At 43.3% G+C, this 288,358-nt stretch overlaps 3 protein-coding genes across 7 annotated transcripts; all 3 read left to right on the top strand.

Moving 5' to 3' along the window:
- Positions 1-50,650: 50,650 nt before the first annotated feature.
- angpt1 (angiopoietin 1) lies at positions 50,651-108,198 on the top strand. 2 transcript variants are annotated; one of them, XM_055876046.1, is made up of 9 exons: positions 50,651-51,636; positions 73,885-74,040; positions 75,245-75,366; positions 76,346-76,578; positions 81,101-81,225; positions 82,229-82,330; positions 84,620-84,786; positions 101,110-101,240; positions 106,506-108,198. In XM_055876046.1, exons 1-9 carry the CDS (start codon positions 51,217-51,219, stop codon positions 106,667-106,669), a joined length of 1,620 nt encoding a protein of 539 aa, XP_055732021.1. In that variant the 5' UTR covers positions 50,651-51,216; the 3' UTR covers positions 106,670-108,198. The 2 variants fall into 2 exon arrangements, with proteins under 2 accessions (XP_055732021.1, XP_055732020.1); XM_055876045.1 differs by having other exon boundaries at positions 81,098-81,225.
- Positions 108,199-142,347: 34,149 nt separating this feature from the next.
- On the top strand, positions 142,348-144,460 carry abrab (actin binding Rho activating protein b). Its single transcript, XM_055875772.1, is given in 4 exon segments — positions 142,348-142,671; positions 142,674-142,897; positions 142,899-143,330; positions 143,599-144,460. Coding segments are annotated over 4 exon segments (1,452 nt in total). The 3' UTR covers positions 144,071-144,460.
- A 1,816-nt stretch (positions 144,461-146,276) lies between these two features.
- On the top strand, positions 146,277-261,540 carry samd12 (sterile alpha motif domain containing 12). Of its 4 annotated transcripts, none has more exons than XM_055876044.1 (5): positions 146,277-146,411; positions 174,543-174,739; positions 182,317-182,446; positions 192,859-192,999; positions 222,762-223,841. In XM_055876044.1, the coding sequence occupies exons 2-5, from the start codon at positions 174,572-174,574 to the stop codon at positions 222,836-222,838; spliced, it is 516 nt and encodes a 171-aa protein (XP_055732019.1). In that variant the 5' UTR covers positions 146,277-146,411; positions 174,543-174,571; the 3' UTR covers positions 222,839-223,841. The 4 variants fall into 4 exon arrangements, with proteins under 4 accessions (XP_055732019.1, XP_055732016.1, XP_055732015.1 ...); XM_055876041.1 differs by lacking the exons at positions 146,277-146,411; positions 222,762-223,841 and adding exons at positions 150,471-151,262; positions 257,628-261,540; XM_055876040.1 differs by lacking the exon at positions 146,277-146,411 and adding an exon at positions 150,471-151,262.
- The last annotated feature ends 26,818 nt before the right edge of the window (positions 261,541-288,358 follow it).

Genomic DNA, 288,358 nt, shown 5'->3' with positions numbered 1-288,358 from the left:
CCAACTGCCTTCGCAAGGCAATGCTGCAAGGCAAACGCATTGTTTCCTTGGTAATGTATGTAATTCTGGTGTACCAAAATGCAATGATGCTATCGGTGTGATCAAAGCGTTAGTGAGTCTGCCAGATCAGACACAGTAGGGACGACCAGGGATGTTTTTATTGATAAGTGTGTGAATTGGACCATTTTCCTGTCATGCTAAGCATTCAGAATACAGTATAACGAGTACTTTTGGGTGTCAAGGAAAATGTATGGGGTAAAAAGTACATTATTTGCTTTAGGAATGTAGTGAAGTAAAAGTTGTCAAAAATATAAATAGAAAAGTAAAATACAGACACAGCAAAAAACGACTTAAGTAGGTACTTTAAAGTTGTTCTACTTAAGTACTTTACACCACTGGTTGGCTGAATGTTCCAGACAGGGTCCTGAACGTTCTTCAGCTGGTCTTGGCAGTTGATATGACAGAACTTCATGAGTTCCATGACCTTGGACAATACACTTTGGCTCTTGCCAGCCACGTGTAGTCTTTGGCTCTTCCGAGTCAGATGATGTTAAGCTTGTGCTTGTTCTCGGCCGAAAGCTTTCATCCAATAGGTCTACAGGATCTGTACTACTGAAGCTGGTGTCAAGGTCATCGGCAGCAGGACTAGTCTGTAGGACACACACTAATCAGTGATTAGACAACATTTTTACTACTTTGACAACTCAATACACGCTCAAACAAGGTACTACTGTATATCTACCCATAGCCCTCGTGTCAATAGATCATGCATACTAACCTTCACACACACAATACCCACCCCCAACAGACACCAGGTAGTCACCCCCACCATCCCCTCCTTACTAATAACTCTTCATTTCTCCAATTTAAACGTTAAGCTTCGCAATAACAATCAACTAAACCTCCATAATACGTATACGGCTACAGTAGTTGTACCCTACTTATAAACACAACAAATATGACACAAAGACACAGACCGTGTTTATGACTAGCTCCAGTATATTTATTTGTTCGTCATGGAAAGGTTTTGTGACTTACACTAGTTCCTGGTGGTAAGCTTGATGCCGCTACAGATGTTGATGGGATCGGACTCTGTAAACAGAACACATCACGTTAGGCCAGTCACGTTACCCTCTGCGGTATTTAGTTAGCTAGCTAACAGTTACATACAGTCCAGTAGGCTGTAGCTAACGTTACCTAACGTTAGCTAGCAAAGTTACAAATCACATTGCCAGATAGCTGCTGGCTAATTACATTGATTTGCTTTGTAATGGCTAACCTGCGTATTATGAATGCTAGCTAGATTTAGACTTAGATAAACACATGTAGTTTGTTAGCTAGCTACATTAATTACGTTACCTCAGCCCGAAAACAGCTCTGTCAGTTGCACCACACACTAAACATAAATGAATCACCCACAACACAAAATGGAAAACAGGATACCTAAATATGGCTCCCAATCAGAGACAACGATAGACAGCTGCCTCTGAATGTGAACCACACCAGGCCAAACACATAGAAAAACAATAACCTAGAAAAAATAACATAGACTGCCCACCCTAGTCACAACCTGGCCTAACCAAAAGAGAGAATAAAAACCCTCTCTATAGCCAGGGCGTGACAGTGCCTTTAAACAGCTTGGAAAATTCCAGAAAATGATGTCATGGCTTTTGAAGCTTCTGATAGGCTAATTGACATCATTTGAGTCAATTGGAGGTGTACCTGTTTATGTATTTCAAGGCATACCTTCAAACTCTGTGTCTCTTTGCTTGACATCATGGGAAAATCAAAAGCCAAGACCTCAGAAAATAAATTGTAGACCTCCACAAGTCTGGTTCATCCTTGGGAGCAATTTCCAAACGCCTGAAGGTACCACGTTCATCTTTACAAACAATAGTACGTAAGTATACACACCGTGGGACTACGCAGCCTTCATACCGCTCAGGAAGGAGACACGTTCTGTCTCCTAGAGATTAACGTACTTTGGTTCGAAAAGTGCAAATCAATCCCAGAACAACAGCAAAGGACCTTGTGAAGATGCTGGAGGAAACAGGTACTAAAGTATCTATATCCACATTAAAACGTTAATATCGACACAATCTGAAAGGCCACTCGGCAAGGAAGAAGCCACTGCTCCAAAACCGCCATAAAAAAAGCCAGACTACGGTTCGCAACTGCACAAGGGGACAAAGATCGTACTTTTTGGAGAAATGTTATGGCAAAATGGCTTAAGGACAACAAAGTCAACGTATTGGAGCGGCCATCACAAAGCCCTGACCTCAATCCCATAGAAAACTTGTGGGCAGAACTGAAAAAGCGTGTGCGACCAAGGAGGCCTACAAACCTGACTTAGTTACACCAGCTCTGTCAGGAGGAATGGGCCAAAATTCACCCAACTTATTGTGGGAAGCTTGTGGAAGGCTACCCAAAACGTTTGACCCAAGATAAACAATTTAAAGGCAATGCTACCAAATACTAATTGAGTGTATGTAAACTTCTGACCCACTGGGAATGTGATGAATTAAATAAAAGCTGAAATAAATCATTCTCTCTACTATTATTCTGACATTCCACATTCGTAAAATAAATTGGTGATCCTAATTGACCTAAGACAGGGACTATTTACTCTGATTAAATGTCAGTAATTGTGAAAAACTGAGTTTAAATGTATTTGGCTAAGGTGTATGTAAACTTCCAACCTGAACTGTATATATATGTACACTCCGGACATTGCTCATCCTAATATTTATATAATTCTTATTTCCATTCTTTTACTTTTAGATGTGTATGTATTGTTGTGAATTGTTAGATATTACTTCACTGTTGGAGCTACGAACATAAGCATTTTGCTACACCCGCAATTACATCTGGTGAATATGTTTATGTGACCAATAACATTTTATTTGATGTTGTGCTGCATGAGGCCACAAGTGGTGGTCACACCAGATAATGACTGGTTGTCTAATCGAGGTCCCTACCTTTTTTTTAGGTATCTGTGACCAACAAATGCATTTCTGTATTCCCAGTCATGTGAAATCCATAGATTAGGACCTAATTCATTTATTGCAATTGACAGATTTTCTTATGTGAACTGTAACACAGTAAAATCTTTGAAATTGTTACATGTTGCGTTTACATTTTTGTGCAGAATAGTATAGTGACTGTCTCATCAATCTCCACCTTTGGCGGGTAGTCTAAAATACAATGTACTTTGGGGCCATCTAGTGGTCAATATGAAAAAGGAATTTCCACAATGGGCTGACTGAAATGTTGAAACTGTTATAATTATGGATCAGAGTGTCAGAACAGATGGTATGCTGTGTAAATGGAGTGTACATGTATGATTATGACTGACTGTTTATGGATTGCAGTTAACAGCCAAACGACTGTAAAGCTGAATTATACTGTACATTATACTGGCATGTAGCCTATATGTAGCGTGTTTATCTGAGGATTCAGCCAAGGTCAGTTTTGAAGGTGGAATTAATTGAAGTGCAACATATCTTTCCATTGAGTTTTGACACACACACACACACACACACACACACACAAGCAAACAAACCTGTGCTCTGACGTGTGAGTAACTTGTGGAACAATGTTACTGTATCTGGCTTGTCTCCAGTTTTCTACTAGGGTAAAGAGCAGGGCCCTGTGGACCACTGGTACTCAGTTGACAGAAAATCCAAGGCACGCTCAGTGACAACCTTCCGCCTCCCCACTACCCTACAGGACAAGGACCAGGCAGACACAACCCATTCCTCTCTGCACTACCTCCGCCCCAGTGTACCCTCTATGTTCTGTCCTAAGACCATAAGCAGGAACACGGACAGCCCTTGCCTTCCCCTGCCCCAGAGGAAACTCTCTATCCAGTCTACAGAAGACCATAGGCAGGCAGAAAGAGCCTGTTCCCCTCCCTCCTAACACCAATGGACAGAACCTTCCTCTCCACCCCAAAGGACAGAATACCATAGGCAGACAGACTCAGGCCTCTACTCTCCCTACTACCCCAGATGACAGAAGACCATAAGCAGGCCAGGCAGACTCAGCCCTCTCCCCTCTCAACTCACCCCATGGACAGAGAACCATAGGGCAAATACACTATACACTGCGCTTTCCCCAACGAACACAGATCTCTCTCCTCCCCATTACTACCTCATAGGACCATGAGCAGACTGATATAGCCCTCTTCCCTCCCTACTACCCCAGAGGACCATAGCAGCATGAGACATCCCTGAGGCCTGTTCCCCCTCCCTCCCCTTTCAGAAAGACAGGGTGATGAGTGACGGGTCCTCCTCCAGACAGCATGTCTGGACCCACACTCCCTCAGCCATGTCACAGTTCTTAGGGGCCCGGTCCGCCATAAACACAGTTTCCCACACAAACACAGAGCCCAGTGACCATTTTACTGCTCTTAAACCGTTTTTGTAGTTTTGGCCCCTTTTAAAGAGACCAAGAGTTGACAAATGCATAAAGCATGGTGGGTTTTTAGGAACTAGGCCAACGTTTGTCTATGAGTATATGAACGTGACTGCATTGTTATAGCCAAGTGACATATGTTCAGTGAAAGAACCTAGTAAATTAAAGTAGAGTGGCCAATGTGAAGTTACCTTTGTTGGTGTTTTGGTTGAGGGTGTGGTTTCACTGTGCCTCCAACAGGTGGCAGTCATGTGCCAGGCAGTGTAACTATAGAGGCCCTCAGTGGCGAAATTAAAAAGGTTATAGTTTTTATTTTTCTCTGATTAACTTTCAATCAAAACTAGAACTAGGTTTTAACATTTAACATGTGGAATTAGCAATACAGATTTTCCTATCCCTCACGAATCAGTCTATTTACATGATGTTAACTTTTTTTGGATGCATCAAAAATCCAGTAATCTAACTCTTTGAGCGATTAGTGTTTTCTCACTTGCAAATTTCTCTGTAGTCTCTGCGCCTTCCTTCCACCACATACCTTCCCATGGTTTTTTGATGAATCATACACAAGTTATATGTTTGTTGCTGTATATCTTCAAACCCCATGTTAACCAGTAACATTGAGGTACATGTTTCTGTTCATCGCCATTAGGGTACTTTCTGTGTGGAGGTAAAATATCTCAAACAACTATCTGTTGGGTTGACTGATATTAATTCTTCCCTTGTGTCAGGCTCCCCGCCTGTTGGACTATATTTCACAGCTTCGATAAAACAATATATCAGAGCCTTGTCCTTGTCTCGGAATGTTGCATTTTTATCCCAGCTCTATTCCCAGCACAACAATCCATTGCACTCCAATCCCGGCCTTCCTACGGTTTCCCTGACATTACCAGAAAGACCATGGAGAGGAGAGAGCACATGGCATAAGGATGATTTATAGGAATTCAACTTTTACGGTTTCTTATTCTGTAGGTGGACCAGGTTGAGGAACAGGGGTTGAAACCAAAGTCCTGTAAAACACAATTGGAATCAACAGGTCTTTGTGAGATTGGAGAGAGTTGAGTTCTCTCCACTGACAGTATTGACTGAAGAAACTGTGACGTTTTTTGTGGCTTCTGCTTTAATCTGGATTAATCGTCAAATGTGGCTATTTATTCAGATGATTCAACAACATTGGTTTAACACTATCTATCCAGCATCCTTTTGCTGGGATCACTGCTGATTTTCAATAAGATACTGCAAGACATCATATAAAGACTTAAGAATGCAGAGTTAATTCGAGCAAACGATCCTCTATCAAGATTTGTACAACAGGTGGGTCTAATCCTGAATGCTGATTGGTTAAAACCGCATTCCAGCCAGTGTCTAATTCGACAAGTTGCCACTGGCTAAAACTATGACGTTAAAATGCCTATTTACTCTGTTCCATCTCTGACTGCGCAATCCATTGTCTCATCAGCCCAGCCAGGCAATTTATACTTGATCTCCAGAACAAAAAGCATCTAGACATGATCTCACATTTCTTTTAGATTAACATTTAGTTTTCAACAGCAGAGATTTCCAACATTGTTTCAATTTTCAAATTCATTCTCCTGCTGTCCCATAGTAAAGAACGTGTCGGGAGTCGGGACGAGACAGAATTGCAGGCAGCATTTTTCAGCCAGTAGAAATCAGGAATCAACTGGCATAATTTGTATGGATATAAACTCAGCAAAAAAAGACACATCCTCTCACTGTCAGCTGTATTTATTTTCAGCAAACTTAACATGTGTAAATATTTGTATGAACATAACAAGATTCATCAACTGAGACATAAACTGAACAAGTGCCACAGACATGTGACTAACAGAAATGGAATAATGTGTCTCTGAACAAAGGGGGGGGTCAAAATCAAAAGTAACAGTCAGTATCTGGTGTGGCCACCAGCTGCATTAAGTATTGCAGTGCATCTCCTCCTCATGGACTGCCCCAGCTTTGCCAGTTCTTGCTGTGAGATGTTACCCCACTCTTCCACCAAGGCACCTGCAAGTTCCCGACATTTCTGGGGGGAATGGCCCTAGCCCTCAACCTCCGATCCAACAGGTCCCAGACGTGCTCAATAGGATTGAGATCCGGGCTCTTCGCTGGTCATGGCAGAATACTGACAATCCTGTCCTGCAGGAAATCACGCACAGAACGAACAGTATGGCTGGTAGCATTGTCATGCTGGAGGGTCATGTCAGGATGAGCCTGCAGGAAGGGTACTACATGAGGGAGGAAGATGTCTTCCCTGGAACGCACAGCATTGCTGTGACACACCGCCCCAGACCATGACGTACCCTCCACCTCCAAATCAATCCTGCTCCAGAGTACAGGCCTCGTTATAACGCTCATTCCTTAGATGATAAACGCGAATCCGACCATCACCCCTGGTAAGACAAAACTGCGACTCGTCATTGAAGAGCACTTTTTGTCAGTCTTGTCTGGTCCAGCAACGATGGGTTTGTGCCTGTAAGCGGTGTTGTTGCCGGTGATGTCTGGTGAGGACCTGCCTTTACGACAGGCCTACAAGCCCTCAGTCCAGCCACTCTCAGCCTATTGCGGACAATCTGAGCACTGATGGAGGGATTGTGCGTTCCTGGTGTAACTCGGGCAGTTGTTGTTGTCATCCTGTACCTGTCCCGCAGGTGTGATGTTTGGATGTATGGACTCTGTGCAGATGTTGTTAAACGTGGTAGCCACTGCGAGGATGATCAACTGTCTGTCCAGTCTCCCTGTAGCGCTGTCTTAGGCGTCTGACAGTACAGATATTGCAATTTATTGCCCCGACCATATCTGCAGTCCTCTTGCCTCCTTGCTGCATGCCCAAGGTACGTTCACGCAGATGAGCAGGAACCCGGGGCATCTTTCTTTTGGTATTTTTCAGAGTCAGTAGAAAGGCCTCTTTAGTGTCCTAAGATTTCATTACTGTGACCTTAATTGCCTACCGTCTGTAGGCTGTTAGTGTCTTAACGACCGTTCCACAGGTGCATGTTCATTAATTGTTTATGGTTCATTGATCAAGCATGGGAAACAGTGTTTAAACCCTTTACAATGAAGATCTGTGAAGTTATTTGGATTTTTACAAATTATCTTTGAAAGACAGGGTCCTGAGTTTAAAAAAAATAAATGTTGAAAAATAAATCTTTCCAGCTTCAGTTTGAAGTGATTGTGTAACTGTAGCTGTGTTGTTGGCTAGCTCCTCTGAACAACAGTGTCCTGACGAGTGAGCACATTTTCTACGCCAGGCGAAATCGCACCTCATTAGCTTATTGTTATGGTTGTGTCCAAATAAATGTCACTAGAAAACAGCTTAAACAAATGCAAATGCAGCTACTTAGCTGTTTTTCTGGCGGCATTTTTTGACCTGACTGTAAGTTAGCCGTAGTTGGCTAGCTAGCAAGCAAGGGATAAGAACGTTGCCCTTCCAGTATGGCAATGTAACATTTAGAACGAACAACTGGGTCGCGTCCATAGATACAGAACAAAAAGACTGAACGACTGGGTCACGTTCATAGATACAGAACAAAAAGACTGAACGACTATAGCAACCCTAGATTCGTGTCAGGACTATATCTTGTGGAAGGATGAAACAGTTTGAATAAATTAATCAAAATTTTGTTTTTAATGAAAATATATCAATCATTATTTGAATATGTTGGTAACCCGTTGTATAAAGGTGATAATGCCCTCGAAGCCGGTGTTTGGCTTCTCGGGCATTATCACTTAATTATAACACAAATGACAAGACAAATGATTAGTCCTCACCTCATGAGAGTTCCGTCATCTTCTTGCTGATTTTTGACCATTGCTCTCTGCTAGCTTTGATCAACTTCACCAGCACCTCAGTGCACGTAACACACAGCCTTGATTGATAACCCCCTATCTCCGCCCTAAAGGGGCAGCAGCTATCAGCCCTCTTTAAGACCAATCTACCCCCTGGGATAGTGCACCATAGCTGGACTACACACGCTCCTTTGATCTGTCCCACAATGCACTCCAGCGTATTTAACTTTAGATTAGATACCCACCATTTACATAATGGCGTCCTGAGCTATTCTGTTTGCAGACTTAGTGCCTCAGACAAAGCGGGACATTAGTGAGTAGTAATCATGTTAACGCTGCTATCTGAGACCCAGCCAGGGGAGTCCAGGTGCTCTTGGGGTTAAGTATCTCTCAAGTCGACCATGATTCAAACTTAAAGGATTGTCTGTGTGCTCTGTGGGCCACTATCAGACCCCCCGCCCCTCGCCCACCTCTGACCCCCTTCCAGTCGCGTGCCTGTGCGCTGATGAATGAAGGGCCCTTAAAACGGCAGGTTTGAATTACCGGCCTGATGATGACTCCAGCAGTGTTGCGGTGCTTGTAACCATTTCTCAGTCCAGACACTGCAGCCGAGATAAAGAAAGGTCGTCTGGACCATTACATCAGGAGCTGAAATGGAACACACACACAGACACAGACACAGACACCCCCCCCCCCCCCCCTCTCCTGTCTAATCTGTAATCTCATGAGAAACCAGTGTTTAATCATAAACAGTCACAGTCAGTCCTCAGACGCGCCACATCAGGATTGGACCCAATTTGTACTGTTGAGGGACCGATGTCTCCAATTCCACAAGAAAGGTTTGCTGCAATCCGTTTCCTGCTGGTTATAAGATTGTTCTCTACGGGGAACATGAAGGTGCGAACAAATTGGGGCTACTAACCGTTGAGCGCATATAAATGCATTAAAGGGTTAAATGGCCTGTTGTGATTCCATTCAACTATGCATTGAGCTGGTGAATTATAAACGGTTGATATGAGTACCGTATTATATTTTTCTCTTTTTAAACAGAGTATTGGATTTATCATTGTTGTGTGTATGAGAAATACACACTGTATCTCCTGACCTTTATTTGGGCCAGTGTGGTTAAGATGAACTGGGAGGCCGTTTAATAGCTGCTGGGTTGCCATCGGTGATGGCAGACATGCATATCATGATATTATAAGATGGCGCTATAGAGGATAGCTGCCATCTTACGGGCTCCTCACGCTATTTTGTGTTTTTTTTAAGCACATTTTAAAAACTTTTTTTGTACATAATATTTCCGCCATAATTTCCTATGACCAAAAACAGATTCTGGACATAAATCAATCAAATTCAATCAAATGTATTTATAAACCCCTTTTTACATCGGCCGATGTCACAAAGTGCTATACAGAAATTCAGCCTAAAACCCCAAACAGCAAGCAATGCAGGTGTAGAAGCACGGTGGCTAGGAAAAACTCCCTAGAAAGGCAGGAGCCTAGGAAGAAACCTAGAGAGGAACCAGGCTCTGAGGGGTGGCCAGTCTTCTTCTGGCTGTGCCGGGTGGACATTATAACAGTACACGGCCAAGATGTTAAAACGTTTATATATGACCACCAGGGTCAAATAATAGTAATCACAGTGGTAGTAGAGGGTGCAACAGGTCAGCACCTCAGGAGTAAATGTCAGTTGGCTTTCCATAGCCAATCATTCAGAGTTAGAGACAGCAGGTGCGGTAGAGAACGGTAGAGAACAGTGATCAGAACAGTGGTCAATAACCTCGATTATGGATGGAGACTTCTACTTCAACGAGTAGGCAGCTATGGACGTACTGCTCATTCCGGACCAGGCCCTAATCCCCGGGACTCAAAAGAGAAAGAGACGGCGCAAGAGAGGAAAACGAGCGGGCTCCCTGACGAGACTACATCGGCGAGTAAATAAACCACCTCTACCCTCCATTCTATTGGCGAATGTACAATCACTAGAGAACAAACTGGACAAACTCTGTTCGAGACTCTCCTATCAACGGGACCTGAAGAACTGTAATGTCCTATGTTTCTCAGAGTCGTGGCTGAACAAGGACGTGGATAATATACATCCAGCTGTTTTTTCTATGTATCATCAAGACTGAACGGCAGCTTCGGGTAGGGTTAAGGGGAGGTGTGTGTCTCTTTGTTAACAACAGCTGGTGTGTGAGCTCTAATGTTAAGGAAGTCTCGAGGTTTTGCTCGCCTGAGGTAGAATATCTCATGATAAACTGCAAAACATACTATTTACAAACCGATGCTGGCATTAAGACTGCACTCAATGAGCTGTATAGGGCCATAAGCAAAGAAGAAAATGCACATCAGTCTGTCCTAATTTTTACCAGTATACCAGCGGCGCTCCTAGTGGACAGTGATTTTAATGCAGGGAAACTGAAATCTGTCTCACCTCATTTCTACCAGAATGTCACCTGTGCAACAAGAGCCGAAAAATCTCTAGATTACCTTTTCTCCACAAACAGAAACACAAAGCTCTCCCTCGCCCTCCATTTGGCAAATCTGATAACTCTATCCTACTGAGTCCTGCTAATACTTATAGCAAAAACTCAAACAGAAAGTACCAAAGACACACTCAATACGGAAGTGGTCCAATGAAGCTAAGGTGAGATGCTAAGCTACAGGATAAGATGCTAAGCTACAGGACTGTTTCGCTAGCACAGACTTGAAAATTTTCCGGGATTCATCTGATAACATTGAGGAGTTTACCACATCACCAGCTGTGAGCTGCCTGGTGACGCGAGCCTACCAGACTAGCTAAATGCCTTCTATGTTCTCTTCGAGGCAAACAACAACAAACCATGCAGGAGAACACCAGCTGTTCCGGACGACTGTAAGACCTTTAAACAGTTTAACATTCATAAGGCCGCAGGGCCAGATGGATTACCAGGACATGTACTCAGAACATGTGGTGATCAGGAGGGAAAGGGCAGTGTGGTGCAATAGAGATTCCATCATCTGTGGATCTGTTGGGGTTGTATGCAAATTGGAGTGGGTCTAGGGTTTCTGGGATAATGGTGTTGCTATGAGCCATGACCAGCCTTTCAAAGCACTTCATGGCTACAGATGTGAGTGCTATGGGTCGGTAGTCATTTAGGCAGGTTACCTTGCTGTTCTTGGGCACAGGGACTATGGTGGTCTGCTTGAAACATGTTGATATTACAGATTAATTTAGGGAGAGGTTGAAAATGTCAGTGAAGACACCTGCTAGTTGGTCAGCGCATGCTCGGAGTACACATCCTGGTAATCCTTTTTGTCCCTGCGACCTGTTTAAAGGCCCTGCGACCTGTTTAAAGATCACACAGTCATCCGGAATAGCTGATCCATTATCAGTCATTTATTATCTATCCTGTTGCCTAGTCACTTCCTTCCTACCTATATGTACATATCTATCTCAATTACCTCATACACCTGCACATCGACTCGTTACTTACCCCGTGTATATAGCCAAATTATTGTGTATTTATTCTTTGTGTTATAATTTTTCTATTTTTCTCTTTGCATTTTTGGGAATGGCTCGTAAGTAAACATTTCACTCTTAGTCTACACTAATGTTTACGAAGCATGTGACAAATGAGCATGAAGCCCAGAGATTCAATGTCCGGCCTATTCCACTTCCTCTCTGCGTCAACTGGCCATGAGGATGAATCATTAGAACACACACTCATGCACATGCACACACATTTTTATGTCCATACATTGCTCCATATATTTATATATTCTTAATTCCATTCCTTTACTTAGATTTGTGTGTATTGTGTGTATTGTTGTGAAATAGATAGATGTTACTTGTTAGATATTACTGCACTGTCGGAGCTAGGAACACAAGCATTTCGCTACACCCACAATAACATCTTCTAAACACGTGTATGGGACCAATAACATTTTATTTTATTTGACATGTACAGTACAAGTCAGAAGTTTGGGCACACCTACTCGTTCAAGGGTTTTTCTTTATTTTTACTATTTTCTACATTGTAGAATAATAGTGAAGACATCAAAACTATGAAATAACACATATGGAATCATGTAGTAACCAAAAAAGTGTTACGCAAATATATTTTAGATTTTAGATTCTTCAAAGTAGCCACCCTTTACCTTGATTCCAACATCTAGTGGAAAGCCTTCTCAGAAGAGTGGAGGCTGTTATAGCAGCAACGGGGGGACTAGTTCTATTTTAATGGCCATGATTTTGGAATGAGATGTTCGACAAGCATATGTCTACATACTTTTGGCCATATAGTGTATGTGTTTTTTTTTGGGTAATGGAATTTCAAGGCACAAGGCAATATTTCTTTCACTTACAGAAGGCAGAAACATTTTTCCAAAACTTAATAAGAGTTGATATTAGAAACTATATATTAGTGTTGATATTAGTTAGTAGGGGTCTTTACTTCAACATTATTGGGTTTTGATGCATTTTTAATTCCTTTCAAGACTTTTTCTGGTAGATGTTTTCTAAGACCCCTTTTCCAGCTGCCTGACCAGAAATCAAAGTCTTTGCTTATTCTTAATTTGTTTGGATGGAAAGTTGTTGGAAAATGTATATATGCCTTAATTTCAACAAAATATGTAGACTTATGTAGACATTTGACACCCAATTTGACATGCTCCTACTGTATGAACTTCACATGTTGGTGCTTATGGGTCCTTTTACATGGAAATTACCTGAAATTAAAATAGCTAACCGCAAAATGTGATTAATCAAAGTCCTCAGCCTTAAATCTGAATCTCCCGACGTAGATTGTAGAACTGCCCTCAAACCTAGTTTATTGTCAAGCTTGAGTATCAAGCTCTCTAACAACTCAAATATGATCATCCCACTTGTTGTTCTACAAATGAAATCCACAGCAATCATCCATTTTCGGGGATACACCTAACGTCACAACACAGAGAAATTGAATCAAGGAGGTGAAAAAAAAAAAATAATCACTCTTCACACATAGAGAGGAATGTATTCTGGGTGTATGTTGTCAGAGCAGACACCAGAGAGGCATTCCTTCACATAGGTTTTAACGACAAACCAAACAGAGAGTCTTCTACAGTCAGCCATCCTTTATCAGGCGCTCTCCGCGACATTCTTTACATGTGTTGCCGCATAAAGTGAACCCTACAGGTTTCAAGTGGTTGCCGAGCCCCTGCAAGATGACCTGGTGAACCCCTCTATCTGCCTGCACATTCCTTTCAATTGGCTGACTGGGAGCTAGGTCCTTATGGCCATAAAGGGCTGGTGTGGCTGATATAGGTCTCCCTTAACTAGCATGCCCTAGTGAAAGGCTTAATCAGAGAGGGTGGTGATAACGGCAGCTACGAGGCGATGGGAGAATGGGAGAAAGTCATGAAGCGGTACAGCTGAGCTAGTGGTGTTACTTTATGGATAAAGTGCTACTGATGGCTGTGTGTACATTCACACAAACAAACCTGCTTAGTTATATACACAAATACTAACTTGTACACATAAACACACATACAGCCAGTACATATTTCTGCCCTCAAGGCACATCTGTCCTCAGAGCATCTGCATATTGTACAAGTCCACTGGGTGAATCCACTTGCACATGCTTTTACACAAAACGACTGAAATTAGCTACTCTGCACACATACCAAACAAAGGAATACATTACCAAGGAGAAAATGGAACCTAATTTCTCTGAATAATTATGTCTGGATCTGAGCTCAAAGGGGGACCATCCATAACCCAAAGATTGTGTTTGGTAATACGTTCCAAGGCTCTTTCAATAGTGCTTGTGTGCTCACTGTTGAGAGGACCAAATGTGAGTACAGGGGTGAAAATGGATGAGATTGTTTCTGCCTCAGTTCAACTGCCAACGCTGAGAGAATGGTTACTGAAGTGAATTCCTCGCTGAAAGCTGATTTCAGAGTGTAAATGAAGACAATGATTGATTAGGCTTCATCCAGGCATGTTCGTTCACTCGCCGTAGACATGGGATCTCGAAGGCTGTTTATAAATCACTTAAAGGCAAAGGAAACCTTTAGTTTCCTCACCAAATTATCATCCATTTCCAAGTCTAACCAAAACACTGTGGTGTCATTTGGACCTCTTTTCAGCACTGGCAGGCTGACCTATTTTTCGAATTGATGTCCAAACATCCATAAAACATCCCCCCTTAAAATCACACATGTTCACAAATCACCTTGTGTTGGAATGGGGGGGGGGGGGGGGGGGGGGGGGGGGGTGCACCAGTCTGGAACCCATTTCTGCCAGTTTTCAGATAACAACATGAGTAGCACTTCGGTGACACTCCACAGATCACAGGTTAGCGGTGCGCACACAATGACTCCATTCATTAACCGGGCCTGAAATACCATTTCACAGCAGATGCCATCTTTCTACCCGCACGCTAGACATTGAGGAGAGACACGGCGATAATACGCTTGAAACACTTTTGGCAGCTTTCATCCATAAATGGCTCAGGTACGTGTGTTTAAGAGGGGACAAAAAAATACAATAGTGAAATGAAGCAGCAGTTGGTCTGGACTACGATATTGAGGTTGCACATATTAAGTCGCTCGAGGGACCTTGTGTCGGGTTCTCAGACCAATCGGGTTCTTCATACCTGATTACAGTATATACAAACACACTCCATCCTGGCAATGCTACGGCAAACCCATCGCAATTAGAAAGAAAACCTTTCGTAGAATTCCTTTTCATCGATCACGCCTAGTCAATAGCGCGAATGGCTAGTTTTCAGGACTTCTCATGTTAGAGACGTCAAAAAGACAGTTGTGTGCAGAGTGACGCCAACCCAAACACGCCATTACCCAGGTGGACCCATGGCAACGTCCGATGGCCTCGGCTCGGAGCGTATCCAACGAATCGACTATAATATACTGCAGCTGCGAAAGCGGTTGCATAATTACAGATAAATGAAGACATCAAACATCCTGGCTTTCCACAATGATACCCGAGGAAGAGGTCTGTTATCATAAAGTCCCAGATTAATTGGTATAAATTGGTCATTGGCTTTGTGGAGGACGCACGTCTTACTCAGTACAGTTACTCAGTACATTATCGGCTGTGAGTTCTGCAATAACCAATGAGCGAGGTGAACAATCCCATGGGTGTCATCCATATAAGGTATTAAAGCCAGACTCTATCGATATTTGAGAATAATTTCGCATGTGAGTCGGGGTTACATCGGATGGGCCTTCCATCCAACTTCCACCCTGTTTGGAAATGGTTCCACGTGCCGGTCTACTGCTATATGCAGCTGTCAAGGGGTTAAAAATAGAGGGTGTAAGAGAACGGGCCGGTGCCAAAATGAAAAAGGACCTAGCCCCAGGCCTCATGCAACACCTATACAGCAGATGTGCCACACTCACAATTAATCGAGCGGTTCGTCCACAAAGGAATTCACTTTTGAGATGCAAGGCGGTGTGTCTAATCACACCAGACCTCTGTGACACCGGGGGGACTTTTCAACAGTATGGGTGAACCATCTCTGGTCTGTCCCTTCTTCATTCGATTTCTCTTATCCAACACACACACACACTCGCACACAAACATCTAAACACACACTCTCACACACGTGCCTCGTGCACGAAGGCACACACACACATGCTCACACACACTTAGCCTATCTATAGTGAGGCATGTACACAGGCGCACACGCACACACAATCTAGTGGCTGCTGAATGAGCTATCGTTGAGCTTACACAGAACAGTACATTGCACTGCAGATACTGTACTTTGACATAAAAGATTTCTCTATAAACCTCACTTTGTGATAAAACTGTATGATACTGTAGCATAGCCACTGAAGTTGTATATACTTACTACACCAAAGATCGCCAAAGAGTCGTCTGGGGCATCGCTGGATCACGGTTCAGTGTTTCCAGGCAGAAGTTGGATTTCATTGGGGTGTTTATCTAGTTGTCGATGGTGACAGGAAATCGGTGGTGATATCGCAAGAGGGTGTTAGCCACAATGCTAATGCAGTCTTAGAAAGCCTTCCATGTGATCCTCTGGCAAAAACGTTGCCATCAACACCTCAACACAGATACAGTATGATCGGTACCTATAACAATACATCAATTATTACAGTATTTCAAAATGTAATTTAGGGTATATTAAATGTACAGGTAAGTGCCAAAATAAAGGAAACACCAACATAAAGTGTCTTAATAGGGCGTTGGGCACCACGGGCCGCCAGAACAGCTTCAATGTGCCACGGCATAGATTCTACATGTGTCTGGAACTCTAATGGAGGGATGAGACACCATTCTTCCATGAGAAATTGCATAATTTGGTGTTTGTTGATGGGGGTGGAAAATGCTGTCTCAGGTGCCGCTGCAGAATCTCCCATAAGTTTTGAATTTGGTTCAAGTCATGTGAGTGACACACACACACACCATTTAAACCCCCTATACCCCATTGACACCCCTCTTTAAAAGACGTTGAGATCTTCTTCTAGCCATGGTAGCAAAAATGATTGGCAACTAAACATTTTATACTTAACTCTGAGCATAGGATGTTTGAATGCATAATTAAACCAGGAACCACACCTGTGTGGAGCACCTGCTTTCAATAAATAGTGTTTCCTTTATTTTGGCAGTTACCTGTATGTCAACATAAATGGGTAATGTCTTCGGCGTCATCAATTCCTCTATTTAAAGAGTGAGTAGAGAGAGTTTGTGAAGTGGCATGTAGCTCGGGCTACAGTTCACATCCTGACGTCTTTGAATCACCAACTGCCATCTTCCAGCCCCGTTGACGATTAGGAGAAAGAGCAGAGTGGCCGAACAAACAGAAATAAGGCTTATTGAGGCTCATTTGGCCCCTCCTCAACATGTACACACACACATATACACGCACAAATACGGTGCACACACACACCCACACACCCAAGCTCTTCTACTGAGAATAAACTCCTGTGAGCTTAGTCTCTATGTTTCCTTAATTTGCTGGCGTTTACAGAAACGAACACACTACCGGTTTGTAGGAAAATCCTGTTTGCATTCTCTCAACCAGACACATAAACAGACACTATGACAAACTCCTGAGTAGCGATGCTGTTCGTTTGTTAGCGATGGGGGGGGTTGACGTCAGAAGAAAAGGACCCGCAGTACCCACAACCGTTTATAGTAGAGAAATTATCCATACAGTGGCAAGAAAAAGTATGTGAACCCCTTGGAATTACCTGGATTTCTGCATAAATTGGTCATCAAATTTGATCTGATCTTCATCTAAGTCCCAACAATAGACAAACATAGTGTGATTAAATTAATAACACAAACATTATTGTATTTTTCTTGTCTATATTGAATACATAATTTAAACATTCACAATGTAGGTTGGAAAAAGTATGTGAACCCCTAATGACTAATGACTTCTCCAAAAGCTCATTGGTATCAGGAGTTAGTTAACTTGGAGTCAAATCAATGAGACGAGATTGAAGATGTTGGTTAGAGCTGCCTTGCCTATAAAAAACACTCACAAAATTTGAGATTGCTATTCACAAGAAGCATTGCCTGATGTGAACCATGCCTCAAACGAAAGAGATGTCAGAAGACCTAAGATTAAGAATTGTTGACTTGCATAAAGCATGAAAGTGTTACAAAAGTATCTCTAAAAGCCTTGAAGTTCATCAGTCCATGGTAAGAAAAATTGTCTATAAATGGAGAAAGTTCAGCACTGTTGCTACTCTCCGTAGGAGTGGCCGTCCTGCAAAGATGACTGCAAGAGCACAGAGCAGAATACTCAATGAGGTTAAGAAGAATCCAAGAGTGTCAGCTAAAGACTTACAGAAATCTCTGGAACATGCTAACATCTCTGTTGATGAGTCTACGATACATAAAACACTAAAACAAGAATGGTGTTCATGGGAGGGCACCACGGAAGAAAACACTGCTATCCAAATAAAAACATCGCTGCACGTCTGAAGTTCACCAAAGAGCACCTGCATGTTCCACAGCGCTACTGGCAAAATATTCTGTGGACAGATGAAACTATATTTTAGTTGTTTGGAAGGAACACAGCACCATGTGTGGAGAAAAAAGGCACAGCACACCAACATCAAAACCTCATCCCAACTGTAAAGTATGGTGTAGGGAGTATCATGGTTTGGGGCTGCTTTGCTGCCTCGGGGACTGGACAGCTTGCTATTATCGACGGAAAAATGAATTCCCAAGTTTATCAAGACATTTTGCAGTAGAATGTATGGCTATCTGTACACCAATTGAAACTCAACAGAAGTTGGGTGATGCAACAGGACAACGACCCAAAATACAGAAGTAAATCGACAACAGAATGGCTTCAACAGAAGAAAATACGCCTTCTGGAGTGGCCCAGTCAGAGTACTGACCTCAACCCGATTGAGATGCTGTGGCATGACCTCAAGAGAGCCGTTCCCACCAGACATCCCAAGAATATTGATAAACTGAAACAGTTTTGTAAAGAGGAATGGTCCAAAATTCCTCCTGACTGTTGTGCAGGTCTGATCCACAACTACAGAAAACATTTGGTGGAGGTTATTGCTGCCGAAGGAGGGTCAACTAGTTATTAAATCCAAGGGTTCACATACTTCTTCCACCCTGCACTGTGAATGTTTACACAGTATTTTCAATAAAGAAAACGTATACTTGTTTGTGTGTTATTAGTTTAAGCAGACTTTGTTTGTCTATTGTTGTGACCTCGATGAAGATTAGGTCAAATTTTAAATCCAGGTATTTACATACTTTTTATTGCCACTGTATACAGGATTATTTTAGTAATGAACAATTGAACTTAATGAAATCAAAATGATGCATGGAATAATATTTTTTTTCATCTAATATTTTTTTTTCTTTTTTTCTTCTGATTACTGCTGTCCTTTTGTTTCTCTTTCTACTTCTTGGAGAACCACCTGGTGACCTTTCCCTTGCTTTCCATCTCAACACTGGACAGCATGATGGAGACCTCAAGGGCAGATTTACTGTCTTTACTGGTCTTCTTCTCTTTCTCCTGCACTCTATCACCACTGCCCACCTCTCCCCTCAGCCTCTTTTCCCCCATCTCTCCATTCCCCCTATTCTCCTCTCTCACTCTTTCCTCCATCTTCCCCTTCTCCATCCCTCTCCCTCTCCTCTGGCATGCTATTTCTTCATCCTCACTCCATTCCTGCCCTCCAGGTGAAAATAGGTCATGTCTGTCTCACTTGTGTCCAGGTTCATATCTCTTCTCAGTTCTGCCCTCACTCGGATCCCCCTCACTGTCTCCTTCCTCATCTCCTCCCTCTCTTTCCGTTCTCTCTCTCCATCGTCTTATCGAGGTTCTCCAGTTTTTTCCTCCTCTCTTCCTCAATGGATTTCTCTCCATCCTCCAAACACTTCCTGTGTGTGTCCAGCTATTTTACGAGTTCTGCCACCTCCCTCTTTTATGCTTCCAATTTTCCTTCTTTCTTGCTCACTTTGCTTTCTCTCTCCTCCATCCCTGTCTGAGTTCCTGCAGACTCCTTTCTCAACCCCTCTCTCATCTGTCGCTTCCACACCTCCTCCTCTCACATTCGCTCCGCTGCAGACAGCCGCATCTTCTCCTTGTCTTTCGTCTCACCTGTCCGTCCTCCCTGATCAGACCTACTCCTTCTCTTCTCCTGCTGTGTCCAATCCAGTTGGAAGTCGGATTTTGATCTCAATCTCTTTTCTGTTTGATTGAACCAGTTCCTCTCCTCCATCTGAAATATCCTCGTCCTTTCATCGGCCTACAGTGCATCCTCCACTCCTCCATCTTATCAAAATCCCACATCTCCACTCTTGGCTACAAGATCGAGAGACATCCTTTACCATAACAAATTATTATTATTACAGGATTAAATTATACATTATTACAGGATTAGAGACCTATAATTATTTGGTACTGTAATTGAGTAATTACAGTACCAAATACTTATAGGTCTCTAATCCTCTAATAATTGCCACTATACTTACTGTCAGTCACTCTTCTCTCCTTTGATGTGTTTGTGTCTGGGGAATCAGCCAAGTGTGGCAAGGAAAGGCATTCCAACTGTGAAATATATGAATGGATGTGAATCACAATCATAGAATTAGAATTCAGAATGAACTAGATCTAGCATTCTATTTCTATTATTATATAAATAGAGTCTCTCCATTGCTCAGCCTGACCTACTCTTGGCATACCTGTGGTTATATTTCACACTTGATTAAATTAGCACACAAACACACACCTGGCCCGGCTGTTCCCTTTCTCTCTCACACCCGCACAGCTGGTAATCTTGTTGTCAGGGTTATTATTAGGGCTGTGGCCCTTGGCTAGCCTTTTTATATATTGGTGCTGCTTTCGTCAGCCCCATCCTCCTTTTTGCTCTTTATCTGTTTGCCCTTAACCTTTTCTCCCATGGGTCCGTTGGCCAATTTTACACTACTGGAGTATAAATAAAGTGAATTAAAGCGTTCATCTCAGGTCTCATAGTGCCACGATTAGCACACTGGTGCCCTAGATCTATAACTGCTCTTTTACAGATCTATTAGATCTACCTTAGATCTATTAGATGCGCCTGTAGTCGATTGCCGCACCAATGTAGTAAAAAAAAAGAATAATAATTACCCCCGTCAAAATCCGTCAATTTATGCTAGAGATATCTGTTTTCCCACTGCATCTGCCGGTGTTGCGCTGCAGTGAAATCTGGCAGAGCTACAGCAGTATTGTAACGGCGGTCCTCCTCCTCTTCATCTTCGGAAGAGGAGGAGTATTGAGGGAACCAAGGCGCAGCGTAGTGAAATGACATTTTTATTAACGAAAAAACACGAACTTGAATAAACTAACAAAAATAACAAACGGTGTAGACAAACCTATACGACGAACTCACATAAAACAAGAAGAACGCAGGAATAGGACATTTAGACTACACAAACCGAACAAACCGTACACAGTCCCGTATGGTGCAAACAATTACACAGACACGGAAGACAATCACCCACAACGAACACTGTGACAACGCCTACCTAAATATGACTCTTAATTAGAGGAACGCCAAACACCTGCCTCTAATTAAGAGCCATACCAGGCAACCCAAAACCAACACAGAAACAGAAAACATAGAATGCCCACCCAACCTCACGTCCTGACCAACTAACACACATAACAAACTAACATAAATAGGTCAGGAACGTGACAGGTATTTGTCAGACCATGAGACATCCCGAAAATCAGTAATCTTACGAAAACGTCTGTAGCGTCCGAATGGTTTGACCGACTATTATGGCCCCTTTATGGAAAGGGGAGACAAGTGTCACGGGACTCATCTGCAGGTAACCTGCGCTGGTCTAAAAAAGTATTAAGGTAGTTGTGTGCTTACCCAAAAATAGGGGTTAAATATCTGTACAAATATATATATACAGTATATATTTCCTGAGCTTTCTTATATCTCCTAGATATAGGACAAACACTTCAAAACCTTATTTCTTATTATATATTATGTCTTTTTCGCCATTAACGAATGTGTTATTCAATATGTTTCTTGGGCTATAGTAGTAAAGGTCAAATTCTATATTTGATCATATAATTGTCGTTAATATTTTGATACCTAAAGGAGTCCTACAATTCTAAATCAAATAACCATAATATGACCATCTTAAAACAATTCCATAAGTCAACCTTGAACCCCCCGCCCCCGGCATAAACTTTCAAAAATGTACCTGAAAGGTTTATTTTAGCTCTTTAGATATTCATGTTTGAGTCCAGACATCAATGACTCAACATTGTTCTTCTGCATGAGGCAATCACTAGTTATGTGTGGCATGAAGAGTTATTCTCTATGAAGTCTCTAAGGAAATGCCAGTGAGCACAGCAAGGAAGACGTGATAACACATCCATAAGGTTAAACTGGGTTAATGGTTGGACCTGATGCTCAAACATAACCAACTGTCAGAAATCCAAATAACCACCGGAGAGAGTTTTAAATACTGTACACCTTCAATGAATGCTGAAAAATAACATGCAGATATGATTTAAAACAGTTTTGCACAATTCTTAGCTTTTCACCTCATTCTGTCAACAGTATGCTTAACCTTCCACTTGTATTCTTAAGTCATTTGTACAGATAGATGTTCAACTTGCACAATACTAACCAAGCATGCCAATTTCCCACTAATGAATGTGGATTCATAATGCAAGACCTGGAATCTGAGATGAGGAAGGCTTTCCTTTTTGTTTGCCACATATTTGAATTTTGCCGCTTTCCAATCCCCTATCATGACCATGTTCTCAATACAAAGGTCAAAGGTCGTTTTGGTGATCAGCCAACAAAGTAGAATCCAATGTATGTGTCCGAGCCGGTTCCCACCTGACCAACTGAGCTAATTGATCAGTTCAGTGATTGCCTAAATTCAACACACCTGGTATTCCAGGTCGGTTCAATCAAAAACATTAAGTGCCTGCGGTACTCCATGACCAGTGTTGCCTACCCCTGGCGTAGAGATTAAGTCGGCCATTAAGACCCTTTTAGACGCCGCTGACAGTTTGTTCTGACCTGGATTTATAGCTATTTAGTGTTGTAATCCCCTCGAGTACTTTATTACTGTAATCAAAAACATATCGCTTTGGCGGGAAGGACGGGGGTAAAAGGGCGACAAATTTATCATCTCCTGTGATGTCCCCTACGTTGCATTGCCAAGGAGAGGGTCAGCTTACTCTCTGAGTCTGTTGATCCACCTGCCCGTCTTGCCCGCCTGCTGAGCGCAGTACATGTCATACGGAGACCTCTATGGAGCCTCTCTGTCACACCCCCAGGTGTGGCTCTGTGCCTTCACCCATCGTCCTCTTCTTCAGTGCTAACGGGGGAAGGTGCGTCACCCGACAAAAGTGGCAGTGACAGACGAACCCGGAACCTGGTCCAGAGGAGCTCATCGCTCCAGGCTATTCTCCTTGTGTTGAGAGCTTTCTTGGCAACGGGCGCACAGCATATGAAGGTGCTTAGCACGAAACCTCTCCCACTCGCTCTCACAGTGGCAGGACAGGAAGAAAAAGTGAGCTAGCATGTTAAGAGCAGCAGGAGTTGGATGTAATGCTGAAAGGTTGGCGAGTGTCCAACAGAAGATGACATGCTCAATATGGTGTGGTGTGATAGACAAGCTATTGATGATATACAAGTTTTCATTTTGCGCACATCCGCTGTTCATTATCAGTTTGGAGGGTCCGGATGCATACATATTCAATTTGGGCAATAATATCTCTGGCACGAAATAATATCTCTGGCACAAAATAGTATCTCTGGAACCCATTGCATCATTAGAAAGAAGTATGATAAGTGACGCGTTGTGTGGTTGGAGAAATAATTATTTTAAGTAAGATATGGACCTTGATCAGTAAATCACACATTTCCTCAAATATCATCGTTTCAACAGCTTGTGATGGGTTCACAAAATAGTCTTGGTTCATATAGTTGGTAACTATGTGTGCAAGTATGTTATTTTAACAGACAAGACCAACGAACTTGGCACCGAGTGAGCTTCGACATTATCTTCAACCTTCTCAATACTGTCCCCTTGCTGCACGAACCATGGACATTCACTAGCATTTTCTACATTCCAGGAGAAGTGGAATGTAAATTCCACATCAAAGACAACTTTGTGGTTTTAAACCCAACTCAAGCTTGGAAGTGATACACAGACAAACTCAGTAGTGACGACCTTTCAACCCTTTGATGATCATTGTATATTGGGAGACATTACCTGTGGCCCGACAGGCTATAACTCAGTTTCAGCACAACAACTTCTCTTACTATTTCAAAACAAACCAGGAGAGCCTACCGAGTGGTGCAGCGGTCTAAGGCACTGCATCACAGTGCTAGAGGTGTTCGATCCCGGGCTGTATCACAACCAGCCGTGAACGGGAATCCCATAGAATGGAGCACAATTGGCCCAGCGTCGTCCGGGTTAGGGGGTGGTTTAGCCAGGGGGGATTTATTTGGCTCACCGCGCTCTAGCGACTCCTTGTGGCGGGCTGGACGCCTGCAGACTGACCTTGGTCGTCAGTTGAACGGTGTTTCCTATGACACATTGGTGCGACGGGTGAGTGTTAAGAAACATGGTTTTGGTGGGTCATGTTTCGGTGGATGTATGACTCGACCTGAGCCCGTTGGGGAGTTGCAGAAATGAGACAAGATCAAAATTGGGGAGAAAAAGGGGGTAAAACAAACAAAGGAAGTTGGAGGTTTGAGATGACCTCTTGTTGCAGTTAACGTATCAACTGTTCCTTTTTTTCATAACGTTGACATCCTTAGTACTCCATTTCAGCATCCACCTGATCTAACTATCTCTGACATGCCTCAATCCTCTTCCCCAAAGTATGACCCCAGTCTGTTGTTAGTGAAAACAAAATGGCTGCCATGTTCCATTATGGTGAGTCATATTCCATGACAACAATGTCTTCAAGAAGAAGTTGTTTCAGGTCACCATTTATATTTCCTTTAAGGGCACCACAACACTACCTTTACACATAGGAGAAGACTGTTTCCTACATGGAGACATGTGTTTGTAATGGTAACAGACACAGCCAAATTCTGTTTTTGGCCGACTTTATGAAATCCTCTATTAGTTTTTATTTATCATAATACTGCTAATGCTATATTTTTCTGCCTTCCCTCAACCTGAGGTTTGGCATGCCAAAGCCTTCAGCAGAAAAAAACAACAAAATATTGTCCACAAAACCACACTCAGTCTCTGGCTGCATTTCTAATACAGTATTTTCCTCTCAATCATCTTATTTCCCTCTGAAACCCGATTTACACGTTTTACATCAAGTTTTCTGGCTTCTAACCATATCCTTGAAAAGGAAGTCCAACAAAGTCAAGAGGAAGTATACGGTGAATGGAAAGGATCTGTTTGGAAATGTTTTAATAACTTATTGGAAATGTTTTAAAACTTATTAATACAACTCACCTGCATTTGCTTCTACTGCATCATCAATATTCACAAATCCACACAACCATATGTTGCCTACTGCTATATTACTTCAACTAAAAAGGATCTTGAAATTGACTTCACATGGGAATAGAATGGCAGTTGTAACGTGTCATCGAACATATTATTAACGGATGGCTGTCTTCATTTTCAACAAAGTAGAGATAAGATCATTATAACAGACATTACAATAACCCAGGGTGATTACTCCTAAAGAACATATTAGAGTTGGAATCCACATTTCAACCTTTTGTCAGCTATTTTCCTTGCTAACTACACATGGGCTTCACTCAGTACAGAGCGTCGGGTGGCTGTCACTGAGACACGGTTGAACAAGCAGAGAATGTGCGCTAGCCGTGCCCGCTGTCTGCCCATCTGTGAAAACGGGGAAACGACACTGCATAACCAGTCCCCGGTTCTGTAAACTGTTAGAAAATTAGGATCAACAAACAGAACCACCACAGTCGGCAAGCTGGCCAAACCCTGGGTCAGAAAGGTCGCACACCATGTGCTGGTGCTTTCGCTCCCCTTCATGGAAATGAGTTCTCATTTATTTGTACGAGCTAATAGGGACTTCAGTGCGTGACAAGTACATAGACATACACTCAAAGGACTGCTGAGGGCCTTTCTCGCCTATCCTGAGGCACAGAGAGAGAGGGAGCTCCATTGATTGTGTTTATTGTTGGCCTCCTGAGCCATACAACAAAGTGACGTGATGTAAACCGTTGGAGCACTTCTGGTTATATTTGATGTGACAGTCTCACGGTAAACATATACATAGCGTGACCAAGCTTATTCTTTTCCTTCACCTTCCACCCTAATGACTTGACATGAAATTGATTAGGGCAAATTAGCAGCCATGTAAACATAAATTACATAGATTAAAGGCAACCATAAACTGACTTTGATGGTGAAATTGGTGTATAAATCTTTAGTCGGTGTGTGAAGAATCTAACCCCCGCAAAATTTGCCTTTTTCCATTTACTACAGTTACTTCACATCGTAAAGGAACGCGTGGAGGAGTATAGCGAGGTCTGGTTTGTACCACTGTGAGTGTTCCTGAAAGGTGATGGCTGTTACTTATCCCTACAAATCACACAGAGAATAACTTGCTGTTGGCTGAAGACACGTCAAGCTGACTGTTTTATTATTTGCCTTTTTAATATGCAGCTAATGGCCCTACTTCTGCGAGGTGTTTAAGGTCCTCTTTAAACTCTGTCACTCACATCCCTTACCTCACTGTGTTGCAGATCAGTGATGCAAGTGCCGCCAACCATGACGCAATGAGCCTTTACAGACCCTTTCCATAGTCAGGGGAATAAGAGAAAGCAGCTCTGACTTCCCTATGTGGAAATACTGTACTTATGGTACACCTGGGCTCAATGTCCGCCATCTTGTTCTCATTATTTTAGTTTGGTTCCATAAACGCCTCCCATAATCAAAAGGTCTTGTCAACCTGCTGCTGTCGTCGGTGTGTTACAGTATTCATGTGTATCGCTTTGACATTACACACCACACACACACAATCTTAAAAGCAGCCTAAACGTATCCTCGCAACAGGAGACAAAAATAATTACTTTGGCTTCTTGTCAAAGAGCTTTACGAGTACACGTAGGGATGTGGTCATCCTGTATCTAGGCCTTTTTTCACGGAGGTCTCATCAGAAGAATAAGCTCATGCCGTAGTTCTCCTAAATTGATTTGAAAACCTTACAGTTTGGCATAGTCCCGGGCGCGGCAGAGTTTCTCATCAGTGTTGTACTATCAGAGCTTCAATGGGTGGTCACCACTTCACATGCGTACAAGAAGATCATTCGGTGCAAGAGAGCTTCATTTGGATTTTTCTGTATGCAACTTATCTGAGCAATTTAATATTCCTGTCTCGGGTTGCTTTTAGACGCTTTGTGTGTTTTTCTAAGAAGTACATGTCCTTTTTTGAGGCAGATCAGCTTTTGCCCGTACATATCCAGTTCAAGTGTGCTTCGAGCAGCTTGAGGGTCAGAGCGAGGGTTGTATCCACTGTTATACTGCAGCTTCAGATTTCAGAACAATCTTTCTGCAGTTCCTCTTCGATATGGCTGTGTTCTAGGTTCAGTAGAAAACCTGTGGCCCTCAAGACATTGTAGTTCGGAGCTATCACTTACCTACTCAACATGGTCAAAAGGTTAGGCATAGAAATGCATTGGCTGTACCTGAGCTTTCCAAACATCTATCCAAGGGCCCAACACAGAGAGAGACCAAAAAAATTGCTTATTTGGCAAAAACACGAGAGCTAAAATGATTTCCTTTCGCGAAACATAGGCAGGTCTGTTACAGAAAGGGTCATCGATCTGGTGAAGGGAGAGAGAAAACACAGGCAAAACAATTGAATCACTCCGAGTTACTGCAAGAATGCACAATAGCATTGAAGAGATGTGGAGGAGATGTCAAAACAGAGTGAGGGAGTGTCAATGATAGTTCACATTGACCGGTTCATGTTTGTCGGGTTACACTTGGAGATTGATTCAATGTTACATCGACCACAAACACAGCCAATGCAGATCAAAATTCTACACCCGTAAATAAAACCATTGTAATTCACTACCTGTAAGTGGTAAACTCAGCCAGGTCCTTAATGAACCTGGGATGATAACAGTAGTTCTTACACACACACACACACACACACACACACACACACACACACACACACACACACACACACACACACACACACACACACACACACACACACACACACACACACACACACACACACACACACACACACACACACACACACACACACACACACACACACACACACACACACACACACACAGGTGTAGGTTGAGTGTCCTGACATCCCAGTGTGACACTAATCATTGCCTGCTACAGGCACCAAGAAAGGCATGTCATTGAAACTATCTGACGTGTCAACCTTTTAGTGCCTACTCCACCTGTCCCCCTGTACATGGCTATCTAACTGGGTATTATTTTTATACCGGTAGCTATCTCTACTATCACACAGGAATTCACAGGTCTGGTGACAGTGAATGGTTAAGGTCAGGCCAGGGAGAACAGGAGAGTGCAGGGCCATAACATCTGCGTTTGCTTCTATGGCTTTACATCTAGATACGGGAAGAGAAACACCGACATAGACTATTGTGGTGATTACATCTTGGTCGTTACATGAACATGTTATGATATAATGTCTCGCACATGTTCCCAACTCATCCATTTTTCATGAAAACGTATGAATAAGTCATTTGCGCATCTCATAACCAAACGTATAGTAATCGAGCCAGGGGCTTCTTTATTGTGGCGGTGTGAGTGTGAGCGGATGTGAGCACAGGCCCAATATGTTTCCTCCCTTTAGTAAGGCCAATTTTAAAATCGCTATTGTGTAAGTTATGGCAACTACTTTTGATAGTATAACAATGGGTTCCACCTTAAAATATGTGCAGTGGTGGTAAAGGTAGCCAACTTGAGTAAAAGTATAAATACCTTAATAGAAAGTTACTCAAGTAAAAGTAAAAGTCACCCAGTAAAATACTACTTGAGTAAAAGTCTAAAAGTATTTGGTTCTAAATATACTTAAGTATCAAAAGTAAAAGTATGGATCATTTCAAATTCCTATTAAACAAAGCAGACTGCACCATTTTCTTGTTTTGAAAATGTACGGATAGCCAGGGGCACGCTCCAACACTCAGACATAATTTACAAAAGATGCATTTGTGTTAAGTGAGTCCGCTAGATGAGAGGCAGACGGGATTACCATGTGTTGTCTTGATAAGTGCGTGAATTGGACCATTTTGTCCTGCTAAGTATTAAAAATGTAACAAATACTTTTGTGTGTCAGGTAAAACGTATGGAGTAAAAATTTGATTATTTTCTTTCGGAATGTAGTGAAGTAAAAGTTGTCAAAAGTATAGATAGTAAAGTAGAATACAGATACCCAAAAAACGACTTAAGAAGTACTTTAAAGTATTTTTACTTATTAAGTACTTTACACCACTGAATAAGTGTTCCTAATACATATGTATTAAATTGCATGGTAATTACAGAGGCAGGTACAATGTAATTAGAGCCTAATTTCTCTTTTTACCTGATACCTGCATTATCTCTTTCAATCATGGCTAAGGGGAAGGTTCCCGTCTTTCCATGGATAAACCAACTAGGCTAGTAATTTGACAATTTTATTCATATTTATGGATGGAATACAAGTTTGTTACTAAGGCACATGAAAGTTCACATGTTCCAGAAGGCATTTCTGCCACAAAACGCATTTTGAGTAAAAAAATGTACGTTCAAATGGCCCTCCTGTGAAGTGGTAGCGTGCGACATACGCATCCTGAAACAAGTCACATATGTGACTTTATTTCCCTCTAATTTCCAACAAAAACATTAAACGACTACTTACATTTCCCTCAAAACCCTGAACAATGTATCCACTTTTTAAAATGTTCTACAGTGAGCCATTCTAATGCTGGTGGGGTGTCTCAATACTACTGAGGCCTTATGCAGTCCAGTAAGCCAACTGTAAATGGATACAGGATTCACAAATGTTTCATCATCCCACTGTTTGTGTCTGAAAACATGAAAGACAGGCTGGCTTGGTTGCCATACAGTGCATTCAGAAAGTATTCAGCCACCTTGACTTTTTTCATATTTTGTTACATTACAGCCTTATTCTAAAATGGATTCCACTGTGTTTTGTCAGAGCAAAAACCAAGCCATGAGGTCGAAGGAATTGTCTGTAGAGCTCCAAGACAGGATTGTGTCGAGGCACAGATCTGGGGAAGGGTACCAAAACATTTCTGCAGCATTTAAGGTCCCCAAGAACACAATGGCCTCCATCATTCTTAAATGGCCTCTACTTGTTACCCATCCCGGATCTGGGATAATTGTCATCAGCAACGCTGAATAGCATAGCGCCACAGTCAAATAATATTACTAAAAATATTTATAATCATGCAATCACAAGTGAAATATACCAAAACACAGCTTAGCTTGATGTTAATCCACCTATCGTGTCAGATTTTGAAAATATATTTTACAGCGAAAGAAATCCAAGCTTTTGTGAGTGTATCTTTCTATGCTACATTAGCTTAGCCTTATATTAGCTTGGTTAGCTTGGTCACGAAAGTAAGAAAATCAATCAAATTAATCGCTTACCTTTGATAATCTTCGGGTGGTTCCACTCACGAGACTCCCAGTTACACAACAAATGTTCTTTTTGTTCGATAAATATTACTTTTATATCCAAATACCTCCGTTCGTTTGGTGCGTTATGCTCCGAAATCCACCGGAAAGAGTGGTCACGAAAACGCATACGAAAATGCCAAATAATATCCATAATGTCCACAGAAACATGTCAAACGTTTTTATAATCAATCCTCTGGATGTTTTTCAAATATATATTCGATAATATTAGGACCGGGAGAAACAATGGCCGCCTTTCTCTGTTGCGCACAACTCACTCTGAGAGCCCCCACCTATCCACTTACGCAATGTTTTTTAGCCAAAAACGAAAATACTGCCCCCTAGCCTTATTAAATGGAAGTAGTTTGGAACCACAAAGACTCTTCCTAGAGCCTTCCTGCCCGGCCAAACAGAGCAATCGGGGGAGAAGGGCCTTGGTCAGGGAGGGGACCAAGAACCGGAAACCTGGCACCAAACCTACGGTGAAGCATAGCGGTGGCAGCATCATGCTGTGGGGATGTGTTTTCAGCGGCAGGGACTGGGAGACTAGTCAGGATCGAGGGAAAGATGAACTCCGCAAACTACAGAGAGATCCAGAGTGCTCAGGACCTCAGACTGGGGCAAAGGTTCACCTTCCAACAGACAACGACCCTAAGCACACAGCCAAGACAACGCAGGAGTGGCTTCAGGACAAGTCTCTGAATGTCCTTGAGCGGCCCAGCCAAAGTCCGGACTTGAACCAGATAAAACGTCTCTGGAGAGACCTGAAAATAGCTGTGCAACGACGCTCCCCATCCAACCTGACAGAGCTGAAGAGGATCTGCAGGGAAGAGTGGGAGAAACTCCTCAAATACAGTTGTGCCAAGCTTGTAACGTCATACCCAAGAAGACTCAAGGCTGTAATCGCTGACAAAGGTGCTTCAAGAAATTACTGTGTAAAGGGTCTGAATAATTATGTAAATGTGAAATTTCTGTTGTTAATATGTAATTAATTAGCAAAATAATCTAAAAAAGGTTTTTGCTTTGTCATTATGGGGTATTGTGTGTAGATTGATAAGTAAAAAAAACGTATAATACGTTTTAGAATAAGGCTGTAACATAACAAAATGTGGAAAAAGTCAAGGGGTCTGAATACTTTCCGAACGTACTGTACATGTGCGATTGCCATTTTTTCCAGAGAACAAATGTGTACATTTTCAGAACATAAAACATGACATAAAACTGCAGTTTGTGGTCAGCATTTTTTTTTATGTATTAAAAGTCCCTCCACAGGTGTTTGTTTTTTAAATGGCCTATCATAATGGATTTCTAGTTCATTAGTGAAAAGGGTTTGTGTAAAATTGTCCAAATGGCCCTTTTTTTAAATTTTATTTTTTACATGTGATTCAATACATGAGACACAGATGTGAATTTCTGCATAAATTGGTCATAAAATTCACAACAAGTCACAACAATAGACAAACACAGTCTGCTTAAAGAAATAGCACACAAATGTTTTTATTGTTCTTGTCTATATTGAATACATCATTAAAACATTCACAGTGTAGGTTGGAAAAAGTATGTGAACCCCTAGGCTAATGACTTCTCCAAAAGCACATTGGAGTCAGGAGTCAACTAACCTGGAGTCCAATCAATGAGACGAGATTGGAGATGTTGGTTAGAGCTGCCCTGCCCTATAAAAAACACTCACAAAATTTGAGATTGCTATTCACAAGAAGCATTGCCTGATGTAAATCATGCCTCGAACAAAAGAGATCGCAGAAGACCTAAGATTAAGAATTGTTGACTTGTATAAAGCTGGAAAGGGTTACAAAGGTATCTCTAAAAGCCTTGATGTTCATCAGTCCATGGTAAGACAAATTGTCTATACATGGAGAAAGTTCAGTACTGTTGCTACTCTCCGTAGGAGTGGCCATCCTGCAAAGATGACTGCAAGAGCACAACGCAGAATGCTCAATGAGGTTAAGAAGAATCCTAGAGTGTCAGCTAAAGACTTAAAAATATCTCTGGAACATGCCAACATCTCTGTTGATGGGAAGAAAACACTGCTATCCAAATAAAAACATCGCTGCACGTCTGAAGTTCACCAAAGAGCACCTGCATGTTCCACAGCGCTACTGGCAAAATATTCTGTGGACAGATTATACTAAAGTTGAGTTATTTGGAAGGAACACACAACACTTTGTGTGGAGAGAAAAAGGCACAGCACACCAACATCAAAACCTCATCCCAACTGTAAAGTATGGTGGAGGGAGTATCATGGTTTGGGGCTGCTTTGCTGCCTCGGGGACTGGACAGCTTGCTATCATCTACGGAAAAATGAATTCCCAAGTTTATCAAGACATTTTGCAGGAGAATGTTAGGCTATCTGTCCACCAATTGAAGCTCAACAGAAGTTGGGTGATGCAACAGGACAACGACCCAAAATACAGAAGTAAATCAACAACAGAATGGCTTCAACAGAAGAAAATACGCCTTCTGGAGTGGCCCAGTCAGAGTACTGACCTCAACCCGATTGAGATGCTGTGGCATGACCTCAAGAGAGCAGTTCACACCAGACATCCCAAGAATATTGATGAACTGAAACAGTTTTGTAAAGAGGAATGGTCCAAAATTCCTCCTGACCGCAACTACAGAAAACATTTAGTTGAGGGTATTGTTGCCAAAGGAGGGTCAACCAGTTATTAAATCCAAGGGCTCACATACTTTTCCCACCCTGCACTGTGAATGTTTACACGGTGTGTTCAACAAAGACATGAAAACGTATAGTTGTTTGTGTGTTATTAGATTAAGTAAATTATGTTTGTCTATTGTTGGGACTTAGATGAAGATCAGATTACATTTTATGACAAATTTATGCAGAAATGCAGGTAATTCCAAAAGGTTCACATGCTTTTTCTAGCCACTGTATGTTTTCATAAATGAGAGGCTTTGTCAATGAATGATGTTTTAGGAAGCCTTAACTCGCGGCTTTTCAAATAAACGTTTATTGATGAACAACATAACCCCAGAAGATGGATAGGATGGATATCATAGCTCTTTAGAAACATTTAATCACATGAGAAGAACAAGGCTGGAACATCTTGCATATTCACTTTAGAACTTTTGGCCTTTGCTACAAGAAGGACATTATCTAAGTAGCAGATCTGTTTTCATCAGATCCAAACAGATCTACAGCAACACAACCTGTATAGTTGTTACATCAACCACAGTAAGTAAGATGCGTCTGTTGTACACGAGTCCTCGTATTGTACGTTACCCGACAAGCTAATGACATTGTGAACATTTTTGGACTCCCATTCCCTCCATTAAAGGATTACCATGGTGACAGAATAAAGAAAAAAAAACATGCTCTGTCTGGTGTTGGCTGCATCATACCTCATGATATCTGCAAACAGCCCCTAATAGGTGATGGCTGGAGCAGACCGAGAAACAGACAGGCTCTTATCAGGCCTTATCAGATTTTCTACCGCCATCATTCATCTGTTGGAAGCCAGAGAAGGGGAGTGTACTGTAAGTAAACCTGAGATTTACCCATCCCTATTCCTATTCGTCTCAGGGGGTTGACAGACCACCGTGTATCATCCTGCTTCTCTGAGTGTGTTACGAAAACACAGGCATGCTCTGCCAAGAAAACCGAGGCTTGGGAGAACTGGAAGAGGATGAACACGCACATGAACTCTATCTGTGGCTAATTGTGTGTGACTTCCATGTTTCAGCACCACTTCAGTGCTTTTATATCCCAGTAAGTGAACCTGATAGGGAACTACATTTGAGTCAGGAACGGTTGGATACTGATTGAATAGACGAAAGGCAAGTGCTATAAGGTGGACACATTTATTGCTCTCGCGTCGGTGATCTCATCCACCCTCACACACACTCTTTGACTCGATATGTGTTGTTGTTGTTCCATAGGTAGTGTGAGTCCAGGAAATAACCATGTGACGATGTCATGCTCTTTTCCCATGTTAGAACGACCAGTCCCATTACCGCAGAAGAAAATACAACATGACAAATGGCAGCATGGTGGCTGCATTCAAAATGAAGAGTGCAAACACAGCTTGCCAATGGGGAAATTAGGAGAGTGAGTAGAAAGATACCTTGGCTTGTCACGTCCGTCTGATGAACACGTTGGCCAATGCATCAGAGGCTGACAATGACAAAAAGCTTCCCGACAGTGACTTTTGGGCACACACATCATGACTTGTGTCAAACAGTGGTCCAAGAAGCACAGCTAAACGAGTTGGGGCTAATTACGGCTGAATTGCTATCTATTCCCCATAGTGGATCAGGTTGCAGGGTTGATAATGTTGTGGAAGGCTGACAAACACTAGGGACAAAGAGTAGTAGGCTATATAGACAATCACACAGAATAATCTCGGTGTATTGATGAAGTGGATGAGGTATTTATTCAGAGAAAATCATTGATGTTGAAGGGGCACTGAATGAAATATTAAAATTAAGGGGCTACAATTAAGATTTCTTTGTTAGAATATTTTTTTTTTAATTAACAGGTAGAGGAAGTCTGATATCAACAGGTATCAGCTTTCAGCAGGTGCCAGTTGCACTTCGTGCATGCAGTCCATTGCTATAATCTTGGAGATGTCTTACCCAAAATGTCACTTAAATGTGACATTAACTCAATGCAGAGGTATGAGGTGGGGTCCTCTTGAAGCAGACCTAGACCTAATCTTTAGAGATCGTCTTTATGGCCGGTGTACGAGGTAGGTCGGCATTGGTTGATGCCCTGCCCACTGGGCACAGACATCAGTCCAACGTCTAGTTTTGGTTTACATTTGGTTGAGCTGTCAGTTAACATGAATTCAACACGAAATCCCACCAAAAAATCCCCCTGTCAAAAAAGTTGGGGGAAAAAAAGACGACATTCCCTTAAGTTGATGACTTTTTGCAAATCCAACCACTTTTCCACGTTGATTCAACGTCATCGCATAACATTTTGTTGTTAAAATGACGTGGAAACAACGTTGATTCAACCAGTTTTTGCCCAGTGGGTGGAACTGGAAGTAAAGTCTAGGGGGACATTAGTTGCCTTGTTAGGGAGAATGGAGGAGTATGATCTTCTGTAAACACTTCTGAAGGGTCCCTCTACCCTTTGCCGAGAGAACAGCATTGCAGCACCGTCCACTTGTTTAAATACAAGCCAGATCAAGCAGATTACAGAAGCTAACGGGCCTATGGGGGATCTAAAACAAGTTTGCACTGGAAACCGAATCACCCTGGAAATGCAGTGATTGTCCACACTTCAGTGAACCACCTGGAACCTTCTCCGGCCAGGCTAACCTGCAGACGGACATTGTTTAGTGTTGACTCTGCTTCTCAAGTTATGGAGGAAAGAGTAGCTGTATGACATGGCAGATATCTCTAAGTGGCGCCAAATTCCGCTTGCCTCGCAACAAGCAGCGCAGATCATATTCTTTGTTGACGAGTTTGTTTGCGCACGGGGTCAGTCAACCTGTTGATTGCAAATGAAAAGCCAGGCTCGTGATACATAATGTAAACTGCTATGTGACAATGCTGATCAAACGGATTTGTAAAGAGTCCTATGAATGCTGCAGGAGTCTAAGTGTTCAGAGATAGGCTTTAGTGCGCTACAGTATGTACCTGCTTTGTGTTGTGAGGCTACAGAGCACATGTTTGTGTTGTGTGTACAGGTGCTGTAACAAGGCATTTGCAGAATTATAGCCGAATTGACATGTTAGCATTGGCATGCAATATTCTGTAGACTTTTGTAACTTCTTAGTCCTGAAGATGAATGACTACTTGAACTTTCAGTTTGCTTTAGCTACAATGCTAAACTGGTGAGTTGTAGGGGAAAGTACTCATGAGGTTTAAACCACAAAAGCTTTTAGAGGCCGCACAATTATACACAGTACCAGTCAAAAGTTTGGACACACCTACTCATTCCATGTTTTTTCTTTATTTTTTACTATGTTCTACATTTTAGAATAATAGTGAAGACATCATAACCATTAAATAACACATATGGAATCATGTAGTAACCAAAAAAGGATGTATTTTATATTTCAGATTCCTCAAAGTACCTACCATTTGCCTTGATGACAGCTTTTTACACTCTTGGCATTCTCTAAACCAGCTTCATGAGGTAGTCACCTGGAATGCATTTCAATTAACAGGTGTGCCTTGTTAAAAGTTCATTTCTAATCAAAATCAAATCAAACTTTATTTGTCACATGCACCAAATACAACAGGTGTAGGTAGAGCTTACCATGAAATCCTTACTTCAAAGCCCGTGACCAACAACGCAGTTCAAGAAAGTGTTAAGAAAATATTTACAACAAATTTGTTAAAGCCAATCAGTTATGTTGTGACAAGGTAGGGGTGTTATACAGAAGATAGCCCTATTTGGTAAAAGACCAAATCCATATTATGGCAAGAACAGAACAAATAAGCAAAGAGAAACGACATGAAGGTCAGTGAATTCTAAAAATGTAAAAAAAAGAAAATAAAAAAAAAGGTTCTTCAAGTGCAGTCGCAAAAACCATCAAGCGCTATGATGAAACTGGTAACCAGAGTTACCACTGCTGCAGAGGGTAAGTTCATTGGAGTTAACTATAGCCCAAATTAATGCTTCACAGAGCTCAAGTAACAGACACATCTCAACATCAACTGTTCAGAGTGAATCAGGCCTTCATGGTCAAATTGCTGCAAAGAAACCACTACTAAAGGACACCAATAATAGGAAGAGACTTGCTTGGGCCAAGAAACACGAGTAATGGACATTAGACTGGTGGAAATCTGTTCTTTGAGTCCAAATTTTAGATTTTTGGTTCCAACTGCAGTGTCTATGTGAGATGCAGAGTAGGTGAACGGATGTGTAGTTCCCACCGTGAAGCATGGAGGAGGAGGTGTGATGGTGTGGGGGTGCTTTGCTGGTGACACTGTCAGTGATTTATATAGAATTCAAGGTACACTTAACCAGCATGGCTACCACAGCATTCTGCAGCGATACGCCATCCCATCTGGTTTGCACTTAGTGGGACTATCATTTGTTTTTCAACAGGACAGTGACACAACATACCTCCAGGCTGTGTAAGGGCTATTTGACCAAGGAGAGTGATGGAGTGCTGCATCAGATGACCTGGCCTCCACAATCACCAAAACTCAACCCAATTGAGATGGTTTGGGATGAGTTGGACCACAGAGTGAAGGAAAAGCAGCCAACAACCACTCAGCATATGTGGGAAATCCTTCAAGACTGTTGGAAACACATTCCAGGTGAAGCTGGTTGAGAGAATGCTAAGCGTGTGCAAAGCTGTCATCAAGGCAAAGGGTGGCTTCTTTGAAGAATCTAAAATATATTTTGATTTGTTTAACACTTTTTTGATTACTACATGATTCCATATGTGTAATTTCATGGTTTTGATGTCATTACTATTATTCTACAATGTAGAAAATAGTAAAAATAAACAAAAACCCTTGAATGAGTAGGTGTGTCTAAACTTTCGACTGGTACTGTATGTGTCAAACACATTTGTCATTGTTGCTGTATGATCACACTCTTGCTCTTTAATTTTTTAAGTTTCCTGGTTTATGAATGTTTTGTTTTCTATTTTGAAACGCTACCATGGCGCTAAGCCGCAGCTAATGGAGCTATGAGTGGGTTTCCCCGTTGACTGTTATTCTCTCATACCTTACATTCCTCATGTGACACTGCCACATCTGGGCACCACCAATGACAACGAGAGGAACTAAGGTCACAATCAAGAATTACAATAAAAGAGCGCTTCGTGAAAATTGACAGGCAGTGACTTTTTACCTTTCCGTAAACTTGACCTGAACTTTGCCATCCGAGGAGGATAGGGGAGATCCGGCTGCTTTGACAGGGGACAGAGCCCAGTGCCGGTGTTGAGTTCGGGCTCAAGAGTGGAGAGGATAACTAGGAATGGCAGCACGTTCGAGTTAATGGCTTGGGGGAGTCACTCGTCGGGTCGTCTCACCATGATGACATCATCCCTCCAGGCAAGTGCCACGTTGGGCTGTTTAAAGAATCAATCAAGTCATTAGTCCAAGGTGCTATGAGGCAGACTAAACATGTCTGTCTGTCTGTCTGTTTGTCACTCTCATCCGGGGACATGTTATCCATGGTGCAGGCCCAACCTGTGACAAGATGCCCGCTTTGTCTCTCGGCAGTTCTTTTCTTTCTCGTGTGTTGAGTAAATTACTTCTATCCTTAAGTCGTTTATATGCATTCCCTTGCAAGTGAATCCATGAGAGATTGAGTCGCTTCATTTGTTGCCTCGAGGATTTTGAGCTTACATTGTGAGCTCATTGTACTGTAGGCCTTGTTGAAGTACCCTTCTGGATTTAGTTGTAGTTGAACAGCTCTCTTCTCTCAGCATACCACCCTGCATACCACTGCTTGCTTGTCTCTAAAGCTAAGTAGGGTTGGTCCCTAAATGGGAGACCAGACGCTGCTGGAAGTGGCGTTGAAGGTCCTATATGGGTCACTCTTCCCTCTGGTCTTAAGATTGAATCCCAATGCCCCAGGGCAGTGAAGAGGAAATTGCCCTGCGCAGGGTGCCATCTTTAAGATGGGATGTTAAACGGGTTTCCTGACTCTCTGTCATTAAAAATCTCATGGCACTTATCGCAAGAGTATAGGGGTATTAACCCCATTGTCCTGGCTAAATTCTCAACCTGTACCTATTTCCGTCATGGACACCTAAATATTATTATTATTGTTATTATATACTCAAACACATAGATACTCACATTCACGCCAAGACAAACACACACACACACACATCTTCATTCCCTAATTCTCACCTCACAACCGTCAAGTGTGAAAAGTGAAGTCTGCACACTGAGTCCTGTTAACACAGCCAGCCATTGTGTGTATGCTTTACGGCCTCCTGAGACCACGGAGGGACTCGACTGTGGGTGTTTCAGTAGGAGAATATGTAGAGCTCACAGGTCTGCCCTGGACTCACAACTCCAAACAGGAGAATAATACACTGTTATGGCCCGCATTAGCACTTGCAATGAATGGTATGGTCGCTGGCGCAGGTTCAGCGTTGCCATGGCAAACCTGAGGATTAGGGGCTAAAGCCTCTTCTCTGTCCTCATAGTGTCAGCACCACAGTGGAACTCTGACTGGATTGCACAACTATGTAATGAATTCAAATATGCCTCGTTAAAGGAGCAGGTAAGTACGAAGGGTCTTAAGCTATTGAAGTGGGTACGAATGAGTTGCTAAAGTCTCTATTGGGAGATAACCCTGAGTTAAGTTCAACTCACTTTAACAGTTTTCTTTCTTCCATAATGTGAAAAGAAAACAATGTGCTATTCGTGTAGGAGGCGAATGTGAAGACAATGTAATACTTTTATGACAATTTAAACTTTTAATGAAATTTTTATATTTTTAAATCTTAATATTTATAAACAATTCAGTAGTCTCGGTTTGAATTGTGTTGCATTTACAGTTGAAGTCGGAAGTTTACATACACCTTAGCCAAATACATTTAAACTCAGTTTTTCACAAATCCTCACATTAAATCCAAGTAAAAATCCCCTGTTTTAGGTCAGTTAGGACCACCACTTAATTTTACGAATGTGAAATGTCAGAATAAGAGAGAGAATGATTTATTTCAGCTTTGATTTCTTTCATCACATTCCCAGTGGGTCAGAAGTTTACATACACTCAATTAGTATTTGGTAGCATTGCCTTTAAATTGTTGAACTTGGGTCAAACGTTTTGGGTAGCCTTCCACAAGCTTCCCACAACAAGTTGGGGGAATTTTGGCCCATTCCTCCTGACAGTGCTGGTGTAATTGAGTCAGGTTTGTAGGCATCCTTGATCGCACACGCTTTTTCAGTTCTGCCCACAAATTTTCTATAGGATTGAGGTCAGGGCTTTGTGATGGCCACTCCAATACCTTGACTTTGTTGTCCGTAAGCCATTTTGCCACAACTTTGTAAGTATGCTTGGGTCATTGTCCATTTAGAAGACCTATTTGCGACCAAGCTTTAACTTCCTGACTGATGTCTTGAGATGTCGCTTCAATATATCCACATAATTTCTGATCCTCATGATGCCATATATTTTGTGAAGTGCACCAGTCCCTCCTGCAGCAAAGCACCCCCACAACATGATGCTGCCACCCCTGTGCTTCACGGTTGGGATGGTGTTCTTCGGCTTGCAAGCCTCCCCCTTTTTCCTCCAAACATAACGATGGTCATTATGGCCAAACAGTTCTATTTTTGTTTCATCAGACCAGAAGACATTTCTCCAAAAAGTACAATCTTTGTTCCCACATGCAGTTGCAAACCGTAGTCTGGCTTTTTTCTGGCGGTTTTGGAGCAGTGGCTTCTTCCTTGCTGAGCGGCCTTTCAGGTAATGTCGATATAGGACTCGCTTTACTGTGGATATAGATACTTTTGTACCTGTTTCCTCCAGCATCTTCAGAAGGTCCTTTGCTGTTGTTCTGGGATTGATTTGCACTTTTCGCACCAAAATATATTCATCTCTAGGAGACAGAATGCATCTCCTTCCTGAGCGGTATGACAGCTGCGTGGTCCCATGGTGTTTATACTTGCGTACTATTGTTTGTACAGATGAACGTGGTACCTTCAGGCGTTTGGAAATTGCTCCCAAGGATGAACGAGACTTGTGGAGGTCTACAATTTTTTTTCTGAGGTCTTGGCTGATTTCTTTTGATTTTCCCATGATGTCAAGCAAAGAGGCACTGAGTTTGTAGGTAGGCCTTGAAATACATCCACAGGTACACCTCCAATTGACTCAAATGATGTCAATTAGCTAATCAGAAGCTTCTATAACCATGACATCTTTTTCTGGAATTTTCCAAGCTGTTTAAAGGCACAGCCAACTTAGTGTATGTAAACTTCTGACCCACTGGAATTGTGACCCACACTGAATTATAAGTGAAATAATCTGTCTGTAAACAATTGTTGGAAAAATTACTTGTGTCATTGTCACGTTCCTGACCTGTTTTCCTTTGTTTTGTATTCATTTTAGTTGGTCAGGGCGTGAGTTGGGTGGGTTTGTCTATGTTTTGTATTTCTATGTGGGGTTTTGTGTTCGGCCTGGTATGATTCTCAATTAGAGACAGGTGTGTATTGTTTGTCTCTAATTGAGAGTCATACAAAGGCAGCCAGGGTTTCACTGGTGTTTTGTGGGTGTTTGTTTCCTGTGCTAGTGTTTGGGCCACACAGGACTGTTTGAGGTTAGTCACGTTTGTTGTTTTGTATTTTGTAGTGTTTTCTTGTGTTTTACATTAAACATGTACAATTACCAATCCGCATCTTGGTCCGATCCATGCTCCTCCTCGTCTGAGGAGGAGAACGACATTGACTGCCTTTACAGAAACACCCACCACAACAGGACCAAGCGGATTGGAGCCGGAGGAAAGGAACTAAAGCAATGGAGAGAAGAGGAATGGAGTTGGGAACAAATATTCAATGGAGAAGGACCCTGGGCTAAGGTTGGTGTGAATCGCCGCTCTCGGGAGGAGAAGGAGGCAGCCACAGCCCAGGAGCGCTGGTATGAGGAGGCAGCACGTATGAGAGGCTGGAAGCCCGAGAGGCTCACCCAAAAATTTCTTGGGGGGGGGCTAAAGGGGAGTGTGGCGAAGCCAGGTAGGATACCTGAGCCAACTCCCCGGGCTTGCCGTGGAGTGAGAGGGCGTCGTACTGGTCAGACACCGTGTTATGCGGTAAAGCGCACGGTGTCCCCAGTACGCGTGCTTAGCCCAGTGCGGGCTATTCCACCTTGCCGCACTGGGAGGGCTAGGTTGGGCATCGAGCCGAGTGCCATGAAGCCGGCCCAACGTATCTGGTCTCCAGTACGTCTCCTCGGGCCGGTGTACATGGCACCAGCCTTACAGGTGGTGTCCCCGGTTCGCCTGCATAGCCCAGTGCGGGCTATTCCACCTCGCCGCACTGGCAGGGCTACGGGGTCCATTCAACCTGGTAAGGTTGGGGAGGCTCGGTGCTCAAGAGCACGTGTCCTCCTTCACGGTCCGGTATATCCGGCGCCACCTTCCCACCCCAGCTCAGTACCACCAGTGCCTACACCACGCACCAGGCTTCCAGTGCATCTCCAGAGCCCTGTTCCTCTTCCACGTACTCTCCCTATGGTGCGTGTCTCCAGCCCGGTGCCTCCAGTTCCGGCACCACGCACCAAGCCTCCTGTGCGTCTCCAGAGCCCTGGACGCACTGTTCCTTCTCCCCGCACTCGCCCTGAGGTGCGTGCCCTCAGCCCGGTACCTCCAGTTCCGGTACCACGCACCAGGCCTAGAGTGCGCCACGAGAGTCCAGTGTGCCCTGTTCCTGTTCCCCGCACTCGCCCTGAGGTGCGTGCCCTCAGCCCGGTACCTCCAGTTTCGGTACCACGCACCAGGCCTATAGTGCGTCTCAGCCGGCCAGAGTCTGCCGTCTGCCCAGCGGTGCCTGAACGGCCCGTCTGCCCAGCGCCGTCTGAGCCATCTGTCTGCCCAGCGCCGTCTGGGCCGTCTGTCTGCCCAGCGCCGTCTGAGCCATCTGTCTGCCCAGCGCCGTCTGAGCCATCTGTCTGCCCAGCGCCGTCTGAGCCATCTGTCTGCCCAGCGCCGTCTGAGCCATCTGTCTGCCCAGCGCCGTCTGAGCCATCTGTCTGCCCAGCGCCGTCTGAGCCATCTGTCTGCCCAGCGCCGTCTGAGCCATCTGTCTGCCCAGCGCCGTCTGAGCCATCTGTCTGCCCAGCGCCGTCTGAGCCATCTGTCTGCCCAGCGCCATCTGAGTCATCCGTCTGCCACGAGCCATTAGAGCCGCCCGTCTGTCCCGAGCCAGTAGAGCCGTCCGTCAGTCAGGAGCCGCTAGAGCCGTCCGTCAGTCAGGAGCCGCCAGAGACGCCCGCCAGTCAGGAGCCGCCAGAGACGCCCGCCAGTCAGGAGCCGCCAGAGACGCCCGCCAGTCAGGAGCTGCCAGAGACGCCCGCCAGTCAGGAGCTGCCAGAGACGCCCGCCAGTCAGGAGCTGCCAGAGACGTCCGACAGTCCGGAGCTGCCCTACAGTCCGGAGCTGCCCTACAGTCCGGAGCTGCCCTACAGTCCGGAGCTGCCCTACAGTCCGGAGCTGCCACTCAGCCCGGACCTGCCGGAGTCCTTCAGCCAGGACCTGCTGGAGTCCCTCAGCCAGGACCTGCTGCCCCTTATCCCGGTGTTGCCCCTTATCCCGGTGTTGCCCCTTATCCCGGTGTTGCCCCTTGTCCCGGTGCTGCCCCTTGTCCCGGTGCTGCCCCTTGTCCCGGTGCTGCCCCTTGTCCCGGTGCTGCCCCTTGTCCCGGTGCTGCCCCTTGTCCCGGTGCTGCCCCTTGTCCCGGTGCTGCCCCTTGTCCCGGTGCTGCCCCTTATCCCGGTGCTGCCCCTTATCCCGGTGCTGCCCCTTCATTTAGGTGGGGTTAGTGGGAGGGTGGTCATTGGGAGGGGGATAAAGAAGCGGGGATTGATTATGGTGGGGTGGGGACCTCGTCCACCGCCAGAGCCGCCACCGTGGACAGACGCCCACCCAGACCCTCCCCTAGACTTTGTGCTGGTGCGCCCGGAGTTCGCACCTTAAGGGGGGGGTTCTGTCACGTTCCTGACCTGTTTTCCTTTGTTTTGTATTCATTTTAGTTGGTCAGGGCGTGAGTTGGGTGGGTTTGTCTATGTTTTGTATTTCTATGTGGGGTTTTGTGTTCGGCCTGGTATGATTCTCAATTAGAGACAGGTGTGTATTGTTTGTCTCTAATTGAGAGTCATACAAAGGCAGCCAGGGTTTCACTGGTGTTTTGTGGGTGTTTGTTTCCTGTGCTAGTGTTTGGGCCACACAGGACTGTTTGAGGTTAGTCACGTTTGTTGTTTTGTATTTTGTAGTGTTTTCTTGTGTTTTACATTAAACATGTACAATTACCAATCCGCATCTTGGTCCGATCCATGCTCCTCCTCGTCTGAGGAGGAGAACGACATTGACTGCCTTTACAGTCATACACAAAGTAGATGTCCTAAACGACTTGCCAAAACTATAGTTTGTTAACAAGAAATGTGTGGAGTGGTTGAGAAACTAGTTTTAATGACTCCAACCTAAGTGTATGTAAACTTCCGACTTCAACTGTATATTTGTCTTGTATGTGTACACATACATTGACAAAATCAACTTACAACCAAATAAATGTTGCTCATTTCTTTTTCAAAAGCACAACATGAGCCAGAGACTGATTAGGAACAGCTGTGTTCGGCCTTGAAAAACTGACGCAATCCGTTCTGTGCTTCATTGCCGTAAGTTAGCCATTTTGTCAAAGAAAGTGTTATGGGCGAAAGACCAACTTGGGACCTCAACAGTTTAAAAAAAATGACGGTAGTAGCTTTGAAACCACGTTTGTTTTCTCAATAATGTTTAATGTTTACATTCCTATGAGAATTAAGATCTGAGATTACACAACTCAATTAAGATGAGGTAAATACGAACAGCTTGTGTGTTATGGAAAGGCAGACTATGCCAATACAAGCTGGAATAAAAGGAAGTTGTTTCTGATATGACCGTTTCTACATCGTAATTTTATAGAGTACACATGTATTGGCACGTAGGCCAATGACTGCATGGCCGCGCACGTCTCCAACACCATCATTAAAGTTGCTACACAGGATTTATTTATATTTTTGCGCATCGTAATTTCAGAAAATGTCTATAATATATCTGCTGTAATAGTGGAATGATATTGTTTCACAGTATTACAGTATTGCTACTTATTCACCGACTGATTTCTCCTGCCTGAGTGGCATCTGTTGTCAAAATGTGGCTGTGTTATCTAGTGGAAATTGCTGTGTAATTTCCTGGTTGCAAAAATTCAACGCGGTTTGCTCAATTTCAGTTTATGTGAGAAAAGAAGCATTGAATATTGTAGAGAATCATTGTACCATCTAAATCGTTGTAAATATATTTTCAATAACAAAACGTTTTATTTTTGAAGCTGCTGGACCAAAACCATTGTCTTAAGGTGGTGGACCAAAACAAAGTCAGAACAGCTTTCCCATTTTGACAACAGATGACTATCCGGTGGGAGAAACCATTAGGCGAATATCACAGCCAATCCCAACACTGGTGGGTAAGTAATACTATGAAACATTATCATTCCACTATTAGTGGCAGATATATTATGTACATTTTCTGACAATGCAAAATGTCCCAAAAATTCTACGTGTAGCACCTTCAAGTTTGCTGATGACACGACGGTGTTTGGCCAGATCACCAACGACGATGAGACAGCCTATAGGGAAGAGGTCAGTGACCTGGCAGTGTGGCACCAGGACAACAACCTCTTCCTCAATGTCAGGAAGACAAAGGAGCTGATCGTGGACTACAGGATACGGAGGGCTGAGCACGCCCCCATCCACATTGACAGGGCTGTAGTGGAGAGGGTTGAGATCTTCAAGATCCTCGGTGTCCACATCACTAAGGAATTATCATGGTCCCCACACACCATCACAGTGTCACGGTCGTCAAATGAAGTAGACCAAAGTGCAGCGTGGTGAGCGAACATATTCCTTTTATTTAGGATGACGCCGACAAAAACAATAAACAATACAAAATCACCGTGAAGCTTAAGGCTATAGTGCCACAAACAAAGACAACTTCCCACACTGAAAGGATGGTAAAGGGTTACCTAAGTATGGTTCCCAATCAGAGACAACGATAGACAGCTGTCCCTGATTGAGAACCATACCCGGCCAAAACATAGTAATACAAAATCATAGAAAACAAAAACATAGAATGCCCACCCCAAATCACACCCTGACCAAACCAAATAGAGACATTAAAAGGCTCTCTAAGGTCAGGGCGTGACAGTACCCCCCCAAAGGTGCGGACTCCGGCCGCAAAACCTGAACCTATAGGGGAAGGTCTGGGTGGGCATCTATCCGTGGTGGCGGCTCAGGTGTGCTCCACCACTGGCTCACCCCTCTTTGTTGGTACCTCTGGTGCGGGGACGCTCGTCGCCGACCCCGGACTGGGGACCCTCGTTACGTGCCCCGGACTGGGGACCCTCGCTGCGGGCCCCGAACTGAGCACTCTCGTTGCAGGCCCCGGACTGGGCACCCTCGTTGCGGGCCCCGGACTGGGGACCGTCCCCGGAGGCTCCGGACTGGAGACCGTCCCCGGAGGCTACGGACTGGAGAACGTCGCTGGAGGTTCCGGACTGGGGACCCTCGTTGCAGGCCCCGGACTGGGGACCGTCGCTGGAGGCTCCGGACTGGAGACCTTCGCTGGAGGCTCCGGACTGGAGAACGTCGCTGGAGGCTCCGGACTGGAGAATGCCGCTGGGGGCTCCGGACTGGAGACCGTCGCTGGAGGCTCCGGACTGGGGACCGTCGCTGGAGGCTCCGGACTGGAGGCCGTCGCTGGAGGCTCCGGACTGGAGACCGTCGTGGGAGGTTTCGTGCCATGACTCCTCACTGGAGGCTTCGTGTCATGGATCATCACTGGAGGCTTCTTGCCATGGATCATCACTGGAGGCTTCGTGCCATGGATCATCACTGGAGGCTTTGTGCCATGGATCACCACTGGAGGCTTAGTGCCATGGATCATCACTGGAGGCTTCGTGCCATGGATCCTCACTGGAGGCTTCTTGCCATGGATCATCACTGGAGGCTTCGTGCCATGGATCATCACTGGAGGCTTCTTGCCATGGATCATCACTGGAGGCTTCGTGCCATGGATCATCACTGGAGGCTTCGTGCCATGGATCATCACTGGAGGCTTCTTGCCATGGATCATCACTGGAGGCTTCTTGCCATGGATCATCACTGGAGGCTTCGTGCCATGGATCCTCACTGGAGGCTTCGTGCCATGGATCATCACTGGAGGCTTCTTGCCATGGATCATCACTGGAGGCTTCATGCCATGGATCATCACTGGAGGCTTTGTGCCATGTATCATCACTGGAGGCTTCTTGCCATGGATCATCACTGGAGGCTTTTTACCATGGATCATCACTGGAGGTTTCTTACCGTGGATCATCACTGGAGGCTTCGTGCCATGGATCATCACTGGAGGCTTCTTGCCATGGATCATCACTGGAGTGGAGAGACACACGGGAGGCCTGGCTCTGGGAGCAGGCACAGGACTCACCAGGCTGGGGAGACATACAGGAGGCTTAGTTCTGGGCGCAGGCACAGGACTCACCAGGCTGGAGAGACATACAGGAGGCTTTGTCCTTGGCAGAGGCACCGGATACACTGGGCCGTGGAGGCGCACTGGAGGACTCGAGCTTAGAGCCTGCACAACCCGTCCTGGCTGGGTGGTTATCTTCGCCCTGCAAATGCGGGGCGCTGACACAGTGCGCAGAGCCGGCGCAGGATATCCTGGGCCGAAGAGATGCACTGGAGACCAGGCGCGCTGAGCCGGCACCATCCTTCCTGGCTGGATGCTCACCCTAGCCCGGCAGATGCGCCGGGCTGTGAACGCGCACTGGAGGCACTGTGCGCTCCACCGCATAACACGGTGCCTGACCAGTACGATGCTCGCCCCGGTAAGTACGGGGAGTTGGCTCAGGTCTATAACCCGACTCTGCCAATCTCCCCGTGGGCCCCCCCAAAAATTATTGGGGCTGCCTCTCGGGCTTCCTTGCTAGCCGTGTTCCCTCGTAACGATGCCGTTCTGCCTTTGCTGCCTCCAGCTCCTCCTTGGGACGGCGATATTCCCCAGCCTGCCTCCAGGGTCCTTTACCGTCCAGGATTTCCTCCCAAGTCCATGAGTCCCCCTTACCACGCTGCTTGGTCCTTTTGGGGTGGGAAGTTCTGTCACGGCCGTCAAAGGAAGTAGACCAAAGCTCAGCATGGTGAGCGAACATATTCCTCTTATTTAGGATGACGCCGACAAAAACAATAAACAATACAAAACGACCGTGAAGCTTAAGGCTATAGTGCCACAAACAAAGACAACTTCCTACACTGAAAGGAGGGAAAAGGGCTACCTAAGTATGGTTCCCAATCAGAGACAACGATAGACAGCTGTCCCTGATTGAGAACCATACCCGGCCAAAACATAGAAATACAAAATCATAGAAAATAGAACATAGAATGCCCACCCCAAATCACACCCTGACCAAACCAAATAGAGACATAAAAAGGCTCTCTAAGGTCAGGGCGTGACACATAGTTGTGAAGAGGGCATGGCAATTCCTCTTCCTCCTCAGAAGGCTGAAAAGATTCAGCATGGGCCCTCAGATCCTCAAAAGGTTATACAGCTGCAACATTGAGAGTATCTTAGCTGGCTACATCACTGCTTGGCAATTGCATTGTATCTGACCCCAAGGCGCTACAGAGGGTATTGCTTACGGCCCAGTACATCACTGGGGCCGAGCTCCCTGCCATGCAGGACCTATATGACAGGCGGTGTCAGAGGAAGGCCCTAAAAATTGTTATCCAAGTCATAGACTGTTCTCTCTGCTACCGCATAGTGAGTGGTACTCATCCACGAAGTCTGTATCCAACAGGACCTTGGACAGTTTCTACTCCCAAGCCACAAGACTGCTAAATAGTTAGTTAAATAGTTATCCAAGTAGCTACCCGGACTATCTGCATTGACCCTTTTTGCACTGTCTTTTGAGTCATCACGTACGCTGCTATTACTGTTTATTATCTATCCTGTTGCCTAGTAACTTTATCCCTACCTATTGTATATGTACATATCTACCTCAATCACCTCGTACCCCTGCACATTGACTCGGTGCTGGTACCCTGTGTATATAGCCAAGTTATCGTTACTCATTGTGTATTTATAACTCATGTTATTATTTTTCCTTTCTGCATTGTTGGGAAGGGCCATTAAGTAAGCATTTCGCTGTTAGTCTACACCTGTTGTTTATTAAATGTGACAAATACATTTGATTTGAGAGTGAAAATTGTGAAAATTCCTACATTTTGTAACTTTTGAGATATATCGTTTCTCCTTTTCAGTTTATTGAGAAGTCATTGAAAATAGATGCCCTTTTTTCAATAATTGAATTGGAATTTCAGTTTACTTCCTGAATTGACTTCCTTCCATTCGAATTGAGCCCAACCCTGGGCTGTGGACTGTTTGATAGCATATCTTATTTGACAGCATGGCATTTAAGCTAATGTTTATGGCAGTGCTAGTAGTTTTGATTTAATGCGCTCAAGGACTCATTTGGACTTTGGACTTCGTAACAGGCACCCACGTTTTAGGACACCAGCGAAGTACATCAACTGTACCCAGTTTTCCCAGATATGTTTGCACATGCTTTGTGTCTTGGGTAGCCAGGGTTTGTTATCTTGGGTCTCCTCCATGCATTAACTCACACACCCCTCCTTCTCCCACACTGTGAGTCCAACATTAGGTTGTATCAGCTATCACAGAATACACACACTTTATCACACACACATCAGGGTGGTTTGGACCACAGTGAAGTGATGAGGGCCTGGTCATCTCCATCTGTTGATAGCCTTCCCTGAATCATGGGATGTCAGGACACTGGTCCATAATAGGGACTTGACCTTTGACCCTGGGCCTTTCACCACACTATTCCCTCGGCTTCCCTCGCTGGCTGCTGATGAAGACATTCCTCTGTCTACCCTTGGATTTCGGTTTTGTTTTCCTTAAAACACGGAGAGATCTCCTGGATTGGTATTTTGACAGCTTTCGCAGAGCTTCGCACCATGTTGTGGCTATTTTTGGTGAGAGGAGAAGAATTACATTAGATACGATATATCACTTCACTCAATATGAATATAAGTATGTAAACATTGAATTCTCTTACCACCTAAATGGGATAAAACTCGATTTACTTAAAACCACGGAAATACAACACAGCATTGTGAACCCCTGTGTTATATAGTTGAGTGGTGGACAGTGAGAATCCTGTGGCATCCCCTGTGTACTGTAGTGCAGGGGAGACGGGAACAGACTGAGTGTGTACAGGGGCAGGGCTACCACACAAGCCTCAGGTCAGAGAGCGTGTAAACCAAGCCTCGCAGTCTGAGCACATCCTCTGTGCTTGGGGTCCCTCTCTGCCTTACACACGCACCCACGCACGCACCCACGCACGCACGCACCCACGCACGCACCCACGCACGCACCCACGCACGCACGCAGGCACCCACACACACACACACACACACACACACACACACACACACACACACACACACACACACACACACACACACACACACACACACACACACACACACACACACACACACACACACACACACACACGAGAGAGAGACTCGTCCATAAACACACATTCCTCTGCAGTCTCTGTGAGGGGCAGGCTCAGAGTGTGCTGGAAGCCTGGGGCTGTTCTTTAGTGAGCCTCGCTCCAGTCGTTTAGTCACACAGGGAAACCAGAGCAGAGACGGAGGAGGAAGAGCAGAGCAGTCACACAAGAGGAGGTCTGACGACACTATCCGTATGCACCGACCCTTGTATTTAACACATGTAGACATACATGCACACGCGCATGCTACATTGATACAGTGTAAACAAGGACCATCTATATAAACACACTAGGTGTCACGGTGCAACACGTGTATGCGGCGAGCCCTGGACGACTGGACTTCTGGCTGACTTCTGACCCGGACACGTAGCGAGCGTGTGTTTAAGTGTGTGTGAGCACACCGGAGATGCCCTCCAGACCTTCTCACAGTAGGAGGTCCAGCACGGGGATGGATGACACATGTTCGACATCGACTGGGATCCTTACAGCATTCTGATCCACTAAAGGAAGTACTGGCCCAAGACTGACCGCTAAACAGAAGAAAAGTCATCCAGAAGCCAACGATAAAAGGACTTTACTTTTCAACCTTTCCATCCAGGCTGGAATGATGTTGTGGAAGAAGTTTGCCTACCACTTGCTTTCGTTGGCAGCCCTACTGGTGGCAGTGGGCTGCAGCGGGGGGGAGCATAGAAAAGGGACAGATGGCAGTGCCAGCAGCGCAGGACAGGGTAGCACAGGTGGCAGCACGAGTAGCAGCAGTAGTAGTAGTAGTAGTAGTGAAAGTAGTAGCAGCAGTAATCGGATGTACCACAGAGTCCAGCATGGACAGTGCACCTACACCTTTATCCTACCTGAGGGCGACGGCAGCGGAGGGAGTTCGTGCCAACAAGGGAAAGCCGCGACGCAGTTTAACAGCGCCAATGCGCTGCAGAGAGACGCTCCACCACTGGAAGAGGACTTCGCTTCCCAGAAGATCCAACACCTGGAGCACGTCATGGAGAACTACACTCAGTGGCTGCAGAAGGTAAGGGAGAAGTGGCCACACTGTCATAAGCAATGCAATGCGGTGACTGGAGTCATAGTTGGAAGCTTGTGCAGGTGTTCTTTTATGTTTACTTTCCGAGTATGCATTGAAGCGGTCTGTGTTTATGCAAGGGCTGCAAGGGCGAGTGTCTGGCTCTGATGTTTTTTTTTTGTGACCCCTTTAAATGTAAGTGTGTTTGAGAATGATGTTCTCTGGCTTTCAATTGGAGTTTCCTTGTGGTTGTCTTAATGAAAGTTCTTACAGTATTGTCAGGGATACATCTGTGCACTCCGTGGCTGGAGCTGTGTTCAACGACTCTGGTATTCATGGTTTAAGATCTTGGCGAGGATCTAGAATTGATGAATGATTATTATGACAAGTGTAAAACTGTGAACAAATCTCCCGAGGAATCAAGTTAAAAGCCTTTGTACGCCTGTCCCATAGCGACAAAATAACCGACATCCATAAACAATTTACATCCACAAAGCTGTTTCGTTACGCAACTGTATATATTAACCATTGATCTATTTGTGCAAGATCAGTATTTGGTGCTTCTCCGAAAAAACTCTGTGCTCCCTGAGCAAATTCCACAGATGTCAAGTTTCGTTCCGCGCTGCATCCGTCACAATGCGTGGTCGTAGTATGTCAGTCCTCCAGAGTTCTCCAGTGTGCTGTCTCTTTAATGACAGGAAGCCTACGAGGACCACTGCTAGAGTGCGACGGAAGAATGCTCCCTCTATGTACTGCTACCCAGGACTTACCGTTAGTCCACACTCTAGCTTTAGAATATAAAGAAAGCAAGTTAATGGAATCGTCAGATATTTTCTAAGCAAAGGATTTACTAACATGAAAGACATAAAAATTTAAAAAATTTAAAAAAGTGAAAACGTACTGATTATTGGGAATAGACTGGTTAAAGGTAATACATCTTCAATTTTCTGTTCTGTAATCTTTTGCCTTGCAAAATTTTGTATACATCTTTATTTCAAAGCTCTGTATATTTTCATGGGTAACCTTCAAATTGGATTTTCAACAGGCAAGGGCAGATCAAGTTTTAATACTTAATGTGACTTTACAATTGGGTAAGGTACAGTATTGCGGGGAACAGAAATAATGATTTTGCAATGCAGTGCTCATTGAATTCAACTGGGAATGCAATCAACCAACAAATATACTTGTCGATAGGCTTGCCAAGAATTGTAGGCGAGGGAACTAAGCGAATGCACTCTCTATCAGGGGTTTAAGAGACAGATGCCTGTGGTGCATATGACTCCGCCACATCCTTTCCCTCCAACTTGTAAAGCCAGTCAGGTGTTTAGGCCCAGGACTATGGTTTCGCTGTGACGTTAATGAATTGTGAAGTCATCACTGATACCACTTGGCAACAGAAAAGATAAACTATCTCTCTGAAATGAATACACGAGTCAAAGAAACAAACTCTACATTCGGGAAAAGCAGCCCTGCAGTACTTTTCACAATAATGTGACTTTACGAGGAGATTAGGAGGGCCAATCTATGATGAATTGCTTAAACACACAATCGTTTATTTTTGTCTGTAAAATGTTGGCACAAAGTGAACAAATAATTGCACGTAGTGCACAATAGATTTGATCGTTTTCTCTGGAATTGTGGGATTCATTTAACTGAACATCATTAATACCCGTTAGCATGCTGTGCTCTCTGCTCACTAGTAATTGTAGCACCATCTTTAAAGCTATTGGGGCTTTAAAGTTTCTCAACGGTATTACTGCTTTTCATCTACCTCCGAAATGTATTCTTACCACTCATCTGGTTGTGAGAAACGGTCGTTCATTATAAATGACCCAACATTTCATTCCAATGAACTGTTGATTGAGTTTGTAGTTAGGAAAGTAGTAGAGATGTTATTCCTTCTTACTGGATGTTGTATCTCACACTAGTAAAGCACACACATAGAGGTGTGTACATATCAATTCCCAAATAAATGGTTGGCTTTTGCTCAGAAACTCCACACGTCACTATGCATCACTCGGTTTATCTCGTATCTGGGAAGAGGAATTTCAGTACTAACAACGGCTCTAAACGTGAGATACGCTGTGGGCTGTAAATGGTTGTGGGAATAATGACCTCTATAAATTAAGAAAAACTATTGGCATGCAAAAGATTGTTCAGTGGAGAAAAATGACATCACATAATGAGGACCATGACTATACATTGTAAAAAAATATATATATTACGTTGATTCAATGTACAATTGTAACGCAAGCAGTTGCAATAGGATTGTGAGTTTGCTCAACAAAGTAACATTGAAGTTAATTCAATGTACACATTGTAAGTCAACCAGCTGCTTTAGGATTGTGAGTTTGCTCAATATTTGGGCACATTTGGCCTTATAGCTGAACCAACTTTGAGCAGAGTTTGAGTACATACAGTGGGGCAAAAAAGTATTTAGTCAGCCACCAATTGTGCAAGTTCTCTCACTTAAAAAGATGAGAGAGGCCTGTAATTTTCATCATAGGTACACTTCAACTATGACAGACAAAATGAGAAAAACAAATCCAGAAAATGACATTGTAGGGTTTTTAATGAATTTATTTGCAAATTATGGTGGAAAATAAGTATTTGGTCAGTAACAAAAGTTGATCTCAATACTTTGTTATATACCCTTTGTTGGCAATGACAGAGGTCAAATGTTTTCTGTAAGTCTTCACAAGGTTTTCACACACTGTTGCTGGTATTTTTTACCCATTCCTCCATGCAGATCTCCTCTAGAGCAGTGATGTTTTGGGGCTGTTGCTTGGCAACACGGACTTTCAACTCCCTCCAAAGATTTTCTATGGGGTTGAGATCTGGAGGCTGGCTAGGCCACTCCAGGACCTTGAAATGCTTCTTACGAAGCCACTCCTTCGTTGCCCGGGTGGTGTGTTTGGGATCATTGTCATGCTGAAAGACCCAGCCACGTTTCATCTTCAATGCCCTTGCTGATGGAATGAGGTTTTCACTCAAAATCTCACAATACATGGCCCCATTCATTCTTTCCTTTACACGGATCAGTTACACGGATCAACTTTAAGAGGAGCCTCTTAAAGGTTTTTTTTGCAGAAAAACAGCCCCAAAGCATGATGTTTCCACCCCCATGCTTCACAGTAGGTATGGTGTTCTTTGGATGCAACTCAGCATTCTTTGTCCTCCAAACACGACGAGTTGAGTTTTTACCAAAAAGTTATATTTTGGTTTCATCTGACCATATGACATTCTCCCAATCTTCTTCTGGATCATCCAAATGCTCTCTAGCAAACTTCAGACGGGCCTGGACATGTACTGGCTTAAGCAGAGGGACACGTCTGGCACTGCAGGATTTGAGTCCCTGGCGGCGTAGTGTGTTACTGATGGTAGGCTTTGGTACTTTGGTCTCAGCTCTCTGCAGGTCATTCACTAGGTCCCCCCGTGTGGTTCTGCGATTTTTGCTCACCGTTCTTGTGATCATTTTGACCCCACGGGGTGAGATCTTGCCTGGAGCCCCAGATCGAGGGAGATTATCAGTGGTCTTGTATGTCTTCCATTTCCTAATAATTGCTCCCACAGTTGATTTCTTTAAACCAAGCTGCTTACCTATTGCAGATTCAGTCTTCCCAGCCTGGTGCAGGTCTACAATTTTGTTTCTGGTGTCCTTTGACAGCTCTTTGGTCTTGGCCATAGTGGAGTTTGGAGTGTGACTGTTTGAGGTTGTGGACAGGTGTCTTTTATACTGATAACAAGTTCAAACAGGTGCCATTAATAAAGGTAACAAGTGGAGGACAGAGGAGCCTCTTAAACAAGAAGTTACAGGTCTGTGAGAGCCAGAAATCTTGCTTGTTTGTAGGTGACCAAGTACTTATTTTCCACCATAATTTGCAAATAAATGAATTAAAAATCCTACAATGTGATTTTCTGGATTTTTTCTTCTCATTTTGTCTGTCATAGTTGAAGTGTACCTATGATGAAAATTACAGGCCTCTCTCATCTTTTTAAGTGGGAGAACTTGCACAATTGGTGGCTGACTAAATACTTTTTTGCCCCACTGTAGCTCAAATTCTTGTCCTTTTGAAGTCCAATCAACTCGCGGAATAAGGCTGATTAAGCAAGTTTTTTTTACAGTGTAGGACTACTGTAAGGTCACCCTGAGTAAAAAGGAGTCAGATGAAATCACATGGACATTGAATCCTACTGGTTTTATCTTTGTTCAGTAGACTTCAACAGTCCGTGATGGTACTATATAAACAGTACGGCAGCAATTGTAGACTGAATTCTAGACTTAATGAGACCGCTGGAATAACTTTTCCTCAAACGTAAAAATGGTAGTGTGCGAAAGCATCTGCCATCACCACGAATACCGTCGCGTTTCTTCCCCGACACATTTGCGTTCTCTGCAGACCTCTGACATTTACTCATCTTAAGCGAGAAAGACAAGGGGGTAAAAACAAAGGGGGGAAAATCCTGCATCCAGCATGTCTTCAAAATTCTGAAAGAACAATATGCAATAATCTTGTCAACAGTAAAGTTGATTGATAATAGAAGTTACAGTAACCGGACGACACCAACATAATAAGAATTAGAGGGGACGTTTTAAGAGGCAGCACACAGTGATAATTCAGCCCAATTATGGAGGTGCGGGAACATCAGGATGCTATTAACATTTTTCATCCGACAGAAGATTAAGAGTCCCCCAGCCAGTCTATCTATCTTAATCACGTAAGCCTTGACTGCTTGTCAAGAGGAGAGTTGTCCCTAATGCTACTCCAGCCACCCCTGATGAAAGAATCCACAAAGGATACCACACACTCCTCAATGCATGCGAGCTTAACTGTTGGGGGGGTGGATGCAGCAAGCAGCTGTTCGGGAATTATTAGGCCGTCCCAATCATTCCCCTCCGTGGACGTCTGGTCGGCCCAGGGAAGAGCAGGCACTGATAGCATTCCTGCCCAGTCAAAGGTGGCTTCTGTTTGTCCAAGGATTACTTCCCCAGCAGGCCTGTAAAGAAGGGGGAATTGGACCAGATTGCCTGTGATCTTTGTGTATTTGTTGCTGGAAAGTAGCCATTTAATGCATCCCCGCTCCATTCCATCACTGCCTGGTTTGTGAACGTGTGCACGGTCAGTTGTAGAAGAGAGATCGTCGAGTTTCGCCTTTTGAAAAAAAAAAAAAACATGAAATCAAAGTGAAAATAACTTAGGGCGAGATGTTTCGTATCGCTCACCTGATCACTTCCAGATGCGGTCAACGTTTGAATGATATAAATCGGCTACAGGAGAGATACACTCAAGATCCTCTTTCCACTTCCTCAATATTTCAAGGACAACTCAAGTCATTGAAACTTGGACCAAGGTCCATTTCAAGGAGCCCCCCCCAAAACAATCCGGCTCCTCGGGAGTGAAAGTGATAGAACTTCACACGTTCACTTTAGTGCAGAGCGTAGAAAGGGTTTCAAACCAATGTTTCTTCAGAGGGAGGCATTGCCAGAATAAGCGGTTGAAGTTAAAAGAGGAGAGACAATATCAGTGTTCACAGTGCTATCCCTGTGAAATTCCCATTGCTCTGCCTTTAAACTGAACATGGTTAGTGTGATCAGGATGCACAACATGGGTAGTTCCTAGTTTCCCTTCACCTCTTGGGGTTAATACAGCCAAAGGGTGAATATTTCTTAATGCCATCAGAAGGCCACACCGCCTGCCTAAAGAGCCAAGGAAAGACTAAGCTATTTTAGGGGTGACTTCCTCTGTATCAAAGCTTCTTTTTGCAAATAATGCGGGCCAAAACTAACAAATCGGACGATGCAGCGAGCTAGTGGACGCACAACAGACTGAGAAGCGCTTCCTTCCTGTCCCTTGCGGAACTTGCAAGACCACGGAAATAGCAGAAGGGGCTGTTGTACTCTGCTACTGCTTCCATAAATTAATCTTTGCCTCACTTGCACTAGCAGAGAAGGTGAAAAGAGAACAGAGCTTCTTTACAGCATGTCAAGGGGATATATAAGGAAGTCCATTACGGCAATGTCACAGTATTCCCACATGGATGTGAACGTTGAGGCCGACATGGTTATTGTTCTTTTCAGGAAATGGGCATTTAGTATGTTTGTCACGGTCAATATGGCAGCTCACTTAGTTTCAAACTCTTTTTCCAGAAATCGTATTTCATTGTGGTCATTAGCTTCGAACCTGTTAGAACTTTTGATATTGGGCAGAAAAGTATTTTTAACTCTACGCCATGGTTAGGCAACCAAAATGAATCGGGGAGTTAATGAATGCCCACGGTCTTGAGAGTCTCTCCAGTGTCTCTTGAGTCTCTTGAGTCTCAGTGTCTCTTCCATCATTAATTTCAATGAATAACCCTCCAGTGGGCACTTTGCACAGGATTTATCGAGCTTTAATTGCAATACTATTTTTGTATTTGCTTAGGAGTGCCAGTCATTTGTCATACACCGCTCAAATACATTTTACTTACTGCCCTGCACTCACCAGCATATGTGTGAAATCAATTGAGAACGTCCTGTATTATGTTTGGGTTTCCTTGTGCCCCGAGTATATTCATTTCTTCAATGGAACACATTTTTCTTCCTGGGATTACCACAGGTATTATACATAAGAGTGAGTGTGCTGCAGCATGTCACTCAGGTGCTATAGATAGCTTTACCATAGGCCTATACTATACGTCAGGGGAACTGATATTTGGATACTTCCGTTCTCAATGACATTTGACCTTGTTTTGAATAATGGCTAAGTATGGTGTGCCTGTATAAGGAATTAACATACCTTGGGTGGCAGGTAGCCTTGCGGTTATGAGCGTAGGGCCAGTAATTGAAAGGCCGCTGGTTCAAATCCCTGAGCCGACTGGGTCAAACATTTGCCGATGTGCCCGTGAGCAAGGCAATTAGCCATCATGGCTCCTGTAAGTCCCTCTCGAAAAGAGTGTCTGCTAAAGTCTCAGTCGCTACGCTCGTCTTTAGAAGTTATAGCTCGCAAGCATCGCCAAACGTACAGCATACAGTGCGAAGCCTGTATGGGTGAGTGATTCTGACCCAAATATAAGATAGTAGCCATTGTGGAATATTATACAACACTATAAAAATGGATTGTTCAGTCAGTGGTCCAGTAAATGCTGCTATCTCAGTGTACTACAACATATCGTTGAAATCCAGCTGTGATTAGAAAGAACCCAGTGGTATATCACTGCTTTCTATTATTTATATAAGACATAGACTATAACTCATGTCATAATTTCTCTGGCTTGTTAAGTTTCTGTCATATTTCTCTGAACTGTCCATCGGGGAGCCCGTTCGGGTTCATTTCAGCCCTGTAAAATTCCACGAGGCCCTACAAGACTCTGCCTTTATATAAATGTGTACCTTCAAATTTAACAGCTGTGTTTTCTTCCAGGGACAGCGATCACAGGAAAGATATGTAGGCCTATGCTTTCTATTTCTGTTTACTGGCATGCGGCGGGAATAGAAGGAACGTACAGTAATGTTATGCCGTTATTTCTTCCTAACTTTTTTCGGGTCCAGACAGTCTTCCAGCTCACTGCAGCATTTATCCTCTACAAATTCCATTGGAATCCTGTTCCATCTGACAATTATTCATCTGAGAGATAAGACTGACCTGCGTGGAGTTCGGGGAAATTCCCGAAGCATCCCAAAACACTGCCATTGAGCCCTACTCCCCTTAGAGGTTGTGTCCTACAGATGTTGCATTGTGAGTGGTTGCTTTTGTCTGTCAGCACTGGGGCCACTTGCCAAAGTTCCTAAGGACACCATTTCACCTCATTTGAGAGTTCAGCTTCTTCAACTTTTCCATGATTACAAATCAAAACATCACAACTGGTGATGAAAAAAAGCAATGGAATAGTTTCTGTCAAATCGAGAGGCTTTGAATAAACAAACAGAAAAGCAGATAAATAACAAGTAATGAAAGCATCCGCCGTGTGGGGAAACAAATGAAGAGAAGCAAGTGAAGGTGGGGAGAGAGGGAAAGAGTGTGGGGGAAACAAATGAAGAGAAGCAAGTGAAGGTGGAGAGAGAGGGAAAGACTGTGGGGGAAACAAATGAAGAGAAGCACGTGAAGGTGGGGAGTGAGGGAAAGAGTGTGGGGGAAACAAATGAAGAGAAGCACGTGAAGGTGGGGAGAGAGGGAAAGAGTGTGGGAGATATTGGGTAACAAATAAGCAGTTTCACTCCCTCACAGCCGGAGTTGGATCAGTAGATGAAGAATAGATGAGTTTTCCTTCTCTTACTCTGTTCTTGTTGTGATCTGGGCCAATCGCACATCAGGATTCAATGTCACACTTTGCAATAACCTCAGTCATTTCTTTGTTCTGCCTTTGGTGTTGGTAAGGCTTAGGGAAAAGTTGCTCGATGAATAATTCTTTGTAGTCCATATCTCATGATATATTAACATACGGTCTGGAACTGCACAACACGGTCAGCCACTCACATCTCCTTCCAGAGCGGTGGGTGGATTTGTCTTGTGTGTGGGACGTGTTTGGGTCCCGGGTTAACGGTTTAGAGCTGTGATCGGCGTGGCACCTCATCCACACCCCTCACACACACACACACACACAGACACAACATAGGAACAGCTCTGGAGAATGTCTTAACCCTGTCCAGCACTGTGTTTGCCTTGTCTGGGACTCAAGCCAGGTTTCTCACATTCCACACAATACCAGGGCTGTGGCTGGCAGATCCAACTGGAGATGACTGGTGAGATGTCGATAGTGTGCTTGCCCCTCCCCCCATTCCCCCTTTTCTTCCCTGTCACATCATTTTCGAACTCTGCTTAAAATAGGAGTCAAAGGTCAATCCACCTTTACACCCTGACCTTTTAGAGAATAACTGTACTAAATGTAGTCTCAATTACCCTTATGATAGAGCCCTAGCAAGCTTTGTTGGGTCAGGATAAAACTGACCTCTTGTACTATGATACTGTAAGTGTTTCTAGTAAATTGCAGGGATAAAGAGATCGTTTCAACAAGAGGTGCAACTGTTGTCGAGGGTCGAAATTCAGTCACTACCAGACTGATGCAGACCACGACCAGAGAATCACCCAACAAGACAGCCCCAGAACACATGCCTGTAGCTGGAAAACGAATGGAGCTTGACGCCTGTTTACTCATAAATGGGTGCAGATGTTTGTTTGAGTGGACTTTGCTGCCAGTGGGAGCTGCAGGCTGGGTTTGCGTGGGTTAATCCTCAGCAGGTCTGGAGTGGTTGGGTTTGGATGGACTGGAGGAGCAGGAGCTGAGATTCAGTCTGACTAATGGTGGTCCATAGATGGTCAGGTGGGATCTGCCTCTGTCGGCCCCCAGAACTCATTCATTGAGCTTGAAACATTATGCATTAAGTTCTCAAACTTCTTCATGTATAGTATTGTATGTCATAGTGTCAATCTGCATACTAATATAGCGTTATAGCGTTTTTACCTATTCATGACATTTCAATAATGCTATATTGTAGGTGACTACTGGTAGTCACATTTTTCCAATGTAAGAGGAATCATTGCAAAAATTGGGCTCTCAAATATTACATAATGATTTTGGAGTATTGTATTCTATAGCATACTATAATATGGTAACGTTAGTCTAGCGGAAATGATCCCTGAGCATCCCTTATACTTCAGCTCAGCTGGGGGATGATGGTCCTATAGTACTTGTCTTTGGGGTGCGCTGGTTTCGATCATTTGCTTGTCACTGTGTGTATACACACTTCTTTTGCACTTCAGTCTGAGAAAGCAAAAATAAACAGAGGTCCAGCCAGATGAAAGCCTAGGGATAAGACTACATTGTGCTGCGTATGCTCTGGTCCTCTGCTGCTCCGCTCGGGGCCCTCTGAGGAGTCAGAGCTGTAAGTGACTGGAGAGGACCGCGCTGGGTTATGAGGATGTTACAGGGTTCAAACCGAGCTCTACTGTTCAGGTCTGGTCTGGTCTGCCTGGGGATATTCCATATGATATGACTATGAGCTTCCACAGCTCCAAGGGTTGGGTTTTGCTTGAAAGTAACTGCTTTCTCTCCATGTTGACATGTGGATTGCAGATTAGAAGAAAAAAAAACGTATTATTATTATTATTCATAGTTATTACTTTACACAACATGATCTCTGGGTTGTTGGTTAGGATTTGAAACGAGCTATACAATTGCAGGAACAATGGCATATCTTATGATTTGTGACTTTTTGGATTGTGTAAATACTGAACATTATAGACATTTCAACCTATGAAAAGAGACACACTGCCTCAGTGGCCGTTAGCATCCATTTTCCCTTCGTTACACTGGTATGACCTGAGGTCAGACCAAAGCAGTTCCATCTGGTGAGGGCTACTGTACCTCTTCCTGCTGCTTTGTTTTCATTACACTGTTGTTCAGTAGGCACCGCAACCGAGGGAAAAAGGCCTGTTTCCAGTGACCCCCCCCCCCGCTGCGCCCCTCCACCCCATACTGCCCCGGGGCACGATGACGACCGCTGTCAGCACAGACGCATGACATCAAAGCCCCCTGTCCAGAGTCCAGACTCACACAGCTGCAGATGATACATGGTCCAGTCTAGCTGTGAGATGGGGATGAGGAGGCAAAGAAGGAGTGTCTCATCATTTAGACCTGATGTAACAGTGTGGCTGTGTGATGTATCCATAGCAAAGGAGGGAAGGGGGGCCCCGGTTTTGACTTGGGAGTTTATATAGGAGGTTTTTCTGTTTGCGAGGGTAACCCTGGATGACTTGAGAGTCTCGAAATTATCGCCTCTTCACTTAGCGGGATGCTAGGGGGAAAGATAGACGTGGACATGACGCTGAATGTAACAAAACCTGGCATTAAATGGCAGTTACATTTGAATAGAAGAAGCATCAGCTCTGATAGATGTTTAGCTGACACTGGCAGGGAGGGAATATCGTGGTTATTATCATGTGATGAGAAAGGCCTACTATATTCACAAACTTTGAGAGTGCACACATACCAACTGTATTATGGCTTCCTTGAGGCAAACTAATTCCATCTATGTCTGAAATGTGCTGGCAGAGATAAAGATACCCCAAATGTTTGGATCTAATCACCCACGTCCCGTGGGTTGATATTCCTCTGTGTTCTACGGCAGATTGAAACGGCAGTGCCGGAGGGTTCACTCAGCCATAATCGGCCGCGTTCCTACTTGGAGGAAGCCCAGTGGAAACGTTCCCATGTTTGAGAGAATGACAAGCTCAATTCCTCTGAAAACTAGAGAACTAGGGGTCCAGTACCAGGGCAGTTGAATTTGTTTCGTTGTTTGGTTTTGTTTCTCCGTTCCCATGTCTTGGATGAATGCATATGTTTCCTCTCCCATACGTCCAGATACACATCATTAATTGGGGTCATTTGAGGGCCTGCTTTGACATAAGAGAGCTCCTTGAAACTCAAGGATCTGTGAAAATAGACATCCACACACAATCAAGGATGCAAAATATTTATTTTCTCTCTTGATGAATTCACATGAATGATGCTCAGTGACCTGAGCTCAACAGAAGGAAGGAAAACAGCAATATATGGTTATTACTATAATAGCCTATCATTCAATGATATTATGAGTTATTAATAGAATTTTACTGTTCTTGATCTAGTTTTTCGGACCGGGTGAAAATACAAATGTATTACTATACATGGGGCAAGTATAGAAAACTCAGTAGTAAAGGATTTTGGAGATTCATCAGTGTGTTGCTACTGGAATATGGTCATATAAGATAGCCAAATAATCCTTGTCTAGACCAACTCTAAAAAATCATTTGCAGAATCTTGATTGTAATAACAAGCAAGCCTTCCACATCACAGCACCCGAATCTGAAAGAGAAATGTAAACATTTCTGTTGGACGAGATCCCTGCGGCCGTTCAGAGAGGAGAGCTGAAATTCAAAGCAAACACTTTCTCCGTCCCTCTTGTCATATTTCGAGTAAGTTCATGTTTATAAGACAGGATATCAAAAATTAATTGCTTCTTGGTTATGTTAACTTATTTTGGGCTTTCTTGTGAAATTGGCTCCGAGCTTAAACGTTTTACCCGTCTGTACATTTTTAGTGGCGCGTTACCTTGGTTGCCGAGGATGTGTTTGGTTTAATACATGATACCAACTGTTGAAGACCTTGAACTGATGTGTGAGATCTCTCCGACATGGGTTAATAATACATGTCTAGTAGATGGATAGGCAAAGGACTCGAACCAGATAAATGATTCCAATCACAGAAGAATTAATGTATCTGATGGATGAAGTAAGATTCAATTTCCCATAAAGAACAGAAAACTGTTGGCAGTTATGTTCAGATTTAGTTTTACTTTTCTCAGGCTTTTTTTCCATTTATTAAACGTTTGACCTTTGTCTCTACAAACGTTTGAATCCAGTCATGCAAAATGTTCCTCTCCAAGGGAATGACCTATATTTTGCATTACTAAAACATACAAATATATTTTGTGCGACTCAAACATAAATACATACCTTTGACTTAATACTTTACATGTCCCACCAAGGAATATGCTAATTGTATCAAGTCTGGATTCAATTATTCAGTACAAAGATAAATAAAGTGTTGTATAATTGATATTTTGATCAAACGTGCTCTCTATACGTTTCTCGTGATCGTTTTGTGTACATAATTGTACTAATGGATTTTATGTAGGATACCTCCAGGTATTGAAACATGCACTGGCTGCTCTGTGCTTGCCCTTCACAGAAATGCACTGTAGTTTAAACACAATAATTCAGGTATGAGCTGTTACACAACAGTAATACATGCCAACCTACACGCTCACTTCGTTACACCCCAGTAGGCCACCTTGTCATCCACAGGTCCAAGCTCCAGAGCTTCAGTGATCGGCCCTTCTCCAGGGTTTCTTCTAGGCTCTGGAACTCCCTCCAGCAATCCATGACTCTGAGTCCATCACCATATTTCTGCCCCTCCTAAAACCCCACCTTTACGACATGGCCTACCCTTACCCCCCCCCCCCCTCCTGGTAAATGGGGAAGAGATTTATTGTCTTAAATCAAATTGATAAAATTCTGAATTTTCCACATTAGTTCCTGAAAATGACATTTGTTTTTGATCATTTCAAATATTTAACGCTTTCCTTACAAGGCTTCAGTGATGAGTCAAAGCACTGGACTTCTATTCCAGCTGACCAGGGGCCTATTGATCGATTCCCATTCTGTCACGTTAAGGCAGAGGACGTGAGAGAAAGAAAGAGAGAGAGAGATAGAGAGTGAGAGCGAGAGCGAGAGTGAGAGCGAGAGTGAGAGTGAGAGTGAGAGTGAGAGCGAGAGTGAGAGCGAGAGAAAGAGAGAGCGAGAGAGAGAGAAGTAGCGTCACTATTTGGTAAATGCCTGGTAGCTAGCTGTGAGGGTAAAGGATGTAGAGGAAGTTTGAATTCAGTCTGAGTCACTCTCCTAATTCATATCGTCTCATTTTGAATGGAAATAATCCTGTTAGATAAGTCAATTAAATTGGAAAATCTGCATTTGCCCAAAAGCATAAAAATAGGAGCCAATTGGAATTTGGAAGTCCTTATTTTCCTTACTGCACAATATTCTAAATCAGATAGATTTTAGGGAGTTTTGGAAACAAAAGAAAACGCCAAGTCTTTAGAGTTTTCACCAGTGGGCACACTTCTCACTTTTGTCAATTTGTTGAGCCTAGGAGCTTTTGATGGACAGAAAGTGATATATTGGCTCTACTTGACAAATGATTTTGGGCTCTGGTTGTATATACAATGATTTGGGTTGGAGATGGTTGGTTTGGTTTCAGGCTGTGTACACAAGACTAACTATGTCCTTGGAAAAGGATAACGAAATCAACACAACACAACAGCATCCCGACAGAAAGGGAGAGAAACAGAGAGGACAGCTTTGGGTCCTGGCAGTGGACTGGTTGGATAGAGTGCGACTCCCATTGGACTCTGGTCAAAAGTAGTGCACTACAGTATATAGGGAATAGGGTGCCATTTCGTTTTGGTACATGGCAGTCACACTCTGTCCATGAATGAGTTAAGCCCTGGAATCAGCACCCAGAGACAGAGACAGAGACAGAGACAGAGACAGAGACAGAGAGAGAGAGAGAGAGAGAGAGAGATATGCCTGGTATCTAGCTGTGAGGTAAAGGTTGTAGAAGTTAACTTTGATTTCAGCATGAGTTACTCTCCTAATTCGTATCCTCTCAGTATCTCACTCACTGTCTCAAAGTGACTTATCTACAAACAACCCACTACATTTTGGCTGAAGCTGGGGCAATGAGACAGAGTTATATTCCATATGTATGCTGTCTGTAAAGAATGATATGCAAGCTCAATTTAAGCAACTCATAAAAGTCCTGGGCATTGAGTTAATTTTAACCACAGGTTTCAGAGAGCGTATTAAATCACCCCTTCACTGTCCTTTGGCGATAAGAAGGCGTTAGCACATTTGCTGGCATCAGTCTCAAGGTGCCCTGTGCTGTAGAGTGAGGTGCTAATCGACAGTAATAGCTCCTTTACAATATCCACTTGAGGCTTCTCAGATGGTTGGGGCCCGTCAGTGGGAAATGTATCCCAGACACCCACAGAGCCAGAGATAAGCTAGGCTACAACAGAGCACATACGGTCTGTTATTATTATTATTTGACCATGCTGGTCATTTATGAACATTTGAACATCTTGGCCATGTTCTGTTATAATCTCCACCCGGCACAGCCAGAAGAGAACTGGCCACCCCTCATAGCCTGGTTCCTCTCTAGGTTTCTTCCTAGGTTTTGGCCTTTCTAGGGAGTTTTTCCTAGCCACCGTGCTTCTACACCTGCATTGCTTGCTGTTTTGGGGTTTTAGGCTGGGTTTCTGTACAGCACTTTGAGATGTCAGCTGATGTAAGAAGAGCTATATAAAGACATTTGATTTGATTTGATTACAAACTGGGGTGTTCGAGCCCTGAATGCTGATTGGCTGACAATTGTGTAACAGACCGTATACCACGGGTATGACAAAACATTTGTTTTTACTGCTCTAATTACGTTGGTAACCAGTTTATAGTCGCAATAAGGCACCTCAGGGGTTTGTGGTAAGGGTTGTATCCAGGCACTCCGCGTTGTGTCATGCTTAAGAACAGCACCCGTAGCCGTGGTTTATTGGTCTTATACCACAACCCTCGGACCTTATTGCTTAAATATACCACGGCTGTCAGCCAATCAGCATTCAGGGCTCGAGCCACCCAGTTTATAAAGGGCAATAATGCACTCTCTAGAATGCCCTTCAAGCCAATCAGAAAGGAGTATTCAACAATGCCATGGTATAAGTAAGCAACAAGCAATGTGTAAATCAATCACACAACCTTTACCACCTTTCTACTCATGGCTCTGATAATGATCCACAGTCCAGGTAAGAGGTTAAACCTGACACCACAGTTATGGCTAACCTTGACGGATTTGGAGTGACCCTCAGCCGATGGGCTGCGTGTGGAGTTTAACCAAGTCCTCCAGCTGCTGCTAAGCCAAGCTGAACTGGTCCCAAACATGGTTCCTCTGACTCAGATAATAGCCAAGATTCCTCTCTAACGAACGTGAATTTCGATAAAGAGTGATCCATTGGCCTACAGCTATTTGTATTTGTTTGCTGTATTTAGATGGAACATATATATATATATATATGTTTTTTGTAGTTTCCATTCAAATTACATTGCATTGCTTCAAATTGAATTTGAGTGCATTTTTTTGGATGACTTATGTTTTTTGTCTGGTCAGATGTCATGAAAATCAGACTTTGGCATTTAACCAATCCTCATGAGAGTGGAGCGCACCAGCACTGCATGCATATCATGCACTTTTATGTATTTCATCATCGCTTTCCCAATTCCCGACAAGGGTCTGCCTCTCTACTCACTTTCTACCACTGAAGGACACTATTTACTTTCTCCTGCTTTCTAATCCTCTGCTGTTCACTCTCTGGAAAAGCACAGCCAAATAACTTAATTAACACCCACATTGGGCTACTTTGCTTCTTCCCATGTTGTATTTTTACATGATGGGCCGTGTTTGTGTAATCTTGTTTCTCCTTGGTACTTTCCGTTTATGACCCTCGCCAGATTGAGTCCTGAGTCAGGCACATTCCCTGGGAGACTGGCCATATGTCGATGAGCGCTGAGCTTAAGTTTCTGGAGGGCCACCGGTGTCACTCCCACCGGGGTCTCTCAAGGTGACTTACGCGGGGTGCAAGCAAGGCATATCAGACATTTACACAGATTCGTTTTAACGGATTGGAAAACTGCTATAAAGAGTACAAGCTGCTCGTGAAGCATTGAAGAGTACTACAGTATATCACCATTAAAGGCACGGGTCTCCAAAGATAAATACTTGCCATCTAAGTCGTGCAATGAGCCTGAGGTTATCGATTCAGACTGTTTCAATACGTCATATTATCGGTGTTCCAGACCATGTAGGTTCCAGACTCTTCATGTTCTTTCCAAACTCCCGTACCCTAGTGTGACACTTAAATCAGTCTGTTGTACTTCACAGCCAAAGCAGCTCTATTGTATCTGAAAGTGGGCCTGAAACTATGCTACACTTAGCTTTTATATGAACACCAAGTCAGGGATATTGCACGGAAAGGCTATTTCCACATGGCAGACATTTTCTGATGGCTGATGGGTAGAAAGATGTCACAGTTTTAGGATTGATCTGTCTCTGCTCTGTCTGTGTTATTGTACTGTATGTTCACAAAACGTTGAAATCCATCCTTTATATAGGCAAGCAATATGACAGTTGAGTATTTCCCTATTTATAAGTGCCAATCTTTTGAATATGTTATACACATTTAAAGTGATTTCACTCTCGCAGCTTCAGCCCTTTAGACCCCAAGATAATTCTAGAACGCTGCGGTAGATTACTGGGAATTTTCAGAATAAAGTAAATTTTCTCACACATTTCAAACAAACAGACATACAGTAGCTCAAAAACAAAGTACAAATGACACTTACAAGTTAACTTAGTTTTAAAGAGCACAACCTCTTCTTTACTATGACACCACGTTCATGTCAATAGGAATAACACTCATTTTGTCTTCCATTGTGTAAAGACACTCACTATCAAAAAAGCAAATTACATTGCATTGCTTCAAATTGAATTTGAGTGCATTTTTTTGGATGACTTATGTTTTTTGTCTGGTCAGATGTCATGAAAATCAGACTTTGGCATTTAACCAAGGGTTAAAAAAGGGTTAACACTGAACACAACAACAAAAAGTATTTACAATTGTAGTAAATTTGACTAAATTACTCACTTAAAATGTACCAAGTATAATATATAATACTTATAAATACGACCAGAGGACAATATTCAGAGAGTATTTCAAAACCCACACAAAGTAGGCTAGTGGAATGACAACGTTTCTTACTTCTGCAACACTGTAAACATTCAAACAACTATTCAGAGACCATTTAAAAAAATATATGTAACCTCTCTCAATAAGATTTAGTACAGACCAAGCCTGACACAAAATGCAGAAATAGTAGCCTGCTTTGACAACAATAGTAGCCTGCTTTGACAACAAGATAGAGAAAGATCAAGAGAGACGCTACAAAACACAACAACTTGTTCCGAGATTTGTAGGACAAATTCACATTTCACACTGTCACTTTAGTGTTTTGCATTTAGCCTACAACATGTCATCGAACTTCTGGAAGTACGGCCCCATCCTGCAAAAGGGCACCGAACACGTAGAGCACCCAAAGGAGGTTTCTACACATCTCCCACTCTTTGCCCTGCGTCCACTCCGGATGCACCCCACACACCCCCTCATGCGCCCTTCAAACTTCACCTGCTTTCAAATGAGTTACAACTCAGTCCACGCGCCCTGGTGCCACAGTCTTGGCTCCCCTCTTCCTGCCACTGTAGCCATATCACAAAGTGACATTCCACTATTTTCTGCCTGTGCGTCCAACATTGTAATAGCTCCTCAGTTGGTCGACATGGTCAACCCCACCTATTTTCTTGTTGTACTCCATTACAAGCTCTGGAACAGATGTAAGTTCCTAGCACGTTTAAAAACAACTCCAAAACCCCTGCCACTTTCACTTTAGGCCCAGGCTGTGTGGTAATATGGTGAATGGTGGGACTTGGGACAGACACACGCCATGGAAGGCTTCCCTCTCGGATGAGCTCTCCCTCTTCCCCTCCCTCTTCTTCCTCCTCTCCCTCGGCTTTGTCCTCTCCCTCCTCTTTTTCCTCCTCCTCTCCCTCCCACTCCACTCGTTTCTCCCTCCTCTTCACCTATTCCACTCTCCCCTCCTTCACTCTCCCTTCCTCTCTCCCTCCTCTTGCTCTCTCTCCCTCCACTCTTCTCTCACTGCCCTTCTTGCTACACATCTCCATCCCTCCTATCATCTCTAACTCCTATTCGTCCCTGCCTTTTTCTCCTGAGCCCTGACTCTCCACATCACTTCCCTCGCTTTCACTGACCTTGAGGAACAGAGGAACAGAGGAACAGAGGAACAGAGGGAGAGGAGAGGAGCAACAAATAGGATACAATTGTGGTCAGGAACATAATCTCTCTCTCTCCCTCACACTGTCTCTCTCTTCCTCCCTCCCTCTCGTTCTTTTTCTCAACCATACACATACTCTCTTCCTAATAAGGGGTTTCCATAATAAATTGTCTGATACAGTTACAAGCCTCCCATTTCACACACACACACACACACACACACACACACACACACACACACACACACACACACACACACACACACACACACACACACACACACACACACACACACACACACACACACACACACACACACACACACACACTCTCTCTCTCTCTCTCTCTCTCTCTCTCCTCCAATCAACTCTTGCTTTCTTGCCTGACAGACTAACTACAGAGTTTGCCAATGTTAGCTGATTAGTTACGAAGCTGGGACAGTTTCCAAATGAATTGCATTGGTAGAAACAGGATAGAACAAGCAACTTGTTAGCTGGCTATGTAAACAATTATAAACTGGGTGGTTCGAGCCCTGAATGCTGATCGGCTGACAGCCGTGATATATCAGACCGTATACGGGTATGACAAAACATGTATTTTTACTGCTCTAATTATGTTGGTAACCAGTTTATAATAGCAATAAGGCACCTCAGGGGTTTGTGGCATATGGCCAATATACCATGACAAAGAGCTGTGTCCAGGCACTCCGCAATGCGTTGTGCCTAAGAACAGCCCTTAGCCGTCTTACATTGGCCATTTAACACCCCCCCCCCTAGTGCCTTATTGCTTAAACATCCAACTCATCATATGAGCTCCACTGCACAGGCATTTACTACCCTAACACGGCAGCTAAGCTGTCAAATAATAGGAAAACAAGGCAATGTATAGCCTATAAATATCTGCACCTAGGAAGCATGACAACCCTTGACAACCCATGTACTTGCTTACAACAGGTTGTTAGCAAGTACATCTTGCAATATTGACACAGATATTACTGTTAGAAAAACAAGGCCACTGGCGCCGCTATAGTAATTTAAAGAAAGGCCGTCGACGGCCGCTATGGTTTTCTCACTCTACTGACGCCGATTCAGCCAAATATACTTAAATATACTTATGTACTGTAGCTAAATACATATTTTCCATTTTGTCTATTTTGTATTGGGATTGGCTTTGCCAAGCGATTCATTCACTGTTTTGTTCCTCTGCAAACCATGTATTATTTACAACTGTGGGAATTCAAATATGTTAGTTTTGTGCACATTACAAACCGTAATTGAAGACACACATAATACTCTTTTAATACCTTACAGTCTTTAAGGTTGAAACTTCTACAGTTTTTTGCCCTTTACAAACATACTGTACCTGTATATGGGTTGCAAATGGCAGATGATAAGAGACTGCAGAGTAATACGCTATAAATGATGTCAGTGCTCAGGCTCTGAGCTTTACAGGGCTTTATGGTCCTTGACTGAAAGCCATTCTGAATTAGAGCACCGCATGAGACAAGAATTTGCCCCCATCCCTCCCTCTAATTGCACAACCTTTGCACGTGTTGTGTTGTCTCAGTGAGGGAAATGCTGAAAATTAAGAGAACTCGATGTGTTTTGAAAGATGAGACGTTGAGGATTAGAATAAATGCCACTTTGATGTCATACAATGAGTTCTTACATGAACTCAGACATGAGTTGTATGATATGGAAATTTGAAGTCCAAATGTGCACTTCACATTTCCATATGATAAAAGTCATGTCATATACAGCGTCCATGTTTATGATCACTATGTTCGATGTACAGTTACAACACGACATTGGTCAGGGTGTGAGTTGGGGTGGGCATTCTATGTTTTGTGTTTCTATGTTTAGGTCATTGGTATTAGCCTTATATGGTTCTCAATCAGAGACAGGTGTTTGACGTTTCCTCTGATTGGGAACCATATAAAGGTAGGCTGTTCACACTGTTTGTTTGTGGGTGGTTGTCTTCTGTGTCTGTATGTTCGTTCGTACCACACGGGACTGTAGCGTTTGTTCGGTCGTTTGTTATAGTCTGTAGCTGTTCCTGCGTTCTTCGTGTTATATGTAAGTTCTCATGTTTTAGGTCAGTCTACGTCCGTTTTGTTATTTTGTAGTCATTCCATGTGTTTGTTTTCGTGTTTGCTTTCGTCAGTTAACAAATTCAGTACGTTTTCAAAACCCGCTGCATTTTGGTCTGATCACTACTCCTCCTCTTCGGATGAAGAGGAGGAGGAAAACCGTTACACTCGTGTTGCACCTGCCTCACATGTTCCAGGAATATTCGCATCATGTTGCTGACTGTATCCAGCGTGTTTTCAGGTTTCGTTATCAACAAATGCAGCAAAACGTACAGTAAATGTAAAATGAACATAAAATCAACAGTGTAATGTTTGGATTCAGTCTGGTGCGAGGTGAACTGTTTCCACAATCTCCAAATGGTTCCCTTTCAATTGCTACCATGCGTGTACATATGCGTTTCATATTTCTTCTTCGTGAAACATTGAAATGTATCCCATAGATGTTCATTCCCACTTGTGTAAAGGGTTAATGATGAAACTTCTACGGTCTTCAAAGTTTAAACTATCACTCATGCACTAGCTATAATGGGCATGAAATCCAACATGAGGTCTGCGCATGAAAGTCTAGACTATCCCAGTGCCTGTGTTTTCTAGAACAGGACTAAGGACCTTTTAACGTGAGTCATTCAGGTCCCTGGAGGCCACACATTTACGGTTCCTTGAACCATGTCGTCATAGGGTATCATCGGACATCACGGCTAATGTGACAACAGAAACAACCTGTATTTTCCCAGGGATGGAAGAATGAAGTGAGAGACTTCGATGTCACAAATGCTTTCTTTAAGAGTCGCACGGCAACAACATAAATCCTTCACACTCGAGTGAGTAGTGGAGTTCGGGCTGGTGACGTCTCCATGTGTGCTGTTCTTTTCGTTCAACGACGTGTATGTGTGTACCAGGAACAGTTGCTGAGTAAGGGCATCAGCGCATGCAACACTGTAATGTTTGGAACTGGCTGGTGAGTTTCTGAAAATACCCTATTAGATAGTGAGCTCAGAAAGGCCACTGTCAGATTGACCAAATCAAACAGGCCGTCGAGATCATTCATGAATGTTTTCAAAGGTGCCAGTGCAGATGGTGAAACGTAACAGGCCGAACATCACCGCAGGTGCATGAACTGACGCTGATTTAACCCGTCCCGGCCTTGTCACTCGTTCACTTTTGGGGGATGAAAGAGTGCTCTCAAGATAAGCACCAGTGAGTATCTGTCCATCTCTGTCTCTTCCCTCCCTAGCTAATTACCTACATCTGGATCCACCGATATTCTGAAGCTCATTCTTCCCTTGGTGGTTCCCCAAAGAGGAGGTTTTGTGCTAGAATAATGTGGTGGAAAGACAGAATCCACTCAGTTGATCTATGACACAGAGACACTGATAAGAAGGCCTTGGAAATGTCCACGTGAGGGAATGTTACAATGGTTACCGAATGTGTGAGATGTGAATCTTGATCAGCGTGGATGGTAGCCATTTGTCACGGTTGTTGTTTCTTTCAACTGTAAAGTGATCGAACGCCGTCTCTCAGCTGTCACTGGTTTCAGACGTATCTCGATTTTGTTGTGCCTGCGTGATTTACAGCGTCTGTTTATCCTCTGCTACTTTCGTTTTTCAACATACCCCAGTTTTGTTGAGTCTGACTTAAGGGCCATCTGTTTTAGTCTGTTTCCGTTCTGTGTCTCATCCATCCTCTCATAATCTATCTTCAGATTGAAAACGACATAAAGGAGAGCATGAAGACAGAGATGGCCCAGCTGCAACAGAGTGCCGTTCACAACCACACGGCCGCCATGTTGGAGATGGGCACCAACCTCTTGTCCCAGACGGCCGAGCAGACCCGCAAGCTAACGGATGTAGAGACGCAGGTACTATATCCCCCTAAACTCCTCGCACTCCTGCCGGGAACAATCTCACGCACCATAGACTCAGCTATTCCACATTAAACCACCCCAAAAAGGCAAAAGGGGGAACTGGCCAAAGAAAATATGGATGACATGTAAATACCTACGCTCTCTTTATGTGATGTTCATATCAGTGGAGGCTATTCAGAGGAGGAAGGGGAGGACCAACCTCCTCAGTGAATTTCATAAAAATAAAAATGGTAAAAATTTAAAAAGTTATCAATTTTAGATAAAACTATACTAAATATAATCACGTCACCAAATAATTGATTAAAACACACTATTTTGCAGTAGCCTCAACAGCCCTTTGTAGGGTAGCACCATGGTGTACTGTAGCCGGAGGACAGCTAGCTTCTGTCCTCCTCTGGGTACATTGACTTCCACCCAATCAAAGTTATCAAATAATTATTATAGTATTGGAAGCATAAGCTACAGCTAGCTAGCACTGCAGTGCATAAAATGTTCTGAGTAGTTGACTCAAAGAGAGAGAAAGACAATAGTTGAACAGTTTTGAACAAATGTATTTCTTCCAAAATGAAGGAGAAGCAAGAGAGAAATACGACGTGGCTGTGTGTTTACGCGTGATCAGGGGTGTATGCATTCTGACGAGTCTGTTCAAAAATAGAATAGAAACTCTTGTTTGTGTCAGTGTCTGTCACCTCATTTGTCTCTCAACCTGTGTCTGTTGTAGCAACCTCATGATGGGTATAAGGAAAATGTGAGTATCATGTAGTAGCCTAAACCTGTCGCTGTTACATTGAACTGGGTGAATGGAATATGAATGACATTCATCCGACATGCTGTAATAGAAATAAGGCCGTGCTCATGAACAGAAAAGTGTCCTCCCTCATCTTAAACGGCCCTGACCGCCACTGGTGCATATGCATGTTAAGGTTTCAACTTCCCTTGATACTTCTGGAGCTTTAGAAGGAAGGGGACAAAAGTGATACTTGTGGGTTCGATTTTTGTTGACGTGCCAAAAAATAAAGGTTTGCTAAGCAAAATCACAGAGTATTACCATGTCAGAACAACCTCTCTTCATGCAACACCTATACTTTATTACCTCTTCCTAAAGAGGAGCTGATGATTTACATCTCACCTACATTTTGTTCTGCTGGAACACCTCTATAAGGCAGGATACCGCTAACCTATTTCTGTCTTGGGACAGGTTCTGAACCAAACCTCCAGACTAGAGATTCAGCTGCTCGAGAACTCCCTGTCCACCAACAAGCTGGAGAAGCAGCTCATGGTACAGACCAACGAGATCCGAAAGCTCCACGACAAGAACGGGTAAACTCACAGGCCCGCTAACACAATGCGAAACTTCATTTAAAGACATCATGCCTTTCATGACTCCAGACACAAACTCATGTATAGACAGATCAACTCAATGTGCAACGAGACACCCAATCCCGTGATGTATAACCGTATGAAGTTCATGAGGCCATATTTTCCTCGATGAGCTGGTCTTTGAAAGTTGCACTTTAATGATGTTGCAATGGGAGCAATCGAATGTGGCTTTTGGATGGCTTTCCAGAGTCCAGTTTGTTGATTGGTCCGGTGGGACTGTCTCTCACCGTCCGCTTAAAAGCTCCTTCACATCCCCAGTGCTTACTGTAAATACAGTAACACAGCTGTACTGAATTCTTCCATTCTGCGCTCAAGGTTTATAGACATGGGTTCCACATGAGGTTGGTGGCACCTTAATTGGGGAGGATGGGCTCGTGGTAATGGCTGGTAATTGCCTCCGTTCCCGCCATTATTATGAGCCGTCCTCTAAGAGCAGCCTCCACAGAGGATCCTTTACTGGGAGCAATTTCAAAAGATTGTGCAATTATGAAATCACCTCCCATTTAAACATTTGATTTTATTCACCAATTTAATGCAAGCGGAGTAGTTCTGAATTTGTTCATCAATACGACGTCAGCCTGTATCATCTTTCAGACTATACAGTTCACAACATTAGGGTCGGGAGAAGGGGATATGCCGGAAGCGGATTTGGAATGATAATTCACTTGCTTGATCTATCAAAAGAAGGCATGTAGAAAATAACTTAGAAAGTGATGGAATTCGACTGTTTTTGACAATCACAAAGAAACACCAGTAATTATTTGGTACCTATTATGCAACTACCATACAACTATGTAAGCACCGAATCGCGAATAGAGGACTAATCCGAAAGTTGGTTATAGCTTTAGTTTACAGTCATCTATATACTAAAGCTACAGGTCTAACAAACCTTCCTATGTCGGGTCTTCCGCCTCCCAAGGTTCATGGAGCAGAAGATGCAGGAGATGGAGTCTCGTCACCGGGAGGAGCTGGGGACGCTGCGGGAGGAGAAGGGAAGCCTGCAGGCTCTGGTGGGGAAACAGAGCGGGGTGATCCGTGAGCTGGAGACCCAGCTGACCAGGGCCACGGGCAACAGCACCGCCATGCAGAGGCAGCAGCAGGAAATGATGGACACTGTGCACAACCTCATCAGCCTCTGCAACAAGGACGGAGGTATAGTAGCTAAGGGTCTCGCGTTGACAGACTTCACACTGTATTGTCCTTCAAGAAGATGCCTAGTTGAGAGCTGCGCCCTGAAGAGAAAAGTCAAAACATGTGCATGTGTGTTATTACAGGTGCAAGATTTTTTTTTTTGAAATTGATGTTATTTAAAAGAAGGTGCTTGGAAATTGTTTGGGCTCCCAAAGATGAAAGAGAAGAAGAGGTGCCATGATGCCAATACGATAAACATGGTTCCATACCGAGAGGCACAGTGATGCCCTTAACCTCTGCTTGAGGGAGAAGCCAAAGTGGTCGTTCTTTTCCCAGAAGCACTCATCACTCTAGTTGCTCGGAGTGGTGCTCTCTTTACGGTAATGGCGTATCACGCTTCACCGTGACAGCCTAGGCTGTGGTTACCGCTTGAGTGAAATGCCAAACAGCCACCATTTTGAGCAATCCACTCTTTTTCTTCGTTCGTGTCTCCCCGTGGCGATAATAAGGGACCCGTCGGTCCACCTCTTGAACCTGACAGCAACATGAGCCTTATGTTAAGTCAATGCAGTGAACTCATTACACCGCCTCCATCTCAACACAACAGCACAATCCCAAACCCACTTGATCCCAAGCTTCCCTCGATCACATTCAGTCACAGGAGATTTCAAGTAAATGTGTGTGCTGGGATTGGTGGAGTGTCTAGCGAGAAACCTTGCACTCTGTTCATGTTCCCTACTTCCCGCTGTGACGGCCCAAGACCCCACACTGCTTCCTGTGGCTGTTCACCCGTATAACAGGAAATGAGCAGGCATGAATAGATATCTAAGACATGGAGAGTGGATTTGTGCATGACATGATTATCGCGCGCTACTTCATAGCTTTATTGTTCTATGCAAAAAGACTCCCTAGCGGCTTAATTTCATAGCTCTGACAGTAGGAACACTTTATGGCAGATGGTCCTTTGAGTGCCGTTAAAGCTGCCTAGTGATTGGGTCATATTAACTAATCCCTGTGTATTAACTAATCCCTGTGCCGTGCCATATTGTGACCCAAATATGTTATTAGGGTTTCTTAAGTCGCTAAAGCTGTTCGCCAAATGAAAAACAAGTCATTAACTAACCTGGAAAGACGTCCACGTCTGCCATGTTCCATTAGTTGCCAGCAATCCATTTAGTAAACACCTCTGCAACCTTGTCACCTAGTCAGTCATGTTATCTCCCTGTCAGCTCGGGGTGTTTCTTTGGGTCACTGGGGCATCCAGCCTCCCAACTTGATTGGTGGCTGCTTTAACAAGAGGAGAGTGAAGTTAAACAATGGACGCCCTGGCTCCGTGGTTGGTGCCATCCTCCTGCACGGTGGCAATGTGAGCTAGCCAGGCGCTGGGGTCACCTCTTCACCCCTGTCGAATAATTCAACCTCTAATGGCTCCTAGAGGAGGTTGCAACACTTCCGTTCCCCACGGTGTCTAAATCTAGATGTTATGACGCTCCGTTGCAGGGGAGGATTTTCGGGGGGAGGATTTGTTTGTTTACCAAACAGATTTGTGTTTTCGTTCGGGAAGGGTTAGCTTTTCGTGCCATTGGATGGCGTCTATTCGAGTTAGGCTCTGTTTTGAAAACTGACCCCTAGCATTTCCTTTAATGCTCAGATTCAAATCATCACTGACAGTTACTATGGGGAACATTTAAAAAAAGGAGGTTTAAATGCTAAAATGCCCATAAACATTGTTACTGAAGTTTGTCCAGAAACATACTTCTCAATATTTAGGCTTATTTATACTGAACAATAATATAAATGCAACATGTAACAATTTCAAAGATATGACTGAGTTGCAGTTCAGTCAATTGAAATAAATGAATTAGGCCCTAATCTATGGATTTCACATGACTGGGCAGGGATGCAGCCATGGGTGGGCCTGGAAGGCCATAGGCCCACCCACTTGGCAGCCAGGCCCACCCACTGGGGAGCCAGTCCCAGCCAATCAGAATGAGTTTTTCCCCACAAAAATGTTTTATTAGAGACAGAAATACTCTTCAATACCTTTTCCACTGTACTATGCTCTGAACTCTAATCCAACCATCTCTGATGCAGCCAGATGCCACTGAGCTCACGTTTGGGTCGTCATTATTACCGAAATCTTTCGAGAGAGCATTGAGCCAAATACCGTTAGTAGTGGTAATTGACCTCAGTGTTGGAACGCTCTTCAAAATCTCTGGCCGCTAAATACGATTTTCTTTCACACTATTCTATCATCCCACCTAATGAATGCCATCAATCATTTTTACAGCCGGGAAAGCCATGTCTGGAGGGAATATGATCTTATTTTAATTATCCGCATTTAGCTCAGAGTCCTATGAAATGCTTCAAAATGGCATTTACAGTGTTGATTGTACATAGTGTACAGTAAATCAGATGTTTTCTATTAAGGCCTTTTGTGATTGAACTATGCTCATGTTTAAGCATACTCATTTGTCTTGAAGTGACACCTGACGCTGCAAAGATACTCTGGAGCAAGTAGAGAGAATGTCCATGAGGTGTGTAATGGCACCATCTAGCATGGACTTATTCCAGACTTCTATTGACCCTATTTTGGTTTGCTTGTCTTTCCCTCGGATATTTGTTTGTGGCTTTGAGTCAATTTTATTTGGTTTTTAACATCCTTTCACATTTAATTGAGTCTGCTAGATCTGTCACAGTCCATTTTCGTCCACGTGTGGCCATTTGACTCCATGAGGTGCCTTCTGGGTCCACAGTGAGATGTATAAAGGGACCTCTTCAATCCCCAGGGGTCTTTGAGGGGCCTCTCGGGTCTGCTTGGGTCCATGTAGGTTCATGAGAGTCTTTTTAGATCTGCGTCACAGCCTCTCTGGGTCCATTTGGGCTCATTTTGGCAAGGGTACTGATTTATGCAAACACCCAGCCCTGCTGTCCTTTTCACATGAACCCCCTGCTGAATACAAGTCCCCACTGAACCACAAAAAATGTGTCAGTAAATAAATATTGGGAAATACCTCATATTTTCAGAGCCAGGCTGCAAGCTCTTCAAGGGTGCCTCTCCTATAGCAGGGAGTCACCAGTCTCTGGTGGATTTTGACTGCGCCGTTTATTGTGAAATTTGTCCTCACTGTGAGTCAGAAGGTTCCCCTTTGACACCGATCTCTCCCACCTCTAATGCGTCCTGCCATCTCCCCGTATGAGGTAAATTGCGTCACGACAGGGCCGGCCTTTAGTTGTGTTAGACTCCGCAGAGCAAGGTCCTACTCTGTCAACCTGTCACGGTGGGACATTCTTGTCGCTGACACTCAATACTTCATCAAAATGGCCAAAATAATATGCCTAACCTACAGCCTGTGTCTCCACTGACTGTTCAGCTGAGGAAGGGGGATCAAAGTGGAGTCTAAGGATCACTGACACGTTTCGCTTTCCAGTGACATCCCCTTTGTGTAAACAATCCCAATAGTAAAAACAATGGTGTGAAAACTGAGATGCGCCCCCTCGTTTTGGAATTGGAATTTCCATCGATATAACAAGGACTTGGAGGGTAAATATAAACCACTTGTTATAACAGGAACTTGAAATGTATAGCTTGTAGTATTTTGTCCTAGGCCCCTTGCTTGGTTTCAAAAATATTGCCGCCATAATTATATACAGATGGAAATAGACACAGCTGCCTCTTTGAACAGGCCTGTCAAAATCGGATGCCCTCTCTCTGGGCGGGAGATCATCCACTTGACAAACTGCTTTTGTCTTGCTAATAAGCCATCCAGTCACCTTCTGATTTTATCATGAGCTACATGGATATCCACACAGAGACCGTGTAGTTCGGCTTCTGTGTCACTTTACTTACATATTCATTTTCTGAAATGTAAAGATGGTAATCATGATAAATGGACACTGCCGGTTTTGATATTACAAAAACCCCACTGCTTGATGGCTCATATGTGACATGAAACTAAAGGTCGTCAATTATTTATTTAAATAGCGGGATCAAAAATGACATACTTGTATATACACTGAACGAAAAATATAAATGCAACATGCAAAGTGCTGTGCCATGTTTCATGAGCTGAAGTAAAAGACATCTGTCGTATTTTGTCGTGTGACAAACTGCACATTTTAGATAGGAAGCATAGGAGACAGAATGGGCCAGCCTCCCTGTGGAACGGTTTCGACATCTTGTAAACTCAATATTAGAAAGGTGTTCCTGAATGTTTGGAATAGTCAGTGTATTTTGGTAATGGATAGATAACAGTGACCAAGTGCTGAACACAATGCTTTTACTAACCTCATTGACACCTGTCAGTCAAATATATAATTTGAAAATAATGACATATGGAAGTTGCTTGTTGATACTTGTTGATAGATTGTTTGACAGTCTGAAGGTAATTTAACTGTGGCAGTTTAACATTCAAACATCACCTCTGAGCAACTGTTTTTTCTAGCTTAGAAGTACTATTTTCTGAAGTGTTTCCAGTGCCAGCCTGAATTTCCACAGCCTGAAGTTGTGATACCAAATATGTATCTCATGTTTCCTCAGTAGTCCCAAACAGCACGAAGCGGGTGGACGAAGAGAAGAAGTTTCGGGACTGTGCCGATCTGTACCAGGCTGGTTTCTACAAGAATGGGGTCTACACCATACATATTAATGCCCAGGAGACCAAAAAGGTAGGCAGCCAGACAGAACTTCATATAGAGACTGCCATGTGAAAATATCTACCATTTCATCTCTTTAGGCAGCTCTTTGGTGGGTGTTTAATGGAGTTTAGCGTGTTTTTGTTACTAGAGTGAGCTTCAACTCTGTCCAAGAAAGCCAAAGACATTGACCCACTTGAGAGCAGCAAGTGAAGTGGGGCTATGATAGTTATTGGCTGCTTCAGTGCTTCAGGAATAATCGAAGGCTCAAAATAAACACTTGGCAGCCTGATGAGTGCCAGGGTTTACAAGAGGGTGGCGGGGGAGGGGGTGAAACAGGTGTTCACCACCTACACAGGGTGCTGCCAGGCCTCAAACGGATGGCAGGGAGGTACGGGGGGGGGGGGGGGGGGGGGGGTTGGTGGAGGAGTGAGGGATGAGGGGGAGAGAAAGGAGAAAGGAGAAAGCCTCGTGTCTGGTTTCGGAGAATAATTCTGTCAGGGGGTATACCTACTTAATTATACCCAGACTGGGCACTGTGTGTTCAGCTGGGATCTTGTCCGAGGTGATAGACCTCCTCCAGACCTTCTCCACTACTCAAACAAATAGCACCACAGCAGATAGATACCCCTGTTATCAGCTTACACAGCGGCCAAGGGTTAAGGGTCATGTTCCATCCAGGTGTCCACTGGTATGTGTCCTGCTCCACTGGCCCCGTCCACTTGTATCTGCACTAGGCCTGGGATTGGGGTCACCTCCTGGGAGTTGTTGGAGGATCAGGACACATTGATTACATTTGAGGAGGACTCACAATAGTTCGCCCTGATGATACGTGAGAAGGACTGTGTCCTGGAACCGATGATTCATAGAAAGGAATCACTAGTTAGGCCAGCTGTATTTTAGAAGGATGGTTCACAACAGCGTATTTAACCAACCATGTCTATATTTGTGCTCTAAATTGTAAGATAAGAGCATGTAGATTGTGTTTGTAGGCAGCCTGAGAACTTAATGACCATCTGTGAATGTGTGTTTACAGGTACATTGTAACATGGAGACCGCTGGCGGCGGATGGACGATCATCCAGCGCAGAGAGGACGGCAGCGTGGACTTCCAGAAAACGTGGAAGGAGTACAAGACGGTAAGACGAGAAGAATAACAAAGAGCCCAACTCTAAAGCACCACGCGCACAAGATAAAGCCTGGCATGAATGAGGCGTTTGTTTCCAACACACATCCTCTGTCACAGTAAATCATAACAAATGGGTGTACTCTCGCCTCTCTCTCTCTCTTTGATTTAACATGTTGAAAAAGAGTGAGGCAGGATTCCCTTGTATTCTCAAGAGTGGCCAGGCCCATGTGGAACACTCCTACAAAATGTGTCCTACCCGGCATCACCAGCCGTATCTCTGGTACATCTGTACACGGGGAGGGATTCCTCAGCCCTCAGATTAGAGACTCCAGCTTGGGTGTCGGAGGCTGGCGCGGAATCCAACCCAACCCTGGGCCGTGACACACTGCTGTTCTTCATTTCAAACAGGACAGCAGCAGTCTGAAAACGATACATTCGTTTAGTCTTACGTCACAGTGCAAGGTGTTGTGATCACCATCGTCCGTTCGATACGGGAATAGATATCGACTGGTGTACTAAGAGGCTAAGCTCTGTTTTGCTTTTAGGAGCGATGAGCTACCCCCATTGCCATTCCAATTAGCTGTAGCGTATACTCACATAACGTAGGTATCACAGCAGCTGGAGACCAGATTAAACGTGGAGGGTGTTTTAATTACCAATCTGAGCACATGGTAGTAGATGATCTGCAGAGGGTAAATATAGATTTGACAAGGGTGAAAAGGGTTGGGCTCATTTGTAGGGTAAAGAGGTACGGACAGAAAGTCCAGCCGGTGAGGGAGCCATGGCACCCCTAGCCAAGCACGGAGAGCGTGGAATACAAGTGGCAATGGAATCATCACAGACCCTAGCACCGCCACCGAATACTGGCACACCATCGGTGTGGTCCTTTGCCTCCCTCAGAGACCCTTCCTTGAAGAGCCTGAAAGTGATTGATATTGTTTTATTGTGTGATTCAACTCACTGCTGTTGGTCTCTGTGGGCTTTTGCACGTAAATTCAAAACACTTGAAGGATTCATAAATCTTTTGGGCGAACTTCATTGGGCTATTCCTATTTTGTGGGAGGATGGAGAGCACTCTGGCAGTGACCCCTACTATTAGTCGTCAAGTATGTGATCTTATGACCGTAATGTTTATAATTACATTAGCAGTACTAGATAGAGTATATGTAGCAGGATAAGAAATGGTGCATGCGTTCTTTAACCGATATGAGACACAATTTGACAATTTGCAATACCTTATTAAGTAAGTATTTGTCTAAGTTAGTATTTGTCAGAATGTATGGCAAACTTTATGAAAGAGCACTTTCTATCAATCTTTATCGTTTTAAGAAAATGTGTACTTCTCTACCCAACAAGACTTCAAACCTCCTCTGAAATTCCTGGTAGATGCATTCAGCCAAGTTTGCATGTAAATGAACACTCTGGTGTGGAACAATAAGGGGGAACCACTACTGTTTGAGTCCAACCATCCCAACCACAAGCCAGGTTTCCAGAGGTGAAACGGAATCACAAGGGGAGGCCTTGGACAGCGCTAAAAGGCAGATCAATCGGAAGTCAGATTGAGTTAAGGACGTGGCCCAGCCACTTTCTCCTTCCACCCACACAGCAGGACATGTCTCAGGCTGGAGGAATGCCCCATGTTTACTTTCCTCCTTCCATTCTCCTAGTCATCACAGGCTCTCGGCACATCTCCCCCTTCAACCCACCCCCAACCCTTCCGCAAATCATTAATGGAACAGTCCAGAGCTCCAGACCAGTCTCTTTGAGCCATCATGTCATCCTAGTTTCTAATTCTCCCCGTTGCAAGTGTGTTACTACTGCTGCTGTCAAAAGCACTTTATCCACAATGGGAGACATTGTGATCATATCTAAACGGTGTAATTGTTGAGAAGGCATACGTGGCGTTGTGTGCATCTGTTGTCATTCTTATGGACTGTGTAATAAAGAGGGTTTATTACGCGTTTGGTTTGGGTGGGGAGAGGAAGGGTGGAAAAGGTGCTTTGTGTGCCTTTTTCAGCTGGTCCCAATTTACGCTCTCATAAACAGGGAGGGTTATTCATGTGCGGTTTCATGCATTGTGTTGCATTTGTTTAGGCGTCAACCCTGAAGCAGTCCTTGATGATGACATCACAAAAATGTTAGAAAAAAATTCCATGGTGGAGAGATTGCATCTTTTCCAGGAAGACCTTGGAAGGGATCGGGAATGACTTCTATCCTGTATCCCTGAATTTACAGTAAGATTCCCTATGGGCCTTAGTGATGACTCTGGCCTCCTCTTGCTCTTCTTCTTCTGTCGCAGGGCTTTGGGACGGTTTCTGCAGAGCACTGGCTGGGGAATGAGTTTGTATACCTGCTGACCAGCCAGAGGCAGTATGCCCTCCGTGTGGAGCTCACCGACTGGGACGGACACCAGGCCTTCTCCCTGTACGACCGTTTTCACATCGATAGTGAGAAACGCAACTACAGGTACTATTAAAGAGCTGTATCTGTGTATCTTGATAAGCCTTGAATTCATGTTGCCACTACTGCCTGATATCTAAAATGGAGACATTGCTGACATTATCCAGTACAAATTCCTTCTCATTTAATGGTATCAAGTCATAACACATATTTTACATACAGTAAAGTGTTCCCACAACTGATACTTGGTCCTTGAATAAGGGGTTAAACTTTTTGCTTCTTCCAGAGCCCTAAATATGCTTCAAACTGTGGCAGACGCTTGGATTCGTTAGATTTGGAAATTCATTCTCATTTAACGGTATCATGTCATAACAGATATTTACGTACAGTAAAGTGTTCCCGCAACTGATACTTGGTCCTTGAATAAGGAGTTAAACTTTTTGCTTCTTCAAGAGCGCTAAATATGCTTCAAACTGTGGCAGACGCTTGGATTCGTTAGATTTGGAAAACTACTGGAACATTCCAGAAAGTTCCCGAGCAATCAAAGGTCTCTGAGAGGAGATGGTCTGACAATTCCAATTGAGGTGATTCGTCAGATTTGTAGCCCCTTCTGATAAGAAGCTACTTCAGTTTCTAAATGTCCTTTTTTCAACTTCAGATTGATTTCTGTTTGTTTTCCGAAGGCGTTACAGCCATTTATGCTGCCGGGAAGGGTGTTTCACAGCGTTCAGATTTTTGGACAAAATGGTGTGGTCGGGTTGAGAGTGAGGCGATTGTCATATCTAATTTGTGGAAACGCCTTGGATTATGTGACGACAGGATTTACTTTAAGAAGTCTGCCTCTTAAAGTGTTAGGTGCACACTCTCTGTGGGCTACAGAAATGGATTTTACGGTACCGCTATAGGGAGAGGTCAACCGATTTCTTTTGTTATGCGCTGAGACTAAATTCGGGTTTATATGTCCGATTGTGAAGGTTGGATAACTCCATCCTTTTTTACCTCTCAGAGTTTAATACTGACCGCACAGGCACTGACTTCCTTCTCCCTATAGTCAGTATTTGACAAGGAAAGATTTGTTTAAGTGCAGAGAAGGACCATGTAGGATACGTTTCAAGGGGGGATAATGCAGGTATGTTTGTCGACCGTGTATGTAAAAGGACACTTGAACAGGGATAGTGATTTATTTGCACTCATAGTATTCTCCCTCCCTCTCTCTCTTTCACTGTTTCTCTCTCTTCCTCTCTCTCTCTCCCTCACGCACACATACTGTAACCTTTTGCTATTTCGATGGGTGAAACAGTGGTTGTTTATTTCTTCAGGGCCGGAAGAGGCGTCTTTGGGCCTACAGTGGGCTTTAGTTAAGGGAAGGAAGGCTCGGCGGCGCTCGGACTGCTAGATTTCTGAGTGGAGAAATCTAATCGGCCTGCTGTTCACTATAAATATATTTGTTCTCTCAAATAGTTGTGTGATTGCTTCTCAAGGACATTGGCCAAAACCAACCAGGCCACAAACAAAGCTGCTATCTATGTTCTGTTCTCCTCTGCTCTGGCACCTCCACTTCAGAATCCCAAACAATCTGCGACATGTTCTTCAATTTGTATTTATTGTACTGAGAAGCAACAGATTGTAGCAAAAGATAGCATGACATTTTGGTTTGGTTTTGGATTATTTTGGGCATCGGTGGTCGGGGCTTTACTGGAATAGTACAATCTCCACTGACGCAGACAGACGCGTTTGTTAAGACACGTAAACGAAAGTAGCACGGTCATGCACACACACACACACACACACACACACCCATTGGATACCGCAGATGTTAATTTAAAGCTGTAGTCCACCGATGCACAAGTGTGCCCATTGTTTATGATAAATGTCGAGCTTTGCTAGGTAATGTTTGCTTTACTGCCAGCTCCTTGGTTGCATCTAAATATAAAGCCAGACGGAAAGGACTTGGTTTGAAAGAAGTGCAATTATTGCCCAGAGAAATATAGGATTCTAATCCTTGATCTAAATCATATACAGCAAGGACTAATTGTCACATTTATTACTGTCCCCCCTATTTTAATGATTTCCAAAGCACAGAGGCTGAGTAATACTCACCAACACTATTTTATTTAGTATCCAGACAGCATAATAAATACAATATAATAAAGCTATTAAATCAATCCTTCGCAATGTAGATCTTGGTTATTCAAAACATATTTGTGAGTGAGTAGTTGGAGAAGAAGGGAAATTGGCCTGGTTCTCTTCTCATGGTGTGACTAATGACGCGTTCAAGTGCTAGTCAGAACTAGGAAACTCTGACATTTCCGACCTGCAAACTGGTTGTAGTTATACACGTGCGGCTTTCAACGAATCAGCAAGTCAGAAATTCAGAGTTTCCTAGTTCCGACTAGCATCTGAATGCGGCAATAGTCATTTCCAGATGACACAGTATTATGGGATTGACGCAGAAGTCTCGGAGAGTCTGTGCTACTCTTCCCTTTTCTTTTGTGTTGAAGCCGTGCTTAAGAATGTTTGTACTGGCAATAGCCTGCATCCATATAAACATGAAACAGCATCTTAGTATCAATTTTACAGCAAGGGAATACAGTGTTTGTGAAAATATTTTCACTTGTTCTGTCTTTTAAATATGAGTCAGTGTGTGCAGCTAACTTTCTTGTTCCCTAATGCTTTTCTCCCACGTATTTTCCCATTATGTAATGTCTTATTTTACCCCAAAAGGACAATGCCTACCATGCCCATATTACAATATACTTTAAACTGGCATCAACAATGCTGCTTAACTTATACTTTACAAATACCGTTGACATTGCTGAAAGAGTATTTACGGGCTGACCTTGTAACTCATAACTACACAGCTCCCACTGAACCATGCGTGAACAAGCTTGTAAAATTCGTTTTTTGGGGGGGTTTTCGCTCCATTGTGAATCACGTTTACGTAATTGCTATAACCTACGTCTCTCTGTAAACAATACAAAGGAACAGTCTATAAAATGGACTGAAATTGTTAGCTTGGTGAAATAGTGGATTGCAACTGAAATAGTGGGCTGTACAGTAATTTAGTCATGACCTGCAAATGGCATTGTAATGATCTCCGTCAACACGTTCGATTGATAACACTCATTTATCAACGTTTACAGTATGGGCCTCAAAATGAGGTCTTAGACCCTGTTAGGTGTCTTATTAGAGGAAGATGGAGGGAGGAAAGAGCAGGAAAGGAAATACAGACTGATAGAAAGAGCAAAGGAGGGAGAGTGATCAGAAAGATGGGAATAAATACATTTTTACTACAAAGGGGCAGGGAGGGGAATGGAACAACCATTTACACTGCCAATCTGTGGACAGATGTTATTCATAATAGATTTGTGTCTAATCTTATTTAATAAGATCATTTTGAAGGCTCGAAGAGGGCGAGTGTGTGTGTGTGTGTGTGTGTGTGTGTGCGCGGGGGCCTGGGTGGTCGGGGAGAGTGTTTGCGGGGGACGGCCAGGCATGAGATAGTGCCAGATACATGTTATTTCTCAGGGGTCAGAGCCATCAGTCAGGGGTCAGAGTTGATTACATGACACAGACTACAGAAGGGCTTTGACCAATGGCTTACATCCTTTTCAACATGGATCTGAGTGGTGGCCCTGTACCACAGTGGTCCAGGGGGAACATTTGACATATTAACAATGCATATTGAAGTATTGAATTATGTAACTGCTTAGTCTACTTGTTAATCCTTTATAAGCTATTTAGAGTTTCCTTAACTTTCAAATGCCCATAGGTGTACTAACTACAGTATAAATTACGATTATTTATTTTACTACATTATGAATAGAATCTTTGCAAGGATTCAAATTTCATGTTCGTTTCTGCTTGCATGCTGTATTTGGGTCAGTAAATGTGTGTCTGAGTATATTTCATTGCAGTTGTGCTTTAACGTTACATGTGAGGATTTAAGTATTGAATAAAACCATAATCTCCAGAACATTTTGAAATAGAACTATGTTAAAAAGCAGTGTGGGAGTTACTGAACATATGCACGGACACAAGTGAGGTTTACAGCTCAACGCTCTCCTTCTCCGTATGTATGCCGAAATCCTCTCCGTTGGAGAAAGGCCCTATTATGTTTACTCTTCAACTGACTGTTAAATCGTTATTAAATATCCTTCCTCTTCAACCAGCCAAGTTCCCTAAATCCTGGGATTTCTCCATATGGTAATGGGAAGATCCCTGGTGGAATCAGACAGTACACTCAGATGTATTTGACGTGGGGATTTGGAGGAGGACTTGGCAAAGGAGGGATTCTCTAGCTCGGCTGTGACCCCTCTGTCCCAGCCTCACACTGAGATGGGATCCCTGATACTCCTAACTCCTGAAGCTCAGTTTACTCATCCAACACTCATCCGCACTGCATTCTGACGGAGCGGAGGCAGGCAGAAAACTGTCTGTCTGTAAATCAAATGCTAAGGTGTTCAACGTTATGTTGTGAATCTAAAATCGAAAGATGATTTAGGTGAGAGGCGGTAGTATTATTCTGATATTTTATTAACCTTTTGTTGGGTTGCGGTTTAAGGTTTTAGTTTAGAGAAATGAACAGAGATGCATACAGTATGATCCACCTCCGCGATGATAATCATTGACAACTTGTAAAGTAAAAAATGGTGAGTGTGTGTGCACATACGTGTGTGTGTGTGTCCACATGTTCGTCTGTCTCCATGATGACACCCAGCGGCAGGCGAGCGAATGGGCTTCAGGCAGACACCTCTGGGTAGGACGTGGTCCATTGGGCATGGTGATTAACCTCTGCTATGAGCCAATCAGGCTGCAGTTCAGCAGGCTAATGACTGCCAGGTGTGCGACAGCATGCACTGCCTGGACCTCAGCAGGTTTGGTCGTCTCCAAACTCCTTCTCAGACTGGGATAAAAGGATTGAAGCCAGCATTCACTCCCAGAACTGTGTCAGTCAAGAGATGAAAGAAGTCCATTTGAAAGACTGCCACGATTATTTCTACGTCACACACATACAAAATAAACGTTCGTACAGGCAGACATACTGTATATAACAAAAGTACACCTGTAGGTTACATGTTACGATGTGCTTAAGACATCTCTGGGGGAATCCCTTCAGAATGTCAGTACATACAATAAAGTAAAATGGCAACATCCCCCATTTGGGATAACACGGGGCCTTTTGAAATGGGACATGGCGGGCAGATAATAGGCGGGCTGTGGAAGTGTCAGTGGGGGCCTTTCCACCGTGTGTTTAGCCACAGTCTGATACATCTCACTGGTGCGGAGGAGAAAGACATATTTATGATGTTCTTTATTTTGCAGTGTTTAGGGATGAATGCCACCTTCACTGAGAACCCCTGATGTATGGACCCCTATGGCACACATGACTTATAGTACGTTGGGGAGTGGAGGTCTCTGTTAACTTTAACTGTCGCTGGCTGAGCCTGGGTGGTTTGATACAGCCTTACAGATACAGGAACGCAATGACTACTGGCTTCATTGCAGGCAGAAGGCTGAATTCAATCCAAAACTGCACTGCAAAATAAACAGCAGTGTTCTTGTGTTGCGTACATGCAGGTTTTAGGTAGGCCTAACGCAAGTGGTTGACACAGAAGAGAAGTGGGATTGATCGCAACAATTCTATCTTGATGCATCATGATGTAATTCAGACAAGAATGAGCAAACTCTACATACTTTGTATGACCAATATAGCCTCGCAGCCGAGCAGTAAAGTGTTATTGACAGTGGAGGCTCCTCAGAGGAGGAAGGGGAGGACCATCCTACTCCATGAATTTGATTTTATATTTAAAAAAAGTTATCCTTTTTATATAAAACTATAGTAAATATATTCATGTCACCATAGAGCTGATTAAAACATACTGTTTTGCAATGAAGGTCTACATTTCCATCCTCCTCCGGGAACATTGACTTAACTACAAAAAGGCTCATGGTTCTCACCCCCTTCCATAGACATACACTGTAATTATTACGACTTCCGGAGGACGTCGTCCAACCTATCAGAGCTTTTGCAGGATGAACTGACATCTTGTCCACCCAATCAAAGGATCAGAGAATGAATCTAGTACTGAAAGCATAAGCTACAGATAGCTAGCACTGCAGTGCATAAAATGTGGTGAGTAGTTGACTCAAAGAGAGAGAAAGATGTTAGTTGAACAGTTTTGATCTTATTCATATATTCAAAAATTTAGGAGAAGTAGCAGAAAGAAAAAGAAGGAGCAAGCTAAATAAAAATAAAAATTAAATCACTTTTACTTTTATTTACTTAGCTAGCTAATGTAGCCTACTCAAACACCCGGCTCAAACAGAGGCTATCCAACACTGGAACTCTTCCAAGTCAAGGTAAGCTTTTGGTTTTATTAATTTATTGCCACCGGGGCCTGCCGGTGTAACTGCTAAATGACTTACTGTATACTGTACTACGTGATTGTAGCGGGTTTACTAATGCGTAACTTCTAATAGCTATGTTGACTATGACGGTAGCCAGTGGCGACCCGTCATTCAGGGCAAAAGGCTCATACTTTGAGCCAAAAATGTTTAGGGGCTTGCCTGTTTTGCATGTTATTTTGGCATTAATACGTGTCACATATCAGTTTTCAAACAATGTAAAAAAAAAAAGATATCATTGAGTTAATAAAGCCGCATACAAACATGGTCTCTTATTTGTTTCGTTGAGTAAGGCAGCTCTAAAATGCAGGTGTTTCAGCCTAGCTCAGTGCTTTCTGTGGTGGTGCGGCAAGCCAGAGGAAAATACAGAGTGTTGCGCCGTGACTGGCTCAGTGTTCTGTCACTCATGGGGACGCTACGTCACCGCCAAGTCTAAGGGTAGAGCTAGAAAATTCTAGCCCCTTGGGTGCTGCCATAGAGTTACATTAGAAGTGCCCGTCCAAGAAGGCTCAAGGTCATTGGCCACAGATAAAATGACGTCAAATCACGTTATATGTACAGTAGCTTTGATTGGACTGATTGTACTCATGTCAACATCATACTTTAAAAATCTTAGCTAGCAGTCATCATCGTGACATTTAATGGTTAAAGACCTGGAGAATAAACCCTCCTCCTCACAGCTGCTAATGTCCCTTAATGTTGATGATGTGGTTGTTACTGGCAAGAAGCACATGGCTGAGCTCTTTAAGTCAGGATTCCTACTTGACTCAGCCATGCCTCCTTGCCTGTCCAACATTTCCTCATCTCCCACCCCTTCTAATGCGACTATCCCCGATGCCTCTCCCTCTTTTTCCCCTGCCCCGCTGCAAAGTTTCTCCCTGCAGGCAGTCACTGAGTCCGAGGTGCTAAAGGAGCTCCTTAAACTTGACCCCAAAAAACCATCTCGGTCAGATGGTTTAGACCAGGGGTGTCAAACTCATTTCGCATCGTGGGCCACATACGGCCTAGGGAGATGTCAAGTGGGCCGGACCATTAAAATTATACCATACTCTGCTATAAATAACCAAAATATCATGTCTTTCCTTTGTTTTGGTGTAAAGAAGCACAAGAACATTAGGAAAATATTGAAATTTAATGAACTATCCTTTTACAAAACATTTCATGAAACACCTCATATTTCCTTAGACAAATGTGCAATTTACTTTTATCATTCACAAATATGCATTGCAACTGATCCCACTGATTGTACAAAGGCACAAAACTTTAATTGGTACTGAAAAATATAGTAATGCACTTTAAGATTAAATGAGACTTTTAAAGAAAGGAATTTTTAAACCACTTACACATACGCATATAAAATCTAAATGTAATCCCTGCGTACACCTTACAAACTAAGGAGAGTGATTTTAAATGTGTAATGAAGAAAGTGTTCGCCTGTCCTGTAAATCTGTAAACTTCATACATGAAACATACATACACATACAATACATACTGAAAATTTATGGAGTTGTATGAACAGTAGAATTCCATCACACAACTTTTGTTTTGAAGCTGCTGACTAACATTAAAGTGCACATTTTTTAAATCACCACAGTAAGGATTCATCTTCACAGAGCTGTATTCTTTCAATGCAAACAGTATCTAAGGCAGCATTTTAAAGGTGTTAGTCTAGTCTGGACTTGTATTTGTTCCTGAAACTTGGCATCTTTTGGCCTGTACAAGTGCATCAACACCAGGTGTCATGTCCTGACTAGCTGTCACTTTCAGAATGTCATTTAAGTGCTTGTTTGTGAGCCTTGAACGCATTTTTGTTTTATTGATATTCATCACTGAGAAAATCTCTTCTCAGTTGTCCTTGCAAGCCGTCATATTTTTCGCTGTGATGAGTCTCGTAGTGGCGTCGAATATTATATTCCTTCAATACCGAAACTTGTTGCAAACACACCAAGCACGAAGGTTTTCCGTGCATCTCTGTAAATAAATAGGACGTGGTCCATTTTTCTTTGAAAATTCTACACTCCTTATCTACTTTTCTCCGTTTGGATAACGACATTTTGGCTAATGAGGGTTTAGCGGAGAGGTAGAGACCAAGGTATTAACAACGTCGTAACAAGCAGCAGATGGCGCATTGATACCGTCTGCTGTTTTCAGTCTGTCTCAGTGATGCGGCTTGTCTTCTACTCTGATGGAAAGAGTGCGCCCCTTAGCGGATAATCCATGAATTGCAGCGAATTAAAAATATTAATTCCATGTCTTTTATGCATTTTTTCCACTTTCAAATTATCCTGCGGGCCTGATCGAACCTCCTTGGGGGCCGGTTCCGGCCCGCGGGCCGTATGTTTGACACCCCTGGTTTAGACCCTTTCTTCATTAAGGTTGCTGCCCCTATAATCGCCAAGCCTATATCCAACCTTTTTAACCTGTCTCTCCTTTATGGGGAGGTTCCCATTGCTTGGAAAGTAACCACGGTTCATCCCTTATTTATAGGAGGAGATCGAGCTGATCCTAACTGTTATAGGCCTATTTCTATTTTGCCCTGTTTATCAAAAGTGTTGGAGAAACTTGTCATTAATCAACTGACTGGCTTTCTTGATGTCTATAGTATTCTCTCGGGTATGCAATCTGGTTTCCGCTCAGGTTATGGATGTCACTGCAACCTTAAAGGTCCTCAATATGTCACCATTGCCCTTGATTCTAAGCAATATTGTGGTGCTATTTTTATTGACTTGGTCAAAGCTTTTGATACGGTAGACCATTCTTTCTTGTGGGCCGGCTAAGGAATGTTGGTGTCTCTAAGGGGTCTTTGGGCTTGTTTGCTAACTACCTCTCTCAAAGAGTGCAGTGCATAATGTCAGAAAACCTACTGTCTCCGCCACTGCCTGTCACCAAGGGAGTACTCCAAGGCTCGATCCTAGGCCCCACGCTCCTTTCAATTTACATCAATAACATAGCTCAGGCAGTAGGAAGCTCTCTTATCCATTTATATGCAGTTGATACAGTCTTATACTCAGCTGGTCCCTCCCCGGATTTTGTGTTAAATGCTCTACAACAAAGCGTTCTTAGTGTCCAACAAGCTTTCTCTACCCTTAACCTTGCTCTGAACACCTCCAAAACAAAGGTCATGTGGTTTGGTAAGAAGAATGCCCCTCTCCCCACAGGTGTAATTACTACCTCTGAGGGGTTAGACCTTGAGGTAGTCACCTCATACAAGTACTTAGGAGTATGGCTAGACGGTGCACTGTTCTTCTCTCAGCACATTTCAAAACTGCAGGCTAAAGTTAAATCTAGACTTGGTTTCTTCTATCGTAATCGTTCCTCTTTCACCCCAGCTGCCAAACTAACGCTGATTTAGATGACCATCCTGCCCATGCTAGATTATGGGTCGCTCCTCTTTTCAGTTCGCTGCAGCTAGCGATTGGAATGAGCTGCAACAAACACTCAAACTGGACAGTTTTATCTCAATCTCTTCATTCAAAGACTCAATCATGGACACTCTTGCTGACAGTTGTGGCTGCTTTGTGTGATGTATTGTTGTCTCTACCTACTTGCACCTTGCGCTGTTGTCTGTGCCCAATAATGTTTTTATCATGTTGTTTTCTGCTGCTACCATGTTGTGTTGCTACCATGAGGTTGTTACAGTGCCTTGCAAAGGTGTTCATCCCCCTTCGCATTTTTCCTTTTTTGTTGCATTACAACCTGTAATTTAAATGGATTTTTATTTGGATGTCATGTAATGGACATACACAAAATAGTCCAAATTGATGAAGTGAAAAAAATAACTTGTTTAAAAAATTAAAATAAATAAACGGAAGAGTGTTGCGTGCATATGTATTCACCCCCTTTGCAATGAAGCCCCTAAATAAGTCACATAATTAGTTAAATAAAGTCCACCTCTGTGCAATCTAAGTGTAACATGATCTCAGTATGTATATACCTGTTCTGAAAGGCCCCAAGAGTCTGCAACACCATTATGCAAGGGGCACCACCAAGCAAGTGGCACCATGAAGACCAAGGAGCTCTCCAAACAGGTCAGGGACAAAGTTGTGGAGAAGTACAGATCAGGGTTGGGTTATAAAAAACTATCAGAAACTTTGAACATCCCACAGAGCAGCATTAAATCCATTATTAAAAAATGGAAAGAATGTGGCACCACAACAAACCTGCCAAGAGAGGGCTGCCCACCAAAACTCCTGACCCAGGCAAGGAGGGCATTAGTCAGCGAGGCAACAAAGAGGCCAAAGATAACCCTGAAGGAGCTGCAAAGCTCCACAGCGGAGATTGGAATATCTGTCCATAGGACCACTTTAAGCCGTACACTCCACAGAGCTGGGCTTTACGGAAGAGTGGCCAGAAAAACAGGTTTGGTGTTTGCCAAAAGACATGTGGGAGACTCCCCAAACATATGGAAGAAGGTACTCTGGTCAGATGATACTAAAATTTAGCTTTTTGGCCATCAATGCCAACACCTCTCATCACCCCAAGAATACCATCCCCACAGTGAAGCATGGTGGTGGCAAAATGGTGGTTTAAGGGGAAACATTTAAATGTCTTGGAATGGCCTAGTCAACGCCCAGACCTCAATCCAATCCTCTTTTCTAAGTTTAAAATGATAAACATTCAACATTGGCCATGCTGTCAATGAATCATGATTTGTGCCGTGCTCAAAACAACTGTTAACTCAGAATTGCGAAAACTTGACTTCAGTGAGTTCAAGACAACTGGGAAGTTGGTAATAAACAAGCTCCGACTGGGAAAACACATTTTGAACCGTCATCCAACTCGGAATTGTAAATCCGGCCCCTTTCTAGAGCTACGACCTGAAGATCAATGACGTCATCGTGATCTTGATTTCAAAAATCATGATTTTTCCGGGTTCCCAGTTGTTTTGAAAGCACCATAAATCCAGAGAATGCTCGAATTTGATGACAAAATTTGCCCACGAAGAACCGCCGCGCCACCTTCCTGTTCAAGTGAGCACAGCACAACAAGGTGAGTCCAAAAATGTCTTGTATGCTGCTGCATAAATGATGTAATATGCCAGGGAGATATGTATACTGTAGCTAAGAAAGTAATACTAAGTGTGGGTTGTGTAATAAACCCATGTGCCTCACCCTAATAATTTGGTCTATTTTCCCCTCTTAATTTTGCCTACTGTTCCCAGTCCACCTACAGTTTCAATTGTACTGCCTGCGGCTATGTTCACTGGACGTGCTACCTTGTACCGTACCTGCTGTTTTCGACTCTCTCCACCCTACCCCACCCCACACACACACATCTGCTGTCTCGACCTCTGAATGCTTGGCTATGTAAAACCAACTGACATTTACTCCTGAGGTACTGACCTGTTGCACCCTCTACAACCACTGTGACCTTTATTTGACCCTGCTGATCCTCTATGAACGTTTGAACATCTTGAGGAACAATCTGACCTTAATGGCCATGTACCCATATAATCTCCTCCTGGCACAGCCAGAAGAGGACTGCCCACTCATCAGAGCCTGGTTCCTCTCTAGGTTTCTTCCTAGGTTCCTTTCTTTCTACAGAGTTTTCATAGCCTCTGTGCTTTTACATGTGCATTGTTTGCTGTTTGTTTTTTTTGGCTGGGTTTCTGAATAAGCACTTTGTGACATCGGCTGATGTAAAAAGGGCTTTATAAATACATTTGATTCATTCATATAAATATGGCCATGCGCCAAAAAAAAGAAGAATGTCTTCCCTAATCTTAAACAGCACCGGCCGCCACTGTGTCTCTCAACATTACATTTACATTTACATTTAGCAGACGCTCTTATCTAGAGCGACTTACAAGTACATACATTCATACTTTTTTTTTGTACTGGCCCCTCGTGGGAATCGAACCCACAACCCTGGCGTTGCAAGCACCGTGCTCTACCAACTGAGCCACACGGGGCCCAAACTTGCAACATGGTGTTGCAAGTTTGCAAACTTTGCGGTAATGTTAAGGATGCCCTCATGCATTCCCTCATGCATATTGGAGTGGGCTGTGAAAGACTGCAGTGGACTAGTCGATGCATACCGTGTAGTTTAGCACAATAGAATCCTCTATTTGAAAATAGATGTAATTGAATTAGTTTGCCATGGATATATTTTGGGAAAGCTTGATAATTGTTCAAGTTTCAAATGATCATGTATTATCATTAAACAATGATCCTCAACTGATCCCAATTTTGGTAATTTCCCACTTGTACTCTGCAATACTCCAGAGTCCTTTCCGTATTGCGATTGAAATCAAATCTGCAACAAAGCAGTAATAATGATGTGTAGTATTAATACTATTAGCATTTGTATAAATGTTTTATATATCCAACATCCAGCAAAGAAATAACACCAACAAACCAGCATCCCCTTTGGATATTAGCATCCCCTTTGGATATTAGCATCCCCTTTGGATATTAGCATCCCCTTTGGATATTAGCAGAATGACATGGCAGGACACCAACACTTCTTCCTTCAGGCTGTCATTGAGAAAGCTCAAAACAATCCCCCACCTACCAACATTGTGCTTATTAATGAGCCTTGGCCAATCTAATTTGCTCAAGTTATTCCAACAAGAGCCAATCAGATTGGCACAGTTGGCCTTCAAAGTCTGTAAGGGCCCGCAACGGTTGCGCAGATGTTTGACCCCGGAGCTGAAATACAGCCCGTTACATGACACGCTAATCGTTTCTGCCGAGAAACAGAGACAGCAGAACAACTGTACTCACGCAGGAAAACCCGTCTTTTCCTCTTGAAGACTGCTGCCTTGAATCACCCTACTTATCAGTTAAGCACATAATGGACTTGACATGACAGGATGCAGATGTCAATTGAGGTGGATTATCTGGTAAATACACAACACACCCAGTAAATACAGACAAAAACTATTTTAAGGTTCGGATGAGTGTCATGCGGAGAATCCCTCTTTATGACATGTCTTGGCGATGTTTCTGTGTGCGGTCGAAAGGCTGTGTAAATGTCTTCTAAATACACAGCTTGTGTCTGTTCTTTATCAGAGCAGTAGCAGGCTACATCCTGGATTGTGTGGGTCAGGAACAGAAGTTAAACTGCCAGGAACTCAAGCTGTGTTTTGTGATATGAGAGGTATAATAGAGTATCTGCAAGAACTTCTGTAGTCTTAAAGGGTCAGAGTCGTTCTGTGTCACAAATGAAGACTCACTACACCCACCCTTCCACTACCCACACACCCACCCACACACACACACAGCTGTGTTTTCGTGAAATTTCAGGACTTTTTGGAGTGTACCTTTTTTTTTTTTTCATATTTTCCCTAACCCCAAAAACCGTAAACCTAACCCTAAACCCTAAACCTTAACCCCAAAACCCTAACCCTTAAGCTTAAAATACATTTGAACAAATTCAGGACCTGGAAAATTAAAAAAAAAAAAAAAAAGTTAATGCTTTCCATCACTTTTCAGGACCCCCCCCCCCCCCCCCCCCACACACACACACACACAACTCCCTACACTATTTCATCACCCCACTACCATGTCTAATTTCAGCATGTTCATCCAACCCACCTTTGATTCAGATAAAACCATTGATTAGAGCTATGACTCTCCACTACATAATACAGTATTGGATTAGTGGCTTAGTTGAATTCCCAACAGTGATACAGTCACTTCTTTCCTCTTTCGCTCCGTACAAATCATCCATTTACACAGCTGTCTAAATACAGGAGTCATGTTCATGTTAAAAGACTTGCTCCAAGAATACACACCACTGACCAGTGTCTCTACTTCATGAATCTAACCTGAAACCACACAGCTACAAGCAGATGTGTCAGTCAATGACAGTTTGAGTGTCACGTCCTGACCATAGAGAGCATTTCTTTTCTATGGTAGAGTAGGTCAGGGCGTGACTAGGTGTTGTTCTAGTTTATATTTTCTATGTGGGGTTCTAGGTTTATTTTCTATGTTGGGGTTTTGGTATGATTCCCAATTAGAGGCAGCTGGCTATCGTTGTCTCTAATTGGGGATCATACTTAAGTAGCATTTTTTCCACCTTCCACCTTTTGGTTTTTCTAAGTTTCACTTTCTCTAATAAAATATGTGGAACTCTACGTGTATATATATCAAATATATTTTGATTTGTTTAACACTTTTTTGGTTACTACATGATTCCATATGTGTTATTTCATAGTTTTGATGTCTTCACTATGCTTCTACAATGTAGAAAATAGTACAAATAAAGAAAAACATTAAATGAGTAGGTGTGTCCAAACTTTTGACTGGTACTTTATACAGATATATATTTTTAAAAGCCTTTCCAACCGTTCTCATAGGAGAAAACAAAATTTGACGAAGACTTGTTACCCGCCTACTCCCCTGTCCATTCTGATTGACGGCAATGGGTCTCAGGAAATGATTTTGCTTAACAGAACATGTTTCAGAGCACAGAGCAGACACATTGGCATGGTCCTCTGACAGAGTTCCTTGGCTCTGCGAGTCCTTCTTTGGTGAGAGAAAACTCTTAGGCGTGTGATAATGTGGGTTAGAGAAAGGCAGGCCACAGAATGAGCTCCTAATGATGCAGGTCACAGCAGGAAAGAGAGGCTTGACACTACAGCATTTCTGCTCTCTTACCAAGAGTGATTTCACAATTCACAATGACACACCCTCAAGTGTGTTTAGGCACACCAACTCCTTTTTTTTAAACTATTTTCTACATTGTAGAATAATAGTGAAGACATCAAAACTATGACATAACACATACGGAATCATGTAGTAACCAAAAAAGTGTTAAACAAATCAAAATATATTTTATATTTGAGATTCTTCAAAGTAGCCACCCTTTGACTCTCTTAGACCCTATTCAATTCCCAATTGGGGAGAATTGTTAGGGGTTGAGTGGTGAGAAGGATGGTGGTGATTGGATCTGAGAAAGGTAGTCATGGAGTGGGTGGATCGATGAGGAAGACACCAAGGTGTATGGTTTGGAGTCATTGACTCTTTTTGATCATGGAATAAATATTCAACCAGCTTCCAACATTAGTTGATGTCAAGCATGCTAATGACATCATTGCACCAATCTGAACTTTGAGATGTAAGATTACGCCTGGCCAAATCACCTCGTCAATAGACAATGCCTTGTGGCCTTGCAATGCCAGTCACTCAACCTAAAAATAGAACTCCACAAAACACACTATTCTAGCGACACGGCACGAGAAAACAACATTATGTTACCCCTCCACCCAACCAACCTTCCAGAGACATCCATCTCAACCCACCCCAGCCACGGTGCCCCTAGACAGGGGTTCCATGATACTGGCCCACCCTGCCCTTCCTGTATGTGTCCGCTGGTTCACTATGTCTTTCACCAGTACAGCTGGGGCCTTGGTTGATTTACAGGTACCACATGTGTAGGTTAGACTGAGCAGCCCTGCAGGCAGCAGGCCTGCAATACTGTAACATACAACGTCTTTGGGTTAATATGCTCTCTCTCCACCAAAAGGCCTGCCATAGTAAGCGCAGCAGGCCTCTGATAATTCTGACAGAGAAGAATGTATCACACCGTACTGTATGAGCACAGGAGGGAAGACAGTGGGCATAGTGCATTGCATACACACAAGGAGGGACACTGTATCTGACATACAGTACAGGACTAGGACCAGTGGGATGGGAGTTATGTAGTCTACATGATGGTGCCTCATTGGGCTGTACCTGGGTCAGCCCTTAATGACCTGGTCGTTGGTCTCTCTGCTCCTGTTGTACTGTAAATAGCTGCTCTGAGGCTTGCAGGTGCTTCCCAGACAACTTTGTCTACAATTCTCTCTCTTTATTTCATTCATGTTGACCCAGGCGGAGAGACTGTTTGCAGAACAGATTTACACAGGCAATCACTGCTGAAAGTGTAACTTTCTCGGGAGGTCTCTTCCATTGTGTTATGTCTTCTTCTCTCCCTCTAATCTCCCTCTTCTATTTTGTCCCCTTTTTCTTGTCATCCTCTACCTCCTCCTCTCAGACTGTTCCTGAAGAGTCACAGTGGGACAGCGGGCAGGCAGAGCAGTCTGGTGATCCACGGGGCAGACTTCAGCACCAAAGACATGGACAACGACAACTGCATCTGCAAGTGTGCCCTCATGCTCACAGGGGGTAAGTACCAGGGTGTCCCCATAGTGCACCACACTGCATTGTTGAAAATATTGTTTACCAAGCTACCAATGACTTCACAATGGAAGAAGTTAAGCAAAAGTAAAGCTACCCTTAAAGTTACATTGAAAAAGTAACTACAAAATACTTAGTGATAAATTATCATATCTAAATTTGAATGTCAGACTACATATTGCAAGACCATATCACTCGGGGGTCAAATGTTAACAGAATGTGTAATTTAGCCTATTAAACACAAAAACTATGTTTGAAGTGAGAATTAGGCAGGTCTGATGCTGAAAAAACAAAAACATTCTTGCCTACTTTACCCATGTTTAATTGTATTTTTGGCAAAATAATAAGTGTGTATAGTTCCAGTAGTTAGCTACACTGCTACATGGCAAAAAAAATCTTAATGAACTACTGAAAACACTACCAAGATGTGAATTGAGTTCAACTACCACCAAGCTACTGCATGTAGTTAAATGTAGTTAAATTACTAGTTGAACTATACTGAACAAAGATCTAAACGCAACATGCAACAATTTTAAATATTTTACTGAAATAGAATTCATATAAGGAAATAAGTCAATTTAAATGTATTAATTAGGCCCTAATCTATGTATTTCACATGACAGGGCAGGGGCTCAGCCAGGGGTGGGCCTGGGAGGGCATAGGCCCATCTGCTTGGGAGCCAGGCCCACCCACTAGGGAGCCAGGCCCAGCCAATCAGAATTAGTTTTTCTCCACAAAAGGGCTTTGATACAGACAGAAATACTCCTCAGTTTCATCAGCTGTCCGGGTGGCTGGTCTCAGTTAATCCCACAGGTGAAAAAGCCAGATGTGGAGGTCTGGGCTGGCGTGGTTACACATGGTCTGCGGTTGTGAGGCCAGTTGGATGTACTGCCAAATTCTCTTAAACGATGTCGGAGGCAGCTTATGGTAGAGAAATTAACACTCTATTCTCTGGTAACAGCTCTGGTGGACATTCCTGCAGTCAGCATGCCAATTGCGCACTCCCTCAAAACTTGAGACATCTGTGGCATTGTGTCGTGTGACAAAACTGTACATTTTAAACTAGGGAGCCAGGCCCAGCACAAGGTACACCTGCATAATGATCATGCTGTTTAATCAACTTCTTGATATGCCACACCTGTCAGGTGTTTGGATTATCTTGGCCAAGGAGAATTGCTCACTAAAAAGGGAAGTAAACTAATTTGTGCACAACACTTGAGAGAAACAAGCTCTAGCATCTTTTATTTCAGCTCATGAAACATGGGACACTTTACATGTTGTGTTTGTATTATTGTTCAGTATACATAAAGTGCACTACTCCCCAACACTGCCACACTGTGACATGGTACAAAGAGAACCCAATAATGTACTATTTAGTGATGTGGTAGGGGAGACCCAATAATGCACCACACTGAGAGATGGCACAAGAAGAGTCCCCACAAACCACTACATCATGGCAGAAAGGAAGATTTATCTTTGTAATGCATCCTGGACAATTGTTGTAGAGAACTTGGTTCCACTACAAGACTAGCCTGACTCCTCCTAGCTCAAACCCTGAGACTGGGTTGTGTCATTTTAACACGGACCTGTGCAGGTGGCACTGTACCACAGTACAGCGTAATGAGGCGTGTGTGGAGCTTACTGCATCTCCTAACTTCTGCACTCCCACTACAACACATTTGGGGTTTCAGATTAGCACCATAAATGTCCACGGGCCGGGTACCAAGTGTCAGGGAGATTCAACATGACTCTAATTCTCTGGCTGTGTAAGTGGAGCAAGGTGACCCTACTCACTGTATGACAGTTCCCCAGTGGAGGACTGGGCTTGTAAACCGTTTATGGTCGGTGGCAAGAGAAGACAATATCGGGGATCGGGGAATTCTGTCCAACCCGATCTAAGGACTGCGTATTTCCCCTAATTCAACAAGCCAGTCTCACAATCCAGCAGTGTGTTTAGCAGAGCACTGACATACATTATTTTTACCATATTCACTGTAATAACATGTATATATTATCAGTGAAGTAGAAACAGCAAGAAAAACATTAGTAACCAAAGAGGAGAAAAACAAACAGTGCCTTCAGAAAGCATTCACACCCCCTGACTTTTTCTGCATTTTGTTGTTTTAAATTCATTTAAATGGATTACTTTTGGATTCAATTGAAATACCCCTTATGTCAAAATGGAATTATTTGCAAATTCATTAAAAAATCTGAGCTGAAATGTCTTGAGTCAATAACTATTCAACCCTTTTGTCAGGAGTAAAAATGTGCTTAACATGTCCCATAATAAGTGGCATGGACTAACTCTGTGTGCAATAATGGTGTTAAACGTGGTTTCTAAATGACTACCCCATCTCTGTACCCCACACACAATTATCTCTAGGGTCCCTCAGTCGAGCAGTGAATTTCAAGCACAGATTAAACCACAGACCAGGGAAGTTTTCCAATGGGTCGCAAAGGGAACCTATAATATATATATATATATATATATATATATATAAAAAATTAAGACATTAAATACATTAAATATCCCTTTGAGCATGGTGCACTTATTAATTACACTTTTGATGTTGTATCAATACACCAAGTCACTACTATGATACAGGCACCCTGCCTAACTCGGTTGCCGGAGAAGAAGGGAAGTGTCACTCCTGCTCTCCCTCTCTGTCGCTCGAGGGCGCCAGACTGCCCAGCACTACGCACTCCTGCCACCATCATTATGCACACCTGTTTCCCTCGTCACGTGCATCAGCGATTCATTGGACTCACCTGGAGTCAATCACCAGAGTTATTACCTCCCCTATATCTGTATGTTCCCCAGCTCTGTTCCCCGCTTCTGCATTAATTGTCGTATGTCGTGGTGTTACCCAGTTCTGATGCTGTTCCTGTCCTATGTCTGTGCAAAATTTAATCTCACTCTCCATACTTGCTTCTCATCTCCAGCGTTGGTTCTGACAGGAACCACTCAGGGATTTTACCATGAGGCCAATGGTGATTTTAAAACTGTAACAGAGTGTAATGGCTGTGATAGGAGATAACTGAGAATGGATCAACAACATTGTAGCCTTGTGGTTAGAGGGCGGCAGGTAGCCTAGTGGTTAAAGCTTTGGGCCAGTAACCGAAAGGTTTATTAGATCGAATCCCTGAGCTGACAAGGTAAAAACCTGTCGTTCTGCCCCTGAACAAGGCAGTTAACCCACTGTTCCCCGGTAGGCCGTCATTGAAAATAAGAGTTTGTTCTTAACTGACTTGCCTAGTTAAATAAAGGTTCAAATAAAAACAATTGTAGTTACTCCAAAACACTAACATAAATGACAGAGTGAAAAGAAAGAAGCCTGTACAGAATAAAAAAGGCATCCTGTTTGCAATAAGGCACTAAAGTAATACTGCAAAATATGTGGCAAAGACATTCACTTTTTCTCCTGAATACAAAGCGTAATGTTTGTGGTAAATCCAACACAACACATCACTGAGTACTACTCTTTATATTTTCAAGCATGTTGGTGGCTGCATCATGTAATGGGTATGCTTGTCAGTTTTCTTTTTGGATAAGAATTATTGAAATAGAGCTAAACACAGGCAAAATCCGAGAGGAAAACTTGGTTCAGTTTGCTTTCTAACAGACACTGGGAGACAAATTCCCCTTTAAGCAGGGCAATTACCTAAAACATACGGCCAAATATACACTGGAGTTGCTTAGTAAGGCAACATTGAATGTTCCCGAGTGGCCTAGTTACAGTTTTGACTTAAATCATGTTGAAAATCTATGGCAAGACTTAAATGGGCAAATATTGTACAATCCAGGTGTGCAAAGCTCTTGCAGACTTTCCCAGAAATATTCACAGCTGTAATCGCTGCCAAAGGTGATGCTAACATGTATTGACTCAGGGGGTTGAATACTTCTCTAAACAAGAGATAATAGTTTTTTTTTAATTACTGGAAAAGAAAACACTATGTTAGACTTGTTCTTCCTCTTTGACGTTAGAGTATTTTGTGTCGATCATTGACAAAAAAATAACAATTAAATCCATTTGAATCCCACTTTGTAACACAACAAAATGTGGAAAAAGTCAAGGGGTGTGAATACTTTCTGAAGGCGCTGTACACACAAGCTCAGTCATACTGAACAGACCTAACCCAGTCCTACTGTATGTTCACTAGTGTACTGAGGTGACAATGACAAAAGACTATCCGGTCTGGAAACAGATCACCAAGTGTTTCTAGCAGGGGCATCTGTTTTTACAAGAGAGTAAAAGCTCAGCACTGGAAACAGAGGATACTGATCAAATCGGAAATACATCCCCATGGGTTTAGTCACAAAGAACCAATGGGAAAACCTTTGCCACCCTGACCCCATGCAAAGACAAGAACAACAGTACGAACTGTGGGACCCAGTGTTAGGTCTTCTGTGAAATGTCACAGCTCACACTGGCACTGGTATTTAGACCTGAGGGGAAAGGCTGTGCCCCACCATATACCACCCATCGATTGACACATGCCACACGGTGCCAACCTGAAAATAAAATATTTGTCTTGCTTTTTTTCATGTGCTCTTTGGTGCTAGGGGTAAAGCAATACATTACCGTTGAGGGAGAAATTAGTAAGAGGATAAAAAAAGTACATACAAACAGCATTATATGCAGGGAATTTCAACTCTTCTGAATGCCAATCCCAACCGAGCTTATTTGAGCCTATGCACATCTACTCTTTCTCGAAATACCATTGAGAGTTAACAGGTCCTTAAAACTAACCTCTCAAAGCAATTCATGATGCCAGAAGTGAGTGCAACGGGGCGGTAGTCATTTAGTTCAGTTACCTTTCCTTTCTTGGGTACAGGAACAATGGTGGACATCTTGAAGCAAGTGGGGACAGCCGACTGGGATAGGGAGAGATTGAATATGTGTGTAAACACTCCAGCCAGCTGGTCTGCGCGTGCTCTGAGGCCGTCTGGGCCGGCAGCCTTGCGAGGGTTAACATGCTTACATACCTTTGCAATTATGTCTAAACAATTGCTCCATTGCTGCTGTTGGAGTTTACTGTGGCATTCTCTCAAGGTTCAACATTGCAGAACCAGAATAGAGAAACTCAAAGTTTACAGTCTAGGACCTTCTGGTGTAAAGTTTCTGCTTTCTTTTAGCTTTAAGCAACGGCGTTTCATACACACTAATGTCTGTCTTTGGTTGTTTTAAACTTTTTGTCATAGGGGCTTATAAAATGATCTAATTCCCTCCATCTGTTCTTTGCTCTGCCCAGGTTGGTGGTTCGATGCCTGCGGCCCGTCCAACCTCAACGGAATGTACTTCACCAAAGGGCAACACGTCGGGAAGCTAAATGGCATCAAGTGGCACTACTTTAAGGGTCCCAGCTACTCGCTACGAGCAACAACCATGATGATTCGTCCGCTGGACTTCTCCTAGACATCGAGTGCGTCCAGAATGGCACCCTATTCCCTAGATTGTGCAATACTTTTAAATGAGTGCACAGTATAGGGAATAGGATGCCATTTCAGGTGCAACGTTAGAGTTTCTCCCCACACTCTCTGTACGGCCAATGGGACAACTAGATTAGGAGGAACTCTTCCTGCTTTACCCTGTTACTATCGCCTCACCATAACGACTTTGGAGTTTGTCCGGAGGGGAACTCTACATCACCTGGCTGTTGCTTGGTAACGTTACTCCAGGTGTCAGCCTGGAAGTGTGGTTGGAGAGAAGAGGGCTTGTGGAATGAGAGAGGATCTCGTCTTATCGTAGAGCTAAACTGTGAGTGATGAACTCCTTGCGAAGTTGGAGGACAAACTGCTTCGCTCTTTTCTTATATTTGACGCATGGACTCAAGTAGAGTTCAGCTCTCACCCCAGGCCTGTGGACTATTGGGGTAGACTTCTCTCCTTTTTGGGAACTGACTGCAACATTGCAGCTTTGTCTGCATATGTAGACTGTATGACAGACCACGCAACTACCCATAGACTGCATGACAGACTGCATAGACGCCTTCAGACTACACGACTCCCTATGCGCATCTGGAATGTTCTCACAACCAAATGGGAGATATAGGCATTTTTATAGAGGTGTTGCACCAAGACATTGGGACATTGAACAATGTTTTGTATTTCATGCTTTTTATTCCTATATAGCCTAATACATTTGGAATGACATGATGTTTGTTTTTTTACATAAGTCACTCTGGATCGTTTCTGGAGAGGAAAAGTCACAAGGTCACAAGGTCACCGTCAGTATAAAATGTTGGTCTTATATGTACTGCGGACTCCAAAGTCAGTTCTGAGAACAAGCCTGGCTCAGTCAATGGTTTTGCTGCCACTTATATAGTTCTTGTCCTGCCAGAGTGCTCTGATTATTTTCAAAGTTCAAAATGCCACGTTATTATTGGATTTGGCAACTGACGGAGATTTATCTGCATTTGGTATTGGCTGACAAACTATGTCTGCCAAGGCAAAAAATGTGGTGATCTTCTTTCCTCATTTAAATATGAAAAATAATATACTGTAATGAATACAGATAAATAAATAAATAAATAAATAAATAAATAAATATATATATATATATATATATATACACACTGCTCAAAAAAATAAAGGGAACACTTAAACAACACAATGTAACTCCAAGTCAATCACACTTCTGTGAAATCAAACTGTCCACTTAGGAAGCAACACCGATTGACAATAAATTTCACATGCTGTTGTGCAAATGGAATAGACAAAAGGTGGAAATTATAGGCAATTAGCAAGACACCCCCCAAAACAGGAGTGATTCTGCAGGTGGTGACCACAGACCACTTCTCAGTTCCTATGCTTCCTGGCTGATGTTTTGGTCACTTTTGAATGCTGGTGGTGCTCTCACTCTAGTGGTAGCATGAGACGGAGTCTACAACCCACACAAGTGGCTCAGGTAGTGCAGTTCATCCAGGATGGCACATCAATGCGAGCTGTGGCAAAAAGGTTTGCTGTGTCTGTCAGCGTAGTGTCCAGAGCATGGAGGCGCTACCAGGAGACAGGCCAGTACATCAGGAGACGTGGAGGAGGCCGTAGGAGGGCAACAACCCAGCAGCAGGACCGCTACCTCCGCCTTTGTGCAAGGAGGTGCACTGCCAGCGCTCTGCAAAATGACCTCCAGCAGGCCACAAATGTGCATGTGTCTGCTCAAACAGTCAGAAACAGACTCCATGAGGGTGGTATGAGGGCCCGACGTCCACAGGTGGTGGTTGTGCTTACAGCCCAACACCGTGCAGGACGTTTAGCATTTGCCAGAGAAAACCAAGATCGGCAAATTCGCCACTGGCGCCCTGTGCTCTTCACAGATGAAAGCAGGTTCACACTGAGCACATGAGCACATGTGACAGACGTGACAGAGTCTGGAGACGCCGTGGAGAACGTTCTGCTGCCTGCAACATCCTCCAGCATGACCGGTTTGGCGATGGGTCAGTCATGGTGTGGGGTGGTATTTCTTTGTGGGACCGCACAGCCCTCCATGTGCTCGCCAGAGGTAGCCTGACTGCCATTAGGTACCGAGATGAGACCCCTTGTGAGACCATATGCTGACACATGCACATTTGTGGCCTGCTGGAGGTCATTTTGCAGGGCTCTGGCAGTGCACCTCCTTGCACTAAGGCGGAGGTAGCGGTCCTGCTGCTGGGTTGTTGCCCTCCTACGGCCTCCTCCACGTCTCCTGATGTACTGGCCTGTCTCCTGGTAGCGCTTGCATGCTCTGGACACTACGCTGACAGACACAGCAAACCTTTTTGCCACAGCTCGCATTGATGTGCCATCCTGGATGAACTGCACTACCTGAGCCACTTGTGTGGGTTGTAGACTCCGTCTCATGCTAACACTAGAGTGAGAGCACCGCCAGCATTCAAAAGTGACCAAAACATCAGCCAGGAAGCATAGGAACTGAGAAGTGGTCTGTGGTCACCACCTGCAGAATCACTCCTGTTTTGGGGGGTGTCTTGCTAATTGCCTATAATTTCCACCTTTTGTCTATTCCATTTGCACAACAGCATGTGAAATTTATTGTCAATCGGTGTTGCTTCCTAAGTGGACAGTTTGATTTCACAGAAGTGTGATTGACTTGGAGTTACATTGTGTTGTTTAAGTGTTCCCTTTATTTTTTTGAGCAGTGTATATAATATTAAAGCATTGCCATACCTTAACTAGTAAAACTGTGTATAAGAAGGACAACATTATGTATTACACCAAACCAATTGAAGGTAGTGCACATTATGCACTATTTATTTCTAGATGTTGTATGAATATGGTACGTTTTCCATCTCAAGTATTGCTGTCATCTACCCCCCTAAAGTGTAAAGAAATGGATGGTGTTATTATACCTTTTCTGAGCGTTTTGGAACCTTTTGAATATCAGATTGTGCTTTTTCATTTGAAAACACTGTACAGTATATAGTATTTGTGTACAGCAAAGTGTAGATGATTTGACCCATTCAGACCACATAAATAAAATAATAATACCTAGCCATTGTGTGCGCTTGGATCATAGCTTCATAAATGTTCCTTTCAAATGGTACTCCTCAGTTTGCTTTGCTTTCGCGATGGTTTTTTTTAAAAAAGGGGGAGAGGTTATGTTATGAATAATCCCCTTTTTATGACCGGAGGTGGCTACAGGGCCTTGACAGAAATGTGGTCTGTCCATATTTTGAAACTCTAACCACTGACCAAAAGATAAGTCCCATTTTATTGGAAACACCCCACAACGTCCTTCGAATGTGTCTTTGCTTAGACATACAACCGCACTGAACCCCAGATCCAGATAGGTTTTTCTCTCTCTCATCATTGCAGCTTAGAAACGGTTGTTTTAACAACGTTTGGCTGAGGCATAAAATGGAGGCTTCCTTTAAGTGTACTGTGTGTACTTGTATTGCATTACTACCAGCATGAAACAACAAGAAAGAATGCACGGTTTAATATGCAATGTTACTAAAGGTGGGTTACATGTTGAGGAAAGACACATGGAACTTGTAAAACTATGAATTGACATGTTTATTAACATACTAAAATTGTATAATTTAAGTGTATATGTAAAATAACTTTCCTGAGGAAAGCCACTCCATTTTGTTTTTATTCCTCCAGAACCACAGTGGTGTTTTGAAGTTGAGCATAAACCGTAGAAGTAATAATAATAAGAGTTGAGAAACGTGCCTTAAATGACTCTGCTTTTACCTCATTAAACCGTAGATTTGATATTTTAATTCAACTACATTTTTTTTGTAACAAGTGGTCGAAATGTCAAGTTGTTAAACTAAATAAAAAGCATGTGATGCACTAATGTTTTCAATCTGGGTATACATTGGTCGTTTTTTTTTAATGTACGATGTGCTGATTTCGAAACAGACCGCTTTTGGGGTCACATTACAATGTATTCATTCACAAGTCTCTCTCACCACAACATCCTTTGACACATACACACTCAGGTCCCAATGGTTGAATAAACGTTGTTTCAACATCATTTGTCAGCGTATTGTGACATGGAATTTTATCTCAACATACCTCTTTATTTAGGTCGATAGCATTAATGTTGAAACAATGACATTGGTTCAAATATTCCATTTTATAATCAACATTGAGAACATGGTCAAATAAAATATGTCTAATTAAACATGAAATTCAACACAAATTTAAACCACCTAATACATTGAACATAGCATTAAAACAAATATTGATGTTTTTTAGGTGGAATCTTCGACACAAATTCAATGTATACATAGTTCTTATGATTATGTGGAAATTAGATTGATGTAACAACCTGTTAGTCAAGTTAAGTCAATGTATTTAAATTGAAGTTTTGCCCTAATTTCAATGTTCAAGGAAAACAGTACTGGTTGACAACTTTTTTCTTTTTTAAATCCAATGTATTTTCCACACTGACAAATTACTTTGAAACAACGTTGATTCGACCAGTGTGTGCCCAGCGGGGTCCTACATTTCTACCAAACAGAGGCAATTCGCCACTCTCTCTTATGACAATACCTTGTCTTTCACACCAAGTCAAATAGAGGAGAAACACAGAGGAATGGCACACGAGTGAGTCCTTCTATTAGGCAAATGGTGCTGAGATTATGAGGACCCCTGTGCGCAAGGCAGCTGCCTTTGTCTCCCCCTCGACTCGGCCCCTTAATACACTGCAGCTCTCTGCCATGACAGATTGCAGAGGTGTCAAATGATGCTGCCGACACCGTTGGTGTCTCTTCATCGTTGACATTTCTGGGGCCTAATCAGAGGTTGAACAAATTACGTCTGCCTGCAAACAGCTGCTTATCCCTTAGCTCCTGGGCTGACCTGACACCCTTACTGGAATGTCCTCCATACAGGGGCTAGGTTGGGGGGGGGGGAAGTGTCCAGACACACAATGAACAGGAGCAATGAGGTCGGCTCCCCCCACTATAGAAGTGCAGGATACAGAATGGACGATGAAGGATGGGGAATCATTCCACTGTGCAGGAGGCATGGGTGTTTTCTTCAAAAAGAGGATTTTGATGTCTTCAGAAGTAGACAGAAGTAGAAAGAAGTCCAACTAGGGGCTCACATATTCAGGATGTTAGGTGAAGTGTAGTCTGACCCTAGCCCCCCCTCTTAACGCTCCCCGCCTCCTGCCTCCACAGCCTGTTAGCTGTGCTGAAGACGGATCATTTCCTGTTTTCTAAGGGCGGGCGAGGGGGAGGTTGCTGTGCCTGGGCTGTAGACAGTGCTTGGCCCAGACCAGATCAGATAAGAGGAAAGACAGTACCTGCAGTGTGAACACAGAGAGGCATCTCAACCCCCTGAGACCACCTACTCACATGAAGAATAAAGGGAAAACGGAAATTGAGACATCTGTATGAAAACCAGGGGTGAAAGTAAGACGGTCTGGTACGGCGTCCAGACAAAATAAATAGCGTGGGTATGAGCCTATCACAATAATTAAAACAAAATGTCAAGAAAACTGTAGGCTATTTCCGCATGTCAGACGAATGAAAAATTTGCAAATGGACTTGAAAACGGATTGTATAGCCTACGCTCCACAATGTGATGTGGTTAGATGAGAACACTGACATTTTGCCAAGGCAGAGATGAGTGGCCGACACCGAGACACGCGTGGACAGCAGGGGACGTATAAATTCTGGCCTAATGACGATCGCCAAATGTCATTACCCTTTTTGTGTAAAAAATGTCTCTTTCCATTCACCACTGTTTGGAGGCTGGAAATAATGTGCGAGTAGATGAACGTGTGTGGGTAGCCTGGAGAAGGAGCCCTTTGAAGTGATTGTTCTGACAATCAGATAAAAACATCATGACTGTTTGTGTTTATGCCACAAAAAGATAATACATTTTAAAAGTTAGATGACAAATCTTTAGGAGAACCCACAGAGATCCTATTGAATTAATAGGGGTTCTATATGGAATTCTATGATTAGGCCCATAAACAAATACAGGAGGTCCAATACCGGGAAGAAATTAAATCTACTGATGAAAACAAAATGTGTCTGTTGAACCCCTCATTAACTTTTTAGAAGTCAAAACTCCTGCTAACTTCCGACTTAGATTTCAAACATTATTAGAATGGATATGTCATTGAAGGAAAAAAACTGAAAAGTTATGATGTTCAGAATACTAAGAACCACTGGTATTAGAACTCAGAATGGAAAAAAAGTTTCATTTATTTTTTGATAGCTACAGAAGTTTAGAGGACTTTGCTGTCATAAGTGACAAAACAAATGGAGCCGCTTGCTGTTACATGCTTACGAATAGCCTATATGATGTGTTCGCCAGTTTCTTTATACGGTTTTACCTGGAGAAGAACCCATTTTGGTTCAAGGTAAAAAAACGTTTTGGTTTCAAGTACTTTAAGGGTTCCAAATAGGGTATAGCCAGTTGGATACAACAGTTGGGTGCCTTCATGTTTGAAGGGTGTGAATAAAAATTATGTATTTACTTTCTTGGGGGAAATCTATACTGAACAAAAATATAAACGCAACACTTAACAATTTCAAAAATGTTGCTGAGTTACAGTTCATATAAGGAAATCAGTCAATTGAAATAAATGTATTAGGTCCTAATCTATGGATTTCACATGACTTGGCCGGGGCTCAGTCATGGGCAGGCCTTGAAGGGCATAGGTCCACCTGCTGGGGAGCCATGCTCAGCCAATCAGAGTGAGCTTTTCCCCACAAAAGGGGGGGAAGAAGACGGATGTGGAGGTCCTGGGCTGGCATGGTTGTGTGGCCGGTTGGATGTACTGCCAAAAAAATTAAATGGCGTTGGAGGTGGCTTTTGGTAGAGAAATGAACATTGACTTCTCAAAGCCATCAAATCTTGAGACATCTGTGGCATTGTGTTGTGTGACAAAACTGCACATTTCAGAGGCCTTTTTTTGTCCCCAGTACAAGGTGCACCTGTGTAATGAAACGTCTATCAGGTAGATGTATAATCTTGACATAAAATGCTCACTAACAGGGATGTAAACAAATCTGTGCACCAGATTTGAGAGAAATAAGCCTTTTGTGCATATGGAACATTTCTGCAATCTTTTATTTCAGTTCATGAAACATGGAACCAACGTTTTGCATGTTACGTTTCTATTTTTGTTCAGTGTAATTTAGCTTTAAACAATGGAACGCGGGCCTCGTCTATCCATGCTCACGCGCAGAGGCAGTTGCATCACTGCAGTGTTATCTGATTTAGCGAAGGAGGCTAATTTAGTCACATCAATAGATTACATTTACTTAACCAATGGCAGCTGTTTACCACAGAGGGAAATGGCCATCTGTCAAATATTAGTCCACCTTATTTGTAGACAATGAAAAGCAGCTTGTTCAGCGCTGTGTGCGTCCAACGTCGGTCCAGAAATTCAGATTCAATAACAACTACTGCATAACAATGTCTCGGGTCCTCCCCCTGGGGTCCTTAAACAAGGGGAATTTTTAACAAATAGCATTACTAGATTTGTTTGAGATTGTGGCATCTGTCTGTAAGGCATTCCAATGCTTGGAGTCTGTGCAACAAGATGCACACAATGCTGATCCTACACTCTTAACTCCTAAACGACTGACTTGATGTCTGTAGCTGCGCTGAGGTACAGTAACATATTGCAATACAAGACCCAACAGAGTCAATGAAGAAGCTTCTGATCGTCCTCTAGCACAGATACAGTGTAAGACGGTTGGATGCAAACTATACAGCTGATACGGTTTAACCGACTATCAAACGTATTTAATCCTCCTCGTTCCTATGTGGGACACAAGGCTTACACAAGAGAGCCACTGCTTCCGATCTTCAGTCTTTTTGAGGGCAGTTTTCCATGACAAGCCACAGTCCTTCATCTCCTTCTCCAAGGTTCTTCGACGGGACTATCAAAACAGATATCCCAGAAGGAATCAGTTGCAGGTTTGACAAGGGTTAACCGAGCACTTGAAACAAAGTCAGCTCATAAAATTCATAACATGCAAGTCTACTGAAAACCGTTACATCAAGTATTGACATCAACACACACAGATTCCAAGTCATTCCCTTGTTCATTGCAGCAGACTCTGAAATCCAAAACCTTCTCAGTGGTCTCTGTAGAATTGTAAAGATTAGGTGTTAGGTCATGCATTTTTGGTTAATGGCTCTTAGAAAATGAAAGAATCATTGTTTTCCTCGAAATGTGCAAAGACATTTTTATTTTATCAGAGACACCAACCATATCAAGTTGATGTACTTCAGAGATGTGTTACACTTGTGCTGGACCTGTACCATGTGTAAAATAAATATGCACCTCTCATGAAATAAAGAATGATCTTTAAAAAAATCCAAGATCCTATTGCGACACCAATGTCTGCCTGTAAACTGCTCTGAAAACATCAAAAGGTCACCACCGATCCTCAATCTTACATTCTTGACTTTTGCTAATAAAGTGGTCGCTATTGGCACACCCTATTGGTTTTTAGAGTAATAGATATTCTTGTCTGGCTATGGGGAGAAAACCCACAAGAATGTTGTGCTAGAGCAACGTTGGGTTGCGTCGGCTTTGAGTAGAAACTCCTGTTTGGTTTAAGCAAAATAAATAGAAAGGAACAAGAGTATAAACACGAGGTGAGGTTACGGAACCCCCTCTCCGTCTTGAAGAACTCAATAGGTGTTCATCATGACGGATGGTTTGTGGTAGTGGAAACGACAGTTGGTTTAGAATGGCGCTTGAGCGAGGTGAGGCAAGGCGGTGGCTGCTCTTTCCAATGTTAGAGAAGGCTAAATCAGACCCTGGGTAGCCCCTCTATAATGACCCCGAGTCATGTTTTAGGGCTCCGCTGTGACACATTGCTGGGTTTTATTTGGGAATGGCCTTTCTTTATTTGTTAAATTACATGATGACATTTCTACCTTTTTTCAATGTCCAAGACATTCTTTACATTGCAAAGCATAAATGAACTGGTTTGAACCCTGGTTTAAAAAAAACAAGACAAAGCAACACCTCACAACGCCTCTCCCCTATTTGACCTCGGTAGTTTGTGTTTGTGTATTGATATGTAGGCTACGTGTGCCTTTAAAAAAATGTTGGGGTGTAGTTCTGTCCTTGAGCTGTTCTTGTCTATTAATGTTCTGTATTATGTCACGTTCCATGTTTTGTGTGGACGCCAGGAAGAGTAGCTGCTGCTTTTGCAACAGCTAATGGGGATCCTAATAAAATACCAAACACCAGACTGGTATGGGGGGGATGTTATGACTGTTTTGGGGGGTTTTCACTGAATGTGATGGATGAAACGGGAAACAATGAAAATGTCTGTGTTGCTAGGTGAAAACTTTCAAGTGACTCTGTACATTTCAAGATCTATTACACATCGATGTAGATATTAAACTATTGGGTTGTGTTTTGAATTATTTGGCTCTCTCCAACTCAATAAAAAATGATATATGTGCTGCACGTGTGGACATGAAGGATGAAAAGCATGCGGCTGATTATGAAATGCTCTGGACCTGACAGAGACCCTGGCGTGGCCGCAGATAACGAGGTGTGACGGTTGACAAAGAATCACATGCCCAGAGCAACACCTCTTTACAAGACCCCGTATTACAAAGGAGAAGCCCCTCATCCAAAGACAACCTCATGCCCCAATTAAAAACGGATTAGGCTGTCGAGCACAGAACACTACCACGGGAACACACTCACAGAGGACAACCAACAAGACCCGGGACTGACGCACTAAAGGAGCGAGGCTGCCAAAGCCTGACAACCACATTCAAACCATTCCTTTCTCTCCTCTGGACAAACAAATGACTGAAACAGAGCCTTTTTCAGTTGACCATTACTTTCCAATGATATCTATCCTTAGAACTTGGGGGACGACAACTGCTTGAGTGTAGCCGTAGTGATGAGAACCAGTACAGCAAGGCGTACTTACTTAATCTTCTTCGTACCTTGAGGCACATAAGGCTTAATAACGTAGCAGACAGGGGCCCAGGGCCCTTTATCAGGTGTCATACAGTACCCATACACCGGTGTGCCTGTGTGAATTTAAGCTCTCTCTCTCTAATTCTAACTGATCAGCTATGAAAAGCCAATTGACATTTAGTCCTGAGGTGCTGACCTGTTGCACCCTCTACGACCACTGTGATTATCATTATCTGACCCTGCTGGTCATCTATGAACGTTTGAATTTCTTGGCCATGTACTGTTACTTCTTGGCCATGTACTGTACTCACAGCCTGGTTCCTCTCTAGGTTTCTTCCTAGGTTCCTGCCTTTCTAGGGAGTTTTTCCTAGCCACCGTGCTTCTACGTCTGCATTGCTTGCTGTTTGGGGTTTTAGGCTGGGTTTCTGTACAGCACTTTGTGACATCGGCAGATGCAAAAAGGGCTTAATAAATACATTTATTGATTGATTGATTGATTGATTGATTGAAGTATTACATTGGAAAAGTTCAAGTTCACTTGACCAAATTGCTACCTTAGAAAAAAAAAAATCTGCATATAAATCAAACACAATGATTTCTGATTATATAGGCCATATTTTAAACAGTTATCTAGAGATTTGTAGTTTTCATAAAAGCCCAAATTTTCTCATAGATTTAAAAAAATGTTTATCTCAGATGTGACATTAGGATAGATCAAAAATAGCACAATTCACAATTCTCCCAGTAAATTACAGTCTACTGTGTACAGTAAAGAGGACAAAGACAATAGTCGCGTAGTAGGTGTAATTGAGTTGAGAAATTGAGAACAGACATCCCTGGTTTATTGTGAGTGTCACCAAAATTAAAGACACCATGTCCGAGACGGTATAGAAAGCTATAGAAAATGTTACGGTATAGAAAATTCCCCCATTATCTCTGCTCAGGCAGCGGCTCTGGCTGGTTGCTTTTGGCAGAGATGCAATGCTTTGCAAATGGTGGATTGCAAGTGCTCATGCTCGATTTATAATTGAGTTTTTAGAACGTGGAATAATATTAGTTTGAAAAGTATTTTGAGGTCAGAACCAATGCTGCTAGATCAAAACCAAGGCTTAAAGGGATAGTTCACCCAAATTACAAATTGACATATTGATGTTCTTACCCTGTAAGCAGTCTATGGAAAAGGGATGACAGCAATCCATGTTTTGGTTTTGTTTTCCCAGGCATTGTAGCATTTTTGGCACAAATCCCATTCAAGTCAGGGTACCTATATTAGCATTTTACGCGTATCATGTCCAAATCATCTGTGACTTTGTTGAGCTACACAATCAATTTTAGATACTTTAGGACAGGGTTTCCCAAACTTGGGATCACGAAACCACGTGGGGTTGCCTGATTTGAAAATGGGGTCACGAGAGATTGGTTCGTAGAACCAGGGTTCGGTCAGTAACATCCGGTAGCCACTAGTTTACAAACTGGTCGCTCTGGATGGAGTCTGTTCCATTCTTATTTTACCGCTTTGCTGCTGTGCCTTTTGGGAGCCAGATGACTGAATGTTTTGTCGAGGTTGAGCGGCTTCACTGTAAGTATGTTTTAATATTCAATAAAACATTTTTTTATTATTAATACATATCAAAAAGGGGGTTCTGTTTTCTTCATACAAATGTGGCTCTAACTTGTTTAAGCTACAAAATATCATGACCCCATCACTGAGTGATAAGACTCTTATGAATACATACGTTTCCCTCAGCAATCCATGCTTGCCTGCTTTAGGATGATTTGGACATGGAAACCAAAGCATGGATTGCTTTTATACCTTGCCCATGAACTGCTTATGTAGCACATGGAGATGTGTGAAACTTTCTCTTGAGCCTGAAGTGTCCCAAATTGGAAGGGCGGTCACATGTGCTAGCAAAGAGGAGGTCCTGGGTTTGAGCCTTGGTATAAGCCGAAGCGGGACACGCTAAGCAATCCGCTTGACGTCCTTTACAGATGGTGCCAGTGACTCGGATGTGCAGTTGTGCTCAGATTATTGCTGTGGAGTAAGTTTTGGAGGTGAATGTAGCACATGGAGTTGTGTAAAACCCTTGTCTATGCCCCGGGTGCTGCTGGAGAGACACGGCACTCCGTCAAAGCAACCTAACATAAATCACGTAGCGGCTACATTTGAGGATATCTGTGTGCCTTCGGAAAGTATTCTTTACCCCTTAACCTTTACTGCTCCAGCGTTCCGCCAGCGGAACTCCACCCACATTCCACTGAAAAGGCAGAGCGCGAAATTCAAAATATATTTTTTAGAAATATTTTACTTTCACACATTAACAAGTCCAATACAGCAAATGAAAGGTACACATCTTGTGAATCCAGCCAACATGTCCGATTTTGAAAATGTTTTACAGCGAAAACAGCACGTATATTTATGTTAGCTCACCACCAAATACAAAAAAGGACAGCATTTTTCACAGCACAGGTAGCATGCAGAAAGCCAACCAAACTAACCAAGAACCAACCAAACTAACCAAGAAACAACTTCATCAGGTGACAGTCTTATAACATGTTACACAGTAAATCTATGTTTTGTTCGAAAAATGTGCATATTTGAGGTATAAATCAGTTTTACATTGCAGCTACCGTCACAGCTACCGTCAAAAATAGCACAGAAGCAGCCAGAGTAATTATAGAGACCAACGTGGAATACCTAAATACTCATCATAAAACATTTTTGAAAAATGCATCGTGTACAGCAAATGAAAGACAAGCATCTTGTGAATCCAGCCAATATTTCAGATTTTTTAAGTGTTTTACAGCGAAAACACAATATAGCATTATATTAGCTTACTACAATAGCCTACCACACTACCGCATTCATTCATCAAGGCACGTTAGCGATAGCAATAGGCACGTTAGCGTTAGCGAATAAACCAGCAAAAGAATTTTCACTAACCTTCATAAACCTTCCTCAGATGACAGTCCTATAACATCAGGTTATACATACACTTATGTTTTGTTTGAAAATGTGCATATTTAGAGCTGAAATCAGTGGTTATCCATTATGCTAACGTAGCTTCTTTTTCCCAGAATGTGCGGATATTTCTATTAGACTCTCACCTATTCTGACCAAATAGCTATTCATAAACATTACAAAAAAATACATGTTGTATAGGAAATGATAGATACACTAGTTCTTAATGCAATCGCAATGTGTGAGAATTCTAAAAATATCTTCATTACGACATAAGGCTTATGTTATAGCGAGAGAGTGGCCAAAACCTGGGCGCAAAACTACTAGTACACAGTTCAACAGATATATGAAATAGCATCACAAAATGGGTCCTACTTTTGGTGATCTTCCATCAGAATGTTGGACAAGGGGTCCTTTGTCCAGAACAGTCGTTGTTTGGATTTAGAACATCGTTTTTCCCTCTTGAATTAGCAAGCACACTGGCCAAGTGGCGCGAAGCTCTCCTTTCTGAACAAAGGCACACAACGCAACACGCCTAACATCCCGAATAAATTTCAAAAATCTAATAAAACTATATTGAAAAAACATACTTTACGATGATATTGTCACATGTATCAAATAAAATCAAAGCCGGAGATAGTAGTCGCCTATAACGACAGCTATTCAGAAGGCAAATCCAGGTCCAACTTTGCGCCTTCCTGAAAACATGAAATGGGTGACACGTCATTCCAAGAGGACGTATTCCATCTCAGACCAAGATAAACACTCCATTTCTTCTCTCACTGCATCTTGACATTGGAACGTAAATCTTTGCCCCAGTCTAAGGTTGTTGGCACTTTGAATCAGGTTCTCATCAAGGATTTGCCTGTATTTGGCTCCATTCATTGTTCTCTCTATCCTTAACAGTCTCCCAGTCACGCTGAAAAGCATACCCATTGTGAGATGCTGCCACCACCACGCTTCACGGTAGAGATGGTGTTAAACGGGCGATGAGCTTTTCCTGGTTTTCTCCAGACGTAGTACTTTGCATTCAGGACACAATGTTCAGTTTTTGTCTCATCAGACAACAGAATCTTTTGCCTTATGATCTCAGAGTCTTTCCAGTGACTTTTTGCTAATTCCAGGCGTGCTTTCATCTGCCTTCTTTTCAGGAGTGGCTTCTGTCTAGCCACTCTCCCATAAAGCCCGGATTGGTGAAGTGCTGTGGAGACTGTTCTCCCATCTCAGCCAAGGAACAATGATTTGGCAAGGGTCCCCAGATCCTCAAAAAGTTCTACAGCTGCACCATCGAGAGCATCCTGACCCGTTGCATCACCGCCTGGTATGGCAACTGATTGGCATCTGACCATCTGACCGTAAGGCACTACAGAGAGTAGTGTGCATACTACAGAGTGTGTATGGCCCAGTAACTCACTGGGGCCAAGCTTCCTGCCATCCAGGACCGAAACTCAGCAAAAAAAGAAACAGCCCTTTTTCAGGACCCTGTCTTTCAAATATAATTCGTAAAAATCCAAATAACTTCACAGAACTTCATTGTAAAGGGTTTAAACACTGTTTCCCATGCTTGCTCAATGAACAATTAATGAACATGCACCTGTGGAACGGTTGTTAAGACACTAACAGCTTACAGACGATAGGCAAATAAGCTCACAGTTATGAAAACTTAGGACACTAAAAAGGCCTTTCTACTGACTCTGAAAAACACCAACGTGCCTTAGGCGTGCTGCAAGGAGGCACAAGGACTGCAGATGTGGCCAGGGCAATAAATTGCAATGTCCGTACTGTGAGACGCCTAAGACAGCTCTACAGGGAGACAGGACGGACAGCTGATCGTCCTCGCAGTGGCAGACCACGTGTAACAACACCTGCACAGGATCGGTACATCCAAACATCACACCTGCGGGACAGGTACAGGATGGCAACAACAACTGCCCAAGTTACACCAGGAACGCACAATCCCTCCATCAGTGCTCAGACTGTCCACAATAGGCTGAGAAAGGCTGGACTGAGGGCTTGCAGTCCTGTTGTAAGGCAGGTCCACACCAGACATCACAGGCAACAATGTCGAGTATGGGCACAAACCCACCGTCGCTGGACCAGACAGGACTGGTAAAAAGTGCTCTTCACTGACGAGTAGCAGTTTTGCCTCACCAAGGGTGATGGTCGGATTCGCGTTTATTGTCGAAGGAATGAGCGTTACACCGAGGCCTGTACTCTGGAGCGGGATCGATTTGGAGGTGGAGTGTCCGTCATGGTCTGGGGCGGTGTGTCACAGCATCATCGGACTGAGCTTCTTGTCTCAACGCTGATGCATTACAGAGATGACATCCTCCTCCCTCAAGTCGTACCCTTCCTGCAGGCTCATCCTGACATGACCCTCCAGCATGACAATGCCACCAGCCATACTGCTCGTTCTGTGCATGATTTCCTACAAGACAGGAATGTCAGTGTTCTGCCATGGCCAGCGAAGAGCCCGGATCTCAATCCCATTGAGCATGTCTGGGACCTGTTGGATCGGACGGTGAGGGCTAGGGCCATTCCCCCCAGAAATGGGAACTTGCAGGTGTCTTGGTGGAAGAGTGGGGTAACATCCCACAGCAAGAACTGGCAAATCTGGTGCAGTCCACGAGGAGGAGATGCACTGCAGTACTTAATGCAGCTGGTGGCCACACCAGATACTGACTGTTACTTTTGATTTTGACTCCCCCTTTGTTCAGGGACACATTATTCAATATATGTTAGTCACATGTCTGTGAAACTTGTTCAGTTTAAGTCTCAGTTGTTGAATCTTGTTATGTTCATACAAATATTTACACAGTTTCTTCAAGTGCAGTTGCAAAAACCATCAAGCACTATGATGAAACTGGCTCTCATGAGGACCACCACAGGAAAGGAAGACCCAGAGTTACCTCTGCTGCAGAGGATAAGCTCATTAGAGTTACCAGCCTCAGATTGCAGCGCAAATAAATGCTTCACAGAGTTCAAGTAACAGACATCTCAACATCAACTGTTCAGAGACTGAGTGAATCAGGACTTCATGGTCAAATTGCTGCAAAGAAACCACTACTAAAGGACACCAATAATAAGAAGAGACTTGCTTGGGCCAAGAAACACAAGCAATGGACATTGGACTGGTTTCAAATGTGTATTTTGGTCTGATGAGTGAAATTTGAGAATTTTGGTTCCAACCGCTGTGTCTTTGTGAGACGCCGAGAATGGGAACGGATGATCTCTGCATGTGTGGTTGCCACCGTGAGCATGAAGGAGGAGGTGTGATGGTGTGGGAGTGCTTTGCTGGTGACACTGTCAGTGATTTATTTAGAATTCAAAGCACACTTAACCAGGATAGCTACCACAGCATTCTGCAGCTATATGCCATCCCATTTGGTTTGCGCTTAGTGGGACTATCATTTGTTTTTCAACAGCACAATGACCCAACACACCTCCAGGCTGTGTAAGGGCTATTTGACCAAGAAGAAGAGTGATGGAGTGCTGCATCAGATGACGTGGCCCCCACAATCACCCAACCTCAACCCAAATGAGATGGTTTGGGATGAGTTGGACCGCAGAGTGAAGGAAAAGCAGCCAACAAATGCTCAGCATATGTGGGAACTCTTTCAAGACTTTTGGAAAAGCCTTCCAGGTAAAACTGGTTGAGAGAATGCCAGGAGTGTGCAAAGCTGTCAAGGCAAAAGGTGACTTCTTTGAAGAATCTCAACTATAAAATATATTTGTATTTTTTTAACACTTTTTTGGTTACTACATGCATCCATATGTGTTATTTAATAGTTTTGATGTCTTCACTATTATTCTAAAATGTATAAAATAGTAAATATAAAGGTAAATCCTTGAATGAGTAGGTGTGTCCAAACTTTGGACTGGTACTGTGTATATGGAAACTGTTTAGTGCAAATAATAAGGGGTTAAATACATGTAAAAAATATATATAATAAACCAATACTTCCTGATCTTTCTTATATACAAAAGTATATGGACACCCCTTCAAATTAGTGGAATTGGTTATTTCAGCCACACCCATTGCTGACAGGTGTATAAAATTGAGCTGACAGCCATACAATCTCCATGGGAAACATTGTCAGTAGAATGACCTTACTGAAGAGCTCAGTGACTTTCAACGTGGCACCGTCATAGGATGCCACCTTTCCAACAAGTCAGTTCGTCAAATGTATGCCCTGCTAGAGCTGCCCCGGTCAAACGTAAGTGCTGTTATTGTGAAGTAGAAACTTCCAGGAGCAACAACGGTTAGCCATGAAGTGGTAGACCACACAAGCTCACAGAACGGGACTGCCGAGAGCTGTAGCACATAGCGCGTAAAATCGTCTGTCCTCGGTTGCAGAACTCACTACCGAGTTCCAAACTGCCTTTGGAAGGAACATCAGCACAAGAACTGTTAGTCGGGAGCTGCATGAAATGGCCGAGCATCCTAAGATCACCATGCGCAATGCCAAGCATCGGCTGGAATGGTGTAGAGCTCTCTGCATTAATGAATCATGCTTCACCATCTGGCAGTCCAAAAGATGAATCTGGTTTTGGCGAATGCCAGAACTCTTCTTGCCCGAATACATAGTGCCAACTGTAACCTTTGGTGGAGGAGGAATAATTGTCTGGGACTGTTTTTCATGGTTCGGGTTAGGCCCCTTAGTTCCAATGAACGGGAATCTTAACGCTACAGCATACAATGACATTCTAGACGAGTCTGTGCTTCCAACTTTGGGACAACAGTTTGGGAAAGGCCCTTTCCTGTTTCAGCATGGTAATTCCCCCGTGCACAAAGCAAGGTCCATACAGAAATGGTTTGTCGAGATCGGTGTGGAAGAACTTGACTGGCCTGCACAGAGCCCTGACCTCAACCCCATCCAGCACCTTTGGGATGAATTGGAAAGCCGACTGCGAGTCAGGCCTAATTGCCCAACATCAGTGCCCGACCTCACTAACGCTCTTGTGGCTGAATGTCCCCGCAGCGATGTTCCAACATCTTGTGGAAAGCCTTCCCAGAGTAGTGGAGGCTGTTATAGCAGCAAAGGGGGGACCAACACCATATTAATGTACACATACTTTTGTTCATGTAGTGTATTATGAAGGCTACAACCTTCTCTATCTGAAAGTAACGAATATTGCAATTGCACAAGCCGGACACAGTACCTACACATTGCATTTGAGCAAAAACAATCCTAATTTTGTGTTATGATGTAGGCTAATCTTTGTAGTTTCTGTCATATCAAAGCCAGAGTTGCTGAAAAAGAACACTACTACTTTGACTGCCTGTCTGCCTCCTGCTATAGCCAACGTTAGCTGCATGTAACTCCCCACTTGAGTTTTGCATTGGAGGGGAAAAAACTATCTGCGTTTTAACCACACACAGGCCCTTTAAATGCAATTTGACCTCTCAGTTGTCATAATACCCATAAAACCTAGTGGTCAAACAGGGAAATGGTTCCAATCGTTTTTTCCACCCGAAAGTTTTCGAAATTTTTCTAAACACTTAAATAAGAGCTTAAGCGTCATTTTTTGCTTCTTTTACTTTTGGTTTTGTACACCATATTCAAACAGCTGAAAATACAATATTTGTGGTTATGGAAAAGATATTTCACAGCGGTTTAGATGGAACAATGACTTTCTTGCTTGCTTGTTTTGTCACATAAAATGAAAATTTTGCAACCAGGAAATTATGTGCATCTTTAACTTGTATTTGTTATTCAATGTGAATTGAACTACAAGTATTTTTTTTATGTGCACAGTCATTACGCAGTGACTTTTATCTTCAACAATATGGAAACAATATGGAAAATGCGCATATAGTTTTTATGCGGATTTTAGAATATTTAAATCTGTCATCCATTTGGTTGGAAATCAAGCTTTTGTCGACAAAACAAAATATGCTAGATAAGGTGGGATATTTTTTTTGCCTGTAAAATTGATTGTGACAATTGCAATAGACATGCTTTTATGCGCAAATATTCATAGAAAAACCATCATGTCGCAATAAACTTGGAGTCAGACAATAATGTTGTAGCCTAATACAACCAATACAACCACAACCACAATGAGTTAGGATGAACTTCACAACTTATTTTATGTGCACAGTGATGAGCTTCATGCAAATTTCAAATAAATATTGAGGGTGGGCTATCATTTGAATGATGCTGGTGACATGTTGCTTGGCTACCCACATTTCTTGCGCTGGCCAAACACTACGCCATGCCCATGGACCACGAATGTTAGTTTCTTCTCCGCAATGAGTCTAGATCTGAGTACCTCCCTAGCACAACGTTTCTAAACCTAGAGGCACAACATCGCAAGACTTCCGGGAACGCTTGCGAAACAGACCAAACAGATCAGGCCGAGGTTTAAGAAGTCAATGAGAGAAGTGAACAATTATTCCTTAGTTGTTCATTTTCTTGAAATCTAAAGGCATAACAACCTAACAAGAATTTGAGCCAATGTCTTAATAAGTAGTTGAGCATGTTGTTACTCCAACCTCGTGAAAGTGACAAACTGACACATTTTCATTTTTGTCAACAACATTTTTTTTATATCAAAAGGAGTGCCATTTATTTGACAGTCTGCACAGGCCTAGTTTGGCGCGAGATTGCTGTTAGAACCGATGACGTGTTTCTATTTTCAACTTAACTTCCGTTCCCATTCAAAAAACGGAAGTACGAACTCCGCTCGGACATCTTTATTTCTATGCCTGCCATGTTAGGTTATTAAAACAGGGAAAATATGCGACCTTTCTTTATGAAACACTATTTTCCCCCACAATGCTGAACGCTATACGTAGCATCTGGGATTAGCATTAGTCACTAGTGTGTGAGTAGTGCTGAGCGATTACAACTAATTGACCAACATTGGTTTCATTCTTTGTTTCTCTTTGTTTCACTTCTTTCTTTCTATTTAGTTAGATTTTTTTTACCTGTGAGCGAGAAATCAGATCAAGCCCGAACTGTGAGTAGGGAGTTATAGTTTCCAACAGGCCAATATTCTACATACTTTCATGCAGAAAACATGGTAAATAACTACACTGACCATAATCCATTGCACACCTACTTGTCTGGTGTGGGGCAGACAGGGAGAGGGAGAGAAGAGAGCAGGGATAGAGAGCAGTTACTTCGCGAGGTATCGTTACCAAAAATACATGGTCTAAGTGATTGACATTTGGTATTCAGCAGTCATAAAAGTAAGTCTTATTTATTTTGTAGAACTACTCAAGTTGTGATTTTGTCTGACAGCATAGGCAGCTGTCTAGATTAGATGATGACTTGGAATGAAATAACAAAGTCATCAAATAAAACAAATGTAATATACCTAGCAACTGAAATGTTTTATTAAAATAAAGTAATGTGAATAAGGGATGGTTAATAAGTGATTGTAACGGTGTTCCTCCTCCTCAACCGAAGAGGAGGAGTAGTGATTCGACCAAGGCGCAGCGGGTTGTGAATACATATTGATTTATTTACAAGACGAACTAAACACACGAAGAACACTTGATATATTACAAAACAACAAAACGATGTAGACAGACCTGGACGACGAACTTACATGGAACACGAAGAAATCACGAACAGGAAAATGACTACACAAAATGACGAACGCACGAAACAGTCCCGTATGGTGTGACATAGACACAGACACAGGAGACAACCACCCACAACAAACAGTGTAAAAACACCTACCTTAATATGACTCTCAATTAGAGGAAACGCCAAACACCTGCCTCTAATTGAGAGCCATACCAGGCAACCCTTAAACAAACATAGAAACAGAAAACATAGACTGCCCACCCAAACTCACGTCCTGACCAACTAACACATACAAAACTAACAGAAACAGGTCAGGAACGTGACAGTGATAAACAGTAATGGGCACTACCATCATGAGACCTCAAAAACTCTAATCGCTCAACACTATTAGCCACTGTAGCATTATGGTGAAAAATTGTGTTTCATAAAGAAAGTAAGCATATTTTCCCCATTTCTTTCCCACGTTCTCGAGAATGTTTTATGTATGAACCGTCCATGGAGGATACGTGTGTATAGTCTGCTGCATACATTCCCTTTGGATGGCAAGATTAAACGACTCAATATCACCATCTGCCGGGCCTTGGGTTACTTTGGGTGGTAGAATTTGCATATTTTTTCGATGCAGGATGAAAATCTGTTCCCAACTTCGTCGCTATATTTTGCGTTTTCAGACCCCTCCGACAAATGTTATTGGTAAAAGAGGCTAGAGACAAATTCATCTACTTTCAAGCTGCCTTTGGGGAGTTGAAATATTTTAGAAATTAAATAGAAATCAACATATCAGCCATGATCAAAATGACACTTTAGCACATCTGTGTTTGCACGCATCACCTGAATGTGTACAAGACAATGGGGCCATTGCTCAAGGAGAGAGAGACAGTCGGACATTGCTGCAGCAGGTAGCCCATAATATAAATCAAAACGTACAGCATTTGTCACATGCGCCCAATACAACTGGTGTAGACTTTACCGGGAAATGCTTGCTTACGAGCCCTTCCCAACAACGCAGTTTAAAAAATATAAATAAAATAGTAACACAAGGATTACAATAAAATACACAAGAATGGAGATCATGAGTGACCAAGATTTGCGTTTACTATGTTACGTTTAGTCTATGAGACCAGGCTGGCTAAATGACTCAAATGTACAAATGTTATTTTAGCAGGCTTATGGTTTGGGGTAGAAGCTTTTTCTGAGCCTGTTGGTCTGAGAACCGATGCTTTGTACCGTTTGCCGGACGGTAGCAGAATATTCGCATGAAAATCTGAAAATCTGTCTGCAATTAGATGGAAACCTAGCTACTGAAATTCTTTGAAAATTGCATTTTACCTCATTCCATTGTTTGTTTAGGTGACTCGCTCCAAATCCACACAATGCTTATGTGTCCCATCCCTGGTTTTTGAAGTATCCTCAGATCAGCACCAAGTGCACATCTTTAATCTAATTAGGCATCGCAAAGATTAACTGGTTAGTCCTTATTTACCTTAGTCTGGGACACCCTAGTCTAGAACTAATTAATCTGAAATTCAGCAACGTCTCAGAAAGCTATTGTTTTAAGCTGGATTAATTTAAGCAGAATTAGCCTAGTCCTGATTTAAATTAAACTCTGTCCTGGAAACAGCCCTGTGGTGTGAAGAAAAATGATTACAACATGTTATCTTGTTTTTATATCTACTCCTTACTGAGAAGGCCCTCCTAACATCTAACATCATTTTGCCTCTTAAAAACACTGAAGCCTCATGTTTCTTTAAACTCTATGTCTTTCTTCTTCCCCCTTTCTTTATTCACCCTCCCTAAAATAGGGAATCTATCACGGACATGTCCAATAAATTCAAATTAGGGAGCTTCAGCTCTGCTCCAGTCCCTTAATGCGATCTGGCTACACGAGCGCACTCATTCATCCTGTGAGTCTCCATACAGGGGACGATGTGATATCCTCCTCTTCCTGGACGGCCCACGCTGACCCCAGGCCTGTACTACAGCTAATTTAACGTCCTGTCTGTTTATTTATGAGGGCCGTTCGAGACGGCCAAACACAATGAATAATGCACTTCGCCTCTGTCTTTGGGAAGTATTAGTGGATTACAGAGGGTTTTTTTTCTCTTTCAAGCGACTTGCCGACAACGTTGACGTCCCTGGGCCAAGGCAGATTTGTGGAGCTGTCTGGCTCTGTCTTTGGGGTCACTGTTGAGATAGGAGAGGATGTTGTGTGGTTGTATCAACAAAAACACGAGGAGAAATGAATGCCAAGTTTACTTCTCAAGTTTACTTACAAAGACACTTTGTCAACAGAAAATGTTTGACTGCTGTTAGTGTTGCAGGCTGCATTGGAAATGACACCTCATTCATCAAATTCTGAGTAGAAAAAAAAATGTGCCATCCAAGAGAAGAAAGACTGGTAATATCCTCTGATTCTGGTTTAGGCAGATCCTGTATGCTCGTCTCGTTATACTGTATTCCCCAAAACAGCCCACCTCACTTTGATCAAATCTTAAGGACAGCACACAAGATTCCAAGGCAATCAAGAGAACATGGCTAAAAGCATCCATGTTTTATCCGTGCTCTGAGTTAACGGTCATGTTAATCAGAGGCAGATTAGAACAACAGAACATTGTATTATCCATACGCAGCCCACTAAAAGCACCCCCAAAAAATCTGCATCACCCACAGGGGTCACAGAGTGCCTGAGAGGTCGCTTCAGCACCAGCGTTGATCCTCATCCCGCACAATGAATCTCGGTGGCCAACCAAAACAACCCCGTCGAATAGCTGCCGACGCTAAGGAATAAAAGGCAAATAAGACAGAGGACTAACAGCTTTAGTTTTGATACGCACCGGGAAATGCAGGTGCACTCACTCTGTTCTGCCCCTTTCCGCTTTCCTGGATGCGGTGTCTGGACCACCAGGCCAGGTGGCCTAAAAGACCAGACAGGAATGGACTTTCAATAAGAAATGTATAGTATTTACACCTGGAACTCCAGTTTATGGAGTGAAGCCAGAATGAAAACCGTCTCATTTCCACTCTGGTTATGGGCTACCACACTCTGATGGATGGGAAGCTGGGGAACTAGTGTTGAGATGATATTTATTAGTCTGTGATAATGCAGCACAAGCAACATGATGGGTTGCGTCCGGTCTGAGTACATATATGGTAACCACTAACCGGATCCACCTTTCTGAAACAATGTAAGCTTGCGAGATGAAGATGGTGGATCGGGCTAGGTAACTACAGCTGTAGTTCAACATGCCTGTCTGTCTCTCTACCTCTTCAAAAACCATAGACCTCATTTGTCCATCTCTGACTCACTCACCCACTCATTCTCCTGTAGGCTATTTGACCACTAGAGACAGAACAAATGTTCTAGGATTTTTCTCTCGTGCTACAGAGCTGTATAGACTCAACACTGACCTTGTGGGGACCTCTGCTGGTGTTTTCCTGAACTTACAGCACTTAACAACTGCTGCTTGGTGTGATGAATATATACTGAACAGCAATATAAATACCTGTACTTCCTGTACTCCCTGACGAAGGCCATGCAGCCGAAACGCGTCGGTTTTTAACAACTTTGTTTCTATTGAACATGCCATACTAATAAAGGCATTTTAATTAATTATATGAAGAGTGCCTTGGTCCTCCTTTCTTTTTGATGACCTATTTACACCTTTTACCAAAGAGCACCCTCTATCTACCAAAATATACTATAGTGTACCTCAGTAGCGCTTCCCTTCCTCCTCTTTCTACAAATTGTAAAGGGTTGATCCCATGTTTCATGAGCTAAAATGAAATGAAAGATCCCAGAAATGTTCTGCAAGCACAAGAAGTGTATTTCTCTAAAGTGTTGGTACAAATTTGTTTACATCCCTGTTAGTGAGCATTTCCCCTTTGCCAAAATAATCCATACACTTGACAGGTGTGGCATATCAAGAACCTGATTAAACAGCATGATCATTACACAGGTGCACCTTGTGATGGGGACAACAAAATGGCACTAAAATGTGCAGTTTGTCACAGAACACAATGCCACAGAGCATGCAATTGGCAAGTTGACTGCAGGATTGTTGCCAGAGAATTTCTCTACCGTATGCCACCAACATTGTTTTAGAGAATTTGGCACTACGTCCAACCGGCCTCACAACAGCAGACCACGTGCAACCACGCCAGCCTAGGACCTCAACATCTGGCTTCTTCACCTGCGGGATTGTCTGAGACCAACTCCCCGGAGAGCTGACAAAACTGTGTTTGCACAACTGAAGAATTTCTGCACAAACTGTCAGAAACCGTCTAACGGAAGCTCATCTGCGTGCTGGTCGTCCTCACCAGGGTCTTGCTCTGACTGCAATTGTGGGTTGTACCCGACTTCAGTGGGCAAATGCTCACATTTGATGACCACTGGCATGCTGGAGAAGTGTGCTCTTCACAGATAAATCCCGGTTTCAGCTGTACCAGACAGATGGCAGACAGTGTGTATGGCGTAATATGGGCGGCCGGTTTGCTGATGTCACAGAGCGGAGCGGTGGGGTTATGGTATGGGCAGGCATACGGACAACAAATAAAATGGCATTTTATGGATGGCAATTTGAATGTACAGACATGTCGTGATGAGATCCTGATGCCCATTGTCGTGCCATTCATCCGCCGCCACCACCTCATGTTTCAGCATGATAAAGCACAGTCCCATGCCGCAAGGATCTGTAAACAATTCCTGGAAGCTGAAAATGTCCCAGTTCTTCCATGGCCTGCCTACTCACCAGACATGTCACCCATTGAGCATGTTTGGGATGCTCTGGATCAACATGTACAACAGCGTGCTAAATCGCGTTAGCTGCTAATGCTAGTTAGCTGTCCAGCTAGCTAATAAATGTAATGAGTCAGAACAAATGTAGCTAGCTTTACAGCCTGATACCAGTGATGGTGTAGGCCTAAATCAGCATGTTGTGTCTGCAACAGTAACTTCTAAACCAAAGCTTGAATATGTTACCTACATTAATGTAGCCGAAGATTATAGGGTTCCCTAGGAAACACACACCAACAATTTGGTTCCTACCCTGTCACAATAACTTCTCCCTGGCATTTTCATTCGTTGTCATGTCAAACAATACTCTAATCAAATTGCCCACTATTATATTCTAAATACAGAATTATAATAATCATTCTATTTTCATGATTCCAACAGTTCACCCAAGTGTTTTGATATAAAACGCAAGTCAAATCATAATTGCAACATTTGATTAACTTCTACTTGCACACAATCCCGGATCCGGGAGCACCCCATCAGTAAAAAAAGCTGACTAGCATAGCCTAGCATAGCCTCACAAGTAAATACTAGCATCTAAATATCATTAAATCACAAGTCCAAGACACCAGATGAAAGATACACATCTTGTGAATCCAGCCATCATTTCTGATTTTTAAAATGTTTTACAGGGAAGACACAATATGTATTTCTATTAGCTAACCACGATAGCAAAAGACACAACTTTTTTTTCCCACCATTTTTTTCCTGCATAGGTAGCTATCACAATTTCGACCAAATAAAGATATAAATAGTCACTAACCAAGAAACAACTTCATCAGATGACAGTCTGATAACATATTTATTGTATAGCATATGTTTTGTTAGAAAAATGTGCATATTTCAGGTATAAATCATAGTTTTACATTGCAGCCACCATCACAACTCTCACCAAAGCAACTAGAATAACTACAGAGACCAACGCGAATTACCTAAATACTCATCATAAAACATTTATGAAAAATACACAGCGTACAGCAAATGAAAGACAAACATCTTGTGAATCCAGCCAATATTTCAGATTTCTTACAGCGAAAACACAATATAGCACAATATTAGCTTACTACAATAGCCAACCACACAACAGCATTGATTCAAGCCAACAATAGCGATAACGAATAAACCAGCAAAATATATTAATTTTTTCACTAACCTTCTCAAACTTCTTCAGATGACAGTCCTATAACATCATATTACACAATACATATAGAGTTTGTTCGAAAATGTGCATATTTAGCGGCACAAATCGTGGTTATACAATGAGAATAGTAGCCAAGCTGCCAACAAAATGTCGTGAGAAATCTTTGGAGAGGCACCTAATCTAATCAATAACTAATCATAAACTTGACTAAAAAATACAGGTTGGACAGCAAATGAAAGATACATTAGTTCTTAATGTAACCGCTGTGTTAGATTTTAAAAATGAACGTCACTATGACATACAGCGTGCGTTAAAGCGAGACAGCACCGAAATTAATGGCGGAATAGTAGTTTGACATTTTTCAACAGAACAACGAATTAACATCATAAATACTTCTTACTTTTTGATGAGCTCCCATCAGAATCTTGGGCAAGTTGTCCTTTGTCCAGAGGAATCGTTGCTCGGTTGTAGATTGTCGCCTTCAACTTTGGAATTAGCAGTAAACATTAGCCATGTGGCGAAGACGTGCCCAACTCACTATAACGCAGCACAAAGAAATATCCGAAAATCGCAATATACTGATATAAACTGATATAACTCGGTTTAAAATAACACCATTATGATGTCTTTAACACCTATATCGAATAAAATCAGAGCCGGATATATCTAAGGCCTATAACGGGAGCTTTCCAGAACGCCATCCTGAGGTCTGTCTTGCGTCATGGCGATTGTTGAAAAGACTGCACCCCACGTTCCAAGACCCTTTATATGGCCTCAGATCTGCCTAGCAACTCCATTCCAATTCTCACTATTTGCTGACATCTAGGGGAAGGCGTATGCAGTGCATCTCGACCAATAGAAGACATGCAAATTAATAAACTGACCCCAGAACAGCCTGCCTGATTTCAGATTTCTCACTTCCTCACAGGAAGTTTGCTCCAACTTGAGTTCTGTTTTACTCACAGATATAATTCAAACGGTTTTAGAAACTAGAGAGTGTTCTCTATCCAATAGTAATAATAATATGCATATTGTACGAGCAAGAATAGAGTACGAGGCAGTTTAATTTGGGAACGAAATTTTTACAAAGTGAAAACAGCACCCCCTATTGAGAAAAGGTTGATTAAAAATAATTAGATTGATTTTTCGCAAATATCGTGCAGCTCTACGTGGCAGTGTGGAAATGATCTCAAATAAGTGCAAGAAATGCAGAAATGGATGAAAATGCAGTGAATTATTTTGAAGTTTAATTGAACAGAATAAACAATATGAATGGAGAAAGACCCATTGAAATCACTTGGAATGTATGTGTTGCCACCCTAGGGTCACGCACTACTCAAAGAAAATTTAGAATTTGTATAATTCCAAAATATAAAATATATTAAAATACTGTCATACTGTCAAAATTAGAAAAATATCTTGATATTATATGTTCGCCATATCGCCCAGCCCTAGTTCCAGCTAATATCTAGCAACTTCGCACAGCCATTGAAGAGGAGTGGAACAAGATTCCACAGTCAACAGCCTGATCAACTCTATGTGAAGGAGATGTGTCGAGCTACATGAGGCAAGTGGTGGTCACACCACGCTTCGAGGTATATACAGTGTCGCCGACGCCACCTCCGCTCCCATGGACTGTGAGCTCTCGCTCTCCTTGGCCGGCGTGAGCAAGACATTTAAGCGTGTTAACCCTCGCAAGGCTGCCAGCACAGATGGCATCCACATGCGCAGACCAGCTGGCTGGAGTGTTTACAGACATATTCAATCTCTCTCTATCCTAGTCAGTTGTACCCACTTGCTTTAAGATGTTCACGATTGTTCCTGTACCCAAGAAAGCGAAATTAACTTAAATAAATGACTATCGACCCGTAGCACTCACTTCTGTCATCACGAAGTGCTTTGAGAGGCTAGTTAAGGATCATATCACCTCCAACGCCCCAATAGATCCACAGATGACGAAATCGCCGTCGCACTCCACACTGCCCTATCCCCCGGACAAGACGAATACCTATTTAATAATGCTGTTCATTGACTACAGCTCAGCCTTCAACACCATAGTACCCTCCAAGCTCATCATTAAGCTTCGGGTCCTGGGTCTGAACCCCGCCCTGTGCAACTGGGTCCTGGACTTCCTGACGGGCCGCCCCCAGGTTCTGAAGGTACTGTAGGCAACAACACCTCCACTACGCTTATCCTCAACACAGGGGCCCCACAAGGGTGCATGCTCAGCCCCCTCCTGTACTCCCTGTTTACCCATGACTGTGTGGACGACGAGACAGACTACAGGGAGGATATGAGGGCCCTGGTGGAGTGGCGACAGGGAAACAACATCTCTCTCAACGTCAACAAAATAAAGGAGCATGCCCCCATCTTCAGGAGACAGCAGAGGGAGCATGCCCCTATCCACATCGACAGGCCGCATTGGAGAAGGTGAAAAGCTTCAAGTTCCTCAGCGTACACATCACTGACAATCTGAAATGGTCCAACCACAAAGACAGTGTGGTGAAAAGGGGGATAGTCAGTTGTACAACTGAATGCCTTCAACTGAAATGTGTCTTCCGCATTTAAGCCAACCCCTCTGAATCAGAGAGGTGCGGGGGGCTGCCATAATCGACATCCATGTCTTCAGCCTTGCTCAGGGGCAGAACGACAGATTTTTACCTTGTCAGCTCGGGGATTCTCCAGCAACCTTTCAGTTACTGGCCCAACACTCTAACCACTCAGCTACTTGCAGAAGGCTCCACCCTCACAAACCTTTACAGATGCACCTTCGACAGCATCCTGTCGGGCTGTCACCGCCTGGTATGGCAACAGTACCGTCCGCAACCGCAGGGCTCACCAGAGGGTGGTATTGTCTGCTCATCGCATCACCGGGGGCACACTGCCTGCCCTCCAGGACATCTACAGCACCCAGTGTCACAGGAAGGTCAAGAAGATCATCAAGGACCTCAGCCACCCAAGCCGAGTGACTTGTTCACCCCACTACCATCTAGAAGGTGAGGTCAGTACAGGTGCATCAAAGCTGGGACTGAGATACTGAAAAACAGCTTAAATCTCAAGTTCATTGTACTGTTAAATACTCACCACTAGCCGGGCCCCGCCCAGTACCATGCCCTGAACTTTAGTCATTGTCACTAGCCGGCTACCTCCCGGTTACTCTACCAAGCACCTTAGAGGCTGCTGCCCTATGTACATAGTCATGGAACACTGGTTACTTTAATAATGGAACACTGGTCACTTTAATAATGTTTACATACTATTTTACACACATCATATGTATTTACTGTATTCTAGTCAAAGCCTATCCTATTTAACTATTGCTGTACATATAATATTGTTCAGATATACTACATATTCTATCCATATAGTCTACACATCCCATCACATACATACATACATACATACATACATACACACACACACACACACACACACACACACACACACACACACACACACACACACACACACACACACACACACACACACACACACACACACACACACACACACACACACACACACACACACACACACATACATACATACATACATACATACATACATACATACATACATACATACATACATACATACATACATACATACATACATACATACATACAGTACCAGTCAAAAGTTTAGACACACCTACTCAATCAAGGGTTTTCCTTTATTTTTACTATTTTCTACATTGTATAATAATAGTGAAGACATCAAGACTATGAAATAACACATATGGAATCATGTAGTAACCAAAAAAGTGTTACATTTTTTTTTTTTATATATTTGAGATTCTTCAAAGTAGCCACCCTTAGCCTTGATGACATCTTTGCACACTCTTGGCATTCTCTCAACCAGCTTCATGATAGATAGATAGATAGATAGATAGATAGATAGATAGATAGATAGATAGATAGATAGATAGATAGATAGATAGATAGATAGATAGATAGATAGATAGATAGATAGATAGATAGATAGATAGATAGATAGATAGATAGATAGATAGATAGATTGATAGATAGATAGATAGATAGATAGATATACACTACCTTTCAAAAGTTTGAGGTCACTTAGAAATGGCCTTGTTTTTGAAAGAAAATCACTTTTTGTCCATTAAAATAACATCAAATTGATCAGAAATACAGTGTAGACATTGTTAATATTGTAAATGACTATTGTAACTGGAAACGGCAGATTTTTTATGGAATATCTACATAGGCGTACGGAGGCCCATTATCAGCAATCATCGCTCCTGTGTTCCAATGCCATGTTGTGTTAGCTAATCCAAGTTTATAATTTTAAAAGGCTAATTGATCGTTAGAAACCCCTTTTGCAATTATGTTAGCACAGCTGAAAACTGTTAAAATTAGCCTTCAGTTTCTTGGCAATTTCTCGCATGGAATAGTCTTCATTTCTCAGATCAAGAATAGACTGATGAGTTTCAGAAGAAAGTGCTTTGTTTCTGGCCATTTTGAGCCTGTAGTCGAACGCACAAATGCTGATGCTCCAGATACTCAACTAGCCTAAAGAAGGCCAGTTTTATTGCTTCTTTTGTCAGAACAACAGTTTTCAGCTGTGCTAACATAATTGCAAAAGGGGTTTCTAATGATCTGTTTTAAAATGATAAACTTGGATTAGCTAACATAACGTGCCATTGGAACTCAGAAGTGATGGCTGCTGATAATAGGCCTCCGTACGTCTATGTAGATATTCCAGCCGCTACAATAGTCATTTATAACATTAACAATGTCTACACTGATGAATTTGATGTTGTTTTTCTAGACAAAAAATTTAATTTGCTTTCAAAAACAAGGACATTTCTAAGTGACCCCAAACTTTTGAACGGTAGTGTATATATTTATACTCCGACATTGCTCATACTAATATTTCGATATTTCTTCATATATTTCTTATATATTCTTTTGCGTTTTAAATTTTGTGTTTATTGTTAGATATTACTGCACTGTTTGAGCTAGGACAACAAGCATTTTGCTACATCCTCAATATATCTGCTAAATATGTGTATGCGACCAATAACATTTTATTTGATATTATTTGAGATACTGACAGGTTTTCTGATTCTCACCCCTACCTTTTTAAAAAAAGATATCTATGACCAACAGATGCATATCTGTATTCCCATCATATGAAATCCATAGAGTATGGCCTAAAACATTTATTTAAATTGACTGATTTCCTTATATGAACTGTAACTCAGTAAAATCTTTGAAATTGTTGCATGTTGCGTTTTATATTTTTGTTCAGTGTAGTTGGTGAATTTGTCAAGTATTTGCAAAAAAACGTTCCTACTTTTGTCACTAGATGTCAGTAGTAATACTGTTGGATGATGTGTTCTCATTTATTGAAATGTATGTTTTTAGACAATACATTTTCACAAAAATGTAATTTAGTTAAAAACTCCAAACTGTCTTGATAAGGCTTCTTGAAGGTGTCAACTTTACATAGACATTTGTTAGATGTCTGCGGAAGTTCATCTACAACCTAATCTGACTACCAATATATATTTTCTATCTGAGTTTTCCCTAAAACAAGTCCCAGCCCTAAAGTGCCAAAAACCTCCCCAAAAAAGTGTAAAAACGTTCTAGCCAATTTAGCAGAATATTTTTTATTTTAAAAATAAAATGATATGATAAGGACTATTTTCCCCACATGTTATTGAAATATGACACCTATTTAGATGTCCAGAATAATAAAAAAATGAACTATGTCATTTATTTTAGGCCTGTCGTACCCATAAATCGATTATACCCCATAAATGTAATTCAGAGGTAATTAACATATTTGTCCATAAGGTAGAGCTCTAACCTGCCTATAAGGTTATCTGGTATCTGGAATGACCTGACAGTTATACAGGAGTCCTCTGTTCATGTTCACTGTCACACTTCCACACCGTGTGACTGACTGCCAACAGCTGTCTTTCACCAGTCTGCTGGCCTGTGTATGCTTGGGACAGATTCTATTAAAATATCACTCTCCTCTAATTGAACCCATGCAAACAACAAGACTAACACACACACACACACACACACACACACACACACAGAGAGAGAGAGAGATTCACATAAACATCCACACACACATACACTATCATATTAGGCTATGTCTAGAGAGCTGAACACATACACATGTATGCATCTAAAACTCATAAAAAGTATTGAAGCACTGGGTGCAATAAAAGAGCCAGTGCTTCCTGTTTGTAAACTTTGATCTCACTACCAGGTGCATTGCAAGACTAAACCCTACATGTGTAATCAGGATCTCCTTGTTTTCCCCAGGTATCACATTCTTTCCTGGTTAGAGTCCGTGTGCCTTCGGTCCCCGGATCAAATGTCTCTTTCTGTCTTTGACAACCACTCTGGTTCCTGCGAACCACAAAAAACTCCTGTGCAGCTGCAGCTGCTCCAACCGTCTTGCCTCAGCACACTCCATATAGTATATTTGCATGCACAGTGTGGATATCATGTATCTGTACAAGTGACAATGCAGTAAGTCTTTGTGTTTATGAAAATAGAACCTTGCAGCAAGCATGCAAGTTAGAGCCGAATTTGACATGTGCAGTAAGCTAATATTTTTCTTGTGTGTGTTTGTGCTAGGGGATCTCTTTAACAGATGCTGTTAAATCAAATTATGCCCTACTGTATTGCACCAACTCTCACTGTCTTTCTGTCTGTCACTGACCTCCTGTTTTGAGCCTGAGCTTGACGTGATTGATTGCCCACTGGGCACGACATAATTTCAACATCTCGTTTTGATTTACATTTGATTGAGTTGTCAAGTAACATGAATTCAAAGTGAAATCAACAAAAAAACGTCACAATGTCATTGAATTTAGCTTAAAAGTTAGGTGAAAAAATGACAAAATTTATTTACATTGGGGACTTTTTGTCAATCCAATCAGTTTCCCACATAAATTATTTTATGACGTGGAAACCACGTTAATTCAACAAGTTCTGAGAATGACACAAATATTAATTTTCACAAAGTCTGCTGCCTCAGTTTGTATGATAGCAATTTGAATATACTCCAGAATGTTATGAAGAGTGATCAGATGAATTGTAATTAATTGCAAAAGTCCCCCTTTGCCATGCAAATGAACTGAATCCCAAAAAAGCATTTCCACTGCATTTCAGCCCTGCCACAAAAGGACCAGCTGACATCATGTCAGTGATTCTCTCGTTAACACAGGTGTGAGTGTTGATGAGGACAAGGCTGGAGATCACTCTGTCATGCTGTTCAAATAGCAGACTGGAAGCTTCAAAAGGAGGGTGTTGCTTGGAATCATTGTTCTTCCTCTGTCAATCATGGTTACCTGCAAGGAAACACGTGCCGCCATCATTGCTTTGCACAAGGCAAGGAAATTTCTGCCAGTAAGATTGCACCTAAATCAACCATTTATCGGATCATCAAGAACTTCAAGGAGAGCGATTCAATTGTTGTGAAGAACGCTTCAGGGCGCCCAAGAAAGTCCAGCAAGCGCCAGGACCGTCTCCTAAAGTTGATTCAGCTGCGGGATCGGGGTACCACCAGCACAGAGCTTGCTCAGGAATGGCAGCCGGCAGGTGTGAGTGCATCTGCACGCACAGTGAGGCAAAGACTTTTGGAGGATGGCCTGGTGTCAAGAAGGGCAGCAAAGAAGCCACATCTCTCCAGGAAAAACATCAGGGACAGACTGATATTATGCAAAAGGTGCAGGGATTGGACTGCTGAGGACTGGGGTAAAGTCATTTTCTCTGATGAATCCCCTTTGCGATTGTTTGGGGCATCCAGAAAAAAGCTTGTCCGGAGAAGACAAGGTGAACGCTGCCATCAGTCCTGTGTCATGCCAACAGTAAAGCATCCTGAGTGTCCCGGCCGTCTGAAGAAGAAGGTGACCAAAGCGCAGCGTAGTAAGTGGTCATCATTTTTAAAATAAAAACTGATCACTGAAATACAAAAAAACAACGAGAACGACCGAAACAGTTCTGTCTGGTGCAGACACAAAAAACAGAAAACTACCCACAACACACAGGTGGGAAAAGGCTGCCTAAGTATGGTTCTCAATCAGAGACAACGATAGACAGCTGTCTCTGATTGAGAGCCACACACGGCCAAACACAAAGAAATAGAAAACATAGAAAAATTAACATAGAATGCCCATCCCAACTCACGCCCTGACCAAACCAAATTAGAGACATAAAAAGGATCTCTAAGGTCAGGGTGTGACACTGAGACCATTTATGTGTGGGGTTTCTTCTCAGCCAAGGGAGTGGGCTCACTCACAATTTTGCCTAAGAACACAGCCATGATTAAAAAATAGTACCAACACATCCTCCGAGAGCAACTTCTCCCAACCATCCAGGAACAGTTTGGTGACGAACAATGCCTTTTCCAGCATGATGGAGCACCTTTCCATAAGGAAAAAGTGATAACTAAGTGGCTCGGGGAACAAAACATTGATATTTTGGGTCCATGGCCAGGAAACTCCCCAGACCTTAATACCATTGAGAACTTGTGGTGAATCCTCAAGAGACAGGTGGACAAACTGTAACGGCAGCCTTCCTCCTCTTCGTCTGAAGAGGAGGTGTAGCAGGGATCGGACCAAGATGCAGCGTATTTGGGGCTCAACATATTTAATAAAGATAAACAGTGAACACTTAACAATAACAAAATAACAAAATGTGGCAAACCGATACAGTCCTAGCTGGTGCAGAGAAAACACAGAGACAGGAAACAACCACCCACAAATCCCCAACACAAAACAAGCCACCTATACATGATTCCCAATCAGGGACAACGATTGACAGCTGCCTCTGATTGAGAACCATATTAGGCCGAACACAGAAACAGACAAACTAGACACACAACATAGAATGCCCACCCAGCTCACGTCCTGACCAACACTAAAACAAGCAAAACACATAAGAACTATGGTCAGGACGTGACACAAACAAAACCCCTCAAATTCTGACAAACTCCAAGCATTGATTATGCAAGAATGGGCTGCCATCAGTCAGGATGTGGCCCAGAAGTTAATTGACAGCATGTCAAGGCGGTTTGCAGAGGTCTTGAAAAAGAAGGGTCAACACTGCAAATATTGACTCTTTGCATCAACTTCATGTAATTGTCAATAAAAGCCTTTGACACTTATGAAATGCTTGTAATTATTATTCAGTATTCCATAGTAACATCTGACAAAAATATCTAAAGACACTGAAGCCGCAAACTTTGTGAAAATGTATATTCGTGTCATTCTCAAAACTTTTGGCCACGACTGTACTGTATATGGAGGCCCATCTGTATGGTGTCCAACCTTACAGATGGGACATAAAAAGGCAGAAGTGGGTGTCCGAGATCAAAGACAAGCTGGCCAAGGAGCCTATCAGCTGGGCTCCTGACCCCCTAAGAGAGCTTTGGGACGAACCACCAAAGACACCAAGCACCACTAAATTAGGAACCTGGCAGAAGAAGGTTTGTCCCTGTCAGGATCCCACTGCTGGCCACATCATACCTGCTGCTCAGAACAACACTTCAGCTACCAAGCAGGAGTCTCAAGGCAATTCTCCTCCTTCCCAATCGGAGGGCAAAATAAAGACCCCTCTAGTGCCTCTACACGGGAGTCCCGGATCAAGACCAAGCAGGTGGTGAAGACTGTGACCAGCGGCGTTCAGGAGAGGAGTGTGGGAACTACATTTCTGACAGAGCTAATTTGTATGGTGGCTCCACCGCCAGGGGAGGAGATAGACAGGACACTGAGCAAGAGGGTGTCGCTCGCACTCCACAGAAAGTGCTCCAAAGTGTCGAAACTGACCCTCAGCTGGAAGCAGGAGAAGGAGAAGGAGCGGAATGTAACGACAATTTGGAGATGGGCACACCTGTAGCGTGGACACAGAGGAAAGTGGGTACTCTGAGGCGGAGAAAAGGACCCTTGAGGCGGAGGGCGGCCAAGCTAAACCTGGACAGACAGACAACTCTAAACCTGGACAGATGGACAGCACTGAACCTGGGCAGACAGAGAGCAATGAACCTCCTGGACAGACAGATAGTTCTAAACCTGGACAGATAGACATCACTAAACCAGGATAGACAGACAGCACTGAAGCTGGACAGACAGACAGCTCTAAACCTGGACAGACAGACATCTCTAAACCTGGACAGACAGACAGCACTGGGTCATCCGGGGAGGCCATGCAGAGGGATAGTGACGGCATCTCACCTAAAGGGAAAGTTGAGTCATGGGTGAGGGTCAAAAGACCCTCCAGCTCAGTGTGAGTTCAATGTTCTTTGCAACAGTGTGTTGACTGTATTAACATTCGTGTACAAGCGATGGTGCATGACGGTCCCTCATTAAACGTTCCCCTAAGTATGTAAGGGATACTGTAAATACACCTAAATAACTTGATATAGCACATTTGTTGCTCAAATAAAACAGTTTAATGCAAAACTTGTTCAGAGCTTTACAATGGAAATGAACGTTGCCATGATTGATGATTGTTTCATTTTTTTGTTAAATATTTGGGTGATTGTTCTTCGCAGGAGCAAAAAGGAGTTGGATGACGCCAACAAGATCAACGCTCTCTCAAGGAAGTACAGTGCCGTGGGCAATCTGAACAGCCGCTGGCAGAACTGGTCCTCGACGAACACAGTCAACCAGAAGCTCAACCCCTCCAGTGAGGACTTTGACTGTGAATACTCCATGTCCCTACGCCTCCACCAAGGCGAGGATGGTTACGGACGCCCCAAGGAGGACACCAAAACAGCCGAACGTGCCAGGCGAGCCGAGCAACACATCCACGGTGAGATAGCCGACATGTGCTATGTGATCAGGACTATGAACGACCCAGATCTGGACGGGAAGACCCGCGTCACTTTCAGAGAACTGTTTAATAGATACGTACGCGTCTCTGACAAGGACGTGTGGATTCTTCTGAGAGCCAAGAGGCATGGGAAGGTGGCATTCGACGGGGAGATGCTGTGGCAAGGGCAGGATGATGGTGTTATCATGTGACCTCCTCTCTTGTGGAACCAAGTGTATTCGGAAAAGTATTCAGATCCCTTCCCTTTTTCCACATTTTGTTACATTATAGCCTTATTCTAAAATTGATTAAATATTTTTTTCCTCATCAATCTACACACAATATCCCATAATCCCAAAGTGAAAAAAGGTTTTTAGACATTTTTGCAAATGTATTACAAATAAAAAACAGATACCTTATGTACATAAGTATTCAGGCACTTTGCTATGAGTCTCGAAATTGAGCTTCGGTGCATCCTGTATACATTGATCATCCTCGTTTCTACAACTTGATTAGAGTCCACCTGTGGTCAATTGAATCGATTGGACATCATTTGAAAAGGCACACACCTGTCTTTATAAAGTTCCACAGTTGACAGTGCATGTCAGACCAAAAACCAAGCCTTGAGGTCGAAGGAATTGACCATAGAGCTCCCAGACAGAATTGTGTCAAGGCACATCGGAGCATTTTCAGGAATATCTGTATCAACTGGAAATCTGTCCATTAAGCTTGAATTGGGGACATGAACCTGACTGAACTCAGATGTGGGCACATTGGCAGCGTTTAGACAGGCAGCCCAAATCGGATATTCTTTTACGTCTAATCAGATCTGAATAAGATCTGATGTGAAAAGATCTGATGTGATTGGTCAAAAGACCACTTAGTGGAAAAAATATCCTAATTTGGATGCCTGTGTGAACGCAGCCCTTGTGACCATGTTTGACATCCTAAATGTAAAATACGCTTGATATTGTATTAATCAACAAAAAAATTATCGGCTAAACTTGGTGTCAGTTTAGTCTCTGATACGTATTGTCTACTTTTTTTGAATGACCATACTTTCTATTTGTCAATCTACTCATTTGAATGTCATTGTTATGGAGTTAAATCCTGGGACTTTGTTGATTAGTGAACTCTTAATAACCATAGCCCAAACTTATCAACTGTGTTAGACAAGTAAAGTTCACCTAACATTGCATGATTTCCTCTCAAATGATACAGGACATAATCTATGTGAGCTGGTCGTATTGTGTTGGACAACATACTGTACCTAATCGAGACATCAAGCAATTTTCTAAACTTTTGGCGTTCTTGGGAGAAAGAACAATTAATTAAATGATCTAATATCCATTGAGTTGATAAGGAATCATGATCATGTCTTTAACAGGAAATACCTGTAACTACCTGTAACATTAGTTACACTATGTCCTGATCATGTACTGTATGTTTCTCCCTTTCGGTGACATTTATTTGACCGTTTACCTTTATTTAACTAGGCAAGTCAGTTAAGAATAAATTCTTATTTACAATGACAGGATTTCAATGGGACTCCCAATCACAGCCAGATGTGATACAGCTTGGATTTGAACCAGGGACTGTAGTGATGCCCCTTACACTGAGATGCAGTGGCTTAGACCGCTGCGCCACTCGGGAGCCCGAGTGTGTACATTTGTGTACATCATATATTCTCAAGAGGACCACAATGGAAATATTTGTAACTTTTTGATGTCATCCTTCATGATTTGAATTGCATTTACACTGTATCCTCGTGTGGTTGTATTGTGTTTAAAAATGTATATTTAATTAAGGAATACAAAATATTGATTTGCCCTTTATGAATGCGGAATACACCTGACTTTGCTCATTCGTAAAAGAGGAACAGAATTGTTCTCAGGGTTCCTTGTTCCAGTGTATTCAGTACATGATGTATACTGTGGCAAACAATTCATTCTCTTTTTTTCCTGGCAGTCTGATGCCATCCACAGTCTTTGGTTGACTTGTCTTTGTTGATCTTCCTTCTTTTTTTTCGCTCTGAAGTTTTAAAGTTGAAATGTGATAGACACAGCTTGCACACACACACACGCCCACACAAACAAATGTCCTTTGTACTCTGAGGTATGTTCTGATGATTAAGCCCATCTATGAGGAACTGATTTTTCCTACCTCACCATGCCAGACTGGTAATACCACTAAATGTATGTCACCCAGTTAAATATAAACGTCAGTGATAAGGAGCATAACACCTCCCACAGCTACAGTGGCCTATGGCTTGCTTGTTCCTCAGGCACATATCTAACTGGAAGCCAAAGCTGATGCTGGTAGGAATAGACATTAAAAGATGTTCTGGAATACACTCACTGGAAATGTATTGGAATGTCAGCGGGTGTAATTATAGGAGCACCTTGGCTTTGACTACAGCATTGTGAGAGACTCCAGAACAGAGCAGTGCTTCTCACATCAGACACTGATGCACAGACAGCCTTCTTTAACACCTGCTGCTGGCTCCTTCACTGACTTCTACCTCTAAAGAGGTTTTATATGCACACTTTATCTGTGAGTATAGAATTGTTTTTATTATTTGAATATTGCTCTTATCATTTTAAGTGGTTATAGTATTTATTAATATTTTATTTTTTATTGGCCCATCCACTACCGCCCCTCTTCGGAGGACAAAAATAACTGTTTTTACAGCTTTTTCTTTTTGGTTAACATGTAAATTCTACAAACATTTTAAATACATGGCACTTCATTTTTTTTACACGGTAGTTACAAAGCAAGAATATAGTTAATAATAGTAATTCATAACGGGAATAGTAGTAAATAATGTTTTGTACTGTAAGAACAATGTAAGAATGCATTGGTTATAGTTGGAATCCACAGCGGTGAAACTGAATCTGAGACCGTTGTATAGCATCTGACTGTTTTGAATTGAAAATCTGTGTTGAAAACCAATAGCATTAACTTTCAATCAGATAGCAGACCGATTGGATGTAAAGAGAACAGCACCACTTGCTTCACAGAGATGTGATAAGAGAGGGCTGGGAAGATAATCCAATGAATAGGAGTAGTACTCTGAGGGACAAAATAGTCAGTCCCCATTAAAACGTATTAGTATTGCAGTGTTGGACAAATAACAATTGAATACATTTTACAGTAAGGCTGTAATGTCACAAAATGTGGAAAAAGTCAAGGGGTCCGAATACTTTCCGAAGACACTCTATCTATAATCGCTAACAAAGGACAGACGCGGAAACACAACAATAATGCTTCCTTTCCAACAACTCCTGAAGTCTTTACCCTTTAGTAATGGAAAAATGGTTGCAAAATTTAGGTCACTTTTTCCTGTAACTTTCCCAAAGTTTTCTAGAAATCCTGGTTGGAAGATAATCAAAATCAAGGGGGAATAAGCAGGAAATCCAGAATCCTCCAACTAGAATTGTATTATTATTATTTAACTAGGCAAGGTCAGTTAAGAACAAATTCCTATTTACAATGACGGCCTACACCGGCCAAACTCAGACGACGCTGGGCCAATTGTGCACCGCTCTATGGGACTCCCAATCACAGCCGGTTGTGATACAGTGTCACAACTTCCGCCGAAGTCGGTCCCTCTCCTTGTTCGGGCGGCGTTCGGCGGTCGACGTCATCAACCTTCTAGCCATCGCTGATCCTCTTTTCATTTTCCATTGGTTTTGTCTTGTCTACCATCACACCTGGTTCCAATCCCATCAATTACATGTTGTGTATTTAACCCTCTGTTCCCCCTCATTGTCCTTGTTGGTAAATGTTTGTTTGTAAGCTATGTGCAAGATATGTTCTGGTGTGCGACGGGTTTTGTACCCACGTGTATTATTTTGTATATTTTGGTTTTCTGAGTTTTTGAGCACTTATTAAATTGCTCCGTTTTATACCAAGTTCGATCTCCTGCCCCTGACTTCCCTGCCACCAGCACGCACCCTTACAGAATCACCGACCAGGACAATGAGGGGGAACAGAGGGTTAAATACACATGTAATGAATGGGATTGGAACCAGGTGTGATACAAGACAAAACCAAAGGAAAATGAAAAGAGGATCAGCGATGGCTAGAAGGTCGGCGACTTCAACCGAACAAGGAGAGGGACCAACTTCGGTGGAAGTCGTGACATACAGTCTGGATTCGAACCAGGTTGTCTGTAGTGACGCCTATAGCACAGAGATGTAGAGTCTTACACCACTGCGCCACACCTGTAGGTACAGGGATTAGGAGAAAGTGACTGGTAGCAGGATTAATAATGATAATAATAGTAAACAGTATGGCAGCAGCATGTAAACAGAAGTAATAGTGACCAGTAGCAGGATTAATAATAATAATAATAGTACACAGTATGGCAGCAGCATGTAAACAGAAGTAATAGTGACCAGTAGCAGGATAAATTATAATAATAATAATAGTAAACAGTATGGCAGCAGCATGTAAACAGAAGTAATAGTGACCAGTAGCAGGATAAAGTATAATAATAATAGTAAACAGTATGGCAGCAGCATGTAAACAGAGGTAAAAGTGACCAGTAGCAGGATAAATAATAATAATAATAATAATAGTAAACAGTGTGGCAGCAGCATGTAAACAGGAGTAATAGTGACCAGTAGCAGGATAAATAGATAGATACTAAATGGTATTGGCAATCAATAATCAATGAATCAGCAGCGTAGTGGTCGTAAAACATTTCAGCAATAATACTTTTATTAGAAGCTGTTTAGAAGTCTGTTGGTCCTAGCCTTGATGCACCAGTACCACCTGCCAGAGAGGATCATGGGGAAAAGTCTGTGTCTTGGGTGACTGGAGCCTTTGGCAATTTTTCAGGCCTTTCTCTGACACCGCCTGACATGACGTCCTGGGTGGCTGGTAGCTCACCCCCAGTGATGCTCTGGGCTGTCAGCACCACCATCTGTAGGGCCATCCGGTCGAGGTCGGTGCAGTTGCCATACTTAGTAATGTGGATACCGAGGAACTTGAAGCTCTTGACTCCTCTCGACTGTAAAAAACAAAAAAACAATAACGAAGCTATTCACTGAGTATACTAAACATTATTAACACCTGCTCTTTCCATGACATAGACTGACCAGGTGAACGCTATGGTCCCTTTTTGATGTCACTTAAATACACTTCAATCAGTGTAGATGAAGGGGAGGAGACAGGTTGAAGAAGGATTTTTAAGGCTTGAGACAATTGAGACATGGATTATGTATGTGTGCCATTCAGAGGGTGAATGACAAGACAAAATATTTAGGTGCCTTTGAACGGGGTATGGTAGTAGGTGCCAGGCGCACTGATTTGCGTCAAGAACTGCAACGCTGCTGGGTTTTTCACGCTCAACAATTTCCCGCGTGTATCAAGAATGGTCCACCGACCAAAGGACATCTTCCCAACGGTGGGAAGTATTGCAGTCAACATGGGCCATCATCCCTTAGGAACGCTTTCGACACCTTGTAGAGTCCATTCCCCGATGAATTGAGGCTGTTCTGAGGGCAAAAGGGAGGCATGCAACTCAATATTAGGAAGGTGCTCCAGTACGAGTCAATGTGCAGGGGTACGAGGTAGTTGAGGTAATTGAGGTAATATAGTATGTACATGTGGGTAGGGGTAAAAGTGACTAAGCAATCAGGATATACAGTATAATAAACAGAGTAGCAGCAGCGCCAGGTGCCCCATTCAAAGCCAAGGCGAAGTCAGCTCAAAACAAACGTGAATTATGCTAGGCTAAGTAGGATTCTGTGTTTACTTTTCACATGCAAAAATGATTGCTTTTTGATAAAAATGTTTTATATGCCTTCAAAACAGAGATTTGATGGAAAAGAGATATCTGTTTCTGGACGATGCACCATGCTGCCTTGTTGACAACATGACCGAGCCACAGATTACGGTTTCATTTGAGAAGGGCACTCCTCCCTCACCGCGTTCATGTCACGGGCCATTGACCGGTGCACCATGGCTAAGGTTAATAGAACTCCCTCGGTGATGGGTTTCTGGCACATTTGTTTCTTGAACGGTAGGCTTAATGGAGTTGCCATCAACCAGATGCATCCGGTTTTAAGGGATACAGCTAATTCAACCTAGCTTCCTTTTTTTTGCTGATAACCGGAAAAGTTTTACTCTGCCCAATATCTGTCCACAAAAATAAGCCCATGAAGTGAGTAATTTTTGTATGGAGGTCAATGAGTGTCGAATTTGGTCAACAAAAAGTGTAGTTACTAATTTTCTACATGAGGTATATTTGATTCAATATCAGTAATGGTTAGGTTGTTACAAATGCACTGATATAAGTGGACACACATTTCGTCAATTTACCCCGACTTTATATTGGAGTTGTTCCTGTGGTCAGAGCTAGATAGAGGACTCATCACCATTTTAAAGTAGTCAACTGGGTGGGGATTCCTATGAGTTGGGAGTAATCAGCCAATGAAGAAGAAAATGTACTTCTTTAAAATGGAGATGGGCAGCGCTGGAGATCAGTAGCGCTGCCCATGCAGTCACAGACTTTATAATAGCGCTGATACAAAGATTAGTCCTCTATCTATCTCTATGGCATGTTGTTCACATCCCTTTCATTAGCTAAATGGTCCACCCCTCCTGCCTTCCATCTTTGAGGACATGTATTTCCATTGTTAGAGCGGTCACTCGAATATCTTGTCAATATAATAGACAATCCTTGGTTACCTGCGCTCAAATGTGAAAGCCTGTGATTGGACGATGTTGCAGTTGCCGCGCTCTATATAATTTTTGGCCTGGTCATCCGCCATCTATTCTTACAGTGCAATTGCTATGGATACCACAATGGTGTTTGCAAAGAGGGAAAGGAGTCCATTCACATGATATACCGATCAGTATTAACACGCAGGCGTCAGTCGGTATTTGAAACCCTGTGTAGCGTTGCTTCGAAAGCGCTGTGATGAAAATACTAGAGAATAGATCTTTCTCTTCAATAATGATTTACATTCTATGCCGGTGTGGGTAAATGTAGAGCAACCGTTTGCATAATTAGTCTACATTTGTGACGCGCGCTGTTACCGTGCGGTGCTTGCGGTCTGCACCTGTTCACTAACATGCCCGTGGTGAGTGCTCCATCTGCGTAGGAAACATCACTTTTTGACATTTGAAAGCCTTTTATTTGCATTAAATAGATAGCGCGTTATTTCTGCCGAGTATCTACAGTAAGGTCTGGTTTAGGAATTATGCCATGTAGACAAGCGAACGGCTTTGCTCAGACCAGTGATAATAGCCTTTAGTTTCGTAAGGCGACGTTGTGGACATTCTGTGAAGAAGGCAAGACGCTATAGATCGCCATAGTGTGCAGTTCCGCGATGCTCGGCCAGTCACCTCACCTTATTGGAGGCATCTTGTGGATCCAGAATCCAATGAGAGGTATGTTTGGTGGGTTTATAACCTATGGGAGTATACTTATAATGAAACCCTCCTCTGTGTCAGGTGTGACGAGAATTATTGTGGACAGGTGGACAGGTTGCCAGGTTGCCTATCTCATGATCTTTAAGTGTTGCCATGCACTGATCCTATCACTTTCAAACCCGAAACGGTCTCTCTGGTTTCACTTCTCCAGTAAAAATGTAACGTGTTTTGGTGTAATCAACACCTACCATCACTAATTTGAAATGCAACATTTGTTCAAACTGAACCGTGTGATCATCATGTGTAATGTTAAGTGTGTATCATTCATGTGTTGTCCTGGGTCACCCCTGCATCTCCTGGGATTGTGTTATTATTATGTAGGACTGGTGAGGAAAAGTCTAACCTCCTATTTAGCCCATATGACCAGACTGCAGACTCAGGTCTATTCAACATGTCCTTGCTCTAAATATTGTTATACCATTTAACAATTTTCTCAACGACCAACTTCACTGTGGTGACACTTAGCTATATTTGCAGATAAGGTATGCCTTTATCTGCAGAAATGATTCTGACGCTGCAATATTCTCTTGCTTTGCAGAGATTGTGTGTAGATATGTGAGCTGCAAGTCAGAGAGACAAAATGTACCTTGGTCCTACTCTCTAGCCTGCAAAAATGTCCTGTAACGAATATAAGTGCGTGTAGGCTGTTCTGTGATTGAGTCCTTTCTATGCTGAGTTTAAACAACCTGGATTCAGGGGTAGACAACATAGTAAACATAAATCCGGGACACTCCATTTAGTATGATATGGTATGTATTCATTTGTTTATGTCCATTATGGTTGGGCGGTATCATGATTTTCATACCGTCGCGCCGTCCTAGTCTTATATCGGAATATGAGGCGACATATTGACAGGTTGTGTTTTATATTAAAAGTCAAGTGATTTTTGTTTTGTTACTTCAATAGAGTGATCGGGGACGTGCATCTATAGTTTTCCTTCACAGAAAATGTACTGAACAAAAATACGAACGCAACATGTAAAGTGTTGGTTTCATGAGCTGAAATTTGCATACGCACAAAAAGCTTATTTCTCTAAAATGTTGTGCACAGATTTGTTTACAACCCTGTTATTATTTCCCCTTTGCCGAGATTATCCATCCACCTGACAGGTGTGTCATATTAAGCAGCATGGTCATTACGCAGGTGTACCTTGTGCTGGGGACAATAAAAGGCCACTTTAAAATGTGCAGTTTTGTCACACGACACAACGCCACAGTTGTCTCAAGTTTTGCGGGAGCCTGCAGTTGACATGCTGACTACAGGAATCTTTACTAGAGCTGTTGCCAGAGAATTGAATGTTAATTTCTCTACCATAAGCTGCCTCCAAAGTTGTTTTAGAGAATTTGGCAGTGTATTTCTGTCTGTAATAAAGCCCTTTGTGGGGGAAAAACTCATTCTGATTGGCTGGGCCTGGCTCCCCAGTGGGTGGGACTAACCCACGGCTGCCCCCCTGCCCAGTCCTGTGAAATACATAGGTTATTGCCTAATCATTTTATTTTTAATTGACTGATTTCCTTATGAACTGTCACTGAGTAAAACCTTAGAAATTGTTGCGTGTTGCGATTTTTTAAATATTTTTTCATTATGTCAAAATCGTGAGACAGCCTATGGGCAGACACCGTGCCTCCCTCAATCTTCACACACACACACTCTTGATTAAAGACCAGTGCTGTTACAAATGTGCTGTTCTACTTGATGGTGCCTCTATGTGATGAAGCCTAACTTAATACTGCCGTGAAAACATGTAGAGGACATAGTTCTCATAAAGTTGTCTGTCACAACTGGTGTCGCTTCATGACAAGTGATACGAACAGTCATGACAATGTCCCGCTGCATGATCTGCTGTATGACAGTGAAAGCTTATCTTGCACATACTGACATAAGTTGTTATGACTGCTTATGTCATCTGTTGCATAATACTTGGGACACTGTAAGCGGCTTTGTGGCTGAGGGTTCCAGTGAACTGTTACAGAACATTGCTTAACACCATGCCCAAACCGGACGTCCGCCACCGTGCGCAAATTGATTTCGTCCCCCCACACCAAACGCGATCACGACACGCATGTTGAAATATCAAAACAAACTCCAATTCTATTAATTTGAGGACAGGTCGAAAAGCGTTAAACATTTATGGCTTTTTAGCTAGCTAGCTTGCCGTTGCTTAACCCTTGATTTAAAAACAGTGTTTACCCCTTTGGCCGAGTCTGTCCATTCCCTTCAGTCTGGCCTCTCTCTGCTTAGCCGCTCTAATGCATTCTACCCCGACCCTCCTCACGGTGCGTCCATTCAGAAGCCTAAATCGAATCCCTCAGTTCCGCCGGCCCAGAGCCCTGGCGTCAGCGAGGCCTCTCAGCCCAGGGGAAGATGCTGGCTACACTTCCCGAGGAACCTGACAGGCTCTTTGTTGAACCTCAGCACTAGCCTCTTTCACTTTGTTTACTCAGGGCTTTGTGGAAGCACCCACAGTATAGGGAGAAAACACGTTTAACAGCACCTACGTGGTATCAGACTTAACCTCAAAGCTGTGGTTGTCAGTGATACACACAAATATGAATGTCTTCTAGCTGTTTCTTCTGTGCTCTAGTCATTCAGTAGCCTACAACCTCAGTAGTATCTTTGGCCATATTCTAGTCAATAAAAGCGGTTAGGATGGAAAATATATTGTGCCAGATACATTATGGTTTCAAAATACCCACAAATTGTCTTCATATTCACAGAGAAGCCTGTATTTTGTCAGTCACTGATTAGAGAACCTCCTATTCCTCCCACTGAGTTTGTGTAACTGCCAATTTCCTGAAGTGGATTAGATGTAAATTGGAAGGCGTCCTTTTTTTTTTTTTTTACACAGACACACTCAATTTATATACTGAGCCAGAGTCACACACAGAGATACAGGGAAGAGGTAACGCAGTCTAATTTTAGACCTGATGAATATGCAATTGACGCAAGGCACTGAGAGCACGTACCTGCTGATGTCTCCCATGTGTACTGTAACATCAGGTCCTGTAGTTTTACTGTCTGTCGAAAGAATCAATTCACTCAGTCAACGGCATGAATTACCTTTTTTAAACGGGCTTTCACACCAAATTGGTTTGGTGCAGTTTTTCCGAACTCTGCATTTTAACCCCTTTGTTTGGTTTGTTTGCACTCGGGAGCGCTGTAAAAGGGTGGTCTCGGTCCGGTTCATTTCGTATCGTGGTGCGGGTTGCTGCCGGTGAAAAATGCAGTCCGGACCAAACACAGGAAAAGAAACAGAGTTGCGCAATATTATTGGTTGTTTGACTGCGAGCATTTGATGGAACAAACGCAGTATCATATCTTGATACGGCTGAAACATTGTGAATAGCAGCGCATCCGATGCAGATTAGGGGAGACGGGGGCCTATACTGGGATATAGACTACCGAATATGGCCTATTCACACAGCAGTTAGAGCAGCTATTGTGCTGTTTCCTCATGCATGTTGTTGAAAGGTAATATGAAGATTGGGACAAAAGTGATGCGTCATGATAATCATAAATGGATTCGCATGGACACATGGTTTTGTTCAGGAGTGTTTGTATGTTTGACATTTTGGCAATGTGAAACCACCCGGACCAAATGAAAGAAAATGAATAAATACAATGTAACAAATAGTCTAACTCTGATTCGAACTAGAGCTCAAACGTGTGTGAAAACGCCCTAAGAAAGTACTAGGGAGAGAAACAACTTAAAGTAGGACTGTCTTGCTCATGCCAATTACCTTTTTAGAAACTCCTCTCTTAGTTATAAATACGATTCCCGTCTCCTTTTGAATAGCGGTTGCGTCCATAATGGCACCCTATTCCCTTTACAGTGCACTAGTTTCGATCTGCGCCCTGGTCAAAGGTAGTACACTATAATGGGAACATGGTGCCATTGGGACGCATCCCTGCTGTGTACTCTGCTCGACAACTAATGTGATTATTATTATTTGACCATGCTGGTCATTTATGAACATTTGAACATCTTGGGCATGTTCTGTTATCTCCACCCGGCATAGCCAGAAGAGGACTGGCCACCCCTCACAGCCTTGTTCCTCTCTAGGTTTCTTCCTAGATTTTGGCCTTTCTAGGGAGTTTTTCCTAGCCACCGTGCTTCTACACCTGCATTGCTAGCTGTTTGGGGTTTTAGGCTGGGTTTCTGTACAGCACTTTGAGATATCAGCTGATGTAAGAAGAGCTTTATAAATACATTTAATTTCATTTGACTTTGTAACAGCTCTGGACAACCATGAAGTCTGCCGAGTCCCATTCTGCTGCGTGGTTTGAAGTGGCTGAAGTGAGACCATTTCAGAGTCCTTGATATAAATGTGGGCACAGATGAGGGACTCGATGCCAGAGGAAGTCCGTAGAGGCTTATTTACTGAATTTTTACGTAGATATATTTTTGGGTGTGCCATGACATCTTTCGCACGAGGTGAGCGAGATCTTGAGGTTCTTGAGGTACTGTAAGAGAGATGTCTTGGTAAGGAATGACATTCTATGCATGACGGAACGCCTGAGTTAGAATACACTCTGCTTACTGGGTTAAGGAGATAGATAGATATCTACATCCCATTGGGGTTGTTCAGACGTCACAATCCTATTACAACCAGGTAAAGATGTTCTCTTTGAAGACGTCAGGGAAGATACCAACCATACTCTGGTTGGTATCTGGGCACATAACCAGCAGTCTTTGTACGTCTTTTTAGCGACCAGATAATCTGACCACGAAGTCCGACGTCATAAGGATACCGTTGTAACCCGTTTTGGTTTCTGGGAAATGTGGCTTCTTGAGATTCACCTAACACAGTCATTCAGGAGGGTACTTGCCTTGCCTACTGCACTCAACATATAGAAGGACGATCGTTTTAGGGGGTTGTAGAAAAGACCCGTGAGGCTCCTCATACATATGGGTTGGACCAAGCTTTAAAATCTGCGGCCTCTGAAGTCGAAAAAGTACAGAAACCCCTAAAGCTTATTTTTCAGTCATGATTATTCCATGCACTTTGTTTTTTTTTTGTTCTCTGCCGTTGCTAAATTGGGAGTGTTGTGCCTTCTGCTGAAATATTAAACACTGTCCTTATGCTCCAAATCGAGCATATAGTCTATTTTTGTATTTGACTCTGTTTGATGCCCAGCGCAAATACTGTAGCTTACTGCCTCAGCTACACACTCAACGGTGTGAGTTAAATTGTGCACGTTTTGTATTCAGAGAATGCGTCCGTTTCTGGTTCACATCGGACAGCCTATCAGAGGCTAGCCTGGGGGGCCATGGTGGAGCCGGGCAAAGTTTGAACACTTAACTTTTGATAGGATGTCAGGGTGAATTGGGAGGTAGAATTGTGATATGTCGCAAACGTCAGTCAGTCCGAAATTTCTCAGCTGTGCATGGGAACTTAACTCATCAAGCCCCGCCATGCCCAAACACTTCCTGTAGGCCTAGATCAAGTCCTCGGCGGTACTCTCAGGCGCATGGTTAGTGGCGTCAAAGGTTGTTTGTGCGTACTCTAATACTGTACATTCTAATGTTGGAGCCGACTCGTGCATCCCGAGGTTGTAGATGACCCATGTAGACAGAGTTGACCTGTGAATCTTAAATGTGCTAATAACCCATGCAGCAACAGTACTGACTCATACCGGAACTCTGCAGAAACTGAATTGACCTGTCAATCCTGTAGTGACAAAGCTGACTCGTGCATGCCAAGGCCCTGTTAGCTGCGATGGCTAAATGCATCTCAATTCAAGTAACACAGTTGACCTATACATTTTGAGGCCCTATACAAACAGCCTATGGCAAAGAACTTTGCCAGAGCATCCTGGGGTGACCAAAGTAGAGTAGCTGGTGAGGGTAAATATGAGGGTAAATCCATTTGAATTCAATCACATTTTGACAGCAGCCCTTGTGATTTGAACGGAACCTTCCATCTATTTTTGCCCGTTGTAGAATTGCTCAGAAAGTACCTTTAAAAAAATATATATATCTTTTTTTGGGGGACCTGAATGCCAAAATCAAGGTGCTCAAATTTGACCTATTTTGCAGACTCCACCATCTGTGTCTTCATCACTGGAAAAGATGAACAATTGAGATCGATATCATTTAAAAGCTTACAAACTGGTTTGTCAAACTATTTGATACATTTTTTTTTAGCATTATTTTACCTTAAACGTCCATTACCTAAAAATGCGTAAACTCTTGTTTTTTTTGTTCTTCCTACATATTCGCATATGGTGTAGTTTAGCTCCTATTTTACATCATCTGAGGTTTTGTGTTGTGCCTGCCATCGTTTGAGACACAACATGCTCTTGAATACAGGGTCGGTGTCATGTTTTGGCTTATGAATGTACTAAATCAAAACTTTCAAATGGTACCACAAAGATGGTTGGAGGTCCACACATCAGAGAATGTTGACTTGAATGGGAATATGTTTTAAATTATACTGGCAATATTCCATAGGAAATCTATTGCCATCATAGAAATATAGATAATAGAGCATTTTAAGTTCGAAGGTGGGCGGACAGGCGGCCATCTTTGTGGTAGTAAGTAGAAGTTCAAATGTCAATGCTGTAACCGCTAAATTGCAGTGGTCAGAAGGGATGGGTCCGTTCTATGATTGAAATGACACCCACAAATTGTCAAACCGTTTGAAACCCCTGTTTGTAAGATTTTAAATGATATCGAACTCAACTGTTTATCTTTTGCAGTGATGAAGACCTGGATATCATGGTATGGTGGGGTGTGGGAAATTTGAGCTCCTTTTTATATCCCGAATGTTTTGGCTTTCATGTCCAAGAGGTCACTTTCTGTCAAATTTTTCAATTCATGCAACGTTTTGTGTAAATCAAAAGGGATGCTGTCAGAAAGTGATTGAATTCAAATGGATTTAACCATGCATAGTTGTGTATAGCAGTATCTACTTTTTGCCACAGGCTTTGTGTACGGGCCCTTTATGTGTTAGGAATATATGTGACCCATGTAGTAACAATATTGACTCATCTGTTTAGTGGGGTTATGTTTTTCGTAACTCCGATCAACGGAGATCCCCCACTCATCTCAATGCTCCTGTGACTAAGTTGACCCATGCATGTCAATGCCCCATTGGCTGAGATGACCTATGCATCTCAAAGCTGAGCCAGCCATGACATTATAGATAGATGACAAAGTTCCTCTCAACCCCCCCCCCCCCCCCCCATCCACTCCTTGGCTTAGTAAGAGGCACCCGAGGTGAAGATCCCCATATGGGACAATGAGCTCCTCTTTCCCTCTTCAAAGAAGTTCCAATTAGTACTTTAAGCAAGCGTGTAACAAGGATCTGACTGTGCCGTCCCCCTGCTGATAGAAAATGTGCTCTTGGAAGTCCTTAGGGTAGTCGGTTGGAGACACACACTTACCCTTTTGGAGAGATTTAGCAGGCTTCTCTGACTGTGCTTGCAGAGACTTTTGCTTACATTAGAAAGGGAGAATCAGTGTTGCCCATTGTCATTTTTGCGGATCAAATTTATTAGTATTTGGATGGGCTATGAAGAGAGATGACCGAGTGAACCGCAGATGGAAGAAGTTAGACTGCATGGAAGAGTTTAAAAAATAAAAAAAATAAAAAAACGTTATTCAGACTTCCTCAGTCCTTAAATCACAAAAGTTGTTTGCGTTCAGAGAAGTAAACATGATTTTTCTGCAGCTTCTGAAAAGGCTTATTTGTAGTTCGTGCTCGACGCTACTGTTAGTATTTAAAAGAGAGCCTATGAATTGTCATTTTACTGGAGGCCAGTCAATCCCTGACTCCTCTTCAAGCCCCCCCTCAGGGTCTCCCCTGGTACGAATAGGGAGAGAGAGAGCGCTCACCCACGTTTCCCCTGTACGCCCTCTAGCGGATCACTAATTAGCTTCACCTTTGGAAAATGTTCCGGGGAGTTGGCTGCTGAGGCCCCATCTGTGCTGTACAGGGCTACAGTCAGTTGGCCTCTTTCTCCAGGCCTGGTTTCTGGGCCATGCAGTGTGTGCACAAACAATTCACTCTGCTCTACTTTGACAGCGAAGCCAGAGAGCGCCCCGGGGACCAGCTCACACCGAGCAAACTTCACTTCTGATTATACTTCTGGCTTCTCTTTAGATCTGTGGGTTCAAATATGACTCTGGATAGCTGCAGGGAACATCAAATCTGTATTTATAGTACGGATTGACTTTAAATAGCCTACTTGTGTTTCCACAACCTTAACCACCTTGTTTCACCCTTCTATATTGCTGTCTTCAATCCAAACGTTGATGTTGTTGATGCTGATATGGGGGGCTTTATGCAGCCTGCGGGAAAGTCTGTGATGCTCGTCATTGTATAGCTTTAAGTACAATTTGAGATCGAAGTTGTATATGACTTAAAATCAGGGTCTATGCTCATCTCATACTTATCCTTAGCTCGCTTCTAGTACTATACACGATTCAATCACATCTGCCACGCTGATCCTCAACACCAGGGCCCCTCAGGGGTACGTGCTCAGTCCCCTCCTTTACTCCCTGTTCACCCATGACTGCATGGCCAAGCACGACTCAACACCACCATTAAGTTTGCTGACGACGCAACAGTGGTAGGCATGATCACCGACAACGATGAGACAGCCTATGGGGAGGTCAGAGACCTGGCCGTGTGGTGCCATGATAACAACCTCTCCCTCAACGTGAGCAAGACAAAGGAGATGATCGTGGACTACAGGAAAAGGAGGGCCGTGCACGCCCCCATTCTCATTGATGGGGCTGTAGTGGAGCAGGTTGAGAGCTTCAAGTCACTTGGTGTCCACATCACCAACAAACTGACAAGATCCAAACACAGCAAGACAGTCGTGAAGAGGGCACGACAATGCCTATTCCCCCTCAGGAGACTGAAAAGATTTGGCATGGGTCATCAGATCCTCAAAGTTCTACAGCTGCACCATCGAGAGCAACCGCCTGGTATGGCAACTGCTCAGCCTCCAACCGCAAGGCACTACAGAGGGTAGTGTGTACGGCGGAGTACATGACTGGGGCCAAGCTTCCTACCATACAGGACCTCTGTACCAGGCGGTGTCAGAGGAAGGCCCAAAAATGATGACTCCAGCCACCCTGGACTCCCCGCACATTGACTCTGTACCAGTACCCCTTGTATATAGCCTCTGTTAGGTTCTAAATATCAGAGTAAGAACTCGACGGACACGATGATAGCTTAAACCAAGTTTATTCATCCCAAAGGATCGAACAGCTGAACAGACGATGTAATGGTTCTACCAGTGGTGGTGTGTGTGTGTATATATATATATATACCCCAATTTGGGGTGGAGTCTCTTCCTTCTTGCCAAACATTGCATCTTTATTGCTAGGCAGGAAGTTAAGTTATACAGTTAATAAACTGTTCCTTCTCCCTTAATGTGACCTGACCTCGACCCCCTTCATCACTAATCCACAGCTCTCTGCCCTTATCAGTGCTGCCACGTGATCATCTTGCCTACACTTAGCACATTCCAAGCTTAATTGCACTGATCATATACATTCCTCCTACAGATAACCCTTTACTGCTGGTGTAGACCCTAGACTATGGCACCCCTCATCTCTCTAGCATAACTACTGATTAATAATATTCAAAGTTTAGAAATCTGAACTCACCTCGTTACTGTTATTTATTGTCGCTCTTTAATTATTTGTTTAAAAAAATTCATTTGTATTTTTTTGTTCAACTGCATTGTTGGTTAAGGGTTTGTAAGTAAGCATTTCACTAAGGTCTATACTTGTTGTATTCGGCGCATGTGACAAAAAAAAATTGATTTGACAAGATTATTGTTGTCTGAAACTATACCATTACGATAGCGTGATATGAGTTCATTTATACAGGTGACCAAACACAAGGACATTGGGATGAGCTATTCCAGGGCTGGTATGTTGAAACGCTCGTACGACCTTTGGATTCATGACCAACCCAAGTCCTTCCAAAGACCATTGATACAGTAATGCCAACTGCCAAGATGGTGGTTCTATGTAATTCCATTCAGCTCTTTCTGTCTCTTTCCCCCTCGTTGACTCTGCCTCACTGACTCTGCCTCACGATGTACGCACAGCACATGTCAGAGAGGAGGGGGGAGGGGGGGGGGGTGAATGTTCTGGGCTATATATAGTAACTGTTGCAGGAAAAAAAGCATCCTTTTTCCTCAACCCCCACCTACCCCACAAAGCCCCCCTCCAACAGGACACAGACCAGGCAACTCTCCCTCCATCCTTTCTTCACATCTCCGTCCCTCACCTCTCCTTCCATCCCTCGCCCTCTATCCCCTTTGAATCTCTCTCTTTCTATCGCAGTATTGCTGTAATTGTACAGACACGCTTAACAGAGAATGCATAATGAATTGCTGCTCCAGAATGGTTGAACACCAGTCATGCAATGAGTAACGATATAGAGAGGGGGAAAGAGGGAGAGAGCAGGAGGATAGCTCCGTGCCCTGCATCCTAAGTTGCTTTTGTTTAAAACATGGCCCTCTCATGTATATTGCCCTTTCTATTTGAAGGAGACTGCATCATGGTTTCTGCCTAGTTGCTCTCAATCTTGGAAGTCCCAGAGCTAGGGTGAGTACCGGAATATTGTTTTAACATTGTGGGATGCAACTCGTCTGCCTAGGGGGACTACTCAGAGCGTGAAACTGAAACGACACCAGATGTATCTGGTAATCACCTAGCCTTCTTAACAAGTCAGTATGCTGATTTAAAAATGGTGATAATGAGGTGGCATTGTAAGGGTTCAGTGGAGTTCATGTTTTGCTGCCATTGCGTGTTTACAATTGCTTGGATTTGAAACTCTCAGGGGTTTTTGTCTAGTTGTCTAATTTACATTTTGTTTCAATCAGCTCAGATTTGAAACACTTCTCTCACATTTTAATTATTTATTTGTTGATAATACACTAAACAACAACATAAACGCAACATGTTAAGAGTTGGTTTCATGAGCTGAAATAAAAGACCAATGAAATTTTCCATACACCCAAAAAGCTTATTTAGCTTATTTAGCTTATTTACGTCCCTGTTGATGAGCATTTCTCCTTTGCCAAGATAATAAATCAAGCTGACAGGTGTGGCATATCAAGAAGCTGATTAAACAACATGATCATTACACAGGTGCACCTTGTGCTGGGGACAATAAAAGGCCACTCTAAAATGCCACAGATGTTTGGAGGGAGCATGCAATTGGCATGCTGACTGTAAGAATATCCACCAGAGCTGTTGCTAGATAATTGAATGTTAATTTCTCTACCATAAGCCGCCTCCAACTTCTTTTTAGAGAATTTGGCAGTACGTTCAACTGGCCGCAATGGAATGCTCTAGATCGACTTGTACGATAGGGTGCTCCAGTTCCCGCCAATATCCAGCAACTTCACACAGCCATTGAGGACAATGTGAAGGAGATGTGTCCAGCTGCATGAGGCAAATGGTCACACCAGATACTGACTGGTTTTCTGATCCACTTCCCTACTTTATTATTATTATTATTTTGTATCTGTGACAAACCTATGCATATCTGTATTCCCAGTCATGTGAAAACCATAGATAATGGCCTACAGAATGTATTTTAAATTGACAGATTTCCTTATGAACTGTAACTCAGTAAACTCTTTCATCGTTGTATGTTGCGTTGTTATATTTTTGTTCAGTATTGTCTTGTAGCCTATAATTGTCACAATCAAATCCGGCAGGACTTTGTCCAGTAACCCTTTGCGGTATCCTCTGCTTTACATTGTCGTGGACTGAAGTGGAAGTAGAGCTACTGCATCAGGTCCAAACGAGCGTCTTGCCTCCTTACTCTATAAGGAAAAACACTTATTTCTTAAATGTGTTTTCCTTGTTGGGTTTCCTGTAATCTCTCGGTGACAGTGGCCCAGAACAGGCTTTGGCAGCTCTCCCCCACCTGGCATCGCTCCAACATGACTTACATCAGATTTATGGACGTGTCATATAGAAAAATATATATATCTCCCCACGACACATTTGCCTGTCGTGGAAATGTATGAAAATAATCAAATTATTATGCGGCTCGTGTAGTTTGTGTAACCTCCAAAAATAGTGTGGGGTTAGATTGGATTAGAGTGAATGTGTTTTTAGAGGTTACAGTCAAGGAAACGGTTTTAATCTTTGACCTCGAGCATGAGAGTGCGTGCATTTTGTTTATGTTTCATAATTTATTTTGGATCATTTTTCGAGCCTTTTGAGGTGATGTAAGGTTTGGATTTTCAAAACTATTCCATGGTAAGGCCTGACGGTACTCTTTCTGTCTGTTTTCTGATTAGACTTCAAATAGTGCCCGCAATCTACATTTTATCAATATGTGTGATTTATGTAATGAATGTCAGTGTTTATAAAAAGCTTTGGACCTAAATGTTGAATGTAAGATAATGTCGGCCAATCTACCAAAGGATGTTATATGCTGCCCTCTAGTGATATTCTAATAGAACAACATGCACCAAGAACTCACATGTGGTACAGGTTCAGTTAGTAAAATGTGGCGTGGCATTTTCATTTACTGGACATTTTGAGAAATTTACCGGACCCATATGCATCGGGTGCTTAACCCGATTAGGGCGTCCACCCACGGTGCTCAGAATGACAAATTATGGTAATTCATATGAACAGACCACGCAAGTCGAGGGTGCAACGATCTACTGTCCTTACCGAATTCTGATGCGCACTTTGAAGGTGTTAGAATAACTGTACACGTTTACTTTTCCTCAGCCAACAGGATGAGCAAAGAATAGCAGAATCACTGACCCATGTCAATCTACTATCCTCATAGTGGAAAAGTTTGCATATTCTATACGTCAGCCTGTCGAGAAAGAAATGGCCTTTCCCAAACAAACTCTGGGACGATAGATCCCAAATTCATACAGCCAGTAGGCCTAGGCTAAAAAAAAACACATTAAAAAGCAATGAGTCTGATGCAGCTGATCAGATCATTTAGCTTAAAAATGTTAATTTAATATTTCATCACATAAGTGCAGCAATGTACACAAGGCACTAGGCAAGTTAAGTAATAAGTTGCATGGACTACGCTAAGTGTTTAGCATGATTTTTGAATGACAACTGTACCTCATCTCTTTACCCCACACACACACACACACACACACAATTATCTTTAAGTCCCTCAGTCGAGCAGTGAATTTCAAACACAGATTCAACCACAAAGACCAGGGAGGTTGACATTGACTATCTGAAGTTATTAATAACAATTTGGATGGTGTATCAATACACACAGTCACTACAAAGATACAGGTGTCCTTCCTAACTCAGTTGCCGGAGGGGAAGAAAACCGCTCAGGGATTTCACCATGAGGCCAATGGTGACTTTAAAACAGTTTTCTCCCCATTTTAAACTCTGAGGCTGACTCAACAACATTGTAGTTACTCCACAATACTAATCTAAATGACAGAGTGAGAAGAAGGAAGCCTGTACAGAATAAAAATATTCCAAAACATGCATCCTGTTTGCAGTAAGGCACTAAAGTAAAATTGCAAAAAATATGGTAAAGAAATTAACTTTGTCCTTAATACAAAACGCTATGTTTGGGGTAAATCCAACACATCACTGAGTACCACTCTTCATATTTTCAAGTATGGTTATGCTTGAAAATTGGCAAGGACTAGAGTTTTATTTTTGGGGGAGGATAAAAATAAACTGAATAGATCTAAGCACAGGCAAAACCTGGTTGTCTGCTTTCCAAAAGCTGAAGAACATGTGCACATCCAGGTACCTTGTTGCAGGTGCTGGAGTTGAAGGAGGAAAAAGCTGCACACTACTGCTCATGCTCCTAGGTCTTCATCAGGCATCCATATCCCAGGTGGGGGTGGAAGGTCGTATGCATGTATGGGCAGTACTCAGTTAAATCACTTCCTGAAACAGGAGGTAAAAATGTATAACAGGTTCACAGTATAAAAGTATATGACCATACACAAGGAATGTGATCAATATTTACAGTTTATAGTTTATATATATATATATATATATAGCACACAAAAGTAGGTGGATTTGGCTATTTCAGCCACACCCATTGCTGACCAGTAAATTTGGGCACAATCCCTTAGACAAACATTGGCAGTAGAAGGGCCTTACTGAAGAGCCTGGTGACATTCAATGTGGCACCGTCATTTTAATTTTAATTTCACCTTTATTTAACCAGGTAGGCTAGTTGAGAACAAGTTCTCATTTACAACTGCGACCTGGCCAAGATATAAAGCAAAGCAGTTCGACGCATACAACAACACAGAGTTACACCTGGAATAAACAAACATAGTCAATAATACAGTAGGGGAAAAAGTGTGTATATATACAGTGTGTGCAAATGAGGTAAGATAAGGGAGGTAAGGCAATAAATAAATAGGCCAAAGTGGCAAGGTAATTACGATATAGCAATTAAACACTAGAGTGATAGATGTGCAAGTAAAGATACTGGGGTGCAAAGGAGCTAAATAAATAAATACAGTATGGGGATGAGGTAGTTAGATGTGCAATGATCTGTGAGCTGCTCTGACAGCTGGTGCTTGAAGTTAGTGTGGGAGTCTCCAGCATTAGCGATTTTTGCAGTTCGTTCCAGTCATTGGCAGCAGAGAACTGGAAGGAAAGGCAGCCAAAGGAGGAATTGGCTTTGGGGGTCACCAGTGAAATATACCTGCTGGCGCGCGTGCTGCGGGTGGGTGCTACTGTAGTGACCAGTGAACTGAGATAAGGCAGGGCTTTACCTTGCGAAGACTTGTAGACCTGGAGCCAGTGGGTTTGGCGACGAGTATGAAGCGAGGGCCAGCCAACGAGAGCGTACAGGTCGCAGTGGTGGGTAGTATATGGGGCTTTGGTGACAAAACGGATGGCACTGTGATAGACTGCATCCAATTTGAGTAGGGTGTTGGAGGCTATTTTGTAAATGACATCGTCAAGGATCGGTAGGATAGTCAGTTTTACGAGGTGAAACAGTTTTACGAGTGAAGGATGCTTCATTTGTGAAGGATGCTTTGAAATAGGAAGCCGATTCTAGATTTAATTTTGAATTGGAGATGATTAATGTGGGTCTGGAAGGAGAGTTTACAGTCTAACTATAATACACCTAGGTATTTTTAGTTGTCCACATATTATAGGTCCGAACCGTCCAGAGTAGTGATGCTGGGCGGGCAGGTGCAGGGCGATGACCATGCATTTAGTTTTACTTGCATTTAAGAGCAGTTGGAGGCCACGGAAGGAGAGTTGTATGGCATTGAAGCTCGTCTGGAGGTTAGTTAACAGTGTCTACAGAATGGTGTCATCTGTGTAGAGGTGGATCAGAGAATCACCAGCAGCAGGAGCAACATGATTGATATATACAGAGAAGAGAGTCGGCCCGAGAATTGAACCCTGAGGCACCCCCATAGAGACTGCCAGAGGTCCGGAACAACAGGCCCTCCGATTTGACACACTGAACTCTATCAGAGAAGTAGTTGGTGAACCAGGCGAGGCAGTCATTTGAGAAACCAAGGCTGTTGATAAGAATGTGGGGATTTGTGTATATTGGTTCCTAACTTCCCTGAAAAGTTGCATATCATGGGGGCTATTTGATGCTAATGCAGTACGCCACAGGATGTTTTTGTGCTGGTCAAGGGCAGTCAGGTCTGGAGTGAACCAAGGGCTATATCTGTTCCTGGTTCTAGATTTTTTTGAATCGGCATGCTTATTTAAGATGGTGAGGAATGCCCTTTTAAAGAATAACCAGGCATCCTCTACTGACGGGATGAGGTCAATATCCTTCCAGGATACCCGGGCCAGGTCGATTAGAAAGGCCTGCTCGCTGAAGTGTTTTAGGGAGCGTTTGACAGTGATGAGGGGTGGTCGTTTAACCGCAGTCCCATTACAGACACAGGCAATGAGGCAGTGATCGCTGAGATCTTGGTTGAAGACAGCAGAGGTGTATTTGGAGGGCAAGTTGGTTAGGATGATATCTATGAGGGTGCCCGTGTTTATGGATTTGGGGCTGTACCTGGTAGGTTCATTTGATAATTTGTGTGAGATTGAGGGAATAAAGCTTAGATTGTAGGATGGCCGGGGTGTTAAGTATGTCCCAGTTTAGGTCACCTAGCAGCACAAGGTCTGAAGATGGGGGGCAATCAATTCACATATGGTGTCCAGGGCACAGCTGGGGGCAGAAGGTGGTCTATATCAAGCGGCAACGGTGAGAGACTTGTTTCTGGAAAGGTGGATTTTTAAAAGTAGAAGCTCGAATAGTTTGGGCACAGACCTGGATAGTATGACAGAACTGGCAGTTCTATCTTGTCGTAAAATGTTATAGTTAGGGATGGAAATTTCATGGGTTTTGGTGGTCTTCCTAAGCCAGGATTCAGACACGGCTAGGACATCCGGGTTGGCAGAGTGTGCTAAGGCAGTGAATAAAACAAACTTGGGGAGGAGGCTTCTAATGTTAACATGCATGAAACCAAGGCTTTTATGGTTACAGAAGTCAACAAATGAGAGCGCCTGGGGAATGGGAGTGGAGCTAGGCACTGCTGGGCCTGGATTAACCTCTACGTCAACAGAGGAACAGAGAAGGAGTATGATAAGGGTACAGCTAAAGGCTATAAGAACTGGTCGTCTAGTGCGTTCGGAAAAGAGGATAAAAGGAGCAGGTTTCTGGGCGCGATAGAATAGATTCAAGGCATAATGTACAGACAAAGGTATAGTAGGACGTGAATACAGTGGAGGCACCTAGGCATGGAGTGACGATGAGAGAGATATTGTCTCTAGAAACATAATTTTAACCAGGTGATGTCACCGCATTTGTGGGAGGTGGAACTGAAGGGTTAGCTAAGGAATATTGAGCAAGGCTAGAGGCTCTACAGTGAAATAAGACAATCACTAACCAGAACAGCAATGGACAAGGCATATTGACATTAGGGAGAGGCATGCGTAGCCGGGTGATCATAGGGGTCCAGTGAGTAGTTAAGCTGGCTGGAGACACGGCGATTCAGACAGCTAGCGGGCCGGGGATAGCAAGCTAGCAGAAGGGCCTTAGACTTCTTCCGTTGCGACGGACCTATGTTGTAGCCTCCTCGTACGGTTCCGTCGGTAGACCAGCCGTGATGGATTTGTAGGGTTCCGTGTGGTAAAGGTGCCCAGTCCAATTGGCAAAATAGGTATTGTGGCCCAAGAAATTTGCCGATGGACCTATTCAGCTAACAGTCCGATATGCTCTAGACAGCTAGCGGGCCGCGGCTAGCAGATGGGCATTCAGGGGACGTCGCGATGGAGGGGCCTGTTTCAAAAAGAACCCTCGGGCAGATTACATCGGTAGTCCAGTCGTGACAGATTAGCAGGGCTTCTTGTAGTAAAAGGGGTCCAGGCTAATTGGCAAAATAGGTATTGTAGCCCAAGGAGTGGCTGATGGACCTCTTCAGCTAGCCGAGAGATGGGCCTAGCATGGGCTAGCTCCAGGCTAATTGGTGCTTGCTTCGGGACAGAGACGTTAGCCAGGAGTAGCAACTCGGATTGCAGCTAGCTAGCTGCGATGATCCAGGTGAGAAGGTTCAGAGCTTGCGGTAGGAATCCGGGGATATTGAGAGAAAATAAGTCCGGTATGCTCTGGTTTGAATCGCGTTGTGCAAACTGGCGAGGGATTTCCGAGCTAGAGGTTAGCTGATGACCACTACCAGTGATTAGCTGACTACTATCAAGGAGCTAGTTAGCTGGCTAGCTTCTGTTGGGGGATTCTGGTTCAAAAGTAAAGAAAAATTCTTTAAAAAATTGCAGATCCATACCACATTGATTGAGGCGAGTTGCAGGAGAGTATATTAAAGTTGAGGTTTAGGAAAAATATTAAAAGATTTGCGAAGAAAAAATATCTAAAAGATATATACACGGGACAAGACGAGGAAAAAGAAGTCTGACTCCTACGCCATCTTGGAACAAAACTGCAGTCTGGACCCCAGTTCTAGGAGATGGTCATGGTCACGTAACGTGGTCATGGAAAACTCCTGGCCATAGACATGACCTAATGTAATCTATCAAAAATATACATAAGGAATATAAGGCTGATTTTAGTCAGGTGCCCAGTGATCCAGTAGAGTCCTGTTACTTACACAAACACTGAGGGGGAGCAGAAGGGTGTGAACTCATTGACATCCAAAACGTTGATCGTGTGACACTGGCGGTAGTGGAGCGTTCCACTGCCACGCTGTAGGCTCTGACCAATAGAACACCCTGTGGACCAGGGCCGTAGGATGCCACCTTTCCAACAAGTCAGTTCGGCAACTTTCTGACCAGCTAGAGCTGCCCCGGTGAACTGTAAGTACTGTTTTTGTAAAGTGGAAGTGTTTAGGAGCAACAATGGCTCATCCGCAAAGTGGTAGGCCACACTAGCTCACAGAATGGGACCAATGAGGGCTGTAGCGTGTAAAAATAATTTATCCTCAGTTGCAACAATCACTACCGAGTTCCAGACTGCCTCTGGAAGCAACTTAAGATCTGCTCTTTTAGTCTGCAAACGGTGTCAGTGGAGGAGGTGTTAAGCCTATTGAAGTCATTACCTGATGGTAAATCTACAGGTTATGGTCTTATGGACTATTTTTTGCTTTGCTGTGCTGCTCCCCAGATTGCAGTTCCACTGAGATACATATTTAATTGGTCACTGGAAAAGGGGATGTTTGCAAAGGATGCGAAACTGTGTCCTATTTCGAAAGACTGCAAAGAACCCATTACTCCTGCCAATAGTCGGCCAATTAGTCTACTCCCTACACTCAGTAAGATATTGGAGGGTATTGTGAGTAGACAAATGTGGGAGTACATGGAAGAATGATCTGATTACAGCCAATCAGCATGCTTATCGCAAAAAACATTCCACTACCACTGCATTGGTTGACATGACTGACCAGTGGCTCAATGCTATGGATAATGGCAAGTTTGTGGGTGTACTATTTTTAGATTTCAGTGCAGCATTTGATTTAGTGGATCATGAAATAATTTAGACAAAATTAATGCATTATGGTTTTAAGGAGGTAGCATTGAATTGGGTACAGTCATATCTAACTGATAGGAAACAGTCCAACTATATCAATGGTTCATTTTCTTCCCCTCGTGTTAAACTGTGGAATACCGCAGGGCAGCTGCCTTGGGCCACTTCTTTATTTAATATATACCAACGACCTTCCCTATGCCTTAGTTGAACCTCAAGCTACTATATTTGCAAATGATACTACAATTTATGCAGCAAGACAATCGGTTCAACAGGTACAGCAAGATTTACAAGGAGATTTGGAGAATATCAGGGAGTGGGTTTGCCAAAACAAAACTTGTTTTAAACACCAAGAAAACCAGAGTTATGTTGGTCTGTTCAACTAGGAAAAGGCCAAAACAGCATGGGATACAATTAAGTATGGGAGGAGTACAAATTGAAGAAGTGGCAGAAACCAAACTATTGGGAGTGCAGCTAGACAACTGCTTATCATGGTCGTCTCAAATAACTCATCTATGTAAAAAAAAAAAATATATATATATATATATATATATATTAAAACAGCATGCATAATCAGAAGGATAGCTAAATATTTACCAGGAAAAATTATTCAGCAAATAACACAAGCATTAATTGAGAGTCAGGTGAACTACTGTTCTGTGGTCTGGGGAAATGCATCATCAAGGAGTGTTTTAAGGTGGAGATATGGTTCTTCTGTTGCAGTCATGCGCAGTGTTCTTGGTTGGTCATCAATCGACAAGATAATTGAAAAAAACATGCTTATTTTATTTCATAATATACATCATTTAAAACGGCCAAGTTCTATTCACAACGGTATTCAGTTGGTAAGAGACAGACATTCCGTAAATACTAGGAATAGATTGTCCACCATCTATGCGTTACCCAGACAGAAAAGAGAAATAGGCAAAAGAACATTTCGATTTAGAGCAATAAAGAAATGGAATAAATTAACTGAGCAAATTAGAAACCTTTCCATATATAAATTTAAACGTTATTTTAAAACGATTTACATATAATACACTGCTCAAAAAAATAAAGGGAACACTTAAACAACACAATGTAACTCCGTGGAGAACGTTCTGCTGCCTGCAACATCCTCCAGCATGACCGGTTTGGCGGTGGGTCAGTCATGGTGTGGGGTGGCATTTCTTTGGGGGGCCGCACAGCCCTAAAGGTGCTCGCCAGAGGTAGCCTGACTGCCATTAGGTACCGAGATGGGATCCTCAGACCCCTTGTGAGACCATATGCTGGTGTGGTTGGCCCTGGGTTCCTCCTAATGCAAGACAATGCTAGACCTCATGTGGCTGGAGTGTGTCAGCAGTTCCTGCAAGAGGAAAGCATTGGTGCTATGGACTGGCCCGCCCGTTCCCCAGACCTGAATCCAATTGAGCACATCTGGGACATCATGTCTCGCTCCATCCACCAACGCCACGTTGCACCACAGACTGTCCAGGAGTTGGCGGATGCTTTAGTCCAGGTCTGGGAGGAGATCCCTCAGGAGACCATCCGCCACCTCATCAGGAGCATGCCCAGGCGTTGTAGGGAGGTCATACAGGCACGTGGAGGCCACACACACTACCGAGCCTCATTTTGACTTGTTTTAAGGACATTAAATCAAAGTTGGATCAGCCTGTAGTGTGGTTTTCCACTTTAATTTTGAGTGTGACTCCCAAATCCAGACCTCCATGGGTTGATAAATTTGATTTCCATTGATAATTTTTGTGTGATTTTGTTGTCAGCACATTCAACTATGTAAAGAAAAAGGTATTTAATAAGAATATTTCATTCATTCAGATCGAGGATGTGTTATTTTAGTGTTCCCTTTATTTTTTTGAGCAGTGTATATAGAAATGTTGTGGGACTATAGTAGATGAAGAATCAATATATTTTAGACTGAGTATTTATTGGGTCATTATGTTAGTATATTAAGTATGTTTGTAATAGTGGGTTATATGTGAAAATGTGTTTGTATTATAAATTGTATTTGAATGTTTAAGGACTCTTGGAAGATTAGTCCAAATGGGGACTAAAAGAGATCCAAATCAAATCAAGCACAGGAACTGTTTGTTGGGATCTTCATGAAATTGGTTTCCATGGGGGAGCAGCCGCACAAAAGCCTAAGCTCACCATGCACAATGCCAAGCATTGGCTTGAGTGGTGTAAAAGCTGGAAACGCGTCCTCTAGAGTGATGAATCACGCTTCGCCATCTGGCAGTCCGACGGATGAATCTGGGTTTGGCGGATGCCAGGAGAACGCTACCTGCCCCAATGCTAGTGCCAACTGTAAAGTTTGGTGGAGGAGGAATAATAGTCTGGAGCTGTTTTTTCATGGTTCGGGCTAGGTCCCTTAGTTCCAGTGAAGGGATATCAAGGCTACAGCATACAATGACATTCTAGACAATTCTGTGCTTCAAACTTTGGAGAAGACCCTTTCCTGTTTCAGCATGACAATGCCCCCGTGCACAAAGCGAGGTCCATACAGAAATTGTTTGTCGATCAGTGTGGAAGAACTTCGACTGGCCTGCACCGAGCCCTGATCTAAACTTGGAACGCCGACTGCGAGCCTGGCCTAATCACCCAACATCAGTGCCCGACCTCACTAATGCTCTTGTGGCTGAATGGAAGCAAGTCCCTGTAGCAATGTTCCAACATCTAGCCTTCCCAGAAGAGTAGAGGCTGTTATAGCAGCAAATGGGAGACTAACTCCATAATAATGCTCATGATTCTGGAATGAGATGTTCGACGAGCAGGTGTCCACATACTTTTGGTTGTGTGTGAGTGTGCGTGTGTGATCTCTCACACTATTCAATTAGTGCAAGAAAAGCATTTGGACATTTTGGAACTATAAAAACGGTTTTAAGTTAAGGCCAAAGGAGACCGTGTGGATCCAGAAAGATTCCCTTTTGAAGATGGGTTTCAGCTGTGGGTCAGTATCAATAATGTCCCAGTGCTGCCTGATAATGTCCCAGTGCTGCCTGATAATGTCCTTTTTTTAAATGCCTTTCCCGATGGTGAGTATTCTGCTTTTTCTTTTACTTTTGGTTGAAGGCTTTCCAAGTGTGTTAGCCCTTCAAAACAATCATTTGCATGTTTTATCCAATTTGTGGTTTGTAGCCCTCTTTCTTTTGTGAGGTCCGTGGTCGGTTTCTGGTAAGAAACATCAGAGCTGCGTATTCTTCTGATGCGGCTGAATCGACTAACAGTGAGACTTTTTCAATAAGTGGGACGTGGCTGGAAGCTGTCACCTCTTGAGGGTGGTTTCCTGTAGAGGGGGGGTTTTGTCCTATATAAAAGTGCTTTTGTGATAGGGCGTAGTTAATGGTGAAACGAAGGTGCTCATTCATAGTTTAGATAGGCATGGAATTCCAATAGTTCTTCTTGGGTCCCTGTATAGATCTGGGAAAATATCTCTGAATTAGGAGAATATTGGGGATAAAAGGATTAAGGTCTGGATTCCGTACCATCTTCTTTTCCAAACATTGGTTAGAATATTTAGGCGCCATTGTGCTCCCCGTCGCTGTCCCTTTGGTCTGGAAGAAAAAGTCAGTTCCACCAAGTCCACAATACAATTGGCACGTTCATTGAGGAAGAACCTGAGGGCCTCTACGGCCACCCTGGTGGGGGATGTTTAGTATACAGACTGGTAACATCAAAAGTACACAGAATAGAATGTTCTGGTATATGGCCCACATATTTCAGGCGATGAATCAAATCAATAGTCTCTGGTATACGTGGGGAGAGCGACCTTAATAGAGTGACCTTAATACCATTGAGTACTTGTGGTCAATCCTCAAGAGGCGGGTGGACAAACAAAAACCCGCAAATTCTGACAAACTCCAAGCATTGATTATGCAAGAATGGGCTGTCATCAGTCAGGATGTGGCCCAGAAGTTAATTGACAGCATGTCAGGGCGGATTGCAGAGGTCTTGAAAAAGAAGGGTCAACACTGCAAATATTGACTCTTTACATCAACTTCATGTAATTGTCAATAAAAGCCTTTGACATTTATGAAATGCTTGTAATTATTATTCAGTATTCCATAGTAACATCTGACAAACATATCTAAAGACACTGAAGCAGCAAACTTTGTGTAAATTAATATTTGTGTCATTCTCAAAACTTTTGGCCACGACTGTACACTTACCAAGTAGCAAGATGATGGTTGGTTCACAGACACACATCTATACTGTACACATTGGTGTCCTATAGTTTATTTAACCTTGTGTTCGTCCCCTCCCTCCCTCTTATCTCTCCCTGCAGCTGTCCACTGCAACCTGAGCCAGAATGGGATGGACCACCAGATGTGCCCGGACGATGTGACCTCTCACCTGGAGGAGGAGCCTCTGGACCAGGGCGCCATGCTGGACGACGACAGCCCCACCTATCAGGACGTGAGCCCCGGGTACCAGCGCCACTCACCGCCCCAGCGCTCCGTCTCCGAGTCAGAACTCTCACGTGTAAGAACGGGGACTTCAATGCCGTCTTCATCAACCCAGTCCTCGGGACCCACTAGCCGTTACATATATTTAACGTGTCCTAAATCCAGCACACCTGGTTCAAATAAAAAAACGCTTGCTGATTAGTTGACTAGTTTTCAGGTATGCATGGTGTTGGAGCACATTAAATGTATTTTACGGCTGGTGTGACCCGAGGACTGGGTTGAGAAAGGCTGCTCTAACAAATGTCAGGATGAGTACCAGGCTGGGGTGACCACTCACCATAATCATTGGTCTGTAACAGATTTGTAGGTGCATGTTGGGATATTAGTAACGCGTCCCATCTTTCGCTGTACCTTGCTAATTTTCAAGGAATTTCAGATCTGTAATTCAAACAGACAATCTTGAATTCAGTAATTACTTACTTACTACACTTTCTGGCACCTAACCATTGCTTGATCCATTAAGTAAATACACAACTTTTCAAATGAACTCCCTTGACAGCCCTTATTCAATGTTTCCTGAGAATGACTTGTTTAGATTAAAGGTTGTCGTCAGTGGAGAATTTATTTTATTTCCTCTCTAAAAATGGCATCCTGTCGAGACAACGGATCTGACATGTCCTCCTTTTTCTGCCTCTTGTCTCTGAAGGGAGATGAGAAAGAAAATGACAGAGATAATTATCTGTCAATCTGGCTGCCTGGAACTGCTTTCACCCAGACAATATGTCCTCTAAGAAGCCCTACGTAGCTACGCTTTTGAAATGTAGAGGAACAACTAGGCTTGGGCAGATTTTAATATTGTCATTCCATCCTTCTCTTATCCCGGGATTTAGTGACAACGAACATGAACTTAAATTGCGAAGACAGGCAAATCCAGCTCATAAAGTTATACAAGCATAGCTAGTAGCTACCGAATGTCATTTCTGATGAGTGTGGACATTTACAAGCAAAAGTGAAGGAGAGAAATTGTGCAACTGAACAAAGTTGTGATGCATGTTTTTCTGATGGAAGAGTAGCATGAGAACTCGAGTAGGAAGCACGGGGAGAAAATGGCAGCTGTGCAGAACTCATCCAGAGCTCTCTGACGTCTGGCAGAAAGCCATTCTAAGATATCTGATGGCAAACAGTGTAGTAGTGAATTGCATACACGTGTAACTTCATCACCACATGTGCGCCGCACAACAGAGACTCACTATAGATATAGAAATCTATACACTCCCGTTGTGCGATTTACTGACAAACGTGTGACCGGCTCAACTGTTCTGGGGGAACTACGGTAAGCTTCATAATGTGACGGGTGACATGAAGAACGCACTCTGCTTTATCTCCTAACGTATTGCACAAGTTGACTGCAGGTATTAACTTAAAGTAGCTACAAATATTCACATTTTATTGAAAAATGTCAAATATTGAAAAACCGTCCGGTGGCTTTTTCCAAATACCCTGGTAAACGGTATAACGCATAAGCCTACGAACAACTAGGCTGTTTTTTTATGGTCTCACTGCGTGGTACAGGCCTATGTTCCTACAGTATAAGAGTGTGATAAACCACCATGTAGGTTCATTTCAAAAAGAATGTAATAACGGCATGGAATCCTATTCAGAAATCTGTGGATGGGGGGCCTCCCGAGTGGCGCAGCGGTCTAAGGTACTGCTTCACAGTGCTAGAGACGTCACTACAGACCTGGGTTCAATCACAACTGGCCGTGATCAGGAGTCCCATAGGGCGGCGCACAATTGGCCCAGCATCGTCCGGGTTAGGGGGGAAGCTTTACGTGGCTCATCACTCTCTAGCAACTCCTAGTGGCGGGCCGTGCGTCTGCAGGCTGACGTCAGTCGTCACATGAACGGTGTTTCCTCCGACACATGCGGCTGGCTTCCGGGATAAGCATGACTCTACCTTCATCTCCTGAGCCAGCTGGGGAGTTGCAGCAATGAGACAAGATCGAAATTGTGGCGAAATACCAAAAAAAATGTAAAAAGACATACAAAATCTGTGGACGTTATGTTACCTTACTTCGTAGGGAATCAGTCAACTCTTCACATGTAGCATAAAGTACAACATGTCTTAATCACGAACTGTATTTTCAACCATGCGCATTGTACAGTATCTGCCATTTTGAGTTCATGACTTTGATACCCTTTTAACACTACTGAGCCAAACCAACTCGAGCCAAGCTGTACTGTTCTGGCCAGGCTACACATTCCCCTAGTTGCTGGAACATGTTTGAAAGGACAATAAGAAAAGAAAACGTCGAAGCCATCACAGTACGGTGCAGTTCTGCCTATAGAGGAACTCTGTGGCTAAGCAACGGCATCAGCTGAAAGCATGACCTGGTGGAGCATGGTGCCTTCAACGCCAGGATAATGGGTTCGATGCCTGGGACCACCCACCCATAAAACATATTCAAGCATGACTAAGTCACTTTGGATAACAGCATTTTCTAAACGCCATATATTATTATGGAAAATCAAGAAACCCTACAGATAATATCATGCCCAAAGCAATATCTTACTTTGTCTACACACACTAGCTCCTATTGCCCTGCTGTGTAATGGACCCATATTGACTTCCCGAGGTCAGGGAATTAAAAGCCAGCGTTGTGTATGCACGTTCTTTTGATGTGGCCCAATGAAGTCGGTCTTCACACTGCTTGTAAATCCAATTTCTCAACCTGGAGGCGTCTATTTAAAGAAAGCGGTTATTAATTTACTCAGAATAGCGTGTTATTTCTCCCTCCCAGCCCGGCCTGCCGTCCACATAGAGACAGCCTAACCTGCCTTATCCCCGCAACGTAATGGAATAATTAGCTAATTTTCTTTTCCTTTGAGCTTTGGGAGAGAGCGAAATAATAAATGGAGAGAAACAGCGGGCCCAGGCAACGCTGGACTAGTTAATTAAGTGAGCTACGAAGGAGATGGGGCGAGAACAACACTGGAGCTCGATGTCTCAAATAACCACTCAGTCAGTGTGACGCTAATGGCTATTCCCTCTCAACAGTGAGGAAATGTATTGGAATGATGGAATGATGCAGTGTGGCCATTTATTCGCTAGATGGCGCTGTATGTTTGTGAATGCCAGAGCTGTATATTGTACTAACTAGGCTACACAGTGGTGGAGGAGCTCCTTGAATGCCTTTACATTCGTGTAATAATGGTGTTACTTTAAATGAATGTAAGTAATTAATGAACTATCGGTAAGGCTTTTAGTATCAATATTAAGTATCCAATGAATTACACCTGGTAGTAGTCTGTGTTGCTGTAGGTTTCATTTTGTTTCGTTTTCATGGCTTTGGGGACTGACATCCTTAAAGTGTTTGTGTTTCGAAGTTGTCCTTGCTCTGTTGCTAAGGTAACATGTGAAATACATGAACTGCGTAGTGCGTTAAATTATGCCAAGGACAGATTGACTGGGTTTTTTTGTGTGTGTTTACGAGCTTGTGCACGCAGACATATTCTCAATTTCTCACTTAGAAATATAGCTGGCTTTTTCTCGCTCTGCACACTGGCGCTTGTCACTCAAATCTCTAATTGGCCCAGAGTCTCATGAAGTTCTGTGGATGATTTCCCTTTGTTTCTCCGTCTCTCTCTCTCTCTCTCTCTCTCTCTCTCTCTCTCTCTCTCTCTCTCTCTCTCTCTCTCTCACTCACTCACTCACTCACTCACTCACTCACTCACTCACTCACTCACTCACTCACTCACTCACTCACTCACTCACTCACTCACTCAGCCTCACCCAATGTTAAAGTCCCAGAAACACTGCTCTGTGTTACAATTACAGTACTATGAAATACGTGGATGGCTATTGATTCAGGAACTGTTGCAGCTCCCCCTCCAACCCCAGCGAGCTCACCCTGTGCGGTGAACATTATACACACTCACTGCTGAGCAGTAGAGTGAGCAAAGCCAAGCCCTCTCTCTTGGATGACATACAGTACCAGTCTAAAGTTTGGACACACCTACTCATTCAAGGGTTTTTCTTTATTTTACTACATTGTAGAATAAAAGTGAAGACATCAGAACTATGAAATAACACATGGAATCATGTAGTAACCAAACAAGTTTTAAATCAAAATGTGTTTTAGATTCTTCAAAGTAGCCACCCTTTGCCTTGATGACAGCTTTGCACACTCTTGGCATTCTCTCAACCATCTTCACCTGGAATGCTTTTCCAACAGTCTTGAAGGAGTTCCCACATATGCTGAGCACTTGGTATATGCTGTTTCCATTCAGTCTGCAGTCCAACTCATCCCAAACCATCTCAATTGGGTTGAGGTTGAGTGATTGTGGAGGAGAGGTCATTTGATGCAGCGCTCCATCACTCTCCTTGGACAAATAGCCCTTACACTGCCTGGATGTGTATTTTGGGTCATTGTTGAAAAACAAAAGCTAGTCCCACTAAGCGCAAACCAGATGGGACGGCGTATCGTTGCAGAATGCTGTGGTCACCTACTCTGTCTCACAAAGGCACGGCGGTTGGAACTAGAAATCTCAAATTTGGACATATTTCCACCGGTCTAATGTCCATTGCTCGTGTTTCTTGGCCCAAGCAAGTCTCTTCTTCTTGTTGGTGTCCTTTTTAGTAGGGGTTTCTTTGCAGCAATTCAACCATGGAGGCCTGATTCACGCAGTCTCCTTTGAACAGTTGATGTTGAGATGTGTCTGTTACTTGAACTCTGTGAAGCATTTATTTAAACTGCAATTTCTGAGGCTGGTAACTCTAATGAACTTATCCTCTGCAGCAGAGGTAACTCTGGGTCTTCCTTTCCTGTGGTGGTCCTCATGAGAGCCAGTTTCATCATAGCGCTTGATGGTTTTTGCGACTGCACTTGAAGAAACTTTGGAAGTTCTTGAAATGTTACTTATTGAATGACCTTTATGTCTTAAAGTAATGTCGGACTTTTTACTTATTACTCTTTACTTATTTGAGCTGTTCTTGCCCTAATATTGACTTGGTCTTTTACCAAATAGGGCTATTGTCTGTATACCACCTCTACCTTGTCACAACACAACTGATTGGCTCAAACGCATTAAGAAGGAAAGAAATTCCACAAAGTAACTTTTAACAAGGCAGACCTGTTAATTTAAATGCATTCCAGAGGACTACCTCATGAAGCTGGTTGAGAGAATGCCAAGAGTGTGCTAAACTGTCATTTAAAAAAATAATGTTTTGGTTAATACATGATTCCATATGTGTAATTTCATAGTTTTGATGTCTTCACTATTATTCTACAATGTAGAAAATAGTCCAAATTAAAGAAAAACCCTTGAATGAGTAGGTGTCCAATGTTTTGACTGGTACTGTAGGTCCCATTTATGCTTTGCGAAAACCAAACACTGCATTCCACAGTAAGAACCTTATACCAACGGTCAAGCATGGTGTGGGAGTGTGATGGTTTGGTGGATGCTTTGCTGCCCCTGGACCTGGATGACTTGCCTTAGAGATTACTTCCTTCTATTATCTGAGAATTCTACAGGAGAGTGTCAGGCCAGTCGTCTGTGAGCTGAAGCTGAAGCGCAGCTGGCGTCATGCAGCAAGACAATGATCCAAAACAGACAATCAAGTCTACATTTTGAAGTTATGGAATGGCCTAGTCAAAGTCCAGACCGAATCCCAATTGAGATGTTGTGGCAGGACATGAGACGAGCAGTTCATGCCTGATAAAACCCACAAATGTCGCTGCGTTTAAAAGCAGTTCTGCACGGAAGCAGTTCTAAACAAAAGTTATGCAACACCAACAGTAATGCCCCCGTGTGAAAGTAATTTCCACCTTACACTCTAAGAGTCTAACTGGTTGTGCCACCTTTAGTTGCAATGACTCCAACCAAATGCTTCCTGAAGGTGGCACAACCAGTTATTGAGTTTAAAGTGGAAATTACTTTTTCAACAGGGGCGTGCGTTACTGTTGGTGTTGCATAACTTTTGTTTATGAAATAAATGAAATTAAATCAGCATGTGATATTTGTTCACTCCGGTTCCCTTCTGTCTAATTTTAGGTTTGCGTTGAAGATCTGACATTCAGTATAAAAAAAGATATATATATGCGAAAGTCGAGAATTTAGAATGAGGGCAAATACTTTTTCACAGCACTGACTCCCAACCAAATGCTTCCTGTGGTTGTTGATCGGCCGCACACAAACACACACGCCTTCTTTCTTTCTCTCCTCTTGCCTCCCTACTTTCCTCCCTCCCTCCCCTTTCCTCCCTACTGGCTCATCGTAGTGTTTCTGACTAAGCCATCCAGAACTACACTAGCTCATTCGCCGTACTGTACTGTACCATGCGCCCCAGGCTGCTAGTCAGGGTTAATTGGTGTCGAGCTGAGCTGTATTTAATGGTTAACGTGGGTTGTTGTTGCAACGCCATCTTCCCCTCAGCGGAGGTCTCTTGTCTCTTCCGTCTCTGCAGATTTGGTGTCTCTGTGGCCTGCCAAAGCAGTCACGTCGGTCGTCTGTACTCGTCGTCTGTAACTATGCTTGGCACTGGGAGAAGGACAGTCTCTCTGTATCTCTCTCTCTCTCTCTCTGTCTCGTCAGTCAGGTAGAGATAGAGACACAAAGGGGAATGCGGTGGGTACTGTTATGCTGGCCTAGCCGAGGTGGAGGCATGTTCTATTGCTATGCTGCACCACACAGCGAGCCACTGCTGACTGGAGTGGGAGGGAAATGGGAGGAAGGGGGTGGATGTGAAATTTTAACCACCTCTCTCGGTGGGTAATTTGAGTCGCCCCTCAATCAAAAGGAAGGGACGCCAGCACTTTCGCTACAGTGGCGGCTTGTTCAGCGGGACGCACACTGAATGCCTGAGGGATTAGGCAACATATGAACTACCAACCTGGCTGCATGTTGTTGTCTGTCAAAGGATTTATAGTGTGTCCCATTTGGTCTGATGAATAGTGCTGTACAATGATTCCATTAGTGCTTCTTGTGTAACATGCATATCCGCGTATTACCATATCTGTAGACATTGCTTTATCATTGGTAAGGGAAAGGGGGATACCTAGTCAGTTGTACAACTGAATGCATTCAACTGAAATGTGTCCTCCGCATTTAACACAACCCCTCCGAATACTGGCATGTACTGTGTGATTTCTAACCCTCTGAAGACTGGCATGTACTGTGTGATTTCTAACCCTCTGAAGACTGGCATGTACTGTGTAATTTCTAACCCTCTGAAGACTGGCATGTACTGTGTGATTTCTAACCCTCTGAAGACTGGCATGTACTGTGTAATTTCTAACCCTCTGAAGACTGGCATGTACTGTGTGATTTCTAACCCTCTGAAGACTGGCATGTACTGTGTAATTTCTAACCCTCTGAAGACTGGCATGTACTGTGTGATTTATAACCCTCTGAAGACTGGCATGTACTGTGTAATTTCTAACCCTAAGGCCTGCATGGTGTATATGCTAGCTTTTCTTGTGTATTGCTGTCGATTCTACTGACCTGTGCCATCCGGATTATACAGATGGCCATGTTATCTGCATTGGTTGATATTGTTTGTGTGTGCACTGTATATGTACAGTCTGTGTTAGTACTGTATGTGCCGTCTATTTTGCACCTACAAGTCATCTGTTGTCTTTCCCCTCCATGCAGTCGGGGAACGTAAAGCTGTCCAAGCCGGTGGCCCTGTGGACCCAGCAGGACGTGTGCAAGTGGCTAAAGAAGCACTGCCCCAAGCAGCATCAGATCTACAGCGACTCCTTCAAGCAGCATGACATCACAGGTGCGCCCGCCACAGCCTGAGTCTGTCTGTCTCGTCGCGTTTACTGTTGCCACCGTCGCCGTGTCAATCATCCTCCTAACGAGCCCCTCCAAGGTCACACCCGCCCACCCGCCAACGACCCGCCTGCCGCATAGCGACGAAGGCTAATTGCCACGCACTCAACCTCTCGGAGCACGACTGATTACATTAGAATGTTTATTTGCAGCTCGCCGTGACTGGCGAAATTGAGCACTTCACCCATAATGCACTTAGGCCGTGAGGAAACCGAGGTCGCTGGGGTTAAGGGCTCAACCGGAGCACACGGCAGCGGCGTTCCGTTAAGGGGTAGAAAATGCTAGCTGAAAAATGCTACTCTCCATTAAGATTAGTAGGAGCTGGCTACATACAGTAAGAATCCCACTTATCCCATGTCAGGAACGTGTACATAAACAAATGAAATAGCAAATGATGCACTATGTAATGAATAAAGAAAAGGGCCCATTTCATCCATCTCATTTTGCTCATGAGAACCATCACCACGAGTTTGGCTAAATTCAAACTTCCTTGGCGATAAACTTAGATTTTTAAATATTAGATCATCTTAGCACGTTGTCTCCAAATATGCATTTCCTCATTTAGCCCGCCGATAATGAAACAAGCACATGACCTAAGATGATGTCTCACAATTAGTGTAATGACCTGCAGTTGTGGGATGTTTTTGTCTCAGGATCAGAGGAGTGGATAAGGGGTTAACCACCGGCCCAATTAGCGATAACGATATGCACAAAACACGCTAGTAATTCCCCTCGTCATCCCGACCAGCATGAATTAACAGACTGCAATTAAAACAGGCCAGGCCATACCAATCGGGCTCGCAATGCAATTTGCATCCCAATCATGCAGAAATATCGTGCATAATTTTTTCACTAGATTAGATTTAACTAGAGCAAGCAAATCATGAGGAATGTAGTATTGTGCTTGAGAACCACACTGTGTAAACAAACTAGTCGAATAGGAATAAGTACTGTGTACACAAAACACAACTAGAAAGATCTATTGAGTCCCACTGGCCAGGGAAATTGAGTTGGAAATGCTGTGTGTGTGGTTCGTTTCTGATCTGATTAGGAGAAGGCCCTTTGTTTGATAGGACTCACTTTTGCCATGGTATCTATGGTAACAGAGTAGTAAGATAATATTTCAACAGTCAGAGAGAACCCAACGCTCTTGTAGGAAGTCAATACTACCAATTTCATTGGTCTTGGCCCACTGGTCATCCTTTCAGAAGTAGCAAATCAATACAGGGCACCGTATCCAAATCATAACTCTTACACGTCCCTTGTTTATGTCCTAGCTCTGACAGTGCAAGATATTTTACATCTCCGGGCTTTGCAGCAGCACAGCGTTTTCACTTCTTTGAACGACTTCAATATGCAGCCGTCGGTTGCCATCCCCTGCCAGCAACGTCGAGCGGCAGCCAAAGTCAAAATCAATGTTTCCCATCCGAGCGCCTCGATTGCCAAGATCCCCCCCCCCCCCCCCCCCCCCCTCTCTCGACGCTCCCGAAAGACCGCCTCCGAGTTTGACATTAACACCGATCTGTCATTTTTAAAATGCATTAAAGCATATTAAGGTGTAATTAGATATTAGTCCCCTAATCTTGTGCAATTACAAAGACTGAGTCGTTGGCAGCGAGCAAACAGCGTAGTGTGGTAAATGAGTTTAGTACACATTTACTGATAGCGTAAGTGTAATTAGCGGAGAGGTGCACAAACATATGTAATCAGAAGAGGGAAGTGAAGGGGTTGCCGTCGATTGAATCGCACTCCCCTGTCATGGAGCGGTGCATTGAATGAATTAGAACGTGGTAATCCAATGGCCGCCCACTCCAGACAGATAAAGAAAGGAATTGGATTAGATATGAGACAGTTGGGCTGTGTATCCCCAAATGGCACCCTATTCCATATGTAGTGCACTACTTTTGACCTATAGGGGCCCATATGTGTCACGTTCCTGACCTGTTTTCTGTTGTTTTGTATGTGTTTAGTTGGTCAGGACGTGAGCTGGGTGGGAATTCTATGTTGTGTGTCTAGTTTGTCTGTTTCTATGTCAGCCTAGTGTGGGTTCTCAATCAGAGACAGATGGTAGTCGTTGTCTCTGATTGAGACTCATATATAGGAGGCTTGTTTTGTGTTGGGATTTTGTGGGTGTTTGTTACCTGTCTCTGTGTTTGTGTTCTGCACCAGATAGGTCTGTATCGGTTTTGCACATTTGTTATTTTGTATGTTGTTTGTAGTGTTTCACTTGTTCTTGTATTAAACATGTTGAACACTAGCCGCGCTGCACTTTGGTCCTCTCCTTCACCTATGGAAGAAAGCCGTTACAATATGGCTCTGGACAGAAGAGGTACACTATGTGGCAGGTAGCCTAGTGGTTAGTGCGTTGGGCCAGTAACCGAAAGGTTGCGAGATCGAATCCCCGAGCTGACAAGGTAAAAATCTGTCGTTCTGCCCCTGAACAAGGCAGTTTAACCCACTGTTCCTAGGCCGTCATTGTAAGTAAGAATTTGTTCTTAATGTTCTTAACTGACTTGCCTAGTTAAATAAAGGTTAAAACAAATTGTAGGGAATAGAGTGCCATTTGCGACACACACTTGCAGTCAAAAATGTAAGAATCAAACAATCTAAAGTGACTGTAGGGAAATGGTGGCGTTTTTAATAGCGTTGGTTCTATTCCGTGGTTCACCTCCGTAAGAGCATACTGTAAGAAGGAGTCTTTTATTGTAATATCGAGTGTGTTGATGTGTCACCATGTGCTACTTGGAAAAACCCTGACTGCTGCTTAACCCAGTTGAACACGTTGCCCACCGCTTATAAATGTTGTAAAACTTAAAAGTTATACTACTCCCTCGGTCCGTCTCTCCCTTTATAAAATCACAGTGGCACATATTACACAGTGGCAACCTGTGAGACACCCATCCAGGCATGTTCAAATCACAGTCGGTGTAGGTTATGATGGGCTAGTGTTCATTCCTCAAGTGCTGTTTAGGACCCCAATCAATGCAATGCAAATGGTCCGGGTGGCCATTTTGACTAATTGTTCAGCAGTCTTATGGCTTGGGGGTAGAAGCTGTTAAGGAGCCTTTTGGACCTAGACTTGGCGCTCCGGTACCGCTTGCCGTGTGTTAGCAGAGAGCACAGTCTATGACTTTGGTGACTGGAGTCTTTGACAATTACCCAGTGGAAGGGTCATTTAAATGGTGTTTTTCACCTTTCTCACAGCTCATCAAATATACATTTGCTACCCTGTGCGACACCTACCCAAGCACGTTCAAATCAGAATCTACACAGACTGATTTGAACGTGCCTGGGTAGGTGTCGCACAGGGTAGCAAATATATACCCGTCTACTGGGCCATAGGCCTGAACAGCACTTGAGGAATGAGCACTAGCCCATCATAAACTACACCAATGTCTCTCCGAGGACTAGGCATTCAGGCTAAAGGCTACATGCTTATTATTGACGCTCAGCCTGCAAGCGGATCCACTGTTGACCATTTTAGTGAGTTAATTGATAAACATGACACTACCTGAATATTCTCCTTAGAGGTCTTCACAGGTGCAAAAACGTTCACCCGTTCTCACCCGGAACCGATATGCATCAATAAAAATGAATATAGAGGCCCGTTTCAAATGGACCAAAGGACAACTAGATCCCTTCCGTATAGACCTGGTCGAATCCAGACCCGGTACGATCCGAGTGAGGAAAACAGCAGAAAATGTTTTTTTATTTTTTTTTATTTAAAGCTACTTTATTAACCGGAGCTAGGGGGAGAGGGGGGCCACTCTAGCAGGTGCCGGAGGGGCCGTACTGTGAGCGAGTGACATGGGGAGCAGGGAGGATGGGAGGGGAGACAGAAACCAACCAACCAAGCCATCTCGCACTATAGCTGCCATAGCTAGGTTATTTATCATCAAATGTGATTACGTAGAACCGGTGTTGGATTGCATCAAACCGGGAGACGCTAATTAAGCTAGGCTAACTGAGGCCGCAGTGCATGCGCTTTCTCATCCTACAACTCCATTCAGAATATTAAGTAGCATCCTGACTGTAGTGAAGGGCTTACATGTGTTACATATATATACTGTATGTTACAGGAGAAGGTCAATTTGGGAAATATATACGTTCCACGTAACAAATTTGAAACAGGAAAGGAGCCAGCATGTTGGCTGTTGGTCGTTGTAGGCAATCAATTCCGTCATTTTAATTCCATTTTCCATTGATTACATCTCCTAACTTTTGCCTCACGGTGCGAGGCTCTCTGACTGTAGCCTATTGCTGCTTTGAGGACTTATGATTGGCCAACCGCAAGCTACACACGCCACGTTCCACTCTCATGAAAAGCAAGAGCCGCATTATTAATGATACAATTTCTCCTTCGGATCTGTATGCCAGTTAAAATTACACATACCCAAATACCTGTGACTATTAAATGAGATCTGACCCAAAGCTGTGACATTATTTTGAATTCTGGATCTGCTCGGGTCCTGGATCGGGTCTCTGGTATTTGGGTAGACGTGGATCCGTGAAAACCTCTAAATCTCCTAGCAAATTGTAACGACTCCCACCGAAGATGGCTCCCCTTCCTGTTCGGGTGGCGCTCGGCTGTCGTCGTCACCGGCCTACTAGCTGCTACTGGCTTTTCCTCCCCCTCCCTTTTTTTGTTGATTATTGACCCCTGTTTGTGGTTAGGGTGATTTGTGGGGCTTTATTACCCAGCAGCCCGGCCTGCTGGGTGTGCGGGATTGTTGTGTGTACAGTCTGTACATTCTTGTGTGTCAGGGTACGTGTTCGTTGGTTTGTGTTTATTCGTGTTTCTCACTTTGTTTGTGGTGAAGCATTTGTTTTAGAGTAGCGTCGTTGTTTTCACCCGTGTGGGGAATTAAATTTGGAACGCTACTCTGAACTCTCTGTCTCCTGCGTTTGACTCCTTTCATCCACGACACCCCGGGCATTACACAAATGACCCATCTGGACAGCAGTCGGGTAAGAGAGACGGAGGCAATTGTCAGTTAGTCATCCCACTGATGAGGTGATTTTTCTTTTAAGTGGGCCTTGATTATGTCTTGACGATGTCTGGATCTAAGCGGGTAGACTGCTTGATTTATGAGGTTAGATTAATCCCAAGTGATCTTAAATGTAGAATTCTGAAGGATGCAATTGATCCTCGGTGATTGTGAGAAAAACATTGTGAGTGATACTCCGACACAGTGGAACGAACGTATAGTAAGTGATCCAATTGGATCTGAGTGATCTGGAGAGCCACGATTTTGATCCTCTCACAAATCAAATACAACGTATTATATTGTTCCTCTGTGCTAGTTAATAAACAACGATTAGTGACCAGATACTGTAGCTGGGCAGTGACTCTGCATTAGCATCCTGCTGAGGTTGCAGTCTGTGCATCTGATTATCCCTCTGCTGCTGTGCTTGGCTTCATTCAGGAAGAGGGCTGCAGCCCATTGAGAATGATGCCCCTCTTTTCTCCAGTCAGAAATAACATTAGCATCTCATTTGGAAATGATCTCAGAGCATAGTCCATCTCATGGACATTTGGGAGCAGAGTTTTATTTAGAATATCGTGCCTAGGTTACTAAGAGTCACATCATGGTCACCATGTATTTGTAATGTGTGCCAGTAAGCCAAGTACTAGTAAAGGATGGTATACACAGCGTGTTGGGAATGTTAACTCTCATATTTACTTAGACAACAGCGGGCCACATTAAATCGGCTCGTGGGCCGGATCTGGCTCACAGACCACCAGTTTTAGACCATTATAGAATATTACGTTGATAAGGATGTATTGCTCATTGCATGAAAGGAATTATTGCATATGTGGAAGGTAACCAGAGACTCCTGAGACATTCAGTAGTCTATACCCACTTACACAGAAGACCCACACATGCAGCTGTGTCTGAAGGTTTTATCTAGGAGATCTACATTCTCCCCCTATATCTCCAGCTCCAGCCAGCCCAGCTCGTACTGTCAAACACATGTATGTTTGCTGACTGGAGGCATTTGGAGAGAGTTGGGAAAGTGAGGTTAATTTGCTGCTTTTGTGCCCCTGTCCTCACCCTCTGCTGCTCCACAGAGCAGTAATTAGCATGGCTTTTGGTTCAAACGCAAAAAGGGACAGATCCCGCAGGGGTGTGTGTGTGTGTGTGTGTGTGTGTGTGTGTTTGTGTGTGTGTGTGTACTCTAAGCCCCATTCATCAAACGCGGTGGTTGACTGTGCCAGGCCATAGATTAATCTGCCAGCAGCCCCACACTGAGGGAGGTCTGCACTCCCCCTGCCCATTAATCTAACTCCTGGTCCGTGGGCTCTCTGTGTGTGTGTGTGTGCACTGCTGTAGGTTTGTATATGTAGATTTATGAATATGCTGACTTGAATAATGTATATTACAGTGTCTGTACCTTTTTATAGGTGGTTGTAGTCATTTTCAATAGTAACTCATATTTGGATGAGGAGGAGGCAGTGCCTCATTCCCAGGCAGGTTTGGGGTAATGATATAGAGGGGCGGACAGTGAGAGAGGGCAGAGCTAACACCGCCAGCCAACAGGCTACAGGGGTAATGATATAAAAGGGCGGACAGGCTACTGAAGAGTGGGAGTGAAATTTAAATCCAATCAATATTGTGCAACTGAAGAGGCAGAAGTGGCTTAAATCATTTTCTCTGTCAATTGGCCAAAGATAAGTGGATACAGGAGATGAAGTAAAAAGGGAGCTTTGTTGTCTGGCAATGTTCCCATCAGACAGGTCTAGAGGAGAGGAAAGTATTACACTTATTCAGATAGAAACCCTCTCTCAGTCAACCACCGTGTTTGAGAGAGAGAGAGAGAGAGAGAGAGAGAGAGAGAGAGAGAGAGAGAGAGAGAGAGAGAGGAGAGAGAGAGAGAGAGAGAGAGAGAGAGAGAGAGAGAGAGAGAGAGAGAGAGAGAGAGAGAGAGAAGAGAGAGAGAGAGAGAGAGAGAGAGAGAGAGAAGAGAGAGAGAGAGAGAGAGAGAGAGAGAGAGAGAGAGAGAGAGAGAGAGGAGGAGGAGAGAGAGAGAGAGAGAGAGAGAGAGAGAGCGAGGAGAGAGAGAAGGAGAGAGGGAGAGAGGAGAGGAGAGAGAGAGAGAGGAGAGAGTGAGAGAGAGAGAGAGAGAGAGGAGAGGAGAGAGAGGAGGGCAGAGAGGGTGAGAGAGAGAGAGGAGGAGGAGCGAGAGAGAGAGAGAGAAGAGAGAGGAAGTGAGAGGAGACGGAGAGAGAGAGAGAGAGAGAGAGAATTATTGGAGTAGGCCTATTTTAACAATGAAAAAGATTTGTCGAAATGAAATAATCCTTGCAACGTTTTTATAAAACGGTGCGTTGAGATACTGCTGAGCATTTCGCCATCCAGGCTGCCCTGACACCGGTATACTGTTTCCCCCTTCAAATAGCAATTCTTCTGTCATGGCAAAAATCTCTGTCGGTCGAGCAATTACTTACTTTAAGAATTTTGACTATCCAAAAAACTGACATAATATTATTCGAATAGTAACATAACCACTCTCTAAATAAAACAATGTTACCTGCCATGATGTGACCCATTTAGGAAAGAGCTACTCTAACTCCACCACTGTCCCAATGGTCCCGCATTTTGGAGACACTGTGCTTTTGTCTTAGCATTCCACTCAACCCAAAGTTGTCTAGTCAGTCCTGTACAAGTCTCCTCTTCCTCTGCACTCTTCCTCTTTTCTTACTTTTTATGTTCTCTTTTTTTTTTCAAATCCACACTCAGTCCCTCTCAACCTAATCTCTCTCCAGCTCTCCTCTTCTCTCTCTTCAGGCGTTCTCCACCTCATTCTCTACTCCTCTCTTCTTTCTTCGCCCGGACATGCTACGCTGCTCTGTGTATTAATTGTGGTTTGATAAATTCCCTGTTGTAGCTTCGTGGGATTGTTGAGTCAATGACTCAGAACCGCAGTGGAGAGAGAGAGAGAAGTCTGGACCTCCACAGAGGCGTTTTGCCCGGCTGCTACTGGAAAGAGAGGAGAGGCGCCATGTTGGCACCGCCGCCAAAAAACTGTCCGCTTGGCTCCGAATTGCTCTTATCTCGACGCATCTTAAGCTGTCCACAATCGTTGCAGTTCTATCTCCTTTCAACTCTGAGCTGTTGATGACTAAAGATGTGTTATTATAGCAGTTGTTTAGTCATTGATCTGAAAGCGTTATCTCTCATACGTCCTGTATGGCTGTTTGTTTGTAGAACAGATAGCCATGAGGTAAAGCTAAAGAGGTGTCTCTGTTGAAAGGCAGATTTGTGTCGGATTTCGGATGAGGTGCCAAGTGACGGTTGGTCGTTATTTATAGACTCCTCAAGTGATCCGTTAACATTCATATTGTAGTTCTCACTCACATCCCATTTTACTGGCCCTCGTAGACCAGTAAAATGTCTATAGTTAGCGACTTTGTATTTGTGTAGTAGTCATCATTAAACCATACAGGAGCTGGCATTACAATTGTATTTTATTTTTTGGGCACATTTAGCGTTTTTTGCCGCACTTGCCATAGTCATCTGCAAATAAAGTGTTTTGGCAGAGTAGATTTTCCGATGCTGTAGAGCTGGGCGATATAGGCAAAAACCAATATCGTGATACATTTCTTGAACTGATGCGATAACGATATGTTTATAACCTTAATCTGCTGGGTTTATATTTTTAAACTACAACTACTAGTAGTTTGATGGTTGTAGCCATCAATTGTCGCATTTAACGAATACCCATATTAGCAAAGTTATTCATTTCAAACTTCACATTTCTCTAGTATAGGCTACTTATTGTAATGAGCAATATCAGCAAAAGGCCTGCGATAAGTGATCGGTATGGTGTTGATAATTTTCGGTTTATTGTCCCAGCTCTACAATGCTGTCAGCTTTATACCACCAACACACAGCCTACTGTAGCTTGTCTAAGGGATCTCTTTGTGTGGTAATTCATGGTTGCATAAAACTGTAATAAATCACCAAAAGTGACTTTCAGAAGACGACCTAGCCTACAATGCTTTCACAAAACACCCATTTTTGTTATTTTTGTTATCTCAAATAATGAGCCGTGTCAAAGAAAGTAAATATACACAAAGTCGTTAAGTAACAAATCGTTATGAAAATCTACAGTGCGTAAAGAGTCAGGAAGTACAGTGCTGTTGGAGGAGTGGATGGGAGGAAGGAGCTCGGGGATGAAAAAGAGAGCATGTGATGGTCACACCACCGTAGACCCGCTGTGAGACCGTAAACCAGGGAAAGTTAACGGCTGCTAGCCAATCAGGAGGAGCGATCCGGAGCCCAGAGTCATTAGGATAAACGAGCGATGGGCTCTACAGGGGTCGGATTTATGCATAGTAATCACCGGGAATTATCTACGATCTAGCTCCCCAATCCCGCACACTGCCACAAAGGCCTTCCATAACGAGCGTAATTAATTAGACTACTTTCTCCACTGCGTTTTTATTACCGGACGAAATCCGCCACTTTTTTAAAACAAATTATATTAAATTAGGGATAATAAAATCAAGAGCTCCCAGAAGGAGGTGCCTATGGGTGAAAGAAGATGAATAATTATGTTAAGTATGTTATGTCGCGAGATGAAGATATTTCTTCAGTGGGTCATCGTTGGCTGCTCGACGCTACCTGCTAGCATACCCGCGCAGAAATGTAATACCATGTATTGAATGGATAGACTAGAGCAGAGATCATCAACTAGATGCATTTTTTTTTCTTGAGCAGATGGTCGGGGGGCCGGAACGTAATTACAAATCATTTGTAGACTGCAGATTGACCGCAAGAAGCCCAAACTGATATATTTGACTAAAACACAATAATTTCAAACCTTGCTTTCATTTGTATATGATCACGTCTCTCTATTTTGATTGGAAATTTAAATTACTTGGAGCTGATTTCCTGGTGTTTTTACATGTCAAGCACTGAACATAAAAAAAAAATATATGCTTTTTTTTTTTGCTCAGAAAACTAATTTGGCCCACTGGCTGCCAGTTGGGGAACCCTGAACTAGAGAATCATGGTTTGAGAATAGTCCCCTTGATGAGATCTACACATAATGTAAATGTGATATTTCATGGATGTATATATTGTGCAGCTTATTGTATGTAGCAAAGTTGAATGCAGTTGAAGGCAGCATTCAGAGAGACAGTCCTTTTCGGTCAGTTATGCTTTAGTTCACCTTGAGGTGCTTCAGAGATCTGAAGTGTGATCCAAATCCAAACATTTGATCAATGTCATTAAATATACATTGTTACTTATGGTATTTATTTTGGGTGGGAGAGACGCATCAGTCTTATCTCGTGAGGGGTTGGTTTTAACCTTTCTTTCGCTCTCTCTCTCTCTCCCTCTTTCCATCCAGGACGGGCTCTGATGAGATTGACGGACAGGAAGCTGGAGCGAATGGGCATCATGCAGGAGGGCCAACGGCAGTACATCCTCCAGCAGGTCCTGCAGCTCCGTGTCAGAGAGGAAGTCCGAACCCTGCAACTACTCACGCAAGGTATACAGCGTATTCGGGAAAGTATTCAGACCCGTAGATTTTTTCCCACATTTTGTTACGTTACAGCCTTTATTCTAAAAATGGATAAAAAAAATTAAAAATCCTCATCAATCTACACACAATACCCCATAATGACAAAGCAAAAACAGTTATTTTTTTTCATTTTGCAAAGTTGTAAAAAAAATGTTTTTTATCACATTAACATAAGTATTCAGACCCATTACTCAGTACTTTGTTGAAGCACCTTTTTGCAGCCATTACAGCATCGAGTCTTCTTGGGTATGACGCTACAAGCTTGGCACACCTGTATTTGGGGAGTTTATCCCATTCCTCTCTGCAGATCCTCTCAAGCTCTGTCAGGTTGGATGGGGAGCATTGCTGTACAGCTATTTTCAGGTATCTCCAGAGATGTTCGATCGGGTTCAAGTCCGGGCTCTGGCTGGGACACTCAAGGACATTCAGAGACTGCTTAGGGTTGTTGTCCTGCTGGAAGATTAACCTTTGCCCCAGTCTGAGGTCCTGAGCGCTCTGGAGCAGGTTTTCATCAAAGATATCTCTGTACTTTGATCCTGACTAGTCTCCCAGTCCATGCCGCTGAAAAACATCCCCACAGCGTGATGCTGCCACCACCATGCTTCACCGTAGAGATGGTTCCAGGTTTCCTCCAGACGGGACGCTTGGCATTGTCTATAGAATTCAATCTTGGTTTCTCATGGTCTGAGAGTCTTTAGGTTCCTTTTGTCAAACTCCAAGTAGGCTGTCATGTGCCTTTTACTGAGGAGTGCCTTCCGTCTAGCCACTCTACCAAAAGGCCTGATTGGTAGAGTCCTGCAGATGGTTGTCCGTCTGGAAGGTTCTCCGATCTCCACAGAGGAGCTCGGGTCAGAGTGACCATCGGGTTCTTGGTCACCTCCTTGACCAAGGCCCTTCTCCCCCGATTGCTCAGTTTGGCTGGGCGGGCAGCTCTAGGAAGGGACTCGGTGGTTCCAAACTTCTTTAATTTAAGAATGATGGAGGCCACTGTGTTCTTGGGGACCTTCAATGCTGCAGACATTTTTTGGTACCCTTCCCCAGATCTGTGCCTCGACACAATCCTGGCTTGGAGCTCTATGGACAATTCCTTCGACTTCATGGCTTGGTGTTTACTCTGGCATGCACTGTCAACTGTATGACCTTATATAGACAGGTGTATGCCTTTACAAATCATGTCCAATCAATTGAATTTACCACAGGTGGGCTCCAAGTTTCAGAAACATCTCAAGGTTGATCAATGGAAACAGGATGCATTTGAGCTCAATTTCAAGTCTCATAGCAAAGGGCCTGAATATTTATGTAAATAAGGTATTCCTGTTTTCACTTTGTCATTTTGGGGTAGTTGTGTGTGTGTGTGTGTGTGTGTGTGTGTGTGTGTAGATTGCTGAGGATATATTAAAAAAAAATTAAAAGATATCCATTCTGTGTGGTAGTGTCTATTCCCTATATAGTGCACTACTGTTGACCAACAGTAGGAATATAATGAATAGCGTGCCATTTGGGATGCACATCATAAAACCCCTGTCATTGGTCATGATAATTCCTGTTTGACCAGTGACCAGCTTTAAAAATGATAGCCTGTGAAATGATAGGTCATTTCACTCACCTGATTTCATGGTCGTGTGTCTTTACATTCAATCAGTTTAAATTGTTCTCTAGGCAGACAGCCACCTGCCCCAATCAGCACTACAGTCAATTTAAGTGTGTGTTTCTGGGACCTACTCTCTACAGTCTGTCTCCCCATATCAGATCATCATCCAAGCCCAACACTGAGTAACTGACCCCCTCACATCCAGTCATTCTTAGCGATTCGTCTCTCCTCAGAATCACTCGCACTGACACGCCCACATCACCACTGGCAACTGGAATCAGCCTCATCCCCATCAACTTGTCTCTTGCTGTCAACGCAGACCGCTTTTGCCTCGGGGGCGAAACCCAAATACTGGGAAACTGTTCTCATCATGAATTCCAGGAAAACAGTTGGAGTTGTGTTTTCGCTTTTGATGCCCCTTTCTTATTGCCATTCTTCTCTCTCTTGCCACTTGTTTTGGCCTTGCAGTGCTGACGAGCAGAGAGCGGGAGGGGAGAGAGAAAGACCAGTGGATAGGCTGGAACAGACTAGGGCCCCCGGGCAAGTCCACTGTAGGTGCTACTGCTGGGAAAGAGTTGAAAGAAGGGAGAACAAAAGGGGTAGAGAGGGTCCGCTTTGTCCCTAGAACGCCGAAGCTTGTGCTACTAGAAATACTGCTGTGAGAGGAGTAGTGAGAATTAGAACAGTGAGGTGAGAGAAGGAGAGAGAAATGGTGATTGGTGTGAAGAAAGGAGAAAGTGCGAAAAGGAAGAGATTGAGGGAAGGAGATGGACAGAGGAGAACTAGTTTTAGTGCATATACTGCGGGAAGTGCTCGGTGGGTCATTTGTGGGGGAAGCAAACACTGAAGGAGGATGACAAGATGATAGAGGGAGAGAGCCTGAAACAGAGGAGAGGTAGTGTACTTCAGACACCTTTGGAAGAAATGTGTGGGAAGGCTAACAGCTGGAAAGCACCTAATGGTGAGGGAAGTTGAGAAAAGTGACATATTTTTTTTTTTTTGTGAGAAAAGTAGAGACTGAAGGAGAGATGAGGAGAGGAGATCGCTGGTGTAGTGATTAACCTTTAAGGCACAGTGGGCCATGGGAGGAAAATGGATTCCCATCTCTCACTCCCCTCATCGTTTCCACACCAGAGGGATAATTCTGAAGGATTCTCTACTTTTTATCAACAAAAAGGGATAGTTGTCCTTTCGCTAAACAATAGTAGTCAAGTTAGGGAAAGAAGGTTTTTAAACTGCGGAGCACATTAGTAAAGCGTGATAGTGTCATTGTTTGCCTAAACGGGCAGTTCCATTTTCATAACTTTGTAGCAATGGTTGTAGTAACGGTTGTAGCAACCCACCTTCCTCTTACAGTACAGTATCACTAATATGATTTGGCATTAACTGATGTAGTTGGAATTTGTGCACAACTTCTTTCATGAGATTGAGAGTAAAGAGTTCAGGCTTGGATCCATTTTGAACATCCATGTACCTGAAAGTATACTTTCATAACATAGTTTGTTCACCTTCAGGTACATGGATGTTCAAAATGGATCCAAGCCTGAACTCTGAACTTAACAATGCATTCCAGGTGACTATATCATGAAGCTGGTTGGGAGAATGAAAAGCTGTCATCAAGGCAAAGGGTGGCTTCTTTGAAGAATTTCAAATATAAAATATATTTTGATTTGTTTAACACTTTTTTTGTTGTTGTTGGTTACTACATGTGTTATTTCATAGTTTTGATTTCTTCACTATTATTCTGCAATGTAGAAAATGGTAAAAAAAAAAAAGGAAAAACCCCTGAGTGAGTAGGTCTGTCCAAACGTTTGACTTGTACTGAATATTTTTTTTGTGGGTAGGTTACATTAGGCTGTATTGGATCTCTGCGCTCCATAGACTGGAACGTTAGCGGTTAGTTGTTCAAAAATATTGTCCCCTCTGTATTGAATTTCATGGCCATAAACGATGCATAACTCCGATAGTAACTCTTTATCAGAGTTACCCCCGGGCAAGTCCACTGTAGGTGCTACTGCTGGGAAAGAGTTGAAAGAAGGGAGAACAAAAGGGGTAGAGAGGGTCCGCTTTGTCCCTAGAACGCCGAAGCTTGTGCTACTAGAAATACTGCTGTGAGAGGAGTAGTGAGAATTAGAACAGTGAGGTGAGAGAAGGAGAGAGAAATGGTGATTGGTGTGAAGAAAGGAGAAAGTGCGAAAAGGAAGAGATTGAGGGAAGGAGATGGACAGAGGAGAACTAGTTTTAGTGCATATACTGCGGGAAGTGCTCGGTGGGTCATTTGTGGGGGAAGCAAACACTGAAGGAGGATGACAAGATGATAGAGGGAGAGAGCCTGAAACAGAGGAGAGGTAGTGTACTTCAGACACCTTTGGAAGAAATGTGTGGGAAGGCTAACAGCTGGAAAGCACCTAATGGTGAGGGAAGTTGAGAAAAGTGACATATTTTTTTTTTTTTGTGAGAAAAGTAGAGACTGAAGGAGAGATGAGGAGAGGAGATCGCTGGTGTAGTGATTAACCTTTAAGGCACAGTGGGCCATGGGAGGAAAATGGATTCCCATCTCTCACTCCCCTCATCGTTTCCACACCAGAGGGATAATTCTGAAGGATTCTCTACTTTTTATCAACAAAAAGGGATAGTTGTCCTTTCGCTAAACAATAGTAGTCAAGTTAGGGAAAGAAGGTTTTTAAACTGCGGAGCACATTAGTAAAGCGTGATAGTGTCATTGTTTGCCTAAACGGGCAGTTCCATTTTCATAACTTTGTAGCAATGGTTGTAGTAACGGTTGTAGCAACCCACCTTCCTCTTACAGTACAGTATCACTAATATGATTTGGCATTAACTGATGTAGTTGGAATTTGTGCACAACTTCTTTCATGAGATTGAGAGTAAAGAGTTCAGGCTTGGATCCATTTTGAACATCCATGTACCTGAAAGTATACTTTCATAACATAGTTTGTTCACCTTCAGGTACATGGATGTTCAAAATGGATCCAAGCCTGAACTCTGAACTTAACAATGCATTCCAGGTGACTATATCATGAAGCTGGTTGGGAGAATGAAAAGCTGTCATCAAGGCAAAGGGTGGCTTCTTTGAAGAATTTCAAATATAAAATATATTTTGATTTGTTTAACACTTTTTTTGTTGTTGTTGGTTACTACATGTGTTATTTCATAGTTTTGATTTCTTCACTATTATTCTGCAATGTAGAAAATGGTAAAAAAAAAAAAGGAAAAACCCCTGAGTGAGTAGGTCTGTCCAAACGTTTGACTTGTACTGAATATTTTTTTTGTGGGTAGGTTACATTAGGCTGTATTGGATCTCTGCGCTCCATAGACTGGAACGTTAGCGGTTAGTTGTTCAAAAATATTGTCCCCTCTGTATTGAATTTCATGGCCATAAACGATGCATAACTCCGATAGTAACTCTTTATCAGAGGCAAACCTCATTAACATGCCATTGGATGCAAGTGACTGCATTACTCTTAGGAACTTGAATGACACAGCCCAAAGAGTTTGATACCAAGTTACCCGGCAAGTGTATTGGACTAATCGGTGGAGATGGATATAGCAGGAAACACTTTGGTTACTATGTTAGAAGAACGATAACTTTAGTAGCAACAATAACTCAATTCTGCAGTCCACATCACCTATTGTCTTTGCTGTAGGTCACTGGTTAAAACGGTCTCTGATCTCACTGTATTCTTATTAAGCAAGAGTGTTTTCTTTCATGAAGAGTCTTTGCACCGTAGTCTAAAGTGCAGAGTTGTCTTGCTCCAGGCTCCTTAATGAATTACCTCTCCCTGCTCTATGGCCTCATAGGAATGTCTTCACTTGGTGTTAGCCCATGTTGCCATAGATGCATATGGATGGTCGTAAAAAGGAGGAAGACGGCGCCAGAGAGCAAGGGCATTTTGAGGGAAATTATGTGTATCAAGGGGGTACATAGTTTACTTTTATGTCTATAATGCAAGTCCTGGATCATCATTTGTGTGTTCAGGATTTATGATACCGCACTTAGCGATAGCCGCAGCGCTACACCTGATAATCTTTCACGTCGAGGGCAAATATGATTGTTGTCAGTAATTCATGATTTTAGTTTGAAATGGTAATTACCAGAGTAATTACCAGAGAAACACAGCATTTAAAGTGGTGGTCATATAATTACCTCCATTGTTCTAAAACAAAGTAGCAAACAATGTCATTTCATCTCATGGTGGCCATTTTTGTTTGCAGTCCACGTCACCTATTGTCTTTGCTGTAGGTCACTGGTTAAAACGGTCTCTGATCTCACTGTATTCTTATTAAGCAAGAGTGTTTTCTTTCATGAAGAGTCTTTGCACCGTAGTCTAAAGTGCAGAGTTGTCTTGCTCCAGGCTCCTTAATGAATTACCTCTCCCTGCTCTATGGCCTCATAGGAATGTCTTCACTTGGTGATATTTACTGATAAATAAAATATAGATATTACTCAAACCACCTTCCAGGCCGGATTGAATGGGTATGTATGTTTGACACAGAATTAGAAATTAAAACACTAATAATAGTAATTTAATAGGATCTCTAAGGTTTGGCACCTCTGATTTAGAGTCTTGACTCTGGAGTCTTTAGCGAAATATACAGTTGTCTTTACTCCAAAGGAGTCTCCGGGGGGTAGTGTCTTTCCTTGGAGTCTTTAGTGAATAGAATGCATTTACTCTGGAGTAAGAGGCTGAACTGAGAGGCCTCATTATCTGAGCTCTCTGCTTGGCAGGCTGCTGTCTTCTGTGGAGTCACTAGCCTTAAACTCCTCAGTCTCCCCCTTCTCTCCCCCTCTTTTACTCTCTCTCTCTCCCTGGATGGTGTTCTTTTTTTTATTTCCTGTCAGCGAGATCCCCCCCCCAAAGAGACCCTATCTGCACCGGAACGTCGGCAAGATATGATTAACGTGAAGAAAAAGGGAAATGCCTTTAGATGTAATTCTTACCTATAAGACAGAAGCTGAGTGGCATAATATCACTATTTTAATGAAGTCCTCAGTTTGGTTACTCCCTATTTTAAACTTGAAACACACGTTTGCGTTAGGTGGCACTACATATTAGGTACCAATCGTGGCTCATATTTGAAAGGTTAGGTGTCATTATGTAGCAAAGTAACGTGGCCGCATTGTTCGTGAAATTGCCTCGGAGCCCTCGCTCATTAGCCGCTAATGTCTGAAAGCTCGGCTACCCACGGTGAGAGACAATGTAGCTACACAGCCCACATGCTAATAAATGTTATGAAATACAGGAAATAATTATTTTTCTCTTTTTTAAAGGCCCAGACTCCATTTACTCCATTTATTTGCACCGTGTTGAGAGGGGCCTCGGCAATGAAGGTATATCAGCCTCCCCACAGTTGGTAATGAATGGGAAATGTACCCCAGGTGCTTTGAAACGAGCCTGGAACAAAACACGGTGGCATTTGAAAAGAATAGTTCTACCTTTTGATAACCTCCGGCAACAATTCCCCTCAATATGGAGTAAAGGCTCCCTGCTTAGGTTACCAATTAGAGCCACTGTGCTCCCTCACAAATGCCTCAGACCGGACTGCGAGTGTGCAGCGGACATTTTCTTTCTCCTTTGGTCTCCCTGCCTACTCACATAGAGGGAGTTGAAGAACGTCAAGGTTAGCTGCCAAAGCACATTTCATTTGGTTTTATCCCGGGAGAAGCAGGGAATACAAGAATACAACAAAACCCTCTAACCTGCGCTCTCTCAAGGATGTCAGAGCAGTAGGGCAGTGAAGCATGAACAACACGTGCAGATCTGTTAATGAAGCTGAAGGAGAGAGGGCACCGCTATGGAATACCCAGGGCAGCGAGAGCGCATGCAGGTAGAATAGCCAGAGGCACTGATGGTACTGTAGTCATACGTGAGTCTCTCTGCAGCATCACCTTCGACCTTTGAACTTGGTAGAAGCACAGAGATATTTCAAACAGACTCCCTGTCAAGGCAGTGCTATGGTTCTGATCTGTTAGCTGATGCTATAGACTCTAGAGGCAAAGGCTTTATTAGTTTCATGTCCTACAATGGACCTTTTCTAGAGAGCATGGACATTGACATTATACGAAAATGAGTTTATCAGAAATGGAAACTGTTGTGAACACAGTAGACTATTATTACAGATTAACTTTTCAAACTGTTACTCTGCAAATCCATGCACTGAACTTTGCAACAATAATGACCCGGAAGGTCGATTTTAAAGCCCCCAAAAATCTTGATTGTTTTTTTTATCATCTGGTCATGGCGGTTTTAAGTTTCACCCCGTTGAGCCACATTCATCAGTTTACGGCGAAACAAAGAGCGTTAAAAAGGCATCGCCCTGCCGTAGCTGCTTCCACTCAGTCTGTAGACAGCCGTCCCGACCACCACCGGCCACTCAGGAGTCAAGACGCCTGCCCGCCCAGGCAGTCAGGCACATGAAGTCAGCTTCCCAGCATTCACTCATGATCTAGCCAACCTGGGTCAATACCTAAGAGGGACGACTTACTGTTGCACCACCAGCCCGAGGACAGCCATTATATATCCCTGGGCCTTGGCTGCTGGCTCCAACCCTATATGGAGGTTTGCTATAGGACCTTGTTGAGGAAGAGTTGGAGCTCCACGGACCCATCGTGTCCGGAAGTCATTTAGCCATTCATTGTAGTCATTGCGATCTGTAGAGTTTTCTTGTGTCAGTTACTTTGTGACATTCCTGGATTACTCATTATATTAATCAAGTCAGATTTGAAACAACATATGATCGTCAGTTGAAAAAAAAGGTTAAGGGTACAAGACTGTCTACATACAGTATCTGGCTGTGTTGGCAAAATCACAACATATCCCAATGAGCCAAGCGGGGAGAGGCTGCCCGTTGTCACAGTTCCAAGACCATTCAGAATCGTCCATCTTAACCCGACACCAATTACACCGGTGGATCTCAAAACTGAACTTGGATCCGCGTTAAGTAGAAATGATATCCTTCGCCGCTGTCACCGTCATCTCGAACCGGTGACTATTCAAGTTAATTTCCGGCAAATGTCTTAGTTACGTGATTATATAACTAGCAAAGGAGTTTTGAAGTTGAGGGTGCAGTATTTGAGGGTTTGGCAATGAGGATGAAAACTAGCATAGTTCCGCTAGTTTAGCTGGGGAAAACTAGCATAGTTCCGCTAGTTTAGCTGGGGAAAACTAGCATAGTTCCGCTAGTTTAGCTGGGGAAAACTAGCATAGTTCCGCTAGTTTAGCTGGGGAAAACTAGCATAGTTCCGCTAGTTTAGCTGGGGAAAACTAGCATAGTTCCGCTAGTTTAGCTGGGGAAAACTAGCATAGTTCCGCTAGTTTAGCTGGGGAAAACTAGCATAGTTCCGCTAGTTTAGCTGGGGAAAACTAGCATAGTTCCGCTAGTTTAGCTGGGGAAAACTAGCATAGTTCCGCTAGTTTAGCTGGGGGAAACTAGCTCAGGCCTAGTGCACATGTGCCAGCTGGGCGCTCATGCGTAGAAGGCTAATTCAGGAGACCGATTTGTAGAATTTATCCTCTATCAGGAGCAGAGTGTGACAAGTTTGATTGAACACCTCAGACTGAAACTAATAAATCAGATGACTTATATTTAAGGAAAGCAAATCGATATACAATCCCAAAATCAGCTGTAACTGTCAATAGTAAAACAAACCTTTAAAACAATGTTTGAGTGAAGCCTGAATACAGAAAATGAAAGGTGAATTAGCTTCTGGACGCAGTACACTCCTCCTCACAACTATACATTTTATAGGTTTTGGTGGGTTTATGTGTTGCCATGATGACCTTAATGTAGTAGATTGTGTGTCATGGATCATTTAATGTAGTTTGGAGCATAGCCTGTTTTTCTTGTACTGGTCTTGCTTATTTTGTTTTTGTGTCTCCGTGTCTAGTTCTCTCGCTAGAGTGAGTGGCTCTCTCTTTTTTATCTTAGTACATTTTTAGTAGCTGGTCAATCTTAATCTCAAGGAGTTTGTCTGTATTTGGTCTTTCAGTTAAGATCGATAGAGGTTAAGTTATAGGCGTGGAAGAGATGGGACGTGTTAGCCCATGTTGCCATAGATGCATATGGATGGTCGTAAAAAGGAGGAAGACGGCGCCAGAGAGCAAGGGCATTTTGAGGGAAATTATGTGTATCAAGGGGGTACATAGTTTACTTTTATGTCTATAATGCAAGTCCTGGATCATCATTTGTGTGTTCAGGATTTATGATACCTCACTTAGCGATAGCCGCAGCGCTACACCTGATAATCTTTCACGTCGAGGGCAAATATGATTGTTGTCAGTAATTCATGATTTTAGTTTGAAATGGTAATTACCAGAGTAATTACCAGAGAAACACAGCATTTAAAGTGGTGGTCATATAATTACCTCCATTGTTCTAAAACAAAGTAGCAAACAATGTCATTTCATCTCATGGTGGCCATTTTTGTTTACAACCACAAAAATTAAAAGTGCATGTAATTGTTTTTGGATGTTTTTCTCATATTTTAATTACAGAACATTAAAAATATCTGTTTTCACATATGATGGGTGAACACGTATGGGGATGGGAAAAAAGGAATATGAGTTTAAAGACACTTTGAGGAAGATTTGCATACTTTTTAGCCAGTAGTTCTGAAAGTAGCCTCTAGCCAAAACGGGTCCCCGAAAAGTGCGTACTACGTCATGTATGTATGTGCAGTACAACGTTGTTCGCTCTCGTGCTCTCTCTCTCTCTCTCTGTTGTGTTACTGAGCTGTTGGGCAAGCCCTGCAACCTCATTGGATAACGTTGGGCAGGCCTGGACCAGGCTTCTTTCACTGTGCAACTCTCTTCAATGTGCATCTTGCTAGCTGTTCCTCAAATAGCAGGGGCTTAAGCTCATTGTCTAGAACTCTAATTGCTAAGGGTCTGGCACACGTGGCCAAGCTTGCAGTACTCAATGACGCCACACAGCCTACAGAAAAGTTGCTTTCAAACTAGGGATTTCGTGGCTAATTGAGGTAAGACAGTAATTCTGATTAAAGATTATGCATGTATGAACTATACATCTAGCCCAAAGCGTGAAGTTTAAAAAAAATACTTACTGAATTTTTACTGAAAACATGACATAATGTGTTACCAGTGTATATATACAGCAGACCACTTGTACTCAGCGATGTTGAATCTGTATAATGTCAAAACACTTTAGCGTCAACCTTTGTCGAGTAGTTTGCTATAGCTTGCTGTACTATTTAAATCTCTTGTGGTTTTCCTCTGTGAAGTCACACTGAGCTCCAACAAACAGTGCTAATGCCTGTCCCGGCACCGTCTGTAACCTGAGTTCTCTGTATTTGTGTGTGTGTGTGGCCCTTATCTGGGCTTTTGTCCAGTCCTCCCTGCTGTTCAAGCATGCACTCAGTCAGTATCATGGGGAGAAATGGTGAAACACAGTCCTGCATGAGGTACACTGATCAACATCATCAAATATAATTGGTGCCATTACACCTTATCTCTTTTTATATATTTTTTTTATTGCTTACAAAAATGTCAGGCTCTTTTTCTTTTTTTTAAGATTAAAAGTGATTGTTTGCTTGTCCGTTTAGGACGGAGAGGCTTGAACATGCAAGCTGGAGGATAACAAAAGTAAATGTGTTTCTCTGCTTAGTAATGCCAGTGTCGTGACTTCACTTTCATTAATCTGATGGCTATTTATTTAATCCACTAACTATGTTTAATTGTTACCTGATTAATCATGTAACAACTAATTAGGAATTTGGGCCACCACGGAAGAGGTCGTTTAAAGAGTTAGCATCTCCCAAATTACAAGGTCTTTACCTACAACATCCATAAAACAGTCAACATATTAATTATTACCTTTTATCATGTCATCATTCTGAACAGTCGTAACCTCATGCATCTGCAAAAAAAAACAGCCTTGCTGATAATTCAGTACTACACATTGGTTTAATTATTTATTTACTAGCTAACTAATAACACAGAATACACACACACACACACTTACTAAACTCAGCAAAAAAAAAGAAACGTCCCTTTTTCAGGACCCTGTCTTTCGAATATAATTAGTAAAAATCCACAGATTCGCAGTGGCAGACCACCTGTAACAACACCTGCACAGGATCGGTACATCCAAACATCACACCTGCGGGACAGGTACAGGATGGCAACAACAACTGCCCGAGTTACACCAGGAATGCACAATCCCTCCATTAGTGCTCAGACTGTCCGCAATAGGCTGAGAGAGGCTGGACTGAGGGCTTGCAGGCCTGTTGTAAGGCAGGTCCTCACCAGACATCACCGGCAACAACCCACCGTCGCTGGACCAGACTGGACTGGCAAAAAGTGCTCTTCACTGGCGAGTCGCGGTTTTGTCTCACCAGGGTGACGGTCGGATTTGCGTTTATCGTCAAAGAAATGAGCGTTACACCGAGGCCTGTACTCTGGAGCGGGATTGAGGTGTAGGGTCCGTCATAGTCTGGGGCGGTGTGTCACAGCATCATCGGACTGAGCTTGTTGTCATTGCAGGCAATCTCAACGCTGTGCGTTACAGGGAAGACATCCTCCCTCATGTGTTCTATCATGGCCAGCGATTAGCCCGGATCTCAATCCTATTGAGCGGCGGCAGGGTAGCCTAGAGGTTATGGACTAGTAACCGAAAGGTTGCAAGTTCAAATCCCCAAGCTGACATGGTATAAATCTGTCGTTCTGCCCCTGAACAGGCAGTTAACCCACTGTGTCTAGGCTGTCATTGAAAATAAGAATTTGTTCTTAACTGACTTGCCTAGTTAAATAAAGGTCAAATAAAAAGGATTGAGCATGTCTGGGACCTGTTGGATCGGAGGGTGAGGGCTTGGGCCATTCCCCTCAGAAATGTCTGAAAACTTGCAGGTGCCTTGGTGGAAGAGTGGGGTTACATCTCACGGCAAATCTGGTGCAGTCCACGAGGAGGATATGCACTGCAGTACTTAATGCAGCTGGTGGCCACACCAGATACTGACATACTTTTGATTTTGACCCCCCCCCCCCCTTTTTCAGGGTCACATTATTACATTTCTGTTAGTCACGTCTGTGGAACTTGTTCCGTTTATGTCTCAGTTGTTGAATCTTGTTATGTTCATGCAAATTTTTACACATGTTAAGTTTGCTGAAAATAAACTCAGTTGACAGTTAGAGGACCTTTTTCCCCCCTGAGTTTACATGAGACCAAGTTCCCTAGCGGGCTGAGACAATATGGCATTTTACCCAACGACATAGAGAGCAAAAAATACACTTATCGTTGATACATTCTATAACTATTCTCCCATTTAATCATATACTTTGCACACAAACCACTGCAAGTTCCGAATAAGAAATCATGAATGTATTTACGTATGATTGTCTTTATCCATTGTGTAATCCTGAACGGAACTTCAGAGTTCACGCTTCCATTAGCTCCTGAATCTGCTTATTTGAAGATAAGCCAGCCGTGCCGATGGTTCCAATGGGGTGACGAGAGTAGCGTACGGTGATTTGATATCATAGTAAGATGGGATGGTTTGAGATATTTGACTCAGGACAACTAATCAGCTGTATCAGTGATCGTCTGAGAGGGGAGTTTGCCGCCTCTTCCTCCTCGTGTTGATTATTTAAGGATTCAGGATTCAGACCACTATGGGCATGAACTGCAGCTCTTTGTCTCTCTGGTCTAAAGGAATGTCGTTTTTTTCTTCACCTCGTGTTGAGGTTCAAAGTTTAAACCATTTCAAACATGTAGCTAACGCCTCATGTGTCCTGTTCTAATGTTAATTTCGTTACCAAGGCTTTTTATGCGTTCTTGGTCAAAAGGGGCGTTCCGTCATGCTGACAAGCTCCCTGACCTCACCCGGGGAGTGACTACTTACTTGTACAAAGTATTATCAAAAACATTTATCTTATTAGAGAACTAAAATCCATCACATTCATATCTTAACAAAATAACTTTCAGGATGTTTCATATATGTACAACATATTGGATGAAAACTTGACGGATGAAGGGGATATACTTTTCAAGTTAACAGTATTTCTGTTAGACCATTTTTGTACAATTATTATTCCATTATTCACGTTTGATCATGTTAGAGTTTCGACAGGAACACTGTCTGTGAAACTAAGACATTCCTTTGGTTTATACTAAAGGGGGAGAAAGCCTCCTACTTAAATTTACGACTGGATGTGTTTGTGTCAAAACCCCCACACCAGTACCCTCCTCCCCTCTGCGGGTGAGAGAAGGTCTGGTTATTGTCAGCCATTGCCAAACTGATCTGACCCATTGTGGTCCTCACAGGCAGTCATGGCACCAGTCTGAGTACAGTACATACAGTATAGGTAACCTATTCACCACTAGGAATAATGTCACTGAGTTAGTCATGATGACTTGGACAATTCAAATTACACTTGTAATAAGCATTTACACTACCGGTCAAACATTTTAGAACAAATACTCATTCAAGGGTTTTCATTTTTACTATTTTCTACATTGTAGAATAATAGTGAAGACATCAAGTATGAAATAACACTTATGGAATCATGTAGTAACCAAAAAAGGGTTAAACAAATCAAAATGTATTGGATATTCTTCAAATAGCCACCCTTTGCCTTGATGACAGCTTTGAGCACTCTTGGCATTTTCTCAACCAGCTTGACATGGAATGCTTTTCCAACAGTCTTGAAGGAGTTCCCATATATGCTGAGCACTTGTTGGCTGCTTTTCTGTCACTCTGCGGTCCGAATAATTTTCTACATTTCCACAATGTAGAAAATAGTAAAAATAAAGAAACATTGAATGACTAGGTATTCTAAAACTTTTGGTGTACATACTTTGTAGTGTACATACTTGAAGTTGTTAGACATAAACACCTTTAATGTATATACCGAATCTGGAATCTTAATGTAATTGTCATGTATCCCTGTGGGATCGTCTGAGACCAGCCATCCGGACAGCTGATGAAACTGTGGATTTATACAACCAAATAATTTCTGCAAGAACTGTCGGAAACAGTCTCTCCGACGCTCGTCTGCGTGCTCATCATCCTCACCAGGGTTTTGACCTGACTGCAGTTCGGCGTCGTAACTGACTTCAGTGAGCAAATTCTCACTTTCGATGGCCATTGCCATGCTGGAGAAGTATGCTCTTCACGGATGAATCCCGGTTTCAACTGGCAGATGGGAGAAAGCGTGTATAGTGTTGTATGTGCGAGAGGTATGCCACGTTGTGAACAGAGTTCCCCATGGTGGCGGTGGCGTTATGATATGGGCAGGCATAAGCTATGGACAACAAACACAATTAGCATTTTATTGATGGCAATTTGAATATACCGTGATGAGATCCTGAGGCCCATTGTCGTGCTATTAATTCGCCGCCAGCACTTCATGTTTCAGCATGATAATGCGCGGCCCCATGTCGCGAAGTCGGAAGTTTACATACACTTAGGTTGGAGTCATTAGAACTTGTTTTTCAACCACTCCACAAATTTCTTGTTAACAAACTATAGTTTTGGCAAGTCGGTTAGGACATCTACTTTGTGCATGACGCAAGTCATTTTTCCAATAATTGTTTACAGACAAATTATTTCACTGTATCACAATTCCAGTGGGTCAGAAGTCTAAATACACTAAGTTGACTGTGCCTTTAAACAGCTTGGAAACTTCCAGAAAATGATGTCATGGCTTTAGAAGCTTCTGATAATCTAATTGACATAATTTGAGTCAATTGGAGGTGTACCTGTGGATGTTTTCAAGGCCTACCATCAAACTCAGTGACTCTTTCCTTGACATCATTGGAAAATCAAAAGAAATCAGCCAAGACTGATTTTTGTAAACCTCCACAAGTCTGGTTCATCCTTGGGAGCAATTTCCAAACGCCTGAAGGTACCAAATTCATCTGTACAAACAATAGTACGCAAGTATGTACACCATGGGACCGTGCAGCCATCATACTGCTGAGGAAGGAGGCACACTCTGTCTCCTAGAGATGAACGTACTTTGGTGTGAAAAGTGCAAATCAATCCCAGAACAACAGCAAAGGACCATGTAAAGATGCTGGAGGAAACAGGTACCAAAGTATCTATATTCACAGTAAAACGAGTCCTATATCGACATAACCTGAAAGGCCGCTCAGCAAGGAAGAAGCTACTGCTCCAAAACCGCCATAAAAAAGCCAGACTACAGTTTGCAACTGCACATGGGGACAAAGATCGTACTTTTTGGAGAAATGTCCTCTCGTCTGATGAAACAAAAATAGAGCTGTTTGGCCATAATTACCATCGTTATGTTTGGAGGAAAAGGGGGAGGCTTGCAAGCCCGTGAATCACGGGGGTGGCAGCATCATGTTGTGGGGGTGCTATGCTGCAGGAGGGACTGGTGCACTTCACAAAATAGATGGCATCATGAAGTAAAATTATGTGGATATATTGAAGCAACATCTCATCTCAAGTTAAAGCTTGGTCGCAAATGGGTCTTCCAAATGGACATTGACTCCAAGCATACTTCCAAAGTTGTGGCAAAATGGCTTAAGGACAACAAAGTCAAGGTATTGGAGTGGCCATCGCAAAGCCCTGACCTCAATCCTATAGAAAATTTGTGGGCAGAACTGAAAGCATGTGCGAGCAAGGAGGCCTACAAACCTGACTGAATTACACCAGCACTGTCTCGAGGAATGGGCCAAAATTCCCCCAACTTATTGTGGGAAGCTTGTGGAAGGCTACCTGCAACGTTTGACCCAAGTTTAACAATTTAAAGGAAATGCTACCAAATACTAATTGAGTGTATGTACTCTTCTGACCTTCTGAGAATGTGATGAAAGAAATCAAAGCTTAAATAAATCACTCACTCTACTATTATTCTGACATTTAACATTCTTTAAATAAAGTGGTGATCCTAACTGACCTAAGACAGGGACTTTTTACTAGGATTAAATGTCAGGAATTGTGACAAATTGAGTTTAAATGTATTTGGTTTGAGGTGTATGTAAACTTCCGACTTCAACTGTATGTCCCAGTTCTTCCACGGCCTGCATACACACCAGACATGTCACCCATTGAGCAGTTTGGGTGCTCTGGATCAACGTGTACGGCAGCGTGGTCCAGTTCCTACCAATATCCAGCAACTTCGCACAGCCATTGAGGAGGAGTGGGACAACATTCCACAGGCCACAATCAACAGCCTGATCAACGCTATGTGAAGGAGATGTGTCGCACTGCATGAGGCAAATGATGGTCACACCAGATACTGACTGGCTGTCTGGTCCACACCCCTACCTTTTTTTAGGTATCAGTGACCTTTAGGTATCAGTGACTAACCGATGCATATCTGTATTCCCAGTCATATGAAATCCATAGATTAGAGCCTAATGAATTGATTTCAATTGACTGATTTCCTTATGAACTGTAAAATCTTTGAAATTGTTGCATGTTGCGTATTGAAACCCTGGATTACTGATGCTACAGTATGTAATTTCCAATAAGAAGGCTTTGAAGCCACTGGTCGGCCATATTGGCACTCCCCAGAAGAAGCAGTCCTACCATAGGAATGAAGGGTATTCTGCAGTATTTTTATTAAATGTTGAGGACAGAATTACATGTATTTTCTTGTTGTTGTAGTAGGGACAGTAACGTTAGAACCTTAAAGTATAATTTTTTTTAAATGTTTAGCTCACATACTATAATTTAGAAATATGAATTAGGGTGTCTGTAATAGAATAAACATGGCAACAACAAATGTAGACATTAATAAATGCATTTCTATAGCTTCCAAAATATATTTTACAATGGTGGTGGAGAGCCAAGATGGAGGCACGGTGGCATCAAAAACAGCGCCCGTAGTCATCTAGTGTGTGTGTGTGTATAAATATAAATCATTGGAGGGATGCAATACCATTCTTCCACAATAAATAACATTTTGGTGTTTTGTTGATGGTGGTGGTGGTGGACACCGCTGTCACAGAATTTCCTCATCTGGTGACCGAGATGGCATATAGTTTATATCGTTTTCAGGCTCATCAAACCATAACGTAACCTGTGGATGGGGGCATTGTCATCCTATGGGGGCATAGCCGTTGTAGCCAAAATAATGTCCAGCCCAGCATTTGTATACATGACCCTATGTATGATGGGATGTTAATTGTTTAATTAACGCAGGAACCAACCCTGTGTGGAAGCACCTGCTTTCAATATACTTTTCTATTCCTCATTTACTCAAGTGTTTCATTTAATTTGGAAGATACTTGTATCTTGTGATGGACAAAGCTCTTTTAGTTTTACAGCTACCTCAGAGAGATATCCAGGTACTGGGTATCAGTCAGAAATGTGTTGATCCCAACTTAGTTTCAACAGCCTACCAACATACCAGCCTACTGTGGTTCTCAACTGGTTTTGCCTCTGGACCCAGATTGGACCAGGTTGTCTCCGTCGCAACCCAATATTCGCATTGCAAACAAGTATCGCCAAAGTACAATATGGAAAACTATATTTAAAAATGTGGGTTGAGACCCACCAGTTGAGAATGGCTGCCCTAACATGTATTGCCGTTTGATAAGATTTGGCCTGATGGTTTACTGAATGAAAAGTGCAGAGAAGGGCCTTTTATCTTTATAACTGAGACTAAATGAATTCACAAGGCTTGGAGCTTCAGAGAGCTTCTAACTTTCATTTTAATGACTTTATAAATATATACAGGCAAGGTTTGCCAGGAGGGTGAAATATAAATGAGGCTTTTATTTGTAAGTTCTTCATCCATTTTTCCTCTCTGCGTCTATCTTGTTTGTTTGTGTGTGTGTGTGTGTGTGTGTGTGTGTGTGTGTGTGTGTACCCCTGTAATGCTACTTCGTATTTCAGTTTGTGTGTGTCAGGTGTCGTCGTCGTCTGTGCATCATCGAGCATCCAGATCAGCACAAGCGCACCACCGTGCACATTGTTGGCGCCACCGCAGGCTTAACTTGCCCTCTATTAAAGATGTACGGTCTTCAAAGAGGGAGTTATTAAACCCCAGGGCCCCACTTTGTGACGCTCTGTTTGTAGCATTGTACTGAGTTTAAAGGAGGTTCATTGAAAGGTCTTTTAGCCATTCCGGTTGATTGATCTCACTCTGGCCCCTTTGATATGCGAGCTAAGAATGCCAGTCTGCGCTCTCTCTCTCTCTCTCTCTCTCTCTCTCTCTCTCTCTCTCTCTCTCTCTCTCTCTCTCTCTCTCTCTCTCTCTCTCTCTCTCTCTCTCTCTCTCTCTCTCTCTCTCTCTCTCTCTCTCTCTCTCTCTCTCTCTCTCTCTCTCTCTCGCTCTCTCTCTCTCTCGCTCTGTCGGCCTTCTTTCTGTCGGCCCTCTTTCTCTCGGCCCTTTGGCCCTGCTCGTGCCAGGCGCCATGTTTGAGGGACACTCCTGATTTTAATTACACCCTTTGATTATCTTCCAAACTGAACTCCTCATCTTGGGAGAGAGAGAGAGAGAGAGATTGCTGATGATACAGACCTGGGCTGCCTCAGTGTGCCTCTGCCAAGCAGCGCCGCCGTAAAGAAGAGATGTGTCCCCACTGAGATATTCTCTCAATACGCAAGGGAATTTACTAGAAGAAATGTTTGTCTTCGAGTGTCTTATTGGGGGGATGGTTGAAGATGGGCTGCAGAGTTAGATGAGAGGGGTTAGCCTAGCCTAAGCTAGCACCTGGCTGTAGTGGTACCAGTATACAGATGTTAACATGCTGTAGATTTATAGTTTTGACATTACATTTACATTTAAGTCATTTAGCAGACGCTCTTATCCAGAGCGACTTACAAATTGGTGCATTCACCTTATGACATCCAGTGGAACAGCCACTTTACAATAGTGCATCTAAATCTTTTAAGGGGGGGGGGGGGCAGAAGGATTGCTTTATCCTATCCTAGGTATTCCTTGAAGAGGTGGGGTTTCAGGTGTCTCCGGAAGGTGGTGATTGACTCCGCTGTCCTGGCGTCGTGAGGGAGTTTGTTCCACCATTGGGGTGCCAGAGCAGCGAACAGTTTTGACTGGGCTGAGCGGGAACTGTACTTCCTCAGTGGTAGGGAGGCGAGCAGGCCAGAGGTGGATGAACGCAGTGCCCTTGTTTGGGTGTAGGGCCTGATCAGAGCCTGAAGGTACTGAGGTGCCGTTCCCCTCACAGCTCCGTAGGCAAGCACCATGGTCTTGTAGCGGATGCGAGCTTCAACTGGAAGCCAGTGGAGAGAGCGGAGGAGCGGGGTGACGTGAGAGAACTTGGGAAGGTTGAACACCAGACGGGCTGCGGCGTTCTGGATGAGTTGTAGGGGTTTAATGGCACAGGCAGGGAGCCCAGCCAACAGCGAGTTGCAGTAATCCAGACGGGAGATGACAAGTGCCTGGATTAGGACCTGCGCCGCTTCCTGTGTGAGGCAGGGTCGTACTCTGCGGATGTTGTAGAGCATGAACCTACAGGAACGGGCCAACGCCGTGATGTTAGTTGAGAACGGGGGGGTGTTGTCCAGGATCACGCCAAGGTTCTTAGCGCTCTGGGAGGAGGACACAATGGAGTTGTCAACCGTGATGGCGAGATCATGGAACGGGCAGTCCTTCCCCGGGAGGAAGAGCAGCTCCGTCTTGCCGAGGTTCAGCTTGAGGTGGTGATCCGTCATCCACACTGATATGTCTGCCAGACATGCAGAGATGCGATTCGCCACCTGGTCATCAGAAGGGGGAAAGGAGAAGATTAATTGTGTGTCATCTGCATAGCAATGATAGGAGAGACCATGTGAGGTTATGACAGAGCCAAGTGACTTGGTGTATAGCGAGAATAGGAGAGGGCCTAGAACAGAGCCCTGGGGGACACCAGTGGTGAGAGCGCGTGGTGAGGAGACAGATTCTCGCCACGCCACCTGGTAGGAGCGACCTGTCAGGTAGGACGCAATCCAAGCGTGGGCCGCGCCGGAGATGCCCAACTCGGAGAGGGTGGAGAGGAGGATCTGATGGTTCACAGTATCGAAGGCAGCCGATAGGTCTAGAAGGATGAGAGCAGAGGAGAGAGAGTTAGCTTTAGCAGTGCGGAGCGCCTCCGTGATACAGAGAAGAGCAGTCTCAGTTGAGTGACTAGTCTTGAAACCTGACTGATTTGGATCAAGAAGGTCATTCTGAGAGAGATAGCAGGAGAGCTGGCCAAGGACGGCACGTTCAAGAGTTTTGGAGAGAAAAGAAAGAAGGGATACTGGTCTGTAGTTGTTGACATCGGAGGGATCGAGTGTAGGTTTTTTCAGAAGGGGTGCAACTCTCGCTCTCTTGAAGACGGAAGGGACGTAGCCAGCGGTCAAGGATGAGTTGATGAGCGAGGTGAGGTAAGGGAGAAGGTCTCCGGAAATGGTCTGGAGAAGAGAGGAGGGGATAGGGTCAAGCGGGCAGGTTGTTGGGCGGCCGGCCGTCACAAGACGCGAGATTTCATCTGGAGAGAGAGGGGAGAAAGAGGTCAGAGCACAGGGTAGGGCAGTGTGAGCAGAACCAGCGGTGTCGTTTGACTTAGCAAACGAGGATCGGATGTCGTCGACCTTCTTTTCGAAATGGTTGACGAAGTCGTCTGCAGAGAGGGAGGAGGGGGGGGGGGGGGGGGAGGAGGATTCAGGAGGGAGGAGAAGGTGGCAAAGAGCTTCCTAGGGTTAGAGGCAGATGCTTGGAATTTAGAGTGGTAGAAAGTGGCTTTAGCAGCAGAGACAGAAGAGGAAAATGTAGAGAGGAGGGAGTGAAAGGATGCCAGGTCCGCAGGGAGGCGAGTTTTCCTCCATTTCCGCTCGGCTGCCCGGAGCCCGGAGCCCTGTTCTGATGGGTTGGACATTTCCAGTCATATAATCTAGCTGTAAGCATGTTCAACAATTTCTTCTGTTTTATGACCTGCAGGGCCTGTCATGGTGGATGTGATTTGTTGCCATGGGAGGGCAGCCATTTTGAAATCCACGTTGTCCGATGAATGAGCAGTATTCCTCTCTCTTAATCACATTTAATGGGGTCACTCTTAAAGCCCGCACAGACTGTATGATTTTAACTGTTTTATGCCCCGATTTTGCCGATCCCAGACAACATGTTAACATCGTGGGCATATTCTTAGGCCGTAAACATCTTGGCTTGTTCAGTGTGACAGGTTCTAGATCCGATTTTTAAGCACCACTACATGCCGTGTCCAAAATGTTTTGACCAATAGGAACACGATTATTGCTTTGCAAGAAGAACAATTTACCTAATCTGGTTTAGCCTACATTACACATCTAAAATCAGGCTACCTGATAGGATTTTTGATAAATGCACAGAATTGCCAATCAAAATAAACGTTCTAACACAGCGACCATGTCAATTTTGGGAAGCCTATTTGATTCAGAGTTCGGGCATATACAGATAGTTTTTACATACAAAAAGATTCATACGTTCAGTTTTTTTTCCCGAACTGCATAAGCATTAGAGAGAGGAATGCTCTACTGGTGCTGGAACATGTGCAGATCAAATACAAACTTGGAGTCACCCGATTTATATGGTGTGTGTGGTCCTCCCGCTACGACTCGGGAAACCATTCGGTTTATTAGGCTACAGATGATGAACTTCACAGGGTGTTGAAAGTGCATGTTATGAGCATGATTCTCCTTTCCAATAAATATTGAGGGTCTTATTCCGGTGACATGATGCTTGACTGCTGTTTGACAAATACTAATATTCTCGCTCTTACCCATAATAATCTCAGGTAGACTCGGTCCCGTGTGGCTCAGTTGGTAGAGCATGAGGCTTGCAACGCCAGGGTTGTGGGTTCAATTCCCACGGGGGGCTGGTATGAAAATGTATGCACTCACTACTTACTGTAAGTCACTCTGAATAAGAGCATCTGCTAAATGACTCAAATGTAAAGTGTAGTCTGCCCATAAAGCCTTCCCGCACTGTATCTGCGAGTTGTTGGCTAGAGTGCAGATGCCAAGACCAGAGTATGGACATTTGCTATTTAAAACGACTGTTTTTGTGACAAAACTATCTGTAGAATTGAAAAATGCGATGGGAACACATTGAACTTTAGATTTTTATTCAGTACATGAACACTAAAGCAAAAACGTTGCATTTTGTGTGCACTAAAATCATCACGCACTGATTTTACTCCACAAGTCCATTTGGTGGAAACACACCACTGGAAGGAAAATCTGTATTTTCTTTATGCAGATTTGGGAATATTCACATGATAATCTGTCGCCAATGGGATGGGAACCTAGTTACTGAAATTCACTGTCGGGGCCCAAGTCCCTCTTTTTAATGTGTCTCCATCTAAATCATACATAATCAATTAAAGCGCAATTGCAGAAAGGCAGAGCAGAAGTGGAGAAAGTCAAAGTTGCAGGTCCATTATGATATTCTGAGAGCAACTTGTCACAAGGCAATTAGAAATGCCAGATGGGCCCATTTTTCTAACTTGATCACTATTAATCAGAATAATTTGAGAGCGCTCTTCTCGGCCTGATAAATCCTACCCCCGCAAACATATGTGAACTTCCACAAAAAATAACCAACAATAGGCTGGGTGTCAGTCAAGACCTGATGAGACGTTTGATTTGTAACCCAGCCTACCACGCAAAGGCCCTATGGATTTATTTTCCCTGGTTGACACAGACATGCTCAGGAAAGTGATATCACAACTTAAGCCTTCAACAGGCCTTCTCGATCCTATCCCCACCACCTTCAAAACAGTTTTTTTAATTACATATCTGACGAAGTGCAAGCTACTGTTAATCACTCCCTGCTTACAGGCATTTTCCCCACTGCACTGAAAACTACTATGGTGAAACCCTTTCTGAACAAAGTAATCTAGTTTTTTGTCCTTGAAATCTTGGATTTAAGTGCTGTATTTGGTTTAGGACCTATTTAACCGGTCGAAAGTTTGTCACCCTTGGTGAACATAATGCAGAGACAATACATGCCACGTGGCGTTCCACAAGGTTCAATTTTGGGTCCTGTGCTTTTCAGTTTATACAGGGCATTCGGAAAGTATTCTGTAGTGATGCCTCAAGCACTGAGATGCAGTGCCTTAGACCGCTGCGCCACACGGGAGCCCTATGCAGAGAGGGGGGGGGGAAACTACAGTATGTTGCTACACTTTAATTAGAATTCCTCTTTAGCCCTCTGTTCTTTATAATAGTTCAATTTATTGTCATTTGTTCCGCTCCTGGCAATGAGCCCTTCTTCATCTCTCTTTCCCTATTCCTCCCTTCTCGTCCTCTACCCCAATCCATCCATCCTATTGGCTCCGTAGCGTTTGGCTCGTAGAAAATGAGGAATGATTACATGACACACTTTTTAGTGTCCCTACTATAAAACTGGCGCGGAGAAACCCATAATGGGGTGGAATGAGTCAGGTTGGCCATCGTGCCAGCTGTTTTCTTTGGCACGCCCGCCGGTTACAGCGCACACTCGGGGCCTATATGACACAAACTTACCCACTGATATTTATGGGGGAGATATTATTTCTCATTGCGCACATATTAAATCTTAATCGGGGAAATGTAAGGAGGGCTCATGTTTCTCATCGGTGCGCTTCAGTCCTGGGCCTTATTATTTGCCATTAGGTAGCCATTAGTCAACTGTAACTATTCTCAGAAACCTGCGGTTTCTTTTCCCAAGTCATGTTTGTCTGTTAACAAGTTGTACCCCGTTCAGTTTTCCTCCACCATTCTTATATCGCCCTACTCTGTCAATCTGTTTATAAGGTCGGTAATAGTGCCAGGCCAGTCTGTCCCATTTTATATGGACATCGCACCGTTCCTCTAGATCTCACTTCTGTGTTGAGGCCCACAGATAGCGCTGAGGTTAGCTAACTAGACTGTTACCAAGCTCAGAGAGCCAACTTCAGTCACGGCTACTATAGCTAGATTCGTATCAAAGGTATCTAACTCCTAGGTGTGAGTCTTGCCACTGTTCTGCTCAGATCAGAGAGTTGGTCTTCTTTGTTATGTACTGTACTGGCTCTCGCAAAGGGACTATGTCCTAGGGGATTATGTTTCCCTGTTGCAATAGATCTATGTTTCTGTAGTTAATGAATGCGAGTCAGGGAGAAGGTAGGGGACTAAGTTATTTGATCATTAAAAGGTTATTTTAAGGTACCAGGTACAGTCAGTGTATTGTAATTCAAACTTTATAAATCGGTGTCATTAAGCACCAAACGGACTGAAACAGTTAGGGACTACCTGAACTTGTCCAATAGGAAATGCTAGCTTTCCGTTGCAAAACGTTTTGCTACGGTATGCCCTAATAATGAATAGAACCCTGATCTAAGACCTGCAGTAGAGAGAGTAAATTGGCCTCTTTCACAATCACAACGGTGTTAATAGACTATCATGGAAACGTCAGATATTTACTTCTAAGTTCATTATGAACTGTTTTATTAGAGAACACATTCTTTAACTGTCTCCATTAGAGACAGCAAGTCTATACTGAGTAGCTTATCTCTCTGAGCACACAGTGGTAGTAGCCAGCTCCATATGTTATCTATGTAATAGACTACATTTTATGTCTGATTTAAGCTGCATTACGTTCTGGCCTCGACAGAGATGTATTAACTTGCAGGTCGGCAAATGACCTTTTTGAAATGTTCTGGATCTGAAGAGAAGGGGGATTCCTTCAGCTCCTCCACACCAGCTGCATACTTTTACTGGGAGTAGCAGTGGACGTATGCACCCTCACTTATTCATCACCTCCAGATTTGCAGCGGAGCCATGAAAGAAAGTACTTCAACTCCCTCCTCATCTCCCAAGAACATTTTTCATCTTCTTGAAAAGAACATGAGATGTCCGTTTTTTTTCTTCTTCTCCTGCTTCCGCATTCCACAGCGAGTTTTTTTCCCCCCTCCCTCCATCTCTCTCTCTGTCTCTCTCTCTCTCTCGGCTACTCCTGTACTTTTGAACTTTTTTTTACTCGTAATCCCATTGCCTAAAATATGCCTGCGCCTTCTGAAGCCCAGTCGGTCCAAGAGAAACTCTGGTGTCTGCAGAAGAGGGAATTAGAGTACTGCTGTTCGCCCTCTCTCTCTCTCTCTCTCTCTCCAGCCAAGTGTAAATTAACAGAGCGAGAGGAAGAGGAATGGAGAGAGTGAGGAGGAAAATATTTACGGCTGTAACAGTACCAGCACTCTCTCCAACCTCTCTCTGGGCATGCTTAGTGCCGTTTTATAGTTGTGTATCCATTTTGTCTGATGTGTACGTGCACCACATTTTTGCTATCCCAGAATTGCAGAGATTCACCTTTATATGTTGTGCTATTCTAGATCATATGTTGAGCTTAATGCACAGACATTGAGAGTGAAATGCATGACTATTGTTTTCCTGGTGGCGGGCAGATAGACGAGGGGGAGCAGTGGAGGAGAAAGGAGGGGGGGCGGTAAAGATGGAGAAATAGACACAGAGGTGGAGAGGGAGACAAAGAGAGGAGGCAGAGAACGAGAGAAGAGGATGAGGGCGGGAGACGGACTGCTTAAGCGGCAGAGACTCGGGGGAAATACCCGAGCAATATCCCAACCAACCAGCCTCTGCCACCCTGCCCCACACAATTACAATATATCTGACAGAGATATTGAGCGCGGATCCCTTGCCATTTCTGTTGATGCACCGGCCGTCAAGAGGCAAGGGTTTTATATAAAATTACAAAAAAAATGGAATTAATACGGTCTTATTGAAAAGAGGAGGCCCGGCCAGCCGGGGAAAATAACAATGGGAGTTTCTTTCTCCAGAGTCCTCTCTTCCTCAGATAGCAGGGGGAGGTTTGGCCGGACCATGTTGTTCAGTTAGGCTCATTACTTATTGTGCGAGAATAGAAATGGAGATTGCTTGGGGGCTGCTACCTTGATATTAGGTAGAATAGAATAAATAGAAAATACATCTGTGGATACTGCAAGAAAAGCAAGGGGTTGACTGAAGCACTAGTCACTTCTTATCCTTTCAGGCTGTGCTGTTTGGAAGACCATTTCCCCCATCACGGCACCTTAAGACGAGCACTTCGGTGAACTTCGAGACCTAACGTAGAGCTGTCCATATTAGAAGAGACACGCTTAGAGCAGGAGACAAGGCAACCTGTCTGTCAGCCCGACTCTGTGCTCAGCCACTACCCTACCAAGGCACAGTCAGGAGACTATGGCCAGGCAGTCAACTACTGTACAGCTCTGTCTGAGGGACAGCATCTTCCCCTTTGTTTTTTTACTGAAGACAGTGAAATTCTGTCTGTCAGAATGTGGGAGGTGCAGGGGGACTGGTCAAGGGATGTATCAATTTGAGAGGTTTCTGCACTAGCTTTTTTTGAAAGGTCTATTTTTTTTTAAATTGTACGATTGTTTAAAAAAATATATATATATATGTACAATAGACCTAGACAAAAGACAATAAACAACTTAACATTTCAGACATGGATCCACTAAACTAGACATGACGTTGGCTGGGACTTGATGCCCAACCTTTAACATAAAGAAAAAAGACAAAGATAAACACTAGCTCAGACATTCATACATTTCAACAAACATTAATGACATCAAACTTTCTCAAACCTACATGTTCCCGACAATATCGATACCCATCTTGTTTGTTCTCATAAGATTTTTAGTAAAAAAATGTCATCCTATGGATATTTCAAGGGTTTGTCATACTTTATGCCATTATGGCTTCAAATTGTGCTATTTATATCTGTAGCCCATGTTTTTTTTTCAATATTTTCAATAATAATTAATTTGATTAATCCACTTAACGATGGAGGATCATATGATTTCCAGTTTAAGTAAACATTTTCAAAATGATTGAGAAAATAATGTTCCAACCCATTGGGTATCTCATTGCACCCTCATGGCATGTCTTGACAAATGCAGATAGACGGATTAAAAGTAAACTTACATTACAAAACTTCCGACAGCCAACTTTCTAACTCTAACATTTTTGACATTATAGAATAGGTCTTGGTCCCAAAAAAGGTATATTTTGTGATGTTATACCTTTTGCAAAGGGTATTGCGGCAAGGTGTGCGTCGGCTTATCCATATAGCCCTACATGGAATCAGTGAATGCAGGATTGTACCAAACCTGTTTAATTATGTATGTTGTATTTACCCATTTTCAAAGAATTTGTCTGTCCATTCTCACCTTCACCCCGTTTCATGAGCCCTTTTAAACGTGTAAAAAAAAAAAAAATACTGTTGCATTTGAAGTCAACCCAACGCTTTGAAAACAAATCTTACTCTGAACCATAAATGACCTTGATCTCGTGACATTGCTCTGGATTTAACAAATTTACCATGGGCTACTGTCATTTTCTGTCAAATTGCAGATTGGTCTTTTAGGTTCGGTTGTACACTACTGCTAGATACTGTACTGTATATGTAGAATACTGCTATGGTATACTACTACTACTACAATTGGTGACCCCAGGGGGGTGGATATCCACGTCTAAATCTTATTTGTGCTTATTGGGGTTAAGGGGATCACCAAGTCCAGGGGAGAGATCAATCTCTCACACACACACACACACACACACACACACACACACACACACACACACACACACACACACACACACACACACACACACACAGCTCTCAACCTTCTCAGATCTCCCTTCCCGCGCCTGACAAAACCTGTCATAACAATGAAAAAATGCAGTATGTCCGACTATTTTATGAAGTCTGGAAACGAAAATGAAATGGGTCCATAAATCACATGGAATCTTTAAGTGTTTCCCATGTTTAATTTAGGAACGAGAAAGCGAGACTAAAGCGCTGACTCCACTGCCACCAGTGCGGATGACTACATAGACCTAGATTTTAGAAACTAGTATGTAGCCTCCTTGTATAACGAGCCTTATAACGCTATATGCACAGTGACCACCTTCGAGAACTCAAACTAATGCTTGATACAGATGTAGGATCTTAATTTGACCAGTTTCCCACAGCAGGAAAATAATCATGCAGCAACAGGAAATGGGAATTATTGGATTATAATTGACATTTTTGTAGGGATTGATACATTTTTAGTTAGGGCAAATCAAGTCTGCAATTTTAAAGTGGAAATTACAAACTTTAGAAGCCTTTTTAAACCTTGAATATACTAGAAGTTAGCATTTCCTGCTATGCAGGAAAATTCCTACAACAACATGGTGATCAAATAAGATCCTACATCTGTAAATGCTTTAGCACACTACGCAAAACTAATATACGATCTAGGTACAGACATATTATACAGGCAGAATGAATTATAGATGGGTGTAGACATAGTATTTATTCACAATGTTTAAGAGAGCGATATATTTACACTGTTCAAAATGATTGGTTTAAGTACAATTAGGTTAAATGGAATCGATGCGAGAGAGACAAACAGAGTACATATTTAATCGGAGTAGATCCAGTGTACGCACTTATTTTAGATTATGCGTATAGTAACAGTATACTGAATTAATTGATAGGTCCTTCCTTCTCTCTCTCACACACACACACACACACACACACACACACACACACACAGAGAGCAGCTGGATACGGAGGGGAATTATCATGGGACGTGGTGTGAGGGTGTTACTGATTTTGTATAAGGCCTACATTAGGGAGCCCTTTGATCCACAGTGCTCCCTTTGCCCTACAAAAACGCAATTAAAATTGTGTGTGTGAAGGAACATCACGTTATTAACACCATTCTGACATGGCTTAAATTATGAATATGTTTTGCTCTGAGGGGGTAGATGGGGACGTACCCCCTGCGCCCCCTACCTCAGATGTGTGTGTGCGTGTGCATTAGGGATACACAATTCATCTAATTCGCATAGAAATCGCAATAGTGATGTGCAATATCCACATCGCACGAGATATGCCTATTGCTATATTTTAAAACGCCACTCAGCCGCGCGTAACATCCGTTTTTATAGTTTACTCTATTTTGTCGTCTCTCCCGCTCTCCTCTTAAGGCTTTCTCACGCACACAAAGCCTCGCTCCGTCACTCAAGCAGCGCAGTTCCTCCTCCCCGCTGTTAGCTTTATTTTACGTTTGCATGCTGTTCTGTTAGGTCGTGCAGTGAACACATTGTTCCAAACAAGAACGATGCGGCTTTCCATTTTGCTTCCTAGTGCCTTCAGCAAGTATTCACACCCCTTGACTTTTTCCTCGTTTTGTTGTGTTACAGCCTGGGAGAGCGAGAAAGAGGGGGAGATGGAGGAGTTTTCGGGGCTAGTGACTCCACAGAGGACAGGAGCCTGCTGAGCAGAGAGCTCAGATAATGAGGCCTCTCAGTTCAGCCTCTTACTCCAGAGTAAATGCATTCTATTCACTAAAGACTCCAAGGAAAGACACTACCCCCCGGAGACTCCTTTTGCAGTGCCTTCAGAAAGTATTCACACCCCTTGACTTTTTCCAAATCTTGTTGTGTTAGACTGAATTTTAAATAGTTTAAATTGAGGTATTTTGTCACTGGCCTACACACAACACCCCATTATGTCAAAGTGGAATTATCTATTTCGAAATTTTTACAAAATAAAAAATGTAAAGCTGAAATGTCTTCAGTCCGTAAGTATTCAACCCCTTTGTTGTGGCAAGCCTAAATAAGTGCTTAAGTTGCATGGACTTTCTCTGACCGATGACATACAGCCCTCTGTGTGCAATAAAAATGTTTAACATTATTTTTGAGTGACTACCTCATCTCTGTACCCCACACATAGTGGATTTTCAGTGAATTTCAAGATTCAACCACAAAAACCAGGGAGGTTTTCCAATTCCTCGCAAAGGGCACCTATTGGTAGAAGGGAAAAAAGCAGTCATTGAATATCCTTTTGGCATGGTGAAGTTATTAATTACACTTTGGATGGGGTATCACCCAGTCACTACAAAGATACAGGCGTCCTTCCTAACTTAGTTGACGGAGAGGAAGGAAACCGCTCAGGGATTTCACCGTGAGGCCAATGGTGACTTTAAAATATAATTTACTGGCTGTGATGGGAGAAAACAACTGAGGATGGATCAACAACATTGTAGTTCCTCCACAATACTAACCTAAATGACAGAGTGAGAAGGAAGCCTGTACAAAATAAAAAATATTGCAAAGCATGCATCCTGTTTGCAATAAGAATAATGTGCAAAGCTCTTAGACTTACCCACAAAGACTCACAGCTGTAATCGCTGCCAAGAGATTCTGACATGTGGTGAGAATGCTTATGCAAATGGTATATTTCTGTATTTTATTTTCAATAAATGTGCAAAAATGTCTAAACATGTTTTCATCTTTGTCATTATGGAGTATTGTGTGTAGATGGGTGAGAAAAATATCTATTTTAATCCATTTTAAATTCAGGCTGGAACAGCAAAATGTGGAATAAATCAAGAGATATGAAGGCACTGTATATCATTCTATTTCTAAAATTCCAACACTTCACCCAAGTGTTTTGATCTATATCGCAAGTCAAAATCGCAATCACAATATTTAGTTAAATAAAAGAAGAAAAAAAAGAAATTCTCCCCCTGTCGTGCAGTGTGCGTGCATACGTTTATGCATGCGTGTGTAAGGGGGTGTGGGCTGGGCCTCAGAGAGAGAAACTCTGCAGAAGGAGTGTGGAGCTGCCGCCCAGCACAGTGTGTGTAGAAGTCCTGTTAACCTTCATTAGCCTCCTCCAGTAGAGAGAGATTAGCAGAATACAAATGCCATTTTCTCAGGTCTCCATTGAATAGCCTTCTCTCCACAGAACTGCTGACGAAGGACCTGCAGAGAAATATGATTTGGGGGGGGAGCAGGTGTTTACAGAATGCTAAGCACCTCTGCTTTAATATATTATATGCAAACTATTAATGATAGGAATACATGAAAGGTATTTGGCAGGTTTAATTGACAGCATTTTTGTGGTGTATGGTGGCTGATAGAGAGGTGGCTGTTGGGAGTGTTTGACCTTGAAGAAATAAGGTCTTGGACTCTTACATATTTGATCTGTTTGACGTGCCATGCCATGTATTTATAATGGAACATGACTTATATCAATGGTCAAGCATGGCGACATGTACTTCAATGCATTATAGATGGGCAAGTTCTAGTTCAAGTACCACCAATTCTACACTGTCATTAACGTGTGAAAACAGTACTGGTGGTTGGTATTGTGAGTCAGAAAGCCTCGGTCTTCATTTCTATAGAAGAGCCACAGGCAGGGAGTGAGAGTTGCTGTTGCTAGGTTGTGGTAGGCCAGAGAGGGAGGTAACACCGAGGACACAGACTTGTCTCCATCTTCTAGCACCTCTCCTCCAGTCTCGTTAGCTCTGTTCCCTTTCTCCTCTTCTCCACCAGTCTCTCTCCTGCCGTCGTCTCTGCTCTCCTCTTTTCTTCTCAATCACTCGCTCTCTCCTCCCGTCGTCTCTCTCCTCTCTCTGTGTCTCTCTCCTACACAGCAACAGTGTCTGACCGGCTGATAGCACCTCCCTGGGCTGGTGGAGGAACACACCCACTCTGTCTGGGCTCTGCTCTGCAGTACTGCCAGCGAGATGTCAGCAGGATTATATTTCAGACAGAGAGATGTCCCAGGGAGGCCGGACTTGTTTCTATCTGTGGAACTGCAATGAAAGTGAACAGAGTCGTACAAGAAACCAGTAGCCTACCATCATCTGATATGATGCTATAGCACAGAGCTGATGTAGTTATTGGCAAAGAAACACATGTGCGCACACACACACACACACACAGACTTCTCTGGATCCAGAGTGACTGCAGTTAACTAGTTTGTATGTTAGAAAATGGCTTTATGATTCCCAGGGGCCTCGTTGAATAATCTATAGGGATTACGGTATACCCTGTTCAAATAGATAGTTATTTAAGCTCGCTAGCCCACGTTACGCCTGACTGCATATCACTGGCAGCATAAATTGCAAAACTTTACTTGACGTTTGCTCTTCATCGCCCCTATTGTTGGCAACTTCCCAATGTATGCTTGTAGGTGTGCAGGACTGTGTACGTTTGCAGTCATTCTAATCACTCTGGTACCTTGGCCATTTTTACTGACTTATTCCACATACTATGTCATGGGTCTGGAGGGAGAGGCTTGTCACTGGAGAAATTAATGCACTTTACCCTGAGAGCCCAATGACTCATATGTGGCAACCCTACACACACACACACACACACACACACACACACACACACACACACACACACACACACACACACACACACACACACACACACACACACACACACACAGCACCATGTATCGCTCTCCAGAGGGGAACCATAATCTAAATCTGTTGACAGCGAAACAAGGAGAAAAACCACAGACTGGAATCAAGTCAGTCTCAGGGGTTTGAATGTTGAACGGGTTAGGATCTGTGTACAGGGAAAGTAACAGCCAATCTGTGCTGGAACTCTTAGAACTACGACCCACATCCTGGCATCTGTGGCCTGGAACATAATTTAGTGTGAGTGTGGGTGTATGCTCTGTAATGGCTTACAGGTGATGTACAGTAAACTAGAGTTGTTCTGTTGTTTCCAAAGCATAGGCATAACGTAGGAAGATCATAGTTTGTGCTTTTCTGCATCCGACGACTGCTGACGTGCCATGTAAACCCAAACCCACAGTTATCCCCGGGTTCGGTTTAATTTAGCGACACCCTGTCTCTATTCTTTTCATTGTTTACACACAACGTAACTGTAAACAAGAGTTCGGCGTCATCAAAAGGCCGAACCGGTCATATAAAAACCTCCGTTTACCCTGTCTGCATTTCTCTGACTGACATGATATATACAGCCCTAATTTTCGCCCACTCGCTCTCTCCCCATCTCTCTCTCACGCTCCCTCTCTCTCTCTATCCCTCTCTGTCTCTCTCTCTCTCTCTTCCTCGGAGCAGTGTGTGTGGTGGCGTTACGATGATGATGTAAACTGCTCCGTTTTAACATGGCAGCTCCCAAATTGCCCTGAAGTGGCTCGTTGTGTAATTGCAGGTTGGGGCGGAAAAGGGAAGGAGTCGTATGGAGTCAAGTCGCTCCTCCTCGGGCGGCCAAAAAAGACTCTCCTGTCTTAAACTCTCCTTAAGTGACTTGTCTAGGCCGACGCCTCCATCACACCCACACCTCGAGTAAGATCTCCAGGAGCCAGGCAGCAATTACCCATCAGCCAGGTTGGTGTGTGTCTTGCAGGGGAGGGAGCGTGAGGGGGTGGAGAGAGGGGAGAGATGGAAAGCGGGAGAGCGAAACAAAGCAAGACAAGGAGATGGAGAGAGAAAGAAAACGGGGGGGGGGGGGGGAGTATCTGTCAGAACCAGGAATTGTGCCGCCGTCACATTGCCGTCAACCGGCAGCCATCGCTGATAAAGACAACCCAGACAAAGGATCTTCATGTGTATCCTCTCTTCCTCTCTTGTCTCTCCTTTCTACCCTCCTCTTGCTTTGTTGCCATTGTCACCCGCCCTACCTCCCCCACTTCCTACAAATTAGCGCCTGCATTTACCCATCAATCAGTAGACTGAAGGCTGGAGTTAGGAATCAGATAGAGGGAGAGAGAGAGCGGTATACACCGTCATTCTCATTAGGGTTCCGTCCTACTCTCAAACACACACACACACCTCACTGACTGACTGAGTCTGATGTGTTATTTTGGGTGATTTCCGGAACCAGTTGGTGCACTACCCGCCTGCTCTCCACTGATCCATGACGGCAAATGTATTCTCTCCTTCAAGTCTTAATGAAGAGTGAAATCCTGTTGTTTTACGCTGGCGGGGTTTATCCTCGTTTTTCGTCCAGTCTATCTTCGTTTCCCTTGCGATCAGGGTAGACGGAGTACATTTTAATAATGCAATGCATTTGCAGAGCGCTTTTCATTTACAGATGTTAATCACAAAGCTCTTTACAATGAGAGCAACCATTTAAAAGAAAAGCTTTAATAAAAGAGCTATTAAAAAAAAACATTCGGCGAGAAATGAAAAGTACTAAACAGAATACACAAAATAATAGCGGCGACAAGGACAAAACAATAGAACTTGAATGTAAGGTATTTAGAGTGCCTTTTTTCCAAATGAGTGATGATTCATTGAAAGATGTAGTGAAACAAATAATGTTAGTTAGTGTGCTTGGTTTGACATACTCATGCTCTTGTGAGGACACATACCTGGATGCACTTGGCCAGATACAGTTGAAGTCAGAAGTTTACATGCACCTTAGCCAAATACATTTAAACTCAGTTTTTCACAATTCCTGACATTTAATCCTAGTCAACATTCCCTGTCTTAGGTCAGTTAGAATCTCCACTTTATTTTACGAATGTGAAATGTCCGAATAATAGTAGAGAGAATCTTTTATTTCAGCTTTTATTTCTTTCATCACATTCCCAGTGGGTCAGAAGTTTACATACACTCAATTAGTATTTGGTAGCATTGCCTTTAAATTGTTGAACTTTGGGTCAAATGTTTCGGGTAGTCTTCCACAAGCTTCCCGCAATAAGTTGGGTGAATTTTGGCACATTCCACCTGACAAAGCTGGTGTAACTGAGTCAGGTTTGTAGGCCTCCTGGCTCGCACACGCTTTTTCAGTTCTGCCCACAACTTTTCTATGGGATTGATGTCAGGGCTTTGTGATGGCCACTCCAATACCTTGACTTTGTTGTCCTTAAGCCATTTTGACACAACTTTGGAAGTATGCTTGGGGTCATTGTCCATTTGGAAAACCCATTTGCGACCAAGCTTTAACTTCCTGACTGATGTCTTGAGATGTTGCTTCAATATATCCACATAATTTTCCTCCGTCATGATGCCATATATTTTGAAGTGCACCAGTCCCTCCTGCAGCAAAGCACCCCCACAACATGATGCTGCCACTCCCGTGCTTCACGGTTGGGATGGTATTCTTGCAAGCCTCCTCCTTTTTCCTACAAACAAAACGATGGTTATTATGGCCATACAGTTCTATTTTTGTTTCATCAGACCAGAGGACATTTCTCCAAAAAGTACGTCCCCATGTGCAGTTGCAAACTGTAGTCTGGCTTTTTTTATGGCGGTTTTGGAGCAGTGGCTTCTTCCTTGCTGAGCGGCCTTTCAGGTTATGTCGATATAGGACTCGTTTTACTGTGGATATAGATACTTTTGTACCTGTTTCCTCCAGCATCTTTACATGGTCCTTTGCTGTTGTTCTGGGATTGATTTGCACTTTTCTCACCAAAATACATTAATCTCTAGGAGACAGAACGCGTCTCCTTCCTGAGCGGTATGACGGCTGCGTGGTCCATGGTGTTTATACTTGCGTACTATTGTTTGTACAGATGAACGTGGTACCTTCAGGCATTTGGAAATTGCTCCCAAGGATGAACCAGACTTGTGGGGGTCTACAATTTTTTTCTGAGATCTTGGCTGATTTCTTTTGATTTTCCAATGATGTCAAGCAAAGAGGTACTGAGTTTGAAGGTAGGCCTTGAAATACATTCACAGGTACACCTCCAATTAACTCATATATATGTTGAAGCGCCTGAGTATAGACACTATTACCAAGCCATATTCTCCCGCATAGGTTTTAGGTGTCAGTGACATTAGCTCACGGCTGAATGTTAAACATGGACTTGCTAATTGGTCATGAAGGGTGATAATGAGCCAATGTGAGATGGGCATGGCTTTAGTCTTCCAGTCCTAGTTGGTTTCCTGTACAGTCAGTTCCACCCAGGAGCTTTAAAATCTGATTAATATTGAGTTAATGACTAATTGTTGTTCCTGAGAAATCTAGGTGCATTTTCAAATTAGCACCAAGGCACTCTTGTGGAAAAATACATAGTGATTAACACTTAAATAAATAATGAACACTTTTGTATTTTTCACTAAATGCCAGATTTAAGGACTCGACTGAAGGTACTGTCAAGAAAGTGCTGTTGTACTTCAAGCATTTCTCTATTTCTCTCTCAATTAACCATTTTAACATATTTCTTATATATATTTTTTAAACCTCAACTCCAACATACTCTCCTGCAACCCGCCTCACCCAATGTGGTATGGATCTGCTATTTTCTTTACTTTAGAACCGGAACCCCCAACAGAAGCTAGCCAGCTAACTAGCTAGTAGTCAGCTAGCGGTCATCAGCTAACCTTTAGCCCGGACGACTCATGCCAGTCTGCAGAGCGCGATTCAACCCAGTCCACATCTCCGGATTCCTACCACAAGCTCTGAACCTTTTCACCTGGATCATTGCAGCTAGCTAGCTGCTATCCGTGTGGCTGCTCCTGACTAACGTCTCTGTCCCGAAGCAAGCACCAATTAGTCTGGAGCTAGCCTATGCTAGGCCCATCTCCCGGCTAGCCGAAGAGGTCCATCAGCCACTCCTTGGCTACAATACCTATTTTGCCAATTGACCTGGACCCCTTTTACTGCCGATACAGAGCCTCGCCGATCCTTCACGACTGGTCTACCGACGTAATACGCCCGAGGGGGTTTTCAACAGGCTCCTCCGTCGCGATGTCCCCTGAATGCCCATCTGCAAGCCGTGGCCCGCTAGCTGTCTAGAGCATATCGGACTGTTAGCTGAAGAGGCCCAAAAGCCCATTTTCTTGGGCTACAATACCTATTTTGCCAATTGGCCTGGACCCTTTTACTACACGGAGCCCTGCCGATCCATCACAACTGGTCTGCCGACGTAACCGCCCAAGGGGGCAACAACTGACTCTTTCGTCGCGACGTCCCCCTAAGGCCCTTCTGCTATCCCCGGCCCGCTAGCTGTCTGAATCGCCGTGTCTCCAGCCTGCCTAGCTACCCACTAGACCCCATGATCACTCGGTTACGCATGCCTCTCCCTAATGTCAATATGCCTTGTTTCAATTGCTGTTTTGGTTAGTGATTATTGTCTTATTTCACTGTAGAGCCTCTAGCCCTGCTCAATATGGCTTAGCTAACTAACCCTTTTGTTCCACCTCCCACACATTCGGTGACATCACCTGGTTTCAATGGTGTCTCTCATCGTCACTCAATGCCAAGGTTTACCTCCACTGTATTCACATCCTATCATACTCTTGTCTGTACATTATGCCTTGAATCTATTCTTCCGTGCCCAGAAACCTGCTCCTTTTACTCTCTTTTCCGAATGCACTAGACGACCAGTTCTTATAGCCTTTAGCCGTATCCTCTGGTGATGTAGAGGTTAATCCATGCCCTGCAGTGCCTAGCTCTACTCCCATTCCCCAGGCGCTCTCATTTGTTGACTTCTGTAACCGTAAAACACTTGGTTTCATGCATCTTAACATTAGAAGCCTCCTCCCTAAGTTTGTTTTATTCACTGCTTTAGCACCCTCTGCCAACCCGGATAGCCTAGCCGTGTCTGAAACCTGGCTTAGGAAGGCCACCAAACCCCTGAAATTTCCATCACTAACTATAACATTTTCCGACAAGATAGAACTGTCAAAGGGGGCGGAGTTGCAATCTACTGCAGCGATAGCCTGCAGAGTTCTGTCATACTATCCAGGTCTATGCCCAAACAATTTGAGCTTCTACTTTTAAAAATGTTTCTTTCCAGAAACAAGTCTCTCACCGTTGCCGCTTGCTATAGACCACCTTCTGCCCCCAGCTGTGCCTTGGACACCATACGTGAATTGATTGCCCCCCATCTATCGTCAGAGCTCGTACTGTTAGGTGACCTGAACTGGGACATGCTTAACACCCCGGCCGTCCTACAATCTAAGCTAGATGCCCTCAATCACAAATTATCAATGAACCTACCAGGTACAACCCCAAATCCGTAAACACGGGCACCCTCATAGATATCATCCTAACCAACCTCCCCTCCAAATACACCTCTGCTGTCTTCAACCAGGATCTCAGCGATCACTGCCTCATTGCCTGTGTCCGTAATGGGTCTGCGGTCAAACGACCACCCCTCATCACTGTCAAACGCTCCCTAAAACACTTCAGCGAGCAGGCCTTTCTAATCGACCTGGCCCGGGTATCGTGGAAGGATATTGACCTCATTCCATCAGTAGAGGATGCCTGGTTATTCTTTAAAAGTGCTTTCCTCACCATCTTAAATAAGTATGCCCATTCAATAAATAAAGAAACGGGAACAGATATAGCCCTTGGTTCACTCCAGACCTGACTGCCCTTGACCAGCACAAAACACATCCTGTGGCGTACTGCATTAGCATCGAATAGCCCCCACGATATGCAACTTTTCAGGGAAGTTAGGAACCAATATACACAGGCAGTTAGGAAAGCAAAGGCTAGTTTTTTCAAACAGAAATTTGCATCCTGTAGCACAAACTCCAAAAAGTTCTGGGACACTGTAAAGTCCATGGAGAATAAGAGCACCTCCTCCCAGCTGCCCACTGCACTGAGGCTAGGAAGCACTGTCACCACCGATAAATCCATGATAATTGAGAATTTCAATAAGCATTTTTCTACGGCTGGCCATACTTTCCACCTGGCTACCCCTACCCCGGTCAACAGCCCTGCACCCCCCTCAGCAACTTGCCCAAGCCTCCCCATTTCTCCTTCACCCAAATCCAGATAGCCAATGTTCTGAAAGAGCTGCAAAATCTGGACCCCTACAAATCAGCCGGGCTAGACAATCTGGACCCTCTCTTTCTAAAATTATCCGCCGCAATTGTTGCTACCCCTATTATTAGCCTGTTCAACCTCTCTTTCGTATAGTCTGAGATCCCCAAAGATTGTAACGCTGCCGCGGTCATCCCCCTCTTCAAAGGGGGGGACACTCTAGACCCAAACTGTTACTGACCTATTTCTATCCTACCCTGCCTTTCTAAGGTCTTCGAAAGCCAAGTTAACAAACAGATCACCGACCATTTCGAATCACCATCGTACCTTCTCCGTTATGCAATCTGGTTTTCGAGCTGGTCATGGGTGCACCTCAGCCACGCTCAAGGTCCTAAACGATATCATAACTGCCATTGATTAGAGACAATACTGTGCAGCTGTATTCATCGACCTGGCCAAGGCTTTCGACTCTGTCAATCACCACATTCTTATTGGCATACTCAACAGCCTTGGTTTCTCAAATGACTGCCTCGCCTGGTTCACCAACTACTTCTCAGACAGAGTTCAGTGTGTCAAATCGAAGGGCCTGTTGTCTGGACCTCTGGCAGTCTCTATGGGGGTGCCACAGGGTTCAATTCTCGGGCCGACTCTTTTCTCTGTATACATCAATGATGTCGCTCTTGTTGCTGGTGATTCTCTGATCCACCTCTACGTGGACGACACCATTCTGTGTACTTCTGGCCCTTCTTTGGACACTGTTAACTAACCTCCAGATGAGCTTCAATGCCATACAACTCTCCTTCCGTGGCCTCCAACTGCTATTAATTGCAAGTAAAACTAAATGCATATTCATCACTGCCCGCATCTGCCCGCCTGTCCAGCATCACTACCTTGGACAGTTCTGACATAGAATATGTGAACAACTACAAATACCTAGGTGTCTGATTAGACTGTAAACTCTCCTTCCAGACTCACATTAAGCATCTCCAATCCAAAATTAAATCTAGAATCGGCTTCCTATTTCGCAACAAAGCATCCTTCACTCATGCTGCCAAACATACCCTTGTAAAACGAACTATCCTACCGATCCTTCACTTCAGAGATGTCATTTACAAAATAGCCTCCAACACTCTACTCAGCAAATTGGATGCAGTCTATCACAGTGCCATCCGTTTTGTCACCAAAGCCCCATATACTACCCACCACTGCGACCTGTATGCTCTGGTTGGCTGGCCCTCGCTTCATATTCGTCGCCAAACCCACTGGCTCCAGGTCATCCAATTCTTTGCTAGGTAAAGCCCCACCTTATCTCAGCTCACTGGTCACCATAGCAGCACCCACCCGTAGCACGCGCTCCAGCAAGTATATTTCACTGATCACCTCCAAAGCCAACTCCTACTTTGGCCTCCTTTCCTTCCAGTTCTCTGCTGCCAATGACTGGGACGAATTGCAAAAATCACTGAAGCTGGAGAATCATATCTCCCTCACTAACTTTAAGCACCAGCTGTCAGTGCAGCTCCCAGATCTCTGCACCTGTACATAGCCCATCTGTAAACAGCCCATCCAACTACCTCATCCCCATACTGTTATTTTTTTTTTTCTCCTTTGCACCCCAGTATCTCTACTTCCACATTCATCTTCTGCACATCTATCACTCCAGTGTTTAATTGCTAAATTGTAATAATTTCGCCACTATGGCCTATTTATTGCCTTTTTATATTGTGTTATTGACTGTATGTTTGTTCATTCCATGTGTAACTCTGTGTTGTTGCTTGTGTCGCACTGCTTTGCTTTATCTTGGCCAGGTCGCAGTTGTAAACGAGAACTTGTTCTCAACTGGTGGAAATAAAAAAGAAAAAAATGTACATTAGTAATTTAGCAGACACTTTTATCCAGAGCGACTTAAAGTAAGTGCACAATCTTAAGGCAGCTAGGTGAGACAACCACACATACCAGTCAAAGTAAGCAAAAATATCCTAAATAAAGCAGCTACCAGAAAAGTCAGCGCTAGTAACAAGAGACAAGTGCAAGTGTTCATGCAAGAAAGGCAAGGGTGTTTTTGTTTTTCGGTGGAATTCCTTAAAATGTCTACAAAGCCTACGGTTCTATGCATTCCCCTAATATATGGGTACATGAAGTAAGCATAGGCTTAAGGATCATATTTGCAGCTATAAATGCATAATCATTAGATACACACTAATTGTCAACCCATTGTACAATGCTCTGTATTTACATAGAGGCTAGATGCTAGGTACAGCATCTTTATTCTGCACTAGTAGGTAAACCTCTGTTTCATCGGGGGTACTCTCCAAAATACAGAGTCGGTTTGTTTATTTCTTTGTTTTGGAGTTTTGAATTAGATTAAACATTTTGTGCACAATAAAAATTCAGCGACTTACAGTAATTCTCTCTTGTTTTCTGCCCCTAATAGAATTGTGTGGGAAGCAATTTCCTGTAGAAGGAGTGATTATCATAGGTGCTTAGGTAGAAAATTGATTTACAATTGTCTCCCTGCTACGCTGCCTTCATTCAAGGCTCTCAACATACAGTCAGAGGGGCGGGTGAGGGTAAAAGAAGGCGATATAAAGAGAAAGATGAGTAATTGCAGATCACAAGGATCACAGATCACGCTTGTGTCCTCTGTTCTCATACCCTCTTCCCTCACTCTAGTTTTTTAATCTCTTGCTCACTTTTGCTCCCTCTCTCCTGCGGCCTTCTCTCTCTCCCGCTCTTTCACCCACCTCTGTTTGTTCCCCTCCCTCATTTTTACTTTCTTGCTGTAATCCATCTATCTTCTCTCTCTCTCTCTCCCCCCACACACACTTACCAGTCCACACACTCTTACCAGTCCTTTATTTATACCCATATCTCATGCTCTCATCCATAGCTGATGCGGCCTAATTTTGACATTTCAACATCACCTGGCAGGAGGAGCAAAGGTGTGTGTGTGCGTGTGCGCATGCATGCTGCTCGGGTGGTTAGATGGGTGCGGCCTATCCTCTCCCTCCTTAGTCAAACAAAGGCTTTGCTCATTCATACTGGGCTCTGATTGGCCGGGGAGGTGTAGGGGGAGGAGCAGGGCAGATGTCTCAGGCTGTGATTAGTCAGTGGCGTGTGGGCGGTGAGAACAGGTGACACATTGGACTGGAACGCGTGAGAACGAACAGCACCACGCCGATTAGTCATCATTTGAGCACAAACTGTTCCCTTTTTCTCTTTCACTTCTCCATCAGACCTGATTCCACCGCTGAGGCTTATACAGTTGAAGTACTCAACCCTATTTTACTCACTAATATGATGTTCGATCAACAACCGATATGATTGTTGATATTTGACGAGTGATTCCCTGTCATATCCAATAGACCAACAGTGGATGAGATGAGTTCCACCCCGTACTGTCCACAGGTATTTGTGTAGTTGGAGTGCTACTGTATATAAATCCCAGTCCCTTAGTACTTATAGCAGTATATTTTAGGAGTACTGTAGTAGTATCAATCAACATGTTCCATTTGCCCCTCCAGTAGTCTCATTTACCAGCTGTGCGTGTTATATGACTGTCTATACCACTTGCTTGCAGATACCATACTGACATCAGCCTCCCTCTGTGTCCTTAGTGTCGCTTGGCTTGACACAACAACATTATGTACCCACCAACATTATGTACCCACAGGTATATCATATTTTATATTTTACCCGAGCTACTTTCCTGTAACAGTGTAGCACCACACGTCACTGAACCATCACTGTAGAGTTTACAGGAGAGAGAACATTGTACTTGAGAGCACGCTGGGACATGCTGCAGTGGTGGATGGCCAATGACGGCCTTGATAGGTGACACTTACTCCCCCGGGGTCTTTCCCCTCCCCGCCACATATGAATATTTATCCCACGTTAGCCGACAGATGCCCCCGCCGATATCCACCGGGACCTACACATAGCTGACACTTACATAATATCCCATTTTACCACAGGTCGATATACATTGTGGCCAGTTTATTAGGTACACCCATCTAGTACCAGAACGGCCTAAATTCTTCAGGTATGGAAACGTTGCTCGGTTGGTATCAAGGGACCTAACGTGTGCCAGGAAAACATTCCCCACACCACTGCCAACATCCTGTACTGTTGACACCAGACAGGATGGGGCCATGGACTCATGCTGCTTAGGCCAAATCCTGACTCTGTCATCATCATGACGCAACAGGAACCGGGAGGCGGTTCTGGGCACCACTGTTGTACTGTTCTGTTATTTGCCAGTTTATGGCCCGCCTGTTAGCTTACACGATTCTTGCCATTCTCCAACTTCTCATCAATGAGCTGTTTTTGCCCACAGGGCTGACCGCTGACTGGATGTTTTTTGTTTGCGTGAAAAGCCATCATACTCACTAGGGCCAGGAGTTACTCCAGACCATGTGACCTGACCAGGAAAAAGTCTTGGCCCTAATAAACAACCAGATGCCAGTTTATGATGAGTGACTTGACACAGTGAACACACCACACTCTTGGTTAGCAATGTTGCAAACCTGGCTTTTTGGGAGAGTCGCTTAGGTCACTTGTTTTTCCAATTCTAACATTCAACAGTAACTGAATGTCTCGATGCCTGTCTGCCGGCTGTATATAGCAAGCCACGGCCACGTGACTCACTGTCTGTAGGAGCGAACCATTTTCGTGAACAGGGTAGTGTACATCAAACTGGACACGGTTTTAAGGCAGTTAAGGTGAGGTGCCATCTCGCTCAAGGGTACAGAGAGAGCAGTGGTAACGTTGCCCCCCCCCCCCCCCCCCCCCCCCACACACTGTGAATCGAACTTGCATAAGTTTTCGGCGGTCACGCGTTTGCCTCCCACAGCTGCTTCAATATTTCACCTGTGTGTTGTGACAGAGCTGCGCAGCCCCGTAATGTTGCCTTTTAACCTTCCATCATTGGGGCCTGTCTTTAACACTGTAATTAGCATGTCATAGACAACCGTAATAGCTTACTACATCTATGTGCCAAATGATATACCACCGATGTGATTGCAGCAGTTTGTAAGCTAATCATTAGCTATGTTGCTAACCAACATTGCTAACCAAGAGTGTGGTGTGTTCACTGTGTCAAGTCACTCATCATAAACTGGCATCTGGTTGTTTATTAGGGCCAAGACTTTTTCCTGGTCAGGTCACATGGTCTGGAGTAACTCCTGGCCCTAGTGAGTATGATGTCCTACCACACATGTTACGCTTTGCTACATCTAAAACCATTTTCATGCAATGTTCAGCTTTATGGTTTGCCGCACTATGTCTCTACTTTCAGTAAGGAAATTAGAGATTGGTCAGTCTGCAGTCCGTGCATTGTTTTCATTTAGGGAACGTTAGAGACAAAATGTTGCCCAATAATCTGGTAATGAAGTCCAGGCTTGCCCACTTCTCCCTTTTGTCTTCTGTCTTCCCGTATCTCTAACACAAGCAAGAAAAAATAACTATAAGTAATCAACCTGAAATGAGTCAATCCAACTCACACACACACACACACACATGCACACCGGCAGAACTAATTGTTTGAAGTGATTTCTTATTTATTTACGAGACAGCAGAATTAGTTTACACGTGAAATGCTGCTCCACTCATGCGAATTAAAAGCGCTTCAGAAAGTTTTTCAGGACTGAAAGCCTCCAAATGAGTTTTTTGGTTGATTGGTGATATGATTGCGTGGGAGGACTGGCTGTTCTTCCCTGACCACTCTAATTACCGCCCAGACTCGGGAGGGTTATAAGTCTCTTGTTTAGCTCACTTGTTTCACATAGAGTAAATGTATAGAAAATTCTAGATTTGGGGGATTTGCCTGGCGGGGCAAACATTCCACTGGATTTTGCCACTTCTACTGATATGCAATTTAAAGAAAGTAGTTGATGATATTATAAATGATAGTGAAATCATGGTGGATAATGAATGCATTATCCTGGTTAGATTTAAAGTAAGTAAACTACTGCTGTCGCTAAGCGATATGGCTGTATATATATTTTTTTATTTTTTTTATTTTTTATTCTAGCTAACTATATAAACAAAGGTTATAACCTGTGTTAAGAGAAAATAACATTCCACAATACCTCACACAACCCATGAGCCAACACTGCCGCCTTGTCTTGCACAGCTGCCTTCCTCACTCTCGCTCTCTCCCGCGACATTTGACCTTGTTGAAACCAATTTTGCACTCGAGTGAGAGACAACATTGAGTACATTCTGCCATTGAGTTGGCAGAATAGGAGAGAAATAAGGTCCCGTTACCACAGTAACACGCGGATATGAGGAGTTTTCAACCCCGCAGTGTGTGAGGTCATCATTATTCACACAAACACCTCGCAGCTCAAGGTTGTGTTGGAGATACATTGTGATTCCTTCCTGGACTCACTTCCTTGTCTTTCTCAATGATCTCCATCACTTCTGTCCATTCTGTCGAGTCATCATATTTCTATAGAAAATGAAATTCGCTTCAGCTGTGAAAGACTGACTGACTGATGATCCCCTTAACCTTAACTATTGATACACTTCCCCCTTTCTAAAATTGGACGATATAAGATCATGCCTTATACTGTAGAGTTTTGAAGGACTCTCATATCATATTGACTTTGAATTGAATTGCCAATGACTTCTGTGTTGACATTGAAGAGCCCTTGTTTGGGGAGGAAGCTAAAGGATTCAAGGGGTCTTTTCAAGACTATGCTCCAAGAATACAGTGGCGGTCTGGTGGACATTTCCCAAGGACAGTGAATGGAAAGAAAGCACTGGTTTTTCATGTGAAAGCTATATCCTGGATTTAGAAGACAATGAATGTAGCATTTGAAGCTAAAGTGCATGGTAAACCTAATTGATGTAGCACAAGACGCCATGATTGATTTCACCACGTTGCATTGTTCTGTCATTCCTTGGATCTAACTAAATTTCTGCATAAATTGGTCATAAAATTAGATCTGATCTTGATCTAAATCACAATAACAGACAAACACAGTCTGCTTAAAAAACTCTTAAGGATCCACCCTTTTTTTCAATTATTGCCTAAAATGACATACCCAAATCTAACTGCCTGTAACTCAGGACCTGAAGCAAGGATATGCATATTCTTGGTACCATTTGAAAGGAAACACTTTGACGTTTGTGTAAATGTGAAATGTAGATGAATATAACACAATAGATCGGGTAAAAGACAATACAATGGAAAAATCAACCGTTTGTCACGCCCTGACCTTAGAGATCCTTTTTATGTCTCTATTTTGGTTGAGTGAGTTGGGGTGGGTATTCTATGTTCTATGTTTTCTACTTCTTTGTGTTTGGCCGGGTGTGGTTCTCAATCAGAGGCAGCTGTCTATCTATTGTCTCTGATTGAGAACCATACATAGGTATCCCTTTTTTCCACCTGTCTTTGTGGGAAGTTGACTTTTGTTTAGGGCACATAACCTTTAGCTTCACGGTTTGTTTTTGTAGTATTTGTTGTTTTGTTCGGCGTCTTTTTCCAAATAAAGAAAATGCACCTTGGTGCTCTTCTTTCAACAGCCGTGACACCGTTTTTTTGTATTTTTTTATGTACCATCATCTTTGAAATGCAAGAGAAAGGCCATAATGTGTTATTCCAGCCTAGCTGCAATTTAGGTTTTGGCCACCAGATGGTAGCAGTGCGTGTGCAAAGTTTTAGACTGATCAAATGAACCATTGTATTTCTGTTCAAAATTATGTATCAAGACTGCCCAAATATGCCTAATTTGTTTATGAATAACTTTTCATGTTCAAAACTGTGCACTGTCCTTAAACAATAGCATGGCATTCTTTCACTGTAATATCTACTGTAAATTGGACAGTGCAGTTAGATTAACAAGAATTTAAGCTTTCTGCCAATATCAGATATGTCTATGTCCTGTTCTTGTTACTTACAACCTCATGCTAATTGCATTAGCCTACGTTAGCTCAACCGTCCCGTGGAAGGGACTGTAACGGTAGTCCTCCTCTTCTTCAACCGAAAAAGAGGAGTAGTGATGGAACCAAGGCGCAGCGGGTTGTGAACACATAATTTATTTAAAGACAAGACGAAAAAACACGAACTTCACTATAACTAACAAAACAACAAACGGAGTAGACAGACCTGGACGACGAACTTACATTAAACACGAAGAACGCACGAACAGGGAAAATAGACTACACAAAATGACGATGTACAAAAACAAACCGAACAGTCCCGTATGGTGCGACAAACACTGACACAGGAGACAACCACCCACAACGAACACTGTGAAACAACCTACCTAAATATGACTCTCAATTAGAGGAACGCCAAACACCTGCCTCTAATTAAGAGCCATACCAGGCAACCCTAAACCAACATAGAAACAGAAAACATAGAATGCCCACCCAAACTCACGTCCTGACCAACTAACACATACAACAAACTAACAGAAATAGGTCAGGAACGTGACATAACCCCCCCCATAAGGTGCGAACTCCGGGCGCACCAGCACAAATTCTAGGGGAGGGTCTGGGTGGGCATCTGACCACGTCTCCTTGCTGCCTCCTCATATCTCCGCCTCTCTGCCTTCGCTGCCTCCAGCTCAGCTTTGGGGCGGTTATATTCTCCTGGTATTTCTCGGTCCAGAATTTCCTCCCAATTCCAATAGTCCAGTGTAGGTGGGTCCTGTTGTTGTTGCACACGCACCAGGCCTACAGTGCGTCTCAGCCGGCCAGAGTCTGCCGTCTGCCCAACGGCGCCTGAACTGTCCGTCTGCCAAGCGCCGCATGAACTGCCCGTCTGCCATGAGCCTACAGAGCCTTCCGCCAGACAGGAGCAGCCAAAGCCTTCCGCCAGACAGGATCAGTCTGAGCCATCCGTCTCCGCAGCGCCATCTGAGCCATCCGTCTCCGCAGCGCCATCTGAGCCATCCGTCTCCCCAGCGCCATCTGAGCCATCCGTCTCCCCAGCGCCATCTGAGCCATCCGTCTCCCCAGCGCCGTCTGAGCCATCCGTCTGTCCCGAGCCATTAGAGCCGCCCGTCTGTCCCGAGCCGTCAGAGCCGTTAGTCAGTCAGGAGCCGCTAGAGCCATTCGTCAGTCAGGATCTGCCAGAGCTGCCAACCAGACAGGATCTGCCAGAGCCGCCAACCAGACAGGATCTGCCAGGGCCGCCAACCAGACAGGATCTGCCAGAGCCGCCAACCAGACAGGATCTGCCAGAGCCGCCAACCAGACAGGATCTACCAGAGCCGCCAGTGAGCCATGAGCATCCAGAGCCGTCAGCCAGCCATGAGCGTCCAGAGCCGTCAGCCAGCCATGAGCGTCCAGAGCCGTCAGCCAGCCATGAGCGTCCAGAGCCGTCAGCCAGCCATGAGCGTCCAGAGCCGTCAGCCAGTCATGAGCTGTCCCTCAGCCCAGAGCGGCTATTTATCCAGAACTGCCCCTCAGTCCAGAGCTGTCTCTCTGTCCGGAGCTGCGTACTGCGCCCGGCCCGCCACAGGAGTCGCTGGTGCGCGATGAGACAAGGATATCCCTACCGGCCAAACCCTCCCTAACCCGGACAACGCAAGGCCAATTGTGCGTCGCCCCACAGACCTCCCGGCCGGCTGCGACAGAGCCTGGGCGCGAACCCAGAGTCTCTGGTGGCACAGCTATCGCAGCGATGCAGTGCCCAAGACCACTGCGTCACCCGGGAGGCCCTCCCGAATAGGTTTTTTAACTAAAAACACACAAATTATTGTATTTTTCTTGCCTACATTGAATACATAATTTAAACATTCACAGTGTAGCTTGGGAAAGTATGTGAACCCCTAGGCTAATGACTTCTCCAAAAGCTAATTGGAGTCAGGAATCAGCAAACCTGGAGTACAATCATTGAGATGAGATTGGAGATGTTGGTTAGAGCTGCCCTGCCGTATAAAAAAACACTCACAAAATTTGAGTTTGCTATTCACAAGAAGCATTGATGTGAACCATGCCTCGAACAAAAGAGATCTCAGAAGACCTAAGATTAAGAATTGTTGACTTGAATTTAGCTGGAAAGGGTTACAAAAGTATGTCTTAAAGCCTTGATGTTCATCAGCCTGGTAAGACAAAAAAAACATTGCTGCACATCTGAAGTTCGCAAAATAGCATCTGGATGTTCCAAAATATTCTGTGGACAGATTAAACTAAGTTGAGTTGTTTAGCAGGAAGGGACACGCAACACTATGTGTGGAGAAAAAAAAGGCACAGCACACTAACATCAAAACCTCATCCCAACTATAAAGTATGGTGAAGGGAGCATCATGGTTTGGAGCTACTTTGCTGCCTCAGGGCCTTGACAGCTTGCTATCAACGAAAAAAATGAATTCTCAAGTTTATCATGACATATTTTGCAGGAGTATGTATGGCTATCTGTCCGTCAATAGAAGTTGGGTGGTGCAACAAGACAACGACCCAAAACACACAAATAAATCAACAACAGAATGGCTTCAACAGAAGAAAATACGCCTTCTGGAGTGGCCCAGTCAGAGACCTCAACCCGATTGAGAGGCTGTGGCATGACCTCAAGAGAGCGGTTCCCACCAGACATCCCAAGAATATTGCTGAACTGAAACAGTTTTGTAAAGAGGAATGGTCCAAAATTCCTCCTGAAAAAACATTTGGTTGAGGTTATTGCTGTCAACCAGTTATTAGATCCTACGGTTCACATACTTTTCACACCCTGCACTGTGAATGTTTACACGGTGTTCAATAAAGACATGAAAACCTAGAATTGTTTGCGTTATTCGTTTAAGCAGACCGTATGTCTATTGTTGTGACTTAACATTTGATCTGATCTTCATCTATGACCAATTTATGCAGAAGTCCAAAGGGTTCACATACTTTTTCTTGCCACTGTAAATGACATTGAGGTTCTGTAGGGAGTGAGCGAAAGGTCTCATGCCTGGAACAGTGCATAGTTAGTGCAAGAGCTCTAGGAGCACAATGCGGCGCACAATGCGGCACGGTGCGCTCCAGCTCAATAAATTATCACGGGGACTATTTTTAAGCCGAAGTGTAAATGCACTAATCCTCCGAGCAGTAGCTGCGAATAGCCTACCGAGAGTCACATCAGGGAATAGCACTCTTCATCTTTCTCCCCTCTCTCTCGCTCCTTCCCGCTCTCCCCACCCGTCTCTCGCGCTCTCTGCCTTCCTGTTCTCTCGACTCCCATCCTGCGTGCCACCTTCTCTTTTTTCTCTTTCTGTTTCATTCCCCGCTTCATTCTCTCCGCCTCTTTCTTCTTTACCCTTCTTTTCATATGTAAAAAAAATAATAATAATAATAAAAAAACTTTTTCCTGTGTTGGGGTATTTTGCTTATCGCCCAGACTCTATGGGGACTCCCCGGCGTTCTATTCTATTTTAATAAACAATAACAGCCTTTGAAATAAACGGGGAGGAGAAACATGTAAGAGACACTGCAAACGTGACACAGAGCAGGAGTATAGAGCATTTTGGTCCATATACTACCATACGATCATATCATAAGCATATTGGCCCTCCTGCAAGAACTAGAGGCCTGTGGCTTTATGTAACAGCTTTCCTCCTATGGGAGTCGTTACATAGCCACACTTAGAAAAGTTAGCTACACGAAGTAAGCCTCTACGTCTTTGGCAGCTTTAGTTGTGTGTTTTGGTATGGGCTACGGGACGCTCCCGTGATGGTGTTTAATAGCACATAATGGGCCGCCGTTAATCATGGGCTCGGGGTTCGGTTTTACAAGGTTAATGACGCCGTAGCGGAGCTCTGGAGTGTGTCCCATTCCTCAGGTATTTATCAGTGTCAGGTGAAAGCTGTACTGGGACTGGGCAATGCTGCAGCCTCCGACCCTCTCCTCCCTCTCCCTCTGCTTCCCTAACTAGCAGAAGGAACCAAGAGTGGTGCCAAAACTGCAGTAGAATACCTGAGCCCCAAAGTAAAATTAATTATTCAGCAAACTCCAATGTCTGCGATGATGTAGCAACAAGCTTTACCAGAGCTAGCGTACACCTAATCTCGGTAACCCAAAACCGAAAACTACTCAATTACAATACTATTTAGGTAGTCCGGGTAACTATTTAGCAGCCTTGTTTAGCAGTCAGCTAATGCTAATACAGCTAATGCTAATAGAGCTACTGCTAATACAGCTAATGCTTGAGCTACAACTGGTATTATAGCTGGAACCAATGCTAGAGACATGGTGAATACACTACTAGCTACAACCAATAGGTTACCTTACCTGGAACCAATTTTGGAGCTACAACATATCTTTGCATTCACCCATGCTGGACCTACAAGAACCATGTGATAACGGTCTTGAGATTAATTCAATAACACTGTAACCTCCCTGAAAGTGGAGGATCATGTCGCCATCACCACCATCATTAAACATCTCTGGACCGCCTACAGTAATGCTCATGGCACATTTACAGTACTTTCAACCGTTCTGCACTCACACATTCTTTGTTTTTTTGTGTTGCATCACTAAGTGAAAGCCCTAGAGAAGTTATGTGGCAAAGATTAATCTTTCTGCATGCTAAAGAGAACATAGTGCTGGTAGTGAGTTAAGTAGGGTCCCCTGCTGAGTACCCTAACATGTAGTAAAGATATTTGAGAATGGAGGCATCGTACTATGATGATTTACAGGGAACTTAGGTGAACTGTTGGAATAAAATAATTATTATAATTCAATAGTCAGAATATAAATAATAGTGGGCACTTTGAATACGGTGTTGTTTGACATGATAACGAATGAAAATGCCAGGGAGGAGTTATTGTGACAGGGGTAGGAACCAAAGTGTTGGGCAGTGTTTCCTAGGGGACTCTATCATCTTTGGCTACATTAAATGTTTCTTTGTGTATCCAACATATTCATGCTTTGCCTATTCCTCTTTGATTTGCAGGATACTGTTTCACAAACATGCTGATTTAGACCTACACCATCACTGGTATCAGGCTGTATAGCTAGCTACATTTGCTCTGACTTAGTACATTTATTAGCTAGCTAGCCAGCTAACTAGCGATTAGCATTAGAAGCTAACACGATTTAGCGACATACTAGTTTGCAGATTTAAGAAAAACAAACTAATAGTATAAATATAGAACGCTTGTGGATTTATATTAAGAAGCAAAGCAGAAACATCATTGTCAACACTGTTGCATGTGCTGCATTAACCATGCAGACTGGACGCAAGTATCTCGTGGTCAAGCAACAACAGACAGACAAATTTGGGTTTGGCGGATGCCAGAAGAACGCTACCTGCCCCAATGCATATTGCCAACTGTAAAGTTTGGTGGAGGAGAAATAATGGTCTGTGGCTATTTTTCATGGTTCGGGCTAGGCCCCTTAGTTCCAGTGAGGGTAAATCTTAATGCTACAACTCTGTGCTTCCAACTTTGTGGCAACAGTTTGGGGAAGGCCCTTTCCTGTTTCAGCATGACAATGCCCTCATACACAAAGCAATCCCCATACAGAAATGGTGTGGAAGAACTTGACTGGCCTGCACAGAGTGCCGTTCTCGACCCCATTGAACACCTTTGGGATGAATTGGAACGCTGACTGCGAACCAGACGTAATCGTCCAGCATCCGTGCCTGGAAGCAAGTGCCCGCAGAAATGTTCCAACATCTAGTGGAAAGCATTTCCAGAAGAGTGGAGGCTGTTATAGCAGGGAGGACCAAGTCTATATTAATGCCCATGATTTTGGAATGAGATGTAGTGTACATCATTTACACACACAAACACAAAAGTCAGCTCAGACAAATCCATCTCAGAGAGGCCCAGCTCATGAGCTCCATCAGCAGCAGATTTTAATTTAGAATGGAAAATGAATGTGTTTATGCAACAGCTGTAAGTGTATCGAACCCGAATCTCATCGATTCATTCTCTAATCACACCGAATCGTTTCAAACCAAAACGTATCGTTCCTGTATTGTGTCCGAGCACATGTATCTAGATGCGTATCGAATCATCTTGAAAGGGAAAGATGTACATACCTACAAACCACACTTCAGTATTGGCATCTTATTCATCAGTAACTGTTAGTGTCCTATGTAAATGTGATGGGTGTGGCTGCCTCTAGTTGAGGGCTTGTTTATTCTTGGTGGGATGGATGACAGACAAACTTGCATTTCATTTTCCACCTGCAACCAAGCCCTGTACTTTCTTCATTGCTGTCAATGTAGAGAAAGATGCAGGAAAGGGCAGCAAAATCTTCACAGTCAGTGGTAAGTTCAGGATACTCTTTTTTTCACAGTAGGCCAGAAATCCACGAGACATTTTCTGGAATTTGATCTTCAGTGTCCTATTACAGGATAACTCCAACTCCTCTTCAGCCATTCCACATAGGCCGCTCTTAGACGTCACGGCGAGGGCAAACAGATCACGGACCCAGTCCCAATCATTTGTGTTTATCTGTGAAGTATGAATTTATATACTCACTCCATGAAGCGCGATGATTGTCTCTCACTATGTCCACTGATGGAATGTTTGTTCACTCCCGTCACAACCTTAATAAGCACAGAAGTCTTGTTCCATGGCTTTGGATGCAAGTGCTTGCCGGTGTAACATGCAGTGGGCGCCCACTATCTTGGGGTTGACAGCCTTTATTCTTGCGACTAACCGACTCTTGCGACTGGTCATTGCCGCCGCACCATTTGTGCATACAGCCACATGTTTTTCCCAGCTTAATCCTTCTTCGGTCATGAATTTATCCAACATGTAGAATATTTCCTCACCTTTTGTTTGACCCTGCACCTTTTTTCCCAAATAAGAAGTCCTCCAGAATCTGTCCTTCCCATGGATAGCGAACCAAAACTAACAGCTGTGCAGCATTTGCAACATCAGTAGACTCTGTCTGAATCGAAAATGATTTACATGCTTGCAATCTTTCCACAAGTAGTGATCGGATATCTGAGGAGATATTCTCCTTTTCACCGTGTCGTTGGAGAGTGGCACAGTCTTCATCTTGTTAGCTGCGTCTGTTCCCAGTGTAAAGAATGTCACACTGCTTGCTTGGCGAATACCGCTTCCTCCTGATTCGGTCCATACCTGGCGCAAACTCGGGATCTCTGCTTCACAAACACACGTGACCACCCTCAAGCGTCTTAGCCGATCGTGCCAACTCAATGCTAGCTAATGAGGCGACGCAAGCGGGAAACTTCCCGGCGGAGGCGTAAGTTTCATACATCCCCATGTACTACACCAGAATCCCCTCGCTCATTTCGGGCTGCTGTTGGAACGGATCGCTGGTTGCTGGACCGGACCGCCTCAGTTTAGCTGGCTTCATCGCCTCATTGGATAACGCCTGCAGGCATTTCGGTTGAATGCGTTCAGTTGTGCAACTGACCAGCTATCCCGTTTCCCCTATCCTCACTTGTTGTACTACTAGTGCTCGGGGAAATTATTATTACATCTTTTTTAATCTGTCCATGATTGCTAGCCAGGCCCGGAGAAATTAAAACGAGCGAGATAACATTGACCTTGCGTGAATGAGATGCATCCTTTGATTTGATTGACATGACTTGTCAAATGAGTTATTTGAATAAACCAATCACAAGACGGGCGGGCTTTGCCTGTGAGATGCTTGATCAGTGCACAATTCAATCATTTTTGGCGGACCCCTGGCTATCAACTTAGTCCACGGATCCCTTGGCCAAAATGTGTTTAATATGTTAGTAATATTCAATAAAAAAATATACCTTGTTTCCCTCAAGTGTTTCCATTATTTTGTCAGTTACCTGTATGTGTTTAACCCACTTTCCCGCCACGCACACACCCTCCCCTTGCCCCAAACCCCCAGTCAGTCCCAGATTCCCCAAAATGAAATCTTTCTCCTAATCCTAATTACAAACATTGACAGTTTGAGTACTAGTGGGGGTTTGCAGTTGCAGGAAGAAATGCGACAAACAAAAACCTGTGTGACATGTCATAACAAAGACCGAACGACTCCCTCCGCATAAAATAAATAAGACTTATTTCCTTAACCTCACTTGGTTATGCTGATGAGCAAGGGTTTTTCTGTTTCGTAGAGGGAAAAAAACGTCAGTTTTTGTTTATGTTGTGAAATCAGGGCAGGGGAAAAGGGAACTCACGAACAGCCCGAGAACAGGATGACCTATTTTGAAGGCACACTGTGGAACAAGGCTTTGCTAAACCCTATCTGTGAGCTATAAGTATCTAAACAATATCCTCCTTCGTGTGTATGTGTGTGCGTGAGCAAATGCTGATGCAGTAATGAGTCTGTAGACCAACCAGATAAAAGAAATACATCCACTGATCATTTGCTTGCTTAAAGCACATCAGATGAAGGGCATTCCGTTTCAGGCCTGGTTAGACAATCTTCAAGTGTGAAGGTCTCATAGACCAAGGAAACGGAAGGTCCGTCACCAAAACAACAGCCCTTCTGAGATGGCATAAAACCCGAAACAGAGGGGAAAGGAACCAGTCAAACACCAGATCACACACACACACACACAAAATGGATACCATCCAATCACAAATGAGACCACCGCTGTTGCGGTGAGCATATGTCATGAAGGCAGTCAAATTATATGTGACTGTTTAGTCACGTTAATTAGGCTTCTCCAAGCTCTGATACTGCTGATGGTCATTAGTAGCCTACCAAACTTGCTAACTGCCTGGTACTCACTCTGACATCAATGTAAATGTAATTGAAAATCTAATCAAACACTTCATGAGAGCCCGTGAACTCATGTTGGGCAACATGTCAGACCTCGAATAATGCAAAGAAAATAAATTCATATTCATTTTTAAACAACACAACACTAATGTTTTAACTTAGGAAGAGTTCAGAAATCAATATTTGGCTAGAATATGCCTGATTTTCAAACACAGCTTTCATGTGTCTTGGCATGCCCTCCACCAGTCTTTCACATTGATGTTGGGTGACTTTGCCACTCCTGGCGCAGAAATTCAAGCAGCTCGGCTTTATTTGATGGCTTGTGACCATCCATCTTCCTATTTATCACATTCCAGGGGTTTTCAATGGGGTTCAGGTCTGGAGATTGGGCTGGCCATGACAGGGTCTTGATCTGGTGGTCCTCCATCGATCCCTGATCCACCTCTACGATCCACCTCTACGCAAATGACACCATTCTGTATACATCTGGCCTTTCTTTGGACACTGTGCTAACTAACCTCCAAACGAGCTTCAATGCCATACAACACTCCTTCCGTGGCCTCCGACTGCTCTTCAACGCTAGTAAAACCAAATGAATGCTTTTCAACCGTTCGCTGCCCGCACCCGCCCGCCCGACTAGCATCACCACCCTGGACGGTTCCGACCTAGAATATGTGGACAACTATAAATACCTAGGTGTTTGGCTAGACTGTAAGCTCTCCTTCCAGACTCATATTAAACATCTCCAATCCAAAATGAAATCTAGAATCGGTTTCCTATTTTGCAACAAAGTCTCCTTCACTCACGTCGCCAACTTTCACTACTAAAACTGACTATCCTACCGATCCTCGACTTCGGCAATGTCATCTACAAAATAGCTTCCAACACTCTACTCTGCAAACTGGATGCAGTCTATCACAGTGCCATCCGTTTTGTTACCAAATCGCCTTATACCACCCACCACTGCGACCTGTAAGCTCTAGTCGGCTGGCCCTCGCTACATACTCGTCGCCATACCCACTGGCTCCAGGTCATCTATAAGTCTATGCTAGGTAAAACTCCACCTTATCTCAGTTCACTGGTCACGATAACAACACCCACCCGTAGCACATGTTCCAGCAGGTATATCTCACTGATCATCCCCAAAGCCAACACCTCATTTGGCCGCCTTTCCTTCCAGTTCTCTGCTGCCAGTGACTGGAACGAATTGCAGAAATCGCTGAAGTCGGAGACTTTTATTTCCCTCACCAACTTTAAACATCAACTATCTGAGCAGCTAACCGATCGCTGCAGCTGTACATAGTCCATCTGTAAATAGCCCACCCAATCTACCTACCTCATCACCATACTGTTTTTATTTTATTTACTTTTCTGCTCTTTTGCACACCAGTATCTCTACTTGCACATCATCATCTGCTCATTTATCACTCCAGTGTTAATCTGCTAAATTGTAATTATTCGCTCCTATGGCCTATTTATTGCCTACTTCCTCATGCCTTTTGCACTTTCTTTTTTCTACTGTGTCATTGACTTGTTTATTGTGTTATTGGCTTGTTTATTGTTTACTCCATGTGTAACTCTGTGTTGTTGTCTGTGTCACACTGCTTTGCTTTATCTTGGCCAGGTTGCAGTTGGAAATGAGAACTTGTTCTCAACTAGCCTACCTGGTTAAATAAAGGTGAAATATATATATTTTAAACACCTTGATTGACCTGGCTGTGTGGCATGGAGTATTGTCCTGCAGGAAAAACCAATTATCAGAGTTGGGGAACATTGTCAGAGAAGAAGGAAGCAATATTTCTTCCAGGACAACCTTTTACGTGGCTTGATTCATGCGTCGTTCACAAAGACAAATCTGCCCGATTCCAGCCTTGCTGAAGCACCCCCAGATCATCACCGATCCTCCACCAAATTTCAGTGGATGCGAGACACTGTGGCTTGTAGGCCTCTCCAGGTCTCGCACCCACAGTGAAATTTGGTGGAGGATCGGTGATGATCTGGGGGTGCTTTTTACATTTGCAAACAATGTACCAAAAAAAAAAACACAAAAAAAAACATTGAGTTAATAAAGCCGCAAACAAACATGGTCTCATTTTTGCTTCCTTGAGTAAGGCAGCTCCAAAATGCAGGTGTTTCAGCCTAGCTCAGTGCTTTCTATGGTGGTGGGGCAGCCAGCGGAAAATTTGAAGAGTAAGGGTTGGTAATGTTCTCTAGTTGCGCCGTGACTGGCTCAGTGTTCTGTCACTCATGGGGACACTACGTCACCGCCAAGTCTAAGGGTAGAGGTCGAAAATTCAAGCCCCCAGGGTGCTGCCATAGAGTTACATTAGAAGTGCCCATCCAAGAAGGCTCAAGGTAATTGGTCACAGATAAAGTGACGTCAAATCACGTTATATATACAGTAGCTTTGATTGGACTGATCATGTCAACATCATACTTTCAAAATCTTAGCTAGCATTCATCATCATGAATCAAGTCGACAATATACTGGCAAATCCTTTTTAATCCTTGTCATATGAAGAGAAATAATGTTTAGAAATTATAGATAAAACATATCGGTGCTCATCGGCCATTGGACATAAACATTACACAAGTTGGAAATTGCAAATTCAACGATGAGTGGTTTGGAAGGAATCAGTGACAGTGGCTAACTTTAAGCATTGCAAAGCAATCACTAGCCTGTTATTCAGTGGAGTGACTGTGTGGTCCCAAGTCTGGGTTTAATGGTCTCTTTTCCAAGTTTAAAATGATAAACATTCAACATTGGCCATGCTGTCAATGAAGCATGATTTGTACTCAACTTAACTCGTAACTGGGAAATCTGACTCCATTGAGTTCAAGACAACTGGGAACTCTGGGGGAAAAAAAGTTTTGAACGGTATTCCAACATTTTCCCCTCTTGATTTTGCCTACTGTTCTGACTTGGTAGTGCACATGTAGCCTATAACCTGTTTTAGAGAAATGTAATCATTAAATATTGTAAGAGATTTCATTGTCTGCTTATATGCCCCCTTTATTTATCCTACGGTTCTGACTTGGTGTATAGGGAGAATACTGTAAGAACGGCCCATGTTCTGAATTCTGTCGGCTGTACATTTCAAAAGTGCTGAACAAATAGTTATATTGACTACCTCCGTCCTAGCTCTCTCATTAATGTCTTAATCGAAATTACGAATTGCCTCTTATGCGCTTGTCGTCGCCTTATGCCATATAGTTTGTACATCTCAAATGTCAGTAAAAAACACATTTTATTTAGGCAAGTCAGCCATATCAGCTTAGTTTATTTTTAAGACAGTAAATGAGGTTGAATGAACTGTTTTGATACCAGACAGGGCTCCGCTGATAGCCAGGTGTAGCAGTGGTACGGTGTTAGGCCCTACATAAAGTAGTCCCAACAGTTTGTGGGCACCGTTTGTCACCATTATAGTGCAATTAATGTATTGTTTAGTGTTGTGACTTTGCTAGCATGCATCCCATGTATTTATTTATTTTTTGCCCCATCAAGATTTACATGCTAAAATGGCCACTGGTCACACACCTCATGTAGCCTAGCCCATAGGCCTATATGTTTTGATCAGATTTGTATCACAACTAAAGTGGCCAAATAACTTCTTAAAATTAAGCACATTAATCCTCTTTACAAGGGGTGTAGAGCCTAAATGGCATGCATAAGCAGCGTGTGAGTTTCAGGTTTGGGGAAGATCATTTTCACCATTAAAAAAGCACCTTTATAATAAAAGCATTACATGCATAATCGCAGTCGCGGTTTTGATAATGGTGTTTTCCCGCTAATGGGACATTTGCGCTTATAGCCTACTACCGTGTGCTCATTGATGCGCTTGTAATGAAGAAATAGCCTAATAGTTTATCAACATTTTAAGCTAAACATTCTGATTTGTTGCGTCAGCCTTATTGCATAAAAAAAAATGTGGATGCTAGTGGTTGTATTAATTTTAGATCTATCGCATCCCAAAACTGTCCCAGATTATTATGGAATATTTAGTTCTCGCACAGAATAGAATAGGTCAACTTTTGTACTATGGGGGAATAGTAGAATGACATGGGCTAGAGCGTTGCTGTTCGTTAGGCCCACTCATCTTGTTGGCTGACGAAAAGTAGATGTGGACAGTTCTTCCAATGTCTTTAATATGCACCTCGGAATTTGATAAGGACCCGCCGTTGTGTCCCCGTTGTGTCTGTCTTCACTTGTAGCCTGTGAGAAAGACCCGATCACGTGAGCCATGTGAGTGAGAGGTGCTTCGGAGCGCGCAGCACTCCGGGCCAAGGGCAAAACGGCCACAAAAGGCAAGGGCAAAACGGCCACAAAAGGCATGGATTTTTTTAGGGTGCATTTCGGCCACACAAAGGGGATGCCGCCGGGAAATTCGAGGCATTAGCAAGTGCTTGTCAAATTGTGAATGAGAGACTGATGAAGTGTACAGCCTGAGCAAAAAACTAAGCAGAGCTTATGCCTTTCAATCGACTTTTTTCAAATCATTAGTCACATCATGCAGCCTTACAATGTATTAGAAATCAAAACATATAGCCCAACATTTGTAGAAAAACTAAAGTTACATGAATAACTGTAAATTAAGCATAAAGGAGTACCTATTTCTTTGTTAACCGCTCAACACAGAATAGCCGCATGTGCACACTCCCTCAAATCGTTTGGAGAAAATATCCTTTCTATTTTATTCCGCTTGTTCAATTCTTATACTATAAAATATAAAATGCCACAGAATTCCAAACAAATCTTGTCTGCTGAATGAACTAGTATAGACCACAGCTATTTGGCTTGGCCAGATCAGGACCTAACATAAGGACCAGTGGTGGTAAAGGTACCCAATTGTCATACTTGAGTAAAAGTATAGATACCTTAATAGAAAGTTACTCAAGTAAAAGTGAAAGTCACCCAGTAAAATACTACTTCAGTAAAAGTCTAAAAGTATTTGGTTCTAAACATACTTAAGTATCAAAGTAAAAATATAAATAATTTCAAATTACTTATATTAAGCAAAGCAGACTGCACCATTTTCTTGTTTTTAAAATGTACGGATAGCCAGGGGCACACCCCAACACTCAGACATTATTTACAAAAGATTTGTGTCTCAGTCCGCCAGATCAGAGGCAGAAGGGATGAGCAGTGATGTTCTCTTGATAAGTGTGTGAATTGGACAATTTTCCTGTCCTGTTAAGAATTCAAAATGTACTTTTGGATGTCATGGAAAATGTAGGGAGTAAAAAGTACATTATTTTTCTTTCGGAATGTAGGGAAGTAAAAGTTGCCCAAATTATAAAAAGTAAAGTACAGATACCCCCCAAAAACGACTTAAGTAGTACTTTAAAGTATTTTTTACTTAAATACGTTACACCACTGATAAAGACAACTCAGAGTATGTGATTCTGAAATGAAATGGACTACATTTCCTTCATACAATTTTTCTTTAGACCTGTCTAAAATAATGGATTTCTTGTTAAAGGTGTAGGCTATATTACATGGATTTATGAGACTTTTTCAAATGTAGATGTTCCAAAGGTCTGCGTTAGTGGCTTGTAGACTATGTGTGGAAGCCAGGAAATGCTAAATGTGTTTACAGTCAATTACCGTATTGCTTGACAATCACCAGCTGACAGAGTTTCGTGACCACCACACCCCAAAGAACTCATAACGCTCCAATCACAAACCCCCGTCCCGTTTAGTACCCCTCAAGAAAGGCTTGACTATAGCCCAGATCAGGCACTTCAAAGCTGGCTTGACGATTAGCTGGGTACTGTGTGACTCTCCAGGCGTACACTTTCTCACACCGAGTACCACAGAGGCAGAACAGAGATGAGGAGAGAGAGAGAGATACAAAGGTAGATGCAGACACTCAGAGGTGTGCTCTGATTAAATAATGAGAGATGAGGCCTGATTATTAATGCATAGAGATAGATAAATGGAGAGCCGGAGAAAACAGATTAAACCCCCCCACCTCCTCTCTTCATTCAGAGCTTTCGAGAATTCCAACCTGTGAGTACCTGTTTCATAGGCTGCTGCTCGTATCTTAATACTGGGTGAATCACATTAATAATTTAGCCCAGTGGCAAGGGAGCCACCACCGGCTAGAGAGCGACTGAGAGAAGAGTGACTGAGCGACTAGAGTGAGAGAAGAGTGACTGAGCGACTAGAGTGAGAGAAGACCAATATAGCACTCTGTCTTTGGGTTCTACTGTGTGTGTAAATTACAGTGCAAAACGCTACATTAATAATCAACACGTTCAGCCTTTGTTTGGGCGGTGAACGGCAGGAGTGGGCCATGTAATTGGTTAGTTTAATAACTGGGAGTGGTGCATTTCTCTTTTTTTTGTGTCTCACACACACACACACACACACACACACACACTAATCGCACACGGGCATAGCCGCATACACACATTCACTCACAAACATAGGCGACACACTCACCCATATGCACACACACTGCAATGGCACACTGACACACTCGTACACAAATACAAAGCACTAACGCACACAAACTAGGCTACACAGACACTCACATGGCTGTATTCATACCCTGTCGTGTTTCATTTTGGTTGGTGGAGTGTAGTAATACGAGAAAAGAATAGTATTTAGTCAATCTGAGTTCACTGGGTGTTCTGAGGGCTCTTAAAAGGCACGGTCGAATTTGACTCGCTCTTATTCACCATTTAATATTAGAGCTAATAACTAAGGCAGTTTGAAGGTTATTTTTTTTCAATGATGTGCGGGGGCTCTAAAAAAACGGTCTTTGAATCAGGGATTTTTTAATTTTATAGATTTTTTCAATTTGATTATCATCCTTAATTTTACCAGGGAAGTCACTTTGAGATTTACGGCTCTTTCTCAAGAGTTGAGAACAAGATAATAGCTGCTAGATTTATAATACGAAAGGTGTACATAACAACGGGAACAGGGCGACCAGTCGCAGCATTCAGTCAAGTGCGTTTGTGTGTGCGGTGTGCGTTCGTTCTGTTGATTTCTGCTCCAGGCAAAGAAAAAGAGAATTCTTGACATTGACATAAATTGAAAATACAATATTTGTCATTGAATTGAACCTTGAGGCCTGTTCTCTATTCTCTACTACCACCTTTATAACGTGGGTACATGTATTATAGAGAAGTGTGTGTGTGGGGATGGGTTGGGGTGGGGCTGTGTCAAATAAAATCACATTTATTGGTCACATACATGCGTTTAGCAGATGTTATTGCGGGTGTAGCGAAATGCTTGGGTTTCTAGCTCCGACAGTGCAGTAATATCTAACACTTTCACAACATATACCCAATACAAAACACTTCTAAGTAAAGGAATGGAATTAAGAATATATAAATATATTGACGAGCAATGTCAGAGCGGCATAGACTAAGATACAGTAGAATAATAGAATACAGTATATACATATGAGATGAGTAGTGCAAGATACGTAACATTATTAAAGTGTTCCATTTATTCAAGTGTCCAGTCTATGTATATAGGCAGCTGCCTCTTATGTGCTAGTGATGGCTATTTAACAGTCTGATGGTCTTGAGATAGAAGCTGTTTTTCAATCTCTGTGGTTGTGCGTGTATATATGTGGTTGTGCATGTATGAATAAACCTTGACGTGTGTGTGTGTGTGTGTGTGTGTGTGTGTGTGTGTGTGTGTGTGTGTGTGTGTGTGTGTGTGTGTGTGTGTGTGTGTGTGTGTGTGTGTGTGTGTGTGTGTGTGTGTGTGTGTGTGTGTGTGTGTGTGTGTGTGTGTGTGTGTGTGTGGTATATGCATGATGGAGAAAGAGGGGGGGCAACCTTGACTATTTCCTCCACTATAAAGTGTGGTGTGTATTAGGAGAGAGACTATGGCAGGCTGTCAGCTCGTCAAGGGTATCCATGACGGTAATGAATTTCAGACTATCGCTACCATGATAGTCGCTCTCTTCCTCACACACACACAGCTCTCTACCTCCCTTTGTATCTGTGTGTGTGTCGGACACACGCTTGTACACAGACAGTTACTGAAGACATGGACTGATGTGTTTGTCAATGAGGATTTTCATATGGAGGGATGCATTACCGGAGCGCCAAGTCTAGGACCAAAAGGCTCCTTAACAGCTTCTACCTCCCAAGCCATAAGACTGCTGAACAGCTAAACTAATCAACTGTTTACCCGGACTATTTACATTAACGCCCCCAACTTGATGTTGAGTATGTTGTTTGATACACAGCCACAAAGCCTATATGGTAAATACAGCATCGGCGCTTACTTTCATTTCAATCTGAAAATTGTGTATTCACAGTGTGACACTCTTTCAGAGACGAGTTCAGACTCATCCAAGAGACTTGGCATGTGTCACCCGTGCTGTGTCACTGTCGTCGCCGAGCTTTAAATGTCAATTGTCTCCCCTGATCCGCCTGACTCATTCTTGTGTGTGTGCTTTTTTTCTCTCTCTCTCACACACACACACACACACATATAGACGCAGACAGCTCGCCACCTCTTTGTGTTCCTTGGAGTGCAATGCTGCGCCACAGTATTGATTACCTGCTGCTTCTGCCCTTTTTATAATTATGTCTCCACTCTTTTTATTCTTCCCTCTCTCTCCTTTATCCTCTCTGTCGCTCATCTCCTTCTCTCTCCTCTTTTGTTAATTCCCTTTTCCCTGATCCATTTTTATGCCTCCCTGTGCCCCGTGCTTGTTATCACACTCCCTTTCCTGTTTGATCTCCCCTTCCTCCTCATGTACATCATTTAACTCTGTTCATTTTGCCCCCCCCTTCTTTTTGCTCCTTTAAAAAAAATATATATTCCTAATCATCATTCTTTCTGTTTATCCATTTCTCACTTCCACCTTTTTTCTCCTGCCTTGTGCTCTCTCCTTTCTCTCTACCCCCCCCCTCTTTGTCTCTCTCCCCCCCCCCCCCCTCTCTCTCTCTCTCTCTCTTTGTCTCTCTCCTTGTCTGCAGCCTCTCTGGAGTGTTCTCCGTAGCCCGGGCGTTCCAGGACACCAGCTGCCAAAAGGACCCAGTCTCCCTCGGACCTCCTACATCTGACCCCCTCCCACCACCAATCAGAGCTGTCCTGACGCCAACCTTAATCCTAACTTCAATCTTAACCCCAGGCTTAGTCCCAAAACCTCAAACCTTCACACAAGTAAATTCATTGGCTTGTCCAGTGACTTATCACAGACATTCGATCACTTTCTTGCCTTTAACCAAGCATTTCCACTACATTTGTCCCTATGCCATCCCAACGCTCCTACCCCTTCTGAAGCACCACTAGCCCAGGCCATTCTGAGAACAAGCATCAAGAGCAGGACAACTTATCAACCCTCAACCGACGATCCAACTACAAAGACTGTGGAGAACAACGACAAAACGCACGTGTCAAATATGGCAGTCAACTTGAAAAAAACGTCTATGTTAATTCCTCCATGTCCGTCCTATGTGAATACAACCCCCAAGATACACCACTGAGACGGTGTGTAACATTCTATTGACTTCTAATGGTGACTTTATAGACATATTGGGTACACCAGCCTTTCGCTCTTACCCTCCGTCTTCTTTCTCTCGGTCTCTCTCGCGCTCTGTCCTCACTGACTATACCAGCGCAGCGAGAGGGTGACACATTTTGCACTTCTATATGTTCCCTTTCTCCTTCACTCTCTCTCGCTCCCTCTTTTTCTGACTGTCGTCTGCATTGATTGTGTGCATTGTCAGTGTCTGGGCTTGCCTGGTGAAAAATATTGTCTCTGTTGTCCTATCTGTGTTCTCTGCCCTGCTCCACTCTCTCCCTCCTTCACTTTGTGGGTCGCTCTCTCTCAGCGCAGTCAGCAAAACCCATCCATGTGAGAGAACTTCACTGTGAATACATCCAGGTGTGGCATGAAGAGAGAGAACCAGGGGGAAATAAATGACTGATAACCTACATGGGACAATTGGTGGGTTGAGAGATGTGGTTGAGAGAGAACCAGGCAAGTGCTTCTCTACTGATGAAGAGAACATAAAGAAGAAAAATATCACACTGAAGACCCCCCCCCCCCCTCCATTTTAATTATGAGCTATATTGAAAATAGTGTAGAAAGGAAAATGTACCATGTGCAAAAAAACAAAAACATCCAGTGTCTGCCAAGTCTATCAGAGACATGGCATTTATCTCCCTCATTGTTTTATGACAAACTAACTCTGCTGTAACTGTTAATGTGAAATGGCCATTCACTGTTAATATAAAGGCATTTTACTGTACTTAGAAGCACATGGAACTGTCATGCCAACAATCCAGTCATTGCTTGGGCCATCGTCCCCTATATGTGTGTGTTTTCAAACCCTGTAGCCAGTAATGAACTGTAACTAAAGCCAGTATGCTGGAGTGATTCCTATTACCCATGTATCACCACCACTGTAGCATGACCTATTGTCACCATCACAACTTCCTCCCCGTCAAGAAATGAAAGTAGGGGAATTCCAGCCCTGGAGAGCCATTGGTTTAGCTGAATTTAATTGCAACATTGGGTCTTGTGTTACGAGTGCCCATTGTTTGGATTGGAGCTTGGCTTATGCTGTGTAGTTGGTGGTTGGCCCATTAGTAGCAAATGTAATAGTATTGATTAAACCTTCAGGACTGTGTAGACCTACAGGCCAGGAATAGCCCATCCCTGACATTGGAGAGGTAAGGAATGCGGACACTTACAGTCACATGGGATAAAGTCGTTCTTAGCTAAAGCACAAGTGGCTATTTCATGCTTCGGTGGAGATCTGGTGTCAGTATCTCTCTTGGCCAGTGGGGGCTGCCTGCTTCCAGTTGGGAGACCTGGCACCTTCTTTTCACATCATCTGGGTGTCGATAGCCGAACTGGGGGGAGTAGGCTACAGTATTAACCCAAGGCATTGTTTGGATAAAGAACAAAAAAACCTGGAACTGTAACATGGGCTGCCCCTTCCTGCCAACTATAACTTGGCTGTAAATTAGTTATTTAGTAAATGACGAATGATGACTTTGTATATGGTAGCTCACCATGTGACTTTCAGGGTATTTCGAACCTGGGTCGTGTTCATTAGGGCACACCGGAACCAAAAGTGTTGCAACGGAAAACAAGGCCGAGCGTTTCTTATTGGACAAGTCCAGGTAGTCCCTCCATGTTTGAACCCATTTTCTCCCGTTTGGTGCCTAATGCACATGACCATGCCAGCTCTGCCAAGGTGCCCGAGGACTTGCCTGAACTGGCTCTTTCCACAACCCCCTGATACATTTTTTACGCTTTTGGAATTTATTCATTGGCACTTTACTAGTGCACTGTTACTCAAGAGAAACCTTATACTGAGCCTCACTTTCTTATTGCACAAGACAAACCTTAGTACATCACCCACACATACACGCAAATGGAAGCAGACTTACAAGGAATTATGTGACTACACAGTCAGACATTACATTCACAGGTGTATATAAATACATATGCCTATATTATGCACGCGCAAACACAAACACACATAGGACACACACATTAACACACTTAAACTAATACAACTGTTAAAGGAATAGTTTGGGATTATGTTTCGAGTCCAGTATAAAGGAAGATAGCATTGGTTCGTGAAACTACCTCTAACTAGTTTAGGGCAACGACTACAACCTATCCCTTTACAGTTTTTCTCAATCGCTTACAAGCAGTTTTTGTGTCTGTGTTGGAACATCTAAAACCGCAATGATGAAATGCTCAAATACATTTACAGAACTTCTGGTCATTTTCTTGCCTTAATACATGACTTGCATATCTTAGAGCGCCATTTGCAAAACGTTTAATTCAAATGTCATCAGTGAATACAAAATGTACTGTTAGGTGTTCTGTTCACATAATATAACACAATTACGGCCCTGCTGTTTTTATCAGGAGGGAAATTTGTGCGATTGTGTACACTGTTTCCGGCAATCCGTATACTGCACACAGTTCTAAATCACCCCATCAGTGGCATATTATGTAGCCCTAAAATATATGGTAAGATCTAGAAGACTGTCGGTACTGTCTAGTTGTTATGACGTTATTTTTGACAATATTGCAGACATTCAGAGATGCACATAATTAAGTAATCATGTGACCTTCCATGATAGAGCTTTGCTTTGGTGTGGATTGCCTATTCCTATCAGCTGTGTTCCTCCATTGTATTGACCTTACCATATTTATTTTGCTTATGGTTTTTCTGTGAACCAATGGAAAGTCTACAAAACAATGAACAAACCAGCCTTTGTATTGAGTACATGGAATTGGATTGTGATGATACTGATGAATGTTCTTTTTTGTATCAGGAATATTTGATGAGTATGAAATTGTTTGGTGAAATATGCATAAAAGGACAGAACTCTGCGCCTTTGGATACTTGTACTTCTAATTTTGATCATCATGATTTTGTGACTGTAAAGAAAATGTATTGATCTACTCGGATTTGTAAAAGCCAGACTAATTTCCTTGGACTCAAAAGATAAGTATGGTTGCGTTAATCTTTCTGTAGGCAGTAGTGTTCTTTTGATGAATCTATTAGCAATGCCGATGGTGGGCTATAATATCATTTTGATGACTGTATTTATGTTTTGAGAAGGCAACTACATTTTGAAAATGCATTTGACTGTTTTCCAAAGCCCTTGTGAACTCTGTTTTGAAAATCGACAACATTGTTCCAAAAAAATGCTTGAAATCGATTGAGAAAAACAAATGTATGATTTTTGGCCAGTTTGACAGCATGTCTTTTTTTTTTAACTTTCTGGTGTTTTTTGTATCAAACAGGCATGCAGATCAAGTCTTCAGCCCCTCCCCCCCATCTACATATAGGGTGCCTAATCATGGATATCAATGAAATATTATAAATATCTTAATAAATCTATTAACCTGTATACTGTAGTGTACATTACTGAGCATACCTCACTGCATATTTTTCTTTACATATACCACATTTTCTTTACACACTGCATTGTGTTATGTGTAGCCTAATACAGCAGACAGGGACTGAATACCTTTCTTCAGTGCTGAATAAAGAGTGAATACACAGATCCTGAAGATAGACGATGTTTCAGTGGTACTGTGGTTATACAATACTATAGCATGTAGACAATCTCTCCTGGTTATCACGCTCCAGCCTTCGTACTCCCTCTGGGTCCTGGGTGAATGGAAATGACTGAGAACAAGTCTGCTCCACACACACACACACACACACACACACGAGAGCAGCTTCACACACAAATGCCGGTGGTGAAAGCAGCGCCGTGGAGCTGCGCGCTGGTGTCAATACTAAAACGCACTTACCCTGGGCCATGCGGCGGAAAGGGGGAGGAGTGAGAGATGACAGTAAATCACTAGGGCCCACAAGACATGCAGGAGACACTCAGCGTGTTAGGCTGTTTAGAATAAATCTGCCCGGTTTTCTCTCACTATCTCTCTCTGTCTCTTTTCCTGTCTCTTTCTCTCTCTCCAGCAATCCAATTATATCCATCACTTCTGCTGTCCCTCCACACATCTCTGAGTCTGTGTCCATCTTTCTATCTCGGCCCTATCTTTTTAATCTGTCTCCCTCTCCTCTCAATTCTTCCCTTTGATCTATTGAACCCTTGTTCTCTCATTACCGTACCTCTTTTCCCCCTCCAACCTCTGTTGTATCTCTGCTCTCTCTCTCTCTTCTCTCTGCATCCCCTCTTTCAGGCGTGTTGAACACACAGGCTGTCCTATGATGTAAACATGTTGGACACTACGCTGCTCAGCCCCTTTGGTGTGTCAAACTAAACATTAGAACACAGGGATGCTCTGGCCACAGCGGAGAGGGAAAGTTTATACATATATATATATATATATATATATATATATGAGGGAGAAAGTGTGTTGTGTGTTAGAGTGTGTGTGTTGGATGAAGTCAGCAGTGTTCTTCCCCATGTTTTCTCTCTCTGTGAGACACTATCTGATTCATCAGGGAGGAGGGCATCTGTTTCTGTTGTGGTTTTATTATGAGAGAAAACCATAATTACTAGCAGCACACTTCTTTATTAGCATATGATTTCCCCCTTTGACTAAGAAGCACAGTGGAAATGTTCTCTCTTGCTCTCTTATCTCTGTCGTCTCTTATCGCGTTGAACTTTGCAGTGCCCAATGTTTGTTTTAACAGTTTTTTTCATGATGTCGCAAGTAAGTTTTTTTGCTTTCTCTTTCTTGTTGTACTCAGTCAATTCTCCCCTATCAATATTCTTTTTTTAGTATTGAATGGTGGGGACTTTATCTCATGTTCCCGCTCTCTCTCTTTCCCCTCCCTTTCTCTCTCCATATCAATTCAATAGGCTTTATTGGTATGGGAAACATATGTTTACATTGCCAAAGGAAGTGAAATAGATAATAAACAAGTGAAATAAACAATCAAAAATGAACAGTAAACATTACACTTACAAGATCTCTGGCTCTCTTTCTCTTCTCCATCTGCCTCCCTCTCTCCAGTATAAGGCTTTTGGGTTATTTCATTTTTTACTGAAGTTTATTCAGTGAATATTTTCTTAACTCCATTTCTTGAACTACATTGTTGGTTAAGGGCTTGTAAGTAAGCATTACACGGTAAGGTCTACACCTGTTCTATTCTGCGCATGTGACAAATATAATTTGATTTGATTGAAATCAAATCAAATCAAGTATTATTTGTCACATGCGCAGAAAACAACAGATGTAGACCTTACCGTGTAATGCTTACTTACAAGCCTTTAACCAACAATGAAGTTTTAAGAAAAATACGTTTTTAAAAAGTATTAACTAAAATAAACTGAAGTAAAACAAATACAAAATGTTAATTAAAAAATAAGAAAATAGAAAATAACAATTAAAGAGCAACAATAAAATAACAGTAGCTTGGCTATATACAGGGGGGACTGGTACAGATGTTAGTTGAGGTAATTGAGGTAATATGTACATGTAGGTAGAGAAATATCTATCCTATCCATGGCTGCTAGTCTCAGTTTCAGTCCAATCATCACTCCAGGTGGTGTGTGTCAAATGACCCACTTCAGCAGCCAAGGGTTAAGCCTCTTTCCACCATCAGTTATTGCAGCAGGATCTAGATCAAATTTGCACCCATCCACACACCACACACACACACACACACACACACACACACACACACACACATCCTTCACCTGGTTGAGCTCACTCTAAACCACTTCTCGTGTTTATCTCCTCCGCTCAGGGCCTGTGTGAGCACTTCAGAGGAACCACAACATTGCTCCTAATGAATCAGTACTGACTGTGTCGAGCCTCTCTCTCTCGCTCTTCTCGCTCTCTCTTTATCACTGACAGGCTTCCCTGTGCCTGGGGAATTACAAGTAACTTTTCTGATAGGAAGCCCTAGACTGACTTGATGGATTCCACACTGATGGATTCCGACAGAGCGTGGCCCTTTTTCAACGTCCGCAGCAGCGGGAAAGGTTTTTCTGGTCAGCTTCCCGTTTCAGGGGGCGTTCTGAAAGCCGAACGATTGACGGGTGTAACGGTAAAACCCGGCGACTTTCCCATTGTCTCTGGCAGCTGCGTCCTGCCTGCCACCTTTCGACATCAAGGGGAGAGTCAGGGTTATTAGCCTACCAGCGCGTTTGAGTGTCAGTGAGTCAATTATGTCGCTGACAAAGGAGGGAGAAAAAAAAGAGAGCAACACGGTAAAAGCTTTCTTTCTTCCCAGAGGCTGTGTTAGTATGTTCATGTGATTCCGTGTGTGTGTGTGTGTGTGTGTGTGTGTGTGTGTGTGTGTGTGTGTGTGTGTGTGTGTGTGTGTGTGTGTGTGTGTGTGTGTGTGTGTGTGTGTGTGTGTGTGTGTGTGTGTGTGTGTGTGTGTGTGTGTGTGTGTGTGTGTGTGTGTGTGTGTGTGTGTGTGTGTGTGCGTGTGTGTGAATGTGTGTGTGTGTGAATGTTTGTGCCCCGCACCACTGTGTTAATGTGCTGGAGTATGCCAGAAACAATAATTCCCCCTACCAACAACACCTCTCTCCTCCCCCCACCTTCAATAGCTAGTGGAACAGGCCAAATCCAGCACAGTGGGAAACTGGAACCTGGGGGCATCCAGCCTGCAGGTGCCACTGAGGATGAATTGGTGCCGTGAGCTCAGCCCTAATGATATCCGCCGGCGCTTTCTCCCCCCCCCCCCCCCCCCCCCCCCCCTGTCCCCGTCCCTCGGTGAAGAGTCCTGGACCCTGGAGTCTCTGTCACTACCTCCTAATGAGGCACAAAGCTTGGCACAAAATGGGCTCTCAATTTCCCTCCCACTTCCCACTACTGGGTCGAGTTCAGGGAACTAGGGGACTGGCAATACTTACTCCCTGATTATGTGTAAAGGCGGAGTTGTGAGATGATGTAACATGTAGCCTTTGGTGGGAAATCCTCAATCTTCTCTCATTTCATTTCCCTTGGAAAGTACAGGACCCTGAGGGGGCAAAACATTGAGCTTTGATGACCCCTTTCATCCACTATGTATGAGTCCATATTAATTTCAACTGCATTCGAGTCCCATTCCCCACCTGTGTTATTTTATGTCAGTGTTTTTCCACATGAATCGTTTACCTTCGCAGTCCTCTTCCAATGATAAAATTCCCCCAAATTTTCATTGGTCCAGGAAAATCATGTTCATTATTTGTTCTTCCTGGTCCAAGGCCAATAGAGGACACCAACAAAACTTCCCCTTGGGCACTAAGCAACTGGGGAATCTGAAACCATAATTGTCTCGTTGTGCAATATGTTGGGTTCTGGTAATTTTGTACAATTGGACAAGTTTGCTTTTCCTTGTTTTTTGTTGTTGTTTTGTTTGTTGTTTACTCCAAATACACATACGAACAACAACTTACAGACACACACAAACAATGACTATATCTCATTTGCCCAGACCCACGTAATCACACCCCCATCCCTGGTGCCTGCATTATTGGTTGCCACTTGGCCTTAAACAAATTGGCACAATTTATCTCGGTCGCCCATGCTATTTCAACATGTAAATAATAAATCATTTGATTTTTCCATTGTGTTAATGATGGTGGATTCATTGATTTCCACGTTTTTAGTCAGAGTTTTTTTTTCAAGATAAGTGATCAAAACAAATTAAGCTTTATTTATACAGCACATTTCGGACATGGAATGCATCACAATGTGCTTTACAGGAAAAATAAAAATAAAAAACAATGATAAATAAAAAGCTGTTATATTTACTACACAACAGACATAAGATTTAAAAAATTAAAGAATGACACAAACCGAATGACTAACAAGCACCCTAAGGAAAATCAAAACTAAAAAGATCTATTTTAATTATGTCCACAGTTTTGGCCCCCCTCAGGTTCTCTGGCAGGCTATTCCAGAGGCTGGGGGCATAATAACTAAAGACTGCCTCTTCATGCCTCTTGGTCCTAGGCTTTGGGATAGTTAAAAGGCCAGTGCCAGAGGACCTGAAGGACCTATTGTGTAAATAACTTAAAAGCATGTCTGACGTGTATTGGGGTGCACAATCATGGATTGGTTTCAAAACCAATAGAAGAATCTTAAAATGTATTCTAAAACTCACAAGCAGACAGTGCTTTAAAACCGGTGTAATGCGTGCTCTCCGTCTGGTCTTGGTCAGTACCCGTGCTGCAGCATTCTGTATGTTTCACAGTTGACCAATGGCTTTCTTGGGTAGACCAAACAGGAGAGCAGGATGAGTATTACATGGATGAGTCTCTCTATCAGCCTGATAGAGAAACGGTCGCACCTTGGCAATGTTCCTCAGGTGGTAAAAAGCTATTTTGGTCACATTCCTAATGTGCGATTCGAAAATGAGTTCAGAATCTAAAACAAAACACCAGGTAATCTTCATTGCCTGTTAATTAAAATGTGCAGCTAGATTCTCTCTCTGTGCTTTGGCTCCAACAATAAGTCATTCGATCTTGTCGTGATTTAGCTGGAGGAAGTTGTGAGCCATCCAAGTATTGAAATCACTAATGCAGTTTAATAATTTATCCGTGGAGCTAGAATCCTCTGGTGATACAGGAATTTGAAGTTGTGTATCGTTTGCGTAGCAGTGGAAATCAATACTGTGCTTTCTGATAACTCTGCCAAGGGGTAGCATATATACAGTGCATTCGGAAAGTATTCAGACCCCTAATATTACATTACAAACTTATTCTAAAATGGATTAAATGAAAAATGATCCTCATCAATCTACACACAATACCCCATAATGACAAAGCGAAAACAGATTTTTAGAAATGTATTACAAATAAAAAACAGATACCTTACTTACATAAGTATTCAGACCCTTTGCTATAAGACTCGAGATTGAGCTCAAGTGCATCCTGTTTCCATTGATCATGCTTGAGATGTTTCGACAACTTCATTGGAGTCCCCTATGCTAAAGTCAATTGATTGGACATGATTTGGAAAGGAACACACCTGTCTATATAAGGTCCCACAGTTGATACTGCATGTCAGAGCAAAAACCAAGCAATGAGTTCGAAGGGATTGTCCGTAGAGCTCCGAGACAGGATTGTGTCGCGGCACAGATCTGGGGAAGGGTACCAAAACATTCTGCAGCATTGAAGGTCCCCAAGATCACAGTGGCATCCATCATTCTTAAATGGAAGAAGTTTGGAACCACCAAGACTCTTCCTTGAGCTGTCCGCCTGGCCAAACTGACCAAGAACCCGATGGTCACACTGACAGAGCCTCAGAGTTCCTCTGTGGAGATAGGAGAACCCTCCAGATGGACAACCATATCTGAGACTTGCACTTGTGAAGGTGTTAATTACGCCATTAAAAAACGCCTTTTAATGGCGTCAGACTTTGGCTCTGCATCTGTCCTCGTGCTCCTAGACCTTAGTGCTGCTTTTGATACCATCGATCACCACATTCTTTTGGAAAGATTGGAAACCCAAATTGGTCTACACGGACAAGTTCTGGCCTGGTTTAGATCTTATCTGTCGGAAATATATAATTTTGTCTCTGTGGATGGTTTGTCCTCTGACAAATCAACTGTAAATGTCGGAGTTCCTCAAGGCTCCTTTTTAGGACCACTATTGTTAGGACCACTATTGTGAATTTAAGTATGCTCTCTCTAATTCTCTCTTTCTCTCTTTATTTCTTTCTCTCTCTCGGAGGACCTGAGTCTTAGGACCATGCCTCAGGACTACCTGGCCTGATGACTCCTTGCTATCCCCAGTCCACCTGGTCGTGCTGCTGCTCCAGTTTCAACTGTTCTGCCTGCGGCTATGGAACCCTGACCTGTTCACCGGACATGCTACCTGTCCCAGACCTGCTGTTTTCAACTCTCTAGAGACAGCAGGAGCGGTAGAGATACTCTGAATGATCGGCTATGAAAAGCCAACTGACATTTACTCCTGAGGTGCTGACTTGTTGCACTCTCTACAACCACTGTGATTATTATTATTTGACCCTACTGGTCATCTATGAACATTTGAACATCTTGGCCATGTTCTGTTATAATCTCCACTCGGCACAGCCAGAGGAGGAATGGCCATCCCTCAAAGCCTGGTTCCTCTCTAGGTTTCTTTCTAAGTTCTGGCCTTTCTAGCCACCGTGCAACTACACCTGCATTGCTTGCTGTTTGGGGTTTTAGGCTGGGATTCTGTACAGCACTTTGTGACATCAGCTGATGTAAGAAGGTCTTTATAAATAAATTTGATTGATTGATCTGCAGCACTCAAGGCAGTTAACCCATTGTTCCCCGGGTGCCGACGAAGCTGTGGATGTCGATGGCAGCCCCCCGCACCGCTCTGATTCAGAGGGGTTGGGTTAATTAACTAGGTATCCCCCTTTACCTTTACCTTTTCACCAATCAGGCCTTTATGGTAGAGTGGCCAGACGGAAGCCACTCCTCAGTAAAAGGCACATGATAGCACCCTTGGAGTTTGCCAAAAGGCACCTAAACGACCCTCAGACCCTGAGAAACAAGATTCTTTGGTCTGATAAAACCAAGATTGAACTCTTTGGCCTGAATGCCAAGAGTCACTTCTGGAGGAAACCTGGCACTATCCCTACGGTGGAGCATGTTGGTGGCAACATCATGCTGTGGGGATGTTTTTCAGGGGCAGTCCCTGGGAGACTGCTCAGGATCGAGGCAAAGATGAACAGAGCAAAGTACAGAGAGATCCTTGATGACAACCTGCTCCAGATTGCTCAGGACCTCAGACTCTTGTAGCGTCATACCCAATAAGACTCGCGGCTGTAATCGCTGCCGAAGGTTCTTCAACAAAGTACTGAGTAAAGGGTCTGCATACTTATGTAACTGTGACCGACCGCCTTGATTTGGATGTAGCAAAATTTGAAATAGTGTTTTTTAAATTGGATAAAAACAGAGACACAGAGCTACAAATTGTTTATAATACACTGCATTTGAAGAACAATGGGAAAGTAATTATGCTTTGAAAGTTGATAAACTTGTAACTTCACTTTTGAGAAAATGGCCTTTGAATGTTTTGGTACCTACTGGAGAGCTTTTCTTTGTCTACACCCATTCAGCACCCTCTTAAGCTTTAGCCCCACCCATCTTTTCAAGGGTTGATCTGAGCATTCTGTCCTAACAACTACAGTCAAGCACTCAAGCTAACTGGCTAACATGAGAGAACTGTTCACCAACCATTTTACTCACTATGGCAGAGCTGGTTAGGCTGTTTTTATGTTATCCAGAGCGTTGGTGACTGCAACTGTGCTGCTGGCAACAATTTACGCTTAGTTGCCAATGTTTACTGACACTGGCCATATTCAACAGGTGTTGAGTGTTCGTAAATTCGTCAGTTATTCTGCACTCTAGCACACTGCAGATAAATAACCAACCAGGTTCAATGTTTTCTAGCTGACATTAGGCTATAACTTGCAAAGCAAATGGCTCTGAGATACAATCAAAACGATCATACACGTAACGTTAGCTAGCAATCCAGCCAGCTAACATTAGCTAGCTAACATTACACTTTAACTTGAACACTTTCTGTGAAAATTAAAATGTGTAATATCTGAAAATGCAGCTAGTTAGACTATCTTAATCAAATACATCATGGATGGACGTCTCTCCCTGTTACGGATGCCATGGTTTACCTTAGTTTACCTTAGTTTGAAGATGTAATTCTAACTAAAGAAAACCATGGCATGTTTTCTCCATCTCCTTAGCTATCATACTCTAATTGCAATGATTTCAAAACATTATCCTCGAGAAAGTGGAGAGCAACACATCCAGTTCTACTACGCAATACATTTTTTTTTTAAAGCAGTGTTAGACTGGATTACCCGCATATACTGACCAGCTCAAGTAATGAACGTGCTATATGGCAGACCAATCTGAACTCATCTCTCGGCATGTCCAGCCCACTCAATATCTCCGCCAATCATGGATAGCAGGAAGTCTGAATACTTTCCGAATTTACTGTAAACTGAAAGGTACCGGACCCAGAATTGAACCTTGTGGAACGCCACAGGTGATATGTATTTTCTCTGGGTTATGTTCACCAAGGGTGACAAACTTTTGACCAGTTAAATAGATCCTCACCCAATTTAGAACTGGACCGGAGAGGCCAACCACTTCTCCAGTCTGTCCAGAAGGACATCAGGGTCAACAGTGTCAAATGGCACTAAGAGTGACACTAAGAGACTAAGAGTACAGAGAGCTGTTTGGCATCTGTTTTGGCTCTAAGATCATTTAACACTTTAACTAAGGCTGTGTCTGTGCTGTAATGGGCACGAAAACCACATTTTTTTGGCACTTGAAAAATTATTTTGCTGTTTGAAAACCAATTTCTCCAGAATTTTGCTTAAGAATGGAAAGTTTGAGATTGGCTGAAAATTGCTAAAGAAGAATCGAGATTACTTTTCTTCAGAAGGGGTTTCACCATAGCAGTTTTCAGTGCAGTGGGGAAAGTGCCTGTAAGCAGGGAGTGATTAACAGTAGCTTGCACTTCTTCAGATATGTAATTAAAAAACTGTTTTGATGAAGGTGGTGGGGATAGGATCGAGAAGGCCGGTTGAAGGCTTAAGTTGTGAAATCACTTTCCTGAGCATGTCTGTGTCAACCAGGGAAAATAAATCCATAGGGCCTTTGCGTGGTAAGCCAGGGCACATATCATCATACTTCTCATCAGGTCTTGCTTGACTGATACCCAGCCTAATGTTGCTTATCTTATCTCTGAAATATGCCGCAAACTCATCACATTAATTTCACATCGGTTTAGGTTTGCGGGGGTAGGATTTATCAGGCCGTCAATGGTCGAGAAGAGCACTCTCAAATTATTCTGATTAATAGTAATCACATTAGAAAAGTGAGCTCGTCTGGCATTTCTAATTTCCTTGTTATATATGCCAAGTTGCTCCCTCAGAATATCATAATGGATTTGCAACTTTTGACTTTCTCCACTTCCGCTCTGCCTTTCTGCAAGTTCTCTTTAATTGATTAGTCTCCTCACTCATCCAAGGGGCCCTCCATTTGAATGTGGCCTTTTTCAATTTTACTGGAGCTATGGTATCAATGGTTGCCCTTCATTTGCTATTAAAGCTATCAACTAAATCATTAGAAGAGGAAGGCAGAAAAGCATTTCTTAATAATGTGTTATGTATTACCCGATGCTATGGACAACAAGGTAGTAAACAATACACAGTGGTGATCAGATAAAGCAATATCAACAATAGAGGGTATGTCAATAGAAAGCCCCTTGGCAATAACCAGGTCCAGAGTATGGCCGCGGTTATTGGTGGGCCCAGTAACATGTTGGATTAAGATTAATAAATACAATGACCTTGGAGTCAGTCTTGGTTTAATGGTTTATGTTGGTCTGGTAAAGTTTCCAATCAGAGACAGCTGTTTATCGTTGTCTCTGATTGGGGATCATATTTAGGCAGCCATTTCCCCTTTGTGTTTCGTGGGAACTTGTCGACAGTTAGTTGCCTGTGTGCACACCAGTAGCTTCACTTTTCGTTTGTGCTTTATTGTTTTGTTTGGTGAGTTTCAATTTATTAAAATAAGTGGAACTCTACGCACGCTGCGCCTTGGTCTACTCATTATGTAGATTGTGACATCGCTACACCCACAATAACATCTATTAAATACGTGTATGTGACCAACACAATTTGATTTGATTAAGAGTACATTTTCGTTAACTGTAATTTTGTTACTTATGCTCCAACTTTCCCTGCATCTTGTGCCAACATCAGTTCTTTTTCAATCTTGTTTCCAATAGTTAAACATTTTTCTAAGAGATTGTTAGTTGGATATGCTCTCTGAAAGGTTTTGTATATCTTGCCTATCATATAAACATCCTTTTCTGACTCAAATCCAGGCTGTATCACATCCGGCCATGATTGGGAGTCCCATAGGGCGGCGCACAATTGGCCCAGCGCCGTCCGGGTTTGGCCGGGGTAGGCTGTCGTTGTAAATAAGAATTTGTTCTTAATTGACTTGCCTAGTTAAATAAAATAAATCATTAGAAAGAAGGTTCCCTCAAGGTTGCTCTGATGTCCGAAAGATTTCAAATCGAAATTTCACGATGTGTAACTTTTAAGTTGCATATATTTGAAACTATCTACATTGGTCAGTCCAAAATGTATTTTTAATTCTGTCATGGAAATAAATGTATTTCCTGTTACCAAGTCATTTACGCTTTCTATGCCTTTAATTTTCCAAACTTGCTTTTCCATTAACTGCTGTGCAACCTTTCCAGTGTACCATTGATCATTGTGCAGTCAGGTTTTTCCCCTGTACCAACAGTCATATTAGTGGTCTGATGTGATGATGTCATTTACAGGAAGTGGTGTGAATCATCACTTCTTCTTATACTGTAGTCTACTTGAAAGGGTGTGGAGTGTAGGTGTGTGCTACCACAAGGATCAGGTGAGTAATTAACACCTTTTGTTCCTGTCTTTCTGTGTGTGTGTGTGTGTGTGTGTGTGTGTGTGTGTGTGTGTGTGTGTGTGTGTGTGTGTGTGTGTGTGTGTGTGTGTGTGTGTGTGTGTGTGTGTGTGTGTGTGTGTGTGTAAATGGCACGTACCCCTTTCTCACAGCCTCTGAACAATGGAGAGGGCACAGTTCACTGTCTACTCTCTCTACACCTCAGAAAACGCAGAGGATATGCTATATCCCAGACAAACAAGTCATCTCAAAAATGACTTGTTTGTCAATGTTTGTTATGTCAATGAACTGTTGTTGCACTCTTGGGATGGATAGTTTGTGATGATGGTGTATCTCTATCAAATCAGCCAATTGTCCTAGTTCTTAAATTGTCTCTGCATTTAAATTGTCACGAATGACGGATTATTTCACCTCCCCCCAGCGCAATTAATCGTGACCCGTCCCCGGCTTAAGACATTCCATTGAATAAGAGGATTGATTTATTGATCAAACTAGACCCGAGGGATAAGGATTATGTTGTGGCCGTGTGATGATGTTGACACTCCAACATGTGAGGGCTGGGGGCGCGTGCCCATCGACTGTGTATCTGGGTGGAGGGAGGAGAGGGGGGGGTGGGGGTTAGTTGGGGGTGGGGGGCTCAGCCTAGCAGGCCAGCTGGCAGCAAGGGCAGCCTCTGGCTCGGCTGGGCCCCGTGGGCATCCGGCTTGGCTACGCCACGCATTGCGACATCTGAGACCATAGTGCCAACCAAGACAGCGGCACAGGTCTCCCCTGTGCCAACTCCGAGTCAGTGGGGAAGAGAGGCAGTGAAAGTTGATGAGAGCCAATAGTATTTGGGGGTCAATGAGAGCCAAAAGGAGCACGGGAAGGGGGAAGGAAGGGTTAATGGGGGGCAATAGCAGAAGTACAGGTACAGTAGAAACTGTTTGCCTGTTCAGCTCCAATGACTACGGCAGAAAATGTTTCAAAAAATAGAATTGACTAAGGATACAGCAAACCTCTCCACGCCATTAACTCTCTATATAATGCTATAATGCTATTCACTGAACTGTGCACCACAAAATGTCACAAGTTAGGCGTGAATCCTAACTTTCACTTAAGTCAACTTTTCACTTAGTCTCCCATTGATATCAATGAATGACCAAGAGAAAATTCAACTTAAGTCGAGTTAGGATTTGCCCCATACCGCACTGAGATCAGTTTCATTATGCACTTTCTTTTATAGACCATACCCGGATATGGGCAAATCTATGCATGAAAGTGGATATCTTCACTGTCACTGAGATATGTGTCTCATAAAGTGGGTTGAATATCCCACCCAGCTAGCCAAGCTCACTGAAATGTGCATTATCACTCTGATGTGCTTTGACAATTCCAACTGCCTCAATATTAAACCCTTTTGAATATGGAATGAAACGCTAGGTCAGATAAACATCGCAGTCAGCTCCAAGTATGTGCTCCAAGTTTGTGGTGAAAAGACAGACCTGCAATGGTATTCATGCATACATAGATATGGCATGGCATTGCGTTCACTCCCACTTGCATAAAATCCCCATTCCCACATACACAGAGATAAAATACACAATCACATGGCTTTAGTGATTGCTCTGCCACAGACATACATGCACACATAGGTTGTTTCTCAAAATGCATACTACCGTGCTCCGAGCACGGGAGGGTCGGAGTATGTCCAAATCAAAGTATGCGAAACGGAGCAAGGAGGGCAATTCTTGAATCCGTACTCCGTTTGTAAAGTTTTTGAAGCACGCGTCGATGCAAGCTTCAACGGAAAGTATGCGAGAAATATGACGCAACCACGTGAAAAACAATGCACATTTCTTGAATTCAGTGTTGGCCCTTATTTGAGCTGAAGCGAGAGAAAATACACTCCTAATTTGGAATGACATTTTAGTTAAAAAAAATGTTTATTTGTTTATTTGTTTACTTTTACACCTTTTTCTCCCCAATTTCGTGGTATCTAATTGGTAGTTACACTCTTGTCTCATCGCTGCAACTCTCGTACAGACTCGGGAGAGGCGAAGGTCGAAAGCCGTGCGTCCTCCGAAACACAACCCAACCAAGCCTCACTGCTTCTTGAAACAATGCCCACTTAACCCGGAAACCAGCCACACCAATGTGTCGGAGGAAACGTGCACCTGGCGACCGTGTCAGCGTGCACTGCGCCCGGCCCGCCACATGAGTCGCTAGTGCGCAACGGGACAAGGCCATCCCTGTCGGCCACACCCTCCCCTAACCCGGACGACACTGGGCCAATTGTGTGCCGCCCCAAGGGTCTCCCGGTCGCAGCCGGCTGCGACACTGTCTGGACTCCAGCCCAGAATCTCTAGTGGCACAGATAGCACTGCAATGCAGTGCCTTAGACCACTGAGCCACTTGGGAGGCCCTTGGAATGAAATGTTGCCTGAATATGTTATCTTGATATGTTAATAAATACATGCTGTGTTAATTTTGGCATGTTTACCTGCCTACGTACCGTAGATCGCAAGACCATAATAAGTCAATAGGGCTAACTAGCTAGCTACCCACAAGGAATTGACATCTATCTTGCATAATATTCGTTTTAGGTAATTTTGCCTGTTAAACTATCTGGTTAGCTACACTATTAGCTACACTATTATTCACATATAGCTAGCTGATAAAATGAGGTAAAACGGTTGCTTTGTGTATATCTTGTTTGGTCTCTATTGCCATTGTCCTGGTTGGAAGACTGTTCAGTGAATGGGGAGGTGAGTTAATGCAGTACGGGGAGTGTGAGTGCTTCTCAAATGTATTGTTTTATGCATTCACCACACTCGTACTCAAGAGAATGCCATTGGAGAATGCACTCGGAGCATGAGAGTGAGGAGAACGATATTATGCATATTGAGAAACACCCATACACTCAAATATACACACACAACACATACACGCAATCACATACACACACGTCTGTCTGTGAATTCACTACACACACACAAACACCTCTGTCTGTGAAGGAACTACCGGTCTCTCGTAATAAACCTTTTCAATCCGACGGACCCGGCGCTTATGATCTGGCCCACAGGAGGGGCCCAGACACTCAAAGCCTCTTTATCTTCCCACTGTGTGCTGATGCATTGAAAAGGGAGCGGGATGCAGCCCCCCCCCCCCCCCCCCCGCCTCCTTTCATAATTGCCCATGCCTTCCCCCACTAACTACCTGGGATGGCAGCACTTTGTAAGGCCTCATCGTGATTAATTGCCTGAGTAACGTTGCTGGAGTGGTCTATTTCTTGCATGTGGGTCAGGTTGTCCTATGTGTTGACAATGAACCTTGAAATGCCAAAAATTAAAGCAATTAAAGACTTTGGCTAAAATGTACACTATCATTCATAAGTTTGGGGTCACTTAGAAATGTCCTTGTTTTTGAAAGAAAATTACATTTTTTGTCCATTAAAATAACATCAAATTGATCAGAAATACAGTGTGGACATTGTTAATGTTGTAAATGGCTATTGTACCTGGAAATGTATGATTTTTTATGGAATATCTACATAGGCGTACACATCACTCCTGTGTTCCAATGGCACGTTGTATTAGATAATCCAAGTTTATCATTTTAAAAGGCTAATTGATCATTAGAAAAGACATTTGCAATTATGTTAGCACAGCTGAAAACTTGTCCTGATTAAAGAAGCAATACAACTGGCCGCCTTTAGACTAGTTGAGTATCTGGAGCGTCAGCATTTGTGACAACGTCAACAGTGAAGAGGCAACTCCGGGATGCTGGCCTTCTAGGCAGAGTTCCTCTGTCCAGTGTCTGTTCTTTAGCCCATCTTAATCTTTTCTTTTTATTGGCCAGTCTGAGATATGGCTTTTTCTTTGCAACTCTGCCTAGAAGGCCAGCATCCCGGAGTCGCCTCTTCACTGCTGACGTTGTGCACCGAGGCCTCCCACTCCTCTTTCTATTCTGGTTAGAGCCAGTTTGCGCTGTTCTGTGAAGGGAGTATCAACCCCAGGTTGTCTATGCATCTCAAGCCCACATTATCCCTCTGAGCTAAAGCCAACGCATTTTCTCTTGTCCCCAACACAAGCCTTTAAGTCTCGGCCATGGTTGCTCCCCACTGGGCACTGATGTCAATCTATTCCACGTTGGTTCAACGTAATTTCATTGAAATATGTGCCTAGTGGGTCATTACGCAAGTCTAGTTCACTAAACCACCTCCAATTCACATGATAAACCCACCTTCCCCCCATCCACCTCCTAGTGAAATAGTAGAATTTTATGCATAGTCTACTTACTAGCAGATACAGATACAGCCCAGACTGTCTTGGGACACACTAACCCTCATTTCTCTCAGTTCACCTGGAGGCTCTATTTTACCTTATGCAGTTTTTCAGTATGCTGTTTCTCTCTGCAGAGATAAAGAATTTGTTCCACATGTTATACTTATATGAGTCCTCTAGGTTTTTAGCTATAATACAGTGAATGGAATGTCTGATAGTGACACTCCAAGCTGTACAGGCAATCCCAATCCCAATGAGAGAGAGAAATAGACAGAGAGAGAAATTTTTATCTGGCCTGAATTGGCACATTTAAATACACCAGCCAACCATTGAATAATCTTAAAGACAGATGAGAGGCAGGGAGAGACACACAAAGAGAAAAACAGGGTGCAGCGCCAGAGAAACGGAGAGAGAGAGAAACAAACAGAGAGCACCTTTCCAAGAGCCGGCCCTGACACAGTCTTGACACTTGGACTGTATTTCTCAGAAGCATTGAACTGTGTCTTCTCAAGCTCCGAACCAGCTGTCAGTGTGTACTCAGTGTGTACTCAGTGTGTACTCAGTGTGTAGCGGCGGCTGTACAAACCTGCCAACTCCTGTCTGAACACACTGTGGCCCTATATTATCGCAACGTCCAAGGCCCGCTGGTTCTCTCATGTCTCTCCATTCTCTGCCTGGGTAGCCTCCTTTGTTAACACCCAAGCCCATCACGTCCGGTGCCGGTTGAGGCCTGACTTACAGGATATGAATCTTCATCTTCGGGGTGCCGTGTGCGCCATTGGAGCGATGCTCTCCCTCTGCTCTGTTTCCCTCCCACCGTCTGGGTTGTTGACACAAGGCGAAGCCAAAAGTTCAGGTTTAGAAATTCCCCAATTTCACAGGGTTTAGGGTGGATACAGGAGAGATGATTTATATCTAGGAGAGGTGATTTATGACAAAGACCCCCCCTCTTGTAGAGGGGTGGAAGAAGCAGTTGGAGGTGGCGATGCTCGTTTCAACACTGCTCATTTTAGGGCCTTTTCATGAGAGCGTAATGGCATGAGAGAGAGAGAGAGTTCGGGTCTCCTGTGGTCTTTTTTGTGTAAATACTGTGTTACTGTAATGACACACATCTGCAGCTGTGTTACTAATGATGGCCAGCCTGACTGGTCTTTGTCAATGTGTGTGTGTGTGTGTGTGTGTGTGTGTGTGTGTGTGTGTGTGTGTGTGTGTGTGTGTGTGTGTGTGTGTGTGTGTGTGTGTGTGTGTGTGTGTGTGTGTGTGTGTGTATGTGTGCTTGGTTATGCATGCACATGTACACTGATTGTACAAAACATTAGGAACACCTGCTCTTTCCATGACATACTGACCAGGTGAATCCAGGTGAAAGCTATGATCCCTTATCGATGTCCCTTGTTAAATCCAACAATCAGTGTAGATGAAGGGGAGGAGACAGGTTAAAGGAGGATTTTTAAGCCTTGAGACATGGCTTGTTTATGTGTGCCATTCAGAGGGTGAATGGGCAAGACAATAGATTGAAGTGCCTTTGACGCCCAACAGTTTCCCGTGTGTATCAAGAATGATCCGCCACCCAAAGAACATCCAGGTAACTTGACACAACTGTGAGAGGCATTGTAGTCAACATGGGCCAGCATCCCCGTGGAACCCTTTCGAGACCTTGTAGAGTCCATTCCCCGACAAGTTGAGGCTGTTCTGAGGGCAAAAGTGGGTGCAACTCAATATTAGAAATGTGTCCCTGTTTTGTACACGCAGTGTGTGTGTGTGTGTGTGTGTGTGTGTGTGTGTGTGTGTGTGTGTGTGTGTGTGTGTGTGTGTGTGTGTGTGTGTGTGTGTGTGTGTGTGTGTGTGTGTGTGTGTGTGTGCGTGCTTTCGTGTAAGAGACTTGGGGGTATAAATGTGTTGATGATGTGTTTACTACATGTAGGGTGTGATCTGTACATTTGGGGAGACATACAGTGGGGAGAACAAGTATTTGATACACTGACGGTTTTGTAGGTTTTCCTACTTACAAAGCATGTAGAGGTGCTTTTCTGGGACAGGACGACTGCACCGTATTGAGGGGAGGATGGACGGGGCCATGTATCGCGAGATCTTGGCCAACAACCTCCTTCCCTCAGTAAGAGCATTGAAGATGGGTCGTGGCTGGGTCTTCCAGCATGACAACGACCCGAAACACACAGCCAGGGCAACTAAGGAGTGGCTCCGTAAGAAGCATCTCAAGGTCCTGGAGTGGCCTAGCCAGTCTCCAGACCTGAACCCAATAGAAAATATTTGGAGGGAGCTGAAAGTCCGTATTGCCCAGCGACAGCCCCGAAACCTGAAGGATCTGGAGAAGGTCTGTATGGAGGAGTGGGCCAAAATCCCTGCTGCAGTGTGTGCAAACCTGGATACATATGTCATGCAATAAAATGCAAATGAATTACTTAAAAATCATACAATGTAATTTTCTGGATTTTTTTTAGATTCCGTCTCTCACCTATGATAAAAATTACAGACCTCTACATGCTTTGTAAGTAGGAAAACCTGCAAAATCGGCAGTGTATCAAATACTTGTTCTCCCCACTGTATATGTTAGAGGGGTACAATAACAAACAGATTTAATGTGGCCCACTTGACAGAAGCACTAGAGTCATATAAACCTAATGGTTTCCACATATTTCGTTTGGTGTACATGTACATACACCAGTCATAATGTCAAGAGCAGATACACTGGTCCATTCAGTCTGTCATCCAAGCTCACTATATCCTTATGAGATTAGATATTGCTTTTGCTTTAGACTGGGTTTGTATTGATCCTAAAACAAACTGAAACATACAAGCTGTATGAAATGACTGAAACTCTTGTGGGAACCCAGTAATTTGCCATTCTGGAAAATCTTTGAAGGGACTTTGCCTTATCATACAGAATAGCAAATGTTGTTCTATAATCTTCATGTTCGCCTCCGGCATTCTGTCCCTGCCTCAGTCACCACACCCGCTTCAACATTAAAACAAATAAAGAAACTCCCCATAACTGACAAACTTATTTAAAACAAACCTGATTTTCAAGAATAAATACCCAGCCTGCCTCCTCATCCACACTTCCTTCTCGGCACCCACGCATAGCCGACTTTCATTTTCATCCATATTTTTTCCTCTGGACGAAACAAATTAGGAAGCAAATGAGGAGGGAGGAGAGATGTGTGATGAGGCATAACAGAGGGAAGGGGAGGAAGAGGAGAGGAAGGGAGAGCCAGAGCCAACAGATGATAAACAGAAGAGTAGCCTATAAATGGTCAAGAAATGTGTCTCAGAAAACAAGGGCTGAAAATGAAACAGGACTGTGTTGGCCTTTTTTCATCCTACTGTAGGTAAAGCCAGGAGTTTTTCCTGACCACATGACCAGAAAATACACTTGGCCATAATCATATGTCATGATGTTCCAAATAACCAGGCAAACAATGTACATTCATGTTGACGGTCTTCATATATCTACATGTCACGACTGTAGTGATGGGAGATTTCTGCTTTGTTTCATCAGTCTTCAGTCTACGCTCCAATCCGTACGTCTAAACAGTGTTTCTCCAAAGACATTCCTCCAGCATTGTTTGCCTGACCAAGTTAATTGCAGCATCCAGACAATAAAAAGTGCATGAATCAGCGAGAGCAGCAAGACACAGAATGTTCTGTGGTAAATCCAGGAAGAGCAAAGAAAGACAGCTTGAAGAATGAGACATCCAAGAGGAACAAGTGAGGTCAATACAATACAAGCTGTCAGCAGATAGTAAATGTTTGCTCAAGGACTTCAATCAATAGTCAAAATGAATGGTAAACATGGAATATTGAGAAAAGATTATGTTTTTACCATACAAGGTAGATAGACAAGTTATTTTGTTGACTAATCTATTATATTTGAGGGAACAGCAGTCAAAGTGGATTGAGTGTCTAGTGTCATTTTAAGTGTTTTCTACTCCATGGAATATGGAGAGCAATTTGTGTTTTTCCCATACAAGGTAGCTCGATGATATATTGTTGACCAATTCATTATAGTTCAGTCACGATATAAAACTTAGCAGTGGTTAGATTGGTTTGCTGCGAATGGTGGAACAAAGTACAATTTTTATTTATTTTTTACATTAGAAATGTTTTCTACATCAACACCATCATATAACTGTAAATCCCTACACGGTAGAACTCCTGCTGCCCGGTAAAACCCCTGGTAGTGACACTGGATAAGAATGCATTAGTGCTCTATATTGCACAGTGCTAACAGTCTCCCAGTCCTCAGTAGTCCGTGTTACTTCGTGTAGCGAAAAGACTAACACAATAGGACGTTCATAATTAACCCCACTGCTGTCAAGTCATGTGAATGGTCTGACTTGTCCTCACTTGTCATTTTGACCTTTCGTGTGTGTCATTTTCTCCTCCATCAAGCCAGCTGCCTGCATCCCTCGTTCCCCTATGAGGGGTGGGTCATTGATCTATCCTTGCAGTGTTTCACAAAGTCTCAAAGACTTGGGGAGAAAATGGTTCTCTTACTCCGTTTCGGAAATGTATTTATGTATATGCTTTGTTAAAGGGGATTTCTGATTAATTGAATCATTTTACATCCGTGGTGAGAAATTGAGCCATGTCTGTTTGACTGGGTAATCAGAGGTATCTGCTATATGCTGATGGCATAAAAGCACATCATGTAAATTCTCTCTTTCTCACTTCTCTTTGACACTATACCTTGTTCTCTCTGAAGCTAAGTCTAAAATTAGAACGAGGAGTAATTCAAATGTGTAAACAAGGAAAAGGGTGAGAGACAGAGAAAGAGGGACTTTTTCACCCCACAATGTTCGGAGCATCTCTCCAGCAAAGAATCATGGTAAGGACTGCATCCAGCTCTCTGCTCCCATCCAAGCAGATTGGAAGAGGGAAATGGAGGATCGGGCAAGAGGGAGTTCAAAGGGGCGAGGAAAGCCACTCGGATCATTGGCAGCGGAGTTCATGCATTAGTATTCACACTGCAATGGAGGGCTTTGCCCCATCATCTCTTCAAAGAAAAAGAGAGGTAGAGATTGTGTGTATGTAGATGGCAAATACAGTGTGTGTGTGTGTGTGTGTGTGTGTGTGTGTGTGTGTGTGTGTGTGTGTGTGTGTGTGTGTGTGTGTGTGTGTGTGTGTGTGTGTGTGTGTGTGTGTGTGTGTGTAAACGCAAGGGCTTGTGTGCGTGTCATTGCTTTCACTATGAATAGTGTGCAGACATAATCTGTGATCGATATGATTTCCTTCCAGTATCAGTAGGATTACTACGGTCCATTTATTATTCTATACGAGTGTGGTTTGCGTGGATAATTGTACATTAAGTGGATTAGCATGCAGTGGGAATCCCTAATGGGAATTAGCTACTTTGCTTTGAATGCACATAAATCAAATAATCATTGCACTGTAGTAGCCATCCACTTCTGCAACGTTAGCATATTTTAAAGTGTTGAAATCCGTGCTGTTGTTGATGTTAATAAATAGTAGAGAGAGTTTTAATGATACCGACACTTGTTATGTTTCAGTTCTGCAGTTACTTGTGTGATAGTCATATTTAATGTGGTAAGTCTACTTCAGGTTGTTACTTGACACTCTTCATCTCAGGATCCGCAAACTCGTTGAGTGTCGGCTGTTTCTTCTTTGCCAAACAACACTCAACCAAACAGAAGAGATTCTTTCTTTAATCATGGAGTTTAAAACAATGCCATATGTAAAGTACCTCCTGCAGGCTTTTTGATGAGAAACTCTGCGAGAATTATATATATTTTTTTATTCTCCCGGCTTCAATATCATCCAAATACCAAATCAAAATCCACCTTAGATGAATTGCAGCGGAATACAAATGAGTGGTTCAGGAGTCGACAGCGTTTTTTTTTTAATGAGGACAAAAACCTATCACTACATCTAACCTGCTCCAGTTCATTTGCTGCCTTGGAGTCCCAATAGAATTCCGGTTGAAAATTCGGAGTTTCGTCTCCAGCTCGCTTTGAGCCCTGCAAACGACGGCCGTCCTCCTCCCACATCCCAGAACATTTAAACCCTCACTTTGCCTAAAGCAATCCCTGCTCCTGCAGTGTAAAGGTCATTTAAAATAAATAAATAAAGGAAGATTGCAATTGCATCCCACACACTAAGCTCTGAGCAGCATTTGAATAGGCTAGGAACCCCAACTGAACATTCATTCGCCTGGAGGTATTCCGTCAAATCAAATCAAATGTTATTTGTCACATACACATGGTTAGCAGATGTTAATGCGAGTGTAGCGAAATGCTTGTGCTTCTAGTTCCGACAATGCAGTATTAACCAACAAGTAATCTAACCTAACAATTCCACAACTACTACCTTATACACACAAGTGTAAAGGGATAAAGAATATGTCCATAAAGAGATGAGTGATGAGATGATAATGAGTGAAGGTACGGAACGGCATAGGCAAGATGCAGTAGATGGTATAGTGTACAGTCTATACATATGAGATGAGTAATGTAGGGTATGTAAACATAAAGTGGCATAGTTTAAAGTGGCTAGTGATACATGTATTACATAAAGATGGCAAGATGCAGTAGATGATATACAGTACAGTATATACATATACATATGAGATGAGTAATGTAGGGTATGTAAACATTATATTAAGTGGCATTGTTTAAAGTGGCTAGTGATACATTTTTACATAATTTCCATCAATTCCCATTATTAAAGTGGCTGGAGTTGAGTCAGTATGTTGGCAGCGGCCACTAAATGTTAGTGGTGGCTGTTTAACAGTCTGATGGGCTTGAGATAGAAGCTGCTTTTCAGTCTCTCGGTCCCTGCTTTGATGCACCTGTACTGACCTCGCCTTCTGGATGATAGCGGGGTGAACAGGCAGTGGCTCGGGTGGTTGTTGTCCTTGATGATCTTTATGGCCTTCCTGTGACATCGGGTGGTGTAGGTGTCCTGGAGAGCAGGTAGTTTGCCCCCGGTGATGCGTTGTGCAGACCTCACTACCCTCTGGAGAGCCTTACGGTTGTGGGCGGAGCAGTTGCCGTACCAGGCGGTGATACAGCCCGACAGGATGCTCTCGATTGTGCATCTGTAGAAGTTTGTGAGTGCTTTTGGTGACAAGCCAAATTTCTTCAGCCTCCTGAGGTTGAAGAGGCGCTGCTGCGCCTTCTTCACAACGCTGTCTGTGTGGGTGGACCAATTCAGTTTGTCCGTGATGTGTACACCGAGGAACTTAAAACTGTCCACCTTCTCCACTACTGTCCCGTCGATGTGGATAGGGGGGTGCTCCCTCTGCTGTTTCCTGAAGTCCACAATCATCTCCTTTGTTTTGTTGACGTTGAGTGTGAGGTTATTTTCCTGACACCGCACTCTGAGGTCCCTCACCTCCTCCCTGTAGGCCGTCTCGTCGTTGTTGGTAATCAAGCCTACCACTGTAGTGTCGTCCGCAAACTTGATGATTGAAGGCGTGGAGGCGTGCATGGCCACGCAGTCGTGGGTGGACAGGGAGTACAGGAGAGGGCTCAGAACGCACCCTTATGGGGCCCCAGTGTTGAGGATCAGCGGGGTGGAGATGTTGTTACCTACCCTCACCACCTGGGGGCGGCCCGTCAGGAAGTCCAGGACCCAGTTGCACAGGGCGGGGTCGAGACCCAGGGTCTCGAGCTTGATGACGAGTGTGGAGGGTACTATGGTGTTAAATGCTGAGCTGTAGTCGATGAACAGCATTCTCACATAGGTATTCCTCTTGTCCAGATGGGTTAGGGCAGTGTGCAGTGTGGTTGCGATTGCGTCGTCTGTGGACCTATTGGGGCGGTAAGCAAATTGGAGTGGGTCTAGGGTGTCAGGTAGGGTGGAGGTGATATGGTCCTTGACTAGTCTCTCAAAGCACTTCATGATGACGGAAGTGAGTGCTACGGGGCGGTAGTCGTTTAGCTCAGTTACCTTAGCTTTCTTGGGAACAGGAACAATGGTGGCCCTCTTGAAGCATGTGGGAACAGCAGACTGGGATAAGGATTGATTGAATATGTCCTTAAACACACCAGCCAGCTGGTCTGCGCATGCTCTGAGGACGCGGCTGGGAATGCCGTCTGGGCCTGCAGCCTTGCGAGGGTTAACACGTTTAAATGTTTTACTCACCTCGGCTGCAGTGAAGGAGAGCCCGCAGGTTTTGGTAGCGGGCCGTGTCAGTGGCACTGTATTGTCCTCAAAGCGAGCAAAAAAGTTATTTAGTCTGTCTCGGAGCAAGACATCCTGGTCCGCGACGGGGCTGGTTTTCTTTCTGTAATCCGTGATTGACTGTAGACCCTGCCACATACCTCTTGTGTCTGAGCTGTTGAATTGAGACTCTACTTTGTCTCTATACTGGGACTTAGCTTGTTTGATTGCCTTGCGGAGGGAATAGCTACACTGTTTGTATTCGGCCATGTTTCCGGTCACCTTGCCCTGGTTAAAAGCAGTGGTTCGCGCTTTCAGTTTCACGCGAATACTGCTATCAATCCACGGTTTCTGGTTTGGGAATGTTTTAATCGTTGCTGTGGGTACGACATCGTCAATGCACTTTCTAATGAACTCGCTCACCGAATCAGCGTATTCGTCAATGTTGTTGTTGGACGCAACAACGACGTGAGCATGCGAGTAGAAGACCATAACTTTCAAGACCACACTAACTCCCGCTCAATAGCCATATCTACATTAGTCACATTGTGCCTGTACTGTACAATACTACTGTACTTGTGTCTGTACATTACTACTGTACTGTGTAAATACCTATGGCCTTTTAGTCATTGTGAGATGTATTTTGTCTTTGGGAAAGTCTACCACAAATGTTTATTGCATTGGGATGTTGAGCCCTCGTGGATTTGAATGCGCGGGATTCTATTAGATACATTTTATATTTATCCTCCAAAACTTTTCACCTCTCAGAGTTTGCAGATATCACCCTTGAGAATGAAGAAAGAACACGTCGGTGACAAGACAATGGATATGGAGTGAATATTTGAACAGGTGTAATGTATCCTAAATCCATCACAACAATGTCACAGATAAAAATGGTGTACAGCAGAACACACTCCCAAGGAGACCATGAACAGGAGATTACATCAATTTAACTCCATTCCATGTTTTTATGAGCCTCTCTGTCTCCCTGTGAGTACAAAGTGACCTCTATTAGGTTTGCAAACCCTTTATTGTCACCCCATAACAAATCCTGGCCTGCTGCGTTTTGGTTTCCCATGAGGGTATCTTGGGGCTTTGCGGTTGGGTTACACGGCCCTGTTATGTGTGTCTGTTTGTGTGTGTGTTTGTGTGTGTGTGTGTGTGTGTGTGGCTTCTCCTCTGAGCTTCTCCTACACATACACACACACACACTCCGTGCTCACACACACACACACACACACACACACACACACACACACACACACACACACACACACATACACACACACTCTGTGCTCACACACACATGCGCCGTACTCCCACACACACACACTCCATACTCCCACACACACACTCCGTACTCCCACACACACACTCCATGCTCCCACACACACACACACACACACACACACACACTCTGTGCTCCCACCACACACACATACACACATCTTTTAGCCAGGCCTAGCTGCTTCTCCAGCCTCCAGGAGCGCTCAAGATCATTACATCATCCTAAGGGGAGTTATCTGTGCCCGATCTGCAGCGGCTAGAGGACTCTCAAAGCCTGTTTTGTCTTCTGTCTGCCTAGAACTTCCTGAACCCTGGGATTACCTTCCCAGCCGTGAGTATTTGTTTACCACAGCCCGAATTGACCGTGGCCTTTATCACGGTTGCCTGCTGACACGGGGAGGAAGCTCTGCTTCACACACAGTGTATCTGTATACCAGGGGAACAAGAGCAATCCTTCAGATAATCCAGCTATTCTGAACCAACCAGAGGTGCCCTGTTTGGAGTTGGTTCGTTTAACTCATGTAACACTGTGCAAGAGAAGTGGGTCTAATTAGGTATAAAATATAACCGCAATTAATTGGTGATGAAATTAAATGGGATATCTCTGCCATTGCCTGCGAACAATTGCCATGAACAGCAATGTAGGTATCTCCTGTGTCTGAGATATGCACATATCTGAATGAGGGGCACAATTTGTTTCAAAAGTGAATGACGGGGTCCCTGTGGACCTAAAGGTGGCTGGTGTTGGGGGCCTAAAGGAGGCGTTTGTCTCAACAGCACACTAATACCCTATTCACACTATATTTGGCATGGGTCCCCACGTCCTCAAAAAGTTCTACGGCTGCACCATCAAGAGCATCCTGACCGATTTCATCACTGCCTGGTATGGCAACTGCTCAGCATCCGACCGTAAGGCGCTACAGAGGGTAGTGCGTACGGTCCAGTACATCACTGGTGCCAAACTTCCTGCCATCCAGGACCTCTATACTGTGTGGTGTCAGACGAAGCGGCCCAAAAATTGCCAAAGACTCCTGTCCCCCAAGTCATGTACTGTTCTCTCTGCTGCTGCATGGCCAGCGGTACCGGAGCGCCAAGTCCAGGTCCAAAAGGCTCCTTAACAGCTTCTACCCCCAAGCCATAAGACTGATGAACAATTAATAAAATGGCCACCTGGACTATTTGCATTGACACCACCCACCCCCACTTGTTTTTACACTGCTGCTACTCGCTGTTTATCATCTTTGCATAGTCACTTTACGCCTACCTACATGAACAAATTACCTCTACTAACTTGTACCCCCACACATTGACTCAGTACCAGTACCCCCTGTATATAGCCTCATTATTGTTATTTTATTGTTACTTTTTTATAATAATTTTTTTACACTTTAGTTTATTTAGTAAATACTTTTTTAAACTCAATTTTCTTAAAACTGCATTGTTGGTTTAGGGCTTGTAAGTAAGCATTTAAGTTTAAGGTCTACGCCTGTTGTATTCGGCACATGTGACAAATAGCCTTTTATTTTATTTGAGCTGAGTCGAACCAAGCGGACCTGGCCTAGGTACAAATCCACTCTTCCAAGCTGGAACCAAGCTGGAATGGAGATGAGGAAATATCCAAGCCAGCACAGTATGGTTCAGGTTGGCCCGATAGTGTGACTCAGGCAAATTATCAAATAACATATCAGAGCCAGCATGGTATGGTTCAGGTCAGACTCGGCACGATAGTGTGACAACGGTAATAGTGAGGCTGGCTAACACCCAGGATTCTGGCTCAGCTCCCAGTCGGTCCCTCTCAGTGGGGACATCTATAATTACCCTCCCACCTCCCTATACTAATTGGTCGATAAAAAACAAGGATGGCCCCTTCACCCAGCCTGAGTGTTGTGCCACAAAATGGCAGCTGTGTGGATTATATGAGGCATGGTGGGACTTCTCCAGCGATTTGGTGCTATTAATCTGTCATTAGTCATACAGTGCACTTCACTTTTGGTTTGTGTTAAAGACTAAACTTTTTCAGGTCTCCACCTTTATAGTTTTAAATAAATTATTTTTATATTTGTGAAAATCTTAATTGAATAGATGTAGTAACACACAGCCTATAGGCTTAAACTTCCACTCACTCCT

This window comes from Salvelinus fontinalis, chromosome 22 (genome assembly GCF_029448725.1).
Source record: "Salvelinus fontinalis isolate EN_2023a chromosome 22, ASM2944872v1, whole genome shotgun sequence".
Taxonomy (NCBI): Eukaryota; Metazoa; Chordata; class Actinopteri; order Salmoniformes; family Salmonidae; genus Salvelinus; species Salvelinus fontinalis.
The sequence above is the reverse complement of the archived record's forward strand: the minus strand, read 5'-3'. Positions and strand labels throughout refer to the sequence as shown.

What these genes read in the sequence shown, in the direction of transcription:
- angpt1 (XM_055876045.1), top strand. Translation starts at nt 51,217, where the DNA reads ATGATGTTGTGGAAGAAGTTTGCCTACCACTTGCTTTCGTTGGCAGCC. An exon ending in TAACGGATGTAGAGACGCAG is followed by an intron (nt 74,041 to 75,244) that starts GTACTATATCCC and finishes GTCTTGGGACAG; the next exon opens with GTTCTGAACCAAACCTCCAG. An exon ending in CCTCTGCAACAAGGACGGAG is followed by an intron (nt 76,579 to 81,097) that starts GTATAGTAGCTA and finishes ATGTTTCCTCAG; the next exon opens with TAGTCCCAAACAGCACGAAG.
- samd12 (XM_055876040.1), top strand. Translation starts at nt 151,202, where the DNA reads ATGCTCGGCCAGTCACCTCACCTTATTGGAGGCATCTTGTGGATCCAG. An exon ending in CCGAGTCAGAACTCTCACGT is followed by an intron (nt 174,740 to 182,316) that starts GTAAGAACGGGG and finishes CCCTCCATGCAG; the next exon opens with TCGGGGAACGTAAAGCTGTC. An exon ending in CAAGCAGCATGACATCACAG is followed by an intron (nt 182,447 to 192,858) that starts GTGCGCCCGCCA and finishes CTTTCCATCCAG; the next exon opens with GACGGGCTCTGATGAGATTG.